This window comes from Dermacentor albipictus, chromosome 2 (assembly GCF_038994185.2).
Source record: "Dermacentor albipictus isolate Rhodes 1998 colony chromosome 2, USDA_Dalb.pri_finalv2, whole genome shotgun sequence".
NCBI classification, from domain to species: domain Eukaryota; kingdom Metazoa; phylum Arthropoda; class Arachnida; order Ixodida; family Ixodidae; genus Dermacentor; species Dermacentor albipictus.
The window spans coordinates 188,006,213-188,294,570 of record NC_091822.1 but is presented as its reverse complement, the minus strand read 5'-3'; the positions used below and the strand labels follow the sequence as shown (position 1 = coordinate 188,294,570).

At 48.0% G+C, this 288,358-nt stretch overlaps 9 protein-coding genes and 1 non-coding gene across 25 annotated transcripts; 6 read left to right on the top strand and 4 right to left on the bottom strand.

Annotated features, from left to right (window-relative positions):
• Positions 1–3,480: 3,480 nt before the first annotated feature.
• Positions 3,481–18,836, top strand: Myd88 (myeloid differentiation primary response protein MyD88). Its single transcript, XM_065453725.2, has 7 exons — positions 3,481–3,641; positions 6,416–6,948; positions 9,298–9,345; positions 9,892–9,927; positions 10,001–10,169; positions 14,804–14,895; positions 18,193–18,836. The coding sequence occupies exons 2-7, from the start codon at positions 6,570–6,572 to the stop codon at positions 18,624–18,626; spliced, it is 1,158 nt and encodes a 385-aa protein (XP_065309797.1). The 5' UTR covers positions 3,481–3,641; positions 6,416–6,569; the 3' UTR covers positions 18,627–18,836.
• A 3,541-nt stretch (positions 18,837–22,377) lies between these two features.
• On the bottom strand, positions 22,378–134,229 carry LOC135919801 (uncharacterized). Of its 2 annotated transcripts, none has more exons than XM_065453738.2 (7): positions 133,973–134,229; positions 35,209–35,306; positions 34,371–34,582; positions 32,936–33,124; positions 31,791–31,937; positions 30,326–30,419; positions 22,378–27,842 (listed from the first exon to the last, which is right to left on the bottom strand). In XM_065453738.2, the coding sequence occupies exons 1-7, from the start codon at positions 134,143–134,145 to the stop codon at positions 23,758–23,760; spliced, it is 4,998 nt and encodes a 1,665-aa protein (XP_065309810.1). In that variant the 5' UTR covers positions 134,146–134,229; the 3' UTR covers positions 22,378–23,757. The 2 variants fall into 2 exon arrangements, with proteins under 2 accessions (XP_065309810.1, XP_065309819.1); XM_065453747.1 differs by lacking the exon at positions 133,973–134,229 and adding an exon at positions 122,828–122,961.
• Positions 106,010–121,341, top strand: LOC135919220 (probable glutamate receptor). Its single transcript, XM_065452924.2, has 7 exons — positions 106,010–106,037; positions 110,352–110,455; positions 111,636–111,726; positions 112,532–112,759; positions 113,483–113,788; positions 114,876–115,172; positions 120,019–121,341. Exons 2-7 carry the CDS (start codon positions 110,370–110,372, stop codon positions 120,298–120,300), a joined length of 1,290 nt encoding a protein of 429 aa, XP_065308996.1. The 5' UTR covers positions 106,010–106,037; positions 110,352–110,369; the 3' UTR covers positions 120,301–121,341.
• A 13,606-nt stretch (positions 134,230–147,835) lies between the features above and the next one.
• On the bottom strand, positions 147,836–168,325 carry LOC135919229 (scoloptoxin SSD14-like). The gene is made up of 8 exons (XM_065452937.2): positions 168,053–168,325; positions 165,136–165,336; positions 162,190–162,312; positions 158,514–158,611; positions 156,744–156,930; positions 153,672–153,820; positions 151,658–151,811; positions 147,836–148,438 (listed from the first exon to the last, which is right to left on the bottom strand). Exons 2-8 carry the CDS (start codon positions 165,324–165,326, stop codon positions 148,426–148,428), a joined length of 915 nt encoding a protein of 304 aa, XP_065309009.1. The 5' UTR covers positions 165,327–165,336; positions 168,053–168,325; the 3' UTR covers positions 147,836–148,425.
• TRNAS-CGA (transfer RNA serine (anticodon CGA)) lies at positions 165,891–165,963 on the top strand. The gene has a single exon. It is a non-coding gene; the product is annotated as a tRNA-Ser (tRNA).
• A 1,782-nt stretch (positions 168,326–170,107) lies between the features above and the next one.
• On the bottom strand, positions 170,108–209,938 carry LOC135919813 (glutathione hydrolase 1 proenzyme-like). Of its 13 annotated transcripts, none has more exons than XM_065453756.2 (13): positions 209,749–209,938; positions 207,171–207,355; positions 206,339–206,461; positions 202,984–203,081; positions 197,435–197,627; positions 193,247–193,404; positions 191,218–191,386; positions 187,727–187,792; positions 185,800–185,869; positions 183,563–183,750; positions 179,269–179,509; positions 172,133–172,258; positions 170,427–170,752 (listed from the first exon to the last, which is right to left on the bottom strand). In XM_065453756.2, the coding sequence occupies exons 2-13, from the start codon at positions 207,353–207,355 to the stop codon at positions 170,570–170,572; spliced, it is 1,800 nt and encodes a 599-aa protein (XP_065309828.1). In that variant the 5' UTR covers positions 209,749–209,938; the 3' UTR covers positions 170,427–170,569. The 13 variants fall into 13 exon arrangements, with proteins under 13 accessions (XP_065309868.1, XP_065309882.1, XP_065309828.1 ...); XM_065453774.2 differs by having other exon boundaries at positions 172,163–172,258; XM_065453787.2 differs by having other exon boundaries at positions 179,269–179,437.
• A 156-nt stretch (positions 209,939–210,094) lies between these two features.
• Positions 210,095–236,099, top strand: LOC135919240 (scoloptoxin SSD14-like). Of its 3 annotated transcripts, none has more exons than XM_065452961.1 (14): positions 210,095–210,227; positions 211,494–211,647; positions 212,477–212,680; positions 213,088–213,210; positions 216,670–216,767; positions 223,851–224,043; positions 224,811–224,974; positions 226,869–227,022; positions 229,033–229,098; positions 229,351–229,420; positions 230,499–230,686; positions 232,758–232,986; positions 233,126–233,216; positions 234,513–234,637. In XM_065452961.1, the coding sequence occupies exons 1-13, from the start codon at positions 210,173–210,175 to the stop codon at positions 233,207–233,209; spliced, it is 1,782 nt and encodes a 593-aa protein (XP_065309033.1). In that variant the 5' UTR covers positions 210,095–210,172; the 3' UTR covers positions 233,210–233,216; positions 234,513–234,637. The 3 variants fall into 3 exon arrangements, with proteins under 3 accessions (XP_065309033.1, XP_065309017.1, XP_065309025.1); XM_065452945.1 differs by lacking the exon at positions 233,126–233,216 and adding an exon at positions 235,840–236,099 and having other exon boundaries at positions 210,096–210,227; positions 234,513–234,638; XM_065452953.1 differs by lacking the exons at positions 210,095–210,227; positions 233,126–233,216 and adding exons at positions 210,239–210,307; positions 235,840–236,099 and having other exon boundaries at positions 234,513–234,638.
• Positions 236,100–242,645: 6,546 nt separating this feature from the next.
• Positions 242,646–256,783, top strand: LOC135919258 (scoloptoxin SSD14-like). The gene is made up of 10 exons (XM_065452974.2): positions 242,646–242,782; positions 243,790–243,996; positions 245,203–245,325; positions 245,410–245,507; positions 246,881–247,237; positions 248,413–248,678; positions 252,049–252,239; positions 252,872–253,109; positions 254,593–254,706; positions 256,539–256,783. Exons 1-10 carry the CDS (start codon positions 242,697–242,699, stop codon positions 256,686–256,688), a joined length of 1,830 nt encoding a protein of 609 aa, XP_065309046.1. The 5' UTR covers positions 242,646–242,696; the 3' UTR covers positions 256,689–256,783.
• Positions 256,784–260,219: 3,436 nt separating this feature from the next.
• On the bottom strand, positions 260,220–273,496 carry LOC135919262 (uncharacterized). Its single transcript, XM_065452987.2, has 7 exons — positions 273,361–273,496; positions 272,507–272,579; positions 265,464–265,558; positions 264,536–264,640; positions 262,583–262,621; positions 262,002–262,052; positions 260,220–260,431 (listed from the first exon to the last, which is right to left on the bottom strand). The coding sequence occupies exons 1-7, from the start codon at positions 273,418–273,420 to the stop codon at positions 260,321–260,323; spliced, it is 534 nt and encodes a 177-aa protein (XP_065309059.1). The 5' UTR covers positions 273,421–273,496; the 3' UTR covers positions 260,220–260,320.
• Positions 273,497–276,673: 3,177 nt separating this feature from the next.
• Positions 276,674–286,638, top strand: LOC135919268 (uncharacterized). The gene is made up of 8 exons (XM_065453002.1): positions 276,674–276,788; positions 277,424–277,488; positions 278,325–278,400; positions 279,035–279,129; positions 281,533–281,637; positions 281,804–281,842; positions 284,235–284,285; positions 286,285–286,638. Exons 2-8 carry the CDS (start codon positions 277,429–277,431, stop codon positions 286,465–286,467), a joined length of 609 nt encoding a protein of 202 aa, XP_065309074.1. The 5' UTR covers positions 276,674–276,788; positions 277,424–277,428; the 3' UTR covers positions 286,468–286,638.
• The last annotated feature ends 1,720 nt before the right edge of the window (positions 286,639–288,358 follow it).

The window sequence follows — 288,358 nt, the reverse complement described above, 5'->3', positions numbered from 1 at the left end:
CTTGCTTCTGCTTTTTGTGTAAATTCGATTTATTGCTTGTCGACCAGCATTTACTCGGCATGGTCAATAAACTTTCATTTGTTAGAACACCTCATGAGATTATCTTGGTATCTAGCAGAAAGGTGTTCATTCTTTTTAGAGTGAAGCTGTATATGCCTAGGCGAAACACTCATGGTCCGATCACAAGAACCCTAGCGTAGGGTTATGAGCCATTGTTTCGGGGGTTGTGAGCCATTGTTCGTCTTACATGAGGGACGGAGACATTTCTTGTTGGGTAGACATAGAAATTGCTTATGCATTTAACACAAACATTTATCTACGCATTATTCCAAGGAAGGGACACAGAGTGGGACGGGGTTAAGACAAGATCATGATGTCATAATTATCTTGCAGCAAAGGTGTGGCGGGCCAATGGCTACACCGATAGTGACGTCATTTCTCTCTAGCAGCAGAGCGCGCGTGCAGAAGTCTCTCTCAGACTTCCCTATAGGTTCAAAAATGTGTCCCTGTATTTAATTAAATGAAATGTGCAGCCCCGGTGTGTCACTTGGTAACTACAGTGCATAACTGAGTCATAAACATTATGATTAACGCATTACAAAACACAAATGCGTAACATAATTCAGAAAGACTTCGACGGACCACCTGGATTAACACAATGAACCGCTGCTCATTGCACTTTCGAAGGTGGTGATCTTGCAAAGTGCAATGTGCGGCATTCCAAATAAACAATGTGATAAACCCAAGCCAAACATGTGCATAACCTCATTAAGAAACACAGACATAACCAATAATATAGAAAGACTTTAATAAGCCATTGGAATTAACCCAGTGATAAAAACCGGGGCTGCACATTTCAGCTTCGCTGGTTTACCGTCTGTACAGGGTGCATGGGCAGTAACTTTTTCTGTTATTGTTTGTTAAGTATTGTATAATGTGCCAGTAAAACACGTTGGGCTAGTTGGTGCAATGTAGTGGTACTGCTTTTTTTTGCTGTTTTTTTTTCTTAATGTAGTGCCCTTCTTCCTTTTGTAACAACTTTTTTATTCCCCCTTGCATAATACTCCAACCTTGCAGCCTGCGAGGTATATAAATAAATAAGTACATAAGCACGTCATTCATTCATCTGCATACACCTCGCACCATTCCTTGCTCAACAAACGTCACTGTGTTGATGTCTCGCAGCGTGCATCTACATTAACTGCCGTTTGCGTTTCGGTATGGTTTGTGAACAGTGTAATGCATAAAGATTACATGACATTAAGGTTGTGACCTATGCGGTGCATAAGCAAACCTTGCAAAAGATGACAAGTTGGATTGTTGAAAATAAGACAAATGGTATATATCGCAGTTACTTTAACAGCATTTAATTGACCACTTGACAAAAACTTCACTTCGCATAGATTCCAACACGTACACTGAATCTGCAGTTTTCTTTTTTGCTTATTAATGCAGTCGTTACTGCATGGCCACATTGTAGATTTGAAAACAAAGTGAAATAAATTTGTTTCTTGCAATATAACAATATGTGTAGATCACTGCGATTGTAACCCCAGAACTTAATACAAACATGCACACTATAGGACGCAGACAAATGTTCAGGACAAATTTCAGAATGTTTGCATTCTGATACATATGAAAGTGAACGGTTTCATTCCATGGCTGTCAATGAGAGGGAGAGAGAAAACTTAAAAGTGTTCGTGGAACAAAAACGCACTGATAAGCTTAGACATATAGTCATTGCTTAACACTTTCGAAATGAATAATTATAGCTTGCTATCGACATTGAAGCAGCCATTCGACAGCAAGAAAAGGAATCAGTTTTTCCAGCTCTGAACATTGAATTGCAGGAAATGCATGCAGGCATAAAATTCTGACAATATAATGTATAGGGAATACCAAATTGGAATAAATATTGAGGCTTGCATTTGTACTTTCTCTGGCTGAGCAATCTAGTTTGAAATGACTCCCATAAGCATGTCGTAACAATGTTGATCTAATATAGGTTAAATGCATGACTAGCTTAAGAAATCTGGACGATTGCTATAAATTACAGTGAAGAAACTATAATATCTAATAACATTAATAATATAATAATATTTATTTCCACAAAACAGGCTAACCGTGAGAGGCGTGCGAGGCTGAGCAGAAAGCTGAAAAATTCTACGGCAAGTGCGCGTGCCGTGGGCCTACGATCCTGCATTATGAATAGCGCGTATTGATATGGTCTTCTTGTTAGAAGTTTCGAGTATACTACCAGCGCGAGACACGGGACAACAAAGTGGACGAGAAGCGTGTCTTTTAGAATGCTATGTTACAACGTACAGGTTTCTACAAAAGTGACGGTAACTGCTCGAAACATTTGATGCGTCGGCTTTTGCGCCTTTAGAAATATTGAGAGGGGGCTCCCATATATATATTCGCAGCGCAAGCACGGCGATGGACGAACCAGGCTAGCGCTAAGGTTGAATTTCACAACACAATTTTCATTCCACGTCGTAATCACACAGATCGTTTGAGGCTTCGTTCAGGGGCACACGCGGGCGTTCGGGTTGGTGCTTCTTGTTGCGTTTGGCGTAAGAATATGGCTAGGAGCAGGCACCACATATGCGCAATGACAGGCAATATACACGCATCATTTCTCTAGACGCTGACGCCGAGCACGGGTAGCGCGAGGATCTTGTTGGGCTGACACGACAACTTCGTGGCAGCCGAATTCCGAATACTGCATATACGGTGAGGGTAGCTATATGAACTTGTCGATAGGTCATCTTGCAGATTGTTGTAGCACAGGCAGAACAAAACGGTCATAGAAGGTAGATAAGGCAACACACACCGCTGAACCACCTACGAACAGCTGTTTACTGTTTACGTGCGCGATGTCGCACTGAACTACAGAAACCGCCGTCGCGCACCCCAAGACAAATCTTAACTAACGTTTTTAAATGAGTAAACGTACATATTATTTGCTTATAATCAAAAGAAGTCAATAATATTATAGTGTAAACGTTTTATTCACTACAATAAATGAATTATGCAGCGTGTGCCACGAAACCTGGCACTAAGCAACCCTGGGCGTCGCACCAGTCGCATTGTTAAAATCGCAATCATGTGAAATGAGCCCTCTAAAAATCGCATTGCGACGCGTGCGACAGCACCGATTTTCGTCGTTGCAGTCGCATCATGTGAAACAGGCTTAACTTGTGTAGAGTGTGAGCAACGCCAACTTCCGGCTTCACTTTAGCTTCACAAGAGTGACGTCAGGGTCTCTCCTGAGTTTCCTACCTCCGTGCGTTAAGTCTTTGTATCGTCTGCTTCAAGCGATGGCAGCGCCAAATTACTGACTTCATTTGGTAATTTTTCAAGTTTTTTTTATAAATAAACAGTTCTTAACACAATATAAAAGTGAATACGTAACTTCAAGCAAATAAAATTTGTTTGAAGAGTTCGGAGGAAAGCATCACGTGGCCTGAAAAGTGTGACGTAAACAACGCGCAACAGAGTGGGTTGCTGGCGGGCTGCCGACGGAATTTCCGCAGCGTTTCCGCGGCGGCTTCAGGCACCTGTTGCTTTGTTTTAATAAGTTTTCAGACTTGCAAAGTTCAAACTCATTTCCCAGTGGCAGTTTCTCTGGACCTCGGGTATGTGTAGTTTTGTAACTGTTGAGATTGCGACCGTGTGTGACACATCACACGGCAAACGCGCCTTCCGTTTGGGACGGCCGCTTTCAGGATACTCTGTCGTTACCGTGCGTGGTGATAAAGAAAAAAATGTGGTCAGCGGTTCTGCACGTTCTTTTGTGTTCGATCCTATCTACTGTGAACTCGATGCAATTGTAGTTAGTAGTACACCGATCGCTTTCGACGCTTGGCGGACGCGGCCAATTTCTAGCTGTTCCTAAAACGAAAGTCGCCCACTTGGAGCAGTGACAGGGGTCGTTGATGTGATTCGGATCCATTATCTAGTTTAAATTATGCATGTCAGTATATCGTGCCGGTCTTGGCAGTGAAAAGATCGTTCGCAGCACCAATTTTTGACGAGCATCTGGTTTTCCCAGGGATTTACCCGCCATCAAAAGCAGGTCGCTCGACTCGGACTTTTTGATGTCGTCCGGATGCTTTCCCCGGATATTTTCATTACATCTCTTTGTTTTTAGTGTCGCTCAATCCCAGAGAAACAAAGTTTTGGTTTCTTTTGTTCAAGGGTGTCCTAAGTTTGTCAAATATATACCGCATCATTCCTTGGGCATCTGACACATTTTCGTGAGGCGCGCATCATACAAATATAGCCATTTAAAGCAGTCTAAATTAAATTATGGATATTAACGTAGAGAACTTTCGCAGTGGGTTACGAGAGGCGCTGTAGTAGAGCCTCCGGATTGACTTTTGCCACTTGGAGTACTATATATATAATTAATAGAGATGTTTAGGTTAGGCGGCTAAAGCTGCACCCAAGCGTTGGTAGTCGCCAACCACCAGGTGTACTAAATAACCAGAGCGAGCACAAATTAGCGTGAAGGACCCACAATGGAGTTTGTGTCCCCCAGCGCCTGAGTGCGGGGTGCGTCCCCTAGCCTAATTTCTCTAATGTGAACTGAAAGCACGTGGTACACGAGCGTTGTTGCGTTCCTTTCCCGTCGGAATGCGGCCACGGCCTGTGATCGAACCCACGACCTCGTACTCCAGAATGCAACGGCCACAGAGCGACTGCCGCCGTGGTGCACACCTAGCAAGCCACATACATTGCATTATTTTTATACTCATGTTACTAAAGATAAACGTTCCCACAACCGACGAACGGCCAAATGGTGTTGCAGAAATGTCCATATGTAACACCTGGATATTTGAAGCTTACCACAAACATCCCCTATAGGGCAGACATGTCAGATTTACATTGCATAGTGTAGAGTTTGGGAGTTGTGGTCTCGGAAGTCCGGCGCTAGACAGAGGGTCACACTCTATTGCCTACACTGCCAGTTCGTCTCGAAACGAGTAGCTGGCCCACACCGTTGTGCATACTTTCTGGATGAGAGTTGCTTCTATCGTGATCAGTTGTGAGGACGAGAGGTTGGAGAAACAAACCAAGGGGTTTATTTACATAGCAGAACAGGTAATGGCAAGCTCATACTTGCAGGGCATGCAAGCACAGCACATGTTACATTGCAGCACGCAAGTACAATGAAGTGCTTCTACACAATGACCAAGCATGCTAAGTAATTCTGGGAGAGCACTCTGTACTCATTACATTGTCCCTTTGATGATTTGGATCGGGAACAACACAAGCTGCCAAAAGAAAAGCCATTCCCCAAAATTCCCAACCACTTCTTGACTGGCTTGACAGGTTGATATGATGCACAACACTTGGTGATAGTACTTAGCAGCCTCTTGAATGCGGTCAGCATGGGCAGCTTGGTGAATATGCACGCACACCTTCTTCAGCATTTAGCCTGCACCTAGAATAACACATGCCTCCAAAGACAGCCTCAGTGATGTCATGGGCAAGTCACTTAACTATAACAGAAAAATCTCCCTCTTATAGGCGTGCCGTATCTTTCAGCATCTCTGCAGTGTTCACGTTGACTTGGTGGAATGTCGTTTGGCATCGATACCACAATTGCCTTGGAGTTCGTGCTTTGGTGAATATGCCAAATGTAATAGGTAGTCGGCTGTGACTGCCACGGACATGCATACCTGCCCATCATATCAGGTCCTTTTGGAGAATGTTGGCTACAATGAGTATTACGTTTGCACTGGACGTTGTGTCATAGGTGCAGCAGGCAGAACGGCCACGCAGCAAGATCAGATGCATCATGTGCTAATGTATGTGCACATGCGCTCAAACGAAGAAGTGCAGTGTGCCCGTTCTTCTAAGCTTTCCGCCAGGCACAAGTGCCATATTGAATTAGCAATAGTTCTAAAGGTAAATTCTGTCAGAAAAGACAAAGCAGATTTACAGATGAGCTGTCAACACAATAGTTTTGGATTATAATTTAAACAAATGAGAAAACAGAATTCAATCATAGAGAAACTGGGGAATAACGCCTGTGGGAGGATAACAATTCATGTGGGGATAAAAAAATGCCTATACGTCAAGTTGTTATGATATACATTGGAGATTATGTGATGAAATCTATGGGTCGTCTCATTCTTAAGTCAAAGTAACATGCTCAAGACATCCTGTATATCTCTGACAAAAACATACCTCTCCGTGATGTCTAGCAGATATCAGTCTTGGACTTGAACATTAGGACCTAATTTGTACATTACAGAAGCAGTTTGTGGTTTACTGGACAGAATTGTGGAATTTAATTCGAGAGTTGGGGTGGTTGCAGTTACCTATTTATTCCTTAATAACTGTTGGAAAGATTAAAAATGAATTCAGCATTTTCCTATATGTGTTCTTTCTTTTGTTTCAGGAGCCATTTCAGTTACTTATTTCTTCAGGTTACGACACACAGCAGGGATGTCCCTACATAGCCTATCAAAAGTCGCATTATTTTGCGGAGGCAGAAACCTGCCGTGCACCACATCATAGCGCTGGAAATCTGCTCCGTTTCTATTGGTGCATTGATGCCTGACAGGCCGATTATGGCTTACCCGCGGCTCCCCGAGCCGAGCTCTGCCGAGCTCGCACCAAACAACTTCCAAGACATTCCGATCAGTGCAGTCGGTCTGAAGTGTCGTGCCATACTCGCCATGCGCCTTGATGTGCCACAGCTGCTTCTGGGGCCGTCAGGACATCGTGATTGGCGAGGGTTGGCACTGCTGGTGGGCCTTAGCTGTGACGAGGTGGAGCTGCTGAAGGAACAAGGAAAAAGCCCCACAGCATCTCTCCTGGAACAGTGGGATGCACGGTCAGGCCAGCACCTGGCAACTGTCGGCCGGCTTATGCAGCACCTTATGTGCCTTGAGAGATACGATGTTATTGAAGACACCAAAGCAGAGCTGCGTAAGTAACTGATGCTAATTTTTCATTATCATTGCATGGATCAAATTAGTTCTAAGAAAACCCACAAGGTGGGGGAAATTTGATAAAAGGGGAAAATTGCCATCATCCTAGGATAGCACAAAGCTACAAATTAAACCCGTATGGGTTTCTCAAAAAGAAAGCTTCACAGTTGAAGAAATATTCATCCTGATCTAGGGATCAAACCCCTGACCACCTCCAGTCCTTGCTTCAGTGGCAAGGTTTTATTTCTGAGAAATTTATCTGGATTTCCTTTGCAGTTCTGTGCTACTGTTGAATCGAAAAGTTTTGTTTCATTCTCTTCATGTATGTCACAAGTTGTGTATCATTGTTACCATTGGTCATTATTTCAAAAGGACACCAGAGCTGCTATGCTAATGCATCAGGCTTCTAGAGCCAAAATAAAAAAAAATTGATGTAGAATACAGTGGAACATGATGTTGGTCAAGTAGACCGCTTTCACACAACTTTCACTGTGGCACCTCGCTGCCTGAGAGCATGCCGGTATGTAGTAGTAACCCTTAGCTGGCTGAAGGGCAACCACATGGTACAAAGCATGTTGTGTTTGTACCTTAACAAGCAGGACCAAAGGCAGGGAGGTGAGAGTAGAAGGATTCCACATTAGGAGCGGAATCGAGGAGATGCACTGCCCAATGTCCCCGAAATTTCAGTGGAAAGTACCACAGTGCCTTTTTCTCGGCATTCCCCACAATGTTATCTTAGCTCTTTCCCAACCATGGGAAAAATAGGTGTTTTTCGCAGGTTCCACCAGATTTTATTTCTGAAGAAACTACTGCACTCAATATTTTATGTAATACATAAACAAAAGGTAGAATGAATGCAATTTTCATGCAGAAAAGCCTTATTAATGAGATATATGTAAAAAAAAGAAAGATATAAATTGCCAGAATAAAGATTGTGGGATAAAATTGAACGAAGTTTGTAAAGACACGTTTGTGTCTATTAAGAAAAATATGTAACAAAAATTATGAGATAGAATTACAAGGCACTATTTCCGGAAAAATTAAAATTTTTCATTGAATGGGTATCCTACTTCAAAAATTTAACTGCAAGTACTAGTGTTGGGCTTGCCGGGCTGCGGCTGCGGATGTTCCAGGCTGGTTGGTGTCGTTGTCGCTATCAGATTCAAAGTCTCACGAATAGGCAGCATCCTAAGACTCGCTGCTGCTTGATCCATCGATAAAATCACTCGCAGACGCAGCTGAATCACATCTGCGATCTGTGGAAGCGCGCACTCCACTCCCAGAGGCCGCCATTTTTGTTTTCTACTTTGACAATCGCAAAACGTCAGAGCGCATTAAAAACTCGCTGCCTGGTGTGAAAAAATCGAACTGCTTAGAAAACAAAAGTATATAGTTCTCCTTCATGTCCGAGAGTGCAGTGTGTCCGTGAGCGGCGCGGAAAGTCTCAAAAGTGGTGTTTCGAGCTATCATTAGCAAGTTAACTATGCCCAATGGTTGCGGTACAGACAGCGTTAAACCAGAGTTCAGCTGAGATTATTTCTCAGGAATAACTACGCCCATGTACATGATGTGAAGAGAAAAGCAAGAAAAATGCTGCATCGGGGAGTTAGAGTAGGAAAGGAGTGAAGACTACTGTCATTATGGTGCCAGTAGGTGCACCGTGCATGTTCTCTGAGCGTGGTGAAATCAGTCTGTTTGTGCACAGCATTTAACTTGAATAGCACAACGACATAGACAATGGGGAGACCATGTATAAGAAAGTGTCTGCCACATATGGTATCTCATGTCTGTGCTGTTTTTTGTTAGAATTTTTTTTTTACTATGTATTCATTTTACAAAGAAATAAGGGTGCTAAAGTTGTTTCCTGAGGTGGTAGTATTAAGGATTCCCAGCCTGTGCTAGCTGGTATGAGTATGGCTGCTGCAGAATTGGAAAATCATTTATAAATCGATGTCATAAATTAACCGGGGCCTGTCAATGAGCACCTTCTGTCCTAGATCAAGAAAGTCACAAGAAATAAAGTATCTCACTTTTCAAGTGATAGTTGTGTAAGTTTGAAGTTTGCCGAGTCTTCAGTGAAGACTCTTAGATAAGCTTTTCATTACATTTATTAAACACACTCACTGAGAGTAATGTATAAGTTGAAAATTCATGAGAACTTGTGTATGCACACACTGAAGAAAGCCCTCAATAGCAAAATTAGCCTAAGCAAGGCAGTATGGCTTCAAAAAGCACATACCTTTAGTTAGTGCACTTTTTGTTGCTTTACTGAAATGAGCTTTCTGATTTTTGTGATTTGAAATCTCGGAGAATGTATTTATTTTACTGAATGAATGTTATCTTTCAGGTCAAGACATAGAATTCCACCGAAAAAAGCAATCTGGTGGGCATTCAGGTTAGTGGACATTAGTACTAATGCACATTGCTATGGCTTCTTAATAAAGGTAGTGTAAGGCATAGTACTATTGTTCTGGATTGTAAAAACAGGAAACAAATTCATCTGCAAGTCAAAGCCAATATATTATTTTGTTGTTGTTGTTGTTGTTGTCATCGTCATCGTCGTCGCCGTATGCACTTCATGTTATCACTGTAGCTCAAGATGGCTAGTTAGTAAGAGCAGCAGCAAGGCATGGTGTTGGCAACACCATGTAACAGAAGTCGGTATAAGCTGTGACCCAAGATAAGGACATGTGTGTATTGTAATTTGTCTTTGCTCTTCATAGTTAAATGCCACCAGTTTAGTGAAATGGCTGCAGTACTTGTTCATGAATCATGAACACATATACTGTCAATGAGTAAATTGTTCATTCTCTTCATAGTTATTGGGTTTATAGATGTTGTGTGTCAGAAGATGACCATAATACTTTCACAAGCTGTATCTTTGTAGATAGTTTATGTAGGTCCAAAGAAAAGAACTTATCACATTGTTGTACATTTTCAGATCTTGTTCAAGGTCCAATAGACAAGTCATCAATGAGTAAGTGAAATTAGTATATTTTTGTGCCCACTAAGTGTGGGAAACATTCTAACACACCCAAATTCACATTCAGGGATACCAGTCTACGATGCATTTGTCTGCTACACATCAGAAGATTGGCCCTTTGTTGAGGTGCTGGTCAACAAATTGGAATCCTTGGGTCTACGTCTATTCTTGCCCAACAGAGATCTAAAAGCAGGCGTCCTTCAGTACTCTACATTTTATGAACTCATGGAGAAATGGTAAGCTGTCCTGCCTATAAGCATAAATTTCTTTTTGTGTGTATCTAGGAAAGCATAGCAGTTGATTTCAACCAATTCAAGCAGCCAAGCAAAGCAATTTGTTGACTATTTCAGACACACAAAAAAAAGATTGCAGTCAGTGGTCAAGAGGCATACGTTGACTAGGCAAGTTTTGTCAGTCTACACTACATTTGCATATGCATTTGTGCTTAATTAATATGGCTTCCAAAATGCACTAGCTGGCTACACAGATGCAAGTGTCTGAGGCAAACTACTTATCTAGCTTTGAGTGAGGCAACACGGGTAAGTGCTAAAATGGTTTAGGCTAAAGCAGCATGTGGCATTGAATATCTTATGCTAATTCAGGTCGTGTTGCAGTTTATATATTTTGCGTTGCAGTTTATCTATCGTTGCAGTTTTACTGTTTAAGGGCAGTGTGGCTGAAATTGAGGCATTGTAATGATTAGCTGCAAGTTCAATACCGGGTGTTTCAGGGAGATTTGGAGTGATTATTAAACACAGTACAGCAGGTGTGGATCCAATTTTTCAAGTAACTCATCATTCTTAGTGGCAGGCATCAAGATCTTAGTAGCACATAATTAGTACAGGACAATATATTTAAGAAATTTACTAACTCACATCTTGGCAGCATTACAGGATATGTTGTAACTGCAATATTGAGGCTAGCCAGTAGACAAAGTGCACTCATGTGCTAGTAATCTTGTGCCTTATACCCCTGTCAAGCAGGCAAGTTGAGTGCACTTACGGCGAGTGCACTCGGTTTTTAAGTGCACTTTCCCAAATCTTAACGTCGTAGCGGAGTGTACTCTCAGATGAGCGCACTCAAGTCGGAGTACGTTCACGGAACGCACTTTGCTGGCCGAGCGCGTAGCCTCGCCACTAACGCTTGCAATGATGCAAAATGTAATGCATAGAAAAAGGACACAAAAGTTCATTTCAGTTATTGAGCAGCTTTTAACAATATAATTTGTGTTTAGCGAGAAGCGAAACAGCACAATAAAGAAACGAATTTATCATGTACGCAACTAACGGCGCCAGAATGATGCGGCACTGCGGCGCCACCATGTTCATTCAGTTCGTGTTTATTTTGCTGTGAAAGCGTGCTGACCACGCCGGTCGTGCTTTGAGCCGTGTGCGTGGCATTTTGCAGTGTAGCTAAATATCGAACTCGCCGTCTTTGCTCATATATACTCGCTCATATTCTGTTCTAGCAGGATCATGAGCAGGATCAACTGCCGCCTCACCGCACGCCGCCATGTTGTCAAGCGGGCAAGTTAAGTGCACTTACGGGGAGTGCACTTCGGGACCTTAAGTCACACTTTAGGCAACGTGCTTCTTAACGGGAAAACAGAGTGCACTCGCAGTAAAAAAAAAAAAAAAAAGACGACAGACTATGAGTGCGTTTTTAAAGATGTAAATTAACAAGAGAAAGCTGCTAAAAGCGATTGTTTTAAGTAGAATTATATGTAAAAACAACCTTCACCTATGTGTCTCAACAAAAAGCGAAGATATTTAATGCTGGCCAAGACGAATGCCTAGCGAATTCGAAACAACATGGCGGCGTGCGGCGAGGCGGCAGTTGATCCTGCTCATGATCCTGCTAGAACAGGATATGAGCGAGTATATATGAGCAAAGACGGCGAGTTCGATATTTAGCTACACTGCAAAATGCCACGCACACGGCTCAAAGCACGACCGGCGTGGTCAGCACGCTTTCACAGCAAAATAAACACAAACTGAATGAACGTGGCGGTGCCGCAGTGCCGCATCATTCTGGCGCCGTTAGTTGCGTACATGATAAATTCGTTTCTTTATTGTGCTGTTTCGCTTCTCGCTAAACAGAAATTATATTGTTAAAAGCTGTTCAATAACTGAAATGAACTTTTGTGTCATTTTTCTATGCATTGCATTTTGCATCATTGTGAAGCGTTGGTGGCGAGGCTAGGCACTCCTTCAAACCGTTGGTGGCGAGGCTATGCACTCGGCCAGCAAAGTGCGTTCCGTGAACGTACTCCGACTTGAGTGCGCTCATTTGAGAGTACACTCCGCTACGACGTTAAGATTTGGGAAAGTGCACTTAAAAACCGAGTGCACTCGCCGTAAGTGCACTTAAATTGCCCGCTTGCCAGGGGTATAACTTGTCCGCCTGACAGCAGTATTACTCCAGTTTTAAATGTTATCTTCTCGAAATGGACAGGAAAATACTTTAGTGTTCCAGTTAACATGTTTGTGTACTGCAAAAAAAAATGTAATTCGGGAAAACATTAACTAGAACTGCCACTCCCATGACAGCACTTTTCCACATGGCATCCCAAAGCACATAAGCTGGGAACGCTGTCAAGTTGGAGAGGAATAGACCTTCACTTGCAGTTCAGCACTTGTGTTTGTGTGATTTAGTGTTCATCCATATGTCAACAAGTGCACTGCCTTTAGAATGATAGAATGATTCAAATGGGGGGTCTTTTGTTTGTGAGTTTTCTATCTCTTTTTTAAATTATTATTTTGGGGTACAAATTGCATGTTATTCTTTAGGAGAAAAACCATAACTAAATCAGGGTTTCTGCTCTTTGGCAACCCAAAGTTTGGTATTTTCCTGGTAACATCTACAAACTATTAACACATGCAGCGTTCTCTTCTTGGACCCAAATGGACTTTTTTGGACACAAGTGAAATTACTGACAGGGACATGCAATGCCAAAAATAGTTGCTCGCAAGTGGCTAGACAAACTCATTTGAATAAATGTCCCCTCAATGGCACAGCTATTGTTCATAATCCATAGCAACGTCAATGCTGGGTTCGCTTCCTAGCACATTACCACCATTTACAGGTACGCTATAGGCGGCAAATGCAGTGCGATGGACCATTGTCATATTCATGTAAACGTGACTACCAAAAATGTCAACCAGCTTTCGTTCAGGCGAAGGCCAGTTACCATTGAGTGTGTTATATACGCCAGTTTTTTGCCCAAATGTTTTGTGAAAAGGAATCATATATATTAGCAATGTTATTCATATGAATATTGTATATGTCTTGATCACACGCTCACGCAAGATGGCCAGCGTTCATTAGTTTTTTTAACATCTACATTTTTTCGTCTTTTACAAAACGACAAACTTTGGGAATAAATAGGGTTTAACCTGATCTTTATAAAAATTTGTTCCAGGTGCAAAAATGGGGCATTATTGGGTTTTATTTGAAAACGAAGGGCCCTACTCATATACTGTGCTTCAGGGACACACTAAAGAACTGCAAGTGGTCGAAATCATTTTGGAGCTCTCCACTACAGCACTATGGCATGCTTCATAGTCCTCTGTACAGCTTCTGAACATTAGACTTGCCAATGTAGTGCCTTAAGGTTTTCCCTGAAGCACTCAGTATGGCCTTTTCCAGTGTTGGTCTAATTCAGTGAGTGTTTCTTGGTCATTGAAATAAAGGCATGTGTAGTGCTCACAGAATGAAACACAATTGGAAAACTTTAGGCAGATAACTCCATATGTGGAATTACTTCAGAGTACCATGTCCTGTCGCTAAGAATCTTGTAACTAAAGGTGATGCAGGCTCAAATCTCAACATACGAGCCAAAATTATGGCGATGTTACAATAACTGCAGACGCTGAAAATGAAAGCATGTGGTTGAGCTAGCCATAAATTGGCACACTTCATTCTGTGAGCACTGCAAACATAAAGAAAAGATATGATTATTTTTATGCTTACACAAAAATTATGAAGAATAGATCATCACGTGTGCTAATTAGACAGGTCATATGCATATAATTACTATTTGATGAAAAGCTGTGTTTGCTAGAGGGAGAGAGAGAGAGAGAGGGCTCTTTATTAGAAAAACAAAGAATTTTGCCGGCGCGTATATAACCGCTGGCATGCTACTCTGTATAGGGATGGGGAATGGGATTAAAAGATTCCAGAAGAGAGTGGGAGAAAAAGAGGATAAAAATAAATATGAAATGTCCGAGTGGACCTGATACTAATATTTACAGGTGACATGGCGGGTAAATTTAGGCTTTTGTATAGGAAGTGTGCAATTTTTAAAGCTTTCCTATTAGACCAATGTCTGTCAGGTATTTGAACAATAAATCCAAAACCCGTCGCTGTTTTGAAGGGCTGGGCATTGGACCTAAAATACTCGGTAACGTTAATGGTTCGTGGCAAATCATGTCCAGTTGGTGCTAAAAAAATTGTCTCTCGTCGCGGTACGGGGGCAATCTAGTAATATGTGCTCAATTGTCTCTAAGTTGCGACAGTTATCACAGTATGAGTTAGTGGTAAGTCCTATGCAGTACAGATAATTGTTTGTGTATGCCACGTTCAGTCGAAGACGGTACAATGTCTCTAAGTGTTGAGGAAGTGGTTGTGGAATTTTCGGTCTCATTTCTGGGTCAGTGTAACGCAGGAAGTTATCTTGGTGAAGCGGCAGATTCAAGAGGTGGTCTTTTTCTTGATAGGCATACTTTTTTGCCATGTTTGAAGCGTCGGCTTACTGCCTGACTTACTGCATGAGTGATGAAGCTACTGTACTTCACATGACCTTGTGCAGCAGTAGTTTAAGTCTAATTTTAGCTTTTCTTTCTGTATGTGTGTGTTTTTATCATTCCAGGTGCAATAAAACTATAATCGTGTTTTCACCCGACTTCCTTCGGTCACAAGAGTGTCGTGTGCAGCAAAGGTTCATCGAAAGCATAAACATTGGTGAGTTTTTGGATGCCAGAGGCCAGGTTTTCTATATGTACAAATCAACATACCTACCATGTCTTAATATGTGCATGTCAGTGGTGTATTCAAAGCAGCACACTGCTGACCACTGCAACAAGTCGGCGTATCTGTATCAGGCTGGTAGATCTTGACCTTTGATATGTTTGCCACTGACTGGATAATGAATGCAATGTAGCATCAAAATAATGGCAGTACAACACTATGGGAGTAAAGGGCCGCTATGGTAGGTTCACAGTAATTCAAACTCCGATACAGCACAATTCCGATTATAATTAATAGAAATCTCAAACACTTTGGTTGGCCGACAATTTTCTATACTTTCCGATGCAGGTTAGCCACAAATAGTGGTTACTTCGTACCTTTTAGTTTCTTATTGCAGAGGAATGTGACCCAAGAAATAAACGATTGGAGGATGTTAAGACGTGAGTGGTTGACAGGGACATCTTAGAATGAATGTTCAGGCTGCTGTACAGTCAAATCTCGATATAACGAATCACACGGGACTGCCAAAAATTGTTCGTTATATTGAAATGTCGTTGTAATGGAAAACTTGCGGTTATAAGCCAGTGGACAAATCTAGGAATGAAAATTACATACCTTGGCAGTAGATGCGTATGCAGACAAGCGTACTCTTAAATAAAGATGTTTCACTTACTTTAACGCTGCTTTATAAAGAATCTCATCTTCTCTGTTCGATGACCCAGAGTTGTCTTCCTTCGGGTCATCATCACTGGAGAGGCCATGAGTGCAGTTAACAATCTCTTCAGTTGTCAGGTCTGCTGCCGTTAGTGCTGTGCTGTCGCTCTCCACGTGGTCGTCGAAGGAAGAGACGGCTGGCAGCAGTTCCACAATCTCAATCCACAGGTCTCCTGGGTTGTTGTCGGTTACCTTCAGGTCATCTTCAAGCTGAACAAGTGCTTTGACAAGCCCTGCTTTTCACCAGCAGTTGCTTATGGTGGACGCCTTCAAGTTCCACCAAGCTCCTGTGAGCATTTCCGCTGCCTGACGAATATTGATTGCGGTCGGCTGCTTTAGGCATAGGTTGATAATCAACAGCTGCTCAATGCGCTTACGAAATTCTGCTTTCACACACTTTATAATGCCCTGGTCTAGAAGTTGCGACAAGGATGTGTTGTATGGTGGCAGAAACTCCAAGCGAACATGCGTCAAGTGAACATTCACAATGTGAGCAGAGCAGTTGTCGACAACCAGCACAATTCTTCGGTCATCCCTCCTCATTTGGTCGTCGAGTTTGATGAGCCACTCAGAAAAGAGTTCTCTGGTCATCTAGGCTCCTTTGTCATCCTTTGTATCTAGTCATCTAGGCGGTTGTCGTATGGTAACGACATGATGTTTTTCATGCAGTGAGGCTTTGCGTACTTGCCGATGACGAGCGGTTTAATTTTCTTCATGCCTGTTGCATTGCAGCAGAACAGGACTGTCATGCAAAGATGTGACTTCTCTCCTTTTCACTGCTGCCCTTTGAGGTGCATCAGCCGGTCTGGCAGGAGCTGATAAAAACATGCGGTCTCATCTGCATTGAAAGTATCGTCTTCAGAGTACAATTTAGCCACCTCTAGAAAGCGATCATTGCACCAGTAATGGACGGCTTCTCTATCAGCGGCCTTTTCCTTTTCTGCCTGAGACTACCTGCCAAGTTATTCCGTTCCTTTGGCGGAAACGAAAAAGCTTGCCCGCACTTGCGTCGAACACAGTTATTTCAACTGCATTGGCGAATTCGTGGGCTTTTTTGTGGAGCATTGGGTCAGACACTGGAACGTTTTGCAGTCTGGCATCTTTGAACCATGTGAGAGCAGCTTGGTCAACATTTTGAAAGTTTCCCAGTCACAGCCGTTTCCTCCTAGGAGCGAGTTGCGATTCCCGGTGGAGCTTGGCAATCTTGTCTCGGTCTTTCAAAATGGTAGTGACAGTCGATGGAGCAATGCCACGCCATCTGCACACGTCAGTTTGCTTTCCCCTGCATCAATTTTCTGCAATACGTCCAATTTATCCTGCAGCGAAAACTGCTTTCGCTTCTTCTTGGCGTCGTCGCTAGCTGGATTCATCGTTGGATCTCACGCGAACATCGCCAAACCTTTGTCGTGAAGTTCTTGGTGAAGTTCTTGGTGAAGTTTGTGGTGAAGCAGTTGGCACTCGACATGGTGATAATGATGGCTACTGCACTCACAGTTTCTGCTTCACGCGAGAGTTGCGGCACTGTTACTTTTAGCCGAATTCGGAATACTGATGTTCCTCGGTTATAAAAAGGAAAATAAACTATGTGTCTTATCCTGAAATATGTGCTGTATTGAAATTCATAGTTCTGAAATATTTTACATGGAAAATATAGGCTATCTGGCGGGGATATGTAACATATTCGTAAATTTGAGAAATACGTTAATGTGGGGTTCATAGCTACGAGATTTGACTGTATATGGCGATGGGCTTTGCTACAACTATTTGCCATGAATGCAACCATATGCTACATACTATATGTTCTTGTAACTGGTCTGTGCTTTTCTTGACTTCATTGTCTATTGGCTTTATACGCTCATGATTAACAAAAATTGAGCCGCTCCGTTTTGCTTCTTCTCTGTCTTTTTCTACATTGTATTCATCTTGACCAGGTTTGTATATCTGCTTGTGTGCTTGGATAAAAATTTTCTATTGGACCATATTTTTTTATTCATCTTTTTCCCTTTCTGATAAAGTAATCTGCTGACCCTGGGAAAATAGACTTGATAGTAGTAGAGTCACACTGGCATAGTATTCCCAGTCTTGCTGATTTTCCGCTTCCTTCATTGCATTCTGATGAAAAGTCCATTATCTTGTGTGGGGCCATTATCCTGTGTGCTTTTTAAAAAGGCTTTTACGTTTTCTCAGCTGCAGAATTTTCTTTACAGTCCCATGAAAGGCCTGTTGATGAGGCTTTGTCACAACAATCCGAACAGCAAGTGGGAATAGGTTAATGGTTAGCATAAATGAAGGTAGCAAGAAAGTAGCATGTGCAGTTGGCATCAGAAATTTATGGACCGTGGGATCTGAGGAAGCATTGAATTTCCAACGAGCTTGTGACCATAGCCAGTAAAATTATACGTGAACCTGTTTGCATATATAGTGCTAGTGCAAACAGGAAATCCAAATGTCAGCCTATGTGTCCATGCTGCAGAAATTTTCAGCATTTTTTTGTTCAGATCCTGCGGTCCATGAACTTTGGTGCACTCTGTCCTACACTGACAATAACATTGGTGGTATTGCACTTCCTTTTGGCAGAGAAAGCGCAGCAGAAGCTGATACCAGTCATCATCAAGCAGTGTGCATTGGAGGGCACGATCCGAATGATTTCCAAGATCAACCTCTGTGATGACACTTCTAAGCTAGCCGAGTGGGGCTGGAAGAAACTGATTGAGTCAGTCCGGTGCCAGGGAAACTCGCTGTTCGTCAGTGCACCACACTCTTGCATCTTGCCTGCTGTCCCGGCATCACCCGCGATCCCTGCTTCTCTCGTCGTGAGCACCATGCCCGCACCCAGGAAGCTGGTGACAGCTGTGCACACGAGGACACACCCGAAAGACATGCCGGACGTCATAGCTGCCACAAGTTCAACGAAAAGCAAGCTTGGGTGGCTAAGATTCTTTGGCAGGAAAAAGGCGAGCAGTGTGTCTAGTGATTCGAGTGGTTTCCAGAGCATGGCTTCACCAGAGTGACTTAGCGGTGATGTTGCTACGATTTGCCAATGGATGTGTGGGGCCACATTAGCAGGACGAAAAGGATGGACACATCTTTTATGCTGCAAGACTGTGCTTTAATACAGCTGACTTGGTGTGGTGGAGTGGCTGGCATGTTGGCCAGTTGCTCTTGCCTCGTGTGCATCCTGGAATAAAATGTGGTGGTGGTTAGCTCACTGCCAACCTCAACAGATGCAGTAGATCAGTTGTCCGATCCACCAAGCACTAAAGCATGAAGAAATTAATTTATTTCAATATTGGGGATACCTTCACTTCCGAGAGATTTTGAGTGATTAGTGCCAGACTCATCAACATCTATGAGCAACATTATTCTCACTCCAATGCCAAGTACTCTTTTTTAGCACTGTGCCAGGAACACTCTCGTCCTTGAATATTTACATGTCCAACACTAGTCTCAAAAAATCTCATGGCAGTAAAACTATGCGTCCCCCCCAAAAAAATTTCTGAGAATGCCTCCTTAGCTCCGTACAAGCAAAATGCAGGGGCGCCCAAGAACAATATGTTAATTCTTTTATTTGCCGACATTCACTTCAAATTCACGTTTTCAACAGAAAAGTTTGCAGACAGTCACTATTGTGCTACTCAAAGATACTTTACATTGCAAGCTTCCTAGTGCAGTGAAAAATGTTGCGAGTTGTCATATATAAATTGTCATTGATGCAAATTCTTGACACTGCTGCTTGCTTATTGAACTAGCAGTTGAAAACGAGGTTTCAGTCAGTCAAACCGTTGCAAGAAAGTTGCCTTCTTGTTTTTTAAACGTTATTGCACCCATGTGGTGCCATTGTTATGTGTACTAAGCCTCAAATACATTTTTCTTTGAGATTTCTTATGTGCATATGTATAATAAAAAAGTTAGGCGGTTTTACCAGTCACAATGCCCTTCAAGTGCAGTAATATGCTTGGTCATGGCGATGTTCTTAATCTAGAAAATATTTTTGTTGAGAGCCTTCGGTGTTGTCCAAGAAACTTATTAAATGGAGCACATTGTGGTGCATCATACTCAATTCGTTGTCTTACAGCTGATATCAGAATAGATAATCTTATTTCACTTAGCATGTGCTATAGTCCACATTAATGGCCAGTGCCACCAAAGGTGTCACAAGCTTTTAATGTGCATTTTCTATGCTACCAATTCTAAAAATTCTGTAACCAATAATATTGAACGCCAATGAAGCACTTAATAGCTAGTTGGTACACGGGCAGTTTTACCAGATGCAAAGGCATGCCATTACCTTTGAACACTATTGTGCAGCAGTGTTAATTATACCACCATTTTAGTGAAAGTGAAAAAAATTGCCTACAAATAGTGCAGTAGAATATAAAGGATTCTAACTGATGGAATTTGAAAATGTCCAGGGTAGCACCCACAAGTCCTCAGTGCTTGAACACTTGTGTTGTGAACATGCTCTGTTTGTACGAACACAGTCTGTTACCTTAAAAACAAATATTGAATTGGCAAGCATCAGATTACATACTAAAACACAGCCTTCAAGTGTGGAATGTCACGTTATTTCACTTGGGCAGAAATTACGTTTAGATAAAGACCAAAAGAAACGACACCTCAGAGTGAAGTCCCTAGCCTTCAAAGTCCGAGAAACTTGAGAAAAAGGAATACCTTTAGAGATGTCCAAGTTATAGAGCTTCATACTCAATTTACTGAAGTGTTGCACTAAAGCCATTCCAGGGAGCACAGGGACTTTCTACGATTTCACTCAGCTTCATTTATTCTTCATGGTTGAATTGTGTGTGTCGGCTGCGTGCTTCTTTAAAGCAGTAAAGTGTGCAATGTTTACGACTACATTTTATCAATTTCAAGTGCTTGCTTAAATGTCAACTCTTCCAAATATGCGTGTTGAGAGATGCAGATGTTTGGAAGGCTACACTCATGATGCAATTTTCTGTATTCTGAATAGTCTTTTTTTGTAATGGTAGAAATGACAGGCTAATTTAGAGAACTTATTTTTTTATTGTCAAATTTAATGTGTGGCAGCAAGTTTTAGAAAGCAGCTCAGTTAAAGGTGGAGAAATGTTTTGGCAAATCCATGTACTGCCCATGATTACTATGTCATCTAAACAGTCTTGCTACAGCGATAGGTGCAAATACATGCTACACAAGTGCCACATTTCTTCCTAGTGTTAGTATTGAGCAGTTGCACACCTGTGAGGTTAGGTGGTGCGCTAGAATTCAGTAATGAATTCAGCATCAACATTTTGTCAAGATGTCAACAGGCTTCCACAATTTATATCCCACTTCTGCTAATGGTTACGGTAGAGTAGGGTGGAAAGCTTGCTTGGCGATTCATCCGAAATCTGCGCATAGGCTTTCAGAAATGCTGCTAGCAGTGGAGGTGACTGCACAACAGATATACAAACAGGACAGACACACTGTCCTGTTGTTTCCACTGCTTGTATCTCTTGTCCCATTGTCTGCACCATGTGCCACATAAGATAGTCCAGCTTAGAACTCTTGGGTTATAAGGGGTGTTAATCGAGGGCTTTCAACTTTATTTTAGCACTCGAGGTTCTTTGAATGCGCACCAAACTCTTAGCACATGGGAGTGCAGTTGCATTTTGATAGAACGACCATCGGAACATTGCAATGGCAGCGGGGAACTCAAACTTGTACCTCTGCACTCCACATCTGCAAAGCTGCTGCGGCAAATTCTTTTTATTGAAAATTCGGTTGTAGCATTCCGCCTGTGCCGGAAGTGCCATGTAAGGCAACAACCAAGCTTTATTACGACGGTGAACTGCTACCTCCAACACGCAACTTACGTTTAAGCGTAACAAACTCCAGCCTTTCAGCCTGGCATCAATTTTTTTTTTTACTTCAGATGGCAATTGTATTGCTTCTACTCAACATTTTTGTGTACAACTATGCCTTGAACAATTAACAGCCACTGTTCATAAAGGGATGCCCAGTTATGCTTCAATTGCCAGGGGTTCTTTTACATATGCCTGTACAGCGAAGCCCGATTACCACTATTTGCTTGTTCTCCGACGATGGCTTGAAACGTTACCTTTGGCAGGCGCTGAAATTGTCAGTAGTCTTCCTGCTTTGTGCATACAGTGCTCAAAAATAAAGTACAGAGAGTAAGCTGTAATGCCTTACAGCACTTGAACACCACACAATAAAATTTGCAATTGGCTAAATTGAACCTGGCTGAAATAAACTGGCACAAAGCGTAAAATCTGGTCAAGGAAAAGAAATGTGAATTTGTAGACTGCTATGCAAACTTGGAAATGCACTTTTATTCTATTAGAGTAATTATTTAGACATTTCAACAAAGGAAATAGTCGCTGGAACGTGCTTAGCATTGCAGTGAAGCGTAGTTGCTATTTCGCACAATCTCGGTGGCACTGGTATTGACATTGTCACTTTACCAGGTGCGACTGCGCTGCCATCGCACTCCAGCTATGCTGAGGGAAACTTTGGAGGAAACCAGCTACTAGATGGTTCGACTGGTCTTTCGCCCCTATACCCAGGTCGAATGATCGATTCGCACAGCAGAATCTCTTCGGACCTCCACCAGTTTCCTCTGGCCTCGTCCTGCCCGGGCAGAGTTCACCATAGTTCACTCAGTGCTACGTCTAGAACACTAGTTTTCCTTTGGGTTACCTTGAGCAAGTTAGGCAACCTGCACATGCAGCACTTTGTTGATCCAAGCTGTACTACATAGTGAAAGAAATGGCACTACACATGGTGTATTCATGAAATGTTTTTTTATTTCAGCAAAGTATGTGTAAAAGGTATTGCAGAAGAAAAGAAAGAGGTCCCTAAAAGAAGGTGATGCAATACATACTTTAAATAGATAAGTCGTAGACAACATGAAATTGCCCTAGTTGAAGGCAAGGGACACTCCCCACATTAAAAAGTGCTATCAAAGAGTTTATTGGGTCGGAACACTTCAGTGCACCTTATTTATAAATGTTGCATAGAAAACATGCAAGCTGAACACATCACTAAAAAGAATTGTAGAGCTGTGTAGAGGACTAACGCGTCTGCAGCAAGTGCCGGGTAGAAGACTGAAGGCTGAATCGCAACTGGAAGAGAAGCGTTTAGAACAAAAAGAAAGCAACATTGCTTTCACAGTAGCCGCACCTTCATATAACGAAATCTGGCATAAGTGAATCAAATTTGGCTGGTATAGCAACCAAAAATGCAGGATGGGACAAGTATCAGATTATAGCGAGCAACATTTTTGCTTTTACATTGCTCAAAATATGTAGTTATAGATGTTTTGCACATGCAATGCTTTAAATTTGGTAAATCACTGGAAACATTTTTCACCAATATATCTTGTACATATACATATACGTTAAAGCTATACTTTCAAGCCGGAAGCGTTTTCGTTATATTCAGGTTCACCTGCAGATCAAACAAACCCACAAGCCAGTGGGGAAGCACCGCGGCCGGGTAAATGCATCAAAATGTCTCCTCTTACTCCTTTCGCTCAACACATCGCATTTCAACCAAGTCCTCGAGTCATCAAGCACGCAAGCATAAAACAAGGCAAGCCCCTCGTTTCTTTCATTAAGGACACTTGATGCAAAAATAAATAACACCGGCCCGAGAAGCGAGTCTGTCTTGCTGCTTCCTGAATGCCTTTGCAACTTCGTAGTTGCTGCGAGGGGCTTGCGAAAGTAGAAGAAAAGCGAAGCTTGCAAGGCATCCAAGCAGTCTTTGGTATTCACTCGCATCTGGGCGCAAACCTTCTCTCCCATCGAGAGAGAAAGAGTAAAACTACAAACTTCAGAACAGGGCATGACAGCATATGCATACAACTACGCTAGGTAAAATAGGCAGGGGAGAAAAAAAATCCTGGCACAAGCACCAGTCAATACCTGCACCCGATCAAATGTGTAAATGAAAAGATGCGTAAAAAGAGGTGCGCAAGTACCAAAGACTTCCCGTACTGAGAGTGACCTTGTACCTATAATTCTGTAGCATGCATGCATTTTTTTTGTCCCTGCGCGTTTTTCGTTGTAAAAGGAGCTGTCAAAAATACTGTTGCGCATCTCAAGATTAAAAAAAAAAAAGCACAGGACAGAGCAGAATGACTAGTAGAGAGTCGAGATAGTGAAACTACACATCCACAGCAGGGGCATCGGGCATGTCTGCAACGACATCTGCTTTAGCAATCTTGTCACATTCCAGATGGCTGCCATTGCTTAGGTTGACTGGCCCACTGCCGGGTGCACAGGCTTCCTTGTTGTCCTTCTCTTCCAGGGTGCCCTTCTCTTCTGGCGTCCCATTGCAGTTGGCAGCCGACTCTTCTTTGCTCTGGGTTTCAGCATCAGTAGCAGCAGCAGCGGCCTTAGCAGCAGCAGCCGCAGCGCCACCCTTGGGAACGGCTCTAACAGCCGAATACTTACTCGTTGCTGTTGCTTTTGCTGCAGCCGCTGCAGACATTTTTGATGTGGCAGCTGTCCTGCCAGCAGCAGTTCTCCGAGTTGTTTCTGTTCGTCTTGCACCAGCCAGCTGCTGGTTGGTGCTCTCTTTGTTGAGCTTTGCCTCTCGTGTGGCTGGAACCCTCGCAGCAGACATCTTCGCAGCTGCAGGGCTGGTGTCAGTCTTCTTGGCAGCGGTGGAGGTGCTGCCAACCCTTGACGTTGCTGGCCTTGAAGTTGCTGCCGCAGCCGGGCGACTTGCTGGTGCACCTGGTCCAACTCTAGGTGCAGAGCTGCTGCTGCTGGCAGGCTGCGTAGTTCTAGGTGCAGTCCTGGAAATGGGAGCCCTAGTTGGTGCCGGCTTAGGTGCAGGCTTTTTTTCAGTTGTGCCAACTTCTGTCTTGCCAGCAGACATTGCAGATCCGACGGATGTTCTTGTACGAGGTGCTGTGGCTGATGCAGCTGTTGGTTTTGCCTTTGTCACTGGAGCTGTGCTCTTTTCTACGGGCTTTGAGGCTGCAGAGGTGGGCCTCGTAGTTCCAGTAGCAGGTCTAGAAGATGCGGCTACTGGTTTCTTGGATGGCATATCAGTAGAAAGTGTAGACAATTTGGGCTTGGTGGGCTCAGATCTGTGGGTCAGGCTTGTTTCTTTCTTTGCTGCAGTGTTTGCTGAGCTGCTCTGTTTTGGTGTCGAAGTTGTTGTCACAGGTTTGCCAGCAACAGGTTTTTTCATTGGAGACTTTGCTGCTGGCGTAGTCTTAGCAGCTGTTTCAGTCTTTGTAGCGAGAGACTTTGTTGCAGGCTTGTCAGTGGAAGAAGTCCTTGGCTTGGGAGCAGGTGATGCTTTAGCAGTTGGTTTTGTTTTCTGTGCAGCTGGAGAGGACTTTGCTGTGGCAGCAACTTTTGGTGTGCTAGCCTTCTGTTCAGGCAATACGTCCTGTGTGTGCTTGGCTGCAACTTCAACTTTTGTTTCGGGTAATGAGTCTTGCTTCACATCAGACACGGCATCTGCCTTTGGCTCAATGGAACTGTCTCCAGCAGGGCTTGCAATTTGTTCAGAAAACGCTGCTTCCTTCTGTTCTCCATGAATGGTCTCCGCAACAGTGCAAGAACTTTGGCTCAAAGTGTCACAAGCCTCTTTTGACAACAGCCCCGACGGTGAAATGGCTGGCTCCACAGGTTTTACAAATTGCCACCCACTGTCCTTCTCAGAGTCTGAGTCTTCCGTGACTCCATCTGCCTCCGGAATGTTCTCTGGAATAGCACCAATATCAACAACAGGAGCAGGTGTTTCGTCAACTGCAGCTTTTGCTTGCTTGCTCATAGACTGCACCTCCTGAAGAGTAGCCGAGTTCTCCTCCAAAAGAGTCTCAATCACGGGACTCTGCGGCTGGAGACTCACACTCTGCTCGTCTGGCTGTTCACAAGGCTTTTCAACATCACTGATTGGAGATATGGCAGTGGCTGCAGGTTGCTGAACTTGCAGGCGAGTGTCCACAGATAGCAAGGAGGTTTCTTCAGGCATTTGTTCAAAGATGTGTGGGCTTTCAGTAGTTGTAGGAACAGTAAAAGAATCTTCAGCAAAAGGCTCAGTAACTTGGCCACCAAGTACTGAACTTTCAATTTGGGGCCCAACATCAGACACTTGTGCTGGTACTTGCTGCTCAACAGGAATGTTGTAGCCGAGATTGTCAACTTTTTGTTCACCATCAGCAACCTGTTGGTCGAGAATGCTCTCTGCAGGGGGAGTATCTTTGAGCTCACAAAAGAGAACCGCACTCTCCTGCTGCACAGGTTCTGCAGCCACTTTCTCAACAATTGACTCTGCAGACCCACCCAAAGAGGTGTCATCAGCATCATCTGTACCCAGGCTCTCCAATTTTTCACCAACAGGTTGATCATGGCGGGCATCACTTTCAGCACAATATCCAATGCTCATATCCTCATGAGGCTCTGGAACAGTCCCAGAAACAAATGCATTATCTACTGTGTGAGGAGGCGCACTTGTCTCGGCAAGTGACTGCATGGCTGAGCTGTTAAGGTCAATGGACACAAGGTCGTCCGACTGGATGCTAAGAGGCTGATTAAAACCAAGGCCACTGGCCGCTACTTCAGTGTCAGCGCCATTCTTTATGCATTCAGCGGAGGCATGCTGCGACTCTAATGGCTGCATTGACTGCGTTTCCCCTTGGATGTGATCAAGCTGTTGCATTTCTCCGTGGATGCTGTCTGGGTGTAGCATTTCTCCGTGGATGCTGTCTGGGTGTAGCATTTCTCCGTGGATGCTGTCTGGGTGTAGCATTTCTCCGTGGATGCTGTCTGGGTGTAGCATTTCTCCGTGGATGCTGTCTGGGTGTAGCATTTCTCCGTGGATGCTGTCAGGGTGTAGCATTTCCCCGTGGATGTAATCTGGATGTTCAACATCCAATGTAGTTGCATCTTGCATTGCGAGGATGGGATCAGCCACTGCAGCCATTTGCTCAGTGGCACCTGGCAATACAACACAAGACATATCACCAGACTGTGCGGGCTTGAAATCCTGTTGGTCTTCTGGCAATGCACTAAGGCATTCGTCTTGAACGACCGATGACACAGGTTGCTCTTTCGCTGCCTCCAGCTCCTGGGCATCCTCAGGAAGAGTGCTCAAATCCACTCCTTCATCTGGAAGCTCAGCCTCTCTCAACATCTCAGGCTCCAAAGGAGCTCCGGGTAGTTCTGCAGCAACGGGCTGTGGATCTTCAGGCAACGCACAAGGGCCAATTGGTGAAGGCTGCCTGGCCTCAAGTTCATGGCCTGTTGAGCCAGCATCGAACTGATACTGCGGTGTCATATTTGACGCTGTACAGAAAGTCTGTTCATGAGCCAGTTCGAGTTGGCTGTTGCTAGCCTCATTAGCTCCTTCAACAAAGGAAGAAAACTGTTCAGCACTTTCAGTGCCACTTTCTTCGAGAGCTGCTGCAACTGCTGAGCTCTGAAGGCAATCGGTTGTCTCAAGGTCGTGCCCATAGCCCTCGTCATCAAATCGGTTGTGGTGCACAGCGGGGTGCACTGGTATGTTGTCGCCGTATCCATTAGCAGCATGCGAGATGCCATCAGGCTGATCAAACTTGTCCTCAAGACCACCATCAGCAGGGACAGCACCATGAAATTGTTCTGGCAAATCTGGGAACTTTCCACTCTCTTCAGTGTGGAGAAGGTGCACTTGATCGACAATTTGGCCAGCAGTAATGACATCTTCGTTGACCCTGTGCAGTGCAGTTTCAATTGTCCCTTGCACCACATCAGACGCCACCTGAAGAATTTCACTTTCGTTGGCATGCTCATAGGCATGGGAATTCACAGCTTCAGCATCAAACAGGTGGGCTCCGTAGCCATTGCTGTTAAACTTGGTAGCATCAAATTCACTTGCATTGAAGGCCTCTTTTGCATCTTCAATGGGTGGTGTAGGAAGCTCGCTCGCAGCAGTTTTCTCTGGGACCAAGCTCGCAACGTCGATAACTGAAGCGTCAAAGTCGCGAGGATCACGCAGAAAGACAACCACTGCTGTGATGTTGTCAGATGAGCCAAGGTCTCTGGCTCCCTGCACAAGCGTGTGGGACACGTAGGGTGCACTCTCAGGGTCATCGAGAACTGCGTGGTACACCCTTGCAGCCACCTCCTGAGGGCTCAGTTGGTCCCAGAGCCCATCACAACCCAAGACGAGGAAGTCTTCTGTGCCATCAAGGTCCATGCTGATCACATCTGGTTCGCTGGTCACATAGGGTTTATGCTCGGCGTCTCCTGCGAGGAAGAGACGGAGAATTAGCAGCTAGGATTACAATAAGAAGCAATTTATAATGAAGCCTGCTAGTTGTAACTAGGTTGGATGGGAAGTGGGCAGATGAGAAGGATAATGACACTAGAGAGATGAGATAATGACTTGTTTCACTGAAGACGAAAAAGAGTAGACAATGAAGGTGTCTAGTTGATTAGTCTTCACAGAAGGTGCCCTGCCAGCAAACTAATTAAGCACAAATTACTGAATGACCACTATATTTCTCCTCAGACCCGAAGCCTGCTCAGAGGTATATCTTTTGTAGCTGGTTCTTATTACTAACTGGGTATATTCCAAACGTGAAATCATAGTTCACATACATACTCCAATTAAATCCTGGAGGCAGCATCTCCATGTGAATGGAGAAACTCTTACGATTCTTGTCATACAAAAATTTACCAACGATTACGATACTCTAATACAAAATTTCAGCAGTCCTATACGCATTTGCATTTCGCGATGTGTTGAGGCAGAGAACTTGAGAAAGACATGTAGCAGAGTCTACCATCTCCAAAAATCTGATCTGCAGGTCAAGCGTGTCAGTTCTTATACAAGACTCAACGAAGGTTCCAGTGTAATCGCTGGTGCTGCGTGGCTTCCGGAAAGTTTGTACTACCCTACTGCAGCGATCAGTCTAGCCCGTGTGATCTTGCACTCTGTCGCCTATGATGTCTATGTGTGCAAACACTGACACTGGGCTTCTAACAATGGCTTTTCACCAGCCACTCCACTAGCCACACTGCTCAGGAGGCCACTAAACCTAACCAGCGCCGCCTTGTCAGGAGTCGGCAGCTGGAGTTGCGGTTCAGTGCCTAGTCGACATAGCAGTATTTTGTTCATAACCTCCGTGTTTGTACAGTTGAATCCCGCCACAACGAATACCGCCACAACGAAATTTCCGCGACAACGAATAATTTTTTATTCCCCGCGAGTATCCTATAAGAATTAATGGCCTAAATTTCTCTGCACAACGAACCATTTTTGCAGAGCGTTTCCGCTTCAACGAAATTTTCGCGTTCAAAATCGAAACCGAAACTAGTTTTATTGGCGAGAAGTCCAAGTCAAATCCAAAGCCACATTAAGCATGAAATCACGTGATTGCAGTTCCGCCATTTTGGCTTTGTGTCGTGGTCGCGTTGTTCACTCGCTGCCTTTCTCTTCGACAACGACGAGTTTTCATCCGCAGGACACGATGGCAACGCAAGTGAAAAAACGCAAAACTCTTTCCCTTGAGCAAAAAGCTCAAATAATCGCCCAAGCAGAAAGCGGAAGGAAGAAAGCGGCAATTGCTGAAGACTTCGGAATTCCTGCAAGTTCACTGTCAACGATTCTAGGCCTGGAAAACGCTGGGAGAAATAGGAACCGTGCCGCCTAATCTCGAGCTCGACGAATACATCGGCGCTGACGCTTGTGTTGTTGTTCACGAAGATGTGAGTGATGAGCAGATCATAAAAGCTGCCCGGAATGATAAGGACTCTTCCGATGAAGAAGACGACGACGTACAGGAAGCGCCGGCTGCGGCAACCGCCGTACAGGTGATGGACGCTTTTGATGTCATCAGGAATTTCGTTGCTGTCCGAGACGACGATGTTGCAATGGGTTTGCTGACCGAGTGCGAAAATCGCGTGACGGCGTTGCTCGCCGTGAAGCGTAAGCAAACCAAGCTTAGATTTTTGGCATTAAACGCCTTTGCTGCTGCTTGGGCAATTCTTTCTGCGTTTCACGTCAAATTTTTGCGATAACGAAGTTCCGCGAGAACGAATTTTTTTTCGTGCACCGTGAATTTCGTTATAGCGGGATTCAACTGTAGCTTAGTGCGTGCTCGAAACACCTTGCAGCATCCAAAAGTGATTATTGCCATTATACATCGGTGCTATGGGTGGCAGTGTCACAGGGAAGTTTGAATAATCGTGCAATTCAAAAAAATTTGTATGTATTTTTGTTGCTAGAATTTATATATATTGAGGCACATGCCAATAAACGTTTGCTACGGTATAACCGATACCGTGTCAGATCTTGTATTTGTACAGCAGGAGAATACTCCATTGAATTAAAGCACGACAAACCAAATTTTACATTTACTTCTTTCGGTTCAATAATTTTTCATATGAATGCTCATTATACCGAGATTCAACATGCCATTAAGGATGTTCTGGGCTCTCTCCATGGCACTTGTGAGATGTGATCTACTATAAAGCTTGGTACCCTGCCGCTTTGCTACTCTGATACCAACCATTCATATCAATTTATTTCTGCGATTTAAAATGGAGAACAATTCCTTTCATTCTTTTTATATAACAAACAGATAACAAAGGCATTTTTCTGGCTGACAAACTAAAAGGCTGTGGCGCCTCATTTACCACAGCAGTTAAAGTTCTAATTAATGATGCACACAAAATCGGCATCCTGTACATAAGCAATCACAGTGCAACATTGGGATGTGACTAACCGATTGCTCTTGAAACGCCAAGTGTGCCGTTTACCCTCCAGATGCCCATCAGCAAGACCATTCCTCCCAGTTCTTCTATTCTCTTTCTTTCGTCCTGAAATCAAAAATACAATCTCTAAAGCTTCATACCAGCTATGCACACTTTAAAATAGGAGCTGCAAGCAACAAGAATGGGCTACATACAGCTTGCGTGGTCACCTTTCAACTGCAGCTGAATATAAAATACTGCAGTTTTACCCCAACCATGAGACAGATAACAGTCACGGATAGTCACCAAGATAATATGCTGCAGTAAGACTCTTTTATGCTCAACATTTGTTGCATAAAACACTCATGGTGCACCATTAAGCGTTTTGTATGGTTTTTCTTCCTTCCTCTTGCTATAAATAGAATTTATACTTTGACATAGCTTTTTCCTTATCTGGTTGATTATCTGGTGTACTGTAACAAAGACCTCATACACTGCCATGTACCGGCACTTAACCAACTGTACCGCCAAGACATTGGTGGTCAGTTATCAAAAGTGAAGCTCACAGGTTTTATATTGGATCAAGTGTCTTCATTTCTTTGTAATGCTTTCTTGTTGACATAATGAAATGATAATTACTGATAATGACAACGTCATGAATACAGCTGGAGTGTCTGTACAAAAGTGTCGCTGTGGAAAAGCAGAAGTGTAGACTGACTGAGCAGTATGCATCATTATCGATACAATTTATTTGCCAATTATTTCTTGGCATTCATGATAAAATCTCATCTGACTTAAGAGCTCAAGATGAATGAAAATGTGCTAGCATCCAACACAATAAGACTGCAGGATCGTATGTAACAGACATGCATATTGGAAATTTCATGCTGGAAGTGTTCTTTTGTCATTCTGTGCAAGTGAAGAAAGAACTAAATGCTAGAACACACTTAGAAGTAATTATTTCCTTTAATAAATAATTATATGAGAGGGCGCAATGGAATTTATCCACCCAGAAGGTTCCTTAAGCAAAATTTGAACCCATGAATGAGGTCTGCAACAACAGGCACCACTTTCAATAAGTGACAATATTACAACCTTCTTCTGTAAAATCTCAACTAATGTTTGCTGAGCTTACAATATGAAATTGTATACTGCCTTAATACCAGAGCCAGATGCTGTCTAGGTATGCTGAAAAGAAGTGCAATAACAGCAAGGTACCACACAAGAAGTCTTAGATTTGAGTAGCATTCAGGGGGAAAAGATGTCAAAGCTCCAGTCGAAACAGCTCAAAGAAGATCTTGCATGAAAAACTGGACAGCTCTGGGCAGTGTTATCCAAACAATACGAAGTACAACAACGTTAAAAAAGTGAGAACTGATGTACGCAATGGCGCTCACTTCGATCAAGTTCCTGCATTATGCCAGCATCAATGCTTAGCTGCAAAACATGTAACTGAGCCTGTAGCCTATGTTATAATGCATAAACAATGACACCTGCCTCTCTCTCAGGCTTGTGAGGGTTGACCAAGGACATGGGGATGCCTTTCCTGACTAGGATGGCTTGAGAGTCACCCAGCCAGCCTACAACAAGTTGTCGCTGTTCACGCACAAGGCAGCAGACAGCCGTGCAGCCACTCTTGAGGCCCTGTATGAAACAAGCATTTATAAGCGCTGTTGTGCATGTTACTTTGAAATCATTTGCTTACACTTTATACCCGCATAAAACTACACGCATTACAATTGTTGATTACAGAGGCAGTTCCCCAAAACCAAAAACGAAGTAGCAACTAAGTTACTTCGCCGCTCATCCTGGCTAACCATTCCAGAATAGTTAGCAAGAAAGATTTAAATGCAAAGTGCGCTTGTTTCTTTGAAGCTGTGCCATTTTTCTTTTAATTCTTGAGGGCACACAGTGCAATTTTGCATTGACAATCATTATTTGCAAGAACTCGTTAATTGCAAATGAGAAATCTGCAGCAAAAGCAAATACAAATTAACATTTTACTAGTTACATGTTAATTCGTATTAATCAGTTTGGTGACCAAACTGCATAAGTGTAATTTGGGAAAAAGCTAATTGAGATATCTTGATGAATACTCACAACATGGAAAGTCAAAATGGTCCAGGATGTGTTAGATCTATCACGCAATGCAACTGCACTAGTATTAATATCTGGTACTACAAATAGCTTTAGCAGCGTCACGTCTAATAAACAGTAACTCCACATTTAGCACAGCAGAGTGCTGCACACACTGCACTACCATGTAGCTGAGCTCGGTTGCCTTTAATAAACGAAAAATGATGAAAGCAATATACAATTAGAGGTTGCTCGAATACAAAGAATCTGAACAAGACTTTAAAGCTGCTTGTGCTGCTAATATAGTGTCCCGACAAACAAGCTGCTACCACTCAAACTCAATGACACTCATGCTAAATAACAGGAGGCATGCTTCCTGAACCTACTCCCAATTCCAATGGCTACAGGAACCATAATGTTCTTGGAACATAGGCTTTGCACATATCTGGTACTAATCATTCAAACATGGTCACAAAAACCGGAAGGCAAAGGTCCTCACAAGCTCCAAGCACGGCTCAACCTCACCTAAAGTACACAAAAAAGTAATGAAGCTGTAGTTCTGTTACCTCTTTCGAAGATCGCTGTAGGAAGTTTCGGTCTGTCAGGAGGAAGCCTTCTCGTACAGCATTCACTGGGTTGGTCACAAAGTCTGGCTGTGCAGCTATGTTGCGGTGAAGGTGCGCAGTAGCATAGTCAGCTGCCTCCACACCAGCATGACCGTCAAAAACTGCGTAGTAACTGCACTGTGGAAGGCCCTGCGCGCAACAAACAAAAACAAAGTGCCCTGAATCAACCAGAACCATTGAAAGAGTACTGAAAATGTGCTAGAACCTAGACGTTTGTAGAGCAAGGTACAACAAGCTGCTTCCATCCGTTTGTTGCCGTGGTCACACTGCATTACAAACACTGAATATGCACTACACCTTCAAATTTCCAGCACTCTGCAAGAACATAGGCAATGGCGATCCAGGAGGCACAGTGTACAACCCTCGAAGCCCAAGGAACACGAGTGCAAAAAGAGCTGTCCAGCAATTTCACGTGACATCGGCCGAAACCAGCTGCTGCGAAAAATAGCTCTGGGACCCATGCCTCGCGCATTAGCTTCCACTGTGCGCATGTTTTCTCAGGTGTGGCCGTGCCTTTACAAAACATCTCAGCAGTCTTCTGGCAGAAATGCAGGCCAGTTGTCAGAAGAAAGCTTTCATATCTATTGGAGCTGCTGGTCTTCAATCCGCTACAAATTACAGATGCGAGCATGATGATGACATCCGATGTCGTAATTTCTAAGGAGTCTTTGAACACAAAGTAGTGCTGCCCAAGTTTGCCAGCGTCATTGATTCTGGAGTGTGATAAATCAATGATAGGCCTCCTGTGATGAGGGATAGAAAGAGTACTGACCAAACACAAAGCGATGATTTCAAGTTCCATTCAAACATTCCTTGGGGAAAGAAGGATGCAAGTTGATAAGTAGCTCATCGAAAGCAAGTGAAATTTGCATTGTATTATACTATCGAAGTTGCAGTACAAAGCTTTGTCACAGTATTTTAATATGGCAAGCAACATAGCATGTGCACAATGCAGGAAGTGTGAGTAAGTACAATTAAGGAATGAAGGATCGGAGCTGCAGCAGTGCAAGTTGTTTTATTATGGGTTCCTAAATGCTGTTGCTCATTTGAATGCATCAAGTTGTAAAGTTCTTTATTCAGCAATAAAAGAAACTGAATTTCTGCTTCTTCTCTGCCCCCAACTTACCAAAGCACCTCAATATAAGAATAGGGAAAAATCTGTCTTAGACTGCGGCTCAGTCTTTTTTACTGAAAGAATGTTTCTCCTCTTCCCCCTGCTCCCCAAAATATGCTTTGTGTGCAATCACCGTTGCATATTTTTTTACCAAATGATTTTTGCTCCACATTGAAGAGCTTAAGTTCATCACACTGTGGGCTGAACTCGGGGCTTCACCTGAAATGACACGCAAGCTTAGCTTCACACCGTAATGCTTACCTGTAGTCCTAGTGCAAAGTTGAGGTCTGGGAGAGCCAGGTGGCGATCCTCCATCTTGCGCCTGTTGTTGCGTACACCATGCGCCGACACGGGAAGGGACGCTGCAGGTGTGTGGGGCAGTTCTTGAGCCAGTTCAGGTTGTTCTCTCCAGATGGCACATTGCTCAGCCAGTGCCTCCAATGCAGCTGCTCGAAGTCTGCCAACAGCCAAATCTGCAAGGCAGGAAACAAAACTCATGACAAGGACCTACCTGCCAACTAAGATTCATGATTAAGAAAAAATGAAATGCTGACAGCCACAGTCACATTTCTTGGTAACATTTCTGCAGTATAACAGCAATTAGCATGGTTTAATCTCCATTATGAACTATCATGAACATAGTCTGCAGCTCAAGTTTGTGTGTGAAGATACGGCGCACAGTGATGTGACAGCAGAGTTTTCTCGGTGGATACCAAAGAGATAGTGTTATAAATACTACTACTAAAATAAAAACTACTAAATACTGTTAGAGTTGCCTTATTTACAAATTCAGACAACTACATCATTTGTTCCACAGTTCGTGTGCATCCTATACCTATTAAAGAATGAGTCATGGGGCTTAAAACACTGGAGCTATGAGAAGTGCCACAGCCGAAGGCTGCAGAATAATTTTTACCACTCAAGTTCTTTAACATGCAGCTAGTCTAATAAATACAAAAGCATTTTTACATTTCGCAATCATTATATGCAGTCACTAGTGCTGGGAATAAAACCTGCGACCTCACGCTGAGCATCACAATGTCACAGCCACTAAGGTAACATGGTGGGTACCAGTAAACAATATGATAAAGGAAGCTACCTTCATCTGTGTAGCCCCCAGCCTTGAGCTTCAGGGATGTGTTCATCTGGTGTGCCACAGTCTTTGCCAAGACAGTGCTCAGACTCAAGGGCCATTGTCTACAAATAACAAAAGGCAAAAAAGAAAATCTTTAGCACAAGACATTTCATAACATTGTGCTATCACCATGCTAAATGTTACAAGCAACAGCCACAAACTGCACTTGGCAGCTAAACACCACTATATGGCTGTGCTGTGCTACACTGACCAGAGATGACACAGCAAGAAATCATAACTGTCCCAGTTTTACAATGCCCTACAAAGCAGTTTGCGAGCCAAAACAACACTTGTGAAACACAGAAATGGCCCCTTCAGCCAAGGAAACCATTCCACTCTGGCATCTGCAGACAATGGCGCTGTGGAGCAGCAGAGACAATGGCAGTTGCCACTCGCTGCACTTAAATGCACGTTTGTCACGAAAGGCAATCGAAAGAGACAGAGCAAAAGGGTCAGGCAATTTCATGGAGAGAGAAAGATTAAGGGACTCCGCAAGGCCGGCTCTATGCAGCAGCTCGAATACCCATCATTGCGCACGGCGTCCGAGGGGGTCGAATGATCAGACAAACACAAAGTCCGCCATATTCAGGACGGGGGGAGGGGCAAACATAAGTGCGAAGATCATGCGAGCTAAAAAACCGGCCTTCCCCTTCCCCACCTCCTGAGGACACACGACCGCGACTCCGCCGCCACTGGGAGTCGGGAATGGGAGCTGGCGGGGTGATTCTACAAAATTAAACGCCAAACATCGAGGAAAGTGAGAAAATAAGGATGGGGATAAACGCGGGTGAGGGAGAAAGACACGGCGGCGCCGGTGTCCGCCGGGCACCCAGATGTCAATGACGAGGGCAAAAGAGGGAGCCAATTTGAAACAACGCAAGCGTGTATGAGAGGAACGGGAGTGGCGGCAGGAAAAGGGGGCACACCGGATGAAAAGAGCGCCCGAGAGGCGGGAAGGTGGAGTGGGGGGAAGGGGGGGGGGAGAGGGCTCGTTAATGTTTGTTCAACAGCTGCCGGCGTCGGGCGGGGTCCGAAGTCGGTCTCCCCTTTCGCTGGCGAGCACCGATCGTCAACGCGCGCACTATCGACACCGCTTGCTAGGCTTGCACGTATCGCGCTCGAGTCGCTAGGAGCGCGTATAGCGATTACGCGGAACAGCGCTGACAGACGGCGCGATATCGCGATAGTGTGTGTGCTTTATGACGCGTGTTATTTAGCGTGGACAGTTACTCGGATAATATTGCCACAAATGTGTAAAATGATCAACGGAGTGTCAGGTGCCGAGGCTACGATGTCTAGTTAAGATATGCTTGACTCATTCGGTACCACCGTAGCCGAGGCTGCGAATGAGTACTGACGACCGTGAGATCGGAAACAACTGCCCGTGCATGAAATGCAGTCTACAGTCGTGCAGTGATGCTACTGGTCCATGCCATTTTGGAGCATCTTTTGCAGCAGCCAAAGATTCATTTTGGAGCAGTAAAATTGACTTTCGGAGGAAGTTTATCAAAGCGATTGAAAATTCGCAGTGGGCAAGCCATGTGAACGCAGTAAGGGGTTGCTGATTCATGAACTATCCTAGAGTTACTGTATATGCTACCACAGGTAAGCTACCTGCGGTAGCATATACAGTAACTAAACTATCCAAACACAGTGTCCCCCCTTACCCCCCAGCCCTTCATCGAAGTCCTTATATACTATGGACTGCGACGAAGCGGGCCGTCCGAAGATGCGCCTAAAAAGCCACTGCAGTGGCTCAGAAAAACAGAAGCAGTTGGAAGTGCTACGTGCAGACTTTGGAGGCGTTCTGATAACTTTCGCCATGGTCTCACTGCTTTAAATGTGTCGTTTAAGACGGAGCATTCTAAAGAAAAGGGATGTTAATACAACAGAGCCTAATGTAATAGGCGGCTCTCCTTTAGCTTTCCAAATGGAATTCGCCTTTATTTTTTGGCGTTGTCGCGACACCGTTTATCTCCAGATTATACAATTCCTCGAAACAATCGGTATGTGTTATAAAACCATAGCTACCTACGCAAATAGTTGCATGCATATGTTGTTCGTCTGCTTTGGCATACACAACGTTTGCGAACGAATAGAGCCGGCTAATTAAAATATTGTTTAATTACTATATTTCACGGTTTGGTATATATGTTTATATTAAAAACTTCAATGATTAATACGAGATCAACTTCATTTTGTTTTATGAATACCTCGGAATGGAAGCGTTCTTGAGAAATCAAATTTTTCACTCGGTAGGTTAATTTCGCGTTCATATCTTGAAATCCCCAATTGACGCAGCTTATTGTGGGGTAATGTCAGCTGAGAGAGGGCAGTAGCGCAGCTGCTATCACTTTCGCCAGGCTTCTAGAAGGCTGGCGTACTACCGTGTTACATAATGAACTAGGTCACAAGATGGGTTCGTCTTTGCGTTGGGACTTTTGCTTCGGAATGAGATTAGCATACCGAGCGTCATGCTTGAGAACAGTCGCCGACAGCTTTTTCGATTTTCTCGCAAAAACGTCCATATGATCGCGCGGGCAGTCTAAAAATGATTTTAATGCTTGTTACAATGCCAGCGTCGTGAAATGTTTGCGTAAGATTGCCCTGTGCTTTGCTTCACTGATGTACGACCTACTCGAAACACCGCGATGGCCGGTGCACCTCGGGGTCGGTACTCTCGCTCGTCGCGGAGCCTTTGATACCTTTGACTGTGCAACGCTGTCAGATTAGGTTGTGACGCACGAATTCAGTTTCGAGTTTTCGCCATTCCGTTCAGTAAGCGCGAAAACAAACTTCGCGAAAGCGTTCGCGGTAGTTGCCGGCATGTCGCCCGGGGGACCCAATCTCGGCTTCCGGCGACCAGCCTGGCACGTGATCTCACGCGCCCAATCATGAAATAGGTTTGCTGGTCCGAACACAGTGGATGCCACGTTACCGCGACGACCTGCCGCCCGCCACCACGTCGGCTGGCAGCGATTTTTTGTCACGGCCGTGCGATGCAGATAGTCCTAACCAGCGGCGCTTCCTCAGTATACGGCGTCGAAAGTTGCAGATTTGATGCTGTTACGGTTGGCGTGCAACACCCCGAGCAAAAAGGATGCTCGAAAGACCCTGCTCAACCGAAACGGAGGATGGATTCATAATTTGCTATTATTGTCTCGAGTGGTTGCCGGTCTGGTAGGCGTCCAGCAGTGATGACAGGCCCCTTTGTGTGTGCGACTTTAGGAGATACCCTTTCCGCGAACTGTCCGACTCTAGGGGAGGCCCTTTCGGCGAACCAACGTCGCCTAGAAGGAAGGATCAGCCGCCCATCCTCGACCAGACTACGTGGGTTGCCGCCAGAGGAGGCAAGTACGTGCAACGTCACCTGAAAGAAGGGATCAGCCGCCTACGATCACGGTCCCGCGGGCTGCCACCAGAGGCAAGCCCCGGAAAAGGTCGCCTGGAAGGAAGGATCAGCCGCCTACGATCCCCGACCCGCGGGTTGCCGCCAGCGGAGGCAAGCAAGTGCAACGTCGGCTAGGAAAGTGGGAGCAGTCGCCAAGCACCGAAGGGACTCAGTGCATGTCACGTGACGTTGACGTGGGCAAGATCCCACCTACGATTTTAGTGGGCCTATTTAAGGGGCCCCGCAATGCAGTTTTTAATTCATTCATGTTCTTATCCTTCACCAACCACTGAATAAACAGTGCAAGTTTCGCACTAGAGATCGTCTCGTCCTTGCCTGGTCGCCATGGTCTACCGGACGCCTGCAGCCTGCCGACGACGCCACGCTACCCAATAGCAACGCCGGTACAGGTTCGAGAACCAGGCGCCGCAACAATGCAGAGTCGACCACAATTTAATAGCGGCCGTACGGCCTTCTTAAACCCGTCTAATCGCCTTAACCGCCAACAAAAACGGAGCATAGGTAGCAAATTGAATAGCCTAATTGTTCACGGGCGCCATGTCCGCGAGATCGCGTCATGTTCGAGAGATCGAGCGAGACACCACACAACGTACGAAACTTCGGTCACCGTTTTAGATTGGTCATAGGAGATAAACGCGGGGTCTGGCTCTGTGCCAGCGCGATCGCTCGCGGTACGATCCATGCTTAATCCACCTTTTTGATTGTTGTGAATGAATACTTTTAAATCTTGGTGCATGATAGTTTAGACACCCTATGTGATATTTATATGTAAATGACAAATTTTTCTTGTACTGAACCCACCCTGTATCAGTCCGACAAGGGCTAGCGAACAGTACACACACACAGACACACACACACACACACACACACACACACACACACACACACACACACACACACACACACACACACACACACACACACACACACACACACACACACACACACACACACACACACACACACACACACACACACACACACACACACACACCTTTGACAGACCGTTTCAAAACGTACAGGCATTCAACGCAAAACCGGACCAATAGGTCAAGCGAGGGGGAACGATGCACCTGAGCGAAGGCACCGTGCACGATCGAAGTATACGGAACGCGTTCAAAAAGGAGGCGCCCCGGATTAGCTCGAAGGAAAGCAGAAAGCCGTCAATACACAGCAGCGGCGACAGGTACCAAATTTCGCACGCACTAGATTTGCAGCCTGCCATCGGCACCATTTATTCGAAGAGATGCGCTCCGCTTTCAAACACGCTGAGGGGTCAGAGGCATGCTTTGAATGAAGGGAGCAACAAAAGCGGGAGATGAAAAATAAGTAACGAGGCTGACACGGCCTCGCCGCCTTGCCCGCGCCTTGAGTACAGCAAGCGCGTTCCCCGAGATAACGTACAAGGAACCGCCCCCACTACGCCACAAGCCCCGCTCCCCGCAGAAAAGCCACACGCGCTGACCGTTCAAAAGATCGAGGGGTGCGGGAACGTTGACAGCTAGGTCGGCCCCGGAACAAGGCCCACCGCCGACGCGCACATATAATAGACGCGCTAATACCGTGCAGCACCGCCGAAGCCGACTATAGCGACCGCGAACTAATGATTGATCGAGTGACAGGTATGCATACGCCACGCACTTCGGCCCAGCGGCGATATATAATGCCGCGCGCTCGTAGCACGCTACGCATCGACTTGCCGAACAGAACGCGTCTAGAGATACTGTGTACGCTCTTTGGTAGCATATACAGTAACTCAAAACGTGTCTGCTATGCCTCGCATGCTTCTAGTGTGCGCGAGACTGCATGAAGTGCACACAAACGCACAATGTTGGGTATTAAAACAGCTACTATAGGTACAATTTTCGTACACTAAGAACCAAGACACACACGGGCGTATTTATACATATATTTTTTTCCTTCGAACTTGCCAGTGAAAGGCGAAGCGGTGTACCGATTCGACTTGCTGGTGATGTTTAATGCGAGTGTCAGTTTAGCACTGCTAGGAGATGCGAAACCAACGTCAGTGGAAACCGCTCCGTTCAGAGCCGGCGGCGCGGTTTTGGGTTTAACTGTAATTAAATACAGACAACCAAGAACAGGCTGAGAAAAAATGGCAGCCGCTATTTGCAGGAACCACGCGCAGCCACCATAGACGACGCAGGAATGGCTTCATCCAGTGCCGGACCCCGCTGCCTATACTTTAGCCTCAACGGAATTGCACTGCACTGTTTTAGTGACTAGAGGCGCGCTCGTACGACCGCAAGGCGAGGTCACAAGCACCTACAAGAAGAACAAACGCGCTAAGTTCACTGCACCCGCCTTCTGGGCGGTCCACCACGGCCACTATAAGGAGTGGGCCAGCACCCGTCCACGCCTCCGCGCCAACACACTGCACACGAACGCGCGCTTCGCCCGGCAAGCAGTATACATCCGCGCCACGAACCGAGCTCGCCACTAGAACGTAATAAGCAGCTGCAGATGACGGGAGGCCCTCCTCGTGCCAAAGGCTGCGCAGCCCAATGTAGGGCGCTATAGCTTGCCGAGCTAGCACATACAACGCCGCCGACAAAAATGTAAATATACGGTCTCTGCAGCAAACCTTTGAAACCGAGAGCCACAGGCACGGACGGGAAGTCCGAAACGGGTTCACACAAACATTCACACACATCCCTGGGCGAAACGCCCACACGGCGTCCGCTATATAGTAGGCATCGTGCTTCTTGACGAATACGTGACAAATGTGCGCACGCAGGAACTGCGGAAGTGAACGAACACGAGCTCGAAGCGAAAAGCAGACTACTGCAGGTGTGGTGGTGGCCCTATACGCGAGTGGCGCGCGCGTCCACATCTCCTCACGCGCACGAAGCGCTCGGAGACATCGAAAGGCCGCGAGCGATCCTTCTTTCCTCGTTTTATTCATATTCGCCGACTAACAATGGCAGAAGGCAGCAGGCATCGAAGCGCCTCGGTCAGGCACCTCCTTGGAAAGCAAATAGGAACAAAAGATGTGACAAAGAACGGCGACGGGCGGGACAAATCGTGAAAGCGAGGCACGCGCACCGGGTCTCGACGTAACGAGGCTGGCGGTGGGAGCAAAAAACAATGAACTTGAGCATATGGAATCGGAACAACGAGGCCAGTGTACATGGAAGGTATACGGCGCAGACGCCGATACACGGTGCCCGAGGAAGCACAGCATCCACCTGCATGGCTCCATTCGAAACTGCATCGATTCCTTCTCGTTGATGTGTCTGACGAAATATCATTCGAGGGACAGACATCCTATCCGCTGGCCATCTACTGACCTGATGAACGCCACTCTGAAAGCGCCGTCGCAGAAAAGTGATTGACCGAGTGTATATATACACGTCACCCGATTCACTCATTGGGGTTTAGACTTCCGAAAGCTTACACTCCGCATTACTTTTACGACCTGGTGCTTTCTTTGACTCGCGCTCGAGACTAATTGCACGAGCGTTTCTAAGGCATCTAAATGCGGCCGCCAGGGCCGGGAATCGAACCAGCGACCTCGTGCTCGGCAACGAAGCACCACATTCGAGCGAGTCGGCGTGACGGTTGTTGAGCCGTTCGCGAGGGGACGGACTAACGCTGGCTGCAGGCTAAGCACGGGGCTTCCGAGACGAGGAACTAAAGCGCGCGCACCGAGACCAAGGAAATAAGCCGCACGTGCGCCCATCCCGGTTCTCGGTGCACGAACGGCCGGCCAGCCGAGCGGCAACTCTGGAGAGACGCGCTCAGTCGGCGAGAACGCAAAACAGACAAAACTTTCCACTCTACATACCGCGCTCGCCAACAGAAAGGCGCAGCGTGGCGCACATAAGACGAGCAGCTCGTGTGTTCCTCGAGCACAAGCGTGCACGGTCTCCGGCTCCTCAGAACAGCGTGGTGGCCGCACATATGCGCTGAAATCGATTCGCGTTCTTCCTATATACGAAACGCAAGCACAAGCCGACTGTATTTGCATGCAGGATCCAGGTCGCGCTATGAGACAAACAACGCACGGACGCGAAACGCGAAGTCGGGCGTGCGCGCCGCAAGCTTCGTAGAAAAAAACCAAGGACGAGCGCAGGAGGAGATTCGGTAAGCAAACAGTTTGGCGTTACGCTTATACTGCATTATAGGCGCAATCTAAATCTAGGATTACAGACTTGAGGTAGTTGGTTTTATAATGGTATTCGTCCAGTTAAGCGCTATGGTCCCAATAAGAGCAATCTAAATGTTCACTACCGATGCCAGTTTATTCAGTTATACGGAAACTAAAGATAGGTAGATAATAAAGATCACTTGCCAAACGGAAAAAAAATAATAAAACAACACAACCAAATAAACACAGAATTCTGGCACACATGAACAGTCAAGGCGATTGGAAATGTCTAAAGAACTATATCCTGTAATACAACATACGCATCCCAGCCACCAAAAGCGTTCGGAGCACAAAACCATTCGCGGCGGGAAGAGAATACGCATGCCGCGTATACCTGGTTGCCGACGCTATAGAGTTAGCCAAGCTGCGCAAAAAAGATTAGAATACCTACGGTGTTCGGTCGATAGTTCTGATGACCGAATACCTTAGGTCATAACGTCGCATCTAGCACTTCTTTCGGAAAAACTTATCCATACACTTCATAGTGGTATACTGCATCCATGAAATCCAGAGAGAACGCCAAAACAGCGAGAATCTGCCACTGTTTTTGTGATCGACGCGCTCAGACATTTCGCAGACATTTCACACATGTTCCAGGTTACGTGTCAGAAACCACAATGGTGCCTATCTTGACTGCACTGGTAATAAGTCAGGGATTACGTTTTCGGGTCGCGGAGATCCTGAGAAGCTACTCTAGCAGTTATCTAAAACAAGGTCACAGCGGTTATTCAACGAGACGGGAGGGGTCAGACGGAGCCATGACAGAACAGGCCTACAGGTCACAGAACAGGCCTACCGGCGCCATCCGCGAGTACCTGCAGCAAACCAAACTCGTAATTCAACCAGCATGTTTCTTTACCGCGAGTCGGCTGGCAGTTACGGGATACTGACTGCTTGATTCCTGGAACAGAAGTGATTTGTTAACCGTAGAGGCGAAAAAAAAAATAAAGGAAGGCACGAAGAGGGCTGTCCCTGTGATGGTAGCGACGTAGCGGCAGTCGAGCGATAACTCAGGCTCGTCTCTTCAGGCAGGCGGAGTCGAGCAGTTGCGCAGGGTGTGAAACGACACGATGGCCGCGGCCAGAGGAATAAAGAGCGCGCGCGCGAGCAGCCGACAAAACACAGCACTAAGACGACGATAAAAGGCGCCCGCTGCGCGGTTAAAAGGGCCCGAACACGTTCGCATCGACCTCCACCAAGAGCACTCCCGGGGGAGGGGGACGCCAAAGTGGCCGCGGTTCAATCGGCACCGCTACCGGTTCCGGCATCGACGCTGCCGCTGCTGCTCACGCCGAATTTGCTGCTGTCGGATACGGTGAGAGGCAACAACGCACGCACTCGGACTTGTACGCAAGAAAAAGCAGCGGCAACGTGTCAGGACTCTTGCACGGGGGAGGGGGGCTCTCCTCATCCATCGAGGCCTTCGCGTGCGAACAACGCGAGCGCCGCTGCGTCTCGTAATACAAATGCGCCCGTTCGTCCAACAGCGTTGCAGTGTATGTAGTGCGAGCGAGGAGGAGGAGGAGCGCGAGAACGGGTCGGCTCTGTCCTTCCGCACCCATGCTCGGCCCGTGAGAAAATCAAAAGCGAGCCTCTTCGCCATAGAAAGGTCTATCTTGTCCGGCGCTGCCGGCAAGGCTCCCGCAGCTAACTCAGGTAATACGTTGGCAGGAAACCGGCTCGGCAGGCCACCGTACTGTAGCACCCTAGGAAGGGAGCGCGCGAACGTGTAAGGCGGGCCGAAGATGTGCCGCCGAACGGATGGCGGCGGTTTCCGAGGCACCCCCGCGGAGAGCAGCAGTGGCCAGAGCCTCCTATAGGAGAAGACCGAGCAACGCGCACTCCGGCGCCGATCTGTTTTCATTCAGCGGTCAGGGACGAGCAGTGTAAACAGACGCACGGCAGCACGCAGAACCCAGTCTCAGCGCGACATGAATGGACGAGTGCACGCACACCAGAGCACGGCGTGGGGACACGCGGAAGAAACGGGCACTTGCTCATCGGGGACGCCCTCTTGCAGGGGGGGATCGCCTCGCGCACGGCGATCCATAAGCGGCGCATGGCGAACCGCGATAGCGGACGCATCAATCCTCCCCGACGTTGTTCCCAGCCATGCAAGCTCCCCGTGAGGGAAACAAGCAAACACAACCACGGTGAGAAGTTGAAACAATGCCAAGCAGCTTTGATGTAAAACCATTGGAAAGGACGACGCAGCGGTCGCTTATTTTGTTTACTTACGAAAGCGTCGGGTCTTGTTCCCATGCGATAACTGAACGCGAGAGCAACGAATCCGCTCACTCAATGCTTGCAAGAAGCCTGCTGACTATTTTGCGACGCAATGCGAATCGGGAAACTATAGCTTCCATTAAAAAGGACACCAACGTGCGCACGATGTCGGAAAAATCAATGGAAAAGTTCTTTTCTGGATCGTACGGCGAAACCTTCGACGAATTTTACGACTCTAAAACGGGGATGTCTAGGACCAGCAAGTTCGATGATGATTGAATGGCATCCATTTGAAACGGGGCGAGGTCAAATCGTCACTTATAGCCTGCTTGAGTAACTCGAGTATGCTATCAATGCTTTTTCTTTTCCGTCAGGAAACGTACGTAGCTTTCAGCGCCATCTATAGTGCTTTCCGACGATTTGAACGTTTAGCCACGGTATATTAGTTCCACGGCCCCGCCTACGTGCAAACTAGGTGCCCACTCGGACGATGGCACGAGGCAGGGGCGACAACAGCGATTCAACGATGCCAGCGTACTGTTTGAGCAGCTAGAACGTTGATCGTTCAGATATATAAAACTATGTAGTAATGACATCGCACACATCGCAATCCCATTTCGTCGGGGCCAGCGCCTACACGCCGTGACTATAAATGCACGGAGCGAACACAACGACGGCTCCAACAGTTGCCAAGTTAGCCGCTATATACAGCGGACAGGGTGCGGCGGGACCTTTCGCGACGCTGCTCATTGTTTTCCTCGCTTCTGACACAATAATGCAGCGTGACGGAGACCCCCGCAGCTCCTGAATAAACTAACCGATCGTGGCGGCGAACTGCGCTATACAACATAATGCGCGGGCCGTCTGCGCAATGGTTATAATAATAACGTCCACGCTCAGCCGCCAAAGACGAAGCCCAAGAAAAAAAAAATAAGACAGTGAAGACGGGATAACAAAAGGATTAAGCAAAGGAAAAATCTAGCACGCAGACAGCGGGGCGGACGACCCGTTTTGGCTAATAGCGCCTGATCAAAGGATAATGCGCCCTTGTGCGTGACGCAGACCAGCCGCCTCCTTTTGCGCTTTGTGGCCGCAGCGTATATAGACTGTACCATACGCGCATAGAGGCGGAACACTTATATAGCGCCCTCCCCTCTCCACCTTCATAGAGAGTAGGAGGTGCATTTGACCGGGGAGAGCCAGGTCATGACGGCCAAGACTTAAGAGGAGGAGTCGGACAAGTCCATTGCTGCGCCAGCGCCCTCATTGTAGCGCGCGCTTCAAGCGCCGGGTCAGACAGCTTCAACGTTCGGCGCAGCGACCGGCAGTGCTCGCGCGTGCAGCAGAAGGCTGTCGCTCTGTCCGCACCGCAATGAGGACAGCAGACGAAAGGGGGGAAGGGACTCCGAGGAGTTTTAACTACGCAGCTCTTTCACTCGCGAGAACCGCGCAGGGCTGCACAAACGAGCTGTGAGGGTGGCTGTGCGCGTTTGTTGATAGATAGCTCATCTACTTTGTAGTAGCGCACAGGCGCAACGGCACAGTTCCGGAAGGCGCATGCGACAACACAGTGCAGAGGCTGGAGCCGCTATCGACCAATTGAAGGCGCTGAGCTCCGAACGCTCTTCTGTTACTAGTACGTTAGGGACGTTGATCTACAATGCCCATGAAGAAATGCACACAGAAGCTAATCGAGGCTTTCGAAACTCATAACGCTGTTCTTAGCAATTTGGAGGCTACAGCCTTTCAAAGGCCCACGAACAAGTAGAGATATTCACAACTACCCTTCACCGACTGTGTCCGCTATCGACTATGCAGTCTATGGATGGCGTCTTATTGCGTTCAAGAACCATAGTTTAACTTTTAAAGACGCCGTAAAACTATGTTGTCTGACGTGCACTGATATAGTTTACAGTATGAATAAGGATTTTGGTATTGCGTGCCCGCTACATAGAGTACGGCGGCCGCAGTCGGAACCAGCGATCTCGTGCTACTGGAGGGTTCCGTACGCCCCATGTGCACTGTGCCCATAATTCTACGGGATGGTTTGTGAAACCACGTAAGTTCCGATACAAACCCATAGGAGAACATAGGATTATGACACGACGGCATGTGGGTGTGTTCCAGTAGCGATGTGAGCGGTTCACGAACAGGACCACAAAGAAGTGTAGTGAGGCAAGTTAGTCAATAAATCTCCATATACTCAAAATGTTCTGCAGCAGCTCGCCAATCGAGACATCCGACATCACAACGGCTGAACCGCACGCGCGAAACGCACACATGCCCACCGCGACAGCAGCTCTGCGAATGCATTATTCTCCCGACTGCCTCGTACGACAGCTCTCCATCGCGTCTCTAATACCGACACTGCACGGTACTAGAGTGACGAGGAGGATGAGGGCGAACGCATTATCCGTCACCGACCGGAGGGATCGCCCGCCGGCCGTCCCTGAGCGCGCTTTCGAGAACGTCAACCGCCTGACGTGGCCCCTTCACGCGACGCACGCGGCGCGCTGGTCGGCCGCGCTGCGGCGGCTTGCCGGCTCCGGTTTCGTAATCACCCCAACAACACCGACCAGCCAACTCGAGGCCTCAGACGACGGCATCAATCGTGAGCGAGAAAAGCAGGCGAATGGAGCGCGCAGGAGAGGGGCAGCGCGGCACGCCGTAGACACATACGATGGCGAGGTCTCGATCACGCAACAGCGAAGGCAACAGCAGCAGCAGCAGCAACAACAAAGTCTCGGCGGACGGCGTCAGACACGCCGCCTCATGCAAGAAGCCATCGTTACTTCCCTCTTCCATGCAGCAAGCAGGCGCCACAGGCCGAGCACGGCGGTCGGAAGAACGGGGAACGAGGCGGTTCGCTGGATTATGCAACGCTCCGGCGTTCGATTAGCGCAGGGCGGGATAAACGAGCCGATTTTTCTCCAAACAGCGGAGAGTACCCAATGAGGCATGGAAAACGGGCGAGGGTACAGAACAGGCTGGCTAATTTAACACGGCTGACGTGGCACTGAAACGAAAAACGGCGGTGTTTTAAATGTTGCTCCGCTGCTTGCCTCAAAACATTGAAGTCCCTGTGATGCATCATCTTGTTCCATCTTCCATCTTTCCTTTATCGTATACATCTATTGCTATCCCCCACTTCCTCAAGAGCAAACAGGCACTGCGCCCGTTTCTGCGGTGGCAACTGTCAGCCTGCTGCTTTCTTCCGCTCTGTCTCGTGCAGTCTCGTTTCCACAAGCAATAAAAGTACGAGCCCGATTACGCATGACACAGTGTTTGTTTAGATGAATGAAGCAAGTTACGTTTAGATGTGATGGGACGTCAAACTAGAAATTCACGTGCAAAGCATTGCAGACAAGTTCGAATAGCTCAAGACACGCTCGACTGCCCACATGGCAAAATAACAGGCTTTTAATAAATTGCGCCCTTGGATAATGGTATAGCCGACGCTGACACGTTGCCCACCGCTTTCACCAAACATATACACGGAGCACTGCAAACGTCGCTACTCGCTGACGATTCACATCGTGCTCACAAATGGTATTCTCTCGAATGCGTATACAGTGTCCTCGAATGCGCTCACGAAAGCATCTGCAAACCGTCAGTTTGCTATATAACTCCAGAGCCGCCACAACTCGTGTGCTCAGTATATATGCTCATCGATCTGCAACCAAGGTCGAACTGACTGGTCTAGTTCGGAACTAAAATCAGCGTTTGAAGGTTTGCGCTCGTGTGCACGTGACTACAGTGTCAGGTACTTCTTGCGCTGCCCTTGAACAATGTACACGAAACAGAATTAAAGAATAACTTGACAGTTGTATACGGCTACAGCGCAGCAACATATGCTACAATCGTGTACATATCGCTGGCGCTCTCATTTGGGCCTGCACACTACAGCTCTCTCGATGCCCACGTAAGTTTTATTTACGGGGACAGCAGAAGGGGGAGAAGAAAAAGTTGCAGCTGAAATGTTTCGCGGCCTGAATATACATCAATTCTAAAGTTACAAAGGAATGCCGCATTACGTATAGATATATATGCGTCTCACAATGAACTTCAGAATGCGCCATTAAATGGATTGTTCTTAATTGTTCCCACATACCGAAATCTCGCGGACAGACAGGTGTACTAGACATTCGCGTGGTAGGAAAATACGTGTGTCAGACGACCCGCTTTTTTTTTTTTTTCGGCACGCACGGCGAGCAATAACGACGGCGTTTGCGCTTCCTCCTATCGCGTCCTCGGGTTTCCGCACTGTGCCCATGCGTTTGCTACACGAATTAGCGACTTGCTCAAGCCTCAGCACACTCGGACGGAATGAAAGTTCGCCAAGGCTGAAAAAAATAAAAAATATCGATAAGAGGAGCTCGGCCGTAACCAGGCAGACACAGGATACGCGTTAAGTTCGGCGTTACGTTACAAGGGGCGCGAAAAATGCAAAGAGAAAGAGCAGGAAGAGGAGGCCTAGGGAACGAAAATAAGCGGTGCAGACGAAGCAGTTGAAGCACGCACTCGGCAGTCAAGTGAAGCGGCGGCGTGGCCGCTCGAGCGTGCATGCCTCGCCGATGACTGGTTTCCGCGGCCGCCGTTCCCTGGGCCTCGCCGAGAAGGCGCTACATGGCAAGCAGCCGCGAGGTCGCCGAGTCTCGGCGAGGCGAAGAGTGCGCACGGCTTGCGCAGTCACCGTGGAATGACGACAGGACGAGACAAACACGAACCAAAGAGACGAAAAAGAAAAGCAAGGTCCCCACCCTTTCACGCAGGCGCGTCACCTGTGCTGACAAACGTGGAATAATTACCTCCGCGCCAGCGAAGCCAGATCAATGCTCGGCAGGGCAAAAAATAACAATGACGCATTGCGAGCCACGCCCCCCTGCAGGGTAGTTATTTAACTACGCCGTGCCACCAGTCTTGAGGACGCGCGTCGTAACCGTTAGTATATGAGACGCCATCATGGACGCGGCCCGGCCCAAGGAGTTCGCAACGTTCACTCAACTTCAGAAGAGCTGGCGCACAGGGGGCTTGCCGAAATATTGCTACGAAGTTTCTAGCGCTGTAAATAAAGATACGGAAGGCGGAGAAAGCAAACACACGTGCCTGTTCGACCCGCCTGTCGCAGCTCTGACTGTCCAGGGCTGGCCGTTTCGTGCGCATGCGCGCGATTCACCGACGAAACCAGTGGCTATCACAACTGCAACGCTCTCAAGCGCAAAAAAAAAAAAAATGCTGACAGACACGCACATTTGAGCGCCAAGGCTACCGAGCACAATGCGATCACCTACCCGAACAATCACAAAAACTCGAACCGTCCCGTCAAAGTAAAATCCTCCGATTCACATTATGCGGTGGGTGAATTCGTGGGATCGGTTTCTGACCACCCTTCTCGCCTCCACTTGCACAGATTTCATTATTCGAAAACAGAGGTAGTGATTGCCTCAACCTCGACTACGACCACGTTTCGTAACTTCCACAAGACGTCGCCTCTTCTGCTCTACGAAGTAAGCGCAAAAAGGACGGGCATTCTGCGCCGGCGAACTTGCGGTTCAAAATATCACCCAAAAGAGCAAATCGAGCCGCTGTGCCACTGAACTCCCCGACGTCAGGGGCAGGGCGGCAAGAAGGACGGTCGACGGGCTTGCACTTTCGGTACGGCTCGGCTCCATTAGGCCCCTGCAGCAGAAGACGGGGATTTCCGCCAGCGGCGGCAGGGAACAATCGACAGCGGGCAGGCGGCGAGAGAGAGAGAGAAAAAAAAAGAAGAAAGCGAGAAGGAAAGTTTGAAAACTGAGCGGACTGAGCACGACAGCCGTCGTTGCGTCACGCTCGTAACTGCAAGAACGTGGCCGCACTAAGCAACAAAATGTGAAAGAAAACGACGGCAGTAGATGCGGAGGAGGAAACTGCACTGAAGGTTCAAGACACGCAAAGTTGAAGGCAGAAAAACATGTAGAAAAGGAAGTGCGATTCGCACTTTGAGACGGAACAACATATGCAGAAGAACGAAACGAAGTAAATAAAAAAATCGAAAAAAAAATAGGCCGCAGCGACTAGGAAAGGGAGCGAGAGAAAATGTTCAGTTCCCAATGCGACACACGGCGAGACTTTCTTTCCCAAGGACTTTTTTTTTCGAAGGCGCTCGCTCCGCATGCAGGACGAAGGGGCTCATGACGACGACGCAAGACGCTCTCTCTCCGCTTAGCAGAACACGCCGGCCAACCAGCCGAGGCGCAAGAGAAGGCGACGACGGACGGCGTGCGCGGCCACGGAAACCAGTCATCGTCAAGGCACGCTCGAGCAACCGCCGCCACACTTCACTGGTGGCGGGCGAGCATGCGTGCGATGAAGGAAAGAAAAAAAAAAACCGGCTTTTTTTTATTTTCGTTGCCTCCCTTGAAACCCCTTATCAAGTTTTCCCTTCGTTTATTCTTTAAAAATGTTTGCGCAATACCTAGAGGCACGCACGAAGCTACAGTACACAGCAAGACCCTTCCCGTCGCGTCAACGTCTCCCCTACCTTCCCGACTACACTCTTACCACCCCCCCCCCCCCACTGCGAACTTTCTAACAAACAGTAATACAAACAGAAACGACGCTATAAACCAGAGCCAACCACTAAGAATGCCTCATTCTCCCATTCTAGCTCTTCCTCAGACGTCTATAATCTCTCCCGTCACTTCATCCGGCAAACGGAAACGTCTCCATAACGTACAACATAGTGCCACCTCAATCCCACCCGCTCCTCTCGCTCTAAGAGAGAGAGAGAGAGAGGGAGTAATGACTCGAACAGCCTTCAACTCTCGCTTACCCGTCTGCCTTCCCGGCACGGGTCATCACGGCGCATGTTCGCGGTCGCCATCTCGCATGCCCGAGCCACGCCGCAGTAGCCACAAGAGAAACGCCGACGAAATATAGTACAATAAAAACAAATAAAAGCGCCTCTACGACCCTCAAAAGCACCGCGGCTCAGAGTTTTCGTTCTGACAGTAGAGAGGAAGAAATATTGCGTACGTCAAAACGTTCTTACAGCGGCGGCACAAGGAGAAGAAAAATAATGGAAGTAACAAGAACCAGCTAAGAAAGGCGGCAGACACGGCCAGGAAGAAAAAAAAAAAAAGCTTGCGGTAAAAACGCTAAACATGTGAAGTTAATTAAAGCGCCGACCACGACCGACACGTGCACCAGATAAATTGCGCGTCCCGTCTTCTGGCTAAAGGGGCGAGTATTTTTAGAGGTGAGCGGAGCCTCGTCCGCACCCGTTTACAGAATGGCCTCCGAGATCAGGCGGCGAGCGGAGCGCGCCAGCCGGTCTCGGAGGCTATGTTTACAGCAACAGCAAACAGCGCCTACACAGGCGTATACACCGAATGCTTTTCACGACTAAATGAATGCAGGTAGCATGCAGTATGCGAAATCGGAGCGAGAACGCGAAAAGGCTTGGACTTCGATGTTCCACAACCACATCAAGGACGCAGGATTGTCCGGCAGCGATTACAACAACAAAATAAATTAAGGGGTGGGGGGGACGGAATAAGAAAACCACATCTGTATTCAAATACAGGGCGGGTATAGATGTGGATCGATGATTGGTTTAGCATCGCGAAATGCAAGCATTCAGAGCTACTAAACGCGCAAACCGGTCGGATCTTAAAACACATGTCCGGGACCAAACATGGAATTCTATTCATATTCGAAAGAAATTTTTATTCTGTATCTAGTCCATTTCAATACGTGAAGTGGCCAAGGTGGTACGCTATGCAATCTGTCTAGAAAGAGAAGAGCCGTCTGTAGGTCTTTGAATATATCTGACGCTACAGCGATTAACCAGCACTGGAGTACAAAATAGGTGTTCCATGCAAGCTTAACCGATATGCGCAGCCGTGTGCAGCTGCCTGCGGGCTCAATGTCAGTTTCACCGGCAGCCACAAGGGTGACAGATACTACATTTTGAACTTCATCAAAAGACAGAGAAGCTGTCAAACTTAGCTGACTACATGGCGCATTCGACATAATGGCTATGATTGGCATACGACGCAGCCGGCTTCTAAGTCAAATTCTACCACGCTGGCGTTTCGGCACATCGCCAAGGTCCGAACACAGCTTCACTACAGTCGATAAGTGCGAAAAAAATTCACCGACGGTAACGATAGTGCCTCATGCGAAATTTGAGCGCAGCTTAATCTATACGTATATTCATTTCGCGATATATATTGGCTGGCGCGGACAATCTGTTCCGTGCGGCACGTTTCAAATCGAGCTAAATGAGGCTCGAGTGTCTCGCTAATCGGGAGATCGCGAGAAGCGGCGCGTGGGTGGCGCGTGGACGCGATTCATATCGGCAGTCGAAGACAGGCCTCCGTTCATGCAGCGCTTTGTTTCTATATATGGTATCGGTGGCGTCATCGGTGAGCAGGTGACGCGCGTTACCGTGGCGCTATCTCGTAGCTATCGTCGCCGCAGGGCCCGTCTTGCGCGGCATTATACGCTTTTCATCTCGCGCTTTCGCTATACTCTCCTCCGCTTTCCTCCTTGTGCTCTCTTTGCTATCGGCGTCTCATCCCCCGCTTCGCTCCGCGTTCACTCTCGTATTTCGCTGTGTTTGCTAGGTTACGCCGAGGCCGCCGACGCCCGCCGTAGGAACGGAGCTGCGCTCTATGAATGATCACCTGATTGGGGCACGCGATAAAAACAACGCGCTGAATTCTCGGCCGCACGTGTTACGCGAGACGCGCCGGCGCAGAATTTACGACCGGAGGTAAGTGAAGCATCTGCACTCGTATTTAGATAAACGCACGAGTAGACGTCACTTCACAATAAGACATGATCAACTCGCGCGACCCAGAGCATCAGCAACGCAAAACACGTGCACGCTTCACCTTACGTATCTGGTAACTCTAAAACGAAACGTTCACGAAAGAAACGTTATTCTAGAGTCAACCTTTAACTCACCTCGGCTATGCTCTAGGGTACCTCGGTAATAACGCACGCGATTATCTTACGTGCGTACTCTAGTTTTCTCAGGTAGCCTTGAACGACCTTGGTAACTTATTCCGATGCGTGCTGTAACAACGCATGGCTGGTTTACACGACATTATATGCGCGGTAAGATATGGCGAGAACGACAAGCACGAGCGAATACTCGCAGAGTACAAAAGACACACAATGCGCACACGAGAGAGAGAGAATACAACCGTCCCGTCATGAATAACAAGCACAGTATTCACAGGCGGATCCGCACACCGCAATGGCGGACCCGCGCAAGCTTGCAGAGAGACGGAACCGCAGTCGCGGCATAGTGGTGGTCGCCCACGCGCTCGCGGGCGGTGCTGCCGCCGACAGCTGCCGACACGAGGCACCGAAAGGGCAGGGACGAAGAAGAGGACCGGGCCCCATTACCGCCAGAGCCAGTGACCGGATTATGGGCGCCAGCCTCTGCCGCACGCGCCGGGAGGAGCAGCAGCAGACACATCAGCGGCGGCGCCGGTCGCCGCCGCAGAGAGAAACGCACCGCGGCAGGGGAGCAGAGCTTCCTTTTTCCCTGCGAAGCTGAGCGACCCAGAAGAGGCGCCAGGCAGCTCGCTCGTCCTTCCGTTCCGGAAGGACGGAGGGGGCCCCCTTCCACCAACACCACGCCGGATGGTGGGCGCGCGTGGGACGAAAACGAAACATCGCAGCCCGTCTATATAGGTGCCCGCAGCCATGCGAACAGACGGCCAGTTGCGCAAATTGCGGCCAGTATCCAGCCTAAAAGTGCGGTGGAGTTCGACGAGAGGGCGTGGCGGCATGCGAGCGCAGCGGGTAACAGGGAACGCGTGCCGGCGGACCAAACCGCAAAATGTCGCAAGCGCGTCGTAGCGCACACAATTTCGCGAGCCGAAGCGACGGGCTCACAGAGAGTTATACTACATGGCTGTCCAAAGCTTAGCCTTAGCGCAAATTGTGCACGACCATGAGCGCGGTATAAGCGCGCGCTGTCTGCGTGCTTCACGCTGACGCTCCAATGGGCCCTATACTGATCAACGCACCAACCAATGAGGCAGTGTTCCTCCTCATCCTTCTTTCAATTCCCTCTCCCTCTTGTGCAGCGCGAATGAGGTGTCCTCAACTGAGAGACAGTTACTGCGCTGCACTTTACCCCATGTTTTTCCTTCCCAAACCAAGAATCTCTCTCTCAGCGACAGTGTCAGAATATACGGTCTCCCACTCGGCTTCGTTGTAGCATTGACTACCAGGGATAAACAACGCGGCGTGCAGCGAGCGATGCCGGAGTTTCGCCCGACGGCACGTCGAGAACGCGAGCGCGCCAAGCGCGCACTCGGCTCTTATCTTGCCGACAGCTATAGGCTTGCAGCCAGCCTTACTGGATCGGGCACGCAGAGCAGCGCAAGGAGGGAGGCCATGACGACGACGACCGCGGCGGGCTGCTTTTTCTCTATGCACCGGCTGGCTTCTCCATTCCTTTTTTTTCCTGCACGCGTGTGTCACTATTTATGCATTTATGCACGCGGCTCGACTTAAATAGTCGCAGCGGCGCCCGCTGCTCGAGGGGTGCGCGCCAGAGAGACAAGGCAGTTCGTCGAACTGGTCGACCCCAGCTCGGCTGCTGTTGCCTGACGGCGGCGAGTGTACGCACCACAGGCGGCGGTGTTCGAAGCCTGGGGCGCGGCACCGAACGCAGGCGGGCGAATGAGGCACGCCTGCAGCTTCGGAAGCCGACGCCTATGATGCGCGTCCTCAACGTCGTTGCCACACACACAGTGGCGCGTATATACCACGTGGTATAGACCACGCACCAACGATGAGGCAGTGCAAGATAAAAAAAGAAAACATGTGGGGACAACTACCACAACTAGTAATATACTATTATACAATAATGCGATGGTTACAGTTTAGCGGTTCACACTTGCTGAGAAATTAATGAGCAAAAGCGGTGTAGTTGGACTGGAAAGTGCTGCTGCAAGTCGCCTTGGCATTTGCGCATAGCCTCGGAGACATCCACCCAAGTGAGTTAAAAGCGAAAGGGGTGAGAAGTTATCGACACGCATGACTCGCGAAAACGCGAGACTGCAAAAGAGGGGCGACCCGCTGCAGCATGTTCCGACAGCGTTTGAGTCAAGGTGCAGGGGGTTGTCGGCCGTATACCTCCTTCGATACCAAAAACACTCAGCCGTGTCCAATTAGGCGCATTCCTGACCTATATCCATCATGGAATCTTCATCGCCTTCTGCGCACTTGGCGTTGATGACAATGCCGCCATGCCACATAATGGTGGGGCTTTAACACACTGACACACACGGCAACCTAGCACAAATGTTTACATCTTGTGGACTGCTCGCACGTGTCTAAAGAAAAGGTGAGCTTTCACGTTTTCTTTAAGTACGTCGGAGCCCAATTGCCTCTAGAGGCACTAATGAATGGCTCGCGACGCGCACAGCTGTAATAAACCGAAAACAATGAGGCCACCGAATGGGCACTCGTAAGCCTGTCCCGACCACAGTTTGCTCTACATGCTTCCGACTCTCGACACAAATTGCGCACGCATGCTCTCGGAGGTGCGAAGATTCACTTCCTACTACGCTTTAAAGAGCGCACCCTGAACAATGAGAAGGACTCGAAGACTGCACAGCAACGCCACGAGAAAGAAAAAAAAATACCAACAGAGAAGAGAAACGGCGGGCCAAACCATCGCTAAGGAAGAATGGACTCAACCCACAGCCTGCTGCGTCTCGCGGAGGTAAACTTTCCCACGTCCCGGAAATAAGCAGTTACGTAAGCTGTACCATTACGCGCGTGTCCATACGTTGTCCCGACCAGGGCGCGGTACGCAACGAGGAAAAATGCTGCGTTGCTGAAGACGGGGGGAGTATTGCGCCACCATCTGTTTTCGGGGCGCCACCCTCAAGGCGGTTCTCATGGCCGGTGCACTGATAACAGCGCACCTCTGCAGATGTGCTCCTCGGATGCTTCGTCGGATGGAGAAAGTCGGATCGCCGCTATGGGCCAGATGCCGGCCTTCATCAACGAACGTTTTGTACAAAGCGCGGCGTCCACTCAAGAGTGCTTCGTTCACACGAAACTTCGCCTAATCCGAAAGAGTGGCGTTTTTATACTGCTAGTAATCATTTACCGATTCAGCGTTTCAGTTAGCGAGCTATAAAGTCCTGCTCGGTGCTGAGCTATCACCGTAATAGCCACTGCGCTAACTGCTTTGCTGTAAGCCTTGCTCTGCAGCCTTGTTTCGGAAGAGCGCGCCGGTACGTGCGCACGATCTTCTCGCAGCCGCGCCGCTGAAGTTGCATAACGCACAGGAATGCCGCAATTTGGAGTCCCTGGAGCGCGCAGTGGAAGAAAGAAGTATCAAGACTGCTGTCTCCCCTTGCCCGGCCCCCTGAGGAAATAACTGTTCGGTGCCTCTATCTGACGGGGATACGAAAGTAACGTTCTACCCCGCGCTCCATTGTGTCGCGCTGCAATGACCGTAAACACATTAAAGTCCTTGAGGCGGTATCGACTATAATGCCGCCGCACGGACCGTTAAAGACCGTTTTCGTCAAGCAAGTACCAAGTGCTGCGAGTAACCGAGTGTATGCAATCGCTGCGGCCTCTCCGGCAATACGAGCCTGATTTGCATACATGCGCCGAGCGACCACGGATGTGGGGAACACGTTAATCTGTTCACTTGCGTAATAACAATGAGAAGCAGCGAGACAATGCTTCCGCGGCCGCCGCGTAACTACAGTACCGTGTCATTTACGCAGCAGTAGACAACGAAAAATTATTAGTCGAGGCTTCACAACACGCGTCTAGGGGTCCGTGTTGTCCCTGGACTACGCGGTCCGCCCTAATTGGAAGACCCCGTGCACCCAAGCGAACAACGTTCAAAACACGGACTCGGGCGGGAAAAACACAGTTTTGGTTGCCCTCCGAGGAAGGGCTGGGGTGGGGTAGAGGGTGAAGGCGTTCACCGAGACCGCGTCGAGCAAGAACGTTATTCCGCGAGGCGAGAAGACAAAGGGGGGGTCGAAGGACGCGCCGTCTCGATTCAAGGCGAAGCAGAATATGTAGAAAGCTCTATCAGTGCCATGCAACAGCCGCCGAAGGCGACAGGGCGAGGATGAGGGAACGGGGCGATAGGAGAATGAGGGGAAGGGTTCCGGAGCAAGAACGGCGTGAGTCACGGCGCAGGAATTCCTCTTCAAGAGAGGCGACTGGAGCTGCTCGCGTGAGCCGTAGCGTGCAAATACGTGGTAAGGAAGGGCGCCAGAAACGGGAGCACACGGAAAGGTCTACATGACAGCTGAATAAACAGGCGCGGAAATAAGTTCGAAGGAAAACGGAGAGAGAGAGAGAGAGAGAGAGAGAGCTATAGGAAAGAGGTGGGCCTGTGCATTCTCTCGGCGATGTTCAATGGAAACAGATGCGGTTGAGTGTATACGTGTATAGCTGCGGAAGACCAGAGACGGCTGAAAGAGCTCAGTGAACGGAGGCAAGCTTCAGAGATAACGGCGACACGGCCGCAGCCAACACGCGAGTCGTGCGCGAGAGAACCCAGCGGGCGCGGGAGAAACCCTTCCGGATTCCCGCATTCGATTGTAACGTTAGCCGTAGCAGCAATGTGGCACTGCGGACAGCATCTAAAAGTGGAAACAACGTGACTGGCTCGGCACAGCAGTCATGGAGACCCTCGAGTAGAAAAGAAATTAAAAATAAAGCAGAGGGAAAGCCCGCATTTGCCGACATTAAGTAAAGCCAAATGAAAATGAAATGCTGATAGGTGCGCGCGTTAATTGACACAAGTAAAGGTCAACAGGGAAGGAAGGAAAAAACTGCAAAGGTAATTAAGGTCGAATACAGGTGTTCGTAAGAATTTCATTATTAGTACGCTGTTAATAAGTCGGTGGGGTATACCCGACAATGCCGTCTGTCCCTATGATTTGGTTACCTATTAAGGTAAAGAAATGATCGAACACCAGGCCAGTTCACGGCACGGTGGTCACTCGACAAAACAGTGCGAAGAACGCGTAATATGCGTAAACAGACGCGTAAACATATGCGAAGGACGCATAATCAAAACTGACAAACCGTGACAATAGCGGCAAGATGACTAGTAACAACGCGCGAATGAACTGAGAGGGCAAACGGGAACGAACCCGACAGGATTAATAAGACTAGCAAAAGGAGCATGCGCAACCGTTCGCGTAACAGCAGGTAAATGCGGACACACATTCGGCGCTCTCCCTTTTAATGCATGCTGGTCGATTTAGTATTTTCACGTTCCAAGGTTGCATCCGCACTGATCCCTAACGCCAACTGTTACTAACGTTAGTGCACGGAAGCACCAAGTCAGCGGGCGTTCTCGCATTCCGGTCCGAACAGAATGGCGCAAGGAGAAGCGAAAAAGGCGAACTTGTGTTCAGCCGGTCGACGTCGCAGCCTCCTCTGGCTGGTCTTTCTGCACTAGCGCCTACCGATGTCGAACACGTGCCTGGTACGGCCACATCAGTCAGTACCCGCTCGCGACAGCTAGGTGTGAACACGAAGCGACGTCACGTATACCATGTCTCGGTGGTCCCACGAAAATCCCGTCCAATCGCGCGACCGGTCACTGGCACTCGATTGCGGGCCGTAGGCAAAGCTGCGAACACGTCCCACAGACTAGAAGTCTAGGCAACGAGCGGACACAGCCAAAAGAAAAATAAACATACGGCCTGGAACGGAAAGCCCGAAAGGAAGGAACGTAACAGTCGGCGCTGTTTTCAACTCGCGAACCCCTTCACCCAGCAGAATTACGGCTCGCCGGGGACAGCAGCTGAGAGAAGGCGAGAGAGAGAGAGAGGGAGAGAGGACGCATGACGCAACAGAAGTAGCAAGAAACGACGTTTGATGTCCGACGTCGGCGGAAAGGATCTCGAGGGGGTGTGGGGGAAGCAAACGCGCAGAGGAAAGAAGCACAAAGAGCGCACGCAAGTCGGGGGGTCGTAAGCACCAGCATCTCCTTTGCATGTGTGTAGCAGTCGCAACAGCGGGACATGGAGGAGGAGGACCGTACGACGACGCGGCCACGGACGTGGCGGGCACTGACGGTCCAAGTTTAGCCAGGCCGGTTCGGGATCCCCCTCTCCGACGACGGCAACGGGGAGAAAGGAACGCGAAGCCCGGGATGCTTCTGCCGGTCTGTCGCTGCTGCGCGTTTGCTCGCTAAAACGGTGCAACGTTCGCGGCAGTTACGAATGGCCCTACACGATCGGCACGCCCAGCTAATGGCCAGCGTTCTTTTTTTCTTTCGCTGTGCAGAAATAACGAACGCTAACCGAGGAACTCCGACACGTTAAGGCTAGAAAAGTAAACTATGAGGTGGAACGCCCTGAAAATGCACAGAGGGTTATGAAGGACGCCGTTGTGGCGGTGGGGCGGGGTAAGGGCAGATTAATTTTGACCACACAAGCGTTGCAAGGAAACGCACCCACGCAGCACAAAATCCCAGTCTATGGACTAATTTATGTCATCGCCCATGAACTGTAAAGGCAGTATGTATACTTTATTCACATTTAATGCTCTACATATTGTCTACAGCGCACAGACAAAAACAAACTTGTATAGCAAGCAATGTGGTCCACAAGATGGCAGTATTATTTCCGCAAGACTTACTTGGTGGCACAGCGAAAAGCGATCAGAAAAAGCATTCTTTGCAAATGACAATGCGAAAGAACAGAAACTGGATGTTTCAAACGTCCGAAAGTGTTTTGTCCAACTCCAAAAGGTGCTTCGGCATCGACGGCATCTAAATAATAAGCGGACTCAGACTGAACATGCACGAAGAAAAACGTACACAGATTCCATTGTATGTCGAAATTTCTCACGCTTCACTAAGCAGTAAATCATGATGCAGAAGCTGAGGAAGCTCGGCACTTCACAAACAGAGGGACAATCTGAACTCTCGCAGGGCACAGTTATAGCCTGCAAGCTGACGCTGATTAAAGTGGGAGAACACTAAATTCCCAGGAATAAAGCTAGCGAAATAGGCGAGTAAACCTGTACAAAAGAACGAAAACAGCGAATGAGACTTCGGGTGCGCAAAGGTACTCGGGTACCATCGTTGAAACAGCTACAGGCTTCCGCAAACACTGCACGGTTTTCGTAGCGCACGCCGAAGGCTAGCAAAGGAAAGAAATACGCAGAAGAATATGACACAAATAGAAGTTACGCATCGGCGAGTGGGTAGCAGCAGAGGGAGAGGGGGAAGAGCTATAACGAATGTGACGGATGCGATACCCCCGCGAGAAGTGCGAGGGAGCTGCGCGAGCGACAGTTCGGCGGAAATTTGGCGGCGCGGGCCCGTCGCGGGTACAAATTCGCGGCAGGAATGCATGCCGAAAGAACCAGGGGGCGCTCCGAATCCCCGGGCCGACGGGAAGAAGCCAAATAAAGCTAGACGTCACGAGCGCCTACGTGTACTGTATACCGCGCTCAGTGCGAGCTACAACGCCCGACCGCTTGGCCACGGGCTAAGCTCGTTGTAGCTCATACCGAGCGCGATAGTACGTACGTACAGGGAGTCCCAGCTAACTTCAGCCAGAGTTCGAAAATACGCGATAGTCTAACTTATTCAACTTATCAAATGTAATTAGGTGAAAAGTGAGCAATGAGAAAATTGTACGGCGACATGAAAAACTCCCGATACAGCTTTATGTTGCTCAATACGTGCTAAATGTTTTTCGGAGCGTGAATGAAGCGCGCAAATGTGGCCGCTCGAGGCGCTTTGCGTGTATTCGCGGGCTTCTTTCACGCTCAGAAAAACACTTATGTAGCACGTGTTCAGCAATATAAAGCTGTACCGGGAGTTTTTCATGTCGCTGTACAATGTTTTCATTGACACGTTTAATCTAATTATAATATCTGATAAGTTGATTAGACTACCTAATTAGGCAGAATGAAAAAGAAATAACCGGAGTATATCCAAGCGATGGCAAACATTAATTAATTAATGGTGATCCTCGCGCCCACCATTAATTGGTGGGCGCGAGGATCATTAAACGTTTCATTTTCCGGCGTTGTGAACCACATCGAAGGAAGGACGACAGCGTGTCTCTGGGAGAATAAAGGGTGATGCAAGTGTTGGCGAAAATGTTTCGAAGACATTCCGCGAGTAGTAACAATATCTGCCGCCAGGCCATGTTGCGGGAATGCCAGAAGCTTTCCCCTTTGGTCTGTGAGGGCATTTCAAGCAAAAACCGTTCGAGAGCACAGCGGTTGAACAGCGCTTGACGACGGGCTGGCCACAACAGCATGTATGCTCACGACGAAGACTAGCACTGTTGCCTTCTGATTAAAACGAGGACGCAGAACCGAATAAAAATTTTCTACGTTGATCTCGAAGTCCAAAGGTCGCTGAATGAGGTTACGGACATTAAAAGAAACAAATGTACGCGATGTCTAAGCGTTCCAGTGGCACATCTATACAGCCGCTAAGCAAAACCTTTTGATGGAATTGAGCAGAAGCGCCGATGCATGCAAAGTCGTGTTTATCGGCAACACGTAACATCACAGTGTCGCGAGAACAGCGGCTGGATAACGTCAGTCACGTCCAGATGTGCAATTAAAATTGAATGTCGCCCTTGTCATCTTCGAGGGACAAATGGGTGCAGCTGCGTCCTACATGTGTCGTGCTTCGCGTGCCTCTGTAGACTCGCTATATGCGAGGGACATTTTAGTAATTTCAAGCACAAAACAACGCAGTTATATTCGTATCTTGCGGCACTGAACGAGCGCAGACTTAACAGGCCTGGCACCTTATTGCCGTCCAAAAATATCAGTATTGCAGAGATGGCGACTTCAAGGAGCTCGTGTGGCTGCGGCCATTCAGGGGCGTAAATGGAAGTCTTCAGCCTCGTCGAAAGCATCCCACACAGATTTTTTTTCTTTATCCCAACTTGATATAGCGACAAGTTTTATCCCAACTTGATATAGCGACAAGTTTAAGCGTGTTCTGTTTGATCGCACTAGCCGTAAAAATCGGGAAATCAGGAAAAAAACCCAGCTTCGAGCTAAGGCGGACTGGGCATATCAGCATAAGAGCGACCAGAACTGCCGGTGCTCAGAGCAAGACGGCAAGTCTACACCAGTGGCGCACGTAAGCAGCGAAGAGAAGCGATGAAGAGAAGCAAATTGAGACGACAATCAGGGCCTTCATCTAGAACACAATCTCTGTCCGTGATACATCTAAGCGGCCTTCAGCATCATTGTGCAACGTCCCCTCTGCTCCGAAACAGCTGCCAGACTGAGCTGCTGTAGCCACTACGTAATACAGCTCCGACGTCGAGTGTATAAGAGCTAACCCGCTTTCTTCCAGTGCGTACCGGCGCAGCGCACTTGCTCGCACCTCCCACAGGTGCGTATAGGAAGGGTCTGAAAAGGGGGGGGCCCCCACTGGTCAGACGGGGGCATGCATGCTATGGGAGCCTCACGCAAACAACCTGTGGTGCCGGTCACTCCTTCGCATGCCAAGGAGGCAGCCGCGTGCTCGCGTCGTACAGAAAGGAGGCGGCGCCGTGATGGTGAGGAGGTGCGGCTGGGATACCAGGAAGTTTATAGCGCGTTGGAGGGAGGGGGGGGGGTAGCAGGGAGCTGGATGAGGAAGAGGAACGTGGGGGGGTGTAGTGTTGTGCAGACCAACTCGTAATCGCCGCACAGCGCCCGCCGCGAAGCAAGCAAAAGAGCCCCGCTTCCGACGACGAGAGAAGTGGGGAGGGGTTCCGCGGCGGAACAAAAGCTTGTCTGCCTCCCGCCTCTATACGTGCCAGGGTCAACGGCCCGCGCGCGCGCGGCGTCCAGCGAGCCAAAGGGCGCTAACGCCGCAGTCGCCGCTACGTGCGATTGCGCCAGCAGAGATCGCGCAGCACGGATCGTTTCTACTATTACCTGCGCTTGCGAGAGAGGCCGGCTGCGGAATGCTCGACTCCGCAACAACGAGGTCACGGTGCAACAGGCACACAATCGCTCCGTTTCACATCGCGTGTCTGGAGGGTCAATCCGCGGAATTCCGTGAGCTTCTCAATGACCGAGGCAAAAAGCGCAAACACTTGGTTCAAGGACAGCCGGGGGCTTATCTTAATATCCCCTCGCCCCCGGCGAGAGGGGGGGAGGACGGGTATGGATGAAGGCAGAGGCGGCGTCACCTGGGAAACCTTTTATACGATCAACCTTGCTGCTAGAACAAGTGGCGATAAGAGAACTTAGCTCCCGGCAAGTCGCCTGTCTGTACGGCTAGAAGGGTTTTGAGGCGCAAAATAGGACATGCACCAAGAATAGACAGGAACACGCACACACTGGCAAATGATTTGATGAATGGCATTCGCGAGCCTACACGCGACCCGAAGTCGTCTGCACATCAGTTGAGAGCTGCAGCGCACTGCTATGGTCTGAAGCATTTTCACTGTCCAAAGGAAACCCTCACTTTTTCAACGTAACCTTTACGTAACAAGTTTATCGAAGTTTTTTCAAGAAATATAATGAACACTGCACATTCTTAGCCATGAAGCCCCAGTGTAGTGCCCCAAAATTGACTAGCTGATGCTAAGGTACGTAGAAATCTCGACGAACCAGGGTATCCTGTAAGTGTCAGTCCACCTAGTGGCCCTGCCTATTTCGTCTGCTGCATAAGTTCTGATTGGTTGCAGGCTGAAGTACGCGTCAGAAGGTTACAGGCGCCCCCAGCCTATCAGTAAGTAAACAGGAGAACAGCTCATTTCCGTTCAAAACAAAAACGCACGTAGTGTGGCGTGTGTTTAAGATTGAAAGCGCAACCGCGAAATGAATTACTACGCGGAACTGGCTCCTTCCCCTCGGCCAGTGGTGCGGCCAATTACCTTCCAATCAAACAAATCGAATGGTGCCGCAATCGAGAAAATCGAATATCCTACATGAAATGAGCTCTGTAACGCTGCGTGGCAGGTTCTATATCGGGTCCTGCAAGTGAATGACATTGGAGACAAAGCGCGCGCGAAAACGCATGCAGAGAGAGAAAGAAACGGCAGCCACAAGGATCTGCATCCCAAGCGCGTCTACCTACCCTCCCCTTCTTGGTCTTCCTCTCCTAAAAAGGGGGAGTGGGGATCGACTGTCATCCCCCCCCCCAGAAAAAAAAGAAAGAAGACGCCGCTGAGTCAGCGCAATAGCGAACAGGGGCCCCTCCCGAAGAAGAAGGGCGGGACGAGCGGAGAAGCGTCCCAAAGGCGGCCTACGGGACGGGACGACGAAGCGATGAGACGACCGGCAAGCATTAATCGCGTCCCCCTCACCTCCCCCTTTGCCCCCCACGCGCAAACTCCGAAACGGAAGGGCGGAGGAGATATCGAGCCTTCTCTGCTCTTGTGAGCGCCCCTCGAAAAACCCTACCCCCGCTTTCACCCAAGATCCACTGACGCGGGGAGAATGAAGAGAGAATGAGGAGGAGCTCGAGGGCAAACCCGGTGATGTCACTCGCGAAGCCGTTAAAAGCCGGAGACTACGAAGATGCGACTGTCTCCTCCGTCGGGCTCCCGACGTAGAGAAAAGCTCCGTTGGCACACCAGACGCGGGCTGGAAGCAACAAACGTTTCTTGTCGGGGGGTACGACCAGGCAATCAACTTTGGGGTTCAAAGCGGCGACAGCAGTAGCACTTGGGCAATCGACGCTAGGGAGTGCAACTGTCAGTCGAAGGCGCAAACGTAAAATGGGGTGACAAATCGACACGCGCCAACGCTAGGTTCAGCTGCCGAAGTCTGTTTACCATTCTGCTAGCAAAATACTGCGAATATATATATATATATATATATATATATATATATATATATATATCGCATCGCAGGGGTGAGAGAAAGGAGAGCGATAGGGAGGGTGTACTTGCGAGGCAGCTGGGGGAGGGTTGCCCGCCATTTCTAAACATTTCGGAGATGAAATTTGATGCACCCCGCTGAGATAACGTTTTTCGATCGCCGAGTAACAATATCGGGTAAGTTTCGGCGCCTGCGCGCGGAAAGCAAGTCTGCGCTTGCACGCGCATCGGAATGCGTCAGCGCGTGACGAAATGTTTAGGCTGGCACCAGACAGCCTCTGGCGCACGCGTCTCCGACCTCCCAATTCCAACGTTGCCTTCCCGACGCGCAACACCACGGCGGCCACGCCGAAAGGAGCAGCTCCCGAGGGACGTCCCACGTGGAGCAAAGCTTTCGCGCGAGGACCCGATTCCCCGACGTCCTGAATAGAGTTGAACTTATTCGAAACAATATATCCACACATTTCAGGAATCAGTAGGTGTGTGCGCAAATAGAAATACAAGGCTGAATTTAACAGCGCCAAAAGCGAATCGAAACCATTAATATGAAGGCAAGTTAACACCTTCGTATATTCACGTCAACAAGCTCCTGTCATTACTGTGCATATACGTAGCGCCGCTTATTAGAAGCACGAATGAACCAGTCGGAACACGTAATCAGTTTGTTCGCGTACTCCGGACTCTTCCGCGAGTGCAAATGATAGTGGTTTAACCAAGGTGGTGGTGGTAAAAACTTTAATTCGTCAACAGAAAATGATTTATGAGATTAGATGTGGTTTAACCAAAAAAATCTGGCTCCCTGAGCTACGTATAGCCTGCTCCACTATGCAAGTGCTCGTGTTTTACGTCTACTATGGCCGCCGGGATGAAATTTATGGCACTTCTGCTCGAATTCTAGGTTGGATCGCACACAGGTGACGAAATAGCCGGGAAATGTTCGTATTTACGAAAAGCAGTTGTATTAAAAAACCGAATCGAAGTGAACAAAATTCGATTCGTTTTCGGAAGTTTCGAACATTCGCCCGCCCTTATAAATTAGTAAGTCGCAGGACTTGTGTGGGTGACTGGGCGGCGGCTTAAGACAAGGGGCACGCAGTATGCAGAGTACGAATATTATAAACCCTCCCCCCCTCCCCCCCCCAAAAAAAAAGATGAAAGTGCTGGGAAACTGAAATAAGACTACGATAAGGCCGCGCCCGCACGCACACACACGCGGAGAAATAAGATACGCTGATTTCTTGTTACATGCGGAATGACGTTCCTGACCAAATCTCAGGTCTGAAGAGGGTAGACATTCAAACGGCTACCTTCATACCAACGATGACGTGCGTATGAACAATGACATGTGGGAAGGGCACAAACAGTAGATAGACTACAATAGAGCTGGTCGACAAGGCAAATCACGAAGATAGCAGAGGACACGGCACATTTCTCGTAGCAATGCAATCTCCCGAAGTACCCGACTGCTGCTGACTTATCATGACGCCGCGGGCAAGACGAAGGGGCTCGGCCGGTATTGGCACGAGCGAAGTCATTCCGTGCCCCAGACATCCGCGAAGCCTCAGCTAAGAGACAAAAAGGAAAACAGAAGACAGGGAAAGAAGCGTGTAGTACAGTCAGGGAGCCGCAGAGTAATCCAATAAGCGTCGGGCACCCAGCCGGGCGGAGCCGAGCCGGCGCGGTAAAATAAGAGGAGAGCTCACGCGACGTCATTTACGACTCGAGATGCAGACAAAGGAATACGACATGGGAGCTGCCGCATTTAGCCGAGAGGTCGCCTTGACGAAGTCGCGAGGACTGCAGGGGATGCAGGAGATAACTTCCAAGCGAAGAAAGACAGGGGGGGAAAAAAGCGTGCGCGCAGAAAAGGCAGTGCGGTGTTTTTCGCAAGCAGGAGATGAGGACGCCATGTAGCGTACACGCGAGAGTAACGCCCTTACACTTGCAGATTTGAGAACAGTCGAAAAGGTCAAAATTAGCCACTCAACAACGGCTTTACTGCCAGTGACAAGAGCAGGAGCTACTATGAAGGAGAAATCAAATGTCCAATGCGTGTTGAGGCGATCAACAAATTAACAGGTGTCGCCACGTCATCCAGCTGTTACTCGGTAAGGAGTATTGTTCAGGACGGTATACACGCTGAGAGGAGATGTACCAACACTGACCGCCTGCTGATACGACCTGATACGCTATATTACCCCTTGTTGACAAACATGCCGCTGTTGTATACACTTGCAATAATGATGCGCCGGTGTGGAAGCTACAGCTCGCAGAACGAATCAGGGACGTGATTGCACGTGCATACGCTGCGTTTGCCAGGCGTCTGACACCGTTGTTCATATACAGGTACCGTCTGCTCAGCCTCGAGCACCGGAGCTTGAAACGTGTAGCCCTTCAGGCCCCAGACCGATCGCGCTCTGCCGATCAGTTTTCCGCCCGCTTTTACCACGCTGCGAGAAAACTGCACGGCTCCCTTCATCCGCTGTCTGCGCCAGTGTAGACGTACAGTCGCGGACAGAATATTATGGACCATGAAATCTAAGAAAAAGCTGAATATCTCCGCAACCTCACAACGCAATCTGGTATTTGCATTTTGGACCTCGACTAGAATATGCTAACAACGTTGTCGTGGGCAGTTTTACTGGTTACTGCTACAGGCTGCTCGGGAATTGAACGTTTTCGGAGATCCCGTGGTCCATTTTATTCTGTCCGCGACTGTACACCTTTAAACCATAAGCGGTGCCATGTCCTGCCGCAGGCGCGCGCTTCGCTCGCACACAGCGACCACACATCGAGGAGCGTTGACTACACGAGAAGCTCAGCCAAAGGCCACAAAGCCGCATGTATAACACGCGCGAACACAACGATGCACTAGATGTGAGCGGCGATTGCACCGAACGTGACTCCCGGCTGTGCGGCCGTGTGCTGCGGTTACGAAGACACGCTCTGGGAACGACAAAGGAAAAGCACCGCCGCGTTTATGCTACGATAAGGATCGCCGCCTGAAGGGTTGAATTGCCGCTTTTCTTTCTGTATATGCGGAGCTGTCATGAGACACGCGGACACAGCCATGCAGACTGTTATGAACTCCCAACCGGTGCCGCCAGTGTTACGACATCCAACCGGTGCCACCAGTGTTACGAACTTGCACCGCTGCACCACGATTACGGCTTTGTGGTCCCGTAGCGCTCTTCACCCGTTTCGTGACAGAGCGTTGGTAGCGAAGACTCCGAGCCTGGCGTCGATGAGAATAACAAAAGGGACTTTATACATTATATACAGGTTATCATACAGGACATAAACGGATCGGCACTGGGGCCGAGAGCTCACACAAACGCGACTGTTCTCGCACGACGGCGTCCGGCGAAAACGCGTGACACATCTCACCCCAGTCGGGAGCGACCCTCTCTCCAGGTGGGGTCGGCGGATCCTGTTTTCGAGCGGCGTGTCTCTGCTTTTATAATCCCCGAGGCCCATTGTCACTCAACCGGCCCAATACAAAGTCAGCACACGACGGTCGTCCGAGGGGTCCAACCAGCGACCGCGCTGGCCACCCGGTTCAAAGTTCGCGCGCGCGGTGACCTCCAGGCAAGGGAGGTGCGGCGCCGGGCTGTCGGGCACACGCGGACACGTTTAAACACGCTGCTTCGCCGAGGCTTCTCCTGCACGAAGGCGCAGCCTCTTGACTTGTGAAGGGAGAATTGTGGCGCTCGCAGGATAGATTCTGCATCTTGCAGATTCGGGATCCGGGCTTGTGGTAATGGCACAACAGCATCCCCGCCCTCAGATAAGGCGCCGGGAAGACGAGCTGCCTCCACGTGGCTCGGATGCCAGGCGCGCACGTTCGTCAGGCTCGTCCAAGTTCACGTCCATTGTCGGGACGCCAGGTAACTTCACGTGCCCAGGTCCGACTCGTCAGGACAGGAGCTCTGCTCACCACGTCGTCGCCAAGGCACCTTGACCAGCTCCGCTCGGGTCGTTCCTAAGACCTTGCTTCTCGCCACTGGTCCCGCTTGGTCGTTCTGCAGCTTGCAAAACCGACCGGCAAAAGGCAACACCCAACACGAACAAGTGCCCTCTGTCTCCCGTCAAACACCAGACAAAGCCATAATTCAAATCAACCTAATTAATCGCTATCCCCTTTTGCTCCCGCTGCAACAAGAGGCAGGTGTACGATCTAGCACACAAGGCTCAAACAATCAGTTTTCAAATCAACAACACACCAAAATAGAAACAATTATTAATCAGCAATAATAATTACAAATAGAATGGTCCCCTTGAAATCGCTTTGGACCGAAAACATACTTCTGAGGAAGCAAATGAGGTCATTCATTTTTCCCGGCGATATTTTCGCGGAATCTGAAGCTGCTTATATTTGCGACCCTGCTTATCCGTGTAGCGGCGGTACAATAAGCCAGGTTCCTTGCCAAATGAAACCCCCTTTTTTTCCACTCCCCGTTTGACGCTCTTCCTCAGATCGGCTAATGAACAATCTTCCTGTTGCTCGCGAATCAGACTTTTTCTTTCAACTGCAGCCTGCTCCTGCCGGCTGGCGGAAACCGGAGCGAGTGCGGAGCCCGCGTCGCCTAATTGCGGCGTCGAGTCTATATCGCGGCTAGCACTGCACGCGTCACTCCCACTCACTTCCAGGACCCGCTCGTCTAGGCCAGCCTCCGAGCTCTGCCTCTCCCGTGACTGCTCGCCACTCAAGTTACCGTGATCGGTCCGTGTGCCGCACCGCCTTTCGCTTCCCGACGCTAAGTCAAGTTCCCTCGACAGCGGGCGCGCTTTGGATCGCGTGGGGGCCATGTATGCCACGTCGGCAAAGAATGATTTGCCGTGATCCCTCAGCAACTGCTCCGAGCTATTTGAGAAGAGGTAGGAAAATTGCTCCGGGAGGGCGGCTGACACAGCGGCTTCGGTGTTAAGTTTTCCAAATTCTCCTTCAATGCTAACCGTTGCGATCGGTAAACAGACACTCTCCTTCTCGGCCACTTGCCGTATCCTAACGCACTCTCCCGTAAAATCACTCGAGGAGACGAAAGACGGGTGAACAACGTCCATAGTTGCTGCAGAGTCCCGCAGTGCTCGGCACTTCTTGCCGTTTACCTTAATTTCCTGCACATAGGGCTCCAATAGACGTATGTTCTTGTGAGTTTCCCGTATCGTTGCAAAAGCAATTCTCTCTGGGCAGCTTGCAGCGATGTGCCCTTGCTTTTTGCAATTGTAGCAGGTTAACGGTCTCCGTTTTTCAAAAGAACGCGTCATTTCGTTTCGCTGTTTCGGACCATCGTCATCATTCTGAGATGCATTCTGTCCATCCCTTACAGTTTCTTTGGGAAGGGACTCGTCGTCCTGAAACTCGCGACGCGTGATTTCCTTCCGTTCGTCGGGCTTCCCGTAAAACACATCTCTCCTATCTGCTTTTTCTACACGCACTGCCTTGCTGTGCAAGCTGCGGCGGGTGTAATACTCTTCCGCTAACTCTGCTGCCTTGTTTAGCTTAACCTCCTTTAGCCTATCTTGCAGCCAGAGCCGGACATCCTCATCAATGCAACGGTAGAACTGCTCCAACGCGATGCATTCGACAATTTTGTCGCGGTCGTCGTAAACCTCTTCGCCCTTCAGCCATTCCACCAGGTCGGCTTTTAGACGGAACGCGAAGTCAACATTCGACTCCTTACCCTTTTTTGCATACCGGAACCTCTGCCGGAAAGCTTCGGGCGACAATTTGTACTTCCGCAGTAGCGCTTCCTTCACATCACTGTAGCTCTCAAACGCCTCTTTCGATAAGCAAGTTATTACGTCTGATGCCTCCCCAGGAAGCAAGGCTAACAGATTCTGTGCCCAAAGGGATCGCTCAATGCTATTCCGTTCGCAGACGTGCTCAAATTTCACGAGGTATTTGGCCATATCCTCTCCGACGACAAAGGGTGGAAGTTGATCGCGTATTCTTGGAACGTTAGAAGTGAGACTAGGCGCTGGCGAGCTATTTCGGGTCTCCAACTCTTTCATTTTAAGCTCGTGCTCACGAATCTCTCTCCTTTCCTCCTTTTCCTCCTCGCGACGTTGCTGTTCTCTCCTTTCCTCCTTTTCCTCTTCGCGACGTTGCTGTTCTCTCCTTTCCTCCTTTTCCTCCTCGCGACGTTGCTGTTCTCTCCTTTCCCGCTCGCAACGTTCCTTCTCCTCCCTTTCCCGACGTTCATTGATATCCGCCCAGGCCTCAGCGGCTTCCTCAGCCGTTACGTCCCCAGTCCTCATGACCTCAAGGATCGCATTCTTTCTTTTGGTTGAGCCCAACTCAATGCCCAACTCCTCACAAATTTCGAGAAGTTCCTTCACCTTGTACTTCTCCATCGTTCACACTGTCCTCCTGCTGTTTACCCTTTTTGAATATACCTGCCGTACGCTACTATAACACTACTAGTAAGACATATGCAAGTATTTCACACACTGCCCTGTTTACCCCCTCAGCATCCCCTGGTTTCCAAAACACTCTTACTAGGCTTGAAACACACAAGGTTATCACAATGCAACACCAAATCCTTCCCTAAGCTACTATAACCTGTGTCAGAGAAAGTCTGGTGTTTGAGGTAAACTTCAGGCACTCACCGCGCCGAGGTAGCTGATGCCGGTCAATCCCGTAGCTGCCATCCAGTGTTATGAACTCCCAACCGGTGCCGCCAGTGTTACGACATCCAACCGGTGCCACCAGTGTTACGAACTTGCACCGCTGCACCACGATTACGGCTTTGTGGTCCCGTAGCGCTCTTCACCCGTTTCGTGACAGAGCGTTGGTAGCGAAGACTCCGAGCCTGGCGTCGATGAGAATAACAAAAGGGACTTTATACATTATATACAGGTTATCATACAGGACATAAACGGATCGGCACTGGGGCCGAGAGCTCACACAAACGCGACTGTTCTCGCACGACGGCGTCCGGCGAAAACGCGTGACACATCTCACCCCAGTCGGGAGCGACCCTCTCTCCAGGTGGGGTCGGCGGATCCTGTTTTCGAGCGGCGTGTCTCTGCTTTTATAATCCCCGAGGCCCATTGTCACTCAACCGGCCCAATACAAAGTCAGCACACGACGGTCGTCCGAGGGGTCCAACCAGCGACCGCGCTGGCCACCCGGTTCAAAGTTCGCGCGCGCGGTGACCTCCAGGCAAGGGAGGTGCGGCGCCGGGCTGTCGGGCACACGCGGACACGTTTAAACACGCTGCTTCGCCGAGGCTTCTCCTGCACGAAGGCGCAGCCTCTTGACTTGTGAAGGGAGAATTGTGGCGCTCGCAGGATAGATTCTGCATCTTGCAGATTCGGGATCCGGGCTTGTGGTAATGGCACAACAAGACCCGACTCGAAAAGCGGTTCTCGTTACAGGAAAGACCGACGAAAAGAAACCACAGAGTCATGTGCGCGTTAATTCCTGATGGTGCGCGAAACGTATAGCCGATTAAAATAGCCGAGAATGCATAAAACAACCAAATAACGGGCAGGCAAAGAGATGCTTTTCCCTGAATTAAGTTTCCCAGACGTCAGAAGACTAGACAGACTGCTTAGGGACCGCGGAGGTTTCGAACATTACGCAAGGAGCGCAACCAGCCGTTTCGACGAATTGCAAGGTCAGCGAGGCATATCATGTATTGCGTTCGTCATCTAAGAATGCGTGAACATTGGAGATGCACACAGTGCAAGCGCTGGTTATTGGGTGGGTTGGTAATTCACGATGTATACTGCATGGAATGCGCGCATGGAAGACGAGGACGGAGTGAGGCACGCAAAGAGTATACAGAAGCGCTCTATGTAGAAATTCAAGTTTACTGAAAAATTCCCCCATGTATACATAAATGTAAAGCCACGTGATGAGCCCTATCTTGCTGCCAAGTTTAAGAAGCAACTTTCTTTTTCCGACAACAAAATTGATGGTGTACTGGTACATATGTTCCCTTCACTGATTATGGCAGTGGAGAGCACGCAGAATAAGTGTACCTTTGTATACGGAGTAAGCAATTTCAAATTCCAAACGCAGACTTGCATGTATACTTATGCGCGTATGTCTGAAAACGGACAACATTTTTAGCAATTATCCGCATGCGTTCTGCCACTTATGGAATAGAGGATGTTTAGACGTCAACAGCAGTGCGTAAAGCTACATACTGCAATGACATCCTATGTGCAAGTTAGCTTGTGGCGTAGGGCTGTCGGCTGCGGCATAGTACTGATTATAAAGTATTCACTCGTCTAGAACAGTAGGATGCAATACGTTTGTGGCGATTTGTGGTCGAACGAACAGTAACAAGATGTCGCTACCATCGCTGTTTCTGGCGTCTTATGTCTCAGTATTCTTCAAACTGCAATACGTATACGAACAGGATGACAGGGTTGCCGTCAGAAGGCCTACGGTTCTATACAAGCCTGCAAGAAAATGTAGTGCAGTCAACAGTTAAAGGGAACAACGCCGTGCGGCTCTCATTTTGGTGGTTCCAGCTGCACGTGCCGGCTGAACTTATGTGAATTAACTGTACATGGGCGTAGAAAGATGCTAGCGCCACCAACCAGAAGTCACCTTCTGCGAAGCGAGGCGACTATACCCTTACCAGACGCAAAATTAGCACGTGCTCTTCACTCGTGTTCCGGTAACAGTGGACTAAACTGTACAACCTTTGTCAAACGTTTACGAGCCATCTGTCGCTCGTCCATGTGGTGCGGTTCCCGTGGTGCCTCCGATACTGCAGACCTGATACAGAGTACCGCAGTTCTTTTCGTTGTTCATAGCGTTGGAATATATTGCATAGCACAGGAACTCCCTACGCGAGCACCTGGCTTACTTCAGGCGGTTAAAGGTAGTTTTTGTGGAGTGGAATACATCCCAACGCCACGATGAACGAAGATAACTCTCGCGCGCACCTTATAGGGGTATTACTCAGGCGCGCGCGTGCGCACCTGACCCTTCTCTGGATCGCACAGCGCCGGCGGAGCGGCAGTCGCTCCCTAGCACTTTCGCAGCAGCCCTAGCAGTCAGAGCTGTGACCCCTAACCCGCGGTTCGCAGTGAGTTGCGACCACGGCGGGTTCAGGCCAGTGGGGACAGGGTGAGTCTCGACCTAAGGTGTTTATTCACCTTAGAGTACAGAGATTCCAACAGACAACAACAGCCACAACACACACAAATACAACACAAAACACAACCGCAGCGGCGGAGCATTCCGCACGTCTGGGGTGAAACACAAACCGCACAATGTGGGAACCACAAAAGAGGCTGATAAGAGTTCAGCTCACCCAAAAGTGGATCCGCGCTCGGGCCCTGGGGCGGTGAGTCGCACACAAAGGCCGGGCGCAACACAGGGGGACGGCGTGCGGCGGTCTCAGCGGCTGATTTGAGATGCGGCCTTTCGCTAGCTCTTCCGCCGTGAGACAAAGATGCGTCGGGGGAATAGCGCTTCTCCCGAGCGGCGGAGAGGGGGTCTCCCCGGTTCCAAGAAAGGGAAAGGAGGGAACGGGGTGCCTTGGCTGCTGTTAGATATGGAGCTGGTTCCTGCGATTACTTCGAGTTCCCCAGACCACATCGGATTGCAGCACAGCTAATTGAGGAATGCAAAAGCAGGAAAGCGCATTCCAGAGAAGCGGCCGAGCAAACAAGTTTGAGGCAACAAGTTTACGTGCCAACAAGTTTGTGCGCCGCCGGGGTTAGCAGGTGGGCATCCGACAATGAAGCAGGTGCACGAGCGCCCCCCGCTCCTTCTCCAGCCTACAAGTGGATTGCCAGTCTGCGTGGCAAGACCGCAGAGAGCCCCGACAGGTGTGCCACGCGACACGGGCGCCTACCATTGGCTGCAAGTGGCGTCATCGGAGTGGACTCTCCCATTGGTCAAACATGACGTGACTTGCAGTGCTCGAAGGGCTTATAAGAAGCCTTCCAGAGAGACCTGAGGATTCTGGGACATGCCCTGTTTCCCTGTTTCACCTCTCTCGAACTTCTTGCCGCGGGCCGCAGCGTCCGAGTTGCTGCCGGCCCGTAATGAGTGCACGACTGTTAATTGACGCTCACCTCCTTGTATATAATGTAGAATAAATCACCCCCAAGTTTTGGGCTTTCATCTCGACGTCCCGTCCTCCAACCCCTACATCTGGTTGGCAGCGGTAGGATCGCCTCCGAATGCATCAGCTGGTGGCAGCGCTACGAATCAACCTTCGTCGAGAGAGATCGTAAGGAACCGGGAAGAGCGAAGAAGAGAGAGCCTTCGTCGAAAGAGGTCCGAAGAAACTGGGAGTAGCGAAGAAGGAGCGAGCCTTCGACCCAGGGAGTCCGGAGGAACCGGGGACAGCGGACGAATGAACCGGATGGCAGGGTGCTGCAACCGTAAGTGAGCGCGTGGTTTTTTTCCTTATGGTTCGCCAGACTCAAAGGTTGTGTGTTCAATTTTGATAGTTCTGGGAATCGGGAATTTGTTGCATTGTGTGTTTGCACAAATTAATTAAGGAAAACAGTTTTAACCACCTGTCGGGGCAGCTGCCATGGATCTTAGAAGGTTGACGAGGTTAGACTTGTTGTTGGTGTGTGACGATTTGGGAGTTGAGGCGGACGAACGGATGGAAACGCCAGCTATCATAAAGGCGATTAATGATAGTGGCAATGATGACAAAAGCATTGCGCTTGCTTGGGAGGTGATACAGGAGCCACGGGAGCGTGTGCGTCGTGTACGTTTGCGAGAGCGTCGTGAGCTTAGGAGTGAGCGTCAGCGTGAAGAACGCGAGAATGAACGGAAGCAGGAGCTTCAAGAACTTACTCTTAGGTGTGAGCGTCACGTACGTGAGAATGAACGCGAACGTGAGCGAGAGGAAAAGTATGAGAGAGAGAAGGCAGCACTGATCAAAGAGATACAGTATTGTGATCAGTTATTGGCACAGAGAGAACGGCTGTCTGAGAATTCTGTAGGTAGTACAGAGCGAAAGAATGAGGCAGCATCGAGCGGATTTTCGCCAGAAGCCGACGAAAAGAGTAGTGCCTGTGAGATTAGCTGCAGAGTCATAGGAAAAGGGAAAAGGCTAGCCGCTAACGATGCCTTAGTGGCAACAGAGGCCGTTAAAGGCCGTAGTGAGAGCGACGAGGTGCTGTGCCAACAGATGACTGCGGAGACAGCTAGGCCAGCTGCGAACAAATTGGCACAGTTACCGAGCGTGTGCGTCGCTGGTAATGTTAGCGAGGTTGCTAGCGAAGAAAAGGGTACTGCTGACCAGACAGAAGCGAGCACCCATGTAGAGCCAGATGTGCGTGCAGAAATGAAGTGCGAGCTGAGCGGTGCAGTTGAGGGTAATTCTCAGGATTGCGAGCTGCGTAGCTCAAGAGAATACAACTGCATTGTCCAGGGATCGGTGCGGCTCTCCGCCAGTTTAGGTAGCCTAGAGAGGGATGATTCCGTTATTAATCATTCAGACTGTGCGCGTGAGACAGCGATGGAGACCGACGGACTGTGTGTCGATGCACAGCGTGAGCTGGGCAATGCAGTAGAGGGCAGTTCGCAAGAGTGCGAGTTGCATATCTCGAGTAAAGCCTGCTGCATTGTGCCAGAGTCGGTTGGGCTGTCCGCCAGTCGAGGCAAAGTGAGAGTAGATTTAAGTGAGAATCACTCAGACTGTGCGGGTAAGAGACCGATCCGGGCCGACGAAATGTGTACCGGCCAGCACGAGGCACGAAAAGGCGACATGAAGGCGAGTGCAAAGAGAAAGCGCCGTAAAAAGAAGCGCGGTAAAGACCGAAAGTCGGTAATTAATTTAGCGCCGCCAAAGATGGCGAGAAACCCAAAAGGGCAGGGCGCGAGGAAGAAGATGCGGTCGTCTAGGACGATGTTGACGCATCCAGAACGAGCGAGCCACAGGTCAAAGGGGGACCGCGAAGAATGTTCTGCACGGACGCGGACAAAGGGCACGGGGCAGTTAATCTCCTCGTCGTTCCGTAGTTCTTTTCACAGCTCAGCGTGCAGTTCGAAGAAACGCAAGGTGGCAGGACGAGACCAGGTGGGGAGTAGCGACGCGGTCAATCGAGTTTGTGTTGAAAGCGGGGCGCGAGGACGCAAATTGGCAGGAGACCGTAACGTCTTGGGGGAGCTGATAGTTAGTCAGCCCTTTTGTTGTTCCCCGGCAGCCAGAGTAGCTTTCAGACCACGCCCACCTCGGGGACGGCTCAGAGTATGAGTCAGTCGTAAGCAATCGGGAACGGGAAGCCAAGAGAGCTTCCGTAGAAGTGAAATGTTATTTTGTTTTATTTTTGAGCATCGGAAAGTTTTCGCGATTTGAGACTAAGATTTCTTTCAATGTGTAAGGTTTGAGCTTTGTTTGTGTTTTCGTTTGAGAAGCTCGAGATTTGAAAGATGCGTTTTAAGTAAACATGTAGTCTCGCGAGATGCTCATTAATAAGTAGATAGGCTTTTTTTGTGTGTGTGTGTGAGTAACCTGAGGGTCAAGGTTATCGTTGAGAGGCCTAGGGTAAAGCGCGTGTGTTATTTAACCTTCTTTCTTTTTAAGTGTTTTTGAATTTTCGAAGGTTAAGCGCGTAGATGTTCAGTAAGTGCATGAGTTGCACTGAGAAGCGTTCTTAGTTCCATTAGCGCATGTCCTGTGTGGACGGAAGGAAGCAGATTTATGAGTGGATTGCTCGTGTGTGTATAGGGCAGCCGTATTCTGACTTCTCTGATAAGTATGCGTGGAACGAGTTATTAAGAGACGCATCATTTTAAGGGTTCTGCGGAGTGTGTAAGTCCCGCAAGTTTAATTGTTCGTTTACGTCACGTGTCCTGTAGGACCTTCAGGGAAAGAAACGTGAGTAAGCGTAAATGAAAAGTTTGCCTACAACGCAAGTACGCGTTCTGTTTAGTGACCACAAGGCTGGTGCACTTGTGATTACGTACTTGTGAAGTTGACCAGATTGTTCAGTGGCACCATTACGTGCGATAAGTACGCCACTGCGATAGATTGGAAACATGCTGTTCGTGTGGTTAGGCCACTTAAGTTATGTTCGGCTGTTTTCATTTTGTTGTTTGCATCGTCAACGACCCTTTTGTTTTGCAACAACAATAGTACTCTGGTCTTGTCGGCAATCGAGGAGAAATGGATAGCTGTTTGGAAGGGTGGTTGGAACTGTTGTCAAAATTGGGGAACTAAGAGATCAGGGTTCATTTTGACGCAGTAATAGCCTGGCGAGTCAGGGGCGAAGAGCCTGCGCTTACACGTGGGGCAGCGCTGTGTTGTTTTGTTTGTTTGACGTTTGTTCTCCAGGGCCCAGGATCCCGAGGGTTGTCAAACGAGGCTCGACCCCAGTACCCTGCAGCTCCTTTCAGCGTTCCTCATGGCCAGCGAATTGAGTTCACCGGCCATTCAGAACAATCGGGGCGAGGACGAGCTGTTAGATATGGAGCTGGTTCCTGCGATTACTTCGAGTTCCCCAGACCACATCGGATTGCAGCACAGCTAATTGAGGAATGCAAAAGCAGGAAAGCGCATTCCAGAGAAGCGGCCGAGCAAACAAGTTTGAGGCAACAAGTTTACGTGCCAACAAGTTTGTGCGCCGCCGGGGTTAGCAGGTGGGCATCCGACAATGAAGCAGGTGCACGAGCGCCCCCCGCTCCTTCTCCAGCCTACAAGTGGATTGCCAGTCTGCGTGGCAAGACCGCAGAGAGCCCCGACAGGTGTGCCACGCGACACGGGCGCCTACCATTGGCTGCAAGTGGCGTCATCGGAGTGGACTCTCCCATTGGTCAAACATGACGTGACTTGCAGTGCTCGAAGGGCTTATAAGAAGCCTTCCAGAGAGACCTGAGGATTCTGGGACATGCCCTGTTTCCCTGTTTCACCTCTGGCCGCAGCGTCCGAGTTGCTGCCGGCCCGTAATGAGTGTACGAATGTTACTTATCTCTCACCTCCCTGTATAAATGTAGAATAAATACTCCCAAGTTTGGGTTCTCATCCAGGAGTCCGTCCTCCAACCCCTACACTGCAGCGTTGCGGCCAGGCGCGAAGAGCAGCGGGAGTGGCGAAGGTGCCCTCTCCACGCTACCCTCCGCGAGCGAGCACGTGATTATCGCGTGATAACCGCGTGGCCGCTCCGGAGATATCGGGATGCGCGTGCGATCCCCACAACCTTCAAGAGGTCTGCGATGTCGGGAGCGCCATGGGAACCCCAGCACACAGACGAACGGTACATATGATGGCTCTGAGTATAAGCCCGTGTATACGTGTAAGAAATTGTGGATATGCGGCACCCCAGAACGATGCGCACACATGGCCAGCGGCATGGATTCCAGCGAACGAAGACCAACGTAGGTGGCCGCATGGCCAAGAATTAGGAAGATTCGAGAGAACCAACGCAAAGAACAAAAACGTGTACCGCCGTTCACTAGAGAAACACTCAAGACAATTTTCATAAGAGGGCTAAGCACACAACGTGCAGCTCAAATCGGCAAATGAGGCGAGTGAACGATCCACCGCCAAAGGGGGCAATCAAAACGGGAGACCGCAGGCGGAGCTCGCCGGGTGGTCCCGGCAACGAAGCGCAGAGCCGGAACAGAACGTATGCACAACACACGAACGCGCCGCTACCGGCGCGTAATGAGTGGCCCGCAAGTAACGCGCGCGTGAGCCGACGAAGGGCTCGGCGCTTCGATTCTGTTTACAGCCCCAATCGGCTCTAACCACAACAATAACAACAATGTTTTGCAACGTGAAGTGTATTATATATTATATATATATATATATTCATGGGGCGCCGGCAGGCACGTCCCGCGCGGAACGCGGAGAACAATATAAATAAGCAATTAAACGCGACCGCATCCCGCGCATAGTGGTAGACACGCGCCATGCAGTTATGATGAAGACCACAGAGACGAGCGATGAGGCATGCGGACGCTGCCGTGATGAGGCCGCGCATTAAATTGAATGCGGTTAAACGCACTTGTACAGAGGGGCCGGCTGCGGCCGACAAAGGGGCTTTGGGGCGAGGGTAGCGCGTCGTTAAAGGAATGATTCATGTTTCGTCGACCCGACGCGAGGCCTCATTAAGGACGAATGGAAGAACAAACGTAAAGGCGGCACGCGGCCGATGCCCGAGAGGCGAGCGAGCGCTGGCACGCCGACGCGGCCCGCATGAACGTCGCTGCCGCGATGGGCCGTGTAGCGATGCACGAACGCCCTCGCTTCTCACGGGATGAAGATGCAAGGAGGAAGGGCGGACTCGAACAGAAGGAGCCATTAATTGGAGCTACGTATTAAGCTCGATACGTTAAACGAGGCACCGAACAAGAAAGCGTTCAATGCTTCGGCGCCACGGAGCGTATTAGACGCGCCTAACGAGCTGGGACAATGTGACAGGGTCGCAGAACTGAAAGTTTACGAGAGAGAGAGAGAGAGAGAGAGAGAGAGAGAGAGAGAGAGAGATTGCACTTATTGAAATCAACGCCGCCTCGGTGGTACGGGCGTCGGCTTTCTACTGCGGCCGAGGAATGATATGCATGAGCGTGGCGAACGTGTGCACTCCCAGTTAACGTTAGCCAAGTGCGTGTGCGTGCGATGCCACAACCTTCGCGATATATGCTAAGGTTGTGGGATCGTTCCCCACCTGCGGCAAGTTGTTTTTTTCATCCACTTTCATTTCCATTAAATTATGATTGGTTTATTTCATTTATTAAGCACAAGTAATGTCCCCTATGTTGTCCTTGGTGTCAGTGTTTGTTCGCTTCTTATGATATGACTAATAAAAAATCGGGCCCCACGGTTAACCCCCCTTCTCGTTTTATATATATACATATATACACATATATACACATATATACACATACACATATATACATTAGTGACCCAACTAACTTAACCCACGCTATTCAGCCAAAGAAAATTAGAACAGCACGGTGCAAGACCCGATTTTAAGACCTATGGTTCCTTTTAAATTTATTTTTTCGTTGAACGGCTTGGCTAACGAGCACACCATATATCCGGGGTGACGTTTGGGTTATGCAATCTTAAAAATCGCCCTGAAGATAACACAATTTCAGTCCTTGAGCTGGATGATTTAGAGAGGCTGACATTACTTGCAGGAAAAATCATAACGTATACGCAAATAATTAGCGAAACATTTCTAATTAGCTTAATTACTTTATGAGTGGTAGCCGGCGAGTTCCTCAGGCGTTTAATATTTAAATATTCAGAATTAGACCAATTTGGAGACAATCGCCATCAAACTCGCCGTAAAAATGCCTGGTTGGTCAACAGAACGCTCTTTGTGCATTGAATCACCGAAGTAAATGGAACGCCCGTGTATTTCACCCCCACATTTTGGGAAATATCAAAGCTGGTGTCATCCCGGAAATTCATTTTAAGTGCCTTGCAAACTCACAGGCTGCAATTCGTAAATTGCAATATGCTCCGCAATTTAACTGCTTACTAAGTTAATTAGTGAATATTCGTTAATGAATTGATTACGTGTTTCGATTTCTCGCGCTACTAATATCCGCCTTTTCGAATAATGCAGCGCAACAAGAATTACGCTATCTGCCACAGGCGATGTTTAAAAATTCCGTAAACTTAAAAATGATCTCCCTGCGTATGCGCGATCCAAGTAATGTGGCTGTACTGAAAACGCAAATACGCACTGAAGTGGTCACTGTGCGTGGCGCGTTAAGCAACACTCCCAAGGCTATATCGTGAGGTATCTGGGGAAAGGAAAGGATGCAAGTAACACCAACACTAACACGTCGTTCCTTTAGCAAAGCCGATCAGAGACCGACACGTATCTAGCTATTCATGCATGGCGCAACGACGCAAGGGCGTGGCGTAGGAAGATGTTGAAACGAGCTATGCGCCGCGACGCCGTTAACACATTTTCTGGCAAGCGCCAACAGCCTGACGGCGGCGGTTCAATCTTCGAACATTATCCTCTAAGAGGATATACACGTTCTTATAAGCAGGCCATCGACACCCGAACGTGAATCGCTCATCACGACCTAGCCTATGCAGAATCGGAATCAGTTTATCCCAAGACAAAAATGGGGATAACTACATGATATGTATATACAGAAGGAGGTACCGTAGTTAGAAACTGAAATGGGACCTCCTGTGCATGATGACTAGAATCAATAAAACAATGGCAACATGTGAAATTTCAGATCAGTATTCCAGCTGGGATTTTTTCTGTGCAAACGTCACCACTACGACCAGACGAACGAGTCTTCGACAACGCTCTGCACTGAGTGGGAAACGTGAATTTTCGGAGAGAGCTTCGTCATGCAAGCCTCAGCACGCCGTAACGCCTACCCCATGACGGCTTGATAGCCATCCTCACCAGCCCCGATATTGCAATTGGCGCACTCGAGGCAAAGGAGACGAAGAAAAGTCGTACTCCCTGACAAGTCCGAACTCGTCGGCGCCAAAAATCAAGAATTTGAAATCGCCAACGGACGCGCTCAAAAAGCGTTAAAGAAGAAGGTATAATATATGGGCGCCGATATGACATGCACGCCGCGATGACAGGCCAACAATGCAACGCGCACTGACGAGCGGGACGGAGTGTAATTCAAGCCAGCTGTCGACAGGCAGTAAGTACCGTCCACAGCAACCTGCGAAGAACAGCGTCCATGCACAAAAACAACAATTGCAGGGGACGCTATGCGACACGCGAAAAAAAGAAAAGCCGCAATCCCTTCTTTACGGCGGCGACGCGAAAGAATAGGCATATACCATTCCCATCGCGAATACGCATAACGACAGGGGAAAACGAAAAGCCTCTTGGAAGGATGGGGGAAGGGGGGGGGGGCGCAACTCAAGTGCCCCGCCGCAAAGCGGAAGACGCGGATTCTATCAACGCTTCGGACAGATCAACCACCCAGATTATCCGGCCCTTTCCCGTCTGGACGTCCTCTCGAGACCCGGGTCCCGATAGCCGCTCTCCTCGAGCAGGTTACTGCATACCACTTCGTTCGAGCGGCGCGCGCCCACCTTATCGCGTAGCCGAATCCCGAAGTCGCAAAAAGCCCGGAACTGAAGGCAACAAAGGGGGGAAAGAAACGAAAAAGAACACGCCGCGGCAAGTTCCCACCATACGCCGAGGAACCGCGCACACGTACACGCACGCACACACGCACACACACAACGCGGCCGCGGGGCGCAGCGCAGAGGAAGGAGACGAATAACCAGACTGTGAAATTACACACGAGTTCCCTCGACGGCCCGTTGCTTCGGGGCACGCAGCGGCGCTCAAAAGAAGCGTGCAAGGTGTACGCACCGTTGCCTACGAGGCAGCGCCAACCGCCGGTGCACGATTGCGCACTGCTCCTGTTCCGAGCGCGCACCGAGAGCCTTATGCAGCAGCCCACACACGCTATAGGCACGCTGCACGCCCCGCGAGGTGGAGTGTGTGCCACTGTCTCGACAAAGCAACGGAGCGTATATAGTGCAGCCGCACACGTGCCCATTCGTAAGCGACCGCAGATTATCAGCCCGGCACATCCGTGCGGCGATCGAACGAGCTGCGAGCAATCGAAAGTGTACAGTGCATGCGCGAGGGCCGCCGCCCACCGCGCCCAGCTGCCAAACACTATGGTGACGCTATAGTGTAGACTGACTACCTGCTCCCTCTATAGCGGTTGTCACGATTCCGCACCTGCCGTAATAGTACCACGCGCCAACTTCCCGGAGCTGCTCGAGATTGCAATTGGATCGATACGCAAGAGTTTTTTTTTTTTTTTTTAGGTTTTCGTCCCAGATTCTGCGCCATGCATGCGCGGTATTATAGTGTATACGCCGGCATGCGATCGACTTATATAGACCAGAAACGCCTTGGCTATACCTGCAGATAGCCACGCCGATTTCTCCAAGCGTTATTTGTTTCGCGTGCACCCTAGTTAGCCATGTACTGACGGCTCCTGCAAGAAACGACAGACGGATCAGAACCAGCGCAGTTTTAAGGCATTTATCTCCTCGCCGTTATCACCCTTTCTGGACTGCTCCTAGTCCAGACGTTTCCGCGTTTGTGTCTCAATAGTACAGCCACGTTGTTGGTTCCGCGAGACGCCGCGTCGCGCACTACCGGCAGCGCGCGAAGGCCCAGACGACACAGAAAGAACAAGAACAAAAACTTGCATAAGCTCAGAACACGGGTTTATGCCCCTGTCACACGGCACGTGTAATGCCATTCACAGCGAATGAGATTACGTCTTAATGTCATTTTTTTTGCTTCTATACACTGGCATAGCGAATGACATTCACAGCTAATGGCATTCGCATAGTGAACGAGTTCCTCGAACTCGTGCAAGCCCGACTTGCGTAATCTCGACGACGGGGGCTTGACGAAAAAATCCCGAAACCGATAAGTTAAAACGAAATGCAATCAGAGCAAAGGTTGCCATAACTGCGGTTATTCACGTTCCCAGTCTCAGACTGGGCGCTAGCACCTCTCGTCGGCCATGTTTACAAACTGTTGTGTGCTTTTTTTTTTTCATTTCTGCATATTGTTTCCAAATTGGTACCACGCTAAAGCCCATCCACCAAACACAGAAGTCAACTCTAGCTTCGTCAGCGGAGAATGAGAAGCGAAAAGCACACTGAACCGACGACGAGGTGCGCGCGCGCTGCTGAAAGTGTGGGAAGACCACCTCACGATTTGCGCAGGCCGAAACGCAATTTGAAAGTACACATGTAGATTGCCGAATGCCTGCGTGCGCAAGGTGCCGATAGACATCGCCATCAATAGCGAATGCCATTTTGTACACCCGTGAAGACGGGGAACGCAAGACAGCAACGACGTTCGGTATGAATGACGTTTACTGTGAATGACATTACGCGTGCCGTGTGACAGATGTATTTAGTCTCCTGTCACGACCGCGACACGTTCACATATCCGGAGCAACACGAACGCAGCACAAACGAAGCAAGAAAAACAAATGAGACACCGTATGGTCTGCTGCGACGACGTCGGGGCCCGAACCTAAGCTGCTTGCAACACTTCCAGCAACGCGGCGCATTGCGTGGCCGGAAGTCTCGAAGCAGAAACCACGGTCTCAAGCAGAGTGCTGCCATCCGACAGGCATCCAAACGCAACTCATGCCGACTCGAAATTGCTGCAACATACGACAGAAGGCCAGGACAGGGAGGTTGCTGCAGCAGCAGGCGGTGCACCGGTCTGTGGAAGGAGCTACGTTTAGGCCTATCTTGTACTTATACGGCCAACACTTCAACTGACCACTCCGCTCTGCTCCGGGCTAGCTATAATCGGCCAACATACGAAATTTCTTATCCAGTCGGGTGACATGAAAATATTACGCGCCTGTTACGACCTTGCATGTACGGGATTACACGCACCCACGCAACCGCTCACGCAGGGGAGGTTCCAGTACACCCAACCTCCTCGCCGACGAAAGCACATTTTCGCTGTTCAGGAAAAGAGTTTACGCGCTTGACGGAGCCTGAAAAAGACATTTACGGCAAAGGATGCGCGGATTACATCGCGAACGCAATATCGGTGCAACCGGATACATGCTTAAACCATGGATGCGCACCGATGCACGGTACGCGACATGAGGCCAGTTCTGCCGCAGCCGAACATGCTCGATGTGTGCCCACTTCCGCCTCCACACACGCAAATCGCGAACCGCCGTCGCCGTCTCCCACACGCTCCACCGCTATACGTGAAGAGAGGTGTTGCCACACAAACACAGCTGCGCAAAAACGTAATGAAAAGACCCCACCTTGAAAGCATCACGCTCCATCTTTTTCGTGTACATGAATAATGCCCCTACAGCACGCGCCGAGACGCCAAGATACAGCTGCGCCCTCTTTCTCACCAACCGGCATCGCAGACGGACACGCACCTCTCTCAGTGGCGGAAACCGACGCCAGATTTCTTTTTTCTCTTCGATGCTCCAGAAAAAGCAAACTGCGCAGCCTTATCGGGACAGGAAAACGTTATTGCAGAACACGCGCAGACAGCACAGCTCATCCGCCGAAGCAATCGCGAACCGCCAGCGTGTGAGCGGAAGATCTTTCACCTTGCGTGTTATGGGAAGCCACTCCGCGCTTCCGCACGAACCGATAAATCGTGAAAACAAACGTGGGTACACGTCTTCAGGTCAAGTTCTCGCGGACGCTGTTTATTCTTTTTTACCCCTTAAAGATGCATTAAAGACCGCACGGACTATAGCTAACCTACGTCGGTGGATTACGTTTCTATAGTGTCAAGTTACCACACCTCTGAGAAGAGACTTGGTAAACGAGAGAAGAGGCGCAAGTGAAATACCTTGAGCAAAAAATTAAGTTCTGGGCTTGTACGTGCCAAAACAATGATTCAATTATGAGGCATAGTGTAGTGGGCACTCCGGAAATTTGGACCACCTGGCGTTCTTTAACGTGCACCTAAATGTAAGTACACGGGTGTTTTCGCATTTCGCCCCCTTCGAAATGCGGCCGCCGTGGCCGGGATTCGATGCCGCGACCTCGGGGTTAGCAGCCCAACTAAGTTTGAGCCAGCTTGCACTGACGTCATGTAGACGACTGCGTGTGGTCAGATCTGTTCAGTCGTCTGTAGGTGAAGTGTCACATTACAGAGTTCATTCATACATGAGCTAGTGGCGAACAAACACTGGTGTCAGGATAGTCGTTTGGACGAGGTGGCGCCTTCTTGAAGTTTAGTGGGTGAGGCCTTCATAATTTGGTTGCACCTCGACTGCAGCATTGACTGCCTGGCACTTATCTGAAGCGCACCACAGCAAAATAGATTAGGAAGCTTCAAATTCAACAGTGGGTCTCGTTCAGCCCGCAAACTTGAGACGCCAGCCCTGAGGACTATAAAGAGAAACGTCAAATTTGGAAATACCCGTAAAACTGCGATGCGCAGAGTGCGCGAAAAGAAATCCCACCCAGCATGCTTCAGAAATTGGCAGCGAGCTGGTTTAGTCAGCTATCTCAATATGTATCCGGGACATTTCATAACAATCATTACTTTCATCGAATCAGTTTTAGGGCGCTATCCTGGCCCGCAAAATTGCGCGCACAGAATCTGTAGTCGTTACGCAAAATTCAGTGGCCACATATTTCAGCTGGAGTAATTAGACCATTAAAAAAAAATGCGACTGCTATTGTGCACGCGCGTTTAACAACGCATATATCATTCCTTGATGTTTCAATACTGCAGTGGGCCGATTTCGAGAGCGATGCGCTTATGGCACATCCGACATGGTCCTTCAGAGCGCTGTGGCTGTTCTACAAGAAGCGTCGTGACATGGATGGTCAAAGTCGCACTCATTTCACCCGCTTGCTTTCAATGTCCACTGAAACTCATGGTCATCGATCAACCATTTAAATCTGTGCGCCTTGCTGGTTTTGTGCGACCTCGCGGAAGGGAGCCAATGGGGCGCGTGTACCCCAGTGATATTAGATTTCAATTGCCCTTGAAAGCGCGCGCGTGTGTTAACGCTAAATAAGTAGGCGCAGTAGCGATAATCTGAAATCACCGCCACTGGAGCCCACTTCTGCTCTGTAAAGCTTAGTTGCTGTCTGACACGACATTTGTAGCGTGTTATCCCCAGTAACTAGGAAGAAATGCAGTCTCTTAGGAACACGCTACCAATCACTTCAGCGAGAATCCAAATGATGGCGCTATATGGCATGGAGAGCTTGAAGACTGCACTAGCCTATGTTTGAAAAATGAAACGAAACAAAGCAATTTTCAGATGAGGACATAGGCGCGCCAGGAATTTTTCTGCTGACAAATGTTCGGTTGCGCAGTACTCGAGGAAGCCGCATCACGTCAAGTTCAAGGCGAGCAGCGAAGGAGGAACGCGTTTCGTAATCTTCGCTTCCGCAGACTCCGTCTCCGCCAGGAAGACGAGAATAGCAGGAAGAAGCGCGCTCCAAACGTGGGAGACGCATAAAAGCGAGTCCCATGCTTCCCATGCGAGAGAAGACGGAGTAAAAGGCGTGCGCGTCGCCAAAATTCCACTGTACAAACGTATTGTTTCATGCGTCAAAGAAGCATTCCGGCAAAAACGCACAGCGCAATTATGCCTACCAGGTGGTTCCTTATGCACCAAATTTTTTAAAATTGCCTATGACAGATAGCTCAATTCTAACCATTGGGCTAAATTAATTTACACGACGAGGCGGTCGTTACTTAGACGAGAAATGAAAATGTTTAATTCAACAATTAACATAATTACAGAACTTAACGTTTACTTACTTTGCGGCGCACATTACAATCTAGGAATTATATTGGTGAGTTCACAAGGCGTATCCACTTGAAACCAATTCCCAGGACTACGCCAGTTTCGAGATTAAATTTCACTGTGTCCGACGAAATGCATGGGCGTTGTAGTTACTTTTGTGCTTCAACGCATAGAACAGCGTTTTAATGAAAAGGTAAGCGGAACAAGAGCACATTTTATCGCAAGGTTGACGGCGCGAAAAAATTTCCCGAAACCGGTGTTATCCTGAGAACTCCAAGTCTTGAACTGCCTTTCAAACTCACAATCTACAATTTGTAGATTAAAATATGTGCCGTTAGGTAGCTAAAGAGTGAAGTAATGTAATTATGTTAATTGATCGATTAGGAATTGATTTTTAGAAATTGACCTCAAGGGTTAGAATTGTGCCATTGTCAATTTTTTTTTTTATTTGATGCAGCTAAAGAAACACCTGGTATGCATAACTGCGTTGTGCTAACTGCCACAGCAAACTTGAAAATCTGCTGCAGCCAAAAGGAACCCTACATACTGGGTGGTCCATTAACAGAAGGGAACGCCGAATCAGGAATCAGCGAATCATGGCTACAGAAACGCGAGTTCAGCCACCGCTCGCTGATAAGGTATACGATTGCCTCGAGTTCTCTCCGTAGTATACTATATATGTGGTCTTGAAAGCTGGAGTAATCACAAGCGACGGTGTTGAACATCCGATCCGAATGCACATCGCGTGTGCCGTGCCATATGGTCCCCTCTGTGCTTTCGTATCACATAGCTAGTCAGCAGGCAATGCACAGAAGGGAAGGGAGGGTGCAGTTGGAGTGAGAGCAAGTCCTGCTGCCCAAATTTCTGCCTCCTCAAGCACACTGCTCCGAGCACTTCCCACAATTAACGCCGGCTGGCTCACGATAGTATCAGCTTTGAAACGCAATGAAATATGCGGCGGAAAATGTATTGAGTGTCAGTACGAGCAATCTAACTGCACACTATAAGCGACGACCGCTTGATGCCCGATTAGCGCGCTGTGCACTAGTCAATAGCGCCGGTCGCTATACGGAATGGTTCAAGCCTCATGGGCGCTTTCTTCGCAACGCAATTATAAGAACTCGAAGCCATCTCGAGGGCGTAGGAAACACGCGTCAATCATTTATAAAAACAAATTACTCGAACAACAAGGCGCGGCTACATCAAGGAGACAAGGCAAGTTTCTCTTCTGCGCTGACTATTCAGCAACGTTAATGAATCCTGTGGTTATATGCACAATCGCATAGGCTATGCGCGCTCAATTGTATTCGAGCGGATACGCCAGCGAATAGAGCCTACACGTAAGGCTAAGGAACCGAATAAGGACACTGCTTAATCAGAATCGACGAGGCGTTGGTAACCCGTATCGCCTTTTTTTGCTTTCCGGCACAACCTTGTGGACGAGGGACCAGGAAATACAGCCGAAGATCTCACAGCTGCGTGCATTTTACTTCTCTCCACTCTACCCCCAGGCAGTCATACAGTACCGGTTCGAGCGGAACCAGTTGTCGGGAACCTGGCAGTTTGAGAATTAAAACGCCCGCGGATAACGTTGCGCCTTCCCCCGCAAAACGATCAGCAGAAGAAATTTTATGCCCCGATCGATTTTGCCCAGCTATTTCTAATCTTGTCTCGCTTTGCAGAGCACAAAAAAAAAAAGTCCGCAAGTCCGCCTCATGCCTTGAAACTGCTGCAGTTAATGTGGTCATTGAACCTCGACGCCAATTTGGCCGAAAGGCCACCCTGACGCGGAAAAAACAAAGAAGCAATTACCGTTGTTTGTCGGTTATATGAGCCCCAGTGAATGCTCTAGGCTTAGGTACGCAGTTTGGGCATACGCACCAGGAAGCGAAGCAAGGATAACGATGAAGAGATTATTGCACGATATATATATGTAGAGCAAAATTTTCAATTAACGACACTAAAGCGTTGCAACCCGTCATCACTCCTACTGACGGGACTATGTTCAAACAGCACGCGTGTGAACGTGAATTAAGCGAACGAAATAAACGTGCAGTTCGTAACTAGACACGTTTTCGTGAACGTTCATTCAAACGAGGTTACACGGGAGAAAGAAAACCTTCTCGAGATGTATAGCTTCGCTCTCAAGACGTTCTCGCCGCTCGTTCAACCGACCGGCACGACGGCTCCGTCGCGTTTCCGACGGCCCGTCACTCACTAGGATGGCCGCGGAGGCGGGCATCGTGCCACGCAATACAGCAGACAGCGCGAAAGGCAGCGGTCGAAACCTCACAACGTATCTGCACCCCCAACCAACAGGAGCGCGCGAAAGATAAAAAAAGAAAAGAAAACCAAGGCAATCCTGTCTTCCTCTCTGTGAACCCCGCGCGTCGTTCCACCAAATGCCGCTGACGCCCCGAGACGAGCAAACGCGAAGCGGCGCCTTCTGCCCACGTGTGTATAACTGCCACGTATTGCGAAGTGCGCACGACGTTTGCCCAGGTTTTCGCAGCGGCGGCGCTGACAGACGGCACGCATGATCGGATGGACGCCCATAAACGTCGACCGGTCACTGGCCCCTCCAGCAGAGCCCGGTGAAGGCGGCTGGTCACCTCGCGTAGGCTTGCATGGGCCCCGCATAACCCTGCAGACTGGAGAGTCGGGATTCCTCGCCCCCTTTTGCTCGCTCGTCAAAATTCATACTCCTTATACATCGCAGAACAGAGAGGCTCACAAAGGAAATAAACGTCCGGAAATGCGACACCACGCTCGGTCTTTGTCGAAGGAATCAAGCGAGGACTCGTCGGTCCTCCGAGAAGCGTCGCCGGCGAGTGAAACGCATTTCTTTTTCAAGGGGACACTAAAACGACGATAAAAGAGGATCATTAAGTTAAGCCGTATCTGAACCTTACGCTTCTGCGATGGCAAAACGGTCGCTCTTACAGCGAGGAGGAGACTCGGTTCAGCCAGAAGTGACGCAAGAAAGAGCAGTGGCGACGCCTCCTTGAAGCACCGGCATGCGCCCGTCGTGACGTCATGAATTTTCACCGCCTGCTCGTGTCGAGTTGAACGCTCATCGCGGTGGAGAGCCACAGTGCCATTCTAAAGGAACGAACGAAGGAAAGAGGGACGTTAACCAGATGGGAAGATCTGCTTTGCTACCCTACGCTGGGGAGAGAGGGGAGGGGGAGGTAAAGTGATAGCAAAGTAGAGATAAAGAAAAAGGAGCATAGACATACAGTCACAGAAGGTCACTGTCACCGCATACCGTCACCGCACAGCACAGTGGCACTTGCAGCACGATAAACATCTGTTCAGACTACAGTCGCTTGTCCAATTCTGTTCTTAAAAACTGCAACAGTGCCCTCGTCGCCCTCCGCTGCGATGCCTTGCGATATCTGCATTTTAAAATAAGTTCCTGTGTTATAGGTCTTTGGTCAAAGCGCGCTATCGCGATTGCGAGCGATCGTGTCTACATTGTAGCAAGCACAGTCAGATGGTGTTGAGTCTCCTCGCTACCTGGAAAATTGCGAGTTCTCCTGCGCCTATATTTAAAACGTCCCATGGCTAAGTTGAAATCCGTGACATCACACTATATACGTGCACGTTCAAAATTAAAAGAAAATTCAGGGACTTGCCAGCATTTGTGCGTTAGTTCTTCCTCGCCGAAGGAATGAAAATGGAATTTCAGAATACTTTCACGAGTATGAACTGGCACAGCGGTGCTGCGCGTTACTGCGTCTAACTTCATTTAAAGGCCGTGTAGGCGGTCACACCGCGCGTGGCGTGAATGTGGTGCAAGCCTCCACAGTAGTCAAATGAGCTAAGATGCCCTTCGCTGTCACTTTAGTCCACCGCCGCTTAACAGAAGTCCTAAAGGACACAAAATTGCCCGTAAGGACGACACTATGCGGCCGCTCGAGACACTTGGTGACTATATTTACAGCTTCAGTGTAGAAGTAACCATTGCATATGCGCTATGATTAAATGCCGCGATCCTTACTCCCTCCCTCAACCACCAAGCAATGAAGAAAAAAAGCTGCGACTTAAGTCCCGTCACAGAAAACAAGAATCGAGACGCGTCACACTTGCGGCGAATCAATGTTACTTACGGCCGGGTGAACTGCTTTTGGAGCGGGATGAACTACTTACGACGACACGCTTACAAGAATTTTCGATACGAAATTCACAAAACAAATACCACGTTAACATTCGCGCAGTCAAATGCGGGAACGCGAACGGTTTCCCATTGGCGCGCCCCCCGCCCGCATGTGGTTTTCATCGGCCTGCCCAGCCCAGTCCCTCAGGCATGGCAGGTGAAACCGAGACCCCCCCCTCGAACTTTCACTTTTGTCAATTTGAAAGCTACACCGCTTAGCGTGTTCACGCCACGCTCCAGTTCCCACGAGAGCAGGTGCGAGCGGGCGTTTGCGAGCACGGATCCTCAAGGGAGTGTTGTGCACGCGCACACTGCTGTTCGCAACTCGGAGCGACGGGCCTCGTTCGAGTTTCCCTCGGGCATGCGACTTTCCTCCCCGCTAGCATTTTCCTCTGGAAGTGGGGGCGGAGCGGCAGGGACTGTTCGAGTAGAGAGAGCCAACGTTTAACGTTTTCTAGCACAACGGACGTTCGCATCGCCGCGCCTGCAGTGGTTACCGTGCAGGGTTCTTGGCCCGACTGAGCGAAGCTCTCCAGTATAGCGTCGGCAGCAAGGCGCGTACGCTAACGCGAATAACAACGTTCGCAAACTTGCTTGCCGCCCTACAGCGAACAGTTCCGATAGCACCAGAGTATGAGGACGAAAATGAGGAGCTGCAACGGCACTACCACCTCGAGGTCCCCCCACGGGACAGCGAATCAGGTCTAATATTACGGGTAGCAACGTCTGAAAGCATGCATGCACAGCGATTTTATGGGCGTCGTCGTCGTAGTGAAAGATAAATTTCATCGATAAAATCAAATTTCAAAGAGAAATAAATTTCAAAGATAAAATCAGATAAATTTGGCCACCTGGGGCTCTTCAACGGTACACGCCCAAAGCACGGTATACGCGAGCGTTTCTTTGCCCACCGCCCCCACCGAATGCGGCTGCCGGCAATCGAACTCGGGACCTCATTGCCACTGAGCCGCCGCATCACGTGTGACCCAACAACAGGTGCCCTTACTAAATTCTGATGAGACGCATGGCGCAAGGCGGCCCCCCGAAGAAAGGACCACGGTCCTCGCTTGGTTCGGTAGTTTCGCAAACCACCACAGAAACCGAGGAAAGAAGCGGCTCCTTATTACGTTACCCGAAAACAAAGTTCAAACGCGTTGGCAGTGCGACGGCTTCCATATGAACCATGTCAGGCAGTCGTCGAGCGCTCCCCGCCACACGCGAACGGGACACACAATCGTTGTCAGCGGGACGACGACGACGCTGCATGCCTGGGCTCACACTGCGAGGATGTGTGCACAGTACGTAACAACTTTCCTGGTTGCCGAGATTAAAGGGGAGGGTAATACGGCCTCCACGCGACTAACCGAAAAGGCGACGCCAAGGACGGGAGTTTTAATTCAACACTCCCGACAAAGCACGGAGGACATTCGCTGTTCGCGATACGTGCATTGTGCGACTGTCGCACGAAAGAAAGAAATAAAACGTACACCCGTCAGCCAACCGGGTTTACGACGCGACGGGTCTCATTTCAGTACGGGGAAACAAAAAATTAAAGGCAGTAACAAACGTCATGCGCAAAGACGCGACGGCGCTAAATGCGGTCACCGCAATTTCCGTTACACTCGGGGACACACGGCGCGTGAGTCACCGACGACCTTGTGCGGCTAACCAACACCGATGCACACTAAACCAGCGCCGCTATAGTCAAGAAACGATGTAAGGGACGGAGCGTCCCTTACGTCTATACTGTATACTGTCCGCGCGGTTTGCCTTGACGGGCACAAGTGTGACCGCGTTGTCCTATTCGAAGGGGGATAAGGCCCTTACACTCACAACAGACTAGGAACGAATTAATCAGGACATGAGAGGCCTAAGCCGACTGCGGTAAGGAAGGTCAAGACCGAAAAGAACAATGGCACAAAACGGAAGAACGCAGAGAAAAAGTTCTGACTCACACTCGCAGGAGCTCCCGGACGACATAAAGGATAGTTGTCTATCTAGTATATAGGAACGGAAACCGGGACAAACCAGTGCAGTGTCGGACCACACACGGGGAAAATATAGGCACGCACAAGCGCACGGAGATGGAAACCAGTTTTATTTCAGAGTTATATTTTTCACGCAAGCAGGAAAGGAAATGCAAATGGACAAAGTCATTTACATCGCGCGACTACAAAAAACAAACGAGAGAGAAAAAAAGGCAACGACTGCCTTGCGGCGACAAACTACGAAACTCGAGTCGTCTGCTCATGCCGTCTGGAGTACACGCACGCTATCTCAACTGCCTGCCTCGGGCTTACGCACACGCCCAATGCAGGGATTTCACGAGGACAGAAAGAAGTGAGGCCGGGAAGCGCCCCTTGGCGGTAATACGGTTATACTACGGGAGGAACGCGCGGCGTGACCGAAGGAACAAATTTTAAATGCGACTCGACTGCCGTCAACGATGCGGACAGAAGCAAAGTGGAGGACCAGGAAGGTGTCGCCTGTCGACCGTGCGTACGTACGTTCGTAAGGCGCTTTACGTTCTGCACCCTGCCCGAGGCATACAGCGACAGGATGCCTGCACAACATTAGTATTCTCTTTTTCATTTCGTTCTATTTGAAAAAAAAGTTTACGGCGAAAGACTCGGTGGAGAGAAACGAGTCGGAGAAATCATTTCTCACGCGCCGCAAGCCCGCATTATGGTAATGAAAGAAGCCGGAAGAAGAACGGCGCAAAAACAAAAAAAAAATAAATAAACGCGAAACATGGTGCGACTCTGCAGTGGACAGATGGCACGGCGGCAGCCGCTGTGGTTCCCCGACCCCCTTCACATATCGGCGACGAGGAAGCAACGCGATTTGCTACGCCCGACGCGCCAGCACCGAAGCAAACGCGATTCGAGTAGCGCAGGCTCCCGTGAAGCCGGTCTGGGAAGTGCTGCAAGAAAACATGCGGCCGAACCGAGTTGCGCAACTACAGGCAATTCGCCGAAATAACGCACCATACATCGGCAGTGTCCCTCTATACCTACAGCAGAGCGGCACGATATATACGATTTTGGTTTTCTGGCGACAGCATGCTTAGATATGAACCACGCAAATACATGCGACGGTCACAGAAGGACTGCGTGCTTCCCCTCTGCCCTTGGAACGTTTGCGTTCAATTCCAAACTAGAATAGCTTAAACCTCAGCCGATAAGCGTTTAACGATGGATGCAAGCTGCTTGCGCATGTACGCTCAAGGGAACTACCATTCGAAGACAGCCAATGCGCATGCGCGAAGCCTGAGCTCTTGCACGCAAGGACACCAGCGCTCGGGCACTGACGAACTGTTTTATGCGAAGCATATTACGAGAGCTCAACCCAGCTCCTCAGGCGCGGCGGTGTCGCCATGAAATCACGTGACACCGTGACGTCACGACAGAGGAGAAGTGGCTTTGGCTCAACTGTTGCAAGACGGGCTGGGTGGGAATCGAACCAGGGTCTCCGGAGTGTGGGAGACGCTACCACTGAGCCACGAGTACGATGCTTCAAAGCGGTACAAAAGCGCCTCTAGTGAATGCGGTGTTGCCTTAGAAACGAGCTGTTTCTAAGGCGTGCGTCTCTTGCTCAGGCGCACATTTCGTTGCCGCGCCGAACGCTGCTTTGCTCGACGCTCACCGCGTCCAATGCGGGGCGCGTAGTCGCTGCCCTGTAGCCCATTGTCTTACACCCCTTGGCGGGTCGACGGGAACGCTGTCGCGTTCCACTCTTGAAGGCGAAGAAGTAATGCATGAGTTGTTTCTTCGTCTAGCCGAACCAAATATAGCCAAGCAACAGCAGTTCACCAGGCTAAACAGTGGTTCAACAACTAAAATAAAGGCTAGTATGCTTCGCATCCTGGGCTTAACCTTACCTAAGCCACAGCCATTTTTTTTTAAAACTTCATTCACTTGTCTCGTGATTTTTTTTTTCTCCTTTTTAGCGCTGTTATCTTCCGGATTATGTACTAACAGCTCATCTAGTCGCGCTATTTCATTAACTCAATGACAAGAACACCGCTGGATACGCTGCTGTGGATGTTTAATGTATAACTGGCTTGAGCTAGAATGGCTGGCGGGCACCGCTTCCTGTTGGTGGCAAAATTATTACATTTGCACATATATTTGAAGCTCAACGACATTCGACCCTTGTGCAGCGCGCTTCCCCTCACGAATCACAACGCAGATCGTATACTAATGTAACAAGTGCACAGCTACAAACAGCACACAAGAGTGTAGACAGCATTAGGCGCGAAAATGCGAATTCACGCGTGAGGTGTGCGACAGAATTTCGCGTTTACTCGGACATGAACTGAAATACGATGGGAGTCGGTGACAAGGTGTTGACTTGGGCGACGCCAAGGTATTCGCGGAGGTTTCCAGCCTGACTCTTTGGTCATTAAGCTATTTTTACTCAGAAGACAGTAAGACACGTGCGCAAATAACGGAACACTCAGAGTTACTATTTCGCCTCTTTCGAGGTTTGAGAAGCCTGCATGTTCTTTAGGGTCACCTCAAGACAACTGAAGGGAAAAAACCAGTGACAAAGGACAAGGAGAGATGTTCACACCACAACGACTGCTCGTGGTGGTATTCACACCATAAAACAGCCCGAAACTCAAAAGCTGTGGGAGGTGTAGAGGCATACATTTATTGCTGAGGACACCGACGTTTCCCTGTTACTCTCGCTGTTCTGAAAACTCAGGGCGCCACGCAAGAAAAGCAAAGCGGTGGGAAGACAAATTAAAGCAACAGTAGAGAAGAGAGCTGCAACATCACAGTTGCGAGGCAATGTCTCAAGAGCATACATCAGGCAAAAAAAGAACGACGTTGCAGCTTAGACGTGCAGACAAATCGGGTGCCACAGGCTACGTAAGAGATCCTAATGTACGAACGTAAGACAGTTCCACGTAGCGCGGCTGTGTCAGAAATTTGAACGTTTCGCCGAAGCCTCCAGACTCTCGCGCTCGACTGCGTATTTATACACAACACACGCCTCGGCGCCTAAACATCGTTGAGCACCAACAACAGGAACGAATTTCTGCGCCGCGCCCCCGCTTATACTGTGTCGTGCGCAGCGCTTGTTACCGCGCTTGGAAATATAAAGGAAACGTAGCTTTAAAAAACAAAAAACAAAAAACAGAGGGCCTCAGTCGACCCTCAAGGGATGCGTCACGCGCGCGCGTCCAGCTGCTATTTGCATACAGGATGCGCACAGCGAGCTCTCCGCTCTTCCTGCTTGCACATCCTATACACGCCAGGATTTGAAAAGCAACCTCCCACCCACCGGCGTCGTCACTGGTCACGCCGCTTCCGCTGCTAATTCGAGCCCTTCGCACCTACTGCGCGAGGGGCGACGCCCGGCGCACGAAGACGGTTTGTAGTTGGAACTACCAGAGGGAACCTCTGGCACGGCGAGCGTTCAGGTGCCGTCGGACGATGGCTACGGTACGGGGACTTCATTATATACGCTTCATACTTGCGGCTTCGGACGTCCTCGTGGCGGTGTCCATCACGGCGTAATTTCGTCAACTTTCAAACATGCATACATTTCCGAAAAAAAGTTCAAAGTTGTCGCCTATACTTGAGTGCAGCAAGAGCCTGCGAGTTTCTCCCATGCGAGTTTCTCGGAAAGAAAGCTTCGCATTAAAGTAACGACTCCGTCCTGGTCCGAACATCGAGCCCGGGACCAACACCTATCCGAAGCGGTCGCTACACAAATATGAGCAAACCAACATGAACACATATTTAAGCTAACCAGGATCAAATATTTCTATATGAACGGAGACAATTATTGTGCGCACATGAATACTTATTGCAAATTGTGAAAAAAATATATTCTGGAATTGTACGTGCCAGAAGCACGATTCTGATTATGAGACACGCCCTATTGGGTGGGGGACTACGGATTCATTTATTTGAACCACCTGGGCTTGTTCTTTACTGTGTACCTGAATTACATTACACGAGCGTATTTCGCGCTTCGACCCCATAAAAAATTGCGGCCGCTGCGGCCGGGAATCGAGCCCGCGACCTCATGCTTATCAGCGCAACGCCATAGCCGCTGAGCAACTGCGGTGGTTCCGCGAACTGTTGCATTCATAACGGGATAACTCGCTAACAAGATTAATCTGCAATGTCGCATAGGGCGTTCTAAGCCAGAAGGACGAATGTTTAGGTAAATCCATGCACTACACCCAGCATTCCTTCACTGGCTGGCTGAAGCGTCATACCTGCACCTGCCGGACATTAACGACAGGGTTCCTTCTAGTAATTTTTCTTATTATGACTGATTATTTATTTATGTATATATTATTTATTTTTGCAGGAGATTGTGCTTTGCACCTCTACACCATGCGAGGAGCGTCGGCGTCCAGCCCTTGAAAGACGCGTAGACGTGCGACTATATATAGCTACGTTTACACGAACGTGATAAAGTCGGGCCGAGTCTGCTCGTCGGACCCAAAACCGGCCGTCGAATTACGCACGTTATGGCGGGTCAGGCCAACCGGGCGTCGAGGCGCGTTCGCGGTCACCCCACTTGCAAGACGAAGGAGTCTGACTCGCCCTACTCGCTTGGCAACGCTGTCGGGTCGGGCTGGGGGTCCGCTCGGCTTCGGACTCGACCCGCTCGCGTCGAGTCCGCACAAACGAGGCTTACGTGTGTCCCGGCCGTAAACGCGGTCGCCGATTGCACGCGGTGGCCAGCAAAGGCCGCAGCGACGGCCAGCTTCGGTCGCGGCCCACGCGGTTGCGTGTTTTGACAGGAGGTGGCGGAGGGGGTGATAACCTCAGCCGTCGACAGCGAGAGAGGCTCTGCAGCGGCCAACGTCAACAGCATCGCCGGGAACGTTCCAAAATAGCCCCCCTCGAACTCGAAGAAGAGCTCCGACGGAAGCCCCCTCGCGCGGAGGAGGCGGAGGCAATGACAGGGACGCGCTCGCGTTGTAGCAGCACGCAGAAAAGCCCCGCAATGTGCGTTCCCTTCGCCACGCGGGCCGAAGATACTCTTGTTTGTCTTTCACACCGCCCCCACAGCGTCGGCCACGCCGTGATCAGCGCTCCTCCACGCGGCGGATGTTCGGCATATAGGGTCACACCTATATTGATAATATATATCGGGTGTTTACTCTAAAAACCATGCTTAGTTCTATAAAAGATAGTTTTGTCACCACATGGAATATTTAGCGGCCTGTTCAGGTTGATCTGAAGAGGTGAACGTTGCATTCCCTGTGCAACGTCCACCTTGGCCTTCGAGGTATCAAAATAATACAAGTAAATATATAAATAAATTAGAAGCTTGCGACTAAGATCAGGTACCCTAAGTTCCGCCAATTCTCTTTCGGTTTAAGGCCGAACGAACAAGCACACCTTAGCTTGCCGAAGAAATCGGAAAACCTGAATGTTTACGAAGTTACGCTCTGAGCAGCTCGCATTGCACTCAAACTGCAGTCACGGTTACGGAGCAGCACGTACGCTAATAAACAGCGCGAACTCGTCTCAAGGTTACCTGCCTCGGTCCACGAAAATGAGCCGGAGCGAATCGCACCTCCACAGCCTTGGCTCCCGCGGAACTCCACTCGTCGTTTATGTTTCATACGCCTTAGGGAGAGCAATTTATCTCGAACGAATCAGGAGACCTCCCGAGTTAATAAAGAGCGATGCAGTCATTTCGCAGCATTTTAATTGTGTGGTTAAGCTGCAGCGCAATTAATAAAGGTCGCCGTTTCAGAGTAGTCTCGCGCGCGACGCCCCGTTCACGCGCACATCCGGCCGCCCGAAACAATCAGTTTCGCCAGCCTGTTCACAATGCCACTTGCACGCTTCGAAGGGTGCGAACCGCCTATCGAGCAGCGGCACATATACGAATGCGAATTACGAGCGACAAAAAAAAAAAGCACCTCCCGAAGCCGATTAAATGCGCGGCAACGCTTTCGAGCTCGCTATGCAAGCTGCCAATATATGACCACCGTATCTGTGCAAACAAGAAAGCACCGAATCTTGTCCGTTCAGGTTCCTCGGCGTCATGCAGCAGAGAGACCAGAAATCGCGGCAGGTGTAACTTGTACGACCAAAAAATTCACCCAGACAATGATGCATCTTCCTAAATTATCATTACGGTGTCACGACCCCTAATGACACTGGGACCGCGTTATGTCACGCGCGACTTGACGGCTGTCCTCTTGCTCTCCGCGGAGCCGGCGGCAGCGCTGCGACCCGCTGCTGATGCCGTTATACTTCGCTTCGACAACGCCCCTCGGCAACCTCTGAACTACGCAATCTCGCAATCTGCAGATGTTTAAGCGACCGGGTTTGAGGTAGGCGAGAGTTTTCAAAAGTCATCACAAGAGTGGCGGCTCTGATTGAAGCCCACGTTATGTCTAAATTGATCGTCGGAGGCGCAGCCGGATCGAATTTGCCGATGACTATACTTGCGTAATGTGTGGAGATGGCGCGGAAACCATTATACATATTTGTACGCGTGTCATGACACGCGTACAAAACATGACACCGAGTACGTGACACTGATGCACCTCCGAGTACACGACACTCAGATGGACACTGTGCACAGTGCCCATCCTGAGGCCAATGATGTAGTGACTCCGCACGAGGTTGGGATATTGGGAAATAGCAATATGAAGCAGATAGTGAGAGCATGTAATGAGAACATAAGGAATATAGATTCTCGGGCAACGTTCCTCAATAACTTGTTAGCCCGAGCCTTAGGTTTCACTATAAAAGCCAATAGGTACAAGATGACAGACAAGCTGGAGTCTATCAGCTCGCGCAAGGCATGGGTAATTGGAGATGGGCGGGAGAGGCCTTCGTCTTCATGCAGTGGACATAAACATGATTAAGATGAACAGGCACATAATTAAGGTGAATGTGACGAGAATGCGACCACAACCCCATTTCGAAGGGAATTCCCATAGTATCGATCCAACATCCATCAACCCATAATAAAGGAAAAAATCAAACATCCACCCGTTCGTAGCAATTGCTACGAACGGGTGGATGGTAGATTGCTCAGATGGTAGAGCGGCTGCCCTGGAAAGGCGGTGGCCCCGGGTACGAGTCCCGGACCAGGACGAGTTTTTCTTCAACTGCGAGGCTTTTCTTTCGAGGCACCTGTACGGGTTTCCTTTGTAGCAATTGTTACGAACAGGTCGATGTCTGATTTTCCCATTATTAATTACTGCTCTCCACTTTGCGGGTTTTCGCAGAACTATTACGTTATCCATCAATCCAGTTAAGCTCCCAATGTTTTACTTGCAGACTAAGCGGGATCAAGCGTCGAGGATCACGTGCAAGCCTCGGCATAACGAAGAGGCAAAAGACATTCCGCGCAATATTACGAACTACCGGTGAACCAGTTTTACTTGATGGAAGCGAAGTATATAGCCAAGAGCGAGAAACCAACCAACCGTGGAAGCTTTTCCGGTACGAACTGTAATGGACTTGCGCACTGTCCAATTTCGCCTCGCTCCCAATACCAATTCGGGCAAGGCTAATATGACGCACACACTACGCGAGGCTTACAGGAAGGGGACACTTCGTAAGACTTAACGCACTCAAGGAGAAACTAAATATGCGACAGCAGTTACTGAGCACAAACGAGCGACGAAGGTTGAAAAATAAGTTAATACTGCGATCAGAAAAAGGAAACTGCTCTTCCGCCGCTACACAGCGTGCTCTGCCAGTCAAAATAATCGGGTTGACGGTGTTTCACGCTGCACAACACAGGCAGTGACGGTATACAACAGCGGGGTTCGAAGACCGAAGGAACCGCAGGACATGTACCCGCGACAGCTGGTTGGTTAACCAGCGCAGGTTAAGGAAAAAGGCGGGCGAGGAAAGAAATACACGAGCAAGGAATACGAATAAGGAAGGGTAGAGCGATAACTACGACCGCAGCGAGCACGCGCAGGCAAGTGAGTGCGACGCTGACACCCGAGAAAAAGTGGACCACTAGTAGCAGCAGCAACAACAGCGGCGGCTCCGTCTCAGCTGGAACAAAAGAGCCAGACAGAAGAGAGGGGGAGAGAAAAAAGAAGCCACAGACGACAGACGGGACATGCGGCCACAGGAGCGGAGCGGACACACTGCGAAGGAAGAAGCCTCCAAACAAAACGAAAGGAAAGTTGAGAGCAAGATCAAATTAAAAGAAGCAAGTCGATTCAAAAGAGCCGCACACTGAATTAAAGAGGACAACACGCGAGGAAAGAAAAAAAAAACAAGGCAACGAACCGAAACGCAAAGCCAGACTGGAAGGCGGCCGGCCGACGCCAGACCTCGAAAGGGCGCAAAACCAGAACACGCGCTTCGAAGCACGGTGCGACACGCGCACGAACTCTTCACGCGAAGCGCAGAGAAGCCTTCCTGGCTGAGCACGCTTCGCCGTATCGAAGAAACCGCGAGGACAACGGGCCAGCGATCGATACACACAACAGTGGGGGCCGGCGTCGTTCGTTGACAACTCATTAACGCGGGCGCACTCTCAATTGTTTGAGCGGCACAATGCGCGTCCATATACTGTGTGGGCGGGTAAAACTGCAAGACGCTGCGAGGCTGCCCAGAATAGCCGGCGTAGAACGACCTTTTTTTTTCCTGTGTGCGTAGAAGCCATAGACCGCGCTGGCCCTGTTTTGCAACACTGCGCACTGAACACGCGACTAACTGTTTCCAATGCTTCTGTAAAGAAGGCCGAGAGAAAACGGCGATGCCATTCATCTCGCCGCCGCTGGATGGATGGATGGATGGATGGATGGATGGATGGATGGATGGATGGATGAGCGTCCCCTCTGGAACGGGGCAGTGGGTTGCCCCACCAAGCTCTTGTTATTCCTTCGAACGACGTCAGCGCCGTGAATACAGAAAGCAATGCCGCGATTGCATTGTAGAAGGCGTGTATGAAACAGGCACGCGAGCTAACTTCCGAGAAGAACGGTGCGCGCTGGCACCGCTATTCAACTTGGTGTTGCTGCTTGAATAATTCAGCCCAGGCGATGCGCTGATCTGCAATGAACCACTGCGATGTGACGCACGTACAAGCTCCCACTCAAGCAGCACGTTCGATCGGTCATTGATATATATACAGTGATCGTTCAAACTGTCAAGTACGCCTGATTTGACGCACGGCGACTGGATGACGCACGAATACGTGACGCGCCAGTGGCGCAGCAATGAAACGCGAGTAAGAGTGCACTTCACGGTTTCTTAGAAGTATGACGCATACGAAAGACAACAAGTCCCAGAGATCAGCGGCGGCGGGATTCGAGATCTTATCCTATACCTACGTGCGATGTTTCCCGCTAGCAAATCACTGCGTATCGTGCACAGTAAATACAGTATACTTGCTAGCGATAAACTTAGCACATTTGCTCAACTGCGCATTCATCTTAACTTCTTACTGCGTGTGCTGACGTGTGCTACTTTTGTCAGAATGAGTTGTGCTTTCTGTATCGTTTGTTCCTATTCGGTATGATACCACCATATTAAATATATGCTTTCTGATTGTTGTGACTGTATAAAAAGACGACTTGTGTGTTTTATGCATATGAGATCCCCCACAGCGTTTATGATGACTCGGCTGCATTCTAGGTGGCACAAGCTCAAATACACAGAAATCATTCCTGCATCAAGAAAGACTTATGTATGTAGTATTGTGGTGTCGGCAACGACTGCGAATGCGATTATTCTGTTATCTACATAGAGAAGGCCCCTTAACCATCGGCCGCAGCCAATTACCGCAAACTGGCGACTTCGGAGCGATCGTATCGGCGAGCTGTCTTGCTTCGGGCTAAGTCGTTGCACCAACAACCAGTACCAAAATGGTCGTGGTTTCCTCCTAATCTACCCTGTGCACCCGAGGTCGTCGCTATAGTAAACACGCCAGTAATCTGACGCCGGCACCCACACGAGAGAGAGATACGACGGGGTCGCGCGTCCCCATGCTAACGACACGGCAGCAACGATGACGCAAAACGCACGCGCAGACGCATCGCGCTACTCGGTCAAGCGTGTAGCATGTATACGGCGGGGCGCGCGCACACGGTACGCGTGCGTAACGCGAGGTACAGGGTTGATCGCAGCCAGACGAAAAACCATTGCCTGCTGTTTGAACCACCCGGCGAGACAGGTATAGGACACGTGTTTTAATACCGTACAGCGTTCTGGAAGCTATAGAGCTGCCGTCAGCCGATCAGAAGCTGAACATTAACGAGGGTATTGGCACCAAAGATGTGTAGTGTAGACGTTTTAGTATAACAGCACAGGAGTGTGGTTGACGCTATACTGTCCGAGTCATCTGGTAGTAACTACCGATACTATATCGCGAAGGTACATTACGAGCTATTAAGAAAACCTGATGCCCGTTTTCCAGTCACGTCCCCCTTGCTGTAAAATACGCCCCCCCCCCCCCACTCATCTCAGTCAATTTCTTTTCCCCCTCCGCGTAAACCACGTTACGTTTAGCTCTGGATCACTATACTATACAACATCCTTGTTCATCCGGCGTGTGTAATTGATCAACTATACAAAGGACGGACTAAGTTCAGATGCCATATGTGCAGCGAATATATTTAGGCTTACGCGATGAACTATCAATGATTATCCACGTGATTTTACAGGTTGCATATGGTCGGAATTTCCGTGCAGGTACGATTTATAGAACTCCAGGCAGTCTAACAAGGCACGCAAGAACACAACCAGACTGCACGGATGACAACTGGGTGAAAATGCGCAGAGCCAGAACAGTTGCATCGCAGCTTCGACAACACTGCACCGCTTTACACAGCCGGCATAGTAAGTACGCAGCCGGCCAGTCGGTCAGCCATCCAGGCAGCCCGCCCGTGTATGACTCATGCGGAAAAAACGGCACAGGTCTGCAACAAACGGTAAAAAAGACGGCGCCATGTATTTGCGCCGCGGTCGCACGCCGGTAGGCACGTGGCGCCGCCGTGCGGCGTCCGGAAAGCCGCCACGAAGCGAGGCGCGCGCACTGTAGCCGGCAACGGGAAGAGATATACCGGGGGCTGGTCGGCGGCGCGCGCTAGCTTCGCGCGAATGCAGCGAGACGCAACGGGGAGACAAAGATCACGGGAAGCAAGCGGCAGAACCGCGTGTGCATGCCTGCGAAACCGTCTCTCGGCGCAAACCGCCTTCTTCCACTAGATTCGGCTGACGTATGCGAGAGCCTGTACGGCCCACCTATAAATAACCGCAAGCACATTACACTCGCAGAATATCTCCGTAAATCTATCGGATCAGTTCGTAAGATTGGATACCACCCACGACTGCATGCACTGTTCCTTCTCTCGAGGCTTGTGCCGTTTAATAGAAAACGGCATCACGTGCACTTTACTGTTCCTCTCATCACATGACTCCAAAAAAGTTGCAGCTTAGTCCGAAAGGCGAAGCATCCATTGCAGTAACAAATTGGCAGGCAGTCAGGATAACTAGTAGACGTATCGGCGGTATAAACGTGGAAACCTTCGCTTACGAACTGAATTAACACGCATAGTGTCAGCGTGCACAAGCAAACGCGAACACATCCCGCTTGATGACCGCGAACACTCGGTGTCAGAACCCGGCAGCAGCAGCGAAGTGACGTTCGTGCTGTATCGCTTCAACGCAGAACGCCGAGTATATATAAACAGCACGCACAAAGTTACGACCGCCGACGCAACTAACTAACACTAACTACACTGCTCCGAATACCGATCGCTCTCAAGATACAAGATAGAGACGCCACATGCGCAGTTGCAGCCGGAGTAGAACTCCCTTCCCTCCCTCCCCCGGCGCCTCGCGCCCGACTGAAGACGGCGCGCTTCCTCCACACTTTCGTCCCTTCAGCGCGGGCGAGATGGGGAACCAGCGCTGGGTAGGCTGCGCGTCGAAAAGAGTGCGTTGCACGCCGCCCTGGCGACGAAATGCGGCATATTCCAGCCACACAACCAGACGACACACACACATACGCAGCCGTATTATAGTTCGTATGCTCCGTTTTCGCGCCGCTTCCATTGGAGTTTTTGCAAAGAAGCTAGCGCCATCAAGTGAAGAAATGACGAAAGAAGCTTTTTAAGCTTGGTATATTTTTCACAGTGCGTCGCGGCGAGCACGATGCGTGGCTTGCGTGGCTGCCTGCCTCGCAAATCTAGCAGTTATGGCTCCGCTCCTGCTGCGCTATGGTTTCGTAAGTATTAGTTGGCCTGAAAATATTCCATATTTCTCTGGCTAGACATAAAAAATCCTGATGTTACTTCGCCACAGCAGTCAATGGAGAAGAAAGCTTTATCGCATCAGCTGACTCGCGCAAGCAAAGATTTGAGTGCTCCGCTGCTTGATCCGTAACAATCCTGGCTACATTTAGCAGTAATTACATAATTTTGCCGGATGCATCTCAGCGCCGTGTCCTCATCCGCATGCGCATTTTTATAAACACATAGGTGGCTAGTCGCGCGTGCGCCGGCACTATGCGCATACAACTCGCATTACAAGGCAGCTTCCCTCCCACATATTTCTTGGCAAAGAATGGATAATTTTTGCCTTTCGTATCGCACACTTGGTGCGGTGGCGTTGGAAGGGGCTTGGCGGTGGCATTGCGAAGGAAAAATGGCACATATGCCGGATGGTGCATGTATTGCTCATTTTGTTTCCGACGAAATACCGACTCCAGATTCTGCTGTTTGGTACTGTCTGCCATGGCTGAGCGTCTTCACTATCGAATAATCCATGGATACACGCGAAATTTGATTTAGAAACCAGCCCGACACCGCTTGACAAGGCGACAAGACGGGAGCTTACTCCGCTCGCCTGACTGCTTGGATCCAACGCCGCCTCCGTTCTTGTTCGTAGGGTTTAGAAGGAAAGACGCAGAAGGCTATATCCTCCCTCATCCCGACTTAGTTGTGACACTTGTATTGCGCAACAGTATCGTCGGCGCCCTTTAGTTTTCCTTCGACTTTAAGGGCACGCAACGCAATTTTCGTCCACGGAGGAGGCTGCATTGTGCACATTCTGACCGCCAGGGCGGCGCTGCAGGTGCCGTGAAAACTCGAGCGCTGATTCCCCATTGAACCGCGATCGTCGGCTCCCCTCGCACGCTTTCAATCGCACATGCAGCGTAGAGCGCGGGGCAAAGTTATCGCCGTTGGACTTTTTACGGAACCTCAAGGCGACGGCGACAGCACAAATGCGCTTTGAATGTCCACAATTGTTATCGAAATAAAACGGACTACAGTATCACTGACTCGCGTCACCACAAAGCGAATACGGCTCTAAACCATGCTACCCTCAACCTTCTTTCTCGTGTTCCTAGACGGACTGCACCATAGCACGCGAATAGGTTTTCGCGCCAGCGACCAATGTGTGGCGCCATAGTAATGGTCTGGAATGCAGACTATTGGTCAAGTTTACATGTTCCATTGTTTTTTTTTGTGCGTGCAATGTGTCGCCCGTCTTCCCTCCCTCCCGCTGCCTCATGGTACAGGGGACGGGAACTTCGTTAAGCGTTTTCACGCTTTTACTCGTGCCTCTTTTGTCAACATGTATGCGCTGATGGAAATAGTCATACTATTTTTATTATTAGAGCACCGAGGTCAGACCCTCTATAGGTGCTCGAAATCCACGAGGGACAAGTAACTTACAGCTTGACTGCAAGAAGTACCACGCATAAAATGTCTGCGCACGCGCGCTGCAGTGCGTTCCTGACACACGCGGATCTCTTACCGTATTCCCGCGAGGAAAGACACCAATCATCGCGAGAACTAGAACGCGTAGCTTGACCTGCGAAGACGGGCGGTCGTTACGAGACGCGGAGCAAACTCCCGCAGTTTCGAAGACTGCCTCCCCTGTGAAAGGTCTAAATACTATACGGCGGGCAGCGACGAGCTCAGTGTTCTCTTGCACACAGGGAGGAAAAAAAAGTACAAGCACGATCACAGGCGAACAAGCAGGGCAAGTCGAACACGCAGCGCGGAATGCTAAGTATATACGTCTCCGGCTCACCTAATAACAAGAACGGGAGACGCAAAACACACAGCCCGCCACAAGGAGGGCCATGTAGGCTCGCTCCAAACGACATCCTTTATACTCCACGTTGTGTTCGCCGACCGCCCATATGTGATCGTGCAGCCGCCGACATCGAAGCCAGAGTCAAATGGCAGAACGCAATAAAAAGGAAACCGTGCTTGCTCGCTGCGTGATTTAAGAAAAGGAAGAAACAAAAGAAACACAAGACAAATCTGAAGACTTTAGAAACGCCTACACTGAACACGCGAAGGCAACCAACAACGCTCACGCATGCTCGGTCCATGCACGGGAGTTCGTGGAAGCACGAAACAGTGCGTGGACTGAGCGAAACAGCAGCTCCAGGGCTTGATCTCGAACGAGACGTTTCGAGCGTACAGTATTCAGCAGTGTATCGGCACCAGAAGGTAGCGAAGGGCCGGTCTCGCCAGAGTCACAAACTGTCGAGCGAGCGCCGGAACACGACGACGCCTGCAGGATGTCTTCCTCGCACAGGAACATGACGCTCAGGCTGAGCAACATCGGCGTGAGTACGGCGCGATTTTGCGAGCAACGCGTTTGGGCTGAACTGACAGTGTGCCCGTTGCTTAGCATCCATTCAAGCTAGACGGAGCGACACAGGTACATATTGCGGGGAGTTGGAAGAGAAAGGTATATAGGAAGAACGGAGAGACGATTAACCGCATCGTGACTGTAACCTTGAGGTGGGCACCTGAACAGCAGCGTGCCGGGAGGGACGAGAGAGATAACAGAAACAGGAGAAGAAATAATGAAAGATGGAAGGTGAAAACGTAGAAATATATGCCAATATATGCAGTGGGAATACTATGGTTGGCGTGGCGTCGGAATGCGGGCAAGGAATAAAAGCGCCTCGAGAGAAAGAAAAAACAGGTATGATATCTCGTAAACTGCCGCTATTAATTCGAGACGGGGCGCCGCGGTGAAGAAATATGTAGCAAAATGTGGGGGAGGGGCTATTGTTTTCGAACATTCATGCTTGATTTGACAACGCAAGAGCTTGACAGTTCTAGCCATCGACGCCGGGCGAAAAACATATTGCAACACGCCCCATTCCTGCATGTTGCGCAGTGGTACCCGTACGTGTTCATGGACGACAAAGCGGGAGGCGGCTCCCAGATCAGGGGCATCACCGGCTCGATGATCGCCTACATAATGGACTCCATGGGCATCAAGTGAGCCGCACGTGCGCGCACGCTCTCTCTCTCTCTCTCTCTCTCACACACACACACACACACACACGCAAGCACACGCACCGCCATGGCGGAGGTAGCGAAGCCAGCGCAAACCCGACACAGACACCGCATTAGCGCAGGGAAAGAGGCATGCGGCGTGCAGCATTCCCGCCCGCCCTACGCAGCAGCGGCGTAAGCGTTCCCCGTGACGCAACGAGACTCCCGCAGCGCGTGCCGTTATTCGCAGTGTGCGCACAGCTTATGCTGTACAACGACGGCGACCGCAACGCGTGGCGTCGCAGAGAGCCGCGCACGCGTTCTCGAGTTCATTCCCCGCGAGCGCGAGGCTGCACGCGACGGTCCCGGCAACAGACAGCGGCAGTGATTACGGCGCGATTCGCTCGCTCCTCGCTTGCAGTCCCGTAGCGGAGCGTTTCGGTGAGCGGAGAACAAAGCGGCCCTATTGTTGAGACACAAACCGACGCACTGATTCGAAGTTCCATCAGTGTATTTCGGTGTTGTTGAAATAGATTCCACGACCTTGTACCTTTTTGATGTTACCCGATTATACGAAGCCCAGGCTGGACGAAGCCCTTAATTCACCCTAACTACAATATGCGACTTAAAAAAAAGAAAAAAAAACACCCGATCGTGTACTTACAGACGCGGTGTTACGGGATCATATTTCCGAATTTCGTTCCTCTTGCAGCGGCTTTTTAAGTTTGAAATGTTTGAATTCTGTGCGATATGAAGCTCGAATTCACTTCCAAGAATTACTCTGCTATAAGGCAGCAATCAAAAGTGTGCTAACGTGCGAGTATACAAATGGAACGAACTCCTAGTGTACCGGGGTTACAGCCACAGTTCAGTCTCGAGGCGCAGCTCCTATAACCGCGACACAACAGACAGCTGGCGGCCCCACCGCCCAAGCTGTTCGCTTACCGAAAATGGAAATATATATATCAGTAAGATCCGGTGACATGAGCGCCATTCTTTACACATACCTAATACTCAGCCTCGACAACAGCAATAAAAGAGCAGGGAACTAAGTGGGACAAAGATGGAAGAAAATCGGTGTCATTACAGGCAGCACACAACATTCCATAATGACGTGACGTCGACATATCGAACACTAATGACGCAGTTGTCATCGACCAAGCCATCTCGACTTTGCGCGCAGGTATCAACTGGTCCAGCCCCCGGACAATGAATGGGGAGAGCTGAAACCGGACGGCTCCTGGACGGGCATGATGGGTCAACTGCAGAGAAGAGTAAGCGCCTCCAACTTGACTCAAGCACGTCACGCCAGTTCCGCAATACGGGATGCTGTTATGGACATCGAATTCTTCCATATTGTCAAATTCTACAATGGCGGCATTTTGCGCTAATTAGGGGCCGCACAGCAGCCCTCTCTGGTCCAATCAGAGCTGGCAAGATGGCAAATTCGACAATATGCTGGAATTTAGCTATATCCAGGACTGCAACCCCCGTACAGATGCTAGTCTGCAGTTTCGTATGAGCATGATGCTTGGGTTTGTCTAAAACTTAGTCCTTATGGCTTCGAACACCTTTGTGGCTTTGCATATTGATAATTTGCAACATACTGCGTCAAAAATTTTATTCGCAAAGATTAGGCCCATGCACGGAGATTTACTGCCTTGCTGCGTTCGGAAAACTCCAACTTGTTCTTCAACGTGCGAATACGAATTATCACTAACGAGTACTTAAACACAGGGACCGTAGTATAACAGTTCTTTTCATTGCACTCAATCGCACTCAATCACTGGGTCACCTTCGTTATCGCCAGTAACATCCAATCGCTGCAACGGGTGACCCGACATGTATGAATACACTCGAAGAAATGAATACTTCCGCAGTACGACCCCAGATTGCTTTTGCATTCAGACACCATCAGATATCTGATTACACAGCCGGGAGCCGAACTCCCACAACTTCGTTCCCTGTGGCAGAAAGCCACGACCACAGGACCATTGCAAGAGGCGGGTCGGTTTGCCTTGCGGGAAGTTTCTCCACAGTGAGACGAACCCGGTCAGCAGCATTAGCACCGACGCGCAGGAGGCGGACCTGGCATTGGGACCGTTCGTGCTGACCGAGAAGGAGGCGACCGTGGCCAACCCGTCCCCGGCCTACACCGACGAGGACATGGTCATACTCAGCGGCGTCGAGAAGGAGCACAAGTCGAACGTGTACGGATACGTCCGCGCCTTCGACCTTCAGGTGTGGATGGTGCTGCTCTGTTTCCTCGTGGTGGCCGCCAGCGTCGCCGCTGCGGCCGAGATACTGGTACGTACGACGCGGCCTCCGCCATCTCCGTCGCGCGACGAATTTCTGCGGCTGTGGATACAGACCGCTCCTTGCAGGGACACCTTCATTTTCGCAAGCAGATGACAGGTTTACCGTGCTCAGGTGAAACAGAGGGCATGGATTTGTTAGGTGTATTCCCTTTCCACTCTGCAGGGCCCAGCACTTGACGGAAAATGCTTCTGGGTCATGTGGTCGGGATTTTCGTAGCTCTTCCCTCATAATGCAAAGACGTGGACGCTAAGGACAGTGCTCAAACTAAAGCTCTGAAGCACTGAAAACGCTAAAATATCCACAGATTTAGCAGAGAAAGCGAACTTTATGCTTTAGTACATTTAGTTGGCCTGTAGATGCATGCCTCCAGAAAGTTCATACTAAGAGAGTTAAAAAGGCGATGTACATGTAACGATATATGAACGATTACAAACACGCTCGTAGTGTCCGGGGCGGTCCTTTAAAAGGCTTGTTCCCTCTTCTGTCTTGTAGTAACTAAGCGCGGAAACACCGAATATTGCTTCGTCGAACGAACCACCACAAGGACAGTAGAACAGCTTCAAATGCACAATTACCTCCATTACCTACTCGACAAACGGCCCCTACCATAACTACAGGGCACAGAGCCTGACCTTGAAAAAGCACCAAGCATTACACAACAAAATGCGGAGTGTCAGATGCGACACTTATTCCGTGGGACGACGCGCGCAGATTCCGGACATGCGGCTGACCCTCCGCCAGCGGCGACAGCGGCTGGCGCGCATCTTCTGGGTGTACATAGCCTCCATGTTCCTGGAGAGCTCGACGTTCAACTTCGCGAGCCACTCGCAGCGGTTCCTCTTCGGCAGCTGGTTCCTGATGCTAGTCATCCTCATGAACACCTTCGTCGGCTACATGGAGTCGGCGCTCATGCTGAAGGAGGAGACCGACCGCCTGGACACCATCGAGCAGCTGGCCCTCAACCCAAAGGTCCGGCCCATGGTCTTCGAAGCCGCCGGATTTCTCAAGATCATCGAGGTAACACACAACGGCGCTTCCGCCGGTCGCTGGCACCCTAATAGTTTCTTGCCGAGACCACTATAGAGGGAAATGTGGCACTGCATTCACTACAGCCGCCTGAGGGGCATAGCAATGACTTGTACAATTTGGCGTGCTCTTGAAAATGCATAGCGCGACTTCTGTTGCTTCTACGGTTCACATGCTGCCTACAATGCACAATGCGTCTTTAGAACAATTGGGTAGCTTACGCTCGAAGCTCATTCCATCATGGAATTTCAGTACAGGATATCAACACTAGACATTTCATGTCACTATCTAAATGACAATCTGGATAGCGCAGTTCCACAGGTGCTTACTTTTCAAGCTTTAAACTTTACGAGACATGTTTGCAGGTACAAAATGAGTACGATGATAGAATTTACAAACTAAATCAGCCTCATAATTGTCATCCCCATCCCCCCTCCCACACAGATACCTGTGAACTTTTAAGTCTAGCCTTCAGGCCAAGTTTGGGCAAAATTATTACAACCAGCGATTTCAGTTCTGGATATCAAGCACTGCAGTGTCGGTACGCGCAGGTTAGCGTGAGATTTCCCCCTGGTATGTGCAGAAAGTGGCAAGTACACCTCGGAACGGAAATATGGGGGGACCACGGGATCCGAAAACCTAAACAAGGAACCGTCGAGAAACTACGTGCCCATGCAAATTCATCTTACACTTCGCTATGAGCAAACCTAAGTGCACTTGTCACTTTCAGAGTGCCACTCACAATTTGCTAAGAAATGATTTTTAGCCACAGCTATATGGTTCGTATGTACACTGCCTTGCTCATGAGTGCGCGCCATCCATGTACATACGGTCATGACGCTGCACAAATTCATCCTTGCACGTATTGCATATATGTTATCACAAGCACTTTCCCAATCACTAGCATCACCTTTCTGGACCGGATATTTGCACTACTTGCAATGCGCAGCCAAATAGCTGGGCACAGTGAGCCATACATGTTCTCGCAGTCTCACTCTTCTCCAGTGTGACACGCAGCGCAAAGTAACCGTCAACGTGCGCTTGACAATCGTAACGCGCTCACGCAACGGACGCGCAGGAAGCGGAGGGCTACGCGTTCGAGAAGGTGCTGGCCACCATGAAGGAGTTCAGCGAGGGCCAGCAAGCCGAGGAAGAGGTGCGCGGAGAGGAGCTGTTCACGCCCCCGTACCTGCTCATGGTGCTCAAGAAGGAGGCGGCCATCCTCATGGAGAGAATATCGCTGCTCGCGAGGGTGTCGCAGCACTGCTACGACGTCGAGCTCAAGGGCGAGGGGCTCTTTCACCTGGGCCGACGGCGGATACTGCAGATCAAGATGGTCTTCTACGTCCGGAAGGATATGGACCGGAAGCTGCAGGTATATATGCGGGCATGGTACAGCACGCCAATTAATTGTGCGCATACGGGAGGGCGTCAGGACTGCCATCCTTGAGATTCGCAAGTCACGCGTTAAAAGGGACCTTATAGCACACCCGGCAACTCGTGAACGCTAAAATTCGTAAAAAGTGCTGCGGCCACGACAGGAGAGAGGAAGGGGGCGGAGCTGTAAAGCAAGCATTTTCTAAATGTTTGTTGGCAGCATGTACCTTTCGTGAGATACATACGCACTTTATGTAGCTGGAAGCTCGGAACATTAGAGACTGCAAAGAACCGCAGTGCATTTTCGTAACGTTTTTTTTTTTCAGAAATTTTGATGTTAATTTTGCCACACTCAGGAACATGTCTGAATAAACTTGGTCGGAACATTACCTTCGAGATCGGGCAGCACTTGCCGTCCTGTATCCGAGGCCATAAGGGTGGCACAGGTATTATCACAACTTGTTTCTTTGTGCGCACCGTATCACATCTTGCAGTCTGCATCTCTCCACTGTTCTACACCGTTAAACCTTTTTCACGAGCAGAAGCTATTTCTAGTAAAACTTGGCGAAACATTTGTAAAAACGTAGAACGAAATCAAATTCGTACACGTCAGGAAGAATTCGGGAGTTGGCATGCAGGTATGAATTAGTGTAGGCAACACATGACAACTACTAAATTGATTCTTATACCGAAAGCCGGAGAGTGCTATGTCGAAACGATGCAAGAGCGCATGCAGGCACAATTTTGGTCTTAAAAGCGCACTGAAATCGCAGCACACTTATTTCAGCATTCAGCACTGATCGCAACGCAGCAGCGGACGCAACCTGAATTTGAACGCACGGCTTCGTGTTCCGAGAATTCCGAGAGTTCCTATACCCACAATTACATTATGTCATTGGCAGGAATAGTCTTGCTAATCCTAACACTACCAGGTTCTCTTTACAAAATAACCTTTTACTTCCAAAATCGCGCAGCAACTATGGCAAACTAACTGTTGGTTTCGCTAGTGTGAAAATGTGGAATCATTTACCTACTCACGTGAAATCCTCACCTACATTACCGTCATACCAACGTTCACTGAGAGCTTATATTAATACCCTGTAAACTGTATCTATTCTTTAAAGCATGTTTATGTTGCTTATTGATTTAATTTATTTTATGTTGTGATGTGTTGCCATAGGTTATATTACTTTAACACTGTAGAAATTGTGTAATTCATTCCTTGTTTATAACCGCAACTGACGCCTTTTTATTTATATATTATTATGTAACTAAGAACAAGAGGTCCCGCTGCAGTTTATAACTGTGGGACCTCTTTCTGTATAACTTGTACTGCGTATATGTACCACTAATGGATGAAGCAAAACTTGAAACTTGAAACCCATGACATAGCTCTGCAACGAAACCAATGGCAGCAATGCCACTCATCCAAATGCGATCTCGCTATAGGATACGAATTAATAGGCAATGAAGGCAGAGAAAAGCATAAGGGAAATTCTTATGTCGATAAGAATTAACTCGGTCACGTGGTCGGGATTTGGAAATACAGTAATCAGAAATATAGAAAGAAAAAGAAATAAGTTAACCAAAAGAGCACTTGCCACAGGTGGGAAGTTATCTTTTCGTCGACAGTCACTCTCCTCTAGCGTATTCCTGTATTTTAATCTAACATCATTACCTTCCCCTATGCTTTATCTGCCTTCATATCCTGTTGTACTAGCACTGCGTGCAAAAAAAAAAAAAGAATCTAGATTCCTGGATCCCCTCTCACTGAGACGAGGGAGTGCGCGGCCGTGAATCGCATGAGAGATGGCCATCTCGACGGACCGCGCGCCGGAGCTACGCGACTGAGGAAACCTCGAGGACGGCCAGCTACGCAGAGCTGCACAGTCGCTATATGCCGGACCAGTGTGTGATAAAGGGGCGGGGATCCGACACGAAGAAGAGATAGCGCTGGCGCGGAACAGCCATCGAGGCAGACACTCGCGCTTATAGGGAACAATCATAATCCACCCAGATTCTAGCTTAGGGGCGCCCGCGTGGCTGGGAAAGCGCCGCGGGAGGCGCTAATTACGAAAGCGCGCGGGCGCAGCATACAATGCGCGTCATATTTTGCATAAGTATGGCCCGCTCTCTCTCCCTCTCGAGAGAGCGAGGCGAAAGCCTCCCGACGTAATTTCCATTGTCTTCCGGAACACGGACTGCAGTGTTCTCTTGCTTTGGCGCCATTATAAGGAGAAGGGCGTCCACGCTTCCTCGTGCGAGTCTGCCTCGGAACACAGCATGCGCATCGCGTACAACCCGATTCCCAGAGACGGCAATCAGCGACAACCATTGGGAATATATGCCAGGCAATCCACAACGCCATTCTCACGAGGCAGGTGTTGCAACGCTGCCACAGAAAAAGAAAGAAGAAAGCAAGAAGAAAGGAAGAGAAAGAAAAGACCTGGATCGTTAAATCCGTGCGAAGACGGCATTAGCTGGCGCCAAAAGCCGCTGCAATCAGAAAAAAGACGGACAAGATGCTTAGCAGTATGACGCGCAACTCGTGACGCCGCAAGCAAACTTGACTGATACTCGTCGCCGCAACAAAGCGCGCCACAATTAGCGTTCACTGAACCGCTCACACCATCTTCCAAATTTGCGGCAATCTACCTAGTGTGAAACAATCTACGTCGTTTTAGGTTCACATGCTACACAGGCTTACTATATAGAGGCGCCGAAGTGGATGGGTTATGCTCTGAATAACATCAACCGCACGGGCTTGTAACGCACCTGAACACCAAGTCGCCGGTATGATTGGGTCCCGTCCTCAAAGGGCCCCTCACCAGGTCTGGCCATCTTAAGCTGACAAGCGCAGTGCCTACCATGTGCGCTAACGATCCTGCCTGCCGAGTATTATAACCCTATGCACCGCCGAAAGAGCTTAAATTTAAAACCAAAGGCCGTTCGGCCCCTTTTCCTTGCGGGCGCCGCCCTCCCAGCCAGACATTCGACGTATCCGTACAAGTGCACTACATGGCCGTGCTGTGGCGTCACTCAGTGACACGTGACTTCAAAAATTATTTGAGGCAACATCAGTTATTAGTTCAATATGCTGCTTCCGTAGACAAATTAAAGTTTAGAGAAATAACAGAACATTCAATACGAATGTCTCGGTCTTTTACTTGGTACCGTAGCGAGAGGTGTACTACCGTTTTGTCTGCTTGTTCGCACGCTTGCGCGCAGAGAACGAAACTAATTTTCTACCGTGTTCCAGCTTAGCGATCATGCTCTTTCATCCTCTCGCGTTTGCCTCGGCGCTCGTAACTGTGGCACGGACTTGTAGCACTAATGTTCTCGTGCTGAGCGCTCAAAATCGTCCGCTGTGCGAAACAAGAGAAAGGCAACAGTACGCGCGCGAGACCGTCACTGCAGAAGTGCGCCACTCAGAAAGAAAAAAAAAAAAAGATGCGAGAGAAAAAGCGAGGCCCATGACGTATTCGTCAACCATCCTCCGGCGCCCGTATGGGAGAACGTTGTGAAGGAATTTCGCTTGCGGAGGCTAGATAGGGCAAGTGGAGAGAGTGCCGACGGTGACGCTCGCCTCCTGATATCACGGGTTCGCGGTACTACGAATATTTGTCTCTGGTACTAATGAATTTGAAATCATTCTATATATATATATATATCGGTATACGATGTGTAGGTGCGCGTGTACACGCCTTATGAATTAACGCCTTAGCCACTGAGCCACCATGGTGGGCATGTGGCCCACCGTCCAAGGGAAGCCTAAATCGCCCTTCCGCGGTACGCCGGATAGCGTCAACACCGCGCGGGATCGTGTCCAGGGATGTTTTACGCGCTGAAAGTACATAGGTCTCCCAGGCTCCCGCTGCTTTGGACACCACTTGTGCCAATCTATGGCCCGCAAGCTTTCATATACGCGACCCGCGACGAAGCTGCAGCTAATATGACGAGCCGTTCCATTCTCGCACAATCTTCCGCCGCTGTCAAACTTTAGCCGGGTCGCAACGTGTGGGGCAGACTCGACAACAACGAGATGGGACTTGTGTAAGCAGACCGTGCCGCTGTGGGCAGTTGCTTCCAGGTCTCGCAACATCTCGCAACAAGAGACGCCGTTCACGCATTGATCGGCGTTGATGTTCTTGCTACACTTTTACATCTACTCTTCTACATCTTATTGCTACTCTTCTACAGGTCTCCTGCGTTACGGCCACAAAAGAGAACATACTCTGACGCAAGTGAGCGCCTATACATCACAGAGCGCCTATGTCACGTGTGCAAATGCCACGCTGCACCGCCACGCGAGATCTGTCAGAGGTTCAATTTCACTATTTCCACGTCACGAGTGCCCCGGCAAGACAAGCAGCAGCTGTTTCGAGCGCGGCGATACATAAATATGACAGCGCACGCCAGCCTTCACACAGAGCGTCGGCGCACGGCTGCTCCCGCCCGCCTTGGTTGAGACTTTATACGCGTACGATGCTTGAACATGTAAAGGCGTGTGCATTCCTACACTGTTCCGTTTACGCATACTGTGTCTTCAAAACTGTGCATATACAAACTTAATTAACTGCGGGCTGTCTTTCACTAATTGAACTCAACGCTCTTTTTTTTACTTTCTTTTGACAGAGCAGCTGCAGAAACAAAAAAACAGAAATCACTTTTTTTGTCACAGTGTCACAAACGGGACACTAAGGGTCAGATTATGGCGTCCCTCTTTAAGCCTATTCATCGCAAACTATTCGGATAGCCTTACCAGCGAGAGCTAGCCTTAAGACCGACACTCACATCAGCTTTTGCCAAAAAAGATTTGACAGCGGCCTTCCACTGCCATGCAGGATGAAATCTTCCGTCGAGTCCGCTGGATAATGGACACCGGCCTGAACCTCTACTGGCACGAGGACCTGGTTCCGGATCCTGGACCGTGCTGGACACGCTTTCATCCGGACCACTTGCATGACTACCAGCCGCTAACCTTCAAGGACTTCGCGGCCATTTTCTACATGATGCTCGTGTCCCAGGGCTGCGCATGGCTGGGATTCTTCGTGGAGCTGGTGTTGTACTACTGCTGCTGCTTGAAGACTCGCACCGAGATGGATCACGACACGTTTATCAACTAGGACCGCCTCACCCCCACCCCCATTTTTTTTATTTTCGTCCCGTTGAATTTTCATGTCTGGAGGGCACAAACTTCAGAAAGGGTGCGTTCCGAATGGGCCACGTTCCCGTTCCATTTAGTCGTCAATTCGTCCAACCTCTTAGCGAGCGAGCTCTGCGTAGTTTCTCAAGCAAATGTTAGTCAAGCCGGCAACGGCATCACGCAAGCAATATTATCCTACAGAACGACCGGGACTGCACGCTAGACAAAGCGAAGTTAGCGCTCGCTCCATCTCCGGCTTGCTTTTGCGCTGGTCATGTTTAGTATAGATCAATAACTAGCCCAGCCCATGCACGCTAAAGACAAGGTCCTGGTAGCCCCGTAGAATCTAGAATTGGCTGCCACCGCTAATAAATGCTGTTATTATCCTAAGTGCGCAAGGACGCAAATAGCAAACCACATGCGTGTTTTTTTAAAGGCCTCTAGTAGACCAATGAGCTAACGCAATAGAATCCTAAACATCGTTCTGGGAGCCTTAAAATGTCACTCAGCTGAGGGTTTAGTGGACTTGCAATAGGGCGTTTGAGTGTGCCGGCCACTACAGCCATGCGGCAACTGATACGCCGCAATATTTTATCGCGAAAGATAACCGACTCCGAAAGATACGAAAGCAGCGTGCAGACGAAGCACAAGGTACAAAGATTGCTGGGGCAATTTGGCCGAGCCCTTCACACAAACTAGAGACTTGCGACGACAGGCTTGGCATTAAACTCGAGGACAGGGCTAAAGACCAGTTATCTTTTCGTGGACATTCTTCCCCGACGGCACGACTCCTCGAGCGTGGCGTTTGTCAGATGGCGAAAATAAACGACAGCTTTCGGACGGGACTGCAATCTTCGTATCGCAAGGACCACCGGGGCGCTTCGAGACCGCCTCGTTCCTTCCGGCTTCCTCCGCCAAACTATCTACTACTATCGCTAAACTAACCAATCCCGGCCGGCTAAAGCCTCCCGTCTCAGCCCGACGGCTATATGGTCCGCCGGACAACCGAGACAATGCACGCAACCACACGCAACACCCCGCCTCCGGGAGAGGCAACAAAACAACCAAACAGGCAGATGGAAAGGGGGCGTGGCAGCTGGTCGCGCCGACGTCGGCGTCGCCGTCCACACCGCCGCAAAACGCATTCCTGGCGGCAAAGCACCGCCACTGCAAAGAAAGCAAGAGGCGAGAGGGAGAGAGGCAAAGTGAGACAATGTCACGCCTCCGACTCTCCTCCTTCTCGTCTTCCAACCTAGCGGGGGGGGGGTGTAGGGGGGGGGGGCACGGATCGCTATGGCCCCCGCGATGCTGAGCAGCGCGGGCAGGCGAGAGACGTTCTCGCACGGTCCCGAAATCGCACGCGAGGAGGGCCGAAAAGCGCGCGACGACGGACGGGCTGCCGCACAATGGAAGACGACGTCGGCTGCTCGTCAGCGGCGAGGGGGCAACGCTCTGCGGAGCGCCAACGCCAGCGATGCAGCAGCAGCAGCAGCGCGGTCCGGCCCAGTCCGGCCAGACAGGCAGGCAGCGCGCGGGCAAGGCGGCGGGCAGACAATGACCCGCGGCGCGCTCACGGTGGACAACGACCGCGGCCCGCAGGACGGCGAGGAGGACGGACACGCGCCACGCTGGCACGGGCGGACGGACGGTGCGGCTCGTCCGCAACCAGTGTGGCAGGGTCCCCGGGGGCAGAAAAAGGAATAGGAAGCGCCGGTGTCACGAGCCGTCCACGGCCCGGACGGCCACCGAAGGACGGCGACGTCGGAAGCGGCCCTGTCTCCGAAAGCACGAAGATGCACTTAAAGGAGTACAGACACATTTTGATCGCCACCTTTCGTAGCTTTAAACGGAGGTTCGAACCTTCTAAACCCTAGAAATACCGGCAAGCCTCTACTGTAATACTTGTTTCCACGAGACGGTTTTGGTGACCAGGAGGTGCGTCATGATGTCATGACACATTGACTCGCTCTGTTTGTGCGATCGCCGATGTTACCACACGCAAACGCAGCCAGAAGAAACCGTGCAGCGTTCCCTTTTAGGACCAGCGTCATCATGCCTAGCCTCATTACTACACGACGTCGGCAAAGTTTGCTCCGTCATGACCATGTCGATTTCAAGTTCGGTGTTTCAAGAACTTACCAAATTAAAATGTTCGAACTTACAGCTCTAAGCGTCCTCTGACGCACGAGAAGCGTGTAGTAGATTTTTGCTTGAAAGAATCCTGTAGTATAGCGCCTGCAACTACGAAAATACGTGAAAAAATTGAGTATATAGGGATTTAAGGTGGGCTTCTCGTTCCTATGGCAAAGTATATCGTCGGGTCACGGCAAACGCTGCACCCAAATATGCACACTCCGCGCGTGAGTCTGCTGCTCGACACGATTCATGGCCAGCTGTGCCAGTTTTATGCACACCTTGCCCTGACAAATGGACGTTTCTGATCAGAACGAAATATGCATTTTAAAGGATGCTAGTTGGATGTCTCATTACTGTGCTGTGGCACTGACCTCAAGGGGATGCTCAGGGTCCGGTTGGGGACGCAGGCTCCGACATGCAGGTACGGAGTCCTGGCAGAACTACAGGGTGCGCAAAGCTGGCGAAATGCGACGTCTCGCATACCTTTCTCGCGGTGCTCCTGGACATCAGAGATATTTTAGATATCTGTGGAGATATGCCAAAACGTCAGAGATCAGAGCAACAGCTAACGCCCGCGGAAGGACGAACGTACCGTTCAGCGATTGAGGGGTTCAGAACATTGTGCTCAGTCTCATATTACCCACACGAAAGCTAAGTGACTGCGTGAACTCGCGACCAAAGTATAGCACATCATGAGTGAAAAAATGATATCGGGAAGTGTGACCATATTTCGATGTAACATTACATCTCGTACTTTTATGTCACAAGAGACGGCGTAATTATTGGAAAATGCCACAGATGACAACCACCGAATGGTGCCTAATGACAACCAAACAAGCGGGCTGAAGTTTTTACGACCAGCGCGCGCCGCTAGCACTCGCTGCAACAACATAGCACTTGGCATACTGCAGGCACGAAGGCGCACTACTAATACGCGATTTCCCCTAACTATACGTCCAGACGCTGCAGATTCACTATATGAAGTATTTCCGCAGAAAGCGCAGCAGATCAGTAACGACTGCACTGCGAAGCGCGCGCGCGCGGATTGAGCGAGACTTCTATGACCTCACTAATCCGGCGGCAAGATTTCGCAACGTTCCCGGCTATGTCTAGCTGTTTTGCGTGTCCCTTTTTGAACACTTTCCGCAATTCTTACGAACATCAACGAGAATATCGAAAGTTCACCGCACAAAACTAGAAACATTTCTGTACCCTCCCATGGGCTTCAACCAGGCGGTTGTTGACAGCGAACTTAACCAACCGTCGCCTGCATAATTAGAGAGCTCCATAATAAAACGGACGCGCGGCTCATTCCGACTAGTCGGTCATGAAATCGCGTCAAAACGACGCAAGAGCGCTCGGAGCTGACGAGCAGACAAATACGGCGTTGAAGAGCTCCCCTCTCCCCCCTCCTCACCCCACTGAGCCAGTACACGTGCCTGCAGCGGTATTTCTTTTCCCGTGTAAATGACAAAGACGAGCGATCGCCCCGTCCGGTGCTACCATCCGAAGGTACTAAAACTCACGTGACCAAGGGATGACGTTATGTTCCCGGCGCTGTACCTGCTGCTGCTCGCACTGCCAAATCCCACGCTGAACAGCCACGGCACCGGACGGACGCCGTGACCCACACCCAAAAAAACTGACCTTGTCCAATTAATGAATTGAATGCTGTCGCATTCAATTCCCGCTAGGAGACTTTTCTAACTTTCTTTGCGAATGGAATTTATATTTGCGTAAGCTATGATGCAATATTCGTAATTACGGAACAAGGCCAAACTCGTTAAGCTTGAGGAAAAATTAGGTCAAGTTGGTAGGCATGTAAGTGTATATGGTCCAAATATTAAACAAACTGCTTTGATTAAATCGACGAAAAGACACCCGTAAGCTGCTTAAGGCGGGACATCCTTAACGAATGACTGGAAATCACTGAGCGGAAGTCCACGCGTTTGGTCAGCGACTGGCGTCTTAAGGCGCAAGGAACCGCGCTTCGCCTGCAGCAGAATCATTCGGCACAGTCACCGCTTGCAGCTGACTGTCCCTGCAAGTCTCAACAAATGTTTATATTCGAACAGAAACAAATATTTGACAATCCAGTAGCAAGGACAATTCCATACGTATTCGAAGTGTCGAATATTTGCGCACCCCTAGCGCGAGACACTACGGACACATCGAACGCAATTGGGTTGTTCCTTTGCAGATTTCTTTTGCCGGGGTATGCGCGTTTGGCGGCGCCGGGCGACTGGCCGAAACCGGCTGCTTGCTCTGCGAGTGACGGGCCAAGAAGAGAGACCTGCTTCGTCCTTCGTCGATTTGTGAGCGCTGCACAAAAACGCATCACAAAAGACGAGAGCTCGCGTACAGTCACGGCCTAGTTGCAAGCGATTGGGGGGTGCGGCCTATCTGCAAGGAACGAGAGCGCATAAAGGAGAGGGGCCATGTGGCAGGCCTTGGCGGGCGTCTGTTGTCGCCGCCGCGCGTGACGAAGAGTGTTTGCTCTCTCTCTCTCTCTCTCTCTCTCTCTCTGGGGAGATCCAGAGCCGGAAACGCATGCCGCTCCGTTCAGCAACGGCCGAAGAACTATACATACACCTTCCAAGAAAAGCTAGTAGATTTCGTCGTCCCTTAGGAGATAATTTTCGGGCAGATGATTTTCACCACCTAGGGTTCCTTGAGGTTCACTTTTCTTCCCCCTCTTTTCTGTTTTGTGTGGGGACGGAGACGGAGTTAACAGCGGTCGAACAAGACATCTATATGGAGCTGAAGTTTCGACAAGGGCCCTTCTCTTCGTCAGTGCAAGTTACACCAGGCGATTGTCTTTTTTTAATTCGCAAGTAATGAGATTTTACGTTCCAAAGGTATACTTATGTATTCGAGTGAACCTTTTGCTTAACACTGTAACACCCAAATTAAAGCTTACACTTAAATAAAGCTTGTCCACCTTTATATTTGGCCACGGAGAGGCGATTTGTACAGAAAAAAAAAGGTTATGTAAGTTAACAATTTGTATAGTAATTGGTGTATAGCTGAATTATCCACAAGTAAGAAGTTTCTCCAGCTTATCAAAAACGATAGTAGGCTAGGCGTTAGGCGGCCGTGCTGACATCAGAATTTTGGCGACGGTTATCGAACAATGTAAAAAGGAAACTAGTGCTATTTTGGCAGAAAAACACTCGAAGCGCTGACCCAGTGTGCTTATCTATGCGGGCAACGCAGCGTCGGATAAAGCCCACTGCGAGCAAGAAATAAAGAATGGGGGAGGAGGAGGAGATAAACTGCAGCACTGCTCTACTGCCCAGTAAAATTTGACGCCGCAGTGAACTCGTAACGGGCACGACAGCACGTTTTCCCAGAAGCGTTTGTAAGCAGGCCGCAACAGAACATACCAGATTACAAAACCATTCCCAGAAACTCCACCTATGAGAGCCCAGCAATCATATGTCCGGGCGAGGCTGACAATGATGGAAAAACCGGCCACGTCGAAGATCTACAATGCACCTAAAGATACATAAATGCAATTTAATGGAAAATATTTATCGTCACAAAGCTAAACAAGGTCTACGACAGACACCAAAGTCACTGTGCCACAACAGAGAGCAAATAATTGCACAAAACTAGGTTGACAAACCAATTTCAATGCTAGTGAAAGAACAAAAATGACTAATGACCAAAGCAAGCTATAACAAAACGTTAATCCCAGACACGTTGGTAAGCATGAAACGTAGGCCGAAACTAACGACCGAAATGTACAGCTCGACTGGTCGAAGGCCGGAACACGACACTGTCATCGTTTTGTCGCGATCTACACATTTCAATCGTGAATTCGGGCCGACTAGGCGCCGACATGCTTAGGCAACCATAATTCAATAAGACTGGAGTAGGCCACAGGAGATGCGGGTATTTAAGGAAACGAAACTGCCCGGATAATGTTCCGAATCTGCCTTATAGAAACGTACCCGGTCGAGGAAAGAAGGCACGATTACTCTATGTGCCACTGAAAGATACTGCAATCTGTGCGCTGCTGAAGAAAAAAAAAAAGTAGGACAGAACGGCAAATCGAGAAAAAAAAAGTGACTGAAAAAGACTGAATGGCGATGGGGGTAAATGAAAGGGGGGGGGGGGGGAGGGACAGAGAAAACGAAGTTGCGTACAGACAACGAATTCGAAGTGGAGTCCCGCGAAGGCGATTTTTAAGCTTGCCGGGGCCGGCCCCTACAGAGCTAGTGTTTCAACGCGCGCTCCCCCCCGGCAACACATGCCGCAGCTACAGCAACGGCAGCAGCAAGGCGGTCGACGTCGCGCTCGACGGAGTCGGCATGAGTCACTCGCGTGCGAGCGAGAAGCATATGAAAGGGGGTCGGGAGAAACGAGGGGGAGGGACGGCCAAGAAGGCCACAGAGGCGGCGACGACGGCGCGATCTGGGCTTTCCCTACAAACGCTTCGCGCCGCAACCCGTGAGTCACGCGAGCGCCAACGCCCTCCTCGCCCGACGAGTACGTCGCAGACAAGCAGCCACGGATGCAACACAACACGCGCCGCCGCCGCCGCCGCCCCGTAACAACTAACGGTCGCCGACTACGACATCTGCCGCAGAGCGCGGTAAATATCGGACGGCTGACGATGGGGCTGAAGAGGGTCCGACCATCCCGAGCGCTACACTTTGCCCCGGAAGTTCGGAAGACCGGGCACGTGGCCGCCGCACCCACTGTTGCACCGCGTAGCGGGATCCAATGCGAAACCTTACGGGTGCTTTATGTATTTCTTTTCTATCTCATTGTTCTCTGAACAAGACGTCCAGGGATTCCGCGATAAAGCTGATTATCTTCGCCTATACAGCAACTTGAGATCGAGGACTGAAGCGCAAACACAAGGAGTTGCTAACTTTGCAGTTCCGTCCTCGACGTTAGTCTGTGCGTCTCAATTACGAATAAGTTCTTTCGGCGAACCTGAGGCCTAATTTTGCACGCGAATGTGCATTATGTAAATATTTCTTGTGACTATATATGCATCTGTTATACAGTGCACAGGCAAAGTCAAGCCACTTTCGTATGCCTTTTTGTCTATGCTCCTGACATGTATCCACAACGTCAAATACTATTTCATTTTTTTCCCTTGATCTGTTCTATTTGATCGTACCGTTATATTTAGGGTTCTCTAGCACAAATCGTAGTGCGAGAACGTGTCTGCATTCGGACTTCATCATGGCAGGCTGAATACACTAATGAGGCATTGGAACACTAGAAAATAAATGAAAAAAAGAATGACTGCACTTATCTGAGGTCGTCATAATTAAAGCGAGTCGTGGCGCTGCGATGTGTTAGGGAATCCTAGGGTTGACATAGAGACCGCAACTTGTGTGATCTCGAGGTAAACAAAAAAGCCGAGTTTGTCGAGAAAAAAAAATGTAGAAAAAGAACACTACAATGTAGCAGCGGGCACATCCCATGGGTGCGCGGCAAGCGCTCAGTGATACGGCGAACCGAAACAAAATGGCTAAAACGCCAAAATACAGTAGTCGCAATCCGCCCCACCGTCGCAATACGACTCTCTGCAGAGACCGCTGGCACTCCAATGGCTAATCGCCACCAGATAGTCTTCGCATCCCTCTGCAGCGAGAGACGCGCTTGCAGGGACGACGAAGAAGCCAGTAAACATCCAGGCCGCACACTTTTCCCCGTCGCTCAACGACGAGGCACGCCAAGGCATTGCGCCGTTGTCGAGAGAGGGGAGGACGCAGTGTCGCACCGAAAGTCACCGCAACCCGAGAGTCCGATTCCCTCCGGAGAGGCTGGTCACAAACGCAGCCCACGGCGCGCACAACAGCGTGAAGGAGCGCGCGACAGCTGCACAAGCGCGCGTATTTGCGAGCGCGTGTGCGCGCACGGGGGCGTCTACAGCAATTAAGGCAAAACAAAAGCCGCCGCCGCGGGTTTGAAAATAGCAGCAGCCCTCCCCGACCGACACGCGTCGTCGTCTCCGGGAGGAAGGCTTACAAAAGGTACGACGGCGTCCAAAACAGAACCACGCGGTCGACGACGCCGGCACCAGAGCGCCAGACAGCAGCACGCTCCAGAGGCCTAACCACATGGCGCGCTCAATGACCTAGCGTAATAGAGTTCTCTTAAGAGTAGCGGAGACTGCATACACCGGTGCACAGCGACACGCGAGCAGCTGGACTTACCGGCACCTTGTGACCTTGTATTCACTCCAATCGAAGTAGTATGTGATGCTCTTATCGTGTTTCGCAACGCTATCCTGACTGATGCCCTTCTTCCGTCCCAACTGTCGACCGCCGTTCAGGTGTCAACGTAATGTTACAGCTGCAGTGTAGCCATCGCGATATTTTTGTTCTCCTACACTTGTTAAAAAAAAGCCAACATCCGCTGACTCCCAAACTTTACTTGTGTTTACTTTGTTTCTTATCGGAATAAATAAATAAATAAATGAATAAGCTGTTTGGCTATATACCATGTGATCTCTCTCGATGGATTCAGCACTTCAGAGAGCTGTCTAACGGTTTAGCTTATTTATTATGATTAATATATAAGCGGTACGTAGATGTTAACGCCACCGCTGCCGTTCCCAGATAAGTATTACATTAACCCGCAACACGCCTCCACCGCTATGCAAAAACTCAACGAGGCTCAAGGTACGCAAATATGGTAACCAGTACTTTACACTATGTTGTTTCAAACGCTTATTAAGCAAAAAAAAAAACGGGGGGGGGGGGCACCAGAGGCCTCTTGCCAATGCATTTTAGCGGAAAGGGAAAAGGGTTGCAGTGGTCTATGGGACGGAAATAAGAGGCAAAACAAAAATAAGGGTTGTGCTAGATAAAGCGTAAGACAGCGTCTCATACTGCTTTTGCTATTTGTGGTGGATGTGACGTAAATTGGCAGTTCTTAAACGAGAGGTCTTAAGTTAGTTGGGAGGGTGTCCATGAGAATCTGTAGTTCCCTTTGAAACTGAGGACATATCTAAATATGTTCAGTAGTATTAGGCAATTGGCAGTTTGAGCACTTGCCCTGATCTGGTACATCATGAAAGAAGTGCGTCGTTTGGCAGAAAGGTTAGTAAGTTTAACGAGAGCAATTCCGGCCTAGTTGGTAATCCATTACTCAAGTATTGGTCAAGAGAAAACGACACGTACGAAAGGAGAAGAACACACACCAAGCGCAAACTTTGAAAGGCTGCGCTTGGTGTGTGTTCTCTTACGGCCGTGTCTTTTTTTTTTTTTTTTCGCAATAATACTTGAGTTAGTAACGGGTTGCCTGAGGCAGACTTGACGGGAGAGTGAATAAGGCTTCGGAACGGGAGTATAACAAGACACGCTAAATGCTCTTTACGTTGTCTCTCAATAACTGTCCGGTGTTCATCTGCGTCGTAGTCACAGTCCGAAGGGGTCCAGCTGGCTTGAGGCACGGGGGTAAATTGAATTGCCGCCAGGCGGACCTCATCATTTTCTGAGATTCCAGCATGGCCGGGTACCAATGAGATGGTGACATTGACGTTGTAGTGGCGAAGCAGAGTGGCCTTGAGTTCTTGAATATTGTGGATCATTAAGTTGTGTGACAGGATACATCAGCCCTACAGGAAAGAGTCTTGACTGTCGGTGTGAATGGGTCGGTGTGAATGGGTCGGTGTGAATGGGTATGTGTTTGTAACATGAGAAAATGGACGTGTTGGCGACATGAGAGAGTGATTAAATGATCTTCGAGTTCTGCCACTTCAATGATAATGGCTGATGATAATAGGCATATCTTACGAGAATCAGTAACAACCATGCCTCAGTTGAGTCTAACGCTATATTCCCCTCGAACAAGCTGCGATTCGACAAGCAGTCGAACTCGGGGTACCAGCAGGTCATTCAAGAAGACCTGTCGTCAAGAAGACGCCCTGTGAATGGACGCCGGTTTGATGTGAGTAGTACACGTGTCATGTGGCCAGATTGCGAAGCGACGGGAACATAGTGCTACCTCGCATTTGCTTATGACATCTAACAGCGCGGTGACGGGTTTCAAGGGAATGTGAATTCGGCCAATTAATTGTTTTTCTAGCTGTCGACCTTGGGGGTAGGGGCTGAACGCTAAGCTGTCGCCAGTGCATGGAAAGGTGCCCATGTCATAACGGTGCTCAGGTGAACAGCCCCGAATCTAACAAATGCGCACCTGCTGCCGCCTCTTGCCGGTACATAACAGGTTTAAATATACTGGGTCATCTCGAGTGCCAGTCACTACACGCCACAAAATAGGCCAAATACGTCACAACTAGCACTGACGTAAGCCCACTTTCTCACAACGACACAACCAAATAGGGACGAAAGAATGTACGTCTTTTTAGCAATCAGTAAATCAGAGAGGCAGTTTTGTGTGCTTAACTGGTTACGAAGTTTATTTAATGAAACAAGCAAGACCTCAGTCGAGTCGACTCGTTCTAAGAGCACTTCGTTTCGCGCACTTACTATCCAGGCAGCATGATACCCACGTTTTCAAGGAGTTGTGAACGCCGGCTTGCGACAACAGATGAGATCACTTCCTAGGACACTCGTTTAACACAAACAGCACCTTCCAGACGATTTATCGCAAGTCGAAAGGTCGGTATCCCATGGAACCGTAGTGCGCGCTATCGTCTGAGTGCGCACCCACGTGGGTGGTTGGGTGGGCTGGAAAAGGGGCAGCATAAACAAGAGTTCTGAGCGAAATCTCAGTACAGCACCAACGCAGGCAAGCACAGCGTTGAAGAAGCCCCGAGATAGTCAGACGTAGTAGACGCACGTCATTAAGGTCTCATGACAAGCCCTCGATGGGTGGCGCTCACAATTCTCGTTAATCAATTCTTCAATTTTTTATATTATTCATTTTGTCCTGGAGTTATGTAACACCAGCTCGTTCCAAAGGGTAGGGCCACATCATCAGGGTTACTGTACATGGCTCATACAAGTGAGACGACACATTGGCATTGCAGAGCTGTTCGACATTGCGAATCAAATCTGAGCGCATGAAGGTTCACCGCTTACACCAAGCACGCCCTTGCAACCGATTACATAAGGGCACACGCGACGGGAAAAGGCCCCCGAGCCGTCCCAGGCGCCTTCGCAAGATCGCGGCACGCTAGGGAGGAGCTACGAAGGAGACGGCGAAGCTATAAAAAACCTCTCTTCCACAAGAGCATCAGCACTCCCTGCCGAGTCGCCTCCGCACGTTTCCACGGCAGACGAGGGAGCGGCGTACGCTCAGCAAAATTCCGAGGCAGAGGGCGACACGGTCTTCTCCAACGAATGAACCTGGCAAAAAAAAATAAAGGAGGGAAAGACTGACTTGGACAGAACTGCGCACACATAGAAAAGAAAAATGCGCATAGCGTCCTCGCTTGGCCCACGCCCGGATGTGTAAACTGCTTCGGCGCAGAGGGGCCGCTCGCCGCTTATACAAGATTTATAAGCGCCGAGATCGCTTGCCGCCACCGCCGAATGGAGAGGCTCTAGAAAACGTCCAGGCCATGATGCGGCCCCGCATTATGTGCCGGCGCTGCTACCGCCTCCTACTTGATCGGCGCGGCAACAATGTCGATTCGGTCCGACAATGGGCAGCATTCAGGGATCGGCGATCTAGCGCAAAAAAGTAGACAAGGAATGATAAGGAAAGAATGCGGTCCAAGCGAAGGGGGGAAAAAAATGTGCCAAGTAAAAACTATTTCAGAAGGCGACGTGGTCAGTGTAGCGAGGAAACAACTACTAGCCCAGCGCGTGAAATGCACTAAATAAAGAAAAGGGTAGGTGACTGAAAGGAATAAGAAAACAGCAAACAAACCCGGCAGCATTGATGAGAGGTTGCGTGCCGGGCTGGTCCTCGGCGAAAACTAAGAAAAGGGTGGCACTGTAAAGGAGGAGCAAAAAAAAAAAAAAGGAACTACCCACAAGAGCTGCGCTACCTACGGCAGACCGGCCCTTTGCTGTTCGCTTCTTGCGTTCAGCGCGAACTAGCCAGCTATAGCTGACCGGCGGGACGTGTCTGCTCGAACCGGGAAGCAACTCCAGCAGCCGTGCCCACCACTCCCTACTACGCACCTGACAGGCAGGCAGGCAGGCCGCGCCATGCACAACGATGCGAAAACGAAGCAAAGAAGAGCTCCGCCGCCACTAACAGAAAGGATAACGACCGGTCACGCCGAGATTGGCAAGCAAGCAGCAGCTCCGAAGAACAACATCACGAGGGAAAGAAAAGGCGTATTACACAGACAGGCCGCGTGAATAATTCCCGTCTTGATAAAAACGACAAGGAAGGAAGGCGTTCGAGACGTTTTATCTCTTAAAGTGATGCCTGACTGAATAGATTCTGCAGCATCCGCATCCTTTCGCACTTTAGGAGCCCCGCCACTAAAAGGAAAGACCGAGCTCAACACAACTTCACATGCATAACTTCAACGAAGGGGTACCGGTATAGGAATTAAATCGGCAATGCCTGAATACAAGCCAGCAGCAATCCAGTTCCAAATTTTTCTTCTCTTTTTGTTCAAGGCGTGGTGCCGGTCAACTCCCCTAAAGCAGGCATCTCAAGAAACATTTTCGCTGTTATCGTGAATTATACGGAACGCAGACAGCAGTAAGTGGCGGCTAGTCGAAATGCATTGACGTTTTTAAGGAACACAGCGTCGTAAGTTCTCCGGTCGTTAGTAGCGCAAGACTTGACGGCGACTTAACTACTGCAATGAGCCAAGAATGCCGTCCCTTGGTGGCACTGAAATGCTTTCTTTTATGGTTCGCTTCAAACGCCAGCGTGCGACAAGCGGCTCATATCGCTGAAGTAAAATAGAACCGACGGAACAACGAAGGATGAACTGCAGCAGCGCTGCCTGCAGATACTGGGACGTTTTCCATGGGCCACGCCCCGCGTCTAGTGTAATAACATTTGTGGGACAGACTGCACTGCATGAAGGTTTTTCTAGGCTGTCAATGTAGCACCTGCACGACCTGCAAAATCACAACACCCGACCCAAAACCAATTTATATGCTCTTTATGAGTAAAGCAACGCTTCAGCTGACAAGCGCGGCACATGCTCAAGATCACTAGTAGTTTGCTTTCGCGAGAGAAGCCGTCAATCGGCACATGCGAGCAAAACACGAGCATACCCCGAGCGAAGTCTCTTCCGCTTCAACTTGAGACTTCGGTGCAACGTAACGGAGTCACCGCGGTAAGTTCTTTTCAAATGCTGCCCATACGAGGGTTTCTTGGCGGGAAAGAACTGACGGTCATTCCTTCGCGTTTTATCGCGCCGTCAACGAAGCCGCTTTGAAGCACGCCGGCGCCGGCACAAAGAACGAGCGCGAGTCAAAACTAGCGAACTGCGTTTGGAGTCGCCGCGCTCGTTTTGTAGTATGCGTGCGTCGTCTCTCCCCACACGCACGCGGATTTGACAGCTGCAGGACGCTGATGTCGCGCATCGTCGCCGGCGTTGTGCTGCCGATAGAACGGCGGACCGGCCGGAGACAGGCTAGCGCGTTGCTTATAGTATATACCTGGGCTCGAGGTGGGTGAGCACCCAGTCGAAAACCTCCGCTTCCACGTCCTCCGGGTCGATGGTGCGCTCTCCTTGGTGACCATTGCGGTGCTGAACCCCGTCGTCCGGGCTCTCGGGGCTGTTCACATTCGAATAGGAACTGAGGTACTCGGTAATCGACCTCTCCTCCATAGCAGCAGGAAGGGCTGTGACGGGAGGATAATGATCGCTCGGCGACAACGCAGAGCCTGGCGTGCGGGCGGCGAGGAGCACCGCAGCACGGCGCTGCTAGAGATTACGGAACCGGCGCGCCACCACCAAACGTCGGCGCGGCTCAGAATTACGTACACCGTTTTATTGCCCGCCGCGCGCTCGCCTTCGCTGCCGGTAGTCGCACTTCGCATTTTTCACTGCTAGCTGCCGCCTGCAGCCTAAATAAATGAGATAAATAGTTCTGAACGTCTCGAGTTTGGCATGTTCTGCGTGTTCCTTCTACGCTTGTGGCTTTACGAGAGGCAAAGTCACATCAGCATTCAAGAGAGACGTTGTTGGTCTTCATCCGCTAGTCCAAATTATATATAAATAATTTATCAATTCTTAACCAATTCTGGTGCTTAAAAACAATAATAGTAACCTCACTTATTAACCGTCCACCACGAATTCACGATGAAAAAAGCTTTACCCTAAATAAAGCCGAAATGTACAATTCGCAAGTTGTAAACAATCAGCGGAACCAGTGTATATTTCTCTTTCTTTATTTCTTTCGTTATTGTTTGCTTGCTACCCGCCGTGGTGGCTTACGGTGTGACTATGTGCCTAACATATACTCTAGGCACTAAAGTGTTGCGCTGCTAAGCCCGAGGTTGCGGGATCAAATCCCGGCCACTGCGGCCGCATTTGAATGGGAGTGAAATGCAAAAACACCCGGTCCCGTGCATCGGGGCCACGTTAAATATCCCCAGGTGTTCGAAATTTCCGGAGTCCCCAACTGCCATGTTCCTCATAATCCTATCGTGGTTTCTGCACGTAAAACGCTAGAATTTAACTTTGTCTTCTTTTTTTTTTTGCTTGCTTTCCTTCTTCGGCAATGTGTCACCTAGCGATAGGGTCATTTAGCGAAATTTAGTGCCTGTGAAATATTTCAAATTGTAGGCGCGGAATAAAGTGGCATGGTGCGAGTTGCACTGATATTCAGGGATAAACAGAGTTAAGGAATACTGTAAATTGAGGTTAGACTCAACGACGAATTCAAAGCGGCAAGTCCGTTCTGTCGCGCAGAAAATTACCGTATATTTGCCCTTATATGGCACAACCACTGATATAAAAGTCAGCTGAATTCCACAGACCTAAATAATTTCGACATAACGCACCTCACGATGAACGTATACATTAATGCAATTAACATTCAAGTAATGCAGAGACACACCGCATTGCCAAAATCCTCCCTTCTGTGTAGCGGACGTCAATTTTCCGTGACCGACATCTTCTTTACTTTTCTGTAGCTGAACGCCCTCCACTCAATGCACGCTCGGGTCCCCATACCGCTCACTTCACTTCTTTCCCCGCACTCAACTGATTTTGAAGCCGTCTGTTTCACTTCTCCAGCGGAATTTTGCAATTTCCCGTTAACGACTTGTTCACTTCTTGCCTCTTGTTCTGCTTATCTATCCGGGCACCTACTCGGTAGCGCATACTCATAAGGAGGATTGGCCAGTAACGTTCACATACCTATAGTGTCACATGCCCCGTTGCACATACCCAATGTCCATGCTGTCTATCGGCCAGATACACGGTTGCTTATGGTTTTTTTTTTTGCTCGGCTATACGGGAGCCAGCACAGACAAAGGGACGCAAGCTAGTAAACAACTTGGGGCACTGGGTACGTTCCATGCACTGATTATTGTGCAAGATCGTGACGCCATTCGAAGTGGTCGAAGTAGTTAAAATAGTGCTTCAAAACAAAATTCATAAAGCGATCCCAGCTTCACCAGGTACCTCTCACAACAGTCGCAGCCGAAGGCTCAGAAATAGAAAAGCAACATACGAAAGTACTTATGAAGTTGGTACCTGAAAGTCATTGTTATCCATCCATCCTAATTAGCTTCCGCTTAGCGTCAACGAGCAGCGTGACCTTTCCCTGTTGCCCTCTCTTGGTTTATGATTCACTATTTATGATTTAGGTCACATCGAAAATGCGCAGAACCTATGTCACAGTGAATGTCAAAGTGAATGCGATTAGCAATGAAGCAAAATAGCGACACATCGTATCACTACCACAGAGCCGCATCATGTATGAGGCGGGCATGCGGCCGGGCTTTTCTCTCGCGCTTCCGTCTGGACACGCTGCGACATCTGGCGGCGCCGTCGCGAAGTCCGCGCACGACGCTTGTGTGAATGTACTGCATTCAGAGACGTTTGTCTGAATACGTGTGATGCGGGTTCAATTATGCCGAAGTACTGGATAAATCTTGAAGGACACTAAATGCGAATATGCAAGTCAACGTAAAGCTCGAGAAGGTCTAAGGCATCAATATTATCGCGAACAGGGGTTTAGTAAAAGAGAAATTGAGGTAAATGACGGAGACGATTAGGGACTCCCCCTAGGACATTAAAGTACCAGCCCGATGACGAAAGCACTCCTCATTATAATTCTGTCACTTCTACTCAACCACAACAAAGATATCATCGTATTGTATTATAAGACGAAAGAAAATGCTACTTGTCCAGTTCTATTTAAGTTTTGGAAAAAAATAACTCATTGACGTTACCCTTGGCAACGACGCGGGTGGTCGAAAGGTTTCATTCTCTCCACTCTGCGCTGCTCGCGCTTTTCGCGTTTCAGTCATTTCGTTATACCGTAATACTGCACCGGTTTTGCTGGCTCGCGAGACTCGCACAATCTGCAAGTAGCGGAGAATGCCACGTCTATGTGATGTCGCGAAATTTCCGAACGGTCCAAGCCACTTGACCAAGATCAGTTGCAGCGGCAAATCCAACGCTCTGTCTTCGCACTGTTTCTCCATGGCTGCATGTTTGCGTTTTGCGCAGAAAACCGTACCACCGTCTGTCGAGTGCCGTTTTACTTATCGACGGCAGTAGAGAGCTGTGATGGCGTATGCAACGTCACCACTCCCCGCTAGGGGGTGGGTTACTTTAATTGCGCTTAAGGTATGCGGACCCCTCTGCCGCAATCTTTCTCGTGAACTAAGCATTTTCTTGGCACGACACAACAAGCGTTGCGAGGTTTCTAGAATAGTATTTTAACACCCCACGTCGGCTCAGTATTTGTGTTAAGCGTCCCTATAAATGATTTCATTTTTGGCCATTCAAGAGCATCACATGTACTAAGTGGTACACATCTACCCAAGTTGACGTCAGGGAATTTAACTGAAGAGCGGAGCGAAGTTGGCGGGAAAACGGTTACATACATACATTCATACATACATACATACTTACATACATACATACATACATACATACATACATACATACATACATACATACATACATACATACATACATACATACATACATACATACATACATACATACATACATACATACATACATACATACATACATACATACATACATACATACATACATACATACATACATACCGCGAAAAGTGGGTGAAGCACCCTAAGAAGGCTAATCACATGGGGGAAAATCTTGCGCAAAATTCGCGTGAAACGCGCTGTTAAGCTGAAAGTACCAAACGTGAGAGAGAAGTGACGCTGCAGTATGCAAATACAACTTACATGACACTATGAACCCTCCTGAGGCCCCAGTACCAATGCTTCTTAGGATAATAAAACTAGCGTAATTGGAGAGACAGAAACCTGGCGACACAATGTTCCTGGATGCTTTTTTTTTACGTTTGTGAACAGCAAGAACTGTTCAATAACATAGGTATGGGATGAAGTGGCCACTCAGAGTTGAGGTTGATATGAATGCATCAGCACACACTCACTGCAGCCCACTCAAGCAGAAATCGCATTCCTACAAGGAGATCCGGACAAATATGTATCAAGTATAACTGGCTCACAGAGGCTTCGGAGGTTGTGGTTTATCTTCGTTTCCTTAGGGTTATTTTCCGTGGGTTTCTTTTTCCTTTGCCTTTCATTGTTCTTTAGGCCTTTTCCATTCCTTTCGCTTATTCTTTACCTCTATATGACAAGTCACCAGATACGAGTTGGAACTTTTGGCAACATCCGTTGTCGTCGCTTTTGTTCGCGTCTTCGTCATTAAGTACACAACTCAAAACAAAACTGAACTACCACCAACTAGCTCAATTCATTGTCCTTTTGTACCAGCAGCGCCTGCAGCAAGGGCTCATTCAGTAATCAAGCGATATACGCAAGCTCTCTGTTACCTCTACAAACGCACCTGAAAGTTTTAATTTAATTTTAATTATGGCGTTTTACGTGCCAAAACCACTTTCTGATTATGAGGCACGCCGTAGCGGAGGACTCCGGAAATTTTGACCACCTGGGATTCTTTAACGTGCACCTAAATCTAAGTACACGGGTGTTTTCGCATTTCGTTCCCATCGAAATGCGGCCGCCGTGGCCGGGATTCGATCCCGCGACCTCGTGCTCAGCAGCCCAACGTGCTTTTTAGCTTCTGGGTGGCGTGGAAGGCGCAGCTCGACGACTCCCAGCCAATGGACCAGCAGTTCCAGCGTGTCCATCATATCAAACTCAAAGACGCTGAGGGACCCGGGTATTCCGTCGAGCTCTTCGTTGCCAATCGAAACTATACCGCTGGCGATCGCTTCCACATCAGTGACAGGTGCGCGTAGTCAGGCTGCAGATTTTCATTTGGCGCCGAGATGTTCTTTAAGCACGTGGTGGTCGAAGGCTCCTTTGACGCCATGCACAGGTCATTTTGATGCGGGGATGCTGCAAGCAGTGTCCGTGGAAAATAATTTTTTGTAATCTTTTCTTTTCTCCAGAACGTTTTGACTTAGCCCGCGAAGTTCTCGATCGACTCAATGACGTGAAAGTGTCGCGAATTCGTCGTTTCCGGAGAATAAGTCGTCTGTCAACTTCTACTCGCTGTTCTCTCCAGATTTTGATACATACAGCGTGTCGGTTATGTGACTATTTGAGCCTCCAAATACCTTGTTCACGGAAGCGGTATCTCGTAGTGCCTGTGATTACGTTTTCTATGACGTAAAGTCGACAAAGCACGAAACATCAACGCATCTGGCTTACCTTCAACATTTATTCGCCAATATTTTAAGAAGCGCCGGTGCACATCTTAGGAATAACGCCTAACAATACGTATTAAGCCAGTTGCGGCACCAAGGCGATGGCCGCATAGAGCTTCCTACAAAAACTAGTTGCGAACAATTTGGCGCTATAGTGTCTAGGGTAGTGGAAAACATGGCTCATCCAGCAAAGGAATGGTGGTTAATTAGTACTGTTAAAGAATCGGGTGACTGTATAACCCAGAAGGTGCAAGTTTACGACCAAGGTGCAAGCAGCCGGTTTATTAGACGTGTGTATATGGGATATTCGATAACATTACAGTTAATTATTTCTGGAATAGTCGTATTCGATTAGAATAGGAAATACCGCTATTGGAGCGCCCCTGATTGCTCTTACACGCCACATTCTCAGCTACTTGGGTCAGAGGCGGCTAGCTCAACGGGAACGCATACGCAATCTTCAATTACGGCCTCCTTTGTTGTCACGCTCCCATTGGGGGGGCTACTCGCCGAGCCTGTTCCTTGGCGAGTTGAAATCACAGCGGGTTAGCGGTAGTTTTACAGTGCACAGACCTCGCCTCACTAGAGGTTACAAATTCAGTGCCGCGCAATGACGAGTATTCAGTGAGTACAAACTTTCGTGTACCCTGTATTAGCATTACAGGGATGTGGTTGCACACGTCTTAATTATACACTCTAAGCTTTGTGCGTCTTATAGCACATGATCATACAAAAGCTGTGTGCAGTAACCGTTTCAACACAGGGACTTTAGCTCGGGGTCTCGATTATACATGCATGTGAACGCGGAAATTGTTTTCACCAGCAAACACTGCACCGAATATGATGAGGTTTGTAGAACTTAAAATAAAAAAAAGTTAAAAATACTGACTGCAGAAAGCAGATTTTTTTTTATTTGGGCATTCCGTTTTCCTATAAAGATTGTTGAAAATCTCAAAATTTCAAGAAACTAAACTATCAAGATTAATACAATGTGACTCAGCAATGAAAAACAATATTATAATTCTGTAAACTGCACCTAATAATACATTTAAAGCGGTCAAAAAGTATGCATTATACGCAGCGCATGTCCCCTCATGGGAGGCTTGCCCGGCCACCATAAAGTGCTGGTTCTATTATAAATGTTTATCCTCCACCCCCATACGCAGCTCTGAAGTATATCACTAATTTGTGTGGACCTTTGCAAAACCGTCGTGTGCACTGTAACACTACATGAGCTGTGAATTGACATATCAAATTTGTATGATTTAGATACTCTAGCAGATTCAGTTTAGAAAACTGGGGCATCTGTCTATGGTGCAGAGCTACGGATTTGCAAACTTAGTGCCTCATTATTTTTGAAGCTTACCGATTTCCGCGGATTCTTGTAAAAAATTCAGGTTCTCAATCATAATTGTGCTTACTAGAGTTACTTAAATTTAACTTTCTCTCTCACATACGACAAACTTAAGACAAATTGGTCAAGCTCCTGTCTTACGAAAGTATTTGGGCTTTATAAATGCTTTTCAAAAGGCGACGCCGGAGTTAGCCCCGAGTCAGAGCTTCCTCTTCAGAAGTTGAGGTTGACATGCGCCCCCCCCCCCCCCGTCCTTACGCGCCGAACCCTTTGTAAATTAAAAGCGAAAACGAGAAAAATGAAGGTTTCATTAACTTTCAGCCACCATTATACTGTAAGAATGAGTTCAGTAGTTCGTAGGATGCATGAAGTGTATGCCTGTACATGTATCAATCAATCAATCAATCAATCAATCAATCAATCAATCAATCAATCAATCAATCAATCAATCAATCAATCAATCAATCAATCAATCAATCAATCAATCAATCAATCAATCAAAAGGTGTTTACAAAAGTGCCCGGAAACAACGTCGAGGGTCTTGGTGCTGGCGCACTCGGCAGAACAATGCACAGGAAAAACAGAGCAAGCCCCCACATGCACATGCACACATACAGACGCGCGCACACATAAAAAAAAATTAAATTCGCGAATACAGATTTTAACAGAGCATACGATGTGTACATGAAGGGAACACGGAGCAAAAGTGGAGAAACAGAAGATAATCACAGAATAACGGAACACACAACAGATATGAGATTCTTTGTTCGGTTATTGAAATTCCACTGCAACTTCTTTCAGGAAAATAGTAAAATTGGGCTCGAAGATATCCAGGCATTCTGAATGGGCGTTATATGTCGCCTGCACTCTGGATAGAGGGTCACAAAAATCGGAAAGCTGAAAGGCACGCTGTTTCCTTGTGCCTTTCGGCGGAATGTAAAAGCGCACATTAGAAAGCAAGTGCGAGCAGCAGATTTTTCCGTGTATTTGTATTTGTGAGATTTTTTCGTGTATTAATTTGTGAGAAACACAACGTGCGATTTGTTGCGTAAAAAAAAGAAAAACGTGTCGTGTTACACAGGCGCATCGTTATTGCGATTGTGCGCTAGGTACCTATCCGAAGCTCGATTTAATGCAAGTAATTTGTGTACAGGCAATGTAGGTACTCAGTTTACATTAAATCAAAACCTGCGTTGAGGAGTGCGCGCGAGGGAAATATCAAATGTTAATTGCATAATGTCAGTTTTTTTTTAACGTCAGCTTTGGTGTAGTACAGTTGTGTCACAAGGCAAAGCATATTAAAAGTGAGAAGGAGCCACTGTCATAGAACCTGGTACGTGTTCCTTAATTATACACGGCGCCGTCTCCCGTCACAGTACGGGGCCCGAGTTGTTCTATAACTGTACTGGCAGTCATTCAGAGTTCTATCTGGTGTTGCTGTACCACAGAAATATAAGAACGTCTCTTTTAGTCGTCGGCACTAGCCAAACCACCACTTGCTAAACACTGTTCAAAAGCAGATGGGAAATCACAATTAAGTGCAGTAAATGACCATGCCATTAGAAGAGAGCATACTCTCTCGACGTTATTTTCGAAAAGTCGCTGAAAAATGGCTGGTCTCCTGGAATATATTTTACAAAATGCTTCCCGTTGGGTTACGCTGGTTGTTTACAGTGAGGGTAAACAGATGGCCAATTGGACTCGCATATAGAATTTCTTCGCATTGTTTCATCACGTTGACCCTTGACAGAAAAAGTAGAGAATTGTTCTGCGTGTGGGTCTTATGTTTGCAATAGCAGGAACGGAGCGTGATGACATCATGACGCTCCGTTCTTAAGATATTTTAATTAGAAAGATTTAGCTTAGAACGAGCATACATAATATATTAAATCTAAATTTTCTCCTCCATAGGCGTTCTCACGCGTATGAAGCATGACGTCCCTGGTAGAGTTAAACTGCTATTACATAATTCTTTACTTTTCTCAAAAATTCAATATTGTAGCATTATTTGATGCACAACAGGCATGTCCAACCTAAAGAAACTGTACTTGCTCCAAGAAAGAGCGCATCGTGCAACTCAAACTCTCTAGTTAGGCTGTATAGCCAACAAGAATTGATGTACGTGTGAGTATGAATGTAATATGAACGTGCGTATGCCTGTTAGTGCAGAAATGTGCTGAAATGAGCAGGCTTCCTTCTTATGTAAGTGTATCTTTATATACTGTATATGTGCATAGGAAGATGTGTATACTTGTTTAAAATTATGAATACTTATATTATTTCTTTTAGGCTTTATGTTTTACATATTTTTGTGTATGTGTGCTGCACCACTGTCATAACAAAGAGGTCCGGTCCCCTGTCAATCTCATAGGAGGTTTATGTCCCGGCTCCTCATCCTCAGGAAATAAAATTTGAAGTTGAATGACGCATCCGCCTTCTGGTTGCTGAAGCCGAAACAGGTTTGTAGGAACAAGTGCTCTAGTAAACTATTAAGAGCAGTCTGAGGCTTGCACATACTTTTTCTAGGGTTGAGAGTACTTGAACAGGCATTTCAGGCAAGAAATTACAAGTCGCAGATGTCATGTCCGCACAAAAGCCAGGGGGCAATTACGTTCCCCCTGGTTTAGTTCTTTTCGAGGTGTAGCCTGCCTGACAGGGTAGAACGCGGCGGTCAGGCGACGCGACGCAGTCGATAACAAGCAGTGTACTCCGAGGGCAATACCACAAAGGCAGGTGGACAGTACAAAAGGTATCGGGGCCCTTCAGCGAGGGGAATGACATACGTGCCTTTTGTATTTCCGAGTTGACAAGTTCGACAGGAGCTTTCAGACAGCGCCCGCCTCGAGTACGGTTTAAGGAGATGGTTTTCGCGCGCGTAAAGTTTGGAAACATTGATTTTCGATATGTCGTTTTTGTAGCAGATAGGCTTCATTTTTTTTAGATGCACTTGCACCGCCAAGTCCAGATTAGTTGTTGGAACCCAGTAGTGGCGCGCTTCAGTGTCAGTTCGCTTTTCACGAGTGGTCACGATATTTTTTTCTTTGGAAGAAAGACGCGTTATTTAGCGCAGCCGCTGTTAGCCGCACTATTTAGAAAGTATTAGTACTGTCGCTTTCAGGCGTGTCGTGCTCGGATACAGAGAAGTTAAGCGTTGGCGCGTATACCGTACGTGTATCCATCAGACAGCAGCGTTTTAGAATCGCTTAGAGCGTGCGTAAGTAGTGATTTGAATTGAGCTCGAATCTTCCGCGTAACTTCAAGTGCGTAAGTAACGCGACATACTTTGGTTCTTTCATTTCGGACAAAAGAAAGAAAATGTTAGTGTGTGAGTCGCACGAAAGTTGAAGATTAGCGGAGCTTATTCGGAAAATGTGGATTGCTCGAGAAACAAGCTTTGTCTTCACCGCCAGCACTTATCTCGCCATATTTCTGCAGAGAATGCATTCTATGGTGTGACGCCAGCAACCATGGTCCAGGTGTCGTCCTTGCCCAACTGAATGAACTCGGAGAAGAGCATCCTGTGCGGTATCTCAGTCGAAAACTGACACCGCGAGAAGAGGCGTTTAGAACCTCGGAGAAAGAATGTTTTTGCATGGAATGGGCAATCCAAAAGCTAGGGGCCCTATAACGAAAAACTATTCCAATATGTTTCTATTCCAATCTTCTGACGTCAAATTTGCGTAACCGCCGACGCAAGCAAGGGCGGTCACCCGCAGGGTTGTCTGAACAGACCAATCAAACGCTTTCCTCGTTCATAGGAGGTCACTTTTGTTTGCTTGAAAAACGAATAACATTGCCTACACTGAGCGGCTTGTCGTATCTAATTGGCTGACAAGAGGCGAGGAGAACGCTCAAGTGGAGAGGGATTCACTGGGGCAGAGCCAGTGCACTGAAAATCGATAACTGGATGAAGAGGGTGATGCCGGCGTCTGCGATTGGTCGGTTTTCCCTTACTTAGCTTGTGGTGGCTGGTTGAAAATCACGGTGGCATGCAACGGAAGCTTAAGAATGACACAAAAACTGACCCTCAACGAAGAAGAGTTGCCAGAATGAGGTGGTAAACGTGCCAAAAGGGCTCGGAAACGTTACACGGCCACGCAAGAAGTTTTATAATACGCAAATACACCCATGCTCTCCGGCAGGCTCGAGTAGCCTGCGTCTCAGCGATCGGCGGCAGCTATCTTTTATTCCATTCGGAACGGCGCAGCCTGCGGCTATTCCGAAGAAAATTCAGTTTTGTTCGGCATATTAATGTACCTTTATCGTGTACACGTCACTTTGACGCGGTGAGTTTGGGTGGTTTTGTGACGTCGCGTTACAGGCAGGTGACGTGGGTGCAGCCCGAAACCTTTTTACCAATAGCCGAGGGCTAATGGCAAAAAGGGGTCGAATCAGAAATAACTGTTTTTCTTTTTTCGCTCAAATCATGCATAATCAGTGTGTGCACATCATATAAGATGGGGAGGTATCGCGGTTTTCGGGACGTCGCGTGACAGAGAGGTGAAGTGGGCGTGGTCGAAAAAAGTTTTTCACCAATCGCGGAGGGCTGATAGCAGAATTGGAATAGAAAACTTTGGAATAGTTTTACGTTATAGCGCCCTAGGATGCGACATCCAAAACGCTGAACTCATGGTAGAGAGCGACCATTTCCCTCTTACATGGCTGAAGCAAATGTCGGAAATAGACGGGAGACGAATGAGATGGCCACATTTGGCCGGAATCAAAATGCTGACGAGCTGGGCCAGGGTCACGAGCTAAGGTTTTATGCGAAGCATATTACGAGGGCTCAACCCAGCTCCTCAGGCGCGGCGGTGACCATGAAATCACGTGACACCGTGACGTCACGACAGAGGAGAAGTGGCTTTGGCTCACCTCTTGCAAGACGGGCTGGGTGGGAATCGAACCAGGGTCTCCGGAGTGTGGGACGGAGACGCTACCACTGAGCCACGAGTACAACGCTTCAAAGCGGTACAAAAGCGCCTCTAGTGAATGCGGTGTTGCCTTAGAAACGCGCTGTTTCTAAGGCGTGCGTCTCTTGCTCAGGCGCACATTTCGTTGCCGCGCCGAACGCTGCTTTGCTCGACGCTCACCGCGTCCAATGCGGGGCGCGTAGTCGCTGCCCTGTAGCCCATTGTCTTACACCCCTTGGCGGGTCGACGGGAACGCTGTCGCGTTCCACTCTTGAAGGCGAAGAAGTAATGCATGAGTTGTTTCTTCGTCTAGCCGAACCAAATATAGCCAAGCAACAGCAGTTCACCAGGCTAAACAGTGGTTCAACAACTAAAATAAAGGCTAGTATGCTTCGCATCCTGGGCTTAACCTTACCTAAGCCACAGCCATTTTTTTCTTTTCGAAACGTGCTTTGTACGTATCGCTAGTGCTGTTATTAAGTTAGGCAACCTATTTCTGTCTTGTAGAGAAAGAGAGAGGGGTAAAACATTGCAAAAGCGATACAGGGATCCCAGCGTCCGGTAGGCGTGTCACGGGGGCACGCCGACGAGTGTGTGTGTGTGTGTGTGTGTGCGCTCCCAGGGAAGTGGACACAACGAAGCCAGGGCTGGGCCCTCGAGCTGCCGTTTGACATCAGCCATCACAACTAGAACGACCACCGAGGACTCGACCGAACATCGACGATTCGAGCAACCTGACATCTGGTCACCGGCCATCAGGTTGGATCTCTTGGTGAGGTGTTACGTCTCAACACCACAAAGGTGTTAATTGAACGTTTTCCACGTGTCAAACCGCTGCAACTGCTATTTAGACGACAACGCAGCGTGGACACTGACGGTTGAAGGGCGCTCACCCCACCATTACCTAGTAAGCTGGACAAAGGACGAAGAGGAGGAAACCACGACAACGTAAACCTCCGAAAACACAGCCATCTGTTAAAAGAAATTGCGATATAATCACTGTGTATTGGAATAATCGCGCCTTGTAAGTGCAATTCCCACGCATTGATTATTTTTTTAACACAAAAGTGTTTCATGGCGGGGTCCCCCATGAACGTCCTGTAACACATGTGACGTCGGCGTGAATGCGTAAAATACGCTCTCTGGATTGATGGACGGATGCTATGAGCGTGCCCTTTGAAACGGGGTGGTGGGTTGCCTATGTTAAAAAAAAAACGAAGAGTAAAAAGCACGATACATTTCCATAACCAAACTTTCTGAACCTCTATTATGAACTTTGTTTTTGTACGCCTTCATTGTTTGTCGTTGCCCTACTTCTCTTCCACTAATCTTCCAGTCGCCTACTAATCTCTGTTCTGCACATGTTTACTTTCCCTCTGCTCTCACTGAACCCAAGGGCTTCAGGATGCCAGAAGTGCCTAAATCGACCTCTGGGCAGATATCTTCACATGACCGAGATGTCAGATATCTTGACAAAGGTGGCCCCGCCATTTAGAAGCGGTGAAGCGAAGAGCTGCACCATGACACCAACGAGCGCCGACAGGTGAGGGCTCCGGTAGTCTCAGCGCAGCGGAGGCTCCGCCGCAGCGTGTCCTGGTGCAGGTGGTGCCAGCCTTTTGCTGAGCTGACGACGTAGTTTCCGCACATGGTTTGTCTTTCGCGTCCGGTTAGCCTACGACGCCTCGTCGCCTACGCAGTGCAGCTTCAACATGCATCAGGAGTGCTTACGCGCCCCCTGCTTCTTCGCTTGCGGAGTCACCAACTAAGAAAACTGCTGCGCTAAGCGGCGTAGAAAGGCAATGACGTCGACAGGCGAATCTCGCTTTGGTCCGGCGAGAGACACGCCAGCGTGAACCAGGACGTCTTCGCGCGCTCGCGGCGCACACTGCGAACTCTGCATCTCGCATTCTTGAAGCTGAGTGCCTCGCAACTCAACTGGCTGCCCGAGACACTACGGAACCGAATCAAAATGCTCGTGCCTTCGCCGAAGCCACTCGGCAGCAGGACGCCGCTCGCCAAGCAAACCTGCAAAACGATCACCGACCCGCAAATCGAGCACGTTTTGCTGCAGCGGACTGCGAGTGCACGAAGCAAACATGCAGCAGCTTCTGTGAAGACATGTGTCACTTTCCTGCTCTAAAGATTCCTGTGAAAGATGAATCAACTTTTTTTTCATATTTTTGTTCAGTATTCCTTTAAGCAGCCGCCGATTCCCGCAAGCTATGCAAGATAGGAGAGGGGTGCATGTGCGTGCGAGAAGCAGGGGAGGGCGAGTGTGTTGTGTCAGCTGCCTGCAAGATGCAGCAAAATGCGTAGCTAGCGTGTTCATGGCAGCATTGTGTAGACATCGCAAACATTTTCTTGTTCAAAAAGTTTTGCAATTCTCACTTTATTCTCTTCGAGCAGACACGGGTTTGTATACAACGTGGGAAATATAATTCGAGCTTGAATAGCGTGCCGGTTTCATTGGTGGCAGCGAAGTTCATCCAAAGCACAAACGCAATTCAATAAAACTGGATAGAATGAATACTCAGGTGAGTAACCCCAGTACCGGTGACGAAAGTATGGATTTATACAGGTGCGTTATATTCAAATAATGTCAAGTAGCAGGGTAGCCACTATGGCGGATAGGTATAGACGGCGTCATCACTTCTGTTCAGAAACACATGGGTTATCTTAAGCCAAATATTCACCAGAAAAACAATTATTTAAAAATGCAGATAGAGGAAAAAAAATGTCGCCGAAACGCCAAAAGAATGTCTAAACAGATATAGTCCTCAAGGGTTACCAAAACCTGTGTGACTACTTAGGCCGTCCAAGTCACCTTGCGCGTGCCACGTTTTTCACAATTGGGTTAACGTATCGGTCCCCGCGTGACCCGCCATCCGTGTTATTGATGTCGGCCACGCCCAGCCACGTATTTCGGTCCGTCCCTACAATGCCGCTCAGCGTCGCAGTGAATGACCCTTTGATGACCTTGTGGCCAAAGGCTTTCAGCTGCGTCTCCTGCGCCATGTGAAGCATGCAGAGCAATCAACAAGCAAGGTCAACATGTTAATATGAGAAGAAAAAAAAAACAATGCAAGCCACCTCTTCTACAGGTGGCACGCGAAAACACGGTGATGACGATGATGTGACGCTTCACTGGCCACGTGACGCGCCACAAACATTTGTTCCTTCCAGAAAAACAATACAGTACCGCACCATGTAGGAATGCGTTCACGGCGAAACATCATCTCACAATATATATGCTCACTATACACGGTGTTTTTTTTTTTACGCTATGCAGCTTTATTTTTTCTGTTTAGCAAAAGGCTATGAGTGCAGCGAACGTGCCATTTTTGCACAGGAATTTCTAGGCGAGATGCACACACTTTGCACACACGAAGAACGCGTTAATAACGCGTTCTTCAGAATAACAAAAAGAAAAATTGATAAATCCTTTTTTTTTTAATGAGAAAATTGTAGGCACAGTGCATGTGGCAAATTGGGAGGCAGTAACATTTTAATAATGCCCCGCCATTTTCTTAGAATCTTCAATATTACAACTAATTTAGAGATATTCACAATAGAATATCAAAGCTCCATCCAAGCAATCAAATGCAAACGCCCTGTCACGAAAAGCACGGGAAAGTTTGCAACTGAACGTCGCGGTCAGTCCGGCTCAGACATTGATACGCCACGTTTTGCCTCGCAGTCATCTGCCACGTACGACGTGCCGTATCAGTATCCGCCGCGACATGCCATAGTTCATACTTCGTCGTACACTTCGTGATTAAGGGGTGTCTTAATTTTTTTCCCTTTAATTATGTGGCTTTACGTGCGAGAACCACGCCTTGATTACGAGGCACGCCGTAGTGAGGGACTGCGGAATAATTTTGGCCACTTGGGGTTTTTCAACGTACACCCGATGTACGGTGCACGGCGCGCGGGCGCTTCTTCAGTTCACCCCCATCGAAATGCGGCCTCCGCGGCCGGGATTCGATCACGGGCCCTCTGGATTTGCAGCGCGACGCCATAGCCACTATGCCACCACAGCGGGTAAGGGGAGTTTCCATATGACGTAGTAGCGGTACACGCGCTCGGTTTCGATATTGCCGGAGATGAACGTTTAAATCTGGTATCTCGAATTAGGTGCGATTTTCTATATAAACATCTACCATATAAAAAACAGCCCCAATGATTCCAATAAGAAACAGTTATTTATAAATTATTGTTAATTAGTTTCACGAAAATCATGTCATTATCAGGAAAGTATGAGCGCCGAGCCCTATAACTTCTTTGCAAGAACGCCAGGTTCCCTACGCTCACAGCCGTTTTATAAAATGCATGGCCTTATTTATGTGTCAGGGAAGATTGCCAATCAATGTACAAACACATGACCTATTATTCCTAGATAGGTTGTGGTTTTATGATAACTGGCTGTTGAGTTCCGATCTGCACGTCTCGCAACACATGAGCGATGATGGCGACACAGCTTGAGCTTTTGACACAAAATTAGAGCACATTGATGTGGCGTGTGTATGTTATTCAAGCTTGTCGGACGCAAGGATGCATATTGGAGGTTGGGTTTAGTGTATCGTGCCCGCGTGGCAGGTACCATTGACGAGGGAGTCGGTTTGTTTTATTGCGTTAGCATTTATATGGACCTTCCAAGCGTATTTTTGCCGTTGCCGTCGCCGTCGCCGTGATGTTCCGTATGAAGTCCACGGATGATAACACCATCGCCGCGCGTTGTATGCTGTATGCGCGAGTGAAAGCACGCTAGGGAAGCCGACGATCGCGGCTCAATCTGGTGCGCGCGAACGAAGAAAGCGGAGTGCAAACGCGCTGTTTCCCGTCGCGCGAAAGGCCGTGGGGAGATGAGAGGGAGGAAGGGAGGGGGGGAGGGGGGCGTTGTGCTCCTGCAGCAACTGCGCATTCCGCGACCGAGCGCAAGGGCAAGTGATAACCGCGGCTCAATCTCGGGCGCCATATATGAAGGCAAGCGGGGAGGCAGCGCGGGAGGTATACGGTGGTCGACCCCGACTCCGCCCAATTATGTACTTCGTACGGCCGCGCGGGGTCGCACGCGCCGTATCTTGAAAATAATCTGCAGACGGCTCATGCTTTTGTGCACGCTGTGTGCTCGCCGCTCGTGCGTTGAAGCGGTAGACCGCTCGAAGGTCACTTCGCTCGCTGCTGCTGCCGCGTTGCTCACACCAGCGTTTTGACAGCTAGTGTCTGCACTCATCGAGTGTGATGTGTTCACGTTTGCTCGTGCGTGCTGACACCGTATGCTTGCTAATTCAGTTATTAAGCGAATGTTTTCAAGTATATGCTGCTGATAAAACTACTATATATTCTTACTTCGTATAGCTGTGCACTTATTTGCTATCGCAAACGATGCTTCGCCTTGTGGGCGAAACTGCGACTTTTTTGGTGGTTGGACAGGTACTTTTTATGAAACAAGTACTCGTTGCATGAGGTTTTAGGGCATTTATTTATTGCATTTATCTATTGAAAGGGCATTTATTGCACCTTTCATAGATCAATGCCCGCTAGCCGAGTTCCTATCCACAAACATGCCGATGGGCGCGCGACAAATCTAGAAGTCCGACTCACCGCGACCGGAAGCGAGCGAATATGTTCGCTCCATGCTGGATCCCAACGCCTGGTCGTTCGCGTGTATAGTCACGCGAATCGTGGCGCGTTCGAGGGGGCCACGCGAGGCGGTCTCGCAGAAGCATGGGTCGGCGCGCACGCGGGAGACGTCCCCACCGTGCGCCGACCCGCCGGGAAAGAGGGTCGCTGCACGCGCGGCAGGTCCGTGCTGCTTGCTGTCTCGAACCCAAGAGAGAGCGCCTTTCTCTCCCGCACCCAAGTAACCCCGCAGCAGCGCAACACTAGCGCCATCTCTCGCACTGCGTCTGTACCACTCCGACCGCCGCGTGCGCGGCCAAGCCGCACTACAGGAGACGCGCTATGCGGAAAAAAACATCAGGGGAGGCGCGAGGGTCGCGCATCCCCACACTCTTCAAAGTGATATCGTCGATAAATTAACTTTTCAGTCGTTATCAGTTTTCAGTCGTCGGGTTTTCAATTCTAAACGCTGTGGGAGCTATCACATGACAACCTATCAGTGGCGAGTTAGCCCGGCACATTTTGCAAACTCGCGCTGAAATGGGACGCTGAAGCAATTTTCATAGCCTAGAGAGCTAACTCGAAGGCCTGACTGTGACTTACGTGATGTCCATTATATCCAAGATAGGCCCCAGCAACGCTCCACCGCCAGGGACGGGTACGCCATAGACGGTCTTGTGGGTTTTCATGTCGAAGACTAGCGGCTGCACCCAGTGCGCCTCGTAGTGGTCCAAATCTTCAAGTGTGATGAAACCCGCTGCGACGAAGAGTAACGCACCATTCAAGAAGTACCAGAGATCTGAATGGTTTCTTGTGAGATGGCTTTTATTCCACCGTCAAGAAACTTTTCAACAAAGCCTCCATAGAAACTGTTCTCCTCTGACATCTGTTTTGCAGTGCCGGTAAAACAAATTCATATGGCTCAGATATATTCACCTTCTGCGTGCATGGATGTTTAGTTCAGTGGGTGCCACACATACACTTCTGATCGCGATCGGCGCGATCGCGAGCTGGATCCGGATCCGTGTACCTCTACACGGTCACTGTGGGATCGTGATTCGACGATCGTGATCTGACGATCGCAATCCGTGAATTGCGATAATGTTTGTTGATTGCCATCGCAGGCTTGTGTCTGCTGCCTCTAGCGCAGTATTCAGAAATCAATAAAAACAAAACGTGAAGAGCGCAATAAAAAAAAATCGTTTAACAAACTTTTTTATCAGCAATAGTAAGCTGTAAAATTGAAATATTGTCCAAAGTTAACCATATCTTGCAAATCTGCATTGTTAGCCAATGCTTTATCTAGTTACGATAGTTGCGGACGATCAGCAGACGATAATAACTCGATAGGGATCGTGGGACGTGTAGCAGCGACCATTGCTGATCGAGATCAAGAAATATGATCCAGATCGACCCCGATCGCGATCAGCAGTGTACGCGTGACAACGGTATAATACACTCGGATTATGAGCGTGGGATCGTAGGTTCGACTGTCACCACCACTAACGTTTTTACTTTCGAACTTATCCTTAGTTTTTCTTTATAGAGCGCATCTTGTTTCGTATAACGGACAGACAGACGGATCGACGGGCATATTTCCTGGGTGAGTCGCCTCAGAATGACTACACATTAAAAAAATGAGAGAATAAACTAGTGACCCGCCGACGTAGCGCGTTGGCTATGGCGCTGAGCTGCTGAGTTCGAGGTTGCGAGTTCGATCTAGGCCGCGCTGGCTTTATTTCCATAGCGGCGAAATGCAAAAAAACACTGGTGTGCTTATATATTTAAGAGCACATTAACGAACGGCAGTTGGTCAGAATTAACCAGGGGTATCCCACTATGGTATGCCTCATAATTAGATCGTGGTTGTTGCATGTGAAACCCCAGAATTCGTACTGTATAAGTTGTGTTTAATTAGATGCATTTCCGGTGATTAACAAATGCTGTGCTGTTGTGTTTCTGGTCAATTATATATCTGACATTGGAAATCTGTAGACAGCGGGAGTACATAAAGTAAAATAAAAGGTCATATGGCCATAAACTAGGGAAGGAAGTCGTGCTGTTGACAGACTATCACGGAATGAAAACATCTCACATTGCAATTAGTCAGTTGGGCGATGCAAGAATATCTTTGCGGCTGGGGTTCAGAGAGTTGAAGTTCTATGGCGGCGGAATGACGTCGATGGCATCACGAAATAAATGCACAGAGTATGCACACTTGTGAGCTCTTAAATAATATGTACGACTGGACTGGGCGTAGCACCTATTGGTGTTACTGCTACTGCTGCTGCTGCTAGTACTACTGCGAAGTAATGCACAAACCGAAGGTAGAGATAAAAAAAAAGGAAGGAAAGAAGCCGCTACCGAGGCGAGGAGGAAATCTAAAAAAAGATACACTGGACATCTGACTTGACACTCGTCATTTCGTATCATAAAACGGTAGGGGTAGTGTTTGTTTGCTAAGTGAAGGCAATGTCGGAATATTGATGCCGACGATCCGACGGGGAAGCTCCAGCGGAAAGTCATAACGTGTGGTCTATATACATTAAACTCGCACGCAAATGTTAAGAGTTTACTTCGTGTCACAAAATCAGGTTCCTGTAAGGGTTGTACTTACAGCCACGCGCGAGGTCGTTCACCAGCCGCCTGGCATGTTTCCCAGTGTAGAAGAATTTCCAGCCTTTGTTAGCCACGTCATACAGCAGTTGGTAAAGGCCTTTACTTAGTTTCAGGTACTCCACGTTCTTAACTTTCGAGAACAAGCGTCTGAAACAGAGTGCAAAGAAGCCATAATGCACATACTTAACTGTACGTCGCAGAGACATCGCTGAAGGATTGAACAATTCGCTAACCAAAGTGCTTCCGATTGCTGTACATTCATTTTCGTTTAGAAGAAGCAAGCAGGCTCCGTACAGGTTGCCTCCTTACAGGAGTACCGACACGAAATATCCTAATTGGCTTCTTTTTCTGACATTACAACAGAGTGTCGAACCGAAATATTTTAGGGTTCTGTTCTGGTTCAGGTTTACGCACTTAGATGTTTTTCAGGTTGAGCTCCGGTGCTAAAATATTAATGGCTCGAACCAGTTTGCAGCTTCCTGAACCGATTCATTCGAGTTCAAACGGGTATGGAGAAAAATATTCGCACTTCAAAAACGCGTGATGCTTTTCGAGAAACATAAAACTTCACTCAGAACAGCTGTGTAAGACTACTGCAGATCATTTTCTTTTCATGTGAACATTAACATGAAAAAAAGAAGTTATCACAAGAATGATGCGCCCTGTACAGTTTTATCGAGGGGCCGGAATTAGTAAATTCAGTGGGCATCGCGGCGCCCATGCAATGCTTCTCGCGTCACGCCTGCCACAATTTTTTTTTTCTCGAAGTTTACTTTGGCTTGATGCCCGTACTGCAGAAAACGAAATGAGAAACCTAATTTGCTCTCAACTACTTATGTATTACGTGTTCATTTTATTTTAGTGAAAGACGGCACCTAGTTCTATCGGAACATGTAGAACCATTGTACAACGCATTGGAGGGCTGGTTGGCACATCTCCATAGCTAATAACCGAGGACAAAAACAAAACAGAACGAGAGAGGTGATGGGAACTGTGTTCGACTCAAGGCTACGCTTCATCCCACAAGTCGTTTGCAGCGCTGCCGAAGGTACGAGGCGTACACAGACAATATTCTTGCGCAGCGGAATATAGTGCCGGGCGTAATTGTCTGATTAATGACGGGATTAGAACTTTTTGTTTTGCTTGGTACGTGATACGTTACAGCGATACGTGACATGTCAGGACTTTGGGCATACACGTCGTATACAAAGTATTAGGCATCCGTTGAGCAGGCGATGCTGGGCGGATGAACACATCTCGAGGGGCATTCGGCCCTCCTATGGGTTACGGAGTACTGCAGTTTCCATAGTGCTACAAATTATTTGTGAGATGGAGTTACAGGTGCATTCCACCTCACTTGTGCCGGATGCAGCTGTGATGGTTAGTAGGAATGTGCGTTATGGAAGTAGGAGTTGTGAAAGGAACTGAGAGGTCAGAAGTCTTGGCACCATACAGGTCATGTACGTGACATAAAAGGCGGATGTCAACAAGGGATCAAGAGTAACGCATTTTGAAAATTCAGAGAAAACGGGAAGAAAACATATGATTTTGTCCAGAGGCAGTTTTGATGCTCAGGAAAGGTTCATAACGCCGAATATTTGTTTGCTTGTTTGTTGGCATTATGAAGGTGACGCCATTTGAACGAACGGCGAGGTTTCGAATTATCGGAATGGATATTCGGGAAATATAGTTAGCATAACTGTTCTGTGCTGATGGTGGCTTTTGCACGATACGTCCAGACGGAAATAATATTGAGTGCCTCGCGTTCCGTTGATTCCAGATCCGAATGGTTGGCCGCGGAAATTTCATTTACCGTGTCGTTGACCTATGCTTGTGTTGACACATCGGACGAGGAGGGGAGATGCAAAAGTTTATGAAAATTTAATATTCCATGGTTGCATGCAGGCCTAATGGTGCGCTTTCTTGGACTTATAATGGAAGATGTTGCTCATGCTTCGCCGGCGCTAGTGCGGTAAGTTCTCTGTTCAAGGAAACATTTATGAACGGTTAAAGGTTTTTAGGGAAGTTATAAGATTTGAGCAAGTGTACCATTGTGGTGTGTCAAATGCTGCATCGAAAGCACTTTAAAATCAGGAGAGAGTAGTAACCCGCGAAGATTTTAAGCATATTAAGATTTAAGATTTTAAACCAGAGTACATATAAGTATGTCGTACGCATTAGCGGGAGCTTATAGGTCTATGTGGTACACGTCGAGGATGCGCCCAGTTGAGTCAGCCAATGTGACCAATATCGCCAGCCATATGTCTCTTCCCGACGTATAACACTCCGAACGGTGGGACAGATTGACGCAAGAGACGTTGTCGACTCCAGTCAGCGGAGCTGCCTGTACGGTCGTAAAATTTTAATGAAAGCGACCCTGGGCATAACCTGTGGTTAAACCTGTTCGGAACGGTTCCTCCAAAAAGTTCCGGTTCTGGTTCAGTTCCAAGTGGTGGAAAACATAGCGGTTCGGTTCGGTTCCAGTGTAGCCGAAAAAAGCGGTTCAGCTTTGGTATTCAGTTAAGTTTCAGTTCCATTCGGTACCCTGCTTTGCAAACGTTAGGTGTATTTTCACGGTTGACTAGAATTGGGGGGGCATGTTATAGGATAGGGGGTGATGTGCAGACATATTTTGAAGTGTGCTGCATAATTAGGAGCTAAATGAAAATTTGGTAAACCCTCGTTTTCTCCCTGTTCAGAGGCGTTATGTGAAACGCTTACAAAGTTGGAAAACAAAAGCGGTACGCAGTAGTTTCATAATTGAAGAGAATGGCGCTAATGATGTGGGCGACGTTTTCCAAAACAATTGAAGATTGCAAGTGAAATGTGTGCTCTGAAACTAACTACCGAATACTCGGGGGGGGGGGGGCGGGGGGGTCCGTTTTCATGTGCAATACGCGGCGCGTATTATCAATCCGGATTTTCGCAATAACTTTCCTTGCATTTTCTCCTTGCAACATTGGGCGACGCTGATTTACAGACAGGAGCGTTTTCCATCAAAGTATTGATAAAGAAAGAAAGAAAGAGAAGAGGACAGTAATACAAGCAGCCAATGTAGGCGCGGGCATACCCATAGAAAGGTTCGATTCGCTTCTCGTTCCTTCGTAAGGCTTTGGCGAAATGCGGCCCAATCGGGTAGTTTTGCTGGGCGAGCGCAATAGCGGGGCCGAACACGCTGGGCCAGTTCAGTTTGCCGAGCTTCTTGTGGATGGCGTGCATGCCCGCTACGGCTCCTGGCACGATGGGCGCCATGCGACCTGCACATGTATTCGTGTCGTTATGCAATCAGCTGCCGTCAAACAAAGTTTGGATACCTAATAAGCGTTTCTTCGCTCGTCAGAAGCGAAGAATTGCACCAACGGTGAGTCTTTAAAACGGTGTTCTCGCGTGGACAAGTGAGGGAGAGAGAACATTATTCAGCAAGGACCCCTTGTTCGGGGTTCATTGGGTTCCGTATAACGCTTGCTGGCCGTGGCGCGGAAAGGCGCATACGCCCTGTGCACAGCGCTGGTCGTGCCACGTGCAGGCACCTGCGTAAACTGTACGGTAATACCTCGATATAACGAACTTCTATATAACGATATTCTCGATATAACGAAGTATCTAACTTTCCGTAACTTCTTGCCCATAGAACACCATGTATTTACAATCTCAATATAACGAAGTGTGTTTGTATGTGATTTGAATATAACTAAATTTCGGTTCCGTCGCAAAGGAATGCCGAGACAATAAATGGAAACTTCCGCGCACGCAGATGGCCAAGTGATTGAACTAGAAGTGGCTGCTTGCAAAAAAAAAGGGGGGGGGGGGTTACCTCTTAAATCGCGCGACGAGCCGCGACAAGAGCAACCGCTGAAGTGGAGCCACATCATGTTTCGTATAAAGTCCAAGTGTGATAAGATCCTATCCCGCCCCACGCAATTTGTGCTTTAAGTACGAGTGAAAGTGTGCGAGGGTGAGACGAGAAAGATGGTAGCTTCACGAGTGCCACCTTCCCACGTGAGCAGGGGGAAAGCGAGGGAAGAAAGAAAACTCGTGGCAACGCGATGAAGCGCGCGCGAGAGGCGGGGGAGGGACGTAAGTTGGCGTGCTCGCGATTTCTGGCGCGCGCCGCGGCCGTTGTTGCGCATGGCTACAAGCGAGGCTGAGCGCATACGCAGCCACGCACGCTGCTTTAGATGTAATCTGCCGCGTGTGGAAGGAGTGAGCGTGGCGTACCGAGACGGCGTGGCATCATGTAAGCTGTGTTCCCGCGCGTTTAGTATTGGAGGTTGCGGGATCTCGAGTTTCGGTGACTCGTTGGAGCGAGAGTCAGACGAAGCATTCGCTCCTCGCTGCCGGCGCTTTTCATGATAGCGTCGTTCCAGTGCGGGCAACGGTATCAGCCGCAGGTAGCGGAGTGCACATGAAAGTGTGGCTGGCTTCGTTTAATTCGTACACCGCCGAGAAGATATCGTCGACGTACGTGGCATGAAACCGCATCATTCGTCGCCGGATCCCAAATTTATCAAAATGACGTTTTCCCATCCAAGTTTGCTTATTTCGATTGCCCAATAATGGAGGTTCCCTCTCCTCCGTGACCGCGCGTAGATCATGCTTCTTCGTGGTGCGAAGCGAAGGCCGATCGAAACGGTAACGTACAGATCAAGGGTTACCCGGAAATGCGCCCAACTTGCGAGGCACACGATGTGTACAGTTGGGCTCTCAAAAAAAAAAAAGAAATCAGTGAAACGCGTAACAAAATTTTGTTTTCTACAAGCTTCCTGAGCAAGTTTTTGCATTCCGAATTGCCCGCTTTTTAGGTGCACGTTTATTTTATGAACCTTATCAATACACTTACCGTAGCTGGCGAGCGTCGAGTTATCTTTGAAGAACGATGAGTCGGCCTCCGTAGACACCACACCCACGGCGTCTAGAGCTGTTACCAAGCGAGTCGACCTGCAACCAACGATAAAAATATATCTCAATTTTCCCGACGAAGCGCAAGAAAAATGTACTGGACAAATTTTACCGCATATTGTATTTGCATGTTCCTTATCCCAATTACAATATTGCTTTGTGTGGGGGGGGGGGGGGAATTTGCTTCCTGATTCTCCTGCATGCTGTGTTTCTGCGAGTTATGCCTTATTGGTGCTGACTGTGCGGTTTCACTTTATACCAGTAGCAGCGCTTAAGAATTTGGTGGCTTTGGCAGTCATCATATACGAACTTTTTTTATAATATGTCATATATAAGCTTATGACATATATCGCATTCGCACACTGGGAGCTGCAGTGATTGTGATACATCATTATTATTACTAAACGAAATAATCTGCAACTACAGCATAAAGAAAACATGCCTCTAAATATAGATGTCGCTGCAACTCACGTTTCCACAACGAGAGTTACCTTCATCAGTGACGCAGACAACTTTCCTTGTCGGAACGGTTCACCCACCGACTTCACTTGTTCGACAACTATTGATCACTTCAAGACTACCATATTTCTGTGATTCATGGTCTTAGTAGGCCCACGTGTCAAGCGTATGCCAACCGCAGCCAATGTACTATAAGTTCTCAAGCTACAGGTTGCGACATGTCGTCCTCAAGCAACCAGCCTTGAACAACTAAACCTGTGGCGAAACGTTTTACACGAAAGAAGCACGTTTTACCTCTATTGGCCACACAGCACAATGCCGCATACTGTTCTCACCGTTGAATTGCTACGAAGTGCGTACCAAGTTCGATGAAATTTACGGAAACATGCCGAGATGCGTAGTCACCCTTTCGCCGAAAAACATGATTTCCAGAAAGAAGCGTGGCATATATAGGTGAGGACCTGAGCAGTACGGATGCACACAGAAAGAGGGAGACTTGAAATGATGAACAGTGGTTGAAGAAACAACGCCTAGAACTAACGCTTCGAAATGGAAGCGGACTTGTCTACGTCAGCGCGACTTGACGAAAGAGACAGCAGGGCAAGCTGAACACAAGTTTCCTAGTCGAAACGTTGGATTCAAAGACAGCACTTGATTGACCACAGTTAATCACATAAATAGGTAGGTAGCGTGATACATAAAGAGATCAATGACCTATCTTAGTAAAACACGTCGATGATGCGCACAAATCTCTCGTTTTCAATGAACAGGTGATTAAAGGTCAAGCGTCGACGTGAAATAACTGTTGGCATCTATTGGCGCTTTGACCCCCTGGATGGAGGTGGAACAAATTGAACCTTTGTCTCGGGAGCTGCTATTTAAGAACAATGGTTGAAAAAATTGTTTTGTTCGGTATTCACTGACCTAAATTTGAATCGGTTGGCTGCTCCTAAATGAAAGGAAACATTTTCTACGTGTGGTATACTTCTAATTAAGGTTATCAATTTTCGGAAAGAATTGTTGAAACGCGCAGAATTTTTTAGAAATGTGCTATAATGCTCACACCCCTGTGACTCAGCGACAAAAAATCAGGTTCTTAAATCTCCACTCCCCATGAATTTTACCAATATTTGTGCGACCTTTCGGCCAACTGACGTAAGGAATGTAACGCTTTCGGCAAGTCGGAAATTAATGGATCATGTTTGCATACCTTAGACAACCTAACACCCTGTTAAAGTCTCGGCTTTACTGTTTTTGACACATACTAAATTACGGTAATTTTTGTAATGAGAACACAAGGATAACAAATACATGCTTTAATATCATCAATCGATAAAATTTGCTCCTAAACACAACAAAAATCGTTCAGATCATGCAGTTCGCCGGTTTTCTATTGACAGGACTTCAGCGTTTCTCGTGCATTCGATTAAGAAAATCGCATTTGTCAAAGGTTCCTCTTAAGCGTGACGCATGCGGCAAAAGTGCAAGACGGGATATAGCAAAGGGGAGTAAACAAAAGTCATGGTTCTGCATTGAAAATCTTGAGAGCGCTGGCAACGAAATGTTTTCAAGGACGCGCAGAATAATGCGCTGGGTGCCTCTGTATATCGTCCGCATCGCATATAGTATATTTTAATAAAGCGCAATTCCTTTCAGTCACCACGTGGACGAGGGAAGCACAGGAACTCAAGGACCTTGGGATTTAAGCGAAAGAAGGCTGAATGCGGGATGATGATGGCTGATAAAAACATCCGCTACGGCATGAATTAAATTCACATACATTTCACCTCACACCTCGTGACACACCTCGTGAGCTACCTCACCTCACACCTCGTGAGCTAGCCAGGGGTCTATGAGATAAAAGCGCGATGCCCATGTTTCTGACAACTAGAAGCACAACAATACTCGGAAGAGAACAGCAGTTTACGATAGGTAGCGAGGCACTGGAAGCGGTAAGGGAATACCTCTACTTAGGACAGGTAGTGACCGCTGATCTTGATCATGACACTGAAATAACCAGAAGAATAAGAATGGGCTGGGGTGCGTTTGGCAGGAATTATCAGATCATGAACAGCAGGTTGCCATTATCCCTCAAGATAAAAGTGTATAACAGCTGTGTCTTACCAGTACTCACGTACGGGACACAAACCTCGAGGCTTACGAAAAGGGTTCTACTCAAATTGAGGACGACGCAACGAGCTATGGAAAGAAGAATGATAGGTGTAACGTTAAGGGATAAGAAAAGAGCAGATTGGGTGAGGGAACAAACACGAGTTAATGACATCTTAGTTGAAATCAAGAAAAAGAAATGGGCATGGGCAGGACATGTAATGAGGAGGGAAGATAACCGATGGTCATTAAGGGTTACGGACTGGATTCCAAGGGAAGGGGAGCGTAGCAGTGGGCGGCAGAAAGTTAGGTGGGCGGATGAGATTAAGAAGTTTGCAGGGACAACATGGCCACAATTAGTACATGACCGGGGTAGTTGGAGAAATATGGGAGAGGCCTTTGCCCTGCAGTGAGCGTAACCAGGATGATGATGATGATGATGATGATGATGATGTTGATGATATTTTAATTTGTGGCAACTTCACACTTGCCACGACCACAGTAGAAAGGAGCAGTATTTGGTTCTATTAAAAGAAAATTGTAATCAAGAAAATGCATCCGAGTTGCTCTTAAAGTAGGCATCCCAGTTGAAAAATTCACCCTGTTCTGGGGCTCGAATCCTGCAACTACGCGCTTCTGTGGGGGGTCGCTTTACCTCGTGAGCTATCCAGGGGTTTATACGATAAAAGTGCGATGCCCATGTTTCTGACAACTAGAAGCACAACAATACTGATTAGTAAATATATTCCCCGAAAATCCGTTCCGGAGGCTAGCCGTCAGCCTGAAATGGTAGTGCGACCACGCAAGAAAGATGTTGAGTCGCGGTTTAAAAATCCGGGTTAGGACAAATTTTCTTCGACGGGTAATGTTTCTAACACAACCATGTAGCTTTTCTTTGTAGCTCTTTTCTAATTTTTGGCTGATGACAACCTTGCCTTTGATGAAGATTCTTACACCGTGCGTATTACCCTAGAACTAATACGCCTAAATATATGTCAGCGAGAAGTGTCGGGGCAAATGCATTTTTATAAGCGCTTCCGGTCGCTCACCGGTCGTAGTAGAGGGCCACCAGGGATCCGCCGAGTCCGCATCGGTGCGGTAGCAAGACGGCCATGCAGGCGAGGGCTGACACGGCGGCGTCGCCAATGCTGCCGTGGTCTCCTATAATTTTCCTGCACAGACCGTATACCAGGTATATACTATACTAAACCAAGCAGCTGACAGATGTGTCCGTGGCCGACTGTTATCGCGAATGGCTACTTCATTATGCATAGGCGTGGATCTTTGTTTACAGCTCTAGCTGTCATAAACTTAATCATAAATGTTTTACCCTATAGACCTTCGTCGTGGCGAGGAGGATCGTCGAACTCCGTGCAATTTCAACGCCGCGCCACTTTCCTCCTCTCAGTGGTACTTGGGCCAATCCTATTTACAATATACATTAATGACCTTCCGAACGGCCTAAATGAAACACATGCCTTTATGTATGCTGATGACACAGCTCTTGTGGTCAGTAGCAAATCTTTAAATAACGCTGTTAAAACAATCAACAATGAACTTCAATATATTAGCAAATGGTTTGAAAGTAATCGACTTTCCTTAAATACAAATAAAACTAAATTTGTTATTTTTATGTCCCCGTTTAAGAAAAAACCTCTTGAGGAGCCATGCCGCATTACGATTGGCCGTGATGAAATTGAAAAAGTCGACTCGGTGCTCTACTTAGGGGTAACCCTTGATTCCGCTCTGAACTGGAAGCCTCATATCGATAGACTGTGTGGTAAGATCTCTTCCGCATGCTTCGTACTTACAAAGGCGCGGAGTAATTTCAGTTTCGAAACGTTGAGAACTTTGTATTTTTGTCTCGTTCATCCTCACTTAGCCTACTGTACTGAAGCCTGGGGATTTACATACAAAACATACTTGGAGCTTATAGAGCGGCTTCAGAAGAGAGCTTTGCGGATAATCAACTACGCTAGCTTTACGACACCGTCAAGAAATCTTTTTCTTGCGAACAAAGTCATGTCATTATCGCACCTGCGAGATTATCGAGTTGCCTTATTAGTGTGCTCGATAACGAGATGCAACACGCCATTTCCTGCCACTATCTTCAATGAATCGACATTTAACAGTCGCTCAGCCTTCCTCGAGAAATTTCTCGTGCCGACATGTCACAACCAGTACGGCAAACGACGCATACATTATATAGGTGTCAAAATATGGAACTCGCTTCCTGCAAACATTAAGCAGTCAGCAAATTTTAATACTACTGTAAAAGAATTTTTTCTTTCCGATCTAAACTGATTAGTCGTTAACGAAAGTTATAATGATGTCGACAACTGGATACAGCGTTGCTGTTACGCTTTTTTGTTGTTTCTACGTAGATATGTGTTCATGGATGTATAGTAACGTAAGTGTTAATGCTGGTGACCCTTGTTTTTACTCGATACACCGTGCATCAAATGTATATATAGCATATCAGTGTACATTCTTGCTGCGTTGAGTAAATAATAATTACATGTTACCGTTCTGCACACGGCTAAAGTCACAAATGTTCTACCAATTCTTTTTGTGTAACCGTTTCATGTATTCTGATCGCAAGCATGTACGTGTGCGGGCTGCCGTGGGAGGGAGGCCATGGGTCTTGCCTCGGATACGTGCTGCCTCACGGGTGGTGTGGGGCTCTTGTCGTGGGTGACAGCAGTTTGGACAGAAACTAAGCCTTTGCGCTTCTGGGTGCCGATGGCTGTGTCCTAGGCATGCGGGGAATGGCGCGCGCCCGAGCCGGCAGGGCCGTGGCTTTTTCCCTCCTGCGGTGGTCTGCGCCTTGGTTTATTAGTTTTTGTTTGGTTGCATTCCTTTCTTTGTTTTTTTGTTTGTTTGATCCAAAACAAATTATTGTGTTCGTGTCTGAATCGTTTACTTTTCTTTGTATAACTGCATGAATCCATAACTAGCCTATGGCTAAGGATCCAGACGTTGTCGCATACCAGTTTTTATTATTTGAATAAAATTACTGTTGTTGTAAAGCAGCGCATGATTTTGCGCGCTCTGCGCGAGGGCACCTGACTAGCCGCATAAGTCTGTGCAACGCGAGTACTGAGGCAGACACAAGCGGACAACGGAGCATGATCCCGTGCTGGAACACGGTACAAGATGACATAGTTTCGGTATCTGCGCGCGCGACTGCACGACGTGGGGACGAGCAGACTAAACGGAAGTACATCCCCCTTGCTGCGGAGCGAAGTAAAACAAGAACATGCAGAGATTGTTTTTGTTTTATTGTTTCTATAAGCTTTAATTCGTCTATCCAAGCATAATATTACACAAATAAACGATGTTGCCTTGAATAATTCTCGAAGTCACGTGTCACCATGAGCGACGTCACAGTGCAAACACGTGTACGTAGGCGCACTAGCACGTGTGCGTCATACTCCAGCTTGGAGCGCGGCGGCCGCGAGTAGAAGGCAAATGGCGTTCGGGATGAAATTTCAGGTCTTTTCGCGGAACGTAGCGATGTAATACTTCGCAGACATGATCGTTATAGCGCAATCTATGCTCTGGACTTGTCAGCTCAAAATGGCAAGACCTGGTGAGGGGCCCTTTGAAGCATCGTACATTGTTGCTTCTTTCATTCAAGTAAATAATTTTAGTTTAGAGTGCGTTGATAAGCTGAATTGCGAGAAAGTTTTGCGAGCTAAGCAAGTGATTCGCTTGCATCGTTGGCGTGGTGGCGTCATCACGGGAATGAGCACGCCGTTCCGATTTTATTTTGTAGAGTTTATCCGGCCTTCACTCCGTTCGAGAACGTCATTGCCGGCACTTCGAGCTTTTCTCTCTACTATATCTCTCATTCCTGGCCCCGTTTGGAGTGGGAAAGCTTAACGCATACAAATGTGTGCGCATGCACACGCTATCCATAACTAATTCAGCAGCAACCAAAATAAGAACCAGCACGTACGGGAACACCCTGTTGCAGCAAGTGCCTTACTCACTTGGCTATTTCGGCGCATCGATCGGAATCGCTGACAACCGCCCAGTCACGGTACTCCCAAGGTTCGCTGGGATAGTGGATAAAAGGCTGGGTGTATACGTAGCTATAGATCGAAGCAGACATGATGGTCGCGATTATGAAGACGAGCATGACAAAGATGAAGCAGCACTGGGTTCCCACGGTGATAGCCATCGCGCTGAAGCTGGGAAAGACCGTAGAGAAGCAATAACGTCGTCATGTAATCTGCAATGAGGTCTAGACAAAACTTGCGCGTGATCACGTGATAGGTTTGTTTTTCTGTATGCCACGTGTACACAAAGAAGCACTGACGTATTTTCGAAACTCTACCACACTTTTATCGGATGTACAAATATCACACTTAGCAATTATCGAGGTTGGAAAATACATAAATATATTTCAATATTAAAGCCTTCTCCAAACGCTGACGTCACGACGTCTTGTTCGGCAGCTTGTTCGGCACGTTCGGCATGTATATATATATATATATATATATATATATATATATATATATATATATATATATATATATACACACACACATTGACGCCTTCAGGTAGCATATGTGGGTTTATTGACCAGTTGCCTTCACTCAAATAAGACCACGTTCTCGTGACGCCTGCGGGAAAAAGGACGTTCCACGTCCGCCGCCAAGGTCTGCGCGTGGTGGCGCTGGCTAACACTCCCAGGGTTCTACTAGGACACATAAATACCCAAGAAAGTGGATGGGGAAACAGCGCCGCGGTAGCTCAATTGGTAGAGCATCGCACGCGAAATGCGAAGGTTGTGGGTTCGGTTCCCACCTGCGGCAAGTTGTTTTTTCATCCACTTTAATTTCCAATAATTTATCGTTTCTCTATTTCATTTATTAAGCACAAGTAATTTCCCCTGTGTTGTCCTTGATGTCAGTGCTTGTTGGCCTCTTATGGTGTGTATATATATATATATATATATATATATATATATATATATATATATATATATATTTGCGCCCGTCTCGCAGATGATGAGTGTGTCGATCTCAGAAGCCGTGCGAGTCGGTTAAGCGAGTGATGAGTTTCGAAATCACGTGCCGAAAAAGCTGCAAATGTAAATATTAGGGCAGCACACACACACACACTCTCGCACCGACGCCTCCTCCACCATAGCACGTGCATTTGTTTAAGCAGTGGTGTAAGTTATCGACAGCAAAGATGCCGAAGTTCAAATGTCTTAAACTCCAGCGCTCTCCATGATGCCCATATTTATGGCGTTCCTCCTCTCGAACCTCCACGCAGGATCAATGGTGTTGATAATTTCTAATGACAGCCCTTTCGAATCGGGGTAGCGATCGACAACCTAGACTGTGCGAGCTACTCACGCATTACGATACCGTAATCTAGCATTCTGCCTACCAGTGCTTCATCTCATAAATTTCCCTATATGCCTATGAAAATCCGGCAACTATCTCTTCCCCGCTTTTATAATAACGAGTGTTCTAAATGTCTCTTACTTGACTCGACCGCTCACCTGTTAACGCCTCCACCAGCTTGGAGCAGTCCAGGAAAGTGGACGTTCCCTACGGTTCAGGCGGTGTCAAAATCGCGGCATTCCCTTACGATGTGCCGAGTATAGTCTCCAGATTTCTGTCTGCCCTGGACATATGCCTCGCCCTGTTACCATTACTTACATCTGTTTTTTTTTCTTTGTCCTCAGACAGCCAGCTGAGGCCTCGAAAAGCAACGCACTGCCCGTATAATGTTATCACACAAATTTCCCTTTCTGATTTCTTATTTGCCAACTTTGTAAAACTCCATGGTCTTTTTTTTCTCCATCCTTTGCAATCCACTTCAGCGCTTCTGTTTCTCTCACTTTCATTTTGATGACACTGCACTGTCTATTGGATACCCGCCATGGTTGCTCAGTGGCTATGGTGTTGGGCTGCTAAGCACGAGGTCGCGGGATCGAATCCCGGCCGCGACGGCCGCATTTCGATGGGAGCGAAATGCGAAAACACCCGTGTACTTAGATTTAGGTGCACGTTAAAGAACCCCAGGTGGTCTAAAGTTCCGTAGTCCTCCACTACGGCGTGCCTCATAATCAGAAAGTGGTTTTGGCACGTAAAACCCCATAATTTTTTTTTGTGTGTGTATCGGATTTCCAACTACCGTGCACTTGGTTGCCAGTAATCCTGACCGCCCCCTCCATTCCGTGTTCGCGCCTTTGAGGTGAAGACATTCATGTAGTGTAGCAGCTCATTTCTTATCATTCACGTGTCCAAGTGTTCCAACAAATATAATAATGGGCCTTGTGCAACTTCAAAAGAGCCCCAGTCAGTGTCACCGTGCACTGCATATCATTTGTGACTTTATGACGAGTCCACAAAGCCAATCGGCACAATGCCTTTTGGCTAATTTCCAACCCCGACGAGACATCTGATTAAAGCATAGAATTGCGTCTGCGAACGTTAGCGTTGGTATCATCACTACTTTTGAAATTACTCGCACCACCTTATTTATTCTAGCCCTAAAGTTCTCCGTGTTTCGTTAGAAGTCACGCTGCGCTTCCCCCTTATCAAAATTTTTTTGTTGGTGGGCCTTTTAATTGATCTTTACTTATATTATGAATACACCCATATATCTATATTGGTCGACTATAGGTATTGTTTGTTCATTAAAGACCATTGTCTTCTTAAACTTGACTATTCTTGGCTATTGACTCTTTTTGACTATTGTCTTCATTACAGGCCATCTCAGTGCTAAAATTTCAGTCGAAGCGTGTCGCTTCATTGCTACACGTGTCCTTGCCAGCCTCTGTAATTCTCCAGCAGCTTTTCCCTCTGTGCTTTCTTTTGCTTTTGCGTCCACTGCCTTCCCATGGTATGCGTAGGCTGCATGAGCACAACACGATCGCGGCCTTACCTACTATGGCGGTACCGGGGCTTAACCGTGCGGCGTATACCAGCGTCCTCGCAGACTGACAGTGTGTGGCGGCGTTTCCCGCTGACGAAGCCGTCGGGAAGCTCGACGAACCCTCGGGGAAGGCGGACGTTCTGGGCGGAGCGTTGCGTCTGCGACGGATTCCACGATTCTTGATGATGATGATGATGTCCTGGATGAGTTTGGCGCTTACCCACTCGCGGGGATTGGCGAAGAGTCGGGCAGACTTTGCTTATGTGTTCGGGGAAGGAGGTAAAAATCTAAAATTTTGTTACATGAATTTGGGCGAGGGAAAATCGATTCTTCTTGCTCGCCTCGCGCGAGCGATGACGACGATGGTGGTGGTGGTGAGCATGATGATGATGGCGATTCATGACTATAACACCACATACCCACAAGGAAAGATTGGTCGAGAAAATGGCGGGAGAGGGGGGGGGGGTCGTTATACACCGCCTGACCGCGAGAGGTGATGACGAAGACGACGACGACGACAGTTGTTTCTTTTGCAGAAGCGACACATACCTATTGGGAGATCGGCCGAGAATTGGGCAGTTCGCATAAAATGCGCTGAAAAGGTTTAGAAAATAATAAAAAGAAATGACTGCCTTACTGGGGAACACATGTTAGTGAATGGCGAGGCTATTGCCAGATAAAATAGTTCAGTGAAGCGACACATATTAAAACAGCAATAAAAGATATTTCTAAGAAGACAGTTGATGAAAGCGAAGCAATAATTATTTAATAGAATTGGCTGTGCCGTAACATGGGATTACAAGGAAAGCAGGATGGGGGCATTCATGCTGAGGCCAGAGCTTTCTATACGGACTTAGAGAAACCTTCTCCTTGGTGAAGAAAATTGTCGGCAAGCAAGTCGCAAGTGGTCAAGCGTTTCCGTTTCGCTGCAATGCATAGATGTGTGCTCAGTGGCCTCACTAATCGCACTCCGGACTCGGGTTGAAAGGATTCCTAATTCCTAATGTAAAGAGCTTCGACCATGATCGCGATATACTTCGAGGGTGTGCAACAACTCGCAAAGCAGATGACCTGTTCGTGAGAGCTTAGCGCTCGGTCCTATAGTCGCATCGCCCACAGGTGCCAATCAGAGCACGCGGTTGTTTGTCTCAGCGAGCCGCAGCGAGCTCAGAGCGGGCTCGTCGCGGCACCCGTCGGCGGCCGCGATATATCTACACTATTAAATATAGAGCTGGCATGTAGCTGGCATGTAGCTAGTAAATACATGCGTTTACTACATTACTATGTATTTTTCTACTTTCTTACTAGTTCTGTACTAGTTCTTTACAAGTTTTTACACAGACGATATTAAGGAAGGACAGTACGTGGACGTCCTGTCCTTCGTCTGTGTAAAAACTGAAAATCTGTCCGTCCGTAAAACCTGTCCTTCGTCTGTGTAAAAACAGTAAATATCGTCTGTGTAAAAACTGAGCGCAATATAACCATGAACGTTCACCAACTAGCCCCCTTCATTGCTTTACTAAAGGAAAGCGAACTGGCTTTCCTGAACCAAGCCCAGAGAGTGGCTCACGCCATTGGAGGCATCACGTGGTTGGCGCCCCGTACTAGGGGCGCTAACCACGAAATCTCAAATTTGTTTTATTCTATAAAGCTTCTCTGTCTCCACCACTACGGCGTGCCTCATAATCAGATCGTGGTTTTGGCACGTAAAACCCCAGAATTTCTCTATTTCATCAACACAGACAACATATTCTTGAAAAAAAAGCGTGTATAAGGGCAGCAATAACGAATTCGTGCTCGGGGCGTCTCGTAGCAGCCCGCTGGGCAGCCCGCGAATGCAAGCAGACGGAGTTGCGCGCCGATTGGCTCGTGACCGCTGCCGAAAGTTCACCCGACAATTTTTTTTTTCTTTCATGAACGTTCCTCCATTTTGTGGGCTTGTGCAAAACTGATTGGCCATTGTTAACAAATACACTCTTTCAAAAGGATAGGAAACAAAAATGGCGGTGCAGTAACAATACCCTTCGGGAGCCAACTGCACTCCTGTATTCTTTCAGGGTAAAGTGCAGATTTGCAATATTTTATTCCACACATGTTACTCAGGCGCTTTCATAGAATACATTCAGGGAAATACCTGCCACCATGGCTAAACAATCCGACACGACCAGCGCCCTCCCGCTCACTTTAATAGCTACGTTTATTTTTCCGCCAAGAAGCTACGCCCACTCGCTCGCCATATAGTTACGGCGGGCAAAAATATAGTAACAAAAACGTTTTCTTTGAGAAAACAGGCAATAAATATCCTACGCCAACGTCACGAGCAAAGGGAAGTGATAAAAAAGAAGCAACAGGAGAAGCTACTACTCCGATGACGCAATTACGTCGTCGGCTGTCCGCGGGCCTTTTCCCGGTGCCGTGGACGCCCTCCGCCATGCGGCGGTCGGAAGTATTCGACACCTCGAACCCCGAAGACCCCGATAATTGTTCTCGGTCGACTTCGGCCACGGATCGAGTGGGGGGCGGAGTTCACCGCCTGTCGTTCTTGATGACGGGGTGCACGTAATGCACGCCCGCGCTGGCGCCGTCGGTGTGCTTCTTGTCGGCGGGCGCGATCCACGAGTCTCGAGCGCTCGTGACGATCGCCGTGGCGCTCGCGGTGAACACACTTTTTTTGTCCACTTTGTGGCCCATCTTGAGCAAGATACTAGCCTGCAGAAACGGAAGCCAGCACTGCCATGCAAATCAGCTTGAAAAAGGTGAGGTCGACTTTATTTTACGCAAGCGATGGTGGGGTAATATTGTTCACAAACTGCCAGCGTCTCAAGCTGAGCTGCAGTTTGTACGTATGTACAGTACGTTAACCAACTCGTGCTGTGCTTTGAAAAAATCTGCGGGTGCATTGCGAGAATGCCACCAACTTAGTATTGTTCACTGCCCTCCTGGGCAACTCAAAAAGTATCTCTTACTGTAAGCCTACGTAATTAATTAGCCACTTGTAAAGTATTGCTTTAAACGCAAAATCTTCTATGTAGAAGCTGTAGAGTCACTATTAGGAATATCCGAATAATTTGTTTTCCTGATGGGAGCTGCTGTGGTTGTAAAATGTCTCCGGGGCTGCAACGAAAGTGCATGGGACTCGAAAAAAGTACCACGTGGCTTAAAGCGTACGTGCAGCGACATTAGTGTCTTCAAACATGCTCAGAACGAATAAATGACACGGCGCGCTGACCGAAGACATGAAAGGACCTTGAGCAATGGAGATTCATCAAAAACAATGGTCTTGGCTTCCACTATTGCTGCAATATCTTTAAGGAGCAATGAAGCAAATGGAGCCATGGGCATTGCGATGTATAATGCATTGCAATTTTTGAAGCTCTGTCGGTGTTGCATGCTTTATTTTTTTGCCGTCGATAGACACCGTAATGGGTGAGGATGGTTTGATGGCAGATGGCGATGTATAGGAGACGACGGGTGTGGCCATCGCCTAGAATTTTTGCGTGCGACACATTCATGCCTTCGGTCTGCGTGCAGCATCGATCATTCGTCAGTAGCATGATTGAGGGCACTAAAGCAGCTGTACGCAAATGTCTAGTCCCCTTTCTTTTTTAATCTCGCGCAAGAATCCCAGCGCGACGTCAGTGCGACGTCATTTATTTCACAGTATTTTCTCGTATTTGGGCCGTTTCGGTGAGATAAAAGCTCTCACAACTTCCTAAGTTCGTTATTTGGCTCTCTTACAATGTACTGCATCTTTACCGACAAGACAAAAAGAAGGTAACTTAGGCCCGACCACACACCGTCAAAATCTATGACGCCACAGCAAGTTGGTGGGGGAACTTCAACGTGGTGTCGCCACCGGTGTATTTCGTTGTTGCCTTGTTTCTGGCTTGTCGAGCCACCTCTCATGGAAAAAGTGTCTTCTTGGTATATTTTGAAGACGTAATTTAATTACTAATACAGATAAACGCTTATTTTTACCCTATTTACGCGGCATTAGTTCAGCCGAGTCAAGCCGAACGGGATCACCGTGTTATCGTGTGCGACCGGCTATACGAACAGAGTGCAGGTTGGGGAGCGCGGCTCTCGTACCGGGTCGAACTTTAAATTCGGTGAGCCCACCTGGACCAAGTACCCGTCTTTGCCGAGTGTCGGGCGTACGGCCACGTTGGACGTGACACAGCTGTGGAGCGGGAACTCGGCCGCGCAGGCGAACAGCTGCAAAAATTAGGTGGTCACATCTCCTTGCTTATCGAGGCCCACACTCCATCGTAGCGGAAATAGCGCAGGAAACGATAAAGGCATACATGCAGCGCTGTGTCTATTGGAACAACACGGGCGGAACCGAGGGGCTCGATTTCTCGCTATACACAACCTCACGAAGCAAAGTGAAAATGAAGCCAAGGAGCGCGAAGCAAATATTATTTGTGGTTTGAATTGGAGTGCAGAAGTAATGAGGAAATCGTGAGTTGATCAGACCACCCGATTTAGGCAGGCGCTTTTACCTCGGTATACTATCATAGCGCGTACAAACGAGAACGCGTGAAGGCACACGAAAGACAAACACGGCGCTACACAGCGTACGTTACATAGCAACCGCCATGTCTGTCTCTGCGCCGTGTCCGTTTTTAATATCTTCGTCCTCGCTAGAATAGCATTCCGAGATGCCTAGCCAACAAGCTCGCATTGCAACACTAGCCGCTTTTACCGCCACGGTCCCCCAGTCCTACGACTTAGGTGTCGGACGGTGCTTTGTCCCGTGTTGGCTTTCTCCGAACCCCGAGTTGTCCCGGAATGCCTGCCCTTTGGTGCCGAAAAGGCTGTTCGTTTTCTCGGGTGTAGTAGTGCCACATTCAAACGAGACTACTGAAGAGGCAAAGCGAAACACTGCCGGAAGTGAGGAAGAAGCAGCCGCGAAGTCGTAATGCGGCTCGCAAGGCGAATGGCCTACCCTTGCTCTCCGATCTGCTATATGATCGCATCCATCCTAGAAGGCATGCCACATAACCGCTCGTACGTTTTCGTGACCAACATACAGCAGACTTCTAGTGCGTTGGCTAATGTAGGCTTTCTTCCTTGTTACGCATACGGTTATAAATATGGCGTTGGAAGCGCGCGGAATAATGGCGAAGCGCATTTGCTGAAGAGCGTAGTTTTCCTTCCCATAAAATAAACTTGGAATCCATCTTAAATTTCGTTTCCATCTCGCCCATTTGACGGGAGAATGTTGATTACTAACAGCGGGGAGAACTAACGCCAATGTTCTGAATTTCGCACCGAAACCACAGCGCCAAATCTTGAATGTGGCGTCACTGACTTCGTCCGTTTCAACCTAGGGAAAGTCTTGAAAGCTTGCCTGTTTGAGTCTGTTTTTACATTTTGATGTTATGTAACCCTTCTTTGTCGATAGAACATTAACTAGACTACCGTAAATCCAGTCAAACTGCTGATTCGGTCGAGTTGTTTCTGTATTGCGAAATGGTTTTTGCGCCAGAAGACTCGGACAAAGCGCTTCGTGTGTCTTGTAGCCTTCCTTTCTTTGTCCACGTCTCCTAATGCCAAAACAATTTCACGGGTAGATTAGAGTAGGCGTGGCCGAAAAGCCATGACGTCCCGGGTATACGGTGTGGCAAGGCCAATGTGACTTCGTCGTTGACTTGCTGTTTAGAGTAAAATTAATTATGGATTTTAAGGGCTCTATATTTACAGAACTAACTTGCTGGTAATTGAGCGCACCACTTTTTAAATGTCATGGCAATGTGCCAACTTGCTTCGAGGGCGCTTTGGTTACTACATTTGCATGCCGAGTACGAGGTCATTGTTTCGAGCAGTGGCGTAGCCAGAAATTTCGTTCGGGGGAGGGGGGGCTCACATTGCAGCTCGGCCTCCTCCTTAAGAGGAAACATTAGCTCAGGTGCTCCTATCTAAATACATGTAGAAAGAGAATTCGTTCGTCTTAGCAACCACTGCACCAAATTTGACGAGGTTTGTCGCGCTTAAACGAAAAACACAAATTCTAGTGGCTGTTGGTTTCGATTTTTCATTTAGGTTGTCACTCCTTTATTAAAGATTGACCAAAATCACAAATTTTCAGAAAACGATACTATCAAGTTTAAAACTTCGTAATTCAACAACGATAAATTATATCACAATTCTGTGAATTGCATATCACAGTACATTTACAGCGGGCAAAATTGATATGTTAGACATGAACCTAAAAAAAAAATTAAGCATTATGGAAATACGGCTTTTGCACAACCCTTGTACACAACGCAACCAATTCACGTAAGATACAAATTGACATATTGCATTTGTCCGCTTTGAATGGTCTATAAATGGATGCCGTTTACAGAACCGCAATATTTATTCTTGATGCAGAGCTATTAATTTGTAAACTTCGTGCTTCTATTTTTACGAACTTTCGAATTTTTCAAAATATTTAACACAAAGTTCAGGCCCTAAATCGAAATTCCGCTTCCAGCAGGCACTATAATTTAACTTCCTCTCTCAAATGCAACAAATTTCATTAAAGTGATCCAGGGGTTATCTCAGAAAAGCGTTTCTGCGTTTTACATGTATTTGAATAGGCGCATCGGAGTTGGGCCCGAGCTAAAACTTCCTCCTAAACAATTTGTCTAGGGATCAAATACACGAATAATAACTGCATTGCCATTGCCAGAGATGCTGCAAACAAATTCTTGAACGCTACGCACTGTCAAACGTAAAATATGTATTTTTTCATAAAAGAAAGTACTCGTCTGTGCCAAAAATTGTGCCCAAAATAACTGATATCAATGCTTCCATGTTTTTTGTCTATTTAATAACTAAAGAAAATATCACATGAACTTTAGAACTATATCAGTTCTAAATCAGCAAAGCAGTGCATGCCGCTGATATGAAAAATGTAAAGGCCATGAAATGAACAACTTGAGGACGAATACCGTATTTTCGCGATTCTAAGCACCCCCCGATTCTAAGCAACCTCCCCCTCCCCCTCCCCCCTCTATATCCGCGAGAAAGTTAGGAAAAAAGTTTGCATGCGAATCTAAGCACCCCCCTATTAGTTAGGAAGAGCGCGTAGCCAAGGCTGTCAAACGCGCTTGCTCACTCTGGAATCATTGTTCGGCGGACCTGCAGGCACGCGGTGGATGCTTCTGTTGGACGCGTTTCACGGCCATCTGACCCCGGAGGTAAAGACAAAGCTTCGTAACATCAATAGCGACGTGGTTGTGATTCCGGTTGGCATGACGCCAGTGCTGCAACCCCTCGACGTTTCAGTCAACAAGACCTTCAAAGCCAATCTCCAACACGAGTACGAAGAGTGGGGGCGAAACCCTGACCGGAAGAAGACGCCGACGGGAAAGCTGCAGAAAGCGTCCCCGTCAACTATCGCAAAGTGGATTTCGGACGTGTGGAAGCAGGTTCAAGTGGACGTTGTGGTCAAATCATTTAAGAAGTGCTCGATCACAAACAACTTCGACGGAACGGAAGACGACCTGCTGTGGGATACCGAGAGCAGCGGTTCAAGCGGTGCGACGAACACGAGTGGCAGTGATAGTGACTGAGCATCCTACACAAGCGGTGGGTTCACTGTCTGCACCGATTTTTCTTTTGAATGTTTACAAAATAAAATATTATTTCTCACACCCATCTCGTCGTGATGTCGCAGCGAAAAGAGGGAGGGGGGGGGGGTCATTCTAGATTTTTCGAGTCTAAGCACCCCCCCCCCCTCACTTTGGGCATCACGATGGTGAAAACAAGGGGATGCTTAGAATCGAGTAAACACGGTATTGTTAATGAAACTTTGGCATTCAAGATCCTTGCTTACATTCTTGTACATTTGAAACGGCCAGTGAAAAATCTCAATGACGCTGTCATTTGTTCCAATGTATTACGCAGGAGTCAGCGGTCATGTATCGTGAGTAATTGCACCGAAATTATTGTCGCAACAGAGAGCACGTATAGAAAGCATGAGTTCTGCAAAATATACGAGGGCGCGTCCAATGAAAGTGAGCCAATGCCAATATATGACAAACGGGGTACTTTATTTAAATGTAGGCTCCATGAGTATTTAGATATTTGACCCATTAATTACGAGTCGCGTGATTCCCGTCTCACAAAGCTCCTTGGGTTGCCGCTTCAAAAAGTCTGGAACTGACCCTTTCACGTCATCGTCCGATACGAATCTGGTTCCCTTGAGCTGTTTTTTCGGTTGCCCCAAAATGTCGAAGTCGCAAGGCGACAGGTCTGAGATGTACGGTGGATGTTGCAGTGTTTCCACTTGAACTTTGCCAGTTTTGTATTAACCACATAAGCGACGTGACAAGATGACCCAATCCGTCAATTTTCCACGTAGTTTGTTCTTGATTGCGACACGCAGCTGGTCCAGCGTTTCGCAACATCGGAAACAATTGATAGTCTCTTTAGATTTAGCACATTTAGCAAATTCTATCAGTAATGGCTCCTGACGATCGAAAAAAAAAAGTCAACGACACAATTCTGGCGGAAATGACAGCCTTTGCTTCCTTTGGCGGTGGTGATTTCCAATGCTTCCACTGTAAACTCTGCCGTCGTGTTTAAGGCTCGTAGTAGTGACATGATGGTTCGTCCCTGATCACAATTGCATACAAGAAATCGTCACCCTCATTGTGATACCGGATCAGATGAGTAAAGGCAGCGCCGAACTTCTCCCTCTTCTGGTGGTGGTTCAAAATCTTGGGCATCCATTGCGCACACAAGAGCCGATAATCGAGAGGTTCATGAATTATGGCGTGAACCGAACCATGACTGATGTTCACACGCTCTGCCAGTTCATCGATGCTTGTCCTCCGTTCTTGTCTCATCAGCTCATCAACCTTCGCAATTTTGTTAGCGGTGATTGCACGATGGCTTTGGCCCGGTCTCGGATCGTCTTTGCAACTTTCACGTCCTTCTTTGGACCATTTGCTCCAGCGCTTCACGTTGGCCAATGAACTGCAATGTTCAATGTACACGTCAGCCATACGGCAACTAATTTCTTTTTTTGGGAAACACCTTCAGCTGTCAAAAACCTAACGGTACCACGCTGCTCAACTTCTAGAGCGTCCATTACGTCGCGCAACCATGTTCAACCCAGTGTATGAGATTTATCCTCCCACCTACACGTCACTTTCGTAAATGAGAGATGCCTGCGTGCTACGCGCATGCCTCGCAGATAATGAACTGAACCATATTTGCGCGGGATGGGTAGGCTCACTTTCATTTGACTCGCCCTTGTACATTAGAAACGCGAAGATGCAATGGAATATACTAATGCGCAGATACAGCTTGATAAAGGGCAAAAAAGTGTCTCTGGAAACAAAGTTCATTGCACGTATACACAAAATCTCGCAACAAGATATTTAAATATACGTATAAGTCTCCAATAAATCTACGTATCTAAGAAAAAAATCACTGTATATAATGTCTCAAACAAGGCAAATAAACATGTGAAATCACAGATTCACAGAACCCTAGCTCCCGCCCCCATTCTATCCACTCCCCCCAATGTATCGCGCGCGACGGAAGGCGGCGCGCTTGCTCCGTCCTTTTCTCTCTTGCGCAAACAAGGCTGAGCCACCATCGTCGGCTCACCCATTCCCCCGCCCCCCCCCCCCCCTTTTCACTCGCACATACACCATGCGGCGCACGGTCACAATGTTATCGCCCTCGGACTTTATACGAAACATGAGGGCGACGACGACGACAGAAATGCGCCTGAGTGTCCATGCGCCTGAATGTCCATATAATTTCTATCAAAGTAATATAATAAGAGTATCCGGCAACTGAAGCGTCCCACGGCCCATTACTTTGCTCAAAAGAAGTAACAAAATCAAACTTTCACCGTAACAAAATCAAACTTTCACCGTGCGGCAATTCGCTGCGCCACAACAATGTTTTTCTTTTCTTTTTTTTTCCCTTCTGTGGGGCGGGGGCACCGAAATAAAAAAACGCAAAGGAAAGTATGTCGCCCATAATCGAATGCCTACTTCGGGCACCTATTGTGGCTACCAAAGGAATATTGAAGAAAACGCGAGACGTTTGGTCCACTGAAAAACATGTGCATACTGCTCGGTATCCTAAACCGGCGAGACAAGACTTTCTGGAGAGGTTGCACTCAAGCGAACGTGGTGCAATCCGTCGAGTGCCCACAGTGATGGCGGCGAGCGACCATTGTTTCTTTTTCTCGTCTGCTAGCCAGAAAGCGTCCAAAACTTTGCTAGGCAAAAATGCATTCGGCCAGAGAAAGCCGAACGCGCACCGAAGTTCGCCGCGTAGTGGTCAGGGCAACAGGAGAAAAATGCATGCGCTCTGGCTGGCTCTGGCAGCCTGTGAGTAGCGAGTACAAAAAAATTGAAGAGGCTCAATGTGTCCTCGCGAATAAGAGTCAAAGTAGAAAAAATAAATAAGAACGTAGTTACCTTCGTCGGCTTCAGTGTCTTGACATGGATGCTTTGGCGCAGGTGAAAGAAAAAATGTTGGTATTTTTTTATGTGACATGACGGCGCGAATGAACCACCACAACGCTTCGTCTCATGGGACCTCGCTGCGTGCATTGTTAACTTGTCTGATAATGTGTTGGTTTGGCTTGTCTCGTATGTTCTGATGGAAGACTTTAGAAAAGTCAATGCACCTTTGGCGTCAGATATTTATAGGAACATTAAACCCACAAAGTTCAGCAATTGAAAATCTAAAGCACACGTTGGAAATGTCAGTGCACCTTTCGCATCAAAAGTTTATGAGAACTTTATACCCATAAAGTTTCGAAATTGACATCCACGTGCTCCGTAGATTCCGCGGCCTTCGCGAGATGCCGCGGCGAGCCCGTTCGCCATCAAAACGCCCTTGAAACTTTGTGCTCGGATGGGGCTGCTTGCGTTATGTGACTCCCGGTGCATGGGCGTTGCCACGAAAGCCAGCCCAAGTTCGCAATTTTTGCGCTGAAATCTCTTTTCGAGCGTGAAAAAAAAAAAGCATTCTAGACAAAATCCAGAATGATTTCCGGCGCCGGGGGCTGCTTTGGTCGGCGGTGCATGGACAGCACGAAAGAATTTCGGAAAAATTTTGGAAGACTTGAAGCGATGACTTATGATCGCTTCAAGTCTTCATTTTCCTTTATGATTTTTTGTTCAACGTTCGCTTAATTTGAGCACGCTCGAACACCCGCGCTTTGTAACTTTAGAGCACGGCGGCCCAAGTGGTTCTCTGACCTGAGCCATAGCCGAGATACCGGCTGTCCCTCCGCTGCTTCCGAAAACAGCGTGTATCTGCCGTTTGCCGCCGGTAATGTTGGTGATGAGAGATGGTATCATGGAGGTCAGGGGTTGCTTGCCTGGCGCCAGTACGTTGTTAGGCGACGGCTGCCTCCCATATTGGCCTCTGGGATCCGGGAAAGAACCCATGTAACTGTTCATCAGGATCCCCGAGCTCGTCCAGTACTTGCAGCCAAATCTGTCAAACGGCAATTGAATAGTTTGAGACCATGAGGGCCCATGTTTCATGACGACCACTTTTAGTTTCCTCTCTTTTTTTCTCGTCATACACCACGCCGAGTGATCGATAACGGTAGAAAAGGCGTCGCGGCAGCGGGCGACCGAATGAAGATCGAAAAGAATGGAAAATGAAACGAATTCAAGGGAAAACACGCGCCACTAGTAGTTGGTGGCCAATTAATAACGCGATGGCGGATACCCTGCTGTCCAACTCAACGAGAACTTTTACAGATGCACCAGCCAAAGTATGCTCGCTCCATTGCGTGACGTTACGGCAGAGGCTCATCGGCAACTCTCGGGACTTTGTTCTAAGTACGAGGGCACGGAGGACAGACGCGGTGCTGTTTTGTTGCTTGGAGCCCGTGCTGAATGTTTTGAATTGCCACCAGTTTTATTCCCCGGTGACATGCCCGGTTGCAACGCCACCATCATTTGGACACGTGGGCTTCTCAACGCAGCTCCACTAGCAGTTTAGGTATAGTTTGGCGAGCACTGCGGAAAGATTGGCGCAACGCATCGGCGGTGACAGAAGTTTCAGATGTCTTTAGATATATGCGAGTCACGCTCCCGTCTACCTTCCTCCATGGCAGCTACGGTGTTGAGCAGGGGATATGTATGGCTGCGCAGTCGGAGGTTTACAGAATATTGCAGTGGTCCAGATCTCGGCATTTCTGAAAACGCATTCATCACCAGGCTCCCGAAAGAATAAAATGAAATGGAGGTTGGTAAACGTGTAACATCAGTATAGTTGTCTGGAGTCTAGTTGTCTGTCTCAGGTGCTTGAGAAGAAATTAAGGAGTGCGCAGCTGGTTATTCAACATACGTATAGAACAGCGCTAAGAACACGACAAGCGAGATGCCTATCGACAACGCGCACAGAATACATGCCCGAGTGGATAATTAAATTATCGATGCTCACGTGCATGGAAGTTCTTTACACTTTCTTCAACATTTGTAAAAGCCGTACACCACTAATCGTATCGATAATTCTATTGCAAGTTTATTTCCTCTACGCTAATATTCTCTCAATATAATTGTCATCGTACCATAGCACAGAAAATAAACGTCGGAGAAATATATATATTATATATATTGTCGCAGCGTCGGAAGCTCGAGATGGATGGTGCTGCATGGCGGATGTTAGTTTGTGGTGCGATTTCTCTGGTTAACTCCGATAGCCAACGAGACTCTAGCCTACTAAATAGACGTGGGGCCTTAGAGGAACAAGCGGCTTCTAGCTGCACGAAACAGAGCAACAACATGTCCGTGATGACCTTAGGTGTCCAGGGCTGCAGGCGCCCTACACTGAAGGAAACAGCATGTCTTTATCCCTGTCTGAAAAGGCGGGGTAACCCGTAGAATTTTTTTCAAGATTAGGATAGAGGCTTGCAATCGTTCCCCTTGAACGGGAAATTACCAGTAAGCGCGAGCTATAAGCTCGCGTTGATTACGTCCCTGCCCTTTGTACACACTGCCCGTCGCTACTACCGATTGATTTAGTAAGGTGTGCGGATCGACATACACCGGGTGTCCCAGTTAACTTGGATCAAGATTTAAAAAAAAAATTGATGCGTGCTAGAGAAATCGTACCGACTGTATAGTAGCGGTAGTCGTGTGTACTTACAGCCAGTGTCTTCTTCATCACAAAGTAGTTATTAATTTATTTTAATTAGGGAACTTTATTATTATTCCTTGAATCGTAGATATGTAAATTACAATGTTGTAGGGCACCTTAAATAACCTCCGAATCAAGCATTTATTTCGTGCTGAAGTGTGCCTGGTTGGTTTTTCCAAGAAGAAAAGAGAAGTCCGCGAAATACGCGAAATATGAAATGCAGCGTTCCTAGTTAAAGGACACAATAGACGTAAAGCACTGCTGTGGAACTGGCGTCCATCTCGTCTACCTTTTATTCTCACTTCATTCTTCTCTTCTGTCCCCAGGTTTCCGCACTTCTTCATCTTCTATTCGAAGGTTCATACTGCTTCACTCTTCCAGGTTTCTTTTGCTAACCCCTCCTAAGGGGATACTTGAAAACGTTTCCAATCGATGCACACTCGACTGAGCCCCGTTCAACAAAGTACCACACAGTCTTCAATATATTTTTTTTTTGAGTGGCTGTCTTTGTCACAGAGTGAGTACCATAAAATTTGGCACTGGATTCTCTTACTCCTTTCCTAACTAGAATGAGGTCGGTGACTTGAATGTCTGGAATATCTTAGCAATGTCTCTTGTCAAAATTTTTTTCACTCGTTTACGGTACCTCGCCTCTTGCGATTTTTGTTTCCTCTCCTCGACGTTCTTGAGATTTTCTAACAGCCCCATTTCACGGTCCGCCTGAAGAATAGGGGTTTCTTCTGAAGAAGCGAACTGCGGGCTGCATCCCAAGCCACTGGTGTAGGAACGATTGTGAGGCCTTACAGCTGCTTCTAAAGAGCATTTCCATCCATCAGGGAAACTATCGTACATCCTGATGTATTGTTTCACATCTCGTATAGCACGCTCTGCAAGGCTGTTCGCCGCGCGATGGTATGGCGCACATAATTTGATTGATATAGTGTGGTCTCGAGCCCATCTTGCTAGTTTTTCACTCTTGAACGCTGGACCGTTGTCACATACGATCGTCCTGGTTGTCCTAAACATATCCCGTTCGAGAAGGGCGATGACACTATTCGCATTTTCTTTTCCTGCTCGTGCCCCGACCATCCTGGTGCATTCATCTATGGCCAAAAGAAAAGCTTGCGTTTTTCGGACTCCTTCTCGTTTCTTATTTAGCTCGGCGAAATCCAGCTGTATTACTTCAAAAGGCACGTTCGAGTGGGAAGGTATTATCATGGCGTCCGTAGGCTGCTTACATTTCACTTTGTTGACTTGACAAATGTGGCATGAACGAACATAATGATTGACGTCTTCTTTCACGTGAGGCCACGTAAATCTCTTGATTAGCTTGTTGTAGGTGCACCAAAATACATTGTGTTTTCCAGATTCTGGGCTATCGTGCGGCTATACGCTTGGGAGCGCTTGAGCAGCGGCGCGCGAGCGCGCATCTATTTCGCATTTTGGATGTTTCGCGCGCTTTTGTTTTTTTCTCGGAAAAACCAACAAGGCAAAGCCGAGCACGGAACGAATGCTTTGATTAGGAAGTTATTTGAGGTGCCCTACAACATCGGAATTGACATGTTTGCGATTCAAGCAATAATTAAATTATTCGGAAATAAAAGCAAATAATTAATACTTCGTGATGGAAAAAATACTGGTTGTAAATGCACTCGACTACGGCTACTATATATGCAGTCGGTACGGTTTCTCTAGAGCTGTGGGATATTGTTTAAAATCTTCGTACAAGCTATCTGCCACACCCGGTGTGTGTGTATATCAATATATATATATATATGTATGTATATATATGTGGATATGGATATGGAGAGAGGGAGAGCAACAAAGGTGACGTATTCGCTTATACAAGAACGATGCGTGTATACCTCGTAAATCAACATTAGAGAGCTCCCCGAGAGAATCTTGTACTCGGGCTGAAGCAACAGACCCCAAAATTAGGTATAAAGGTATAAGGGCTATAGGAACGTACGCGTCCATCTTGGGAAGAATTCGACTGTATACTATGGTTGCAACGAAGGTGGTGCAACGAAGAACCCAGTGGGTGCAACGAAGAACCCACAAAAGAGAACTTCAGTGCAACCGTTAACAATGGAAATTGTTTCACCGCCTGGCCTTGAACTACGCATAAGGTTACCATATCAACAACGTAATCAAAGTAACTAATTATAGAAGCGAGCCTAGAAGTTGTAGTCGTTGCAAAATCTAAGAAGGCGAACAGCTACCGGCGATACTGCTGTTACCGAGATTCTGCGTTCGTGTCCTGCGCCCCCCCCCCTCCCCACGCTCACCTTTCCTTCGATTCGCCCAATATTCAGATAAAAATAGACGAATCAGGGGCCGTGGGCACAAAGTAATGCCTAAAATACACAAACAAACGGACAAACAATGCCCGCTTACTCGTGGTTCAAGCCCGCAGTTACGGATATCGCGTTGCCTTCAGCGTCTCGGATGGAAAGATGCGCTCCGCCGAAGTCTTCGTCCTGGACATAGGTGCCTCCGTAATCTTCATAACTACCGAGGGGGTGCTGAGATGAGACGCGGGTGTCGAACTGCTTCTGTATCTTCGAAAGAAGCTTGTCCTGGTCCTGCGGCGCGATGTGAACAAACGTAAAAAGAGACCTCGTGGTTCCCGTATTTTTCGTGAACGCGGCAAGAAGTGGCTCCTTGACCCAGAGAGCACGCGATGCTGCAGTCATATCCCTAAGTAAAGACTGAACCCAGCAGCACGCTATGCGTGTCCTCTATAAAATGCCTCTCTTCATATACCACCGGAAATTGCTGTTATCAGAGTTTTGGAAATCGCCGAGCGTATAGTCAGCATAATTATACTTTGTTGTGCTGCTCGAAGAGGACGTTACATTGGTAAAATACGCAATTGAAAAATTCAACGATGCAGTGTACTGTGACAAATCTAGAATGGCACCCCTGGTCTCCTCTCGCGGGGTGTCAGGGATTTCGTTGCCGCTGCCAAAAGCGCCCGTGATCGCGTGAGATTCCGTAGACGCATACATTTTGTTCTTATAGCGAAGCAGTTAAAAGAGCCTCGATACGTATTTTTGGACACTAGGACACATTCAAGGGTCTAAAGCAATGGCCGCAAGCATGGCGGCTGACGACCGCTGGCAATACGTCTCAATTTGAGGCAAGCGTCGGTGTCGAATTGTTGAACTTGGCGTCATCGACATTTCGGGACATCATGACACGGCGTAAAATTTGCTGATCTCATGTATAGAAATGAGACTGGGTATGGTGACGTTGTACTCATCCAAATAATAAATCAGTGCTGAGCGCGTTTTCTCTGGCTGGGCGCGGCAGCCGCAGCGCCCGTAGCAACGGAGCAAGCGAATGCGTCGTCATATGATCGGGCATCCTCATCGCGTACACCCCACACTTGTTTGTTGGAACAAATATTGAAGTAATTTAGCCATTCTCAGGAGCTTGCGAGTATTTTTTACAGCGTGGCTGGTAATGCGACTACAATCGCCAGAGAATGCGGTGTCTTCATGGTGTCAAAAAATGCTAGATCATTCGCCGAGTTTATATTTAGAGGAAACACTGGGCATGCTGGGAAAATATGAAGGCAAATATTTGAATGCGTGGTTTAATTAGGAGCTACGTAAAAATTTCTAAGCCAACGTCTTTGCTAATTTAGAAGAGTTATATGAAACGCTTACAAAGCTTCCCTATTACGGCGAGAGGCTGCAACAATTTTATACTTGGAAAGAATAGCGGCTACGTTATGGGTGACGTAGCAAAACTTTGGTAGGCACTATACTGGAAGACATTGCCGCAGCCTTCGAGACCAAATTTCGTAATTAACGGGGATAAATATTATGGATGATGTGTATAGGTAGTTAAAAGTGTGCGGGCTAAAAATGTCTTTCACAAGTAGTTCAAAGCGTCATAGGCGGCCAAAGTTTTAAAGTGTGCTGTTTAATAGCAGGCGCCAGAAAGTCTCAATACAAAATTGAATTTAGAGTTTGCGCAGTAACTGCCCAAAAGGAATACTCCCAGTGAAAATCGGGCTGTGATTCCGTGAAGTCGCACATGCCTGCCTTTTTCTAAGGTATAGCGGGTTTAGCTTAGCAACTAAATCAAAAGATCAGTGGTCAAAAAAATGTCCCGCCAGTTTTTTTAAGGGGCTCAAAGAGTTACTGCAGTCGAATTTATTACGAGGTGACGAGCTAAGCAATGGATACCGTGGAGCAGGCGCGGATCGGTTTCTACGGCCTTCACACTGACCACAGTAGTAAAATAACCTGTTAAACAAATAATAAACGGTGCACAACCTTCTAGCCGCCTTTTGGCGAGACTGTCACGTAAAAGTGTTGCTACACACATTTGTTCATGCCGTATTTATTGACACGCTCACGGCACTGCTGTGTTATTTTTTTCATGCCGCGACTCAACACCTGCGCGTCAATGTACGCCTTATAATTGCACCATCGTGTTCATTTGTCTAACGGTGCATGAAGCCACGTGAATGGAGGACCGGGCAAGAAACTTAAGGGAACATCTTTCACATCGTTTTGTGCCTTTTCCACAGCAAGAATTACGGACCAACTCGCCCAGCAACAGGTAGCGCTACGTGAGGTTCATTGGTCACGAGCACGCATTTATTTCTTCCGACTTACGCTTATGGCGGGGCCATTGTCTCCGAGGTTTTCTCTGAAGGCCAAGGCGAACTTGATGTTTTCCACCAGCCTGTCAGTGTGGGCGGCAAAAGTACGAAGCACGTTTAAAGCACGTTTTTGACATTTTTTCATACGTTCTTTAAGACACAAGGTATAGACAGCCGAACCGACTGAATGATTGATGTGATTTAACGGCTCGAAGCGCGACACAGAAGATGTGAAATCCGATGCAGTGAAGGGCTCCGAATCGACCGTGACCACTCGGGCCTTGTAACGCGCACCTCAGTCTAAATACGCAAGCAGAGTTGCGCTTCACCCTCGTCGAAATATGGCCGCCATCACCGGTAACCGAACCTGCGACCTCGTGCTCTGCAGAACACCGAGCCACACGGCGGCGTTTTCTTTTTTTTTTTTTGCATGCAGCAGGTCGAACAGATAACGTCATAGCACTGTGTTACTGCGCATCGTAAACCTGCAGCTCCGCATTACGACCTCCTTTATAGCCAAATGAGCTATTTAGAAACATTAAACTGACTGTTTTTAAAGAAAGAAATGTATTAGGATCTTTCGGCCGAAGATTGGCCTTTATCAAGATTGAGCCTACAGACACTCCGGCCAAGTGGTATAAAAATTGGCCGCGCGGTGTGCCCGTAGGATCAATCTTGATGAGGTACAGTCTCAGACGGAAATTTATTCCTTAAAGAACAGCAGTTCAACAAACTTTCGGGCCGCGTAGATAGCATGCCTTCCGACAGTGTATGATAAAGAGGAGCCTCGGCACAAAATTTTACGTTTGGAGTACGAGTGGAAGCGTCACGAAAAGCTCTATAAAGGAAATAGCCTTTTGGTCGCGAATGCAAGCGGTGCACGGTGGTCGCTGCATGGTCTCAGAAATGGGTTACTCCGCTTCTTTGGTGGCAAAAAAGGTTCACACTTGCCACGAAAATTTTGCAGAGCAATTAGGATAAGCAAAATGTGAATGGACGTTGCAAATGACACATTGAAAGAGCCAGGTCAGCTACCTAGTTCTATTTACTGCATGCGTTTTATTGCATGCGTCTATGCAATGTAAACGAGGGTACGGAAGAAAGTAACGTAATCAATCACATTACAATAGTTCTAAATTAATTTTGCTAGGAAGGTCACTGTCGTCCATTATATCTTCTGATTGAAGCAATTGTAATTTTAATCGGTTACTTCTGTAAGTATGCATGTCGCATGCCTATAGCTTTCCTTCATATACCACGCCCTACTTTTTGGTCGTGAATGCAAGTACTGCGAGTAGCTTTCGTATAGCCTTGCCTGCAATGTATAAGACGGAATAAGGTAAATGTAGTGCTGACCTTCTGGCCTGTTTTGCTGTCGCGAGAAAGCCTACCCAGAGCTGTTTCTATTTTTTTCCCTCCTCGTTCCGATGCCACCGCCCCATTTATTGCTCCTACTATAAGCAAGCCACCACCAGGAGTTTCCTATGTGGAATTCCCCTACTGTCTGGCGTTTCAGTGCGCGCCACATTTGGGTCAGCGATCGGCGGAATAACGCGAAGATCGCCAGCTGCACTTACGATGTGGGCCATCATTTATTCCCGTCCCGTTCGCGAACCAACATCAATTTTTGTTTCGCTGTTTGCGGAGCTTGAGAATCTGTGCTTTCTTATTCGCGGTATTGCACGTGACGTCTTAACTCAATCCGCCCGTAACAACTTTAGGAATAATTCTCATGGGAGTGAGTGACTGTGCAGGGAACAAAAATGTCTGTAAGACGGTGCTGGTGCCACGAAATAACATGCTGAAAGTGCGACACCCGGGAGCAGTATGAAGTATTTTGCTTCGTTTCCGTGGACGATTGGGTACTTCGTAAGCGCCCACTCAAACGTGTAAAAATCACGATATCTGCCGGTAAAATAAGAGAGTACATCTAAACTTACAAATGGAGGGACACATCACTCATCACCGGAACCGGGGCCAACCCTTTTCCTTGTAGTATCGCTCGCCTGCAGTGAACCAGAGAAGGTGTCAAGTTTTTATCTGTGGAAATTCGGCGGATTCCAGCTCGCGTACGAATTGGTGTTAAGCGAAGTTTTCTTTGACTTTGCGCAAATGATAAAGTAAACGTAATGAGAACGTAGCGCTAATGAGGGAAACGTTTGCAAAAGCTGACCCAGATGGAATCTCGATTTACACAAATGTAACGCTAATGACTCAAATACAGTTCGATGTTTATGCAAACGTAATGCGATCACGCCGCAAATGTGTAAAGGCAGATGCAGCCTCTGTTTCAACGCGACAGAAATGTCCAATAAATGCACACATTTTCTATTGACTCTTTTCGCGGAGCAGTTTGTTCTAGAGAAACGAGATGGCGCTTTCGGCGGCGCGCCGCACGTCGCCTCAGCGACAGCGCACGAATACGAAACCATTACCGCTTCCACCTTGCTTCTGTCGCAAATCAGCTGTCGCAAATGCAACTGAGTTTTCGCTAAAGCACTGCGCTCCGATCATGCCGGATTGAATCATGTGGATTGAATACGTGTGCAGTAGTTGGTTGCAACAATAGTGACTCGCATATTAATGGAATCGAATGAATCTGTGTAGCCAAATTCGCGGGCTGTTTCTGCAACTGTCCGTGCGTGTTACCGGTATTTCGAGATGTGCGGCTTTCTTCGAGAATACAGAAATTTGTTCATCCGCCAGCGTAGTGTCGCTAACTTTCAAAGTGCTTCAGCCCCGGAATGTCTGCAAGAGTGAGCACCGCTCGTTAAGCAGTGAGAAGGAGCAGCGCCGCTTTTCCTGTCATAGTAGGCTTCGCCCACAGTATCTACACATATACTCCAACTGGCCCGGAACCTTACGCCACCCGCCGTGGTTGCTCAATGGCTATGTTGTTAGGCTGCTGAGCACGAGGTCGCGGTATCGAATCCCGGCCACGGCGGCCGCATTTAGATGGGGGCGAAATGCGAAAACACCCGTGTACTTAGATTTAGGTGCACGTTAAAGAACCCCAGGTGGTCAAAAATTTCTGGAGTCCTCCACTACGGCATGTCTCATAATCAGAAAGTGGTTTTGGCACGTAAAACTTCATAATTTACTTTTTTTAAAAATAAATGACGGACTACACCGATAGCACACGATGGTCAACGCTGAATGTTTCCTGACGGTTCACAAGAGTAAGCGAGTTACTAGGGATATTACATTTTTTTCCACAAGGTATTACAATGTACAAAACGGCTACATTTCAAGCCTTGCGCGCAGCAAGAACACCGGAACTGAGCACACCCGCGAGCTATCAGGCAGAAATAATCAGATAATGACCGCACCACGGAAATTTACTGAGTCAGAAATGTGACAAGCCGCTGCTTCAAAATACTTGCCAAATAAAGAACGAAGCGCCAAACACACTAATCCTGATTGAATTCATGAGCGGAAAGTTCGGACAACTTGGAATATATATTTAGCCTCACTTTTAAAACAAACCCCATATACGCTGCTCGCGCAGTTTGAACATAGTTTAATCAGCTTCCAAAGCACATTTGCATGTTCTCTGAAGCTGTGGCGAAAGCTTCGTGGCGTCTACCCAGTCACCACCGATATATCCCGAAAGAGAGCTTTGCTAAGCCGCACCGGCGTCATTCACACCTATTCTAAACGCGGAGGCAACGAAGGCAGTTGAGGCAAGCAATGGAGCGTGATCACGTGACCAAACATGGCAGCGCCCACGGGATAACCGCGAAAAGGGTCATTATGTTACTCATTGCCAGATATGTAAATATTCGTAATTGCTGACGTCAGTTTGAATCATCCCACTTGAAACGGTTGCATAGACGCATGCGCGAGGCACACATCTCCTCTGGGGCATTCGCCAATAATGAGCGTATACCTAGTGTCGCTGGTCCAGTTGCACATGACAAGCGGTCCAATTGTTACACTGCAATACACCACCCGCGAAGTTGGGGGTAGAGGAAAATAAAGTTTAACATGAAATCTACGCGTCATAATTGTTTGTCCTTTTCTTAAACACTCACCAATAGCGCCGACTTTTGAGCGAGCTCCGTAGCTTTGACAACCAAGTATCGCCTCGCGAACGTTTGTCATGGATTTAAACACATCCTTTACATTTCAACTTTTAATATACGCAGATCGTCCAGCGAGTACGGCTACTCGTTTAAGCTTTCGTTACGCGTGAGAGGCGCAAATACATACGGATTTTATTTCGACAGAATACACGTATATAGCAAGTACAGAATGTGGCCCTTTCAGTCTTTTCTACCGCATCCACTTTTTCCTCCCTGCGCTTCAAAGAAAGAGAACGTCCGACTGATTCGTGGCATATAGTGTCCCAAAGCAACACTGGGACTATGAATGACGACGCAGTGAAGGGCAACGGAATAATTTTAACCACCTGAGGCTCTTTGTCCCGCACCCACATTTAAGGTACACGAGCGTTTGCCAATTTCAGCCCACGTCTTCGTGCTTCTGACTTTAAATGGCTCTGTGACTTCGCGAACTGACCATTTTCAAGAAAGTAGTGCGCTATAAATATTTAAATAAAGATTATTAAAATTGTTCGGCCGCAGTATACAAACATAGGACATCTAGCGCAGAAGCGCGATATTGAAACCATTACGCCACGGATGCATGCACAAGTGGAACCCCCGCGATAAGTGGCGATTATGCGTATTCGCATCGTCTTATTGCCTTCTGCACTTAAAGAAAGACGGTATAGATTGCATAGAAAAGTTAAGACAATCAAGGCAGATAATAAATCATAAACGAAGCCACAAGAACATCTGAAGCCACAAGCACGAAGAACAAACAAATTCATGTACTAACCATCATTCCTATAGTGGCTGAAGGATGGCAACGTCAGGGTTTTTTTCTAGTAGTCATTGTAGGAAACAATGACGTCAGCTAACCGACCGCCCCGACATATCGCCATCTGTCATTGTCTTACCTCGTGCCGGTGCTCGTTTTTACTGGCTCATCAATGTTATCATCAAACTTATCGCTCTGCGCAATATGTGTCCGACCCGCCGTGGTTGCTCAGTGGCTATGGTGTTGGGCTGCTGAGCACGAGGTCGCGGGATCGAATCCCGGCCACGGCGGCCGCATTTCGATGGGGGCGAAATGCGAAAACACCCGTGTACTTAGATTTAGGTGCACGTTAAAGAACCCCAGGTGGTCAAAATTTCCGGAGTCCTCCACTACGGCGTGCCTCATAATCAGAAAGTGGTTTTGGCTCGTAAAACCCCAAATATTAATATGTGTCCAATCACAAGGGGCGCGGGTCGTGAGCAGCGTCGCATACTCTTGAACGTATGGCACCAGCACACTATACGAGCGTGTACGCGCTGACGTGGAGCACCAACACGTGACACTGCAGATGACAAGACGAAAGAAAGCGTAGAATGCTGGAGCTCACGGTATTTTATGTCTCTCCAGTATGGCTCCCACAATGGCTCCGCTGCCTGGGAAAGGAACCGTGTGGAGGACCTTGCTATCTCCCAGCTCGGCACTTAGCGCGTCTATGAAACGCGGCCTATAATGCAGGAGGTCGTTCAGCGTTATGTGGTTGTTGCTGCCTGGAAAAACTGGGACAAAATTGAGGAAAAATGTAATCACGCGCTTCCGCCGATAGAGGTTCATCTGCTTGGCTACTCGGTACGTGAACGATTCGCACGCTGTGGAATGCAGCCTAGTTTGAACACAAAACGTGCCATTCTTATACGCCTAGAACTGGAACGAAATTTCACGTCCGCTAAACGAGCACGCTCTGTCGAAACAATCTTGACAAAACTGCAGCGCTCGCGTCTACTTTGTTTAAGTCTTTTAGTAGCACCTTAGCAGGTGACGCAGGCACCTTGTAGTTAGCGGATATGGCGTATACATCCCGGAACATTGCCTCCGAGAACTGTATTGCGTCGCGAGCGCCATCCGATCTCGGAGGTCATGCTCAAGCGTTCCGGGTACTCGACGTTCCGGGTTCTGCTTCACTTCCCGCGAGCGGCGATGACAACGTTCTCTCACGTATGGGTAAATATATATATATATATATATATATATATATATATATATATATATATATATATATATATATATATATATATATATATATATATATATATTTGCAAGCTTCAAACGCAAAATTTTGCAACCTGAAACAACACAACCTGAAACTAGGCTTCATACGCGTTCCAAAATTTTACTGCAGTTTCCTATGAAGCGGTCGTCAATATGCGCTTTTCCTCCATGCCAATTAATGTTAAAAATACAAGAAGATATATCGCTAAGTGCTTGCATGCACGGCTAGACCAGGACGGGATTTATGGGCAATGGAAATGCACCAAGTTTGTCTTAAAAGGATATCGTGTGGTTCCCTGTATTAGCGTTCTTGTAGTTAATCTGCCATGACAAGGTCTCTTATTTCGCGACAAATAGCGTGACTAATATCCACTACTGTTGAATGCTAGGAGAACATCGCAAAAAAAAAAATGCATGCCAAACATTGGGAACGTCTACCATGTAGTTTGAAAATACCCACTCTTTCAACAGTGTAGTCTCAATTATGTAGTTATCCGATTACCAGCTGCGGACACGAAACGAACCACTATAATTAAACTTAGATATCGAGATGAGCACCGCCTCAGCCAAAACCAGTGCCAGAGTATATGCAGCAATGTGTTCTTAAACGCCATATATATATATATATATATATATATATATATATATATATATATATATATATATATATATATATATATATATATCCCATCGTGAAATAAGGCCACGAAGGCGCGCAAATTGCCTCGAGTGGCCAGTCATGTGACAATTTCGCGTGTAGTCGCGGGCTTCTTTCACGTTCGGAAAAATACTTTTATGTAGCACGTATTCAGCAACAGAAACCTGTATCGGGAGTTTTTCATGTTGCTCTACAATGATCTCGTTGACACTTTTCATCTAACTGTAATGATTGAGAAGCTGAGTATTTAAGACCATCTAATTAGGTATTAGGTGGAATGTAAAAAAACAAAAACAATCTGAGTGTCACTAAGCGACGGCAAACAACATTACCTAGGTTCGATTCAGCCAATCGCAGGGTGACTTTGGGTGAATTTAATGAGTGAATTTTGCAGGGTGTCTTGTATGTATCTACGTTAGCTATATGGAATATATTTTCTAAGGTATTGAAGGTTTTCGAGATAAAGATGAACTTGATTCTTTCTTGTTTCTTTTTTCCTTTTCTTTTATGGCGGCGATGTCGTCATCCTGTGCTTGCTCCCTCGCATTTCGCTCTCAGGTTGCGCTGTAAAACAGAACTGTCCCCATGTTCTTTCCACTTCTCGCTTCGAACACACCGCAGCTAGCCAAAGCGCCGCCAAGTTTTTCTCCTACTTGAGCTCGTGTATTGCGACGTATCAGCGGAGAGCGAACAGTAACTTGCGTGCACGAACTTCTCTTAAGCTCGGCATCCAGCTCTTGTCCGAGGCTTCCGCTGTATAACGTCTTTGGTTCCTTTGCTATTCGTCGCAGAACCGTTCCGATGCGCGGCAGCCTAAGCTGTGCTCCCCCAACTACGATGTCTGCAGTCCCGGGGTTGATGAAAGCAGACCTGCAAAAAATTCGAAAAAACAAAGTACAACGGGACACGTTAGCGCTTTGCAGTATCGCTGCTGTCACCCTTATCACTACACAAATGTCATCCTTCGCCGGCCTAAACTTTTCTCCCACAGTACAAACGTACAGAGAAGACTATAGTAAAAAAAAAAAGAAAAAAACGAAGAAGTCTGTTTATTGGACAACTCTGGCGATTTTTCAGGGTCCATAAATCTGAACGAAATTTCTACTATGTGTTCTCTTTGGCACTCGGTCCTCTGTACCAAACGGTACGGCTGAAAGTTGCTTGGTTTCCCTGAAAATGAATTTTGAACTTTGTGATACATGTACCCGTCTCGCAGCCGCGCCATATGTATACATTGGCGACCGTGTGCTTGCCAACTTTCCAACACCTACTTCGCGATCAGACGACTAGTGCCAGTAAGCGCAATTCTGTTCTGCGCATTCAAACAATAAATTGCGACATAAAGCTTGTACCACAGAGCAACACACCGTTAGGAGTGGAAACTCCGCTGTTTGCGACCACCTAAAAAACGCCACAAGACCGCGTCGGCACTATCATGCTGGCGGCACCTGGCGGCTGAGAAAGAAATTACCACCGTTTCGGTTCAACGCTACTAGATACTTTTCAGTTGTAAAACTCCGCCTGGGAGCGGCGCGAAAGGTGACCCTCTGCCGTCTCCTCTCGCGAGGTGGCGCTGCCGCCATGGTTGGCCCGGTTGGCTGTGGAAGCTTCCCAAAGCAGCAGCGCGCCGCCGACTCAATGCCACAATTTTTTTTTGTTTGCTGCATTTCGTGGCGCTAAATATTCAAAGAATAGCCTTTTTACATTGTGCACTCTGTAAAAAGCAGCTAATAGGCGAATGAATAGGAGAGTGAGGATTTTCGTTAGTGGAATGTTTTATGTACACATGAAAAAAAGTATAGGACCAGTACAACGCCGGATTGATGAATCTAAGCATTATGCATCGATATTCACAAAAGACGCGCTTTCTTGGTTGCTACAGCTACCTTATGACTGCTTTCTAGTCGAAAGTTTGCATCCCTGAAGTAAAACTGCATCCGCATAACAATGAAGAAATTCAGTACTTCGCACGTGAACGCGAACATATGCGCTGCACAACCAAGAAGAGGGAGGCAGCACACCTCTAGATAATCTAAAACCTTCCAAAATATCTCTCCGCAAAGGCCTGCCTCATCCAGGGAAGCCGACACACTTTTGTTAGCAGTCTTCATAGAGCCCAGTATCTTTGGCATCGGGTGCTTTAAGGAACCTTGCTTGAGACTTCTGCCCTCAAGTAACTGTCACAGCCAACTGCTGTGGTTTCAAAGCTTATGTCCGTTATGCATAGATCCCATGGGGCACCCTTTGTGACTTTACGAATAACATATCCACACAGATAATAAACAACATTGTCCCCCATGTTCATTGCTCATTGCTATGCTCATTGCAAGCACATTCTGGTGAGCTGCTTCGCTCCAGGCAACTTATCAACGTCGCCTCAATGGCATTGCGAAGACTACTTTTTTTACTTGCAGGCTTCTCTCGTCTGCTTGAATGTGTCATTGATGCTGACGAGCACAGGTCCTGGCACACCGTCCACACTACCACGTAGCGCTGTTTTAACAGGTGTATACAGGTTTAGAAGGCGGAATATCTGCGTGAAGTTGGTTATAGTAGGATGGGACTCATCTCAACCGAAGGAACGCACTAGTCTAATGGATTGCTGAAAGAAACGTGAGAGGGAATTTCCTAGCAAACAGTGCAATCTGAATGTAGTCACAACAAATGTGAACAGTGTGTCTTACCTCCAGTGGATCTTGATGTAACTTGGCTGTCGAAACATAGAGCACACCTGGACGCGGCAGATCATCGACAATGTCTAAAGTCTACATCAGAGTTACTCGCAGTGACTTTGTCGTTTGTTGTGGTGCAAAAACCTTCAGGTTCTTTTGAATTGCAGTCTGTTCTGTCAAGTTCAGCAGTTCCAAAAAATCTTTGATGACCTGACATGATTAGTGTAACAATTTTATATCCCTTAGGAAATGCGCACGAAGTTCAAAGGCGGTGGTCTGATAAACTATGTTGACGTAGGGTGCTCGCCGACATTTAATAACAAAAAAAAAACAGGAGCGAGAACAGACAAAGTGATAGGAAGAGCGCTGCGCCCTCCCTAGCTATCACTTTGTCTCGTTCTCGTGTTTTTTCTTGTTTCATTGCCGTTTCATTGTTCCATTGCAGGTATGTTTGCTCACAAGGCGTGCAGCATTTTCCTGGCACACAAATAAGAAACACGAGCAAAACGTGGCACGCTTCTGCACGCATCGGCGTCTCTGTCCACCCGCACAAACGTTGTTCGCACCACCCGCCTTCGGGCCGACAGTGTCGCGCGCGCCACCCCGCGGGCGCGACAGAAAGGGGCCAGGTGCCGCGGCGGAGTTTGACAACTGAAAGTAATCTAGTAACGTTGGTTTCGGTTGCCAAAGCAACCGGTCACGTGTGTGGCTCCCATACGCCCCCGCGCCTGGCAAGTTCTAGCAAGAGCACTGTCGCGCGCTTTAGCGCTGGTAGCCCGGTGGGCGACTGGTGCTACGCTTCAGCCATTTGAGGACAGTAAAAAAAAATAAAACGCATTCCTATCTGTGGCCGCTATAATAATATGATCTGTAGCTTCCGGTAGCTAACTAAAGCGAACAATCGCCAACGCTTTCGGAATGCTAATTATAATGTGTCGATCTATCTTACCCGAAAACTCGGATCCATTATGTGTTTCATGTGGATGCTTGCGAGCTTGACTTTTTCCAACAGGTTTCATTGGGTCGACCCCGAAGCATATGCAAGCATATTGTCATAGCGTTTTGGGACATTTATTTCTTTATCCTAACGATTGCGCTACATCTTATACTCAATTAAGCGGATCTTCAAACCCATAGAAGTGGTTGAAAAGTCTGTTCGTAGCGCATTTTCGCTACTAGATCGAAGCTGACTCATGGTGAAAAGTTTTCCTATCTTGCTTCACCCACGCAACCGAAAAACAGGCCGCGCATATTCATATTAGCATATGTATGAATCCCTGATGCTCCCCGTTTAGCATTACTTAATCTACGCATACGTACGTTCTACCTAGATGTTCCCGCAATTTCGTCAAAGAACGAAACATGTTTTGATGATTATTTCGTTGTATATGCAAAATATACTTTCTAGTTTCATTTCCTCTGCCCCAAGAAAGTATGGGGACATAAGTATTGAAGCAAGCAAGAAACAAACCTGTTTTAATCTGATGTGGCGGTATGTTCGTCAGAAAAGCGTCAATTAGGAGTGATGCATGTTGCTCTACTTATATGTTTCGTAATACTCAAGAGGCTATGAGTTTTCAATATAACATCAAGGTTAACCTTTGAAGAGTCGTTGCTTGAGATAATGACATTTCTATCCGTACCTAAAAAATGATATTATTGTGATTATTATGCACACAGGAAAAAAATGCTTTTATAGTATAAAAACAGCGCCGTCACTTCATTCGGGCGTCAGTAACAAACAGCAAACACTGTATCGCACTTCAGCGACAGAGATTCATCACCTATGATGGTGCAGTGTATCTGCAACATTAAACATTCGAATAAATTTCTTCCGTAATACGCATTTACTCATGCCGCGACCGCAAACACGATTTGAAATAGAAGGTAATAAAATAGAGGGACCCTGAAAGCCGCAGTAGAAAACGAGCCATCTCTGGTAAGAGCTTGTGAGCCCCAGTGCATGCAGCAGATTTATATTTGACACGCATGTTCGCGCCGCCATTGTCTGCTGATCACGAACGTTTCATTACCGTGTCTAAGAAATGTTGCACTGCCCTTTTAGGATTAAAGGGCACCGTGCCAAGCATTCGTATACCCCACAGTTTCGAGTCGGACACTGTCCCTTCTCCGTCTCGACCACGTCGTTCAGCGCAACCGTCATAATCATGCACATGTCTTAACGCCACCCAAGCTTCTAGTTTTGTCACAGTATACAGTGCACGTACCGCCCATTGGGGTCGTAAGACAGAGCCTTTTTATTCCTCTTCACGGCTTCAGCCAATCGGGGCCCGACGACAAAGCCCTTGTCGGCCAAGGCGACTGCATCTGTGAACAGGTCGGCCCAAGACAGTTTGCCGAATCGTTCGTGAAGTAGCTTGTAGCCCGCCACTGCACCGGGAATGATAGCCGCTTGTAAACCTGCAGCAATTTCATCCAAATCTGCGTTGTGATCGGCCTTGGGCAAATGGTGTTGCGGTTTTGCGGAGAACGCGCTACGCTCCTCCGTAAAATTTCTATCGCAATAAAACGAAATCCTTCGATAGAAACAGCACTGCTTGAAGCCAACCAGCAAGTGCCAGCGTGAGTTGTTATTCTATATATATATATATATATATATATATATATATATATATATATATATATATATATATATATATATAACGTGTGGGCAGTACTGGAATGCAGCTAGGGATAAAAGACGGCAGATAAAGTGTTTTCGCTGATGGAATCATGTTTACATTAATTAAAGTATCGGGTTTTATGTGCCAAAACCATCTTCTGATTATGAGGCACGCCGTAGTGGAGGAGTCCGGAAATTTCGACCACCTGGGGTTCTTTAACGTGCACATAAATCTAAGTACACAGGTGTTTTCGCATTTCGTCCCCACCTAAATGCGGCCGCCGTGGCCGGGATTCGATCCCGCGACCTTGTGCTCAGCAGCCCAACACCATAGCCACTCAGCGACCACGGCGGGTGAATCGTGTTTCCGTCAAGCTTTACTGCTACAACACCTATCAGATCGAAACTCTGTTTGCTTTTCCGTCTGTCCTTCCATCCCTTTCGTTTTGCCGTCATCAACGCGGCGTCTTCGACGACCTGCTTATCATCTGCTTCAGCCTCACCCCATTGCAAAGGAATAAGAAACGTCGCTCACCATTGGAGATTAAGCAAATGTCACGTGGTGTTATGAACTCCAACCGGTGCCGCCAGTGTTACGACATCCAACCGGTGCCGCCAGTGTTACGAACTTCAACCGCTGCACCACGATAACGGCTTTGTGGTCCCGTAGCGCTCGTCACCCGTTTCGTGACAGAGCGTTGGTAGCGAAGACTCCGAGCCTGGCGTCGATGAGAATAACAAAAGGGACTTTATACATTATATACAGGTTATCATACAGGACATGAACGGATCGGCACTGGGGCCGAGAGCTCACACAAACGCGACTGTTCTCGCACGACGGCGTCCGGCGAAAACGCGTGACACATCTCACCCCAGTCGGGAGCGACCCTCTCTCCAGGTGGGGTCGGCGGATCCTGTTTTCCAGGCGGCGTCTCGCTGCTTTTATAATCCCCGAGGCCCATTGTCACTCAAACGGCCCAATACAAAGTCAGCACACGACGGTCGTCCGAGGGGTCCAACCAGCGACCGCGCTGGCCACCCGGTTCAAAGTTCGCGCGCGCGGTGACCTCCAGGCAAGGGAGGTGCGGCGCCGGGCTGTCGGGCACACGCGGACACGTTTAAACACGCTGCTTCGCCGAGGCTTCTCCCGCACGAAGGCGCAGCATCTTGACTTGTGAAGGGAGAATTATGGCACTCGCAGGATAGATTCTGCATCTTGCAGATTCGGAATCCGGGCTTGTGGTAATGGCACAACAGCATCCCCGCCCTCAGATAAGGCGCCGGGAAGACGAGCTGCCTCCACGTGGCTCGGATGCCAGGCGCGCACGTTCGTCAGGCTCGTCCAAGTTCACGTCCATTGTCGGGACGCCAGGTAACTTCACGTGCCCAGGTCCGACTCGTCAGGACAGGAGCTCTGCTCACCACGTCGTCGCCAAGGCACCTTGACCAGCTCCGCTCGGGTCGTTCCTAAGACCTTGCTTCTCGCCACTGGTCCCGCTTGGTCGTTCTGCAGCTTGCAAAACCGACCGGCAAAAGGCAACACCCAACACGAACAAGTGCCCTCTGTCTCCCGTCAAACACCAGACAAGGCCATAATTCAAATCCACCTAACTAAATTGTTTTCCCCTTTTTTCTCCCGCTGCAACAAGAGGCAGGTGTACGATCTAGCACACAAGGCTCAAACAATCAGTTTTCAAATCAACAACACACCAAAATAGAAACAATTATTAATCAGCAATAATAATTACAAATAGAATGGTCCCCTTGAAATCGCTTTGGACCGAAAACATACTTCTGAGGAAGCAAATGAGGTCATTCATTTTTCCCGGCGATATTTTCGCGGAATCTGAAGCTGCTTATATTTGCGACCCTGCTTATCCGTGTAGCGGCGGTACAATAAGCCAGGTTCCTTGCCAAATGAAACCCCCTTTTTTTCCACTCCCCGTTTGACGCTCTTCCTCAGATCGGCTAATGAACAATCTTCCTGTTGCTCGCGAATCAGACTTTTTCTTTCAACTGCAGCCTGCTCCTGCCGGCTGGCGGAAACCGGAGCGAGTGCGGAGCCCGCGTCGCCTAATTGCGGCGTCGAGTCTATATCGCGGCTAGCACTGCACGCGTCACTCCCACTCACTTCCAGGACCCGCTCGTCTAGGCCAGCCTCCGAGCTCTGCCTCTCCCGTGACTGCTCGCCACTCAAGTTACCGTGATCGGTCCGTGTGCCGCACCGCCTTTCGCTTCCCGACGCTAAGTCAAGTTCCCTCGACAGCGGGCGCGCTTTGGATCGCGTGGGGGCCATGTACGCCACGTCGGCAAAGAATGATTTGCCGTGATCTCTCAGCAACTGCTCCGAGCTATTTGAGAAGAGGTAGGAAAATTGCTCCGGGAGGGCGGCTGACACAGCGGCTTCGGTGTTAAGTTTTCCAAATTCTCCTTCAATGCTAACCGTTGCGATCGGTAAACAGACACTCTCCTTCTCGGCCACTTGCCGTATCCTAACGCACTCTCCCGTAAAATCACTCGAGGAGACGAAAGACGGGTGAACAACGTCCATAGTTGCTGCAGAGTCCCGCAGTGCTCGGCACTTCTTGCCGTTTACCTTAATTTCCTGCACATAGGGCTCCAATAGACGTATGTTCTTGTGAGTTTCCCGTATCGTTGCAAAAGCAATTCTCTCTGGGCAGCTTGCAGCGATGTGCCCTTGCTTTTTGCAATTGTAGCAGGTTAACGGTCTCCGTTTTTCAAAAGAACGCGTCATTTCGTTTCGCTGTTTCGGACCATCGTCATCATTCTGAGATGCATTCTGTCCATCCCTTACAGTTTCTTTGGGAAGGGACTCGTCGTCCTGAAACTCGCGACGCGTGATTTCCTTCCGTTCGTCGGGCTTCCCGTAAAACACATCTCTCCTATCTGCTTTTTCTACACGCACTGCCTTGCTGTGCAAGCTGCGGCGGGTGTAATACTCTTCCGCTAACTCTGCTGCCTTGTTTAGCTTAACCTCCTTTAGCCTATCTTGCAGCCAGAGCCGGACATCCTCATCAATGCAACGGTAGAACTGCTCCAACGCGATGCATTCGACAATTTTGTCGCGGTCGTCGTAAACCTCTTCGCCCTTCAGCCATTCCACCAGGTCGGCTTTTAGACGGAACGCGAAGTCAACATTCGACTCCTTACCCTTTTTTGCATACCGGAACCTCTGCCGGAAAGCTTCGGGCGACAATTTGTACTTCCGCAGTAGCGCTTCCTTCACATCACTGTAGCTCTCAAACGCCTCTTTCGATAAGCAAGTTATTACGTCTGATGCCTCCCCAGGAAGCAAGGCTAACAGATTCTGTGCCCAAAGGGATCGCTCAATGCTATTCCGTTCGCAGACGTGCTCAAATTTCACGAGGTATTTGGCCATATCCTCTCCGACGACAAAGGGTGGAAGTTGATCGCGTATTCTTGGAACGTTAGAAGTGAGACTAGGCGCCGGCGAGTTATTTCGGATCTCCAACTCTTTCATTTTAAGCTCGTGCTCACGTCGCTCCCTCTCTCTCCTTTCCTCCTTTTCCTCCTCGCGAAGTTCCTTTTCTCTCCTTTCCTCACGACGTTCATTGATATCCGCCCAGGCCTCAGCGGCTTCCTCAGCCGTTACGTCCCCAGTCCTCATGACCTCAAGGATCGCATTCTTTCTTTTGGTCGAGCCCAACTCAATGCCCAACTCCTCACAAATTTCGAGAAGTTCCTTCACCTTGTACTTCTCCATCGTTCACACTGTCCTCCTGCTGTTTACCCTTTTTGAATATACCTGCCGTACGCTACTATAACACTACTAGTAAGACATATGCAAGTATTTCACACACTGCCCTGTTTACCCCCTTAGCATCCCCTGGTTTTCAAAACACTCTTACTAGGCTTGAAACACACAAGGTTATCACAATGCAACACCAAATCCTTCCCTAAGCTACTATAACCTGTGTCAAAGAAAGTCTGGTGTTTGAGGTAAACTTCAGGCACTCACCGCGCCGAGGTAGCTGATGCCGGTCAATCCCGCAGCTGCCATCCAGTGTTATGAACTCCAACCGGTGCCGCCAGTGTTACGACATCCAACCGGTGCCGCCAGTGTTACGAACTTCAACCGCTGCACCACGATAACGGCTTTGTGGTCCCGTAGCGCTCGTCACCCGTTTCGTGACAGAGCGTTGGTAGCGAAGACTCCGAGCCTGGCGTCGATGAGAATAACAAAAGGGACTTTATACATTATATACAGGTTATCATACAGGACATGAACGGATCGGCACTGGGGCCGAGAGCTCACACAAACGCGACTGTTCTCGCACGACGGCGTCCGGCGAAAACGCGTGACACATCTCACCCCAGTCGGGAGCGACCCTCTCTCCAGGTGGGGTCGGCGGATCCTGTTTTCCAGGCGGCGTCTCGCTGCTTTTATAATCCCCGAGGCCCATTGTCACTCAAACGGCCCAATACAAAGTCAGCACACGACGGTCGTCCGAGGGGTCCAACCAGCGACCGCGCTGGCCACCCGGTTCAAAGTTCGCGCGCGCGGTGACCTCCAGGCAAGGGAGGTGCGGCGCCGGGCTGTCGGGCACACGCGGACACGTTTAAACACGCTGCTTCGCCGAGGCTTCTCCCGCACGAAGGCGCAGCATCTTGACTTGTGAAGGGAGAATTATGGCACTCGCAGGATAGATTCTGCATCTTGCAGATTCGGAATCCGGGCTTGTGGTAATGGCACAACAGTGGCAATGTGCCGGACGCAAGTGAGCCATTGCGCGTTGTTTGAGCTTGGTACGGCGTTTTGCGAAGAAATAATTCTAGGTGGTGCTGGTTTTACGCCGCATCAGAGTCCTGGCTGCACATAGACTATGAGAGTGCCAGTGTCTGTGCACATCTTTCGGAGGCCGCAACAGGCCACGCTTTTGCGATGCCGACGCGTCTCGGGCACCGCAAAGTAATTGTTTTTGAGAGTACATATAGCGCCATCGTTTCAAAAAAATGCGTTGCACACGAGGGACCCGGCTTCTTACGAATAATCTGTTACTTGGATTTTCAGCCAGCTTGAACGAATAAGGGCAAGGTAATTTCTATGTGACGATAGCAATATATAACATTTAGCATTATTAGGTTACGCCAAGACGTCGAAGCGATGCGTACCTAATTGTGTGAGCGTCCAGTTTTTCTGGAATTCGTTAATCTGCATGCCGGCAGGTACGACACCGAGGGCGTCCACGGCAATGAGTTTGTCTGCCGTCCTGCAAGTAAGTCGCAGTGTAAGTTATTCTACAGCAACTTACAGCTAGAGCTAAATGTTGATGACCGAGCAACCTATACGTGTTACCTTTCACCATTCGTTCATTGACAATGCCAATAGTCTTTCCTAGATTGGTTCGATGTACATGCAGTAATACTAATCATACACTGCAGCTATATTAGTAAAAGCAAGTTGCACCCAACCCCGCGAGACGTTGCCTCCAAGTGATTCTCGTTCGGCCATCACAGTAAGAAACTGCTCCGAACTAGTGACTTGCAGTGATATCTGGTACATGAGGAGACGTCTGTGATGCGCTTTGCGATTTTCTATTATACACAAGTGCGACGCACGGATTCTTCGAACACGTGGAAAAAAGCACATAAGACGTAGTAACGTAGCAGTCGTGCTTATGGCGGGAACTTCGGACGCAGGCTGATTTCCCAAGTGTATCACCCCTGAAGAAATCCGAGCGCCAGGTCGGAGCAGTCTTTTGCCCATTTTAACCAGTGGGTGCCCGGCGGCAGTGGGAATCGAGCCCACGACCTCTTGCAGCCGAGGCGGGTGCTCAACAACTATGCCGTGTCTGCTACCTTCGCTTTTTATTAAACTGAAGCGGTGGTGGAAAGCCAGAGCGTCTGCCTCGTATGCGGGGTTACTGGGTTCGTATCCTGGTGCCGCCCGAAACCAAGCGTCTCTTATTTTTCTTCTAATGGGCAAAGATGTACAACGACCTGGCGCTCGATTGTTTGTAAGGGTACTATACTCGAAATGAGGTCCTACAGAGATTTGCAAGGGATTCTGGGCACCCCTTGACTCCACACCAAAACTTTGGTGAAATAGTCTAGCATTCGTGGCTGCTGTTGGAGGCAGGCGAGCGCTGCTGCCGGGGACCTACGGTAAAATAGGTACAATCGCGTTCCCGGCCTGGTGCTCGGCAGCTACTTGAGTTCCAGACACTTGGAAAGAACCAACCACCTGACGGGAAGTTGGCCGGCATGCATGGGAGCGTCCGGTTCCTTTTTAAAATGTCTCATCTCTCTCCCTATCACTGCTTATCTTGTCGTTGTCGTCAGCAGTGCAGTCATCGGTCTTCTCAGACCTGCCTTCAGCCTCTGTGGCGGGCTTCAATGCATCCTTACAGTTTGCTTCCCTCTCAGTGTTGGCACCAGCTTCGCCTTAAAGCAGTGTTTCAGGTTGTTGATCTACTTCTGCAACACCGTCAGACCTCTGAATAAGCTACCGTAATGGAGCTTTCTGTTGCAGGAGCGTCATGGATCAGAATCTCTCCTTCAGCTGATCTGGGCCCCTCAACGTGGTATAACGCGTCGTACGCGGCTTATGCTGCGTATTAGAATACGCGTTTAATCTTTCCCGGCATATCTTTCCCGGATCTGTGCGATCAGCTGTCGGAAATGCGACTGGGTGTTCGATACCACACTTTGCGCCATTCATGCTGAAAATTGTGGGGTCGGGGAAGTAAGTTGTGTGCAGTAGTTGGTCGCAAAAAATAGTTACTGGCATAATAAAAAATGAGGAAGATCTGTGTGGCCAAGTTCACGCACCGCTGCTATGCAAGAACTGCCCGTGTTGCCGCCCCTTCGCGATGCACATCTTTCCTCGAAGATAAAAACATGTCCTCTGAAGCTGTGGCCAAAACTTCGTACCGTCTACCCTGTCACTGTCCACAATATCCGCCGAAACATAGGTTTGCTGAGCCGCAACGAGGCTTCGTGTACATCCATTGTAAACACGAAAGCAACAAACGCAGCTCGGGCAAGCAATGGAGGCGTCACTACGTGATCAAACATGGCGGCGCCCACAGGACTGCTGCGAAAGAGTAAGTAAAATGAAAAAAGAGAAAGGTGTCTGGCGGTCCCATGCCTGCAACTTCCCAATAAGAGGATGTCTTTCCGAGCATCTGGAATTCTCGTTGCCAAGCACCAGGCTGGGAGCTAGCGCGCTTGCACATATTTTACCGGTAGGCATACCTGGCGGCAGCACCCGTCTGCCTCCCACAGCAGCGGCGGATGCTTTCCTACTTCACCAAAGCTGTGGTAGGGACAATGTGCACCCGGGCACTCTCACAACATTTATAGGGCCCCCTTTCGAGATGAGAACCGATATAAACAACCGAGCGCCAGGTCGTCGTACATCTCTACACATTAGAAAAAAAAAAGCCGCTGGGTTTCAGGGGATGGCACCGGAATTCGAACCCAGTGCCCCCGCATACGAAGCGGGCGCCCTACCATTTCACAACTGCTACGGCTTTTCTGCTTTAGTAGGTGAATGAATCCACGTACTATAGTAGAGCGATCGCACCGGCAAGGTGTGCTTTAACTAATTTTTGTGAAAAAAAAACAACTGTGCAGTGTCTTGGGTGTTCGACGAATGAACTTGCGTATATCCCATGCAAAGCCATCGAAAGGCAAACAGCGAAGTGGTTGCTTTTGCACCCCCTAAGGAAATACAAATAGCACGAAGATGTATGACCAACTGCGATATTTTAGGAAGCAGTGTTGATTTGACATGTCTCGTACAGTTTTGTCTCCGCTGCGCCAAAAACGCGCGGAACATTTACTGGAACGGCTAACGCTCGCGCCGACACCTTACGATGGCAAGGTGTCGGCGCAAGAGATTGAAACGCATCAAAAGGAGATGAGGCAGGGAGGCCGTGTGACCCGAGGAGATATCGGGGGACTTAACTCGCAGACAACTCTCTTGAGCAGCGAAGAAAACGGAAACAAAGAGCGCGCAAGTAGCTCTGAAGCGTTCCTGAATACAGCCGCATCCACGCCAACTTTAGGTAAGGGAAGAGAAGAATCAATTCTTCCTTCTTTGCGAGTGGAAAAGCTTTAAAATACACCGTTGAATTTTAAGTCTGTATTATTTCTCTGGGATTTCTTCTTTCGCGTTAGGTCAAATGTAAAACCATCGCACGTGGAAGCTAAGCTGATTCCCTGTATCTCGGCCAAGAAACCAAAACCAGTGCCAAGCTATGCCGGACAACCTTGCGCAATAACACATGTGCAGAAGCTCAGTTTCCGCAGCTTTTCATTTATTGCCACGGAAAGTTGCCTGCGGGAACAGTTGCGGTTGGCCATTACCGTGATGGACACAAGCGCTCGTGGATCTATCTCGCACTACTCGTACTTTAGTATCCCTCCATGTATGCGCTGCCTTTACAACAAAGGCATCTTACGCAAAGGCCTGGCCATCAAAAACCAATGCGTCGCCGTAACACTTCCGAAGCGCGCTCACTTGTTGTACAAGACGGCCATGAATCCACCGCCGACTCCCGACAGATGCGGAGCGGTGACGCCCATGCACAGCAGCGCGGCAATGGCGGCGTCGACAATAGTGCCGCCTTTTGTGAATATTCGGCTGGAAAAAGGAAGCCCGATGTACTTTAATCTGGACTCTCGAGGCGTGAACAGCCGGCGAAAGAGAAACTATCAACACGCTGAGCGGGTGCCTCTAATTACAATAAAGCCCCTAGCCAACTCCATTGCCTTCTTCCACCCCTCTAAAGTTCTTTCGAAAAAGAAAAAAAAAGAGAGAGAGAGAGAAGAAACCATGCCATTTCCGAAATTTCTTTATGGCGCCGAATCGTTGCACAGTATGCCATCGATTTTCTTTGTTCCATCAGCCCGTATTCACTAAAAAGTCATGCTGCAATACAGTAAAGTATAGAGCTCCTCCGCGTCATGATAGTGTCTTTTAGGTAGTTTGCATAGACCTCATTGTGGCCGCCATCTTAGAGTACTAGCAAGTTGAGAAGCTGCGTAAACAAAACAAAATAAAAAAAGATAAGAAAACCTGATAGCATGACAGCTGCATCTCGCACCGAGCGACGAACCAACTGCAGTGATAAACCGGTGACAAACCACTTCCGCCTCAAAAAAAAAAAAAGAGAAAAAGAAAGCAAGAACGACGTACGCGCGGCATGTGGTCCACTGATGTCACCGTACTCGCCACGTCCGAGTGCGCGGCGAGAGAAGCTGCGCGTCCGCAACATAGCGTGTAGTCCACACAATCACGCATGCAGAGTTATCGCCACGCTTCTCTTCTGCTTCTGCGAGCATGCACTTACTGAGCAACATTGGCGCATCCCTGGGCGTCGCTGATGATGGCCAGGCCCTTGTACTCGAACTTCTCCGTCGGCCAGCTGAGTGACGACTCAAGCACCATGTACGCAAGGAGCGCTACCACGATACCGCCGACGAGACCGGCCAGGATCAAGATCACGATGATGACGTAGAGCCTGTTCTGGGCCATCTTCGGTGTTCAACAACAGGAAAGAGAAGGTAAACTTTTACGACGCCTTGTGCACAGTTTCGTACAATGCCCGCGTGATCCCTTTTTTACGCAGATACCAACGCTTATAAGGGTCTATTAAAAGGAGACTAGAGAGGAATATTCGGCTAAGTTATAGATTAACAAGCTTTTAAGACGGTAGTGCTGATCTTGCCGCGCGCTCGTTAAGATATAGGAAATGCATAGAAACGAAACGACGAGTCAAAAAGGGAAGCGCGGTGGCGAAGCCGCCTTTAATGGAACACTAAAAGAAAAACAATCAGTTGAAATTGATGAAATACTGTTTCAAAACTCTGGTCGCGTTACTTTCGCGACAGTTCGTCAAAAAGACAATATTGTCCAAGTTGCATACTGTGTCTCCGTGCCGATATCGCGGCGCCTATTTAGCTCAGCGTGACGACACGTATTTTGAAGAATGTTTCTGTATTTGGGCCGTTGTGGCTCAATAAAGGTCTTGACACTTGCTAAAGTCAACTTTCTGACTGTATTAAAATAGATTTTAGTCCATCTGTTCCCATAAAGTAATAACTATGCCCCAGCGGGCACCGTTAAAATTTACGACGTCATGGTAACCTCGTAAATGGTAAAATAATTTACGCCCTTAAACGTAGATAGTGGGGCAAATGTGTCTATAACTTCACCCAAAAAGGATGACGGTATGTCAGTTACAAATACATTTACACCCTTATTCACCTTTAAAGCTGTAAATCATTTTACAGTGTACGATATCTTCAAGGCAGCGTCACCATCCATCTTTCACATCCATTTTCTTGCAATTTTCACAGGCGAGTTTGCGGAGGGAAGGCGTAATACAGTTACGTCTTTTTTTTTTTTTCGCTTCTAGTGGTGCACATGGAAACAAGATCGAAGCTGATCTCTTGCTCTCCACGAGTGAACACGAAGATCCATTGTGGTGCAATTAATTTTTCTTTAATTATGGGGTTTTACGTGCCGAAACCACTTTCTGATTATGAGACACGCCGTAGTGGGGGACTCCGGAAATTTCGACCATCAGGGGTTCTTTAACTTGTACCTAGATCTAAGTACACGGGTGCTTTCGCATTTCGCCCCTATCGAAATGCGGCCGCCATGGCCGGGATTCGATCGCGCGACCTCGTGCTCAGCAGCCCAATACCATAGCCACTGAGCAACCACGGCGGGTGCGGTGCAATTCTTACATGCTTGTACATTATATTAAAAAAAATGCTTGCCGTTGTTAGAATTGCGATTCTTTATAGTATGTATTTTTTTTACCTAAGTGAGTTCATTTTCACGGAACAATATAGTCTCGATTTATCTTAAGTAATAAGCGTTGTCTGAATGAGTTAACAGAGCTGTTGTTACCTGCTGATGTATTCCGTTCTGAACTATATTAACATGCACTCTGTATGACTGGTTTGTCTTCGTCTTGGATGCGACGAAGTTCTTACGGCCGCTTGTATTTTTGTAGCAGTGCTCTTTATCGCCAGCCAGTATATGTCTATGTGCGACCGGAAATTTCCGCTTCCATTGTGACACAAATTGGAATATCAATGATCTATCATCTTCCCCTGTATAATGCCGCAACGGTCCTTTGGGGTATTCAAAATACATAAAAGAGGAAGCAAAATATACACCACCCACAATTCATAAGGCAAACACGCCATTGATTATTTGCTCTGATATAATACACCATTTAGTGTAGCATATAGTAATGAAATAGCTGTTGGGATTGGGGGCCTGGCGGAGATAAAGCTTAATGATGGGCTGGCCTGGTGGTCGTAGTTTCAACAGTTCCGGTACGACAACATTAGGCTGTATTGCTTAATGATATGTTTCCGTTAAGCTTGGACCACCAGCCTTGTACAGGGATGGCGGGTGAATGAGGACGCTTGACGGTTGCAGGAATGACGTTACTTTGCCGGCATGAGCATGGATGCTCGTTCAGAAGCCACTCCGTGAGTGAGAAAATCCGCCAGCCGGTCCCCGTTCGAGGTCTTCTGTAGCACGCTTGACAGGCAAGGTTCCGACTGCGGTGGTACTCAATAAGTCTGTTGCCAGGCTCTGGGGTCAATGTTGTCAGAGTGGGGGACTCCGTATTAATGTCGACCACCTGGGGTTCTTTAACGCGCACCCAGTGCACGCTACACGGGCGTTCTTGCATTTCGCCTCCATCGAAATGCCGTCGCCGCAGCCGAGACTTCATCCCGCGAACTCGTGCTTAGCAGCGCAATGCCAACGCCACTAAGCAACCATGGCACGCTTATTTCAGTTTCTAACAAGTTTCAGAAATAAAGAAAATATGAAGAAATGAAGTTAAGGAGGCTAGCCGGAACGGCGTTTCGCTGAACACATGGGCTGCGATCGAAGCTTACCAGGCGCCCGACACGAGGACGGGCAACTTGGCTCGCGCAGGCTGGTCGCGATACCGGGCTTTCCTGTCGCGACGTGGAGAGTAGAGGAACGTCCGAACGGCCCGGCGGATTGCGTCGACGTCGCAATTATATATGGCGGAGACGAGCAGGAGACGAACTCGCCTGCTCGAAACGTCGGCTTCTTCTTAATCTCGTGCCACGAGACACGAGGCAGTTACTGCTACGTCTGCTTCTTCCATCCCGCCCAGAATGTCACGTGATTGCAACCTACCTGCCGTTAAGCTTTTCTTTTACCGGCGAATCGCTGCAATGCATGTGTACAAAGAAAGCTGGTGCTATTTCATTCCTGAACCAGACTGGGCAACTGCAGAAACCGAGGCTGCCAAGCACTGCAGGAGCGAAACGATGCGCAAGAACTGCGCTCATGCGTCAAGGTGCGCCACTACCTAAGGCGAAGAAGCAGACGAAGAGCTTCGTGGGTGAGTGCCACTATTCCTCTCCTTCCGATCATCGACATCTGACATACCCTTGAAGCACCAAATTCCGAAGGACGTGGCAGGTCGAGATCCTATTCGTGAGCTTACGCTGCCATGCTGCAGGGAGCGGTCAATTTTTATTGGTGCAGATGTGGTCTGACCAACTCCCCTTTCTGTTTGTTCTGCAATGAGCCCAAAGCAATCTACCTTTCTGCTGTGTTGTTGCCGTTGACATCGTTGTTTCTGTTGTGCCGCCGATTCTTCTGTGTAAAGCGAAAGGCTAGAGAAAGTCGGTGTGGTGCTTTCATGGATTTATATTTTGTACTTAATATTGCCGCCTCCATTAACTGTTGGGCACCGTCACGGTAACTTCCAGACATATTCAGAAAATGTTTCTCTTTAATCTCGCTGTTCGCTTAATCCTATCACTTCTCTTTCTTCTAATTTTTCCTCTATCACTGTTTGTCATTTTTCATATTTTCGTTAAAGACCAATAATTTTTGTTCTGTTGAGCATTTGACTGTTCTCAATTTTCATGTTGTTGCTGTTTTTCCGCTTATTTGAAAGTTTTGTAAATCTGTTTTAAATTTAAGGCCCTCAAATATTTTGCAGTGGGCTACAGTGGGCATCCGCCACAGTTACGGATGACACCACGATTATTCGAAGACAAAGGAAGGTTCTTCTATACAGCCGTACTACAAGTTTACAGAAGTGCCGACACCAGCTATTACCTTGTAGCAGAAATTTCTGCATGCGCTAATGAAAGTGTGTTTTCTTAAATTGGGGGTGTATATATATCCTCATACCTTCATAAAGATAGCATTGAACGGTCTCCTTGTGGCTATCTTGTAGTGACGCTAAAACGATAAATCATTTCAGAAAACCCTTACGGAAAAATTAATTTTGAAGGCTCTGTTTCGCCGTCTTAGATTCAATGTTTGCATTTCTACATTCTCTCCTTTAGAAGGAAGGAAGAATATTTCCCTCCTTTCTTGGATGTTGTCATAGTAAGGTTTGGTCAGCCATTGATTTGATTCTTGCTGGCTATCTTCACAGGACATTTTAATTCTTGTTTGGTTTTCCCAATGTTTCTTTTTTTCATTTTTTCTAGACATGTGACTGTCCATTGAAATTTCATCTGATTGTCGGCCGATCCCTCGTAGGGGCGTTACGCTGCATTTAGGGGAAAACCAACCGTGGGTTTGTGCCTTCTGAGAAGATAAATCAACGTCAACTAACCATTCTTGTCATCTCTTCCTGGGAGGTCAGGCTGCTTTACCACGCAAGGACGTCAGCTACCAACGATGCCCAACGAGGAACCACTGCCACCTGGACCGCAACAACTGTCGTCGCCTCCACGGCAAATGCAGCAGCCTCCGTATCAGCCGGCGGACTCGGAAGGTTCGGCCAGTCCTGGCACAACGTGAGTTAAGCCTGATCCCTTGCTTCCGCCCTCTTCTCATTGTAGCGCAATACCGACGAAACAAGGGTCACTGGCGGAACTAACCATTGATGTGAACACCTCCGCGACATTTGCTTGACAATGACGTAACAAATGAAATATGTCTCATTTTTATTTTATAGCGAAGCTTTTATTGGGCTGCCCAGCTATCATACCCGTTGGAAACGTTCCATGACGAAAAGCGCGACGAAGTTTGACAGTAAACGTAGTGGCCGGTCGTGACATGCACAGTCAAGGCAAGTTCTTACCTCATCGGAATATGCAACGGAGTGCCATATAACTGCCTGCAGCGACATGCCAACAAACTTCGACGCGCTCTTTGTCCTGGGGCGCTTCTGTCGTACGTGGGAGCTGTGGGCGCTCGGTTTTTTGAATTGTCTGTATTGAGCGTTGAAATTCGAAGGTGAATATCTTGAATTAGGTGCGATTTCTCACTACATTAAAAGAATTAGAGTACTTTAAAATGTAACTGCCTCCACGTTTGCCATATAAACAAAAGCCCTGAAAGTGCTAATATAAAGGTTAATATTCAGTATATGTTAATTACTTTTCTGAAGCTTCCGTTATTAGTGGCAAAGTATCAGGAATTTCTCGGCGTAAAGTGCACCTTCGCTAAGCTAATAGTCTTTTTGTAAAGAAATGTGTATTGTTAAAAAAAAAAACCTTTATATATACGGCTCCCATCGAGTGCCCACATGGTTGACTGCCTCTTGCGTATTCCTTGTTATGGATATGTATACAAGGAGCCTTGCACCCGTAACCTCCCGTACGGCAACCATTCTTTCACCAGTACGATGAACGAGGTCAAACTCGACTCGAAGACCATGTGCTCCACTGCTGCTCTCTGCCTCTGCTGTTGCGTCTTCGCCTCACTGGCGATAAGCTTGGTGGCCTCCTTTGTGATCAAGATCTTCTCCACCGTGACTGCGCCTGCAGACGAGTACGTCAAATGGGCCGTCGTCGTTGACGCCAAGGAATGCGCCCAAGTAGCCAAGTAAGCCGGTTCTTCGTGAACTAGCGTTGGCCTTCTCGCCCTATGGTGGGTGCCTGTGTGTTGTGTGTGCATGCGTTATGTATGTGTGTCTTAGTGCTACGTGGCGTGTGTGTTGCGTGCGGGGCGTATGTTGTGTGTGTCTGTGCGTGCGCGCGCGCGCGTTTGTGTGTGTGTGTGTGTGTGTGTGTGTGTGTGTGTGTGTGTGTGTGTGTGTGTGTGTGTGTGTGTGTGTGTGTGTGTGTGTGTGTGTGTGTGCGTGCTTGCGTGTGTGCGCGCGCGCAGTCGACCAATACAACTGTCATGTAGGTTCCCAAATTTTTTCTCATAAACTGTGATATGAAAAGTCATGCTAGCGATGCAAGCTCAGTACAGAATCCTTTTCGTTGTTGCTTTCTGTCTCGCTACAGGGAGATTGTAGACGATGGCGGCGCCATAGGAGACATCGCCGTGGCCGTCCTGCTGTGCATGGGCGTCACAGCTCCGCACCTCGCGGGAATCGGCGGCGGCTTCATCGCACTCTTCTATAACAAGTGAGGGTTAAGCTTGAAGAGTGAACTGAGTAGTAGCTGTGGTAGAGTACGCAAAGCATCAGCATAGGTTTTTCAAAAATTGAAAAGAATCGCTGGAGGTTGATTGTACATTAGCGTGGTCACATGCCCGCTATCAATGATCATTCAAAGAAAAGTCCATTGAAATGTGCCTGCCTCATTGGCTCTTTTCTGTGCACTCGCGTATGGTAGCCAACGGGACTCACATATTTCAATGGTCACTGAAAGCGAGCGTTTGACTGCGATGTGGAAAAACATGATTCAGCCTCAGATGCTGAATTTATGAACAAAGAGTAAACAGTAAATGGTCACGTGGCGTTATCAAATCGCCCTATATATTGCTCAGCCACAAGATGTCTCACTGATTTTAACATTACTTAGAATATCAGTGTTATGGAGACACAGCGTCATGGGCTTTCCACGGTCGCTCAGCTTTCATGACACACTGGTGCTGCGAATGGAGGTTCCGGGCTCGATTCACAGTGGCGCCAAACGAATACAGATCGGGACAGTACGGGAAATGCCTGTGTACTGAGCTTGAGTTATATTGGCATATCCTCGGCATACGTAATTTTTATCCACAAGTTCACTGGTGTAACATGTGAGAGAAGATAGCTCAATAAAGGCACGATCACATGGGAGGGTACGTACACCAAGCGCTACACCAAGCGCTACACTAATTGCTTCATTAAATTTCCTCCTAGGTGACTGTGCATATATTGCGCTACCATCTGCTACGCGTAGGTCCAGCACACTATGCCACGAGAAAGCTTTACTGAGAGAGAGAAGAAACTGTATTAATGAATGGCCGGCAGTTTCGTTGATGTGGCCTCAGGTGGCGGCTTCAAGTCCTTGGACTCGGGTGGCATCTTTGGCTTGCCGGAGAAGTATATTTTTTCACTGTTAAGTTTCACAGAGCGAAGGCGCAGCTATGGATAACAAATGGTACGAGAAAAAAAAAGTCACAGGCCTGCGCGGCACTCATAGCGTAAGCTGGAGGAGCGGCCACATAGTAGCTCCATTTTCAGAACCGCGCACCGCAGGGTCTACGCGACGAAGTCTCTTCGTGTTGTTTTCACAAGAACGATCTAAACTGTACGTCCGGTGTCACGCCGAGCTGCGGCTTGTGCTGCTCTCTGCTGAGCACGATGTCGCCTGGTTGCAGCCGCACGCGTTGCTCCATGATTCGCTTCTTCAGCAGCGGTTCGTACCTTACAAGGAGGCGCAATAACGTGTACCGAAGAGTAAACAAAGGTATCCAGACTACGTGGCGCGCATGTCACGGTAGTTGGTGTTGTCGATGATGATGATGATCTCTTGGCATCACCTTCAAAACGGGATGGTGACAAATAGTCACATAACCTGCTTGAGTTTACCAGGTCCAGCTACATGCAGCATACAACTGCTATATGCAACTGCTACGTGTCGAGACACCTGACGAAATATAACGGAATTGCAATGCAAAGTTTGTACTTAACGATGCTACGCGGCGCGCATGTCAAATGGTACGTTACGATGGTAATAATGATGATTTAATGGCATTCCCTTTGAAACGGAATGGTGAAAAACAGTCACCTAGCCTGCATGCTTGAATTAATTAGGTATTCCACACATGCTTTTCCTTACATAGAGATTTATACATCTCCATTGTCTTTTTTTTTCTTTCTGGACATCACGAAACACTATAGGTTACAGAGGGGCATTTTATCGCGACCTCACCGAAAATTGACAAAAAAGCAGTCTGTCGCATGGCGGCAGTTACAAACTAGGACGCATCCGAATCCTGCGCTCTTGCACATCGTATATCCGGATATATATCAAGCGGACAAATGCAACACACGTGAATCCAGAACCACTCTGGAGCATATATTATGGGAATGCCGAGGGATACATAACAATAACGAGAACGCGGCCTCTAGCAACAGCCTTCGCACGCGCTGGGAAGCCGCGCTGGGTAGCCCCGCCCTCAAGGATCAACTATGGGCCGTCCAGCGGGCAGAGGATGCCGCTAGGACCCACGAACTCCTGGCCGTCACATAGGCGGGGCCTTTGGTCCTCCCCAACAACTCGCACGAAACGCAATAAAGTTATTTCCTCCTCCTCTCAAACCTTCTTTAGCTGCCCTATACCGCTACCTGTGCATCTGCCATGTGGCGTTCTACCCGGTGTAATAATATGCTACAGCAGTGCAAAACGTGCACGTATCAATGCTACGCGGCGCGCACGTCACATCGCGTGTCTCATCACGCGCTCGACGCGTTTTTAGGACATTTTCCCGCTGCATGCTAGCAAGCGCCAGCGTGGCTCAATGGTGGAGTAGCTCTTTCCCGCGCAGCGGGCCCGGGTTTGATCTCGGCGGGAATTGGGTATTTTTTTTTTTCGCATTCCCAGCGATAGCTGCTACGGACACCGGTGGTGGCGGAGGCGGACACCGTCGTCACCCGAAACAGCCGTTGGAATGAGCCCATACAGCTTACGCTGTAAAAAAACAACCACTGATCAATTCCCTACGAGTACACCAAGCTTGAAAGCTAGGCTGATTAGTAGGCCATTTGAAAGATCGGTTAGGGTAACATGCACGAACAATTCTCCGCTGAAAAAAGAAATCGGAGCCTCAGCGATTGTAGATCCGTGATAGCCTAAAGCTTTTATGTTGTGATGGAGTGCAACGAAATAATACTCGGCAAATAATAAGCACGTAGGCAACACTGATTTTGAAGTAACCTCTTTCATCACGCCAGCCTTAATTGCCAATGGAAATTTTGGGTCAGGTAGTGTGACGTCATGGATTGGAACAAACAGGCCTTGTGCTATCTAGGTGGTGTTGGCTAATCGTCCACCCCTCCTTCTCTCTTCTTTCTTTTTCGCGCGTGCGCGTGGGGTTGCGCCGGTGGAGTTCTCGGCGTAGAGGCGACCGACAGACGGACGGATGGACGAATCGGCTAGCCATACACAGCGTCGCTGTAAAAAATAATTGATAGGAAAGCCCCTTAAATTTGTACTGGTCTTCTACAGTTTCCGGCAGGACGCAGACCTGAATAGTGTGCGAAAGTCATTGCCTTATTAAGCGACATGCGTATCCTCTACGTAGGACAGTGGCTATTGATCCAGAAAATATGGCAGCCTACTTAATTGCAGCTGCGTTTGCATTTTCAAATTTGCTCCAGTTCCACAGTCAAGTACTATCTGCCAATAGGATGTCTCTTAAAACACTCTACACCACCGTCCCCTTCCCCTTTATTTTTCTCACTCATTTTATAAAATTGGCCATTTTTCGAGGTTATAGTCGAGGTTGATTGGCCTTTCAATTACGGCCCGATCATAAGCTACACAGAGCGCTGCTCGTTCTGAGATATGTGCGAGCAAGACCCCATAGTTTACTATCCTGATAAGCAGAAAAACAGCGTTTTCGCATTTTGATACGTTTTTTTTTAAATGCAGTACTGCTCAGCAAGTCTACACTTTGAACTCTATCGGAAGATCGCCTTCTGCAGCAAAACCGGACATGTTCTCTTCTAATGCAACCCTCTACAAATATGGTGAGTGAATAATAACGTCATTAAAAAGAGTAATTCATTATCTGTTTCAACTGGGACGATGTACTCACGTTCCGCTGGCGATACATGGACTGACATGTTGGTGAGGCACCAAAAAAACTTACAGTATTCTTTTCGCCACGGAAATCACTGTGCGATCGATTCCGCCTGCCCGTTGGCCGTGATTGTACACAAACACACTCGTAAAATGACTATGGATATGACATGAATGATGGAGCGAGTGAATGAGTTAGCAAGACTGATGAGTTGATCATTTCGCTCCTCTTCGCAGTAAGTCGTAGACCAGTAATTTAACATTCAATTGTCATCATCAGCCTATGTTGTGTTCACTGCAACACGAAGGCCTCTCCCAGCGATCTCCAATCATCGTGCTTGCGTCAGTTCATTGCATTTGGTGGCATCTATATTATTTCGTCATGCCACGTAGTCATCTGCAACTGCATGCTCGGCAGTGTGTCCCTTGTAGGGGTTGGAGGACGGACTCCGGGATGAAAACCCAAAACTTGGGAGAATTTATTCTACATCATGTACAGGGAGGTGAGCGACAAGTAACATTCGTACAGTCATTACGGGCCGGCAGCAACTCGGACGCTGCGGCCCGCGGCAAGAAGTTCGAGAGAGGTGAATCAGGGAATCAGGGAATCTCCCAGAATGCTCAGGTCTCTCTGGAAGGCTTCTTATAAACCCTTCGAGCACTGTAAGTCACGTCATGTTTGACCAATGGGAGAGTCCGCTCCGATGACGCCACTTTCAGCCAATGGTAGGCGCCCGTGTCGCGGTGTCACACCTGGCGGCTCTCTGCGGTCTTGCCTCGCAGACTGGCAATGCACTTCTAACCAGGAGAAGGGGAGGGCTGCTCATGCTCAATTGTCCGAGGCCCACCTGCTAATCCCGGCGGCGCACGAACTTGTTGGCACGTGAACTTGTTCCCTTAAACTTGTTTGCTCGGCCGCTCCTCTGGAATGTGCTTTCCTGCTTCGGCATTCCTCAATTAGCTGTGCTGCGACTCGAAGTGGTTTGGGGAACTCGAAGTAATCGCAGGAAACAGCTCCATATCTAACAGCTCGTCCTCGCCGCGGTTGTTCTGAATGGCCGGTGAACTCAATTCGCTGGCCATGAGGAACGCTGAAAGAAGCTGCAGGGTACTGGGGTCGAGCCTCGTTTGACGAACTTCGGGATCCTTGGCCCTGGAGAACAGACGTCAAACAAACCAAACAACACAGCGCTGCACCACGTGTAAGCGCAGGCTCTTCACCCCTGACTCGCCAGGCTATTACTGAGTCAAAATCAACCCTGATCTTTTAGTTCCCCAATTTTGACAAAACAGTTGTAACCACCCCTCCAAACAGCCATCCATTTCTCCTCGAATGCCGACAAGACCAGAGTAATATTGTTGTTGCAAAACAAAAGGGTCGTTGACGACGCAAACAACAAATGAAAAGAGCCGAACATAACTTAAGTGGCCTAACCACACGAACAGCATGTTTCCAATCTATCGCAGTGGCGTACTTATCGCACGTATTAGTGCCACTGAACAATCTGGTCAACCTCACAAGTACGTAATCGCAAGCGCACTAGCCTTGTGGTCACTAAACAAAACGCGTACTTGCGTTGTAGGCAAACTTTTCATTTACGCTTACTCACGTTTCTTCCCTGAAAGTCCTACAGGACACGTGACATAAACGAACAATTAAACTTGCGGGACTTACACACTCCGCAGAATTCTTACAATGATGCGTCTTCTACTAACTCTTTCCACGCGTACTTATAATAGAAGTCAGAATACGGCTGTTCTCAACACACACTAGCAACCCAGTCATAAAGTCTGCTTCCTTCCGTCCACACAGGACACGCGCTAATGGAACTAAGAACGCTTCTCCGTGCAAATCATGCACTCACTGAAAATCTACGCGCTTAACCTTAGAAAATTCAAAAACACTTAAAAAGAAAGAAGGTTAAATAACACACACGCGCGTTACGATAGGCCTCTCGACGATAACCTTGACCTTCAGGTTACTCACACACACAAAAAAAAGCCCGTCTACTTATTAATGAGCATCTCGCGAGACTACATGTTTACCTAAAACGCATCTTTCAAATGTCGGAGCTTTCTCAAACCAAAACATAAACAAAGCTCAAACCTTACACCTTGAAAGAAATCCTAGTCTCAAATCGCGAGAACTTTCCGATGCTCAAAAATAAAACAAAACAACACGTTTTATTTCTACGGAAGCTCTCTTGGCCTCCCTTTCCAAACGCTTATGTCTGACTCGTACCTTGAGTCGAACCCGCGGTGGTCGAAGTTTCAAAGCTACTCTGGCTGCCGAGGAACAACAAAAGGGCTGACTAACTATCAGCTCCCCCAAGACGTTACGGTCTCCTGCCAATTTGCGTCCTCGCGCCCCGCTTTCAACACAAACTCGATTGACCGCGTCGCTACTCCCCACCTGGTCTCGTCTTGCCACCTTGCGCTTCTTCGAACTGCACGCTGAGCTATGAAAAGAACTACGGAACGACGAGGAGTTTAACAGCCTCGTGCCCTTTTTCCGCGTCCGTGCAGAACATGCTTCGCGGTCCGCCTTGGACCGGTGGTTTGAACATTTTGGGTGCGTCAACATCGTCAATGACGACCGCACCTTTCTTCTCCTCGCGCCCTGCCCATTTGGGTTTCTCGCCATCTTTGGCGGCGCTACATAAGTTACCGACTTTCGGTCTTTACCGCGCTTCTTTTTACGGCGCTTTCTCTTCGCACTCACTTTCATGTCGCCTTCTCGTGCCTCGTGCTGGCCGGTACACATCTCGTCGGCCCGGATCGGTCTCTTACCCGCACAGTCTAATTGATTTTCATTTAAATCAACATTATCTCTGCCTCGACTGGCGGACAGCTCAACCGACTCTGGAACAATGCAGCAGGCTTTACTCGAGTAAGACAACTCGCACTCTTGCGAACTGCCCTCTACTACATTGCCCAGCTCACGCTGTGCATCGGCACACAGCCCGTCGGTATCGATCGCTGTCTCACGCGCACAGTGCGAATGATTAACAACTGAATCATCCCTATCTAGGCCATCTAGACTGTCGGAGAGCCGCACCGATCCCTGAACAATGCAGTTGTTCTCTCGTGGACTACGGAGCTCGCCATCCCGAGAACTACTCTCAACTGCATCGTCCAGCTCGCACTTCACTTCTGCACGCAGATCTGACCTGACATGGGTGCTCGCGTCTGTCGCGTCAACCGTACCCTTTTCTTCGCTAGCAACCTCGCTAACATTACCAGCGACGCACACACGCGGTGACTGTGCCAATTTGTTCGCAGCTGGCCTAGCTGTCTCTACAGTCATCTGTTGGCACAGCACCTCGTCGCTCTCCTTGCGGCCTTTAACGGCCTCTGTTGCCACTAAGGCATCGTTAGCAGCTAGCCTTTTCCCTTCACTTATGAATCTGCAGCTAATCTCACAGGCACTACTCTTTTCGTCGGCTTCTGGCGAAAATCTACTAGATGCTTCCTCATTCTTTCGCTCTGTACTACCTGCAGAATTCTCAGACAGCCGTTGTCTCTGTGCCAATAACTGATCACAATACTGTATCTCTTTGATCAGTGCTGCCTTCTCTCTCTCATAATTTTCCTCTCGCTCACGTTCGCGTTCATTCTCACCTCCGTGACGCTCACACCTAAGAGTAAGTTCTTGAAGCTCATGCTTCCGTTCATTCTCGCGTTCTTCACGCTGACGCTCACTCCTAAGTTCACGACGCTCTCGCAAACGTACACGACGCTGACGCTCCCGTGGCTCCTGTATCACTTCCCAAGCAAGCTTAATGCTTTTGTCATCATTGCCACTATCATTAATCGCCTTTATGATAGCTGGCGTTTCCATCCGTTCGTCCGCCTCAACTCCCAAATCGTCGCACACCAACAACAAATCTAACCTCGTCAACCTTCTAAGATCCATGGCAGCTGCCCCGACAGGTGGTTAAAACTGTTTTCCTTAATTAATTTGTGCAAATACACAGTGCAACAAACTCCCGATTCCCAGAACTATCAAAATGATCACACAACATTTGAGTCTGGCGAATCATAAGGAAAAAAACCACGCGCTCACTTACGGTTGCAGCACCCTGCCATCCGGTCCATTCGTCCGCTGTTCCCGGTTCCTCCGGACTCCCTGGGTCGAAGGCTCGCTCCTTCTTCGCTACTCCCAGTTTCTTTGGACCTCTTTCGACGAAGGCTCTCTCTTCTTCGCTCTTCCCGGTTCCTTAGGATCTCTCTCGACGAAGGTTTATCCTTAGCGCTGCCACCAGCTGATGCATTCGGAGGCGATCCTACCGCTGCCAACCAGATGTAGGGGTTGAAGGACGGACTTCGGGATGAAAACCAAAACTTGGGAGGATTTATTCTACATTATATACAGAGAGGTGAGCGTCAATTAACAGTCGTACAGTCATTACGGGCCGGCAGCAACTCGGACGCTGCGGCCCGCGGCAAGAAGTTCGAGAGAGGTGAATCAGGGAATCAGGGAATCTCCCAGAATGCTCAGGTCTCTCTGGAAGGCTTCTTATAAACCCTTCGAGCACTGTAAGTCACGTCATGTTTGACCAATGGGAGAGTCCGCTCCGATGACGCCACTTTCAGCCAATGGTAGGCGCCCGTGTCGCGGTGTCACACCTGACGGCTCTCTGCGGTCTTGCCTCGCAGACTGGCAATGCACTTCTAACCAGGAGAAGGGGAGGGCTGCTCATGCTCAATTGTCCGAGGCCCACCTGCTAATCCCGGCGGCGCACGAACTTGTTGGCACGTGAACTTGTTGCCTAAACTTGTTTGCTCGGCCGCTCCTCTGGAATGTGCTTTCCTGCTTCGGCATTCCTCAATTAGCTGTGCTGCGACTCGAAGTGGTTTGGGGAACTCGAAGTAATCGCAGGAAACAGCTCCATATCTAACACCCTCCCTTTGGCACACGCTCTACAACTCTAATGGACCACAGTTTACCGGCTCTGCCTGTTACGTATTTCGCATAACTCCTTTTTTTTCTGTGGAAGCAGCTAGGTTTATGTTTACTGACACTATAAAATTTATCCAAGCGACATGCGTTTTTGAGAAACTCTGCATACGACTGATAAAGAGTTCTCATTGAGAGAAAATGGGGGCGGTAGTCAGCTCTCCCAATAGATAACTAACATCAGCGTACCCAATTAAAATGACGGGGCAGTCAAATAAAGTCGCAGTAACTTTGTTGCATGCCATTGGAATACGCGTCTGTTACCGGCTCCATACGAAATATGCGACAGACGGAAAGAGCATGATGAAATAAAAGAAGAAAACAGACCAGGCATTATTCTGTCTCGCTTGACGCGCTATTTTATGTTTGTTTGTTTTTTCGTTTCGTCCTATGGGCTGCAAGTAATTAAATGGCGAGTAGTAACCTGAAAATTATTTCGAAGCTTTATCTGTCACGGACGCCTCACGCTTCGCATGCACCATCTCTGGGACCAAATTTCTTTCATTCCAACTTTCTTTTTGTACACTTAAAACAAGAATAAACAGACGTCAATCACGCCTGAAAAAGCTCTACAAGCATACTTTACTTGGAGCTAGCAAGATTTCCTGCAAGTCGTTGATGTAGTTAACGGTCGGTTATCAGCTATAATAGACAGGTTGCACGCTGGAAACATCCAGTACAAGTACAGACAGTCGAAGGCGCTCGCCAGCTTTGACATCAGCCATGTTTTAGACTCCATATGATTTAGACGTTGAGAAAACAGCTGCATGGAGGAATGACGTCGTTCACGCTCTACACACATTATACTCATCACCGGTGCTTTTCTTGAGCAATCCTTGGCAACTCTGATGGTGATGATGATTTACTGACGGGGTGGTGACAAGTCGTCACCTAGCCTGCTTCCGTTACTAAGGTATGCTATCATGCTTTTCATTCTAGCATTTTTGTAAACATATCTTTATTATTTTTTCTCTTCCTCGAAACTTCTCTATTCACCTCGTACCAGTACCTATGGCTGTAACGGATCCTGTACTGCCACTCCATTTCCTGCTTTTTTTCCAGCAATCGTACTCTAAACGTCTTTTTCTTATCTCGACTGCTGACCGGTTGATACTTCCGTTCACTTTAAATCCAAGCACTTCTGGAAGGTGTACGTTACCTACGGGCCTCACTGGGTGAATCCGTTCGCATTTTATTAGCATGTGCTGAGTGGTCTCCGGATGTTTGCTGCAGCATACATGCCTCATCTAGTTGCGGATATTTGCTCCGGTATGCTTTTGTCCTTAGGCAACAAGCTCGAGCATCAAATAGCAAGGTTATCCTGTTATCGTACAGCTGTTCCCTTCTAATTTCTTTCTTCTCATTCTTCAATGGAAGCAAAAATTACCGTGGATATTTATCCATGGTCCTATTTGTTTCCATTATTTGCATCCAATTCACTGACTCTGTCGTACGCTCTGAGAGACACCTGGTGATGCCCGCGGAACTCCAGAAATGCTGATTACAGGTAAACACTACCATCAGTGTTCGCATAATTGAGTGCTCAAGCTGTGTTGATGTGATTACCTTCTGCTCCCCTTCAAAATTCATAAACGGTTACTATGACAAAATGATATCAGACGTGTATTAGCTCAAATATTTTGTACTCATACCGGTTTTAAAATATTGCGCATATCTCTCTCGACAGAATCCTTGGAGAAGTGTATTCAAAGGGAATGAATACATGTACACTTCAGCATTCAGGAGGCGGGCAAAAGGCAAAAGCGCCTGCCTGGGCCCGTCCCACTAGAACGAGTTATATAGCATTTGACGCTCAGCATGTCATGGCACTTCACAACAGAGTAAACATAATCTTATGAGATCTTCGCATCGAACATTTTACAACTATGTAGATTCAGCATCACCACGCAGCGCCACTTATACCCAGTACCTTTACTATTTCCCGTTAAACAGTAGCCACTCTGCAGCACTCTTTTCGGTTTTTCAGTGAGCTCAGACTAACAAAGAATCACGCAAATGTGATTACTCTCGTGTTTACTTAATCGGCTGGCGATGATCGTCGCTGCCACAGGCGCCACGGCCTCAATCGTACCGGGTGCCATGGACGGCTACGAGAGGATCCACAAGGAATTGGGCGTTCTCGAGTGGTACCGGCTTTTCGACCCGTCGATCCGCCTGGCCAGGGAGGGCTTCGCCATTGGGCCCCACCTGGGACGCACACTGGAGAGACACAGCGCCAGCATCGAAGCCAACGCCGACCTTAAGTGGGTTCTCAGTCCGACCACTTGTTGTTCTACAGCAAAACACACGCACACTAAAAAAAAAAATCAGTTCGACCCCAAAGTGCGACGCGCTGACATCAACAAGTTGCGCGACATTCTGTACGCGCTGCAAGACATCGCATTGTGGCGCGCCTAACACATCCACGCACAAACACACACAAATAAACTCGAAGGAGAATGTGAACCATCTGTGAATTACAGGCTGCTCGGTGTTTGGCTTTGTCCGTATATGCTTGAATGTCTTTACATAGCTGCCAATTTGTTTGTTCCATTACTGTATAATTTGCAATTACCTTATCATGTGAATTGTTTTCGTGCTAGCTGTTTTATACATATTAGCATGTCATCACGACATGATGGCAATAATTGCCGAAGAGCTATTGCATTGACACTACAATATAAGCGAAAACGCAGCTGCTTTGTCCTTGTAACAGTTAATGCAGTAAATATCTTCACTTACTCAACACAACTCCCCTTATCGAAACTCTGGCTCCAGAGTCAACCCTTGTTGACAACTTCAGGTCCCGAGACTCTCCGCCTTCCTGTGTACCTCTGCTTTGTAAGGACTGCTGTTAGGGTGATTGCTTTGCCTTGTTCACCCTCTGTCATGGTAAGCCTAATGCAGTAAAGTCTGGGAACCTTATTGGTAGCTGCCTAGGAACTATATGCATAAGCGATATGAAGGTGCACAAAGCGATATAACGAGGTGTATCTTCAGCGAGTGGTTTCTATTCACACGGGCTTCTCAGAACGCGATTCTGGAACACGGCGACCAACACCGTGCTGAAGAAAGGGGACCAACTGGTGCAAGGCGCACTGGGGGACACGCTTAGCGACCTGGCGATCCACGGCGCCCAGTATCTGTACGAGGGAGAGCTGTCCAAAGACATAATCGAGAGCATCAAGGATGGCGGTAGGTAACGCAGCGGGGTGGTTTTGCATTTCGCTATAGCAGCGCCACAAGGCAGGTACCCCTGTCTCTCCGATGACAAACATTTCTATCTTTGCATTTCACCTGTAGATCTCACAATACCACCTAAAGGAAAACGTGACGCCGTCCCTCGCAAAAACGTGTTTAGACCCTCAGTAAAAAGTATACTATAGAATGTCGATACGCACATTTCTATGAAGTCTACGCAGAATCCATAGATACCGACAAGATTTATGACATTGCGCTCATATAGATCATTGCTTATACACTTTCGAAAAACAAACATTTGAATGCCTATGGACCAGAGATAGACAAAAAGTAGATGTGTGAAATACTGTTTAGGGCAGGCTGTTCGTATATTTTGTCCAGGCAAAATTATGAAAGAAAGAATATTTGAAAGCAGGGGCGCTATAACGTAAAACTATTCCAAACTTTTCTATTCCAATTCTGCTATCAGCCCTCCACGATTGGTCAAAAACTTTTTTTGACCGCGCCCACTTCACCTGTCTGTCACGCGACGTCACGAAAACCGCGATACCTCCCCATCTGATATGATGTGTACAGACTGATTATGCATGATATTACAGAAAAAAAGAAAAACAGTTATTTCTGATTCGACCCTTTTTAGCCATTAGCCCTCGGCTATTGGTAAAAAGTTTTCGGGCTGCACCCACTTCACCTGCCTGTCACGCGACGTCACAAAACTGCACAAACTCACTGCGTCAAAGTGACGTGTACGCGATAAAGATGCATTAATATGCCGAACAAAACTGAATTTTCTTCGGAGTAGCCGCAGGCAGCCCCATTCCGAAAGGAATAAAAGATGGCTGCCATCGATCGCTGAGACGCTGGCTACTCGGACCTGCCGGAGAGCATGGGTGCATTTGCGTATAATAAAACTTCTTGCGTGGCCATGTAACGTTTTTGAGCAATTTCGGCCCGTTTACGACCTCGTTCTGCCAACTCTTCTTTGCTGAGGGTCAGCTTTAGCGTCATTCTTAAGCTTCCGTTGCATGCCGCCGCGGTTTTCGACCAGCCATCGCAAGCTAAGTAAGGAAAAGCCGACCAATCGCAGACGCCGGCACCACCCTCTTCTTCTGGTTATCGATTTTCAGTGCACAGGCTCTGCCCCAGTGAATACCTCTCCACTTGAGCGTTCTCCTCGCCTCTTGTCAGCCAATTAGATACGACAAGCCGCTCAGTGTACGCAATGTTATTCGTTTTTCAAGCAAACAAAAGTGACCTCCTATGAACGAGGAGAGCGTTGGATTGGTCTGTTCAGACAACCCTGCGGGTGACCGCCCGGTGCTTGCGTCGGTGGTTTCGCAAATTTGACGTCAGGAGATTGGAATAGAAACATATTGGAATAGCTTTACGTTATAGCGCCCCAGAAGGCTCTATAACACTTGATTATTTGATATTTCCAGCGCTTTAATGATACGACAGGAAGAACGCTGGACAAGGACACGTTATGTAGATTGATTCTTATAAAGGGACCGTCTAGGCTAGTTTGATATCCCAAAGAGTGGTGTGTAGTGGCTATAACCACAGAAGAAATGCGCGCCATCTTTTAGCACCTAGTTAGGTTTGTTCTCGGAAGCTTGTAATTGTATATTTCCAGTGCTCTAAAGATATGACAGGACGAACACTGGACTAGGAAGCTCGGTAGGTGATGCGGAAAGCTAGGCTAGATGGGAACATGGTGTTTCAAATTTACCCTCCAGCCAGTTGGAAACATTATGTTTAGGGTAGCCCCATGTTCCGCCTTGAATGGCCCTGCCGTGGCCCATAAGGATTTAACTGTTCTCGTGCAAGCCTATTTTAATAATCGCAGCATAATGGGCGCCAGATTTTCGTATGCGCATTTGCAACGCAGGTGGAACGATGAGCGCGGATGACTTGTCCGGTTACTCGTCCAAGTGGATGGACACCGTCAGAGTGAACCTCACCAACGGCCGGGTGTTCCACTCGGCGCCCATCCCAGGCAGTGGAACCCTGCTGGCTGCAGCCGTGGCACAGATATCGCTCGAGTAAGGGAGCCTGTACAGGAGCACCCCTAAGAATAAAAGCAACAGCAGTGCAAACAGCCATAAGGAATAGCAGCATTCGCATAAATCGACGTAAAAACACAATATGCAGCGCACAGTTCGTATGTATGCATACCTTTTCCATCGCTTCACCTGACAACGTCCAACTTCCTCCTCATTCTTCCCCGGCATGCTCATACTCCAAGTGATATGGCATGTACCACCTGTAATCGGCGGAGTATTCGTAATGCGAAAAAGCTGCTCTTCCGAAACTAACAAGCGCATACTATAAGCCAACGCGCTGTCTTAATCCTACCGCCTGAAATGGTCACAGACATTAGTTTCGTATTGCACGATAGAACGAGAAAAAAAAAAGACGCTGCTGACAATCCAATTCCAGCTATATTCTCGTTCCCATATGTTAACAGTTGCAGTGCTGAAGGGAGCGCAGACTGGGTATCTAAACTGAAGTTAACTACTCCAAAAAATTCACTCCGCAGAAGTGATGGCCCCTATGGATTCGAGGCACAATATATTTCTTGCGTATACGGGGTGTTTAACGTAAATTGTGCCAAGGATGTTAAAAAAAGTGCTTAGCCGCAGCTGAATGAAACCAACGGCATATGATTTGCCATCATGTGGCGCTCCTTAGAGTATTTTTCTATTCCTCTTAATTAACTAAGATGAATTATGCAAAATTTTAATATTCACTTTAGGGCCAAGTGCGTTTCGTTGTGTTGTATAGGGGGTTCTGAAACGATCGATCCAATCTTTTGTGGCAACGTACTGCACTTGCTGCGTGGCGATTTTTTTTTTTTGCGCTCAAAGAAAGCCCACCCGCCTTGGTTGCTCAGTGGCTATGGTGTTGGGCTGCCGAGCACGAGGTCGCGGGATCGAATCCCGGCCACGGCGGCCGCATTTCCGATGGGGGCGAAATGCGAAAACACCCGTGTGCTTAGATTTAGGTCCACGTTAAAGAACCCCATGTGGTCAAAATTTCCGGAGTCCTCCACTACGGCGTGCCTCATAATCAGAAAGTGGTTTTGGCACGTAAAACCCCAAATATTATTAAAGAAAGCCTACGTAATATGAAATAAAACAATGTGACTGCGATCGATGCGCTATCGTTTTGCAGCGCTCTGCAGGGCCTATCGCTTATCAAGGACGACGGCGCTTCCTTTCCGTGTGCCACCGCCAAAGATGCTGGCGCATTGCGAAGCCGATGCATACATATAGAGCCGCGCCCGCTCACTTCGCCACTGTGTGTGTGTATATATATATATATATATATATATATATATATATATATATATATATATATATATATATATATATATATATATGCTCGCCACTGATTGCCTATGAATGCTCACTCATTCAAAGGCAAGAATTATGTCGGCACCTGGTGTTAAAGAAAATGCACACCGGAATTCCGCCTCTGGGTGACGCCTTGCTGTAAAAAAAATTACTTGGTTTTACGTGCCAAAACCACTTTCTGATTATGGGGCACGCCGTAGTGGAGGGCTCCAAAAATTTCAACCACATGGGGTTCTTTAACGTGCACCTAGCTAAATCTAAGTACACGGGTGTTTTCGCATTTCACCCCCATCGAAATGCGGCCGCCGTGGCCGGGATTCGATCCCGCGACCTCGTGCTCAGCGCTTTGCCCTTACTGTAAACGACTACCGGCAGTTGAGCCAGAGAAGCCGCTTATAGCTGGCTTCCTTATTACGCAAAATAACGAGCCAGTGCCAATCCCATGTGTTCCTTCACTGCGTCCTAATTTCATTGTATTTATTATGTATGTTAAGCAACGCAAAACGGTGATGTTGCACACCAGGCTACGAGCTTCGTCATAGATTGCTAAAGATATGTATTCATACGAGTTATTACATTTAAATTAAGGTGCTGTTTTATTCATTTCCGCTTAGAGTCATCGAAAACGCAAATAGGGGTGTCGGAGTTGCGGCTGTACCAAAAACTGGCGGTGCTCTATTTTTCTTTCTTCTTAAGCTACGCCATCTTCTTCGATCCAGAGTCTTCCAGCGTTTTGCAGATGTCCGGCGGGGACCTACACAGGTAACCATGCGCTCCCACCCTTTCTTCAGCTGCTTCATGTGAAATCTCCTCTAATGTCCCTGTATCGACAGCACGAGGGGTAGCTTCAAAATGCAGGCAGAAAATGATGATGTTGTAATGCCAGGTCAGTTCAACGCCAGCAGTAACTATGTTTCAATGCCGAGTCATCGTTTTAACTTAGCATCCACTCCATAGCATGACGACTCGCGCGCGTATTCCCGTGTCTCTAAAAGCACGTGTCGTTTCTCGTAGGCTCGTCGAGACGCTGAAGTTTGCGTACGCCAGAAGAGCAGATTTCGGGGACGAAGAAGAGTCACGAAATGTAAGCGCGCGCAAGCTCAGCTTCATTTGCCTCAATCCAGTCTAAGGTATTCACCATTTCCGCGCTTTCTGCTAAGCAACAAATACGTTTGCGATTGTTTCTGGGTATTATTCTGGATTTCAACAACACGGTGCAAGATGCCATTTTGAGGCCTATGGTGTTCGGTCGTCAGACCTTTCGTCAGACCATTAAACAGCGTAGGTTTTATAATTATATCTTGCACCGCATATTTTTTTTTCTTTCATTGAACAGCTTGCCGAACGTTAGCTGGGACACAACGTGTACGTAAACTCGAAGCGCGTTAAGTCGCTGCTCTCCCGGCTGCGATGGTGAATGCGTGGCTCGCGCGGTCTCAAACCCCTGCATACATGTTTGGAGCGTGGATGGAATGCTTTAGCGCTGCCCAGCCCGCCGTGGTCCAGCCTCAACTCTGACCATCTGGGCTTCCTTAAAAATGCGCGAGAGTTTCTGCATTCCGCTCTCATCTGAATGCGACGGCCGCGGCTGGCAATTGAATCCGCGATCTCGTGCATAGCAGCACAATGCCATAGCCACTTAGCTAGCGCGGTAAGTATTTTGACAACGACGAAAGAAAGCTGAACACTTAACGAATGCGCTCGTTTCGCTCAAATTTCACAGCGAAACTGCGTTTCTTTTTCAGCATTTGTTCATGAGATAAGCATTGCGGCGCAGTCAGTCGAGTCCTTATGGTACTCTTGCGAGTGTCAGGCAGATATAGCAGTCGGGCAACTTCTACCGCATTCAAGGGACTTTTGAATGATGCGCAAAAAAGGGCGAAAAAGTTCCCGCGGACTGATTCAAAATATGAACGAGAACAAAGGATTAGTAAGCGGGAAGTCTTTTAGCGTTTTGTGTCACCATATTTTCCCGGCATCGGAGAGCATGCAGCGACAGCCGCCGCCAGTAATTGAACCGACAACCGCGATCCCAGAGCTCGACGCATTATACCCTATTGCGCTGCAACCTAGGTTGTGAGCCAGAGCATGAGAGAAGCAGAGGTATGTCCTCATTTGTTGTCGGGAATAATTTCTTTTAACTTTTTACAAATATTTTGCAGAACGAAAACGTGATCTTGAAAGAAATAATTGACAAAATTAATAAGACGCTGGACAGCCATCGCCCACTGGAGGACGCCGAGGGCTACGGCCTGAAGCACGTTTTCGCCCAAGACTACGGCGGCGCCCACCTGTGCATTATCGCGCCCAACGGCGATGCCTTCTCGATCACCTCCAGCCTCAATAGCGAGTGCGTGCACCATTTCACGCGCTTCAGATTATCGGTTGCATCATAACGCACGTGGTAAACCACACAGGCAACGGTACAAGTGATACGAACAGGACAAATGCGCTGGTTATAAACTGAATTCTATTGCACAATGTAAGGTGCCGTTGATCCAAAAGACCAGTGCTTTACTAGCGAAAGCTTTCTACGGCGCAGGAAAGGAAGATACAGGGGCGAAGCTTTTGCGCGCATGCAATACTGCCGCCAAGTGATAGAGAAATAAGAGAACTTCAAGTGTGTTTTTGTCTAAATTTGTTGTTGTAAATAATACATGTTGATATGTTTTCTTCTTTAAAATTGCGTGGATTAGGATGTGGAACTTCTTTCAAGAGCGCAATTTTTTTCGGAGATATGCCTCCGTAGCTGTCCCATCGTTTCCACAGCAGAAAGTGATCCACGAGTTGGAAGATGCTCGGCTGGCCGGCTAGAAAACGCAGGAAAAGCCAAATTATTGGAATAGGATTTCATTTCATGGATTTCATTCATATGACCTGGCTGACAGTGCAGATGCCTTAACTATAATTAATCCCATGCAGGGAGTTCATTTGTGGTTAGTGCATTCAAATTTCCTTTTTTCTTTTTTTTTTCGAGCGTTGCCTGGGTGGTTATTGTCACGCTGACTGCACGTACCTTGAAACAGCGCAACTGCCTTGGACACTGCAATAGCAGGAGGGGTGTCGTGATCGTCTTCCTCTTTACAGCACCCTATTCGCTATTAAGTTCACCTCGTAACATCCCGTCTTCTGTCGGTCTCTGCCATTTTATTCATTTGGTCAGATGCTTGTCCTGCGCGTTTAGTCACCGTGACCCACTCTCGCAATTATAATGCCGGCTTTTCGGCATGACAGTTCGTTGAACTAATGGCGGCGGCGTGGTCAATCTTTGCAAACAGCTCACATACGGGCAGAGTTTGCAAGTCTTATGACAAACAAAATGTAGGCGTGGCTGTCATGGTGAAACCGTGCACAGGAATCAAGCCACGTCCTGTGAAACGAGCACATCGACGTCTTCATTTGAACCACTACCGGTGCCGCCACTATTTCGGCGAATGTGGAATGCAGAAAAGCCCACTTGCAAGATGGAGAGTGGTCTAACAGCACGAAACAGATTTTCAGTGTGTTTGCGGTGCGTCGTCGCCCGGCTGGCCTCGGCGTGTCGAGATTTCACATAGTGACGAAATACATCATCATCATCATCATCATCATCATCATCATCATCATCGTCGTCGTCGTCGTCGTCATCATCATCGTCATTTTTTTTTTAAACGTGCACTGCAGGAAGAAGCTTGGCATCTCCCAGCGATTTCCAACCATTCCGGTCTTGCGTCAGCAGGCACCATCCTGCTTGCAATTTTCCTAGGTTCATCCCCAACCTGTTATATTCTAAATGCGCACTTCGATGTATCGGTTATGTGGGGACAATTAAGAGGAAAACTAAGCAGGTATGGTAAATTACACTACTAGAATACCGTAAACGTTAGTTTACCTTTCTGCAAGCGGAATCTTGGTAAGCCAGAAAGGACTCATGAACGAAACACTGGATTGAAGCTCACGCTCGTTTCTCGGGTCGTCACGTGATTTGCAGAGTCTGCTCGGTACTAGTTGATAGTTATCAGTAAACGACGATAATAACTGCGTTCTGCAGAAAGTGGAGACTCTACCTAATGATCTTTGACTTTTCTGAATAACAACGGTCGGAATATGTAGCATGTTTGAAATTCTGAATGCTATGGTAACAAACCGGCACGGCGTTTCGGTCGCGATGCTCAGAGAAGGAAACTTCACTCTAAATGTTCTTTCCACCATATATATGCAAATTCGCGGTGCGTTTTAGCGTCTGTTTAACCGGTATAATCACATGCAACTTGTTTAAGCCGGAATTACGCCTATAGCGGCGTCATTGCGTAAATAGGTACACGAAGTTAGGACGCACCAGCCGGAGTCGGTCGAGGCGTCACGCCATAGGCGCGGCTGATTATGCCTTTCTTTTTCTTTTTTTTGCGTTGCCGTTTTATAATCATTTCTTTCATTCGCAGGTTCGGCAGCATGTTCACCACGTCATCGGGCCTACTGCTGAACAATTACATGGACGCGTTTGTCAAGGACGCCAGCGACGACGCTCCGACGGCCAATCTTCTCGGCCCGTCCAAGGCGCCCATGACATCGCTGGCGCCTGTCATTGTCACCAGAATGTCGTCACTATCCCCGCTGCATTCGCTATTTGGCGGCACGGGCGGCATAGCGGGACTGTCTGCCGTCGCCCAGGTGAGGCTGCGCAATCCTCCGTTATCTTTATCTTTATTTTTGACGGCGCACAAGTGGCAGCAAACAGTGACACCAGAGTAAACGATTAAACACCGGAGTGGTCTTTATTTCACGTACGCGTACAATTTGCCCACTTTAGTTGCAGTGTACGCATTCGTGTGCGTGGCCCGTTTTTGCCCGTTCCGTCCGATGGCGTGGCAAGGAAGAAAACTGCAAACGTTGAGCGGCAGGTAAATTTAACCGCCTGCATGCACATTGTGGCTCCGTTTAACTCCAGTGTGCCGAGTATTGCAGCACACGACCACTTGACTGAAGGCACTACCGTGTTTGACGGAACCTTTGACGAGCCGTGTTCCATCGGCAATGATGAAGGAATAGTTTGTTTCCCCTTTATCTTAACTCATACAACCAATAATTGCGCATGTGCTTCCATCTGTTATTTCAACTATATTTTTTAAATGCGAGGGTAAATGCCTCAGGGCATACAGGGGTCTTATTTCTTCGTGAAAAAAAATTGTGTTCTCTTTTGATTAATTACAATAAATCGAGTTTTAATTAGTCTGTAATTATGAGGGTTCACTAGAGAATGTATGCCTGGTAATTCTAGCATCTTGATTTTTTTTTTTGCCGGTAAAGTCTGCAGTGTCTTGGAATAAAATGAGTTAATTTGTGGCTGAATTGGTTATGGTGAGATTGATACGACAAATCTACCTCACCTGTAAATAATTAACCAGGACCAAATAAAGAAAAAAATAATCACGTAAGTAGCGCATGAACGCCTGATGTCATGCTCAAAACGAACCGAAGCACGCAAAAATACAGCTAGGAAGTCACCACAATAATAAAAAAATACAATAAATAAGATATGCGGAGAAAATTAGCAAACTCAAACGTCCAGAAGTTACAATCAATTCAACACTAAAAAGATACGTCAGTTCGCTGTACGCCTGCTTACTGTTGAAATGAACTTGTATAGCAGCGTCAAGGCTTTACATGATTTGAACACCCTTCCGCGGTATGGTTTCGAACAGCCGCAAGCACAAATAAATTTCCCTTCTCGATGCTTGCGATGACCGCAAGGGCTGTAGCCTCAATCAGGGATCGACATAATTTCAACATTACTTCGCAGAATCCTTTCTAAATGTCACTGGAGAACATTTCCGCATGCTGCTTTGATAATGAATTAAATTTCACTTGAATCGCTCAATTACTTTCTTCAAAAGAGTGTAAGATTCTCGTTTATTTTGTACATACCGTCAGCTTGTCAGTTTCGCTTCTTCGAGTGACAAATAAAAAAAAATGTCATGCAGCTGATTATTGCAGAACGCATCCCGTATTCCAGTAACAGCTGTGAGGTTTCAACATTCCCCATCCCTTGCGAGAACCGCAAATACATGGCAGAACAACAATGACGTCAGCACAGATTCCCGCGGGCCTTTATTGAAGCGTCGAGAGCCGCGATGCCCGCATTTATAAACAAACGTAGCTTGCGCTGCGCTCATGAATACCTACACTCTCTCCCGCAGCTCCTCACATGCGCCGCTAAGTGCGCTTATCACGACTGTGCCCTCAACGAGGCCAGGGTTCATCCAGAGCTGGCCTCTGGGCAGTTCACTGCGAACGTCGCCGGCAAGGACAATGATTTCAACGCGGTAAATTTTCATCTTCTACGGCGATTTAAGAATCGCAGAAGTATGCACACTTCTAACTGTCCGATCACTATTTATCGTTATACAGTCTTGAAGGCGTGCTAGCTACTCTTTAGCTGAACCTCTGTCGCGTTGTGCCCGCTTAAGGCTCATTCACACCAGCTTCTGAGATAGATAGCGGGACCGATGGTGACTGGCTACCAAGGAGCCACTCACGGTGACCAATGTTTATACCAGCAAGCGTGACGTAAGGCCTCGGAGATTTAACCTGCACGTTCAACAGCGCGCGCTGACCGATCTGAAAGACCACGCACAACGGGACCGTCGCCACACCGAAATGTCTCGCGATAAATGCGGCTCCCATGTGGCCACGCTGCCATCGCCCCATAAAATATAAGCGCCAGTGTACACAGACGACCTGCTCCAGCGCCGCTGATTGGCTCAGTAGGTTTGCGACTGTCGACAGTCGCTTTTCGATCAAAGCGACCATTTGCGCCCAAGTTGTTTGCTCGACCTCTGCGAGTTGCTAGTGTAAACGTTGCAGCCTTGAGGCTGTTACATGAAAAACGAACGGCATAAACTGATAGAATAACTGCAGCTAGGCTCTTCGTACGACTCCACGTAATTATAGCATAGGTTGTAGTTAAAGCTGAGATTAAGCTGGGATAAATTTGTTCGTGAGTAGCTATAGGCTATAAACTAGTTTGAATACGTCCGGAGTCTTTGCAGACGTCTATCGCAATATGTGCTGAAGTTTTCTTAAGACAAAATCTCAGCTCACCAATGCATAAGGATCCCAAAGGTATCGCTGACTGTGCTTTATGAGGAGTTTAAGAAAAGCTAGTACTCATATATATGTTCTCGTTTCAAAAATACCGATTAAAACGACCTTCTTTTATTCGAAAAACAAAGCATTTTTTTATTCCGCTAGGGATAGAAAAGCGAATGATTGAGGAACGGTATGCATTATAGAGGTTTTTCAGTTCGCCGATAGTTCAAAGATGGTTTGAAATGTAAAGAGGACGCATTTTGCTTTTGCAGACGTGTCGCTATACCATTAGGGCTGTCTTGTAAAATAAGGCTTAGTAAAGAAAAAGAAAACTCACAAATTCAAGGCTCTTTCAATCAATAAGAAGCATATATTCTCTTGGTTGTGCAATGCGCCATAATCGGTGCCCTTTTTTATTTGCTTTTATCTACGCAGAAGGGAAAGCTTGAATCCTTCGGCCACAAAGTGTCGGAGAAGTTCATTCCCACCACGGCCATGGGAATCATACCAACGCATCGAGGAACCTACTTGGCCATTAACGACACCAAGCACATTGACGGCGGGAACACTGGTGGTTCGAATGGCCACCTTTAGGGCTAACAAACAAAGTGAAAGAAACAAAAGACCTGGTTTTGAACGCAAGACACCCCCGCTTGCTTGTGGACAGGAACTGTGCTATCTTTGTCTGTTCTTTCCATTTATTGTTTGTACTTTACGCGCACTGAGCTGCATCCTCAATTCAAGATTATTATGGGACGCAGCACCACCCTCCATGCTGGCTAAGTCACTGGCGGCAAGCGATCTGTTTGTAAGAGATACTTCGCGCATAGACAACGCGTCAGCTTTGAGCGACACTTTCTTTATGACAGATTCGAAGGGGGCGTATGCATAGGGTGTCCCAGCTAACGTTATCCAAGCTGTTAAAAGGTTTAAAATACACTGTGCAAGATACGATTATAAGACCTAGGGTGTTTGGTCGTCAGGCATTTGACGACGCAGCACCGCATGTTTTATAACCATATTTTGCAGTGTTTTTAACCTTTTTTTTCTTTAAATAGCTTGGCTAACGTTAGCTGGGACACACGGCATTATGCGACGACTGGAAGACGCGCTGGCGGAAAGAGATACTTTCGCTGAACAGAGTGTCGCAGCTGCTTTCACCAGTGCATGCAGGTACTACGTGGGACATTTGAAGCACGGCAGGCTAAGGGCTAAAAAAATTCACCGACGATTACGATACTCTCTAATGCGAAATTTGAGCGCAGCTGTATACGTGTTTTCATTTCGCGATATATTGGCTGGTGCGGACAATATGTCTCGTGCGGCACGTTGCAAACAGAGCGAAGCGTGACGCGACTGCCTCGCTAATCGGGAGATCACGAGAGACGGCGCGTGGCTGACGCGTGGGCGCGATTCACAGCAGCCGCCGCAGCCTCCGCTCTAGCAGTGCGTTGTTTCCACACACACGATGCGCGCTACCCTGGCGCCATCTCGTAGCTATCGTCGCCGCAAAGCCCTCTTGGGTGGCACTGCGCTTCTAACGCTTTCACCGTACCCTCCTCCTCCACTTACCGCATCATGTTTCCGCTGCACCCTCCTCCTCCGCTTTTGTCGTCGCGCCGTTTTCGCTATTAGCCCCGAGAAAGAGGAATGGCGCCCTCTCGCGAGTGACGTCACGGCCAGGACGCCGCTCGCTCCGGCTCGCTCGGCTGCCGCGCGCGCTCGTTCCCTTCGTGTATGCTTGGGGTATAGGTGGCTCGAGCCGTACGTATTGAAGAATAAGTCGGCTTCTTTCAGGTGCAATACCTTAACCACAGTTTCTTCTTCAAAAGCGTGTGAGTCGAGAAACCTTGCGACTTGGATATCGCAAGCTAAGTAGCGTTAAAGGGGTCTACAAGTTTTTGCAATGCATATATGCGCCGTGTCTATCGGTAAATTTTGACTAAAAAAGGAATATCTGCAAATTCAACGCGCGAAGTTGTGTATGATGCTTCGCTAAACACTTAACATTCCTTTAGTATTTAGCTATGAGAGGTATTGCATTTTACGTGGAAGAAAAATTTGGTACTTGGCGTCAACATGTTATCCGATGTTAGAAAGACACTGGCCAGCGAAGCTGTCATCATGATTCCTATTACTCTGGTGTGTTGTTCTATTCAAATATGGCCATTCATTAATGCGTAAAAAAATAGTTAGGCGCGCATTTCTTATGAAAATGTTTGCTGCTACTTTCATCCCCCTCTGAAACAGGCCTCCAAAAAACGAATTGCTCATGGCTGCTAACACGACGGCGTGTCATGTAGAGTATTTACATAGTTAATTCACAAACACCATAGTAGCAATCACCTGAGAGAAAAGTTTCGTTGTTTAGATCAACAGCCACTCAATTGAAAGTGATGAAATGTATCATAGTGGCCCTCAGTAGCCTTTATCGACAATATGGCACACCCCTGATCACGTAACGGTAGCAATCGACTGTCCGTATGGCGAGGCACGCTATGTTCGCGAAACCCATCAGTTCACTTCAACTTCGAATTAAAACCATAAGGCATTTTTTTACAGCGCCAACTGGAATGGCTAAAGTATTCTCGAGCTACTACTACGCAGCTTAGATTGCCTACAAAAGGAAAATTCAAGCACCTTTTGTATCACCATGTCTCGATCCAGCGTTATTTAATTATACAAACGGATAACTATTCGCTTCGTAGGTACTTAAAAGAGAACCTTGCAGGCTAATTTAAGTTTGCTCCAATCCAATCGCAAACATTCATAAAGAAAGCACCACAAGCCTTGCATATACTTTCACTTGATTTCTGACCCTCCACAGGGGGAATTTCGATATCTTCAATATGTCCCATACTACTAGTCATTGACGCTTCGACTGCTTTCTGGCTGCAGCTATGCGGTCCAGCAGGCATACTTCACTAAAAAAATTGGGCCGAGCAGCCTGTGTCAGTTCGCCAAACAGATTCGTCATGTATATTCCTCAAGCAGCAAGCACCAGTAAATTTCTCAAGTGAGTTTGATTTGATTTGATTTATTAATTTCCATTTACACACACACATGTACAGAGGAGTGGTAAATGGAGGTGGATGAGGGAAAAAAGCCGCACAGACGCGGCTTGAGGTAATCTCACCCTCTTAGGTACAATATGGCTGCATGGGGTAACACATCAAGCGCCATATAAATTACATTTATATAGTGGCCATAAAACATTGCAGTTATACAATATATGAAAGCACAGTGAAATATTTCCACGATAACAATGCAAAACACACTGCGGCATTGAAATAAATAAATGATATACACTTGGTAACATAGACAAAAAAAGAGGAACATAACATGCATTATTAATCATTAACAAACGCGTTCTAAAGAGGTGAGTTGAACGTGTAGCACGGAAAAGGGAATATATATTGGTACATTCCTATTTGTACTCTGTAAGTAGCTGTAAGCCTTCATTAACTTTACTTCAAATTTCCGCCGCTTAAAAAATATAAACACGTGAAGAACCGCCTAATGTTGACAAGCAGTTAAAGAAGCAAGTGAGGCGTGTAGAATCTAAGCTCCAGTATTAGTTAAGTCACCGTGCTACTGCCGAGCGTTTCTGTGAGGAAATGCAAAAATTCGATATTATACCATGAACTACTCGTCGTGAGCAAACCTGTTTTAGCGGAATAAAATCAACGTAACTGCTGTAGAAGTCATATATAGCCAGCTTTGTGACATACTTGTTGCACCGCGGCAGGTATGGTATTATAACTGGATTCCTATAGGCTATGCTTTTGCGATTGTCTATCCGCGTATGAAAAACCCGCAATGGGCTGGTCTGCGTCGCTTCGGCTGGCACTGTAGCGTTGCCTTCGAGAGCTGCATTGTTGTTTAAGAAATTAGCTCTTTGAATAAATGTTCGCAAAGGAAGACGTCATAAAAATATATTTGAGACGACCACCATAAGTATACAAGCAGAGAGAACGAGGGCGAACAAACGAAAACACCGCAGAAAGCGCCCGTACAACGCACGAACTGTAGCAGACGACAGGCGCGAGTCCGTGCCCTGACGTCACGCGAGCGGCGCTCGCAGTGCCGCTCGTGTTCGTTCTCGGGGCTAATCACGGTATTTCATCCCCCGTTGCGCTCCGCGTCCGCTTTCATCCTTCGCTGTGTTCGTTCGCTCGGTTACGAGGGACCTGCCGCGGCTGCTCAGGGGCTATGGTGCTAGGCTGCTGAGCACAAGGTCACGGGATCGAATCCCGGCCACGGCGGCCGCATTTCGATGGGGGCGAAAGCACCCGTGTACTTAGATTTAGGTGCGCGTTAAAGAACCCCAGGTGGTCGAAATTTCCGGAGTCCTCCACTACGGCGTGCCTCATAATCAGAAAGTGGTTTTGGCACGTAAAGCCCCATAATATCTTTATTTTTTTTTCGGTTACGAGGGACAGTGCCGGCGCTCGCCGCAGGAGCGGGCGCCTAAAAGTTGCGCTTTTAAAAACACCGTTCTGCGCTCTAAAAACACCGTTTATCCAACACTCTTTCTTCTCTTTTCTTCTGTTCTAAATATCTTTATCGGTGGTCATTGCTGTAGATGCACATCCGGTGTGCTTGTTCCACTGAAGATGGAGTAGAACCGCTTACAAGTTACAAGGATCTGTCATGGCGGCTTGACTGCTCAACTACCTATTTCACAACAGCTGAGTCGCCGTTGCATATAAATGATAGCCAAAGTGCGGCGCAATGAGACGTACGAAGTACCTTGTATAAAGAGCAGCGTTTCGGAAGCTTCAACCAACTTATGATGATGATGATGATGATGATGATGAAGCCTATATTGATGGCACAAACACACTGTGGGGATAGGCTACGAACGGGGCGGTAATAGGATTGAAAAATGAAATGAATTAGTTAATAAATGAGTAATAAATAAGAAAGATGAACGAATAATCGAAGATGAGAAACAAACCGATAATAAATGAAATAAAGTAGTGTATAATAAGGTAGTCAGCCTTGCCTAGATAGGAATAGTTACACGAAGTTATTAATGATAAACAAAGTGAAGGATAGACGTAAAGATGAGCAAGAGAAATATCTAATAATAATAATAATAATAATAATAATAATAATAATAATAATAATAATAATAATAATAATAATAATAATAATAATAATAATATAATTGTAAATTTCTGTTTTTACTTTATTACTTTCTTAAATTTATAATTTCCTGAAGGAGAAACAATTCAATCATACAAAATGCAAAATATAAATAAGGCTGTCTTGTTGCGTGGCAGAGGAAATTATAAATGGCTCGCCAAACGTTCCTGTGGCGGTATCCCAATACCATTGTTCCAAGTGAGAATATAACAGTACTGCATAAAGGAAGTCCTAGGTTTCGAAGCGGAAGAATACATGAAATAAAGTAGTGTATAATAAGGTAGTCAGCCTTGCCTAGATAGGAATAGTAACACGAACTTATTAATGAAATACAAAAAGTGAAGGATAGACGTCGATACGAGCAAGATAAATATGGAATAATAATAATATTAATAATGTTATAATTCCGAATTTGTGTTTTACATTGTTATTTTTTAAATAATTTCTTGAAGGAGAAACAATGGAATCATGGCAAATGCGAAATATTCATAAGGCAGTCTTTTTGTGTCACAGAGGAAATTATAAATGGCGCGGCAAACTTTCCTGTGACTGTATCCTAATACCGATGCTCCAAGTGAGAGTATAACAGTACTGCATAAAGGCAGTCCTAGATTTCGAAGCGGAATTTCTAAACATCGTTTTCAATGGGTAGAAGACCGCTGTCACTATAATAAAGAGTGATCGGTGGATTCTGGCTCATTGCAGAGGTCGCATAAAGGGAATACCAACAGACCACATCTGTGCAAGTAAAAATTAAGTGGTAGAATACGGAAACGGCAGCCTTGTAAAGGATACTTCGAATTGCCGGTTAGGACTCCATTCAGAAGAACTTTACTTTGGCCTAGTTGGTATTTACTGCATATCATATTGACCGCAGTAAGACGAGCCCCGTCTTTAGTAAGATCTGATTGGATTTTTAGTAAGATCTTTAGTAATCTGATCTGATTAGTAAGACTGATTGAGATGATATAACAATGGCGCCCGTCGAACTTTCCGAGACCGAACCGTCTGTGTAAACATGGATTCGGTTAGCGTACGAAGAATGCAAAAGTTCTAATGTGACCTGCTTGAGAGCCGCGGTGGTCAGGCTAGCCTTTTTCGCAATTTTTTTCGTTTTTTTTAATTCTTTAGGTTGTCACCGACTATAGGGCACTCACTCACTCACATACATACATACATACATACATACATACATACATACATACATACATACATACATACATACATACATACATACATACATACATACATACATACATACATACATACATACATACATACATACATACATACATACATACATACATACATACATACATACATACATACATACATACATACATACATACATACATACATACATACATACATACATACATACATACATACATACATACATACATACATACATACATACATACATACATACATACATACATACATACATACTAGAACGAGCGTGAAGGGTCCTAAGAATGTCATAAAAATATCGTAAAATAATTTCCTAGAGGGAAATGTTAGTCGCACTAAGACACTAGAAAAACAAAAAATAAGGCAAAATGAAGACGCTTCGTCACATAGGAATTCCTACCATTGATAAACGTATCACTGACAAATGTACTTAATTTACAAGATAGCCGAGTACTGACGCCGCCAATGAAAGTATTAGAGATATCTTAGCACCATGATTTGCACCCTTCTAATTGCCGTACTAACGAAATATTTAAACAGTTTTGACAGCAGCAGCAATCCTGTGGTCGTGGTTGTTGTTGTGGCATACCTTCTTTTCTCTGTATTTCGAAAATTTCATCTTCGGCATAAAGCGTTCGGTGCGTGTAAGGCATATATATACACGTAAATTTGGTTATGACCGATTAACTCTAACAAGGATCTATGGTGCGGACACATGGTGATATATTATGATCCACATATGGTAGTCAAGTGGGCGCCTTGCGTGTAACCAACTTTTCATAGGTAGTGGCGCCTTTATGTGGGTGCAGTCCGGGACACCACGCCTCTTGTGGCGCTACTGTTGCTGCCATGGCACGTTCTCAAGGCAAGTGAGGAAGCGCGTGAGCTTCGCGAGCTGAAGAAGAAGTCGTGTCACGCGAGCAGCGAGCATCGTCCTGTCGGCTTCCTCAATGACGGACCCGGAGCCTTCCTCGAGGGCCGGCGCACCGAGCCCCGCGGTCCCTTCGAGGCCCAACTCCGTCGTCGCCGCCGTGCTGTAAGCGCGCTTTCTGACCAATCGCACGCAGCTGACGCCGCGTGGGGCGATGGGCTTGTGCGCATCGGAAACACGCACGCCCGGCGAGCCCTTGCCCTATTTCAGCTAAGTCCAACTATCAGTGATGTTATTTAAGAAAGAAAAAGGACTATGCTATAACCACGCAAGTGCTCCTTGCACGTGTTGTTTATGCGCCTTGGCGAACAGAATTTTGCGGACGAGTAGTCAGTAAATGCATAATGAAGCAACATTTGCTAATTAACTTGGTTAACATTACGAGTGTGGGGTACACTTACATTGGATGCTTGAAGACAATCGTATTCGATAACTAAATTTTGTTAGATACTTCTAGGGCGCTCGTGTTCCAAGATATTTATCAATGAATTTTGCATTCGGTACGCAAATTTTGCATTCCCAGCTGAGAATATAGACACAAAGAACCCCCACGTTACGTAGCTTTTTTTTATTATACCACGCCAGAATAGAAGCAGACGGGAGCTGATAGCAGCTGCGCTCCCACCCAGTTTAAAAAGCAAGAATGGCCTCCACCTTTCCCCCAAAATTGGCAGCGTCACTTGGAGGGTCTGTGCTTGTATCAAGACATCAAGAGTAATGCGCGTTAAAGTTGATAAGGGACTTCTCGGAACACAAGCGCGGAACACAAGATGTGCCAAATAATATGGAGTTGTGTACCAGAGGAGCAGGCAACACCCGGCAATCCTCCCTGAACGACTGCTTTCTGCAGCTGCTGGCTGGTGGCTAGCATCGTCGTGGCAGCAGCCCGAGTCTCTATAAAAGAAGTCAACTTGGCATTTTCTTCCCTTTAAAACCAGGCAATTAACTGTGCCAGTTGTTACACTGAATGACGTAGACTCTGAAATGCGATCTTTCTGCGAAATGTGAGCAAGAACAGTACAGCGGTGAGCGCAAAACGATTTTTTTGTTTCAAAGATCTCAAGCGAGACACGCGCGTTACTGTATGCGCGTCCACCCTCCACAACGCGCAGGCTGGAGATCCCCTGGGAGTGCCTCGCGCTGGTGCTGCTGCTGGCGGTCAGCCTCTGCGCGGGCCTGTCCCTGGCGGTGCACGCACTGTGGACGCGCTACTCCGACCACGGGTCCCGCGCGGCTGCCGAGCCGCGCCTGTCCAGCAGCGGGGACTTCCGGTCCTACGCGGCCGCCACCGACGCCGTTCAGTGCGCCTCCGTCACACGGTCCGTTCCGCTTGCACAGCTAAACGAGTACCTTCCGAAAACTCAGTGTCGGACACGCGTAATTGCTAGGCACGTATTAGGTGCGCGCTGCATACGTAATGGATATATGCGCGTCTTGTAACGCCGTGAGCCGGAAGAAGGGAACTCGTAGCCATCCGTAACAACTGATTCGAGCATCGTTGACGATTCGAGAAAAGGCATTTCACACATGTCTAATTACTTAATCGTCATTTTCGATCATTTCAGCAGGCGTCATATCCGTACATTCGTAGAGTTGTAACTGGGAATCTCTCTGGAAACTGTTTACAGAAAAAAATATACAGTAAGAAATAATGCGCCGCGCTTGTCAAATATTGCTTCTGTATTTAATATGCCACTCATTTACGTCTTAGCATTCTTTCTTTTAAACGCAAGAAAAAAATTCACGTAAGAGGTACTGCGCAGAAAACATTTGAAATTGGTGTTCTTGAGTGTTGTCGGACACCTACTGGTAACAAAATCTGCCACATACATTTCATAACAAACTATCAAACGATTATCGCGCGTTTCACGCTTAACAGGCATATACAAGAAGCTTCCGTAATGAATGCTAATGAATGTGTATCAGTTATAAATACTTCACTTAATAAACAAGTTTCTGCTGTACTGTAAGAACAAAATCAAGTTCTGGCAACTACCTTTGCGATAGTTACATTGAAAAAGATAATTTTCTTCAGTTTTCCTGGGCATAAGGGAAGTACGTTAACTCAGAGTGGGCCTATGAAAAGTAAGCTTACATTAGTAGAGAGAATGCGAAGACTATTCAACGGATAAGTATAGCACAAGCGCATTATCCTCAGCTGCAGCATTATTATTCTCAACTTAATGTATGTCCACAGAACCTATTGTATGTCCACAGGAGCATGAAGGCCGCTCGCTCTCTGTGACTTCGCGTTAGCCGACTCCATCCTACAACTACAAAGTTTTCCTTACATCATCCGTCCACCTAATAATCTTCCATCCTCGGCGGCCTTCCCTCTTCATTCTTCTTAATTATTTTACTCTAACCAACGGTTATCTCGGGTTGGGCAGAATAGGTATTTATCCCTGCATCAAAAAAAATATCCGCCACTTCATTTTTTCCATTATAATACGAGCAAAATAAAGATTCACCCTAACGCCTCCTCTCTTTTTCTTTAATTTGTTTTTCATGCGCTCCGAACGCAGGTTCATCTTCGAGCGCAACGGGTCCGTAGCAGACGCGGCCATTGCGACGTTCCTCTGCGCCTGCGTCGTGCTGCCCCATGCTGTGGGCCTGGGTGGCGGATTCATCGCGCTCATCTACGACAGGTCTAGTGTCCTTTCCACCTATATTTCCCACACGTCGTTTAGCGCCGCTATCGCCTTACTGAAGTAAAGGCATCGCCATAACAGGAAGGACAATGCGACGCACGTTCTGGACGCTCGCGAGGTGGCTCCCTTGGCAGCCAGGCCGGACATGTTCATCCAGAACACGGACGAGGCACTCGTTGGTAAGAGCTCGTTTGTAAGCGTGCCCCGATTGCAGAAGCCACGGCTTACTCCACGCAACCGACACGCGGTTCAGATTTGTGAAGCTGCGCGCAGTGGCTGCAAGCACAGCTTTTAGCTTCTAAAGCCACCCTATTCCGCCCAACTTACACTCGTTTTACCTCAGCCTGTTTGCTCACGTTATATGTCCGGCAAGCACGAATATACGAGCAAGAAATGCAGAAAACACATAGAAAGAAACGCCGTTGCACCGACAGTTATAAGACACCACTGAGCGTTTATTTTTTTTTTTGCGCTATATTCGTTGGAAACTTGTCTGTGCGCCGTTTGTAACCAGCCTGTAACTCGTCTGTAACATGCGCGGCCACTCCCGAGTGGATAAAGAGTTGAACAAAAGGTTACTCAGCAACAATTAAAAAATAAACACCAGCGATTAACACATGTGCACGTGTCGCAAGGTAAATGAGAACTTAAAAGGCCGGTTAAGCGGTAAAGTAACGCGGACGCAGCACTCTGACAAAGCCACGACAAATGTCCCCACGCGTTCTGTATGTTTTTGTGGACGTTCAAGCACAACCTTCGCCGTCAGTGTTATGTGTTACGGAGAAAGACTGTCTTTATATACACGGAAACCCAAAACAGCGTAAAAATCATTAGCATTCACAAGCCTCTGCAAAAACCTACGTGCGGAAACCTACGGCGATGATTGTTAATGTAAGCGAATAGCCGAACACTTCTAGAGAGTCATTCGCTTTTTAACGAACTGGTGCCTTTGACGGCAAATATCTTCTGTAGTGAGAATATTTAGGTAGCGTTTCTGGTTGTATTGGGCAATTCCGTAGGGTACACAGCTAGTAACCAGAACTTCTTGTAGGTATTGCAAGTGCGTCGACGAACGTGCTCCTCAACTCAGTTGCGCTAGCGCAAGCGCCCTTTGCATCGGCGCTTTTGTATCATTGGTGAAAGTGCGGCCACGGAAACGGGCGAAAGAGCCAAGGAAAGCTATTCGCATGTAAAATTTCGTCAAACCTTTGCCATGTATTGTGGGCCTTGACAACGTTTCTATGGCTATTGCTCGTATGAAGCAGGCACACTTGAAATCTTGCTTCTCTGCATCAACAGTTTTTATGTGGAGAAGCCTACTTTATGCAATCTCCTGTATTGTTTACGCTACAGTAAACTGCACTGTCCGTCCTAGTCGCCGCCACTTTCTTTTCCCGCTTCAGCTCTGTTCATATGGAATATCAACTAGTCAGATACCAAGCCTCACGTTCGGACATTTTCTAATCGAGCTGACACCAGCAATCCCCTCCATATTATTTCGTAGTGCGTCTCGCTTCATCAGCGATGCGTTGACACGCCGTTTCTCCGTCAGGTGGCCGTGCGGTGGCCGTTCCCGGCGTGGTTCACGGGCTGGGCGAACTGCACCAGCGCTTCGGCCGGCTGCCGTGGGCCGAGCTGTTCACGCCCGCGGTGAACCTTGCGCGTTTCGGCTTTCCCGTGGGTCCCGAGCTCGCCGCAGCCCTGGCCGGCGCCCGGTCCATGTTTGAAACGAACCTCCGGGCCCGGGCTCACTTCTGGAACGAGGTATCCAACTTGCCCTACAGGGAAGGGGAGACGCTGAAGCAGCCACTGCTGGCCGACACCCTGGAGGCAATATCCAACGACAGCGCCGGCGCCTTCTATAACGGCAAAATCGCCAGGGTTCTCGTCAGAGACCTGAGAAGCATCGGTGAGGACTTGCGCACAATGCAACAGGGAATTAAAGTAGCCTACAGCCTAAATTTACACATAGAACAAAGGCACAGCACGAGACGCGACTCCATAGAATTCACTTTTTGGATCATGTAAGTGAAGCCCAGGCTTATGTCATAATGGATGCAGGCTCAATTTAAACGACTCGAATGCTGAAAACCGGCTGAAACTGAAATGAGCTGTCGAGAGGAATTGTTCCCACCAACTATCCAGCGGGTTTAAAATTTGCCGTTGACTGTGTAGAGTCATTCTCGTAATGCCACCGTCGTCACTTACACCCTACGCATGTTCACTTCTCTTGAAATAACCCGAATTAGGACCCCTGAGGTATCAATAGACAAATCCAGCATGGGAAGGGAAGGAAATCTGCCCCTGCTAAACTATGGCGGGCTAGGCTCAATGGGCTAGGTTCATATGAGTAATTGGTAAATTTGCAGACTATAGTAATTTTGAGATTGATGAGCCTCTCTAGAATATTGACCGAAAACGTCGCTTCAGAAGATTTTGTCTGATGCACACTGGTAATGACAAGTTCGCGACGAACGTACGGCAAAGGGAAACAGTTTGTACCGATTTATGCCTTCATAATTGTTTTAGACTGGCTTTAGCGTGGCTAAAATGAAAATAATAGTATGCACCAGTGTGGATCTTACCGTGCCATCTTTCAATAAACTAGAAAGGGTTTAGTGATGGGCGTTGTTGACGCTTGCCAGTGAGTGGTGTTTTTAAAACTTGAAAACCAGTAAAAAAAAGGCGAGTGATGAGATGAAGAAGGGCACATGAAGAACGCCGGGAATAATCCTTGCAAGTTACAAGCGTTACAATTTAGAAGTACGTACAAATCAACTTATACCTTAGGATTTACTTGGTCTACAATTACCTTTACCATAACTATTTAACTTGACTCTATCTTAAAACAAGTTAACTAGTCCATCGTTTTGGTTTAAACATATTACTAGTAATTAACGTTAAAACAAGCGAGTTCGAATTACTAGTTAAAATTCAGCGCCTGTCCTGTAGCCATCCTCGCTCCTGACTGGCTTTCATACGTTGCTTTCTCATTTATAAGCTATGCAAAGAACGAGTGTCAGGTTGAAAAGCGACCATTGCGCTGGGGTGGGTCTCTGCGCCTCGCCTCCGTGCACTTCGCAGGCGGCATCCTGACGCAGCGGGACCTGCGCACGTACACGTCCAAGTGGCGGGCGCCCGTCGAGTCCGAGCTTGTGGACGGCTCGCGGCTACAGAGCGCGCCCGCGCCCAGCTCGGGCCCCGTGCTGCTGTACGCGGCCGCGCTGCTCAACCGCATGCATGCGCCGCACTCTCAGGAGCTGCTCTTCCACCGCATGGTGGAGAGCTTCAAGTACGCGTACGCCAAGTTCAACGAGCTCTCCGACGAAGACTTCGCCAACCTGTCTGCGGTACCTGCATTCACCCGTTTTTTGAAGCGTGAAATGCGTACCGAGTTTTGCATAAGTAGAGCGCGCTAGACATACGTGGCTCTCCTAACGAAACCACTCTACGATCTCCGCTAAGCTTTGGCACAGATGAGGTAGTCACAGACGTAGTGGGGTTAGTTTAATAGCACATTTGTGAGTATCACTTGCTTGTTTTTGCTCACAAAAATAGCCAAAGTGCCCCTCGTCTGCGGCAGTGTAATAAATGCTGACTTTGGTACAACGTTACGGTGATGCCATACGCAACCACTTTGGTGAAAGGCGCATTTCATCTTAGTGATGACAGATGGCGCCACCGTTATTTTTCAGCGAAATTGGTATTATTTCGTGGCGTCACTGCAGCAAACACGTCCTTCGGATTTATTGCAAACGAGACAGCCAAGTAAAAACACAGAGCAAAATGCTACCTCCGTGCAAAAAATTAAGTGGAACTTAGTTAATGGCTTATCTAGAAGTCAAACCTGGTAATCCAACTTACGCAACATTCAGTGCAGTGCGGTTCACTGTTAAAGGGGACAAACAAGTGTAGAGTATGTGCGAATGTTTAGTTTTAGCAAGCATGGAAGCACCTTGCTCTGCTGAAAACATGCTATTGGTAGCGCTGCCACCTTACTCCTGTGATGCGCATCTACATAGCTTCAGCCAGCTCATTAGGCTGGAGTGCCAACGAACTGAGGGCTGTGCGTTACAGTGTGCCTTTTAACAGTGGACAGCGCTGTACCTGTTGCAGCCACTGTGGTTCTTGGGCATAGAGGTTCAGATGGGACAAATAGAAAAGATGAAGCAAAGAACACGTTTTATTTAAGCTAGAACACCTAGCAAGAGAACAAGAAACTCATCAAGGGAACTTGATATATACAACACTACGGAATGCAATACGTGTATACTCAGTGCAAAAGGAACTCGCTGTTCTGCTGTGATCTCTTAGTTTTCGGGCAGCCTGTTATCAGACAGTTGTACACATCCACCTCTCTACCACCTACGAACTTGCGTGCGTAAAACTGCGCCAGCAGATATAATACTTGGTGACAGTTGGCACCATTCGGGGGTCTTTCAAGTAGTTATGTCTCCGCCAGTTGGCAGAGGACGCAATGAACAAAATTCCCACAAATCCCCTAGATCTTCAAGAAGTAGCAAAAGGCTTTGATCTCGCCCCCGAGTTACGCGATTGAGCAAAAACTACAGAAATTATGACAATTGTCTACTAAAATGTAAGCACTGTATGGCTCGGTTGCGACTTTGTTTTTGCTTAGTTTTGCTTACGTGCTTTTCCTAGCTTATGCGCGTCTAACCATGGTCTATGTCCTTTCTGGTGGAAAAGGAACGGTTACGCTGCGTTACGAGTGCGGCGAGAGAATTGTCCAATTCTCTCGCCGCATCCGGCCTCTTCAATGCAATCGTACCAATTGAGCCGGGACGTCGGGCACGAGCGCACCTCGACGGAGCAGAGTAGTCGAAAACGAACACCAGCTGCCGCAGAAGCGCGAGGCGTTGCGTGAGGGGAGAGTGCATCGCCGCGATGCCACGTCATCCTCGCTGTCGCCCTCACAAGTCTATGCCATGCGCGTGGTCCTTGTCCACGCAGCTCTCGCCTGCGTTCTCACTGCGCCTCGGTAAGGCCCGGTGAAAGCGCGCCAAGCATCTCAACATGCTCGCTTGCCCGCGAGGTGTTCATAACTCGAAGGACGCTCAGCAACATTGGGCCACCCCAAAATGTAAAGTTGGCCCACACCCAAATTTAAAGTTGGCCCAACCCCACATTTTAGTTGTGCCAACCTCAAACTTCAAGCCCACCCCGAAATTGAAGTTGGCACACCCCAAAATGTGAGTTGGCCCACCCCCAAATTTCAGTTGGGCCACCCCTCACCCCCAAACCTCATGTTGACCCACCCGTAAATATAAGTTGGCCCACATGCAAATTTAAAGCTGGATCACCCCCAAATTTAAATTGGCCCACCCCCAAATTTAAGTTGGCTCGCCCCCAAATTTCTATTTGGCCCACCCACAAATTTAAAGATGGCTCACCCACAAAATCAAGTTGGCCCACCCTCAAATTTAAGACCGACCCCCTTAACTTGGCCCACCCGCAAATTTCAAGTTGACCCAACCCAATATTTCAATTTGGCCCACCCTACTATGAGCTTTCCCATGAATCTTCCAAGGAGCCTTATGTATCTCTAGGGATAATCCCATTTCATTAATTTTTATTTAAATTGTTCGTTATCGCCTAAAAGCTACCAATCTTCTACATTTACACTGCCATAACGATTAAGTGTCTTAACTTTGCAAATTACACATTTTTCTTTGAATACAAGGCATTACACTTTTCGCGTGACAGGCCTGAGAAGCTCGCCAAGGAACGCTTACGCATTAATAACGTTGAGCAGCTAGCAGGCCATACGCGCGCACCGCGCGGTACTGTTCTCCGTTCGCAGCCAACCAAGATATGTCCATACTATAGCTCAAAAATCGTAAATGTATGTACATCGGCACGCTTGTTCAAGCTAAGGGAAAGTGAAAGTCCTGAGCGAGCGTATTTGTAAGCGACGGCGAACTAGCGGTTTTTTTCGCCTAACATTACACTGTCGCATAATGTGACTCAGTGCATTCAGGCGCGCGCAATTTAAATGTATTTCTCTCGGTGCACAAACCACGGGCCGCTGCCGGCAGTTGTCGCTACTTTTATAATATCCGGGGGCATTAAATTCCCAGAGTGGTAAAAAGGACGAAGTTAGCAATATATGTTCCAGCACATCGATTAAAAATAGCTCATATCATTGTCGTTATCACCACACCGTTATAGCGTTGAAGAGATGACACAAGAAAGGGCACAGCATAGCTAAACGGTTCATGCATGCGGTGTTTTTTTTTCTTGTGTTGTTTTATAGCGCCAAGAAGTTAAAGAAATAAATTATGGGCTTTAACGCGCCAACACCACTTTCTGATTACGAGGCACGCCGTAGTGGGGGACTCCGGAAATTTCAACCACCTTGGGATCTTTAACGTGCACCTAAATCTAAGTACACGGTGTTTTCGCCCCCATCGAAATGCGGCCGCCGTGGCCGGGATTCGATCCCGCGACCATGTGCTCAGCAGCCCAACACCATAGCCACTGAGCAACCACGGCGGGTTAGCGCTAAGAAGTGTTCAACACGATCCACCGTGTCCCGTGAAATGGGGCGGTGAAAAAACGCGGCATTGTGAGACACCTGGCGACCCAGCCTTCCTAAATAAGTGCGCGTTTTTCTGGTGCAAATGAAAATGTGAGCGCGAGCTTGGTGTCCTCTCCTCTTCCGTTTAAAGCAGACCGCGACGATGTCGATTGTGCTCACAGAGCATGCGCAGCATCACCTCCGTGGAGCACGTACGGCGCACGCTGAGCCTGATCGACGACCAGCGCACGTACGACGACCCCCGGCATTACGGGCTGCACCGGCTCGGTCGCATGCAACACGGCTCTTCGCACTTCGCCTTCCTAGGGCCCGCGGGTGACGCGGTCTCCATGACGGGCTCCCTCGGAGAGCAGTGCGTTTGAGCTTTCTTCTTATTGCGTGTCTTCTTTTTTTAATTTTCCTTCTTTCTTTCTTTTCTTTTTCTTTTTTTTTAAATGAAGCTTTCTTCACAATCGGCACGACAGTTGGGCCAGTTGGTACGGTAACATACTTTTGTAAAAGGACGAAGACGTACACGAGATACGCATGACCAGTGCTGGCTCTCAACTGCAGATATTATTGAAAGAGGTCGTATATAAGCGATTGCAACGAGCATATATCCAAAGGAACGCGTGGTCAGATACAAATGCGAAGAATAACAGCGCTTGAAAATTAAAAGAAAGCAAAAATGGAAAAACATTTCCACTTTCTTACTATTTCATTCATTCATTCATTCATTCATTCATTCATTCATTCATTCATTCATTCATTCATTCATTCATTCATTCATTCATTTCATTTATTTCTCATCGATACATGAATTGTACAAAGAACTGCTGGGCCCTTAGCCAAAGGCTAGTGTGGGCTTATAGTCAATATGCATGTATCAGCAGCTACAAAATTTCGTACATGTCTACTTCCTAGTAACAATTTAAAACAATTAGGCGGTCACAAACACGTGCAACTAATACAACTGATGCCCTCGCGCGTTCCGCTCGCGAGCAGCTTCGGCGCTCGGTGCGTGTCCCCGACGCTGGGCGTGGTGCTCAACAACCACATGTCCGAGTTCACGCTGCCGAGGCCCCCGATGCCGGGCTACCAGCCCAACGAGAACAACTACATCGAGCCCGGCAAGCGGCCCGTCACCGCCATGGCGCCCGGCCTGCTCGTCGACCGCCGAGGCGACGTGCAGCTCGTCATCGGCGCCTCCGGGGGAGCGCGCATCGTCAGCTCGGCCGCGTCCGTGAGTCGTGTGGCTGTATATTGTCACTTACACGTTCTTCTAGCGGCGCAAGAAGAGACATCCCACAGAAAAAATGGCTGTGGCTTAGCTAAGGGCAAGCCCAGGATGCGAAGCATACTAGCCTTTATTTTAACGTGACAGCGTTAAGGAGCTCGTGTCGCAGAAAAGCCGGTGTCGTCGGCGTCGGCTCAGGCGTGCGGCGCTTGCTCAGGCGCACATTTCGTTGTCGCGCCGAACGCTGCGTTGCTCGACGCTCACCGCGTCCGATGCGGGGCGCATAGTCGCTGCGCCGTAGCAAAGCGACCTAGAAACAGTCTCTGTAGCACGCCGCAACCTTCGCTTCTCATTCCAACAAGCAGCTCTGTCTCCAGGAGGCATCTCACCTCGTGAGTGTCTAGCAGAGGCAAGCGCAGCTGCTTATATACCGCCGCGACGCCGCGAGCGACGGCGCGAGTTGGAGCCCCGTTTCTCCTCTGTCGTGACGTCACGGTGTCACGTGGTCAGCCTTGAAGGCGACGCCGTGAGCGACGGCGCGAGTTAGAGCCCCGTTTCTCCTCTGTCGTGACATCACGGTGTCACGTGGTATTGAAGGCGACACCGCCGCGCCTGAGGAGCTGGGTTGAGCTCTAGTAATATGCTTCGCATAAAAAACACACAAGCACCGCTACTAACTGTTCAATGAAAGGAAGACGTCAAGAGAACTGGATTTTTCTTTTCATTTTTTTGCGCACTGAATAGGCAGATGTATTAACGACTGTTGGAGCGAGCACTTGAGCAATCTGAGCAAATGAAATTTGCCACAAACCACGAAATTTGCTCTCGGGAGTGTTCCTTTTCGTGCACCAAGGTACTAGAGCAAAGCGGGGCCAAAGAGCGCGAGCACTGTTAAAAGCTTTTGATATCAATATTTAACACGGCAAGCTTGTGTTAGCAACACGTCAGCCTTTCTTTTTTGGATTCTACGAATGTAGGCTCTTTTGACACTTGCACGTGATAAAAATAGCGAAAACAAAAATAATATGTCACGACGTATGGACTGTATGTGTTGCGCTTGCGAGGAGAATATTTGCTCTTCTGACGTCTCCCTTTCATTAAACATTTGTTAGTGGCACCAGTGGAACTTGTGTTTTCGTGCACGGTGTCTGCTTTCGCACTGTTAAAGGATGGTATATTAAACCGCACCAACTTATTCAGCAAGAAGTATCTTTTGAGTATTAACGTTACCAGCCTTAAAACTTACGCCATTTTTATTGCCAGTTGCGAAGTTGCGAAACAAATGTGCGACTTATGTGCTCTGAAAACTGCCGTCAGTTAGTCTGAGTAAGGAAGAGAAGGATCTATGTTATACGCTCAACATCGATTGAATGAGTTATCGACGAATACCGCGTTTGATTTCAAGCGCGAACGTTTGGCGCCCTTTCCGCATGTAGACATTGCCCTCGTTTTCAATTTCATCTCGGCATAACGCTGCGTTCTGCTTCAGGTGATCCACAACATCGTGCGCCGCGACATGAGCGTCGAAGAGGCCATCGAGGCTCCCCGCCTGCACCACCAGCTGCTGCCCAACGTTGTCGTCTACGAGCAGCACTTCTCGGAGGTACGCGACCTCCGTGCACGGGACGTTCGATGATGACCCCTCGAAAACGAACGCAACAGCTATATTAACCACAGAAACTACGCAAGAGTGCAGCTACTTTATTTGGACAGTCCGTAATCAAGAAACCATGCTGACGTTATCCATGAGCAGCAAATGAAGTTCAGGTTTTAGTCGTTCATTCTATAGGAACCAAATCCATGTTAGAAAGTTGAAAACGACCCTTTTCTTAGCGAAACCTGTCCTGCAAAGTAAAACACCTGGTCATCAGGTGTACAGGTGACTCGAAACCTGCCGTTAAAATGCCCTTATTTCAATTTGGCGCATTCGGTACTAAATCGGAAACAACGCCGCAAAGTCATTCCCCAAAATATTATCTACGGATGAGTGATGTGGCGTTTTCCTTTACGTGGTGTTTCGACGAACCTGTACCAGGGGAATTTAACTCAAATTGTATTGGTCAATAGTCCAAAGTTCTGACTTGTTACCAATAATTAATGAAATAAGATCGCTGCGAATGTCTGCTTGCTTCATTTGGTAACGCAAGTGCAACCTGTTGAGTCGTTATGACAGTGATCACATTAGCTTAATATTTACCTGTAATAAAAGTTATTTCCTTTCGAAAAACGCCCAGTTCCCGTGCATTGGGGCCACGGAGTCCCCCCCCCCCCCCCCCCCCCCCCATGTTCGGCGCGCCTGATAATCAAATCGTGGTTTTCGCAAGTAAAATCCGAGAATTATTATTATTAATAATAATTTTTTTTCTTTCGTGTTCGCCTCACAAAATATTACGTCGCTACGTTATTTCTTCTTGTATAACTGATGCCGATGATGTCGACAAGGAGGTCACAAGCTTGATGAAATGTCACGTTTTAAATACGGTGTGGCTATCACCTGCCTATGTCAATCAACACTGTGAAATTTTTGCGTTGGGCTCTAATATGTCGTCCATACCGTCCCGTGTAGGCTAAAGAAAGAAAGAAAGAAAGAAAGAAAAAAAGAAAGAAAAATGAAGAAAGAGAGCTCTGCTGGGTCCCGCAGTCCCACAAGACAGTCAACGCGATAGCAGCAGGCCTGGAGAACGTGCGTCTTCTGGCATTCAGAAGTATGGGATACAGAAAGACACGCCACTCGAGAAACAAGAAGCTGTGCGCAGACTTTCTCGTCTTCTCCGTTCATGTTTTACGCATTTGGCGCGCTATAGAAGGACCGTGGTACCCTTACGGTCCCTTTCTTGAAAACCAGAATTTTCCTTAATTAACCAAGTTTATAAGCTTAGCTCGCATCAAATCACCAAATTTTGAAGAAACAAGATGTGAAGACGTTGCGTAACGCTGACACTTAAGGGCCATTTAAAGTCCGACGTAACGCACGCGCGCGCGCGCGCGCGCGCTCGCTACGTCACGTCGGCGAAAACGACACCTCTATAGTCGGGCGCACCGGCGCAGCTAACGTAACCGGCGGCTTCCAACGCACCCCGACGGGCCCGGCGCCGATTTGGCTCCGGAGCCATTCGCGCGTCGAAGTCGGCGGAACTCTCGCACCACAATGCATTGCGCGCGAAGAAAAAGGCGCCAACACAACTCCGCAGACGGCTTTTGCGGACGGCGCGTGACTTGGCGAACCTTCTGCGCATGCTCCGGAGATAGCAGCCGAAGGCGCGCGCGTTGAAGTATAGAGGGGATAGCATCTCGGCTGGCGCAGCGCAACCGACGCAGCGTGACTGACCGCGAACGACGCTCGCCCGCGCGCCGAGAACGTCGGACTATAAACGGGCCTTTATCGTATCCAGCGTCGATCAGAGCTTTGCGCGTGTCCCTTCCCTGACGGTGCAGGAGGTGCTCGAGTCTCTCAGACGGCGGGGTCACGTGGTAAGGCCCATGGAGCGGCGGCCAGCCGCGGTCAACGCCATCGCCCGGGCGCAGGACCGCGTCATATACGCCGTCGCCGACTTCCGCAAGGGCGGCATCGTCGACGGATACTGACGGGCGCCGCCTGTCTCCCTCTTCACCCATTTCATTTGTCGTTGATTTATCAATATCCTTAGTTCGTTTCATTATTACATCTTATCACATGTTCGCTTGATGTCTTATAACTGCAAAATCGGCACCGCCTCACTGGTGCCCAGACCAGCATGTCGGTGCAATGCGCATCTAGATGCTTTCATCGCTTTTTTCGATAGAATTTGGATGGTGTGATCCGTACGCTAAAGTACATTTAGTTCTAGTTGATGGGCAAATAAATCTAGCATGATATTCAAGAATATTTTACGCTAGAATTGTGCGAGACATACTAATGGTTTTGGGAATGCCTAAACCGCTTGTCCCAGTACCCATGCTCCAAGGCTGTGCGGCGGAGTCAACACGCGCATACACGTAAACAGTTTTTCTTCTTTGTAAAGTTTTTTTTTGTGCCTTGTACCTTATCGTATTTTACCTTAGATTTCAATGTCATTTTTATTTATTATTTCCTAAAAAAAGTCAGTTTTTGTGGCTGAGCCTTATTGCTGACTGACGGGTTTCGCGTGACAAGCCACTGTGATGGCCTAGGCGAACCTAATTCCTGTACTTGTACTTGCAGATATGATAATAAATTAATAAATAATAATAATTGTTGTCATAAAACCTGGGAGACGAAAAATAAGAGTAGGGCTGAAATCATCGGAAGGGCATGGGAAGGGCATTACGCAACTCGAGCGATAGCTTCCCTACAGATCTGCCCAGACACGCATTTAGGACACTTTGTTAGCTCTATCGGTTAATGCTATGAGGCGTGTGGATGCTGTGCCCTATGAACATGTCACTGTCCTCGGCAGATTGTCTTCAGTCAAACCCGATATCTTTCTTTGTGGCCGCACCACTACCGCAAGACGAGAGGCATGCTATGTATTTTTTCCGGCAGTAATTAATATTGGCATATTCAATTAATTAATAATTGACAAATAATGAATTTCGGCCACATGAATAATGAATCAAATACGCTGCGGCCAGCTTCTCGTGAAGTGTGCTGCAATTTTGTTTATCGGTGCATCGCTACCGCGGCGATTGTCCGTTCGAATATTCGCATCTTAAAGCAAAGATCACTTTAGCATGCTTCTGCCATCTGTGACATGGTTATAGCAGGGTCTTTTTCTCTTTTCTTCTTTTTTTCACCCTGACACGGCGGCGATATATAGCGGAGGCGTGCGCGTCAGAACGAAACTAGCCTAGGAGATAGAAAACGAAGATGGGAATGTGAGGACCATATAATTCATGAGTTCATTTGCCAATATCTGTCATGTTTTCCCTTCTGAATAACAGAAAATAAACCGTTGTGTTGTTCGTTTTGTAATATCTGAGAAAGATAGCCGGCACTAGAAGGGCTAAGCTGCCGCGGCAGGTCGTTCGGACGTTGGTTCGAACTTCGGACAGTGGACGCGTGCTGAAGAGGGCAATTACGAAAAAGGAAAGAACTTGCGTTCACTCGTAACCCCGAGAGATAGGCGGAAACGTGCTTACGTAGAACTTCTTTAGTCGGGGCACGTCAATCACGTGAACGAGCGTCCAGAGTAAACGATGGCACGGAAAACTAATGTCGGCGTTTACCAAACAAGTCAACATTCTTTCTCGCTCCGTTCGCCTTTCTGAACGAATATGAGGCTCATATTACCCGCCGTGGTTGCTCAGTGGCTACGGTGTTAGGCTGCTGAGCACGAGGTCGCGGGATCGAATCCTGGCCACGACGGCCGCATTTTGATGGGGGCAAAATGCGAAAACACCCGTGTACTTAGATTTAGGTGCACGTTAAAGAACCCCAGGTGGTCAAAATTTCCGGAGTCTTCCACTACGGCGTGCCTCATAATCAGAAAGTGGTTTTGGCACGTAAAACCCCATAATTTAATTTTTTTTAGGCTCAGATTTTCTGCTGCGAATAACAAAATGCGCACGATTCGCGCAGAAAGACCATAGCAGCAAACGTTTTCATGGTACGAGTACCACACTTCTCGCATGGCTCGGTGCTCCTTCGATCTAGCGTCTATCAAAACTTTGTACCTTTTCGGGACCATCGCTCGCTCTCAGGAACGCGTCATCGACGGTAGCCGGTAACTTCCGCAGGGGCGGCAGCACCGACGAATTTACTAACAGGACGCCGCGGGAATTTTTCTAGGAACCTGACGCGATATCTAGAAACTACCAAAGGAAATCATTGAAGCAGAATTGATCGACAAGCTAGGCACGCTGTGCGTAAGCTGCCTGTCTGTCACGATGGCATCTCAGGTCCAATTTTTAGATTGAAGTAATTGTCGCGGTCTGTTCAATAGGCGACTGCGCGATGAAATTCTTCGTGCAGCTACTCCGTGCAGTTGTAGAGCCTAGACGTCAGTGGCACATGCCAACTCTGGGGAATTGGCCAAGAACCAGGTAGTTCCGTGTAGCAATAATAAAAACGAATTATAAAGAACTGTAAGCAAAATTGGTGAATAGGTATCTGTGTTGTTATTTGAACATGTGGCTCCTTCCCACTATGAGGGATTGGCCATGAAATGGGTGGATAATTCCAAGTTAGAATGACATAAAATAGCACAATTGCTTTGGGCTAAGTGCAGCAGAAGGCGAAACTATCTCATAAAATGACAGTAACAGTAGCAGAAAAATAAAAGCAATAGTCGAAAGTGGAGCTTCGTGTACCCCTATGTGGTTGCCAACTTCTCGCTACCACAAACTTCTATTTCCTTGTATAGACAAGCTCGAAGCACGCGTTCACACCATCGGCGTTGTCATCGGCGTTGTCGTGCGCTCCGTAGCGACGGCGCACGCGCGCGGTGGTTTAGAAGAGACGAGCAATTCGTTTGGCTGCAAAAACGACGAAGCGAAGTGGACGCAAAGTCAACACTATACGCCCAATCGCCTCAGTGGCTGAGCCAGAACAGCTTCCGCTACTGCATTGTGCACACGCATAGTATAAGCCCACCATAGCTTCCTGATGAGCTGTTGTGTGAATGCGCTGGCCTGAGCGTAACGGGCAGTAAAGGTGATGTAAAGCCAATGTTAATATTTCACTGGGCGCCGACTAACACAGACGGCGTCCCGTCGGTCTCATCTCACGCCACATCGAGATGCGAAACCGGCAACGCCGGCCACTAGCGTCGTTCTTCGTCAAGCCAGCGTAAAGTGCCTACGCCAGCGTTGCGAAATGCCTGGTAGTTGCCAGGGCGGTGTTCCTTCTATGCCCACAGCGGAGGTGCTGCAGCATGTCGCACCCGCGTACGGTTACGAACACCGTCCGAGGAGTTCAACGGCAGCGCTGAACCTTGTTATTGTGCTCAATGCTTCGCCTTTTGGGCTAGACTGTCAATTTTTTAGTGTGATTTTTTTTTAAGAGACGTTGGCGCCTTTAGGTGCCACCGGCTACTCCTCGTCGTATGGAAAACAAATTATGAAAAGCATTGACAAACATTGAATACAGCCAACGAGCACGAGAACATGCGAAGTTGTATACGAGTGCAAGGTCTTCACTGTCTCTAACGTACGCCGGTCGATATCACAGACATGCTTGAGTTTATTGAACAATGTCTAGAAACAATGCCCCCGCGGGAAGACGGGAGTCGGAGATGGAAGGGCGGGAAGGCGGGAGGGGATCATTGGGCGTGCACAACGGCAGGCGCTGCCTGTTTCTTCTCATGGGCCCGCCAGTGATCCGGTGCCGTTGACAGGCAGTAGAACGCGTGCATCCTAGACAGCACGAACGCCTGCAGAACGAGGGTGACGGCGACATTTTAAACGCTGCGCCAAACTTTCCCGCGGGCTGAAGGTGGCGCTGCTTAACGCAGCGAAGATGATCCTCACCGGAACGCGAGAAAATGTTACGGCTGATTCAAGTTAAATGAACATTCAATAGAGATGATTATTTAAGCTGTATTAGTTAATTAGGATTTTGCAGTAACAAACGACACCCTTCCCGTCTGGGGAAGCTTGATAATCTCAGAAACGAAGAAGCAGCGCGTGCGGCGACGCCACATTGAAATTACCCCGCAAGCTCTTTGTGACGTCACGGATTTCGGGAGCTTCTGTTGGGATCTAATTGTTTATCGATCGCATCCTAATCGCATCTACTGAGCTCTTCGCATCCTAAAGGAGTGAAGAGCTCAATGTAGAATGTTCTGATAACTCTGCTTAGGTTAAAACGGCCCCAATACGAGCAACTAGCACATTAAAATACGCTGTCTCATGACATACCGGGGCTGCGCGGCTTCGGTGCGAAATTGAAAAAGGGCGCTTGTTATCTCCACTATCAATCAACTTATTTCCGTCAAACGAACGAAAACTACGTTGAAATACTATTTACGAAACTAAATTGATTCAGTGTTGCCCTCTAGGGCCCCGTTGAGCACCGAGGTCAAATGCGCTCGCGAATTAGGTTACTAGGATCCGAAGGTGCCGTCACATACATGCAACATTAACCGTGATTGCATCTGCTTGATATGAACACTATATCGGTATAATCGATTGCGGAACCATGCACATGGCAGTGAAACGGCTCTAAAGCAGACTAATCTTGCATATAGTTCGAAATTTCTTATCTCCTTCACTCGTGCGATGTAGTAACGTGCTGATGTGGCAAAGAAAGCTATTTTTCATTGACACTTTTCAGTGCAAAGTTGAAAAGCAATGCGCGGCCAGCGAGCTCATTGTTGATGGAATTGGATTTAGTCCAGCCGAAGCAGAGTGCGTCGTTCTACGACAGTGAATACCAGACCGTAAGGATATTGGTTCTTCCTGTTCTGTCGCCCTAACACGGTGGCTATGACCGCCGCTCTATTGAGCCCGATTTATGTCGCTGGTTCGATTGCCGGGCGCTGCGGTCGCATCCCGATTGAGGCAGAACGCAATAATGTTCGTGTTATTAGATTTTAAATGCGCGTTAAAAGAACTGTGGCGACGCGTAACGGCGCTTTGGGGGGCTAATGCCAAGAGCGCATGCGCATGGAACTATCCTAGTTATCGTCGAGAAGATCGCAGCTAATAAAAGTTCAGTAGTTGTTTGGGACACGTGATGTTCACTCGCCTTGCTCTGCCGAGAAGAGCGTTCCAACAAAAACCCGGGTAGTCAAGATCCGTCGGATGCAGCGTCAGCTTTGGGAAGTTAAACTCCACAATTAATTTAACACTGCTGGAAAACTTACGCAACGATTGAGCAAGCAATGCACCGCTCTCATTTATCTTCGCTCGAATAAGCAATACACGACCAGTGGCCAGCAAAAAGTAAAGCGAACGTCATGCTTCGTAAGCGTGCTTATAGCAGGGATATTATCGACTCACCTCACCAAGGAGCCAGGCTGTCGCGCTGGCTATTCTTGTACTGTGTGAAAACTGCGAGACGAAAAAACAAACAAAATGGTGATCGGCCTCAGATCAACACACGCTTTCAAAGAAAATGAAACAGGTTGAATGAAGTTCAGGTGCGTGAAAGATCCACGGTTTCTGCGCACGAATTGACTTTTTAAAGTGACTTCAATATTATTCACGCGCTTCCATGTTAACTTTATAAGGTGGAACTAAAAATGAATTGTGGTGTTTTACGTGCCAAAACCACGATCTTATTGCGAGGCACACCATATATAGTGAGAGACTCCGAAATAATTTGGACCACCTGGAGTTCTTTAACGCGTCCCTAAAGCTAAGCACATGGGTGTTTGCGCATTTCGCCCCCATCGAAATGCAGTCGCCGGGATTCGATCCCGTGACCTCGTGCTCCAGCAGCACAACACCATAGCCACTAAGCAACCACGACGGATTATAGGATGGGGCTGTCAGCGCAGTCAGTTTACCTTAATTTGCTGTGCAAATTTTATCTGCCGTCACGACTTCAAGGAGTAAACGAGTAATTCCTAAGTGCATACCGTATCTGCTGCACCCAGGAAGGACATCAAGTTCTCGGGCTGAAAGCGAAGAAGAAAAGTGGTGTGTAAACTGGCGTTCATTGAATTTCTAAGAACAATTAGTTACATTCATTAGCGCCGAACGTTGCATGTACATGTGATCACAGGTCAGCAGAACCACGGCCGCTGGATTTAGAAAAAATAGCTTTTTTTTTTCTTTTATGCAGTGCTGTGAGTGTACGCGCTGTGAGAAAATTCGCGAGAGAGCTTGGTTGATTTGGACAACTGTCCATTATGTGTTTAAGTGTACGTTATGTTGCAATGAATGCGAACGCGCCACCGTCATGCTCGCTAAATAATTGCTATTTGTCTCGTCGCAAGTTGCTCAAATTTATTTCCTGTATTGCATTTCAGAACCTCGACACGAGAGTTCCCCGACAATGTTGCTTTCAAAACAGATTTTTTTTTTATGGCTCCTTTGGAAGTTTTCGTGGTAGATCGGTGGCACGTAGGTCGGACTTCGGGGAGGGAAGGCGAGGGAACGCATCACGGGAAAGGGCGTCTGTTCTAAGGGGCGAGGGGGAAAATCGGAGGAGGGAAGGGGGCGTACCATCGTTTGTCTCACTGATCAGTGGTTTAAAAGGAGGACGTCTGGATACCGAACAAAATGGTTTAAGAAGGGGGAGGGGGGGGGGGTTGTCGCTCACTCGCTCGCTCGTGCGGGCTATTCGCTTAACATTGGCAATGATTGTCGATGGTTTCTGCAATTACTTTTTTGCAAGAGCTCTATTACAACGACCTGCAGCGTACACAAGAGTTGCCTGTGTTGCAAAAATTGTGTCAAACCACTAGCAATGCGACGCGAGTGAGCTGCAACTTATAACATTACAACATAATAGACAGACATTGTTAAAGACTACAGGTATCAATTATTGAAGCTGCGGCGCCGTACTAATATATGACAGGAACATAATGACGCCTGTGTATACGTCCACGGCGAAGTGGTTATTAAGTACACATAAAAGCATGGCTCACGTGTCACAGTATCAAAGGTGAAGGAAGATTTGTGTGAATGGTCCAGTCATCGCAACATCTCCAGGGCGTGGCACCGCGCCACCTATAGACGAAAGCCACCTTCCAACACCTCAACCACGAAATACACCCACCATTCTACTCCTATAAATGCCCACACTGTGACGCATACGCATCTCTCATACCTCTTCGGAACGTCTCTGCACAACGCGCGTTCAGTTTGCGTTCAGTTTCGCCTCGCGCGATTGGCCTAGGACGCGCCGGCGAGCGGGGCTGACGACGTCGGCGCAGCCTAGGCCACTGAGACGAAACTGAACGCTTGCTTCGAAGAACGATCTCCAATCGCGCCCCAGGAGATTTAGAGGCCGTGCTATTAGGCTCAGATACGCGTAACCAGCGACAGCTGCATGGTGTGGCGGGCGGGTTCGGGGGACAGCCACAGCCGCAGGAACCCTGGCGCAAGTGGGAACACAATAACCAGCTTGCGTTTTTTTCTATTCTTGACTGAAACAGGAGTTATTCCTTCTTCCACCTCCTGTTAATAAAGACACGCCCTGCAAATCACAACTTGCCATTATGCCACACATGGAGATTCCGCAAGACAAAGGGTCGGAAACTCCGTTACAGCTCGTTAAACATTGGTGCGAATCCGCTACGAGCACGCTATAAAAATTTAATGCACCATTCTAAAATAAAGTCATCATCCACTAAACTCGCATCATTGCCATTAAGCGAGCTAGAAATAGGCTACACATAACAAATAAGTACGCTGAAATTGCAGCGCTGTGACTATTTCCAGTCGGAGATCAAAGAAAACCGACATATATTTTTTCAGCCTTGTTAGCTTCTAAAATTGTTGTGGTCGTACTGGCCATCGTGAGCCAGCAGATCCAACAGCATATGTGATTGCATTAAAAGTGAAAGCAGGCGCTTCGCCCTCACCATGATGACTGTCTCGTAGAGTACGCATCCGTACACGTACACCACGTTGCCTACAGCGCGGATAAGAATCCACGCGAAGGCAACCTTCATGCCTCTGGTCCGAGCCTGCGTAGAATTCACAAGGCGCCTATTACGAGAAATAGTGACGGACGCTTTGACATTGTAGTGCATTCTATCACATTTGCGTCAAATTCCGCGCGCTACACCGAATATTTCCAGGACATCTAAGCGCTTCTTATGAGTTGTGCATGGAAAAGCATTAATGTCCAACTGAATGCTGCTGGGCGGTCCTTCCAGTTTTGCGTTGCAAGTAATTTACCATAGCGGTACGTGGTGCTCGAGCCAGCGAGCAGCTGCAGCCTGCGGCGCGAAGGCCACATTACACCGACGTCCTGCGCGACGAGAGACCGAGGAAGCAGCAACGGCCACCAAGGCTGGTGTGTAGGCGATAGCGATATATACGTGCTGCCCTAGCCAGCAAGCAGCAGCAGCAGCAGTCTGTGGTGCTGGCTCGGGCTCCGCGCGCCGTCTTCTGAAAGCAAAGGCGAGGGTGACGTGGCGTCGCGGCGATGTCCTCTCCCCTCACGGAACACCTGGCGCACTAGGGCAGCAGCATGTGTTCCATGTCGCCCGCACTGCTACGCCAAAGCGCACTCGTAATATATGGCGTCGCAGCCAATGGGACTTTACGTTCCGTTTCACTGCTACAGGTTGCAGACGCCGGCTTTTTGGCTTAATGAGCCATTTGATGTTTTCGTATCAATAAAAACTTAAGATAGCGTTCAAATGTTGCGATAGCATCTGGAAGCATTAGTTAGCCTCTCTTCAAAGAGACACGTGATCATCGGTCGTATTCTACACATGCCATTGCAGTTAAAAAGGAAGAGTGGTAATATGGGGCGGAGAACGGATGGTCTCCTTGGCTTACCTGGTTGGCTGACAGGATCCACCAGGTGCACATCGACATCGTGATCACGCGCACGGTGCCGTTGATAACAGCCCTGAAGTACTCCGGATAGTGGTCTGAAAGAGACGCGAAAAGCGCCACGAAATACCGTAGTTCAACTCGTATGATTGAACAAACAGGGTGAGTATTATCAGAAATAACTTTCAGGATATCAGAATCGGTACTCGCGAAGGCAGCCTGAATCAGCGGCGTTGGACTTTGTGGAAATAAACTCGCCGGCAACAAACACATGTTCCGTTAAAAGCTATTTTCACGTGGCGTCGTTGTATATGCACTGTGTTGACGCAGTTGGAGGCAACGAATATGCTTTAGAACGATGACCTTATGGGTAAGTTGGCATGCGATTCTTGAGAAAAGCCGCGTGATACACAAATATGACGGAAGCACCGACAAAGCGCTGGCTACCAAGCGAAAATTTTTGTTGAGATTATATATGTAAGTAACTGCATCTCGAACCCAAACATGGTCCCACAAACGCTTGCGGTGCCGACGTGCTGCGAGGGCCGCCTTGAGCTACCGATGCAGGCGCTCGACCATATACCGTTAGCGCACGGATGGCAAGCTGTGTGGTGCAACAGCGCTTGACAACAAGAAAGTAGAACAGGGCAGTTAATAACGCCGATTCAAACGGCCGTCCGCGGTCAGTCGTTTCCAATGGCTGGGCAGCCGAAACGCTAAACCCAGACAGAGACAGGCACCTGCCACTGTCTCCGCAGTGATATCGACAGCCGGAAGTGCTTCGGGGATGCCAGCGTATGAAACGGTCCACTATGGTCAAGACGTAGCGATAGCCGTGCGAGAAAGGAAGCGGCCCAACTATGCCAATACACACATGATCGAAGCGCTGGTGGGGAGACAGGAACCATTGATGCGACAGCATAGTATGACGGGTGATATTGGTCACTTGGCACGCATTGCAGTTACAGGACCAGACACAAACGTCCGCATTCACACGAGTCCAGACGCTATAGCGTTGACCCAAGTGTTGAGTGGCCCGTATACCAGGATGAGCAATGTCGTGCAGAGAGTCGAGGATAGACCCCCGGAACCCCGCAGTGATGAATGGGCTTGGAAGAGGCGTGGGCACATCACACCACAGTGAGCATGGCGCCGAAGGGTAATGGACAAGAATGAGACGAAGGGGCCAGAGGCGTTGCTGGAACGCTTGTAGTTCGCGGTCGTTGCGATGCGACTCCGATAGGACTTTCCAGTCGATAGCAGATGAGGTGAAACCAATCGCCACAACGTGAGAGAGGGCATCGGCTGTTCCGTTGTCTGCTCCCTTGACTTTCCGTATGTCCATGCTGATCTTGGAAATGTGCGCAATATGCCGAATCTCCCGAGCGACGTACTTTGGAAGAGTTCTTGTTGAAAACATAAGTCACAGGCTTCTGGTCAGTTCTCGCGTGAAACTCGCGCCCTTCCAGTAAGAGGCGGAAGTGTTGAATGGCGGTGTAAATGGCCAGCAGCTCATGACCGAAGACTCTGTAGCGTTTCTCGACGGATGGCAGCTTTAGGCAGAAATAACCCAAAAGGTACTATTATATTGTAGCAAGACAGCCTCGATAGCTACTCTGGAGGTGTCTGGAGCTACTCCGGAACGTCAAAACGAGGATGCGACGGCTTGTTTGGCAGCCAGAAAGGCAGACTAAGACTCAGATGATTAAAGTATTGCCAAAGACACGTTCCGTGGTACTTCAAATAAATACGTCGGTGATGGGCTGTAGTAAGGCCGACCAAATAAAACGGCGTGAGAAATTTCCGAGGCCTAAGTACTCGCGAAGCTGGTAGACACTGTTAAGTTTAGAAAACTTCTTCACTGCCTCAACGTGAGACTGTACGGGGTTATGCCTAGCGCCGAAATGCGATGGCCAAAGAAATCTAGCTCAGAGGCTCCAAAAACGCATTTCTGTGCGCTGACGACGAGGGCACACTGTTTTGAAGGCGCTGGAAAAGTTCACGTAAGTAACGCTCGTGGTCTAGGACGACATACTATTCGCTGGCATTTAATATGACGTCGATGTACACGAAGGCCACAGGAAAACCACTTGTCACGTCAGCAATAAAGCGCTGGAATATCTGTCCGGCATTGCGTATGCCAAAAGGCATGCGGCGCACAAACTAACAAACCGAATGGCGTCATGATGACAGTTTTTTGGAATGCCGCTGGGTTCTACGGTGTGTGATTGTCGGGCTTTACTAGATGCACTTTGCTGAAAACCCTGCCCCAGTCTAGATTAGATGTGAAGTCCTGAATATGGGTAAGTGGGTAGCCGCCATGGGTGCTTCGAGCATCGAGAGCACGACAGTCTCCGCACGGACGCCAGTCACCCAGATCCTTCTTTGGAACAATATTCAGTGGTGATGCCCACGTGCTGGAGGAGGGACAAATAATGCTGAGTTGCAAGATGTGCTCGAATTAGTATTCAGTGCCGGCTGGACGCTCACCAAACAAACGGCGACGACAAGAAGACACTAGAGAACTACGTGTGATGATGTGGTGGGTAACCGTGTGACTAGCAGGTTGGTTCAAGTCACATGGCTTTGTGATTTCTGGGAACTCGGCAAGAATTCTCTCGTAAAGGTTCGACGGCATAAGAGTGCGGATACCGATGGGGGCAGTCGACTTTGGAAAGAAGTCCAACGATGGACATGCGAGTAATGCCATCGACGAGCCATTGGCGCCGCATGCTTACACAAGGACAGGAAATCCGATCCAATGATGGGATGGACGAAGTCAGCGATGACAGATCTAGCGGCACGTGCGATGCAATCTAATGTCGATGGTGAGAGAACGAAACCCGACGTTACAATGGTGTAGGAGTTGACGGTGCGAAGAGGCTGTCCGCGAGGCTTCGAATGGTGGTCACTACGGGAGGGAAACACTACACTAATCTTGGCGCCTTTGCTGATAAGGAAACATATGCCCGGAATCCTGCCCATAACACTGAGTAGGTGGCCAGCTCGAAGGGCGGGGTGACGTGCAGCCGTTAGTGATCCATGATGTCGTTTCCCGCTCACGTGCGGAGTGGCGTACACTTCCTAGCGTGATGCGCATAACGCAAGTGGTACCAGCAGGTGGTACCAGTTGACGCTGAGAAGTCCTTGCACCCATTACGCAAGAAGACTAAGCACGCGGACTGGAAGCACGCTGGCGCTGCCTTTAGTGAAGTGATGGCCGCGTATAGAGGTTGTCAATGCGCGCCTCGAGCTGGGCGACCGCCGAGCTCTCAGACGTGGTCGCAAGTGCAGAAACCGAAGAAGCGAAAGCGAGCTCGGCCAGGCGGTGTAGCGTAACGTCGTCAGAGGCCGCATGGACGAGACGAACAGGAATAGGCGTTGCAAGAAAATATTCCCGAGTCGAGTGCCGTGAGTGCTGACGTTGCGTTCGTTCAAGAGCTGCCGCATCCGGTGAAGCATCTCGGAAGGGCGGCTGTCACCGAGCTCTTCGCTGGTCAAAAGCTGTTCTAGGCAGATGAGCCCCAAAGGCACGGGGACAGGTTAGAAAATTTTCCTTGAGGCACACATACGGGCTTTCGCCTAAAGGCTGGGCAAGGACTTCGGTGAGCTCGTTGACCACCTCGGGTGATATACACAGTGACGAAATCGTATTGTACTACAGGGTACCCTACGAGATGATCCGGTGCAGGTGAAATTGCACTTCCGCTTGTAGAAACCAGAATTAGCGATTACGCGTCGAAAAGGTCGGCAGCTGAAATCTCAGCTCTGCGATGTCATGGAGCCGATAGCTTGGCGGTTTAGTCTGCACAATTGTAGCTGTAGAGGTCGGTCATGTTCAAGTTCTAGGTCACTACTGTAGAGCGCGAAAGAAAAGACGACCGACACATATATGCTGCAGAACTTATTAACTGAGCCTACGCCCACTTATTTACATTTCTTAGTTCGCTGATGATGACGATGATTTGCCATCCCCTTTGAAACGTGGCGGCGACAAACCGTCACATAGCATGATTGAGTTAATCAGGTATACTAAACATGCTTCACATTCTAGCATTTTTGTATACATTTCCCTGATATTTTTTTTCCTTCCTCAAAACTTCTCTATGTACGTTGTAAACCGCTACTATCTGTAAGGGATCCGGTCGTGTCAATCTCTTCCCTGTTTTTTTTTTTTCTACCAATACTGTAAACGTCTCTTGCTTATCTCCACTGCTGGCTGGTTGATGCCTTCTGTCTACTTTAAATCCAAACACGTCTGGAAGGTGTACGTTACTCATGGGCCTCACTATGTGAATCCCTTCGCATTCTAGTAGCATGTGCTGAATGGTCTCCGGATTTTTGTTGCGGTATGCAAATGCCTCGTCTTGTTGCGAATATTTGCACCGATATGTTTTTGCGCTTAGGCAGCCAGCTCGAGCCTCAAAGCAAGGCAATGTCCTTTGTGTTATTGTAGAGATTTTCCCTTCCAATTTCTTTCTTCCCATTCTTGTAAATCTTCATGGTTATATTTTTTTCCATTCTTTGCATCCAATTCACTGTCTCTGTTTCTCTTTCTTTTTCATGACTCCTGGTTGTTTCTTTACACTTTCGATTACCCTGTACTTTGTTGCCATCTTTCTTGACCACGTTCTCCGTTCTGTTTCAACGCTTTCCAGGTAGATATACTTGTTCACTTTAGCCACCCACTTATTTTTATCCATGTTTGTGAGTCTTTCTTCAAAACTAATTTTGATCGGTGCGCCTTACTACAAAAGAGGCCCAACCCCTGTCACCCTACAGTGCCTCATTTGTGGTTTTACCGTGGGCTCCCAAAGCCAACCCGCCTACCGATTTTTGGTTAACTTCCAACCCCGACAAGGTATCCGATTTGAAGCCCAGAATGGCATTTGTGAAATTTAACACCGCTACTCCTTTCCAGATTACACGCACCCTAACACTTATTATGGCCCCAAAGTGCTCTATGTTTCATTATTACTGCATTCCGCTTCCCCTTTATTTTCAGCTGATCTTGGTACGCGCTTGAGTAAGTCTTTCCTTTGTTTATGTATAAGCCGAAGTATCAAATTTACTTGACTATGGGTATGACTTGCTGTTGAAATGACACCTAGTAATTACTTGTCACCCGCCGTGGTTGCTCAGTGGCTATTGCTGGGCTGCTGAGCATGAGGTCGCGGAATCGAATCCCGGCCACGGCGGCCGCATTTCGATGGGGGCAAAATGCGAAAACACCTGTGTACTTTGATTTAGGTGCACGTTAAAGAATCTCAGGTGGTCAAAGTTTCCGGAGTCCTCCACTACGGCCTGCCTCATAATCAGAAAGTGGTTTTGGCATGTAAAACCCCACATTTAAAACAAATTACTTGTATCTTCATTAAAGATCATAATTCCCGATTTCACTGTGCTAAAATTATGGCCTAGGCTTGTCGGTGCGCTGCCGCACATATTCGCAAGTGAGTAGCTGTAAATCTTTTCCACTGTCCTATCTTGTTGTGAGGGCCTCCTACAGCATCCGACCAGAGGCGGGCGCTACAGAAGCAAAGAGGAAGGTACCGGATCAGTGATCGCATTCAAATCTATCTCGAAAGTATGCAGAGCAACAGATGGCCTAGCCTGACTAGAGCTGTCTAAAAAAGAAAAAAAGAAAGTGGTTGAAGCTCGCGTGCCGCCCTCTACTATTTGCACCTAAGAAGTAGTATCGTACAAGGCCGGGTGCAGCCGCATGCTTAATGCAGAGCTTTAAGATAGTAGAGTGCCTCGTAGGCAAGCACCCTACCATTACTGCACTCCGCGTGGCGTACATAGAGCTAGATATAGTACAACTAGCAAGCAGACAAACAAATCAACGAAAATGCTGGCTCTGCCGTAATCAAGAGTAGATGTAAGTAGGAAATGGCAACCAGTAAAGCGGACTGGTTGGAGATGATACTGGGCACAATCTTAAAATGGGTGTAGTGCGTGTTCGCAACGGGCACACCACATCACGTCACACCACACTGCACCACGCCATACTGTGCACTGGTTAGTTTCCTGTCACAGACAGAACCTCATTGCAAGTCTCGTCTCGGTCAAACAGCCATCCGCGGTGCACCGGACGCTACTGTCTTGGACGCTGCCGGACGCTACTGGCGCTACTGCCGGTGAGCCGGACTCGCCGCGGAACTCATGGACCGCGGGCGTTCAAAAGAGCACAGGCAACTGTTTCCCAGAGCCGAAAGATGACAATCAAGTGTATAGTGCCCTGTATCTGCCTTTTGAACGTCGCCCTCCCCCCTATTGGAAATGGCAAACAAAACTTCAGCGTACTAGAAGTTACAGCTTGAGCGATATTGTGAACAAACATTTGGAAGAACTCGGAAGCAATAGTTTTTGTAACTTGTTTGGCAAGTAGCTAGCGTACGTAATGCGGTCTTCACTGGTTGCCTGGATGATCTCGTTTTGTTCTCGCAACTTGTCCGCATGTTCTCGTTTGAGTGCCCGAATAACAGCTATGGTTTTTGGCTCAAGGTAACTAGAAGGTCGCCGACAACGGGAGCTAAAAGCACTTCATGCCAAAAGCAGACGGAAACAAATGCATCATATGATGCACGTCATGCTGGCATTCTTTTTGGCACAGTTTCTTGTATTTATTTTATTGTTTTGTTATTGCTACAGATAGAACATTTCGAATCGCCCGCGAGAACTACCTCCACCGTCCTTCTCGGCGCTCCGTTAGGTGCTCAGACCAACTGCAGATGACGTCACGACCACGTTTTTGGCGCGCGCAGTCAATCCGGAATAGTTTCTGCGACCTATACCACCACTGAAATACCGCCCTGTGCTACTAATCACCGAAAAGATTCGTATTGACTACATCGGGAAAAAAAAAGTAAAAAAGGGCGGCTGCGAATAGGCGCAGTTTAGACTTTTCTGTATTATTTTGTTTCCTTGGTGTGAACACTTTAACATTTCGACCGCTAGCGACAAAAATTCAAGACGTGTGCCATATCGATGAGTCAAGGAGTGAAAAGAAATTTCAGAAGTTTACCACTTGGATTATGACTTACCAGATTTTGGGATTTCTGAAATGGTTGCTAGACTGTACGTAGTCTCGCCGACCAATGCCAGGAAATTGGCCACCTTGAATGCAGAGAACAGTGGATAATGGCTTGCACCCGAGTCTGTTAGATGCATATCGAAAAAGGTATTTCCAGCAGAAAACACTGGCACCGTGTCGCGTAACTTTTTTTCTGGTGTGCGTACCAGTGTCTTCTGCTGGAAATCGTTTTGCAGGATAGCGGCACAGATGAGACAAATAAGAGCACAAGAGCCATAGCCTAGTACATATAGCAGTTTTATAATAGCTTAAGCAAATAAGGCTAGTAAAACAGCAGGATACCGTCAGCAGCCAGCGCCTATATTATCAGTCGAGCAATTACAAGAAAGCTGTCTTAGACGATTAAGCATAACTCTTACCACGGGGTCGTGTTCACTGTCTTGGTAAGCACTGCTAAGCACCACGGAATTTGTTTTTCAAATAGTAGCAATATAAGCTAGGATCTAGCTGATCTCTAGATGAGATAAATTAAGCAAACGTATTGCCACAATGTGCAGTGCAGGTGAAATTTTTGACACAGCACCGATTCCAGCTGCGCTCTGCTGGTGATACTACGTACTACTCTTTCATGCGTATATGGTAACACAATCTCCACGTGACAAGCGCATTCCCGTTCAGCGTGCCCTTATATCGTTTACGCGTGATCAAGCCTTACATGTGTTAAGCAAGAAATTGTTCCTAGACAATATGACTCGTGGTTCGGCAGATGTTATACTGCATAGTCTACATCCTACCAGAGCGCCCACAGCGCAAATTAATGCTCATCCTTGCGGTTGTTTTCATGGCGGGGAAATCTAAGCTTACCCCGTAGATGAAGACAACAAAGCCCACGCTGGGCATCTGACAACATGATCCGAAGAACATGGCGTTTGCAGTGATCGGTTTGATCAGCAACCGTTCTGGAACACTTAGCCTACGTTTACTTCTTCGGTCACGCGCAGGAGCGAGAATGGGGGCGCGCAAGCAGCAGGTGTAGCACCAGCTAGGATGGCATTATTATTATTATTATTATTATTATTATTATTATTATTATTATTATTATTATTATTCCTTGTTTAATGGCACAAACACACTGTAGGGCATAGGCCGGTAACCGGATGGTAATGATTTAAAAAAAAAACAAGAATATAGTAGTCGTAGATGCGAAAGAAAATGATAATAAATTTGATAAAATAGTGTATAATAAGGTAGTTAGCCTTGCATAAACAACTAGAGTAAAAAGAATGATGATACTTTCACAGTCTTGATTCTCGAAACTTTCTTTTCGTTGTTTTCGTTGTTCCGACCTTACACAAGGGACGCGCATTTAAGCAGAAATTAAAGAAAAATTGCTGACCCTCCCGTAACCGAGAGTAGATGTAAGCATGAAATGGCAACCGGCAAAACTGATTGGTTGGAGATGATACTACACAAAATCTTAAAATCGGTGTAGTGCGTGTTCCCGACGGCGCACGCCACCACACCACACCCCACCACGCCATACTGCGCAATGGCCCATATGGACGCTACCCAGCTAGAAGAATAAAACCGGCTCAAGGTGGCACGACAGGCAGCGAAAGACGCCAGGGAGTCCGAGCGAATTACCCAGCTAGAAGAAGTAAAGCGTCTGAAGGAGGCGCGGCCAACGCCTCAGGAAATCTCGATTCTTGCTCCATGATCTCTAGGCCGCCACTGAGCAAAAGGCTGGCTTCACGGAGCGTTCGCTTGCCAAGCCTGGCTGTGTAATGCCGAGCCTGGCTGTGTGACGTAATGCTTTCTCTCCTAACTGTTTCCTTTTTCCATGAAGACAAAGAAGCACTTCCTGACGCCTCCGGCGCCCCGCCCCACAATAACTCGGCGAGCGCAGTAGATCCGCAGCAAATTCCATTTCCCAGAATTGAAGCGTATGGTGCCTTGTATATGCCTTTTGAACGTCGCTATTGGAAATGAGAAATAAAACCTCAGCGTGCTAGAAATTACACGTTGAGTGATATTGGGCACAAACATCGCGAAGAACTCGGAAGCAATATGTTTAGAGCGGAAGCTCTACTCCTCGAGGTGCAACTCCCAAGGTCAATCACGGCGCGCGTTTGACCTTAAGCAGTCGGCGCGGAAGTGTGAAGGTGTGACGTTACGTCACGCGATCCGCTACGGATAGACGTCGCAGCTGCGCTCGCTCGAGCCTCGCCGTCATTGAAGGAAAAAAAGATAGAAGGGAGTATACTGCAACGCGATTGAACCCAAACCTGTGTCCCAACACGTGATCGTACGTCAAAGTGCGCGGTTGGTTTTAGTGTTCCGGCTCTGCAGGCAGAGCCACAAGCAGGTCAGCTGCACAAGCGCGTATCGAATAAAAACTACTGGCAAGCTCTGGGAACCGAACGCCTCAGCAAAACTCGATTCTCTTTCAGTGATTTCGAAGCAAGAGGTCACGTGTTGGACCACCACTGTGGCTTCACGGAGCGTTTGCTTGCCGGCTGGCTACGGGACGTAAGGCTCCCTCATATATTCCCCCCCCCCTCCCTCCAAGCTCGCCGCTGTGTACCACGTGACTAGGCGAGGGTTTAAAGGGATATATAGTCCGACATAGCGTGATCGCACGCGCAAGTTATGTCACGTTGGCGAGAACAGTGTCTATAGTTCGACCGATGGTTCGACGCACTAGTGCAGCCAACGTAACCGGACGCTGCCAACGCGCTCCGACGTGCCCGGCGTCGAACGACGCTCGGCCGTGCGCCGATAACGTCGCACCATAAACACACACTGCTTCGCCGGCGCTTGGTCGCTCAGTCTCGACATGGATGAAGCACGCGACGGTGCGAGAGCGTCAACTCTTCGCCGCAGGCGCCAGGCTGGGTCTGAGCTCACTGCCGACATAGCTCGCTGGGAAGACGCGCTGAAGAATCGTGTACAACCAAGCTTAACAGAGCTTTCGCTCGTATAACTAGGTTCAAGCCACGTTGAACCCCAGCCACTTTTTTGTAACTTGTTTGGGCTGTAACTAGCGTATGTAATGCGGTCCTGTACAAAGCGTTAGGGGCCAGAGATTGCATTTTCATACGTTTTGACTGGTTGCCCTCATGATCTCGTTTTGTTCTCGCAACATTCCCGGATAACGGCTCGGGCTTTTCGCCGACAAGGGGAGCTAAAAACATTTCATGCTTTAAAAAAAAATTATCTCTACGCTCGCCTTCACCGAGAGACGGTTGCAACGCCAGACAAAGCGAAGACCTCATGGAAACGTGGGAGGCCAAGCTAGTCTCCGAGGACCTGGAACAACAACGACGTCTCGTTGCCAGGGCCAAGGAAGCAGCGAAGGCCAGAGGGTTCCTGGAATGAGGAGACCTCCCACCGAGAGTTGAACCAGGGCTTACCCCGGAAAACTGTTTCCAAAATAAAAGTTTATTCCTCCTCCTCCTCTACGCTCGTCTCAACATAACGGACTTCTCAATTACACATTATTCTTCCTTTTTGGTACTTTTTTCTTTTTCGTTGTTTTATTTTTCTTATTTTTTCTCAAAGTATGTCTTGTTTGTTTGTTTGTTTGTTTTTGTTTTTTCCCTACGTCCGCCTCTTGGTATATCCACGCAGTAGGTACATGTCATAGTTGACGACCTCAACCATCGTCATCTTCTTCTTTGAATTGAAATTCGACCGCGGAATAGGAAAAAAAAACGCATGCTTAATAGACTCAGGTTCATTTCAGGAATTAAATAAAGGGACGCCACCAGGTTGGACTTGAGTAAATAAATATTGAATGGGTGGATCGAATATGGCGAGCAATTCCAGTAAGGAATAGTACAAGTTGTCTTCAGAGGCACGAATGATCATTCGAGGAACAACAACGATGTAGAAAGTCAGGAGAGGATGAGACAGTATGTTTTGTCGAATATTGAGATTACTACAGTAGTAAACGCAAACTACTCGGGCGAGGGTGTGCGGTTTCGATTAAGTACTAAATAGAGCTTATTCCCGTATACGGGGCGGATCGCGCAGTTAAACCATTCAGTTTTTGACCAGTACCACACAGCATGAACAGTGGGTTGAAAATACAACAGCGTTAGTCGTTTTTGTGTGCTGTTGTTGGTTTGCATTTTATGTATGTCGCGTGTGCTTTTTATCTCCTCCTGTTTAGCCATCCCCCATGCGGGTATAAGCCATGCTTTGAGGCAACAACTACAACGTGGCGGTACTGGCATATGGGGCAGGAAGAAGAAGTGACCAGTTCTCCGTCCTGGTTGTGCAGTTTTCTGGTAAGGAATACAACGCTGAACGCTACCCCGATTGAACGCAGTTACACGCATTTACCAAGCTTGCTTGAAGTTATAGTGTCCTAGCATCAGAATCGGAGAAACATTGCCTTCCACTCGTCTTTAGGTCATGATTCACTTACATTGAAGTAAAATTGGCTTTTACCTTAAGTAACGTCTAGCATTAACATTCACCCATCCAACTTTTGACGTATTTATCACCTGCGTGCGGACATTGCGACCAAAGGCATCATTTCCGAAATCCCTTTTCAAATCCCGAAAGATAAAGTACATTCAGAACAATGTAACAATGTAACAAGGGAATCCTCAACCTGGTGCCAACATTTCGATAACGAAAGTTGTCTTCGCCAGCGATCTGTCATAATCATGACAAGTCATGATAACTTAGCTATGAATGGGCTGATGCTTTCCTATTTGTCCATAGTTGATCCGGAGTAGTCATTCCGGTATATTGCGGATCACATGGACTCGAATACCAATACATGCTTTAAATAACGAGAAAAATAGAGAACAACGAATCCATTGGCTATTCAGGACCCCAATAATTATGTATGAGCAAGTTCGACGCAGAAGTCGATGCGAGTATTGTAGGTGCTCTCTTTGCTTTGTCATTTCAGGATCTATGGCTTCCGAGTTCTGGCAGAACAATAGCGGCACGAAGAAGGCCATCATTGTTTACACCGTGAGCCACACAGTTTTCTTCAAATATCGCTTAGCTAGACGTAACCGCATGCGGCTGAGAAGATGCGTACAAGTTTCCTTCCCCCAACAGCACGTTTTCCGTGCATTTGTTCAAAGTGTTCTGATCAAGGGATATGGTGCACACGAACTAAATGCAAGCTCTTGCATCTGCTACCACCGTGGTAAAAAGGTACTCGGTCGTTTCAAAATTATGGAGTTTTACGTGCCAAAACCACTTTCTGATTATGAGGCACGCCGTATAGTGGAGGACTCTCGAAATTTCGACCACCTGGGGTTCTTTAACGTGCACCTAAATCTAAGTACACGGGTGTTTTATCATTTCGCCCCCATCGAAATGCGGCCGCCGTTGCCGGGACTCGATCCCGCGACCTCGTGCTCAGCAGCCTAACACCATAGACACTGAGCAACCACGGCGGGTATCTCGGTCGTTTCTGTGGCATTGGTTAAGATCGGTACTTCTTTTTTTTTTACATTTAGTCTGACTGGTAGAAACAATTTCTCTCCGAATGCTCATTTCTATAGTTTACACTTTTGCTTTGTCACTTTGCCCAAAACCCTATTTAGCACGTTCGCGTTTCGAAGGCTTGCATAGTCTTGCGTGGGAATTCATAATACAGAATAGCGATCGGATAGCGGTATATAAGGCACAGCGTGCTCACAACAAATGAAGGAACATGACCACGAAATTATACGGTTATACACCTTGACTGCGCAGGCTTATCTGCGCAAATGAAATTGGCGCAAGCAGAGACAGCTCCCACGGGTGCTTTGAGAGCTTTTCGCTGAGTTAAGCTCTGTATTGCTTTGTTATTACAGGTCGTCGTCGCCATCACAACCATTTGCGAGGCTCGGCTTGGCTACACGGCCATCTACGACATTTCGGATTATGCTGGTGAGCTTCGCATTTTTTTTTTCATTTTTGCAAGTTTGCAGTTTTGAACCCCTGAGGTTCTTTAACGTGCACCTAACCATAAGTACACGAGTGTTTCCGCACTCTGCCCCCATAACAATGCCGCCGCGACGGCCGGGTGCTGAACCCGCAACATTCTGCTCAGTACACAACGCCATGTATTCAGCGGGCCACTGCGATGGGAACTGCGGCTGAATTAATTAATAAAGATTACTGGCGAACAAGCGTGTTCCATGTGGTTAACAGATTTTTCATTTGCGCACGAACATATCAAACATATCTTTACTGGCCGCGTCTCTTTTAGGTTCGTTAGATTTCACGGTCAACTGCAGGGCACTGTGAGGTGCTCAAGATTGTGCTAAATTATCTCAAAAATAACCGCAAAAGCAGACAGAGACGAAGACAAGACGTGTTTCTGTTTATTTTGCTATATAGTTTCTCACTCCTGTTAGCGCATGCGCAGTGTTTAATGTATCACCCATATTTTGCTAAGTAAACGTTCCGATGATAGTAGCGCTCGTGTTGTATTCCCTACGTATATGTACGTTCTTGCGCAAACTTTTGTCGGCATAAATTTTTGTTCATCTTCATACGTGCGTGCCTTAATTGTTCGCAGATCGGCCCGAGAGACTCTCGAGACTGGCTCTCCACGTGTTCCTGCAGACGGTGCACTTCTTTATGTGCCTCTACTGGATCCACGCAGCCAGGCAGGCGAGTGGAACAGCACACTGAGCTTGCCGATGTCATAAAAATAACAAAGCAAAATTTCCCCGCGTAAATTTTACGAGGCAAGGGTAGCCATGCGCTAGGTAACTTATGGTAAATTGCAATGGGCGATTTCAAATACTTCCGAAGCAACATGTCCTGCTCTTTTTGTAGTAGGGCTAGTTTAATGTGAGGGGTCGAGTGGTGCCTCTCCAGCCTATATAGATCACTTCGCCGGGCGGCAGAGACTGCTAGTCCAAAATCCAGGCCACGGAATAAACAGTGTATCTGGGAATTTTGGAACAGAGTCAGCAGGTCTTCCCTCTCGCGTCCCTGCTTCGGAAGCTGGGCTCGAGTTCGAACCACAGTTTTAGGGGAGTCGCTTAATTAGTAGGATGGTGCTCGCTCCCAAAATCGGTCGTACGGTTCGAATCTCCCATTACAATTCTACATTAGCATTTTTATTCCTGCACGTCAAATGACAAAAGTGACAGAAAAACCGACATAAGCCGAAGCAAAAGCGTCTTCCTTTGGCAAGTTATCTAGCCCTCGCACAAGCTTTTATGAGATAACGAAAAGTTGGCCAACGTAATGCGGCACGTTGAGGATGCAGCGGTCAAAATCACCTCTGAGGGGTACGTGCACCAATAATTTACCTTTTTTCCCTCTTCTTCTTACTTTCTTACTGTCCGTCTCCCCACCTTCGCCCTCAGACTTTAGGGTATGCGTGAGACTTACTGCAAATTAAAGAGCACAGTTGATACGCCAAGCCAGATACATGGTACATTACTAACACAAGCCCGCTGAATCAAAATAGCACTTTTTGATCAAGCGGCCGTACTAGTTTAATCTTGTTATCATTTAGGAATACCGGAGACGTGGACCTGGCCAGCCGCTGGTGGTGCCATTTAGCGGAGCTGAGTTGAATTGAGCCGTTGCCTCCGAGATCGCACTTGCGCACCTTCCGCAGGTATACACGGACCTCTGAGGCAACGATTGAGCATACAGAACTGCCATTGAATTATCTTAGGGGCACAGTACGGGCGCTGACTTGTCCAACTTGCCGAAATCTCTGTTCTACTGAACCACAAGAATTAACCGACGAGGACCTACTTGTAGGTGTTGGTGTAAAAGTAACGACAGCAACATGATTGTGACATCATAGCAGTACCTTTCTTTATGCAACTAACATTCTTATAGTTTACTTCAGCCACTTCGTGTCTATCTATCTAGCCTCTTTACGCCACTCTACAACTTTAAAAAATCCTTTAAAATTTATCCGGTGCTGGGCGAATTCGATCTAGCGTAATACGGGTCCCTCAAGCCCAATATCCCGACGCTCTAGCGCTGGGCCACGAATGTCCGCGGGCAGCGAGGGATCAATTATGAGCGTTAGGAAACACTGGCGCACTGCCGGTGAAATCTCGGAGGCCACACAAAAGGAGGGGGCTTCCGGGCGCCGTGCTATGGCGCAGCTTGTCCATAGATAAGAGCGAAAGAGGATCCCGGCGGTTACATAATGCGTTTCGGCTGTGGCAATACAGTGTGTCACTGCATTGCTTGAATGCTAATCGCAATGACGTCGACAGTCATCGTGAAATGGGTTCTGCCGGAATTCTTCTTCGGCGAAGAAAATCTTGCAACACAACATTTCTGACGCTCTATAGGATTCAACAATTAAATCACAGAAGTTGTCACTGTCAGCGCTGGTGCTGCCATCTACGTCTCTGTCTTCCGATTTCCCGTAAACGATAATGTCATAGTGTTTTAATACACTATAACAATGCGCATGCTGACGCAGCGTAAATAAATAAAAGCGAAAGAGGATTCATGAAGCGAATCACCGTGAATTCAGAAGCCTATAGCTGGATTCCTAAACATTTGAGACCTTGAACATGACCCTCTGGGCGACCACCAATCGAAGTACAATCCCTTGAGTTTAGTTCCAAACACCATATTGCATGTTGGCGTTTATTCAGAAAATATTTTTTACGGATGCCACTGATTTCTGGTTTCCTATTTGCAAGCCTCTTCGTTGCTGCAATATGTCGCCGGAAAGTTAGCCCGTATAATCTACTCCAGCTCATCTGCGGGTGTTTTAGAGCGTTCACGCCGCATAACCTTTAACGGCTTACGACAAAGCTGGCGGCAGATTTTGCTACATCTCAACTATTCCCATTGCAACGTCGATCCTACTGAAGATTTGTTTATACGGGGATAAACATTTGGGCGCGTTGGTGTTCCATAACGTCTTAATGAATTAGTCCATCTCGTAAAGAGTGTAAAAAGCATGACGAAGCAGGAGACAGAAAGGCGCCCCACTACCCTCCCCACCCGGTCCCCTTCCTGTACGTGGAAATGCGATGATTTCAACTGAACTCACTTGCGTCGGTTTGTGTGTCTCCGCAGGACTACATATCAGGAATGTCGTTTGCTTATTCAGCCATGGTCATCAGGACGTGCGGCAACTTCATTTACACTGCGGCTGTAGCATGCTACGAATTCTTCATTTTGGTAAGTGCAGCAGCCTTCTCTTACCGTGTACTGTGATGGTTGCAACGATGAGACTGTTACTAGCTTATAGAACGTCTCCAAATGTAAGTACAGTGGCTGTGATAGTACTTTAATGCACGCACTTGTAACGTCGCGCAACTTTGTAAGCGTTCGTGTTTTATTTCAGCCAAGAACTGTTGTCAACGTTATCAAGATTGCGAGCTGGGTAAGGCAGTTCATATCACCCACGTCCTAACAATTTTGAGATGTTTCCTCTTTTTTAAAAATTATTCTGTAGCAGCAAGATATATATATATATAGGGCCTCAACGTGGTCATTCGTGTGATATCGCACAGAAAAAAGTAGACCGAAAAACCAGCTGCGCGAATAAAACGAACAAGACAAACACGCCTCCTAGAGGAGCTTTCTTTGGTTCTTTCGCCTGTTTTCATGGTCGGTGGTTGGTGGTCGGGCTTTCACCGTCAATGCAAAGAGCGCGTTCTCTCGCACAAACGAGATGCGGGTCGTATTCACCGCCGAACGCAAGGTTAGGCTAAATGTTTTGAGTTCCAGTTATGATATTTACAACGGTAAAATAAAAAAAGGAAAGGATGGACCAAGTATCGACGCTAAAGAGGACAAGGTCGACGTACATGGCGGTTCAACGATTCGTTGATTAAATGTTGATTATATATCTTATTCTGTCTGTAAATCTGTCTTTTTTCTCGTATTCCTTATTCATTCATCTTGTACCTTCTTTGCATCGTTTTTTTGGGGAACTACGTTGACCTTGTCTTCTTTAGCGTAGCCAATTGGTTGACCCTTCCTTTCTCTTTCTTCTTGAAGTGGTTACAGCATAGCCCTAATACCAGATATGCCAAATATGTATGAAGTAAGCAAACGAAGAACACCTTGTCTTCAATATTTAGTTCGATTTTGTTAAACATCCAGTGTTATAGTGAACATAGGCAATTGGCAACAGCGCAGATGTAAGACTCGGCTTCGTTGTAGACGTGAGAACAGCCGGACCTGCCGGCACGTGCTACGGTGCAAGAGCTTTGGGGTATCTGAAGGTTGAGCTGCTGTGGCGGAGTGCTTGGGAAGGACAGCCCTCCTCCTCTTCATATGCCCTCTCCCTGTGTGGCGACTGTCGGAAGAGTACTCCGGCACCGCTACAGAGGCACTGGTTAAGGGCTCTGTTCTCTAAGGAACCGCTCAATGAAACAGCAGAATATACCTAAATGTCCCCAATGCAACAAATATATATATATATATATATATATATATATATATATATATATATATATATATATATATATATATATATATATATATATATATATATATATATATATATATATATATATATATATATATATATATATATACCTTCATTCTCTTGATAAAGCGGATAGCTTTCTGTAAGGGTTTCGACTATTCGCTTACATTGACAATCATCGTCGATGCTTTCTGCACATTTTTTTAAACACTTGATGCTTAGAACTGCCACCCCGGATGTCATCCTGCTTCAATTATCATTGAGAATGATGCACATGTGTATTCAAACTTTCAAACAAGTGTCTGTCAGGGTCTACTGCACAGTAGTTATTATAAGGTTTGTTACTGTTATTGTTATCATTATTCATGTGCATTACTGGTATCCTAGATTGCGCACTCTATGATCACGCGTATTTTTTTTTCTTATTCCTTCAAGTTATTGTCATGTGTGTTGGTTGTAATTAAGTATACTACATATCTTGTTACACACTGCTACCTTATTCCAGTGTGTATCCTTTTTGTATCAGTTTCATTGTGGATATATTTGTTTTTATTGCTCTTCGAACAGGTGGTGGGGACTAATCAAGCCGCTTAAATTAAGCTTTTCTTCCATCATCCCTCATGCGCCTTATCCCTCATGCGTCATACATGAAAAAAAGACAATTTCAAAATATTCTTGCAAATTTGGCACCACAGTGTTATTACTTTATTTGGCGTTAAACTATATTGTATGCACACGAATTGCACAAGAACGCCAGGAGAAGAATAAATAGTTCCTGCATCAGCTGCTTAACAAAATCTCCCGTCTCGACTGTTTTGTCACGCATACTCATAGTATTGGCAGTTCACACTAATGACATCGTTTGATTCTTCACCATTACTACAACGTGACCGAACACTTATTACTAGACATCATTTCAGAGATAACATAATTTGGTTACATCACTCGTACATAGATAAACTTGAGAGTTAAAAGGAAAAGTAAGTTATAGGTTACCAGACAGCTAGCATGAGGCAAATTCTCAAATCTTTTCGCTCGTTCAAAGAGCTATCTGCCATTGACCATCCACTTTTGCTTATGTATGCTCGCAATGACGGTCGGCTGGCATTTGTTCTTGCGAACTTACGAACAGCTATGTGAATACAGGCACGGATTTGCTGCCTTACACGGGCGAAAATGTATATAGGGACGAAATGATGAAAGCTGGAAAGAAGGGAGTTACGCTTCCGACGTGCTATTCTACGTTGCTGTAAAACATAAACGTGTGATAACTTATGCGGCTTTGTCCGCGTAGGTTAAATTAAGCGAAACAACAAGTATGCTATATTCTTTGTTACAGATACCTACTGATCTGCGCTTGTGGTACGGGGTATTCTGGCTGGTCATCGAGGTTTGTTACATTTAATAACGTACCAATTTCACCTACTTTGAATCCACCAGTGCTTATAACGTAACCTTTTTTACTGTGCTTTTATTGTTGAGGATCTAGAGCTTGGCATGGTCCTTTCAGGTGAATTCCTCCTCTGATTTCTCCACAGTGTGATATAACGATCACAGTAAGTGGTCACCAAAAGAACACAAGCAAAAAAGAAGGCATGTTTAATTGCTCTTCAAATAAGAGTAGACAGTGTCAACCTTAGAAAGTGAGTATGTGAGCTTGCAGGCAATGCACCCGTCTCTTGAACTGAGCGACGATGTGAATGAATTCTGGTGAGCTGCCGCGAAAAGTGCCAAACAGCGCAGGCGAATCGCTCTTTACTCACTTGTCAGTGGTTTCTTTTGCACTACTCTGCGTGCCCGTGTCGAATGGCGCAGTACAGAGGGTATTTAGCCAGGTCTACGTTACTAAAACAGATCACCGTAACAAAATGGCTACACGCACTTTGGAAGCAATATTGCATGTGTAATGTGATTTGAAAGAGCACTTTGGGTGTTGCAGCAACGTCAAACCAAATTTGCCTTCTTGATTAAACTTAATAGTGTTTTTATGTATTGAACCAAATGTTGTTCTTGCTAATCTCTCATGAGTCAACTCGCTTAGTGAGAAATGAATTATGTGATATTTTTTAAAATACTGTTTGGTATTATATTGGACATTTAGATATGTGATAATTGACCGCGCTTACTACACCTAACTTTCAAAGTGTGATATGTGGGAAGCTGTATTCTAATGTCTTCAGATAATTTTATACCTTAGCTACTGGGAAATCATGGTGAATGATTTGTATTTAATGTTTTTTTTTCTTTGTGAGTTTTACCTCTTTTAGTAAACCTCTTTGCTTGGGCATGTGATTGATGCTCGCATATGCGATTCTTTTTTTTTTACTTTCTCTGCAGTGTGCTAGTCCAGTTCAACACGTGGTTTGGCTGTGTATTTGATGCTTTCAGTTAGCACTTTCACTTGCAAATAAAAAAAAAAGTTAGTTTGTTTCCATGACACTTTTTCTAGGAGAAATGATGGCTACATTTGGTTACAAACTACCATGGCCCGACTGCATGGTTGGCTACTTTTTGGCTATAACATCCGCCTGTTTTCGATATGTCACTGCGCGCCCCAAAGTGAAAATATCCCAAGTGGTACATCTGGAAACACTGCTTGTAGGAACACAGACGAGCACAGCGTAATCAAGATATTCGTCCCCCACCTCTGCTCCTGTATATACAGTAGGGTAAACTCATGAGGAAACACTTAGATACTGCAGCCAATATACCTGAAACGTTTCTTTAAGTTCATCGCGAGAGAAGTGGCCGGCATGATACTTTGGACATGCATTCATGCATTGAATATAATAGTCTGCATGCCTTCCCACCACACTTCGATCGGCGATAATCGGCGGCAGAATACTAAAGGTGGTTCCTTTGACAGTGGACTGTACTGTACATACGTTGGTGCTCCTCAGTTTCATCTCGCACAGGCTTTTTTTTTTAAAAAAAACAAGTGGAACGCCAAAACATTTCGTCATATTACCTAAACAGACACTGTCCCCTCACCCCTCCCCCCACAAAAAAGAAAGAAAAAGAGAAATAAAAGCAAATTTTATTTCTGGCGCTAAGTAAGACTGCACTACGTTTCACCCACTCCGTGTAGCATAGCGACAGCTATTCGGGTCATGTAAGCCTATCAGTAGAAATTTTAACTAGTCCTTCGTCCGTCGCTGATCGCCCTTGGTACGACGCCGACTGCATGGGAGCTTCACGGGTGTATAAGTGGCGCCCAATAGGCGAGCCGCCTGAAACACGCACCTGGATCTCACCCTACTGATTTGCTCACGTTTTAGTCGCTGCACTGTACGAGGTACATGCACCTGATCTCCCGCGCACCTGTTAATTTTGGGCTCGCACAGCCCGCTCTAGATGTGTACCAACTCGCCCAACAACGCATACTGCAGGTGTACATGCTCTCGCGCCTGCACGCCTACACCAGCCGCCTGAGAGAGGCGTCGTCGGAGGCCACATACACGTCGCCGTATCCGGGGGCAGAGCCAGAGTACCAGGGGTCGCCACCGGACTCGCCGGCCACCGCCACCCCCGAAGAGCAGCAGAGCCCGGAACGTACTCGGGCCTCGCCGTAGCTCCCTGGCACTCTGCCTCGATCTCGGCCGTGGCAAATGTGCGCGGTCGGGAGACCAGGCCTCGTGCACCACGACGCCCGGGTTTCTCCGCTATGTTCTAAGCGTTTTCTGCCCGTTTTATTGCGATCGATTTTATTTTTCCCCTTGGCTATTAAATTATGTCTGCAAAAATGCTGGCATTGGCGTTTCTACCACGTTACGTCACGAAAATTAATCAAATCTTTTTTTCGGAACGCGAGCGCTTTTTATGCCCACCCCTGCCTACCATCACTCCGGAATGATGCGTACGCATGCAAACAGACATCTCTACGAGCAGGAGACGTAGCACGTGCGGACCCGCGCAAACTAACTGCAGCAGCTAGCACATATTGGCACCTTCGGTTCCTGTCCCTTTGTCCCCGTCCGCAACACACATATTCCACGCAATGTGTATATTAGTGCGATCGCGTTAAGGGCCCATGTCGCAGAAAATCCGGTGTCGGAGAATGCGTTCGCGGCCGAGAAAATCATCCCGAGCCACGCATTTTCCACAAGTCGCTAAAATTGTCCCTCTATCATTAAAGCTGCACATACTTTTGTCTTACGTTCTTTTCAAGGTTATTTCTCGGAATTATGAGAATGGTAGCCCACAAACAAATGCCATGAAACAAAACACCGACAGCGTATCCCTTTTTTGTTAAATCTTCCCAGAGTGCGAAACAATGACAGAAGATCGGCCCACGAAGTTGCCTGGAAGCGTGAGAAGCAGTCGGGGACCTTTGAATGCTATCGCGTTCCACTCTTAGAACAAAGTTTAAACGTCTTACAAATTTTTGATGCGAAACAATGGGTCGAGCAATGCACGTGATTGCATTGCCGGTTTGATTTCTCGGTTCTATGTTTCCGTCTTTTGCGGCACTTCGCATTAAGCGATGCTCAGAATGTGAAGACAGGGAGGCAACCGCACGTACACACGCGGTACTGTAGCACGCGATTAATTGATTGAGTGATTGATTGATTGTGTGGGGATGCGCGACCCTCGCGCGTCCCCTGATATCTTGTTTTCCCGCATAGCCCCCGTCTCCTTGCGGTTTCGCCGCGCACGCGGCGGTCGGAGATCGCTGCAGTCGCGATCAGTCCTAGATTTGACATTTGCTACCTCAGGCGTTTCCATCTCTTCTTGGGCTGCGGTCGATGCCGCCGCTAGTAGTGACCATCGCTTGTCATTGATATTAGCAATCCCCGATTTCATCAAAAAACATGCGCAGACTTTTGTGAGCTATTCAAAATTAAAAAAAAATACAGTTTAGTCAACTTCGCCTTCTATGACAGGTATATGGAAAGAGATATTAAAGGATTGAGCCTTTCTGCAATATTGAACGGTACCATTAAAAAATCTGACTTTGAAGGCTTATCTGCCAAAGGGAGTACTCATCGTCCATGGTGGAATAGTGATTGCGCACAAGCTTATAGACACTGAAAAGCTGCATGGAAGAAACTTATTTTCAATCAGTGCCTTATTAATTGTAGTAATTATAAGTCTGCTGCTATATTTAAAAGAACAGTTTCATTAGCGAACGATAATTATGATGAAAAACGGTATACCTTTTTTATGCAAAACTGGTAATAAAAAGCACTGTTTAGGTTTCTCCACTCTCGCAAGGCCGTTCCAGTGCCCATAAATAAACTCAGTTGTTCTGTCACCAAAAGAATTGTTAGAATGATTAGATAAGATTGCTAAAGGTTTACAACAGTGCTTTAGAACTCAGCTGCAGGTAAACTTCGTAGGGGCTCGGTCAGGGGATGATTTCTTAGAGGTAACAATGGAAGAGCTTCAGCACGTTGTTCGGCTGCTCACTGGCACAGCTCCGGGTCCAGATGGCATTACATTAGGCATGTCGAAAACATTGCT

Excerpts from the sequence above, each read along its gene's own strand:
- Myd88 (XM_065453725.2), top strand. The coding sequence starts at position 6,570 with ATGCCTGACAGGCCGATTATGGCTTACCCGCGGCTCCCCGAGCCGAGC. Across the intron at positions 9,346-9,891 it reads GCAATCTGGTGGGCATTCAG|ATCTTGTTCAAGGTCCAATA; the intron begins GTTAGTGGACAT and ends GTACATTTTCAG. Across the intron at positions 14,896-18,192 it reads CATCGAAAGCATAAACATTG|AGAAAGCGCAGCAGAAGCTG; the intron begins GTGAGTTTTTGG and ends TCCTTTTGGCAG.
- LOC135919220 (XM_065452924.2), top strand. The coding sequence starts at position 110,370 with ATGGACGACAAAGCGGGAGGCGGCTCCCAGATCAGGGGCATCACCGGC. Across the intron at positions 112,760-113,482 it reads CCGCTGCGGCCGAGATACTG|ATTCCGGACATGCGGCTGAC; the intron begins GTACGTACGACG and ends CGACGCGCGCAG. Across the intron at positions 115,173-120,018 it reads ATATGGACCGGAAGCTGCAG|GATGAAATCTTCCGTCGAGT; the intron begins GTATATATGCGG and ends ACTGCCATGCAG.
- LOC135919801 (XM_065453738.2), bottom strand. The coding sequence starts at position 134,145 with ATGGAGGAGAGGTCGATTACCGAGTACCTCAGTTCCTATTCGAATGTG. Across the intron at positions 34,583-35,208 it reads TGGGGGCTACACAGATGAAG|ATTTGGCTGTTGGCAGACTT; the intron begins GTAGCTTCCTTT and ends CCTGCCTTGCAG. Across the intron at positions 30,420-31,790 it reads CTCACAAGCCTGAGAGAGAG|GACGAAAGAAAGAGAATAGA; the intron begins GCAGGTGTCATT and ends TTTTGATTTCAG.
- LOC135919229 (XM_065452937.2), bottom strand. The coding sequence starts at position 165,326 with ATGGCTATCACCGTGGGAACCCAGTGCTGCTTCATCTTTGTCATGCTC. Across the intron at positions 158,612-162,189 it reads GTGGCCCTCTACTACGACCG|GTCGACTCGCTTGGTAACAG; the intron begins GTGAGCGACCGG and ends CGTTGGTTGCAG. Across the intron at positions 156,931-158,513 it reads CTCGACGCTCGCCAGCTACG|GTCGCATGGCGCCCATCGTG; the intron begins GTAAGTGTATTG and ends ATACATGTGCAG.
- LOC135919813 (XM_065453756.2), bottom strand. The coding sequence starts at position 207,355 with ATGGCCCAGAACAGGCTCTACGTCATCATCGTGATCTTGATCCTGGCC. Across the intron at positions 197,628-202,983 it reads CTGGACGCTCACACAATTAG|GTTTACAAGCGGCTATCATT; the intron begins GTACGCATCGCT and ends AAATTGCTGCAG. Across the intron at positions 179,510-183,562 it reads ACTGCGGGCTTGAACCACGA|ATTTGGCTGCAAGTACTGGA; the intron begins GTAAGCGGGCAT and ends GCCGTTTGACAG.
- LOC135919240 (XM_065452945.1), top strand. The coding sequence starts at position 210,173 with ATGCGTCAAGGTGCGCCACTACCTAAGGCGAAGAAGCAGACGAAGAGC. Across the intron at positions 216,768-223,850 it reads TGCAACCCTCTACAAATATG|GCGCCACGGCCTCAATCGTA; the intron begins GTGAGTGAATAA and ends TCGCTGCCACAG. Across the intron at positions 234,639-235,839 it reads AGGACAATGATTTCAACGCG|AAGGGAAAGCTTGAATCCTT; the intron begins GTAAATTTTCAT and ends TTATCTACGCAG.
- LOC135919258 (XM_065452974.2), top strand. The coding sequence starts at position 242,697 with ATGACGGACCCGGAGCCTTCCTCGAGGGCCGGCGCACCGAGCCCCGCG. Across the intron at positions 242,783-243,789 it reads TCCGTCGTCGCCGCCGTGCT|GCTGGAGATCCCCTGGGAGT; the intron begins GTAAGCGCGCTT and ends CACAACGCGCAG. Across the intron at positions 248,679-252,048 it reads ACTTCGCCAACCTGTCTGCG|AGCATGCGCAGCATCACCTC; the intron begins GTACCTGCATTC and ends TTGTGCTCACAG.
- LOC135919262 (XM_065452987.2), bottom strand. The coding sequence starts at position 273,420 with ATGTTCTTCGGATCATGTTGTCAGATGCCCAGCGTGGGCTTTGTTGTC. Across the intron at positions 265,559-272,506 it reads TTCAGAAATCCCAAAATCTG|ACCACTATCCGGAGTACTTC; the intron begins GTAAGTCATAAT and ends CGTCTCTTTCAG. Across the intron at positions 262,622-264,535 it reads TCTACGAGACAGTCATCATG|CCCGAGAACTTGATGTCCTT; the intron begins GTGAGGGCGAAG and ends CTTCGCTTTCAG.
- LOC135919268 (XM_065453002.1), top strand. The coding sequence starts at position 277,429 with ATGGCTTCCGAGTTCTGGCAGAACAATAGCGGCACGAAGAAGGCCATC. Across the intron at positions 277,489-278,324 it reads AGGCCATCATTGTTTACACC|GTCGTCGTCGCCATCACAAC; the intron begins GTGAGCCACACA and ends TTGTTATTACAG. Across the intron at positions 278,401-279,034 it reads CGACATTTCGGATTATGCTG|ATCGGCCCGAGAGACTCTCG; the intron begins GTGAGCTTCGCA and ends AATTGTTCGCAG.